Below are 285,008 nucleotides of genomic sequence, written 5' to 3'. Positions count from 1 at the left end.
TCCTCGCGCCGCGAGAAAACGCAGAGTAAAAAGCGTGCGTGTGTGTGCACCTGTGCCCCGGGAACCTCTCGCACGGCCGTCGGATTTTCGGCCAGAGACCCCGAGAGGGTGGAGGGCGAGCCGTCCCGCCCCGCAGTGCAGGGCACACCGCTCACCGTCTCGCGGCCTTCCTCCTGCCTTCCCCTCGGGGACCCCGTCGGGGACCCGGCAGCGGCTGGTCGGGCGCCGCAGGGAAGGGGTTTCGGGATGGGGGGCTGCACCATGCACAGGCAGCAGTGGGGGGCCGCCCCGGAGGCGCGCCCAGCGGGACAGGCTGCGAGGGCGGCTCACGCCCGCCCGCTCGTCAGGGTGGCGCTGGTCCCCCAGGGCCCCCTGCAGGCCGAGCTGGGACCCGTCCTTCCTCCTCCCTGCCTGCTCGCTGCCATCCGCGAGAGTCCCGCAGTCAGAGGGTCTGCCCCCTACGTCAAGGGCGGGGGTGAGACGGGACCTGGCAGGCTTCCTCAGACCCCTGCCTCCCGCACCGAACATGGCCTCGGGTCCCTTCGTACGCGTCCTGGCCCGTGCAGTCTGTCACGCGGCCGAGGACATGGCTCTCGCCTGAGACGCGAGCGATGTCGACTTCATTCGAAAGGTCATCTTGCTTTCCACCTTCCCCCAAAAGACTTAATTAAGCCGCAGATAGCGCTAATGAGAAATTTCGCTGGTGTTCAAGAGCTGCGGCTCTCGGAGAAGCCGGGTCCTCTGTCTGGTGGCAGCTTGTCTGCTTTATCCTCTGCGGGGTGACCTTGGTCATTCAGGGCAAGAGACGAAGTTGAAGGGGCCCCCAGCCAGCAGCCCCACAAGTCCGTATGTGGTGCCCTAACCCGCAGCGGGTGGCATCAGGACGTGGGGCCTTCAGTAGGAGACTGGGGGAGCTCAGGGGCTACCCCGTTACAGGACCCCGAGTCTGCCCGTGCCTGGATCTCGGACGCCCAGCCCCCAGGACTGCGACGTAGGCCCCTCATGTGAGCCTCCTCTGGGATTTGCCACGTGCGGTGGGTACCTGCCTGCCTATGGCTGTCCGACTGTCCTGTACAGAAGCCAGAAGTGACATTCCATGGGCTACGCCTAAGCTCGCGGTCACCCTAGCTTGGCACGGGCCCTGTGCGCGTCTCGGACCTTTGACAAGCATGTTTGCTTAAATGCAACAGGCAAACGACATGGAGTTAATCAGGTCAGGGACGGTTTTGAGCTTTCGATTCCCAGCGGCGTTCTCTGCACATCCGCAAAGAAACGGAGTGTTCACATATGGTAAACTGTAGGAAAACGGGCATCGTGTGACTGTGTGGCCGGGGGAAGGGCGGGGGTGCTGGGCACCCCCCACCCGAATCCCACTCCTCCCCAGAACGACGGACGTTCCCGCCGACCGGCTCCCCGCACACGATCGGAGATGCTCGTGTCTAACCTCATTCGGTCCCGGCAGCAAGCGGACCCGGCAGGGAAAAGTGACCTGAGCCGTGTCTCGAGCAGCGAGACGGAGCTCTTCTGCCGGCCCTGGCCGGCCTGCGATCCGTCCCCCTGCGTGAACCCGGTAAGTCGCCAGAACGCAATGTCCTACTTGAGTGTGGGGCGGCTCCGTTTCCGTTTCCTGCTCCTGATCTATTTTAGTAGCACCTCATTGTGTCAGAGGAGCTTCCGGAACTATGCGAGACAAGCAACAACGTTGCCCTGCCAGCCTGCACTGAGACAAGTAGCAGCTTCGGCTCTTTGTTCCTGCTTCACGCTCATCACAGGCGGCCTCTCTCACGCCCGTGCATGCATGAAAACATATAACATGTGTATAATGTGCCTCTGTTATTTCCAACAGAAAATGTCTTTCCCGAGGGCTGTCTGCCTCGCAGTTTTTCATCCCGAGCACCCTAACGCCGGACGAAACCATCAGAGACGCGGAACGCCATCTGCCGAACAAACGAATGACGGACTCGCCCGCCGAGTTTGTAGTTTCGACCTTCCCCTCGTCTCCGGTGAGCGAAAATGTATGTGTGTTTGGAGAACTGGAGGCTGAGGCAGCTTGGCTTGGTGGGGTGCAGCACGGAAACCCCATGTCCAGGGAAAGCCCCAGTTTTGGGGGCCCCAGGGTCGGTCGGACTATGTGGAAGGACTGCGCGCTCACCTCTTTCACGCCCTTTTTTCCTAAACTCCTTCCGGCCCGCGGCCCCGACGTGACCCCTCCGTTCCGTCCAGGCTTCTCCGGGCTGTCCCGGCTGCGGTCTGGGTGGACTGACCACAGCCTCGTTCAGAGGAAGGCGTGTCGATGAGGGGAACGGGGAGCGGAGAGCGAGGGGCCCCGCGCCGCCCGCCGGAGAAAGGTGACGTTACGGGGACGTGGAGCGGATGCTGTGGGACGCGGCCCGTCTCCTCGCGCTCTGCGGCTTGCAGACGCCGCCTGCTCTGTTCGGGTCACCGTGCGTTCAAAGCCAGCCTCTTCCGCCGTCACATGCCCCTCTCCGAGTGCCCGACTGCCCCCCCTCGCCCCGAGCCCTCGTACGGGCGCACGGCACCACCCCGACAACCCGGGATCGCTCCCCGCCGCGACGCCCTGGACTCGGACGCACCTGCGAAGTACCTTTGACTCGCGAGGCGGCACATTCGCTGGTTCGGGGATCGGACACGCACATCTTCGGTGCGGTCATTATTCAGGCATCATCCGGCTCAATGTGTTTCTCGTCAAAGGGCCCAAGAGCAGGTCTGATACGGAAGGATCGTCTGAACAGCCGGGGCTCGCCCCTGGCCCCCCCCGCCCGCAGCCGCTGGAACCCGCCAACCCCGTCTCTGCGTCTATCGGCTCAGGCTGTTCCCGGCCGTTGGGTCGTGTGTTCTTTTCCTGAGACTCGCACGTAAGCGAGGCAGATCGCACGGTATTTGTCTCTCTCTCTCTCGCACTTAGCACGATGCCCGCGAGGTCGGTCCACGCCGTCACAGACGCGAGATCTCCGTCCGTGCATCGCAGTCCGTCTGCCGATTGTCGGCTTCCACGTCTCCTCGGCTGCTAACCAGGCCGCGGTGCACGTGCGAACGCAGGCACCTCTTCGGGTACGCGCTTTCCTCCTCTCCGGGTGAATACCCAGACACGGGATTTCCGGGCCACGCGGCGGCCGCGTGCTTAACGCGTGGAGGAGCCTCCGTGGCGTCGTCCGCAGCGGCCGTGCCCTGCTCCGGCCCCAGCAGCAGGGGCCGCGGGCTCCTCGTCCCCCCCCCCCGGCTTGTCATCCCTGCTCGTGTGACGAAAGCCGTGTTCCCAGGCGCGAGGGGCTGTCTCGCTGTGGTTTTGCGTCTCCCCGGCGATGAGCGATGCGGAGCATCTTCTCGTGCGCCCGTTGGCCATCTGCGCATCTTCCTCAGGAAAATGTCTGGTCGGGGTCCCTCACACACACATTTTTGACACATGCATTTGGTCCTCGGGCTGCATCACGGAATGCGGGGCTCGCCACTCTGTGGGTCCGAATGTCTGACGCCGCTGAACGAACCCTGAAAGAAGCATCTACCCGTGACCAAGGCGTTACTTACCCTTCAGTCAAAACAGCGCATTTCCAAACGGAGTGTTTTAGCTTCTTACGTGATCTCCGCTTAACTATTTCCCCCAAGGTGACATGCTATTTATATACATCCCCGGCTCATCTTAAACTATTTATTTCCGACGTCGCCAAAGAAAAGAAAAAATGTCCCAAATATCTGCAGAAGAAGGCAAATATTAGTGTGCTGCTGGTATTCGACTGCTCTTGACCTACAAAAAAAAATAGCAATTTCATGTGGCTCTACCTAGAAACAACCCTAATGAAAAAGTTGCTGTTTAGCTCATCATTCCTTAGGAGACTATGAATTAAGAGAGATAAAAGATGCATATTTCGGTTTCACCATCGGAAGTAGTTTGTACTGAATCCAGGAAGTACCGATTCGTTGATTTACTCATTCTTTTCATGGAGGTTTATGAATATTGACTCGGTCCAGACACGTGTTGCATTGTGTGGGTATAAAACAGGAGAAAACGCAGTGTCTGCCCTAGAGAAATCCTCGCCGGGGTCTGATCCTGCCGCGTCCTCGGACAGGTCTCGTGCCCGTGGCATTGCGAAGTGTCCGCTGTGGCCTCACAGTATTTGAAGACCCCGAGGAAGACGTGGCTTTTATAACGTCCAGTTTCAGACGCAAAGGTGAGCGCAGCGTGACCAAGTCAGGCTAGAGGCCCAGAAGAGCGTCCTGACAATAAGGCCTGCCCTCCCCTGAGCGCTCGGGAGACGCCGGTCTTCCCCGGGGCTCTGACTCACCACCCGGGTCCTCTCTGAGCACGGGCAGGAGACAGACAGACATTGAAGGATCTTTGCTGCGGTCGAGGTCCGTGACTCTCCTCCAAAGGCGTCCCACTGCTCCTGCCCCGCACCCTCGGGGGAGAGTAAAGAGAGGGAATGAAGCCCTTCGACAAGTTCGATGGACTTCACCGAAGAACGAGACCGTGCGTGTGACGGTCGGACTCGGGACTTCGGACGTGATGGGCAGCGCCGTAAAGAATAACGGCCCCGCTACGGAAACGGTTCGCGGATGGCATGGCGTCCCCCACGCTCCATTTTCGGGGGGAGGGGGAGGCTCAATAATGATTGCTGTGTTGTACAATGAGGTTCGACGGCCGCCCAGCCATCTTTGATTTCCCGGGATTACTGCTCGCTGCCCGGACGGTGACTCCGTCTGATCGCGTGTGGCGTTGTGGTCACACAGCCGCTCGGGTGCCGGGTGCAGCTCTGCGTCCTCGCCCAAATCCGTCTCCTCTGTGGCCTCTGCTTGCTGGGGCAGGGGACGGCGCAGGGGGTACAGATGGATGATCCCAGAACCACATCCTCGGCTTTGAGTTTCTGCCCTAAAAAAGTAAGTGTAAGAGGGAAAGAGAAATGCTCTTCCCAGAGACCCGAATCTAAAGGTGGGAAACTTCAAGGACCGCTGCTTCCTCCTCGGAACGTAAGCACAAAAATCAGGTGCCTGTGGTTTAAAAATAGTCTCCCCTGCGCATAGCTCCCTTTAGTTACATTGTTCCCCGTTATATATGTAGCAACGCAAAGATCACTGGCAAGAACGCTTGCAAGATTGCAACCGTAGATACGGCAGCAATTTCCTAAGTGCTGTGAGTTGTTACAGTGTCCGGGGAGGAAACTGCTCACACACCTGGGCTGTGCCACACGCAACACTCATTCTGCGTGTGTGTGTGCGTGCGTGTGTGTGCGCGCGCGTGCGTGTGTGTGCATGTGTGTGCGTGTGCATGTGTGCGCGCGTGTGAGTGTGTGCACGTGTGCGTGTGTGCGTGTGCATGTGCGTGTGTGTGCATGCGTGTGCATGTACGCGTGTGTGTGTGTGCGTGTGTGCATACCAGCAGGACAAGCTCTGCGTTTAGGGAACAGTGATGGGGTCGCGAAGACCGTGGTAGGCGTGAGGGGAACCGTCTGTCCTTAGTGACTGGGGAGCCGCGAGCCGCGGGACCGATGAGCGTGACGGCCTCGCTCTTAAGCCGAGAGTGGCGTTCCCTCTGTTTTACAGAGAAAGAAATCGAGCCTCAGAGGCGTGTGACTTTGCCCACGACGCACCGTCCTCTGTGCGTTTCTCTGCAGACTAAGCCAGAAGCGAGCTGGCACGTCCTCCCGATGACTGAGCTGGCCGGCTTACGATGCTGACCCATTTTCTTTTCCTTTTCGAATGACCCTGAGCAGTTCCACTTAAGAATACCTTAAGTAACTGTTGAAGATGATCCCGAGCTCCTTGAAAACCTAATTGTTTAGCCTTCATTGAACTGCCATTGTCTCCCACGGCAACAATATCTGTCTCTGCTCCCACAACAGTAGTTAAAAAAAAAGAAAAAGAAAAAGCCACCCTTGCCGGCTGCTCACAATGAAATGTCTCTTTCAGGAACGCTCTCTCACTCTCTTTTACAGAACTGTGTGCAATATATTTCCCCACGACGTTGCGGAGCGTAAATGCTCACTATCGATTTTCTTATTGAAAAATGGCATTCCACACGTGACTTGGAGGCTCGAATAAATCACGAGAAAAGCAGGGACTGAATTCAAATCACAGAAAACGGAACAAAGTCGATCGATTGATTGGCTTTTAGTCTTTTTAAAAAAGAAACTGATTTCTACTGACAATCTGTAAAAGCCTTCCGTCTCGTTTGGTCACTAATCCTTTGTGGGCAGTGGGATTAATTCTGGGACCGAACTAAGAAGAAACAGAAAGAATGTGAGAGGTGTTTGCATTGGGTTTCGTTTTCACAGACGACGACCACTTCGCCAGAACCGACCCGAGGAGCCGGCCGAGTGGGCATCGGGACGCTGGCCTCACACGGTCCAGAGTCCGGCCGTTTGCTGACAAACCTCGACACAGGTTCTCACGCCGACCCTGCAGGGGGCAGGGACGGCATCGGTCACTGTGACCGGACGTTCGTGACCAGCCTTCCTTGAATATCCCCCCCTTAGCATTTGTACTCAGAAAAGAGTCTCTGAGTTTCAGTCAGTCTTTTCGCTTACAAGTCCAAAAAAAAGTGCCAAATTGTAAGGAAACGTCTCCACTACTGAGACCCACCCAGGGAGAGCAGGGGGTGGCTGCCTTCTGCTCGGCCTCACCCCCACCCCGGTTCGAGGTCACCTGGCCACCAATCTTCGCCGGGGCAGAGACGCGTCGGAAAGCAGGCCACAGGGACGACAGTCTGTGGGGAACCGGTAAGCGGTGTCCTTTTCATACTTGATAAAGCTACGGGGAAAGAGAGAGCTCGGTTACGGGCGGGGTAGGAAGGAGTTAAATGAAACCTCCTCGGCATCGCGGCCTACATTTGGCGCGAAATGAAAACGAGTCTGTGTCTCATCCCGGCCGGTATTTGTCGGCCCATGATGGGGGTCCTCAAAGCTGCTCGCTCCATCAGGTAGCGTTACCAAGTTAATACGCCTTGTGTTAAGCTGTGCCGTTCCGACAGGAAATTGCAGAAATCGTACGTGTACGATGACATGATCACAGAATGCCGGACCCACCACGTAGGTAAAAAAGATCCAGCATTTTCTGCATCTCGGAAGCGTCTTCCCGTCTCCTGCTTTCCTAAATTCTAACACCATTGATCAGATTTGCCTGTCTCCACACTCATGGTGTAAGAGAATCGTACGGTATGTGTTACTCCATCTTTCTTTCCGTTACAATGTTATAACTCAACATTATAAGATGTGTCCGTATTGTTGCATTGGGTGGTACTTGGTCCCTTTTTTATTTCTACGCGATATTCTGTTGTGTGGCCAGACCTCGGTTCAGTTGTCGCATCCAGAGCTGACGGCTCGCGGTGCAGTAATGGTTACCCCGGCTGCATGTAAATGAATTCCAGGTCCCCCCTTGTCACTAACGCTTGGTGATGTCAGTCCCTCTCATGGCAGCCGTTTTCATGGTTGGGCGAAGGCTTCTCACTGCGGTTTTGGTGTAAACCTCGCTGACGCCGAATGAGGCTCGGCAGCCTTTTCGCGTGCGCATCAGGCAAACCCTCCGCCCACGTGTTCAACCGAATTGTTCGTCTTTTCCTCACTGATTCGTAGGAGCACCTTTTCCGTGCAGTATGTGACACGTTAGCTATTTTAAAATCCTGTGTCATCTCTTAATTGGTGACTTGCCTTTTTTCACAGCGACGTCTTCTGCGGTCAGAAAGTCACGGGAATGAACAGTTCGTAAGTTTTGATTGAAGCGCGCTGTTTGAGAAGTGCGAAGAAGTCTCACGCCGTTCCCCGTCCGTCTCTCGTGAGACACGAATGTCCCCACTGTCTGACACCTCCACGCCGTGTGCACCTGTCAGTCACTCGGCAGAGGTCTTGCTGCTCAGAACAGCAGTGCGTGTGGCCGAGGAACTCTCGCACCGGCCTAAGGCTACGCCACAATGCCCAGGTCATCACGAAAAGACGGGTAAGTACGGTATAGCAGGGTATTCCGAGAGAGACAGACAGAGACCACGATCCAACTGTCGTAACTTTCATTACGGTGTATTGTTATACTAGTTCTATTTTATCGTTATTGTTTCTAATCTCTTAATGCACCTGATTTATAAACTGAGCTTTGTCGTGGGCTGGTATGTGTGGGAAGAAACACAGTGCTTAGGGTTTGCTGTGAACACAACTTCGGGCACCCGCTGGGGGGTTTTGGAACATGTCCCCCGTGGAGAAGGGGGGTGGCCGTGTGTAGCATCATTAATTTACACGGTGGCCGTCGAGGTATTCACTGCTGCCTTTGTCGTTTAAGGTTCGACGAGAACATCGCAAAGGTTAAATAAATTGCCTAAGATCACACGGCCAGCAGAAAGACAGACAGCCGGACGCCAGCCCCGTCGGAGCCTGAATGACGTGCCTCCTCCGTAGGAAGGGAGTCTGTCTCCGAAGACGGAGCGCGGCCAACACTTCCTCACGGCGACTGCTGTGCAAAAATGTGAAAACGCTGCCTTCCTCTTCTCCTCTGTGCTCAGGGAAATGCGCAGCATATTTACCAGAAATAAATACCAAGTTTTATAAATTTTGTATCGCTAACAGTTTCATGTTTTTTTTTTAATTGCAGCAATAGTTTTTCTGTAAAAGGCTTTTATTTGCACATCTATCAAACATATTTGACTCCTGACACATAATCGCATACCAGCTTTGACTCTCTGTTCTTCAGTGGGCAGTATTTGTTTAAAATGTCTCTGATTTGGTTCTTCAAAGCACGAGTTATCCATCGAATAGAGGCTCGGTGACTCTTTTGTGGCACATCAACCAAGGGATTTTGAATTGCTGCTGGAGACAGGTTCAAAGGTGAGCTGTCTAAATCATTTCAGATATTTATCAGCATTGCCAGGAAAAAAAAACCAACAAGTTCCAGAAATCAGGCATTTAACATAGCGCTATAAATTTGTGCGAACATCAGCGTGATGAACAACTGTTTTAACCCGTACGGTGTTATAAATCTCCACTTAACAGATGCTACATATATGTACATGCATGTAACACAGCAGCGCATGTTGTGGGCTTTGCGTGTGTGTAGGCTTTGCGTGTGGACACATGAATGTATCCACACGTAACACGAGGACTCTCACGTGCGTGCAGATTTTTAGGATGCACTTTCTCCCCGTGTTAAACATTGAATGTGCCGGGCCGACCGCAGTCCAGACGTCGCAGCGTGTTCGAGCGCACGCCTCTGCGACGCGTCGCCCGTGTGCGGCGTGGCGGGCACCCACGTCATCGCAAACCGCGAGATTTCCTCTTTCCTCACGGCTGCACGCTATGCAACACTTGCATAAAAACGTGGTGCATGTTTGTCAATGTGCATGTCGTATATGTAGCATGTAGTATTTATCACAACCTTTTAAATCTGCATGTCATAAAAGAGCACGTGACATATACTGCTTGGAACATGGGAGCATGTACATCGGGGTATAACTGCTCCACGTGGACACGCACACACACGTACACACACGTGCACACACACACCACACACAGAGGCACACACACACCACACGCACACACACCACACACGCACACACACATATGCACATGCACACACACACTCACACACACTCACACAGAGCACACCTGACATATACTGGTCTGTAATGCACATACGTCCAGCAGAGAAGTTGTGTTTGGTGCACGTTTAGAACAACATACAGATTAAAACATTGGCGAATCACGCTGATTTCTGCGCCAGGGGTTCACACAGATTACACAAACCCTGATCCCTGGAACATACTCTATCTTTGGAGGTTTTCGATAAGCGATGGAGACGTGTATGTTATACCCTTTACGCGCCCACAGGGAGAGTGTGTGCGTGTGTGCGTGTGCGGGTGCGTGTGGATGGCCACCTGCCCGCCCCGGGACCACACGCACAGCCGTGGGGCGCCGAGTGCACACATGCTCGGCGCACGAGTGAGCGGGAAGCTGCACGCGGAACGCGTCCGTCACTGCAGGTCACGCAGCTACGATGGGCGGCGAACACGCCGCAGGTCGCGATACAGCCCCTCCATCCTGGGCACCTCTCACCTGGGTCACGAGCCGGAGGAGAAACTCGCGGACACGAATCAAATACCGGGAACCCTGAGGGCCAAGGCCGCGACCCGGCAGGAAGCCGAAGGCTCGCGCCGCGATGTCACACGCTTCCGGGGTGGCCTGGGTGCCCGCCGCGCGCGAGCACTTTGATCGGCCGCCCCCCTGCGAGGACGTGCGGACTCGGGCCGCGCGGCTGCTGCTCGACTCCGTGGCAGGGAGGACAGGTTAGAGGGCGGAGACGTGTTCCCAGGAAGCCCGGCCCCGCACCGGGGTCGCGGATGGCTCTGCGGCCTGTCACCGTGTCTCCGGAAGAACGGGACGCCCCTTCGAGCAGCCGCGACAGGAGCAGCCCGTGGCCGGCGGCGTTGCCGCCTGACGGGCGGGAGGGGATGCGCGGGCGGAGAACCGAGCTCTTCCTCTGCCGGTCCGACTGAGATCCCGGCCCGCGACGCAGCCGAGCTCGGATGCGCTGTCTCTGTCTTCCCCTCCTGGGAGGAGCTTTTGTCTCTGTCCGGAGAGTGTAAACGCTCCCTGCGGTCCTCGGGGCGGCCGGCGTCGTTCGGTGCAGCGATAAATTGCCGCAAATGGATTCTCCGCAGGCGAAGCTTGGCGAGAGCGACGGCTCGCGAGGGTGAAAATGAAGATTTTAAAACGTCGAACAGGCTGAGGTGCAGGAAACTGCACTTAGTGAAACTCGCGATGCCTACGTAACATATAGCAATGTGATACTTCGCGAGAACGAAAGCGCTCTCTTTTGAAAGGGAGAATTTAACCTTTTGCTTCAAACACAGAAATACTGGGAATAAAGGCACTTTAATCGTCACCTCTCACTACGTCCCAAACCAGGGCGGCCAGTTTGGAAGACTTTCACGAGGCTCGATTTACGGAAGTCGTCGCCTTGGCGGCGTGACCTCGAGATGCCAAGAACACAGCCGGTTCGGCGGCTGGAACGATCGCATGTGAACTCATCCTACTGTCTCGACTTTTTAATTTTCTTTCACCAAGATCAGAGAATGCGGACCGTATGGCATCGGCCCTTTGGGAAATGTTGACGCTCCTTGTACGGGTGAGGAGATGGCTAATTTTTGTGTCTATATCGTGACTTCCCAAAACAGATAAACAGACAAACAAAAACACTCACGGGCGACAAATCCAGGGCCCACCTCGGGGCACACCCTTATTAATTGTATTGCCCAAAATTTAATGTCTCTGTCTCTTTTGCACTATTAAATGGTTTGATATTTTCGATTCCTAATTAAAACTGTTTATAAGTATTTTCTCTCCTCAAGTTCTATCACTGGTGTTTAATGCATTTCGACATTATGTTTTCGGAGTTGCATATGTTTTTATAATGCGTGAGCCCTCTCATTCTGTGATTTTCTACACTATAGCATTCTTCTCCATTACTTCATTATAAATTGCTTAACCTAAATTTGATGTTGCCAGGCAATAAAATTGTTATCCCGAAGCAAATGCTGTTAGCAAGGATGCAAAAAGAATTAAACATGAGAGAGAGAGAGAGAGAGAAGAAAAAGACAAACTAGACTTTGTCAAAGTTACAATCTTCTGCTTACTAAAGGTTATGCTTAATAAAGTCTAACAGTAAGCCAAAGACCACCAGGAAATTTTTACAATACGTATAGAAGAAGAGACCTGTATCTTGAATATGTAAAACACTTTATAAAAGTCATTAATTAAGTAAAAAGCAGCCCCTTAAAAGCGGGCAAAAGTCTTAGACACGTCACTAAAGAACGTGTACAAAGGACCAAGTAGTACATCAAAAGGTTCTCGACATGGTTAGTCATAAGAGATGAGCGCGTTAAAACCTCAAAAATACAGCGCCTTTCACCAGCCAGAGGCCCTGCAGTTACAAGGAAGGACGGTGACATATACTGGCCCTTCAAACATTGCTGGTAGAAACAGAAAATGGTCCGTCCACTTTGAGAAGCTGACGATTTCTTACAAAATCAAAGACATCGACCCTGTACTCTCTCCTGCTATGGCTCGGTGTTTACCCCAAAGAATAAGCTTTTCTTAAGCCTACGGAGAGAGGTGAATAGTCATAGAAAGTTCATTATAATAACCGAAGTCCGTACGTCCCCCAAATGCCCGCCGAGAAGAGAATATGAATCATAGCGTGGTCCGACCAGGGAACTGCAGCCAGCAGTGAGAAACAGCACGACTCCGACACGTGGAATGATTAGGACCATGAACCGCTGTGTCGCCGCATGCGTCTGGAGTTCGAGAGAAAAGATGGACCTGTAGGGATCGAGGGGACAAAAACGACCCCCCGCGACGGCCCCCCAGCACCGCGGGAGAGCCGGCTGCGGCCGTCAAAACGTGCTGCCTCGATCGGGATGCTGGTTCCACGCGCGGGTACAGTTATCGAAGCTCACCACGCTGTACACTTCCGTTTGTGCATTTCGCGGCACAGAAATCTAAATGTACGTAGACACCAAGCTAATGCAAAGTGTGGAGAAAGCACGGAGGAGGCCACCTGCATAAGACGAACGGGCTTCGCAAGCACACGAAAGCTCATCGCCTCTGTCATGTTCCTGGAAACGCACTTCGAGAATAAAGAGCGAGATCTAACTATATTTCTTTTCCAAGTCTCTTAGGTAATTAAGGGTTTGAAAAGATAAGACCGAGGAAAGATCTTCATTACCGCCATTATTTTTTGACATCATTTTGGAGATTTTATCATAAAACAGTAGAACGAGAAAAGGAAATAATACATATTATTACAGATATAAGATTAACCAATATCACAGATATATAATACAATTATCCATTTAGAAAACCCAAGAGAAAAGGTATTAACAGTGGAAAAGTGTCCAATAAACGATCGATTAGAAGAAAATTTTTAAAAAGCATTTCTATCAATAAGTGGTTTTAAATTAATGTTGTATACACGGCAACGAACACAGGAAACACTTAAAATTAAACTGAGCAGACTATAATTGTATATAAGCAAAAACAAAAACAAAACACGAAATCCTACTTAATATAAAAGTAAATAAATGACAAATATATTATGTCTGTCTAACACATATTAATTTAATTCATTTTATGGAAATTTGACAAGATTAACTGTATGAAGAAGACTAGTTTCACTTGAATTTTCTTTTTAAAAAGGTTAATTTTGGTAAAATCATCACAGTACAATTTGAAACTTATTATGAAGCTACAGCCATTAAAGAACAAATGTTACTAGGCTAAAAATAGACATGCCACCAGGGAAGGACATTTGCGTCCACAGAAACAGACTGCTTAGTAGCTAATGTGGCTTCTATAACATGTTAACAATTTGAATTCATATGAGAAAACTAGTTCCTCCAGGTAACCGTGCTGGGGTAATTATTTAACCATTCTGAAATAATTAAAGCTGGATCTCTATCTCATGCCGCAATTAAACCGAGTGCAGAATAAAGCTGTTTCACTCGGGCACAGGACATGATAAAATCTAATATATTATGCAATCTTTAATATATTAATATAGATATAATTAATGCATATTAATTACCAGCTAGCACACAGATTGCCACACTCCCAAGGAAAATTACAGAATCCAAACTCCTCCGTTATTTTCCGTTTAAATCTTTGAGCACACTTACACAAGCCACACGAAGTCCTTGTCTGACGACTTCGCCACGTGGGTCCACGCGCCGTGTTTCTAGCAACCACGTTTTCCTGTGTTTCTGAAACACATCGTCCTGTTTCTTCAACCATAAAGTTTTTCCATTAACCTTCACCTGGTCCTTAAGGAAGATACGGCTGTGACTTCCCATCGGAGAAGTAGAAACGAGGACTAGAACCCCCCGGGAATTTCGGAAGCATAACGGACCGGACGCGAAAACGAGTTTCTCTGGACAGAGTAAGAGAAGGGTAACAGCGGAAGAAGAGGGCCAGTGGCCTTTACGAAAGGGAATCAGAGATGATCAAACCTGCGGGGCAGGAGGAAACACGGGTGAAAACGATGACCGGTCTGGATGACCCGGGCGGAAACGGGCACCGTGAACGCACGGACACAGTTGCTTGAAGGAACAGTGGCGGAAATCCGTAAGATTGTTCCAGACATCGAGTTTACGATGCGTCTATTACGCTTGTCTTTGCTTTTATGCTGTTTAGGGTTAATGCGTTTAACCTAAGTTGGATAGATACGGAACAAAATATGTGTCGCCTCATACCGTGACCATGATGAAAACCAAAGAAAAAGAGAGAAAAGGAGAAAAAAAAAAAACAAATAAAAGGAGAAAGTATTGAACGTAGACACAGAACAATGTTATCTCTTAGGCTTCAAAGATAAGAGTAGTCACTTAAGTTAGCGGGGCAGAAAAAAAAATGATGTATCTTTAAATCTGCTGAAAGAAAAGGCATTGCCAACGCGTGATTCTGTATCTAGTGAAAATATGTTTCAGAGATGAAAATACAATAATTTTTAAATAAAAGACACGTGAGAAAAGTTCCTCCAGTGCACTCACGCTAAAGGAGACGCAGACGGGTGTTCATCACGTCGAAGAGAGAAACAGCGCTGGCTGGAAACTTATTTAAAAAAAAAAAAAAAAAAACTAAGTACATGGCTGTGGCAGAAACTGTGTCCCCTCCAAATCTGTACATTGGAGCCGTCACCCCAGGGCCCAGAATGTGGCCGTATGTGGAGAGGGGTGTTTACAGACGGGGTGAAGGCACAGTGAGGTCCCCGGGGCGGCCCGGGTCCCATAGAACTGCGTCCTCATGAGAAGACGGGGCGAGGACGTGTCCGCACGCCCAGGACGGAGGCCCCGGAGGGGGGGGGGGACCGGCCCCGCCCCCCCGCACCGGGACCTCAGACCCCGTGTGTGGTGTCTGCTCTGGCCGCCTTAGCACGTCGACGCCACTGCTGATACGAGAAGCGACATGCCCGGTCTCAACACAACCACGTTAACCCACGAAAGGCCACGATGAATGCGCTCGAACGCCGCAGTCTCTGGCCCCTCGAGGCAGGGTTTTGGCCCCTTGACGCACTTTCCCAAACCACACAAGTATGTTTTTCTTCAAAACCGAACGCGTGGACTTCGCGTCAGGCACGGGAGAGAGAAGGCTCGGGCCGCGGCCTTCGCACACAGTCGCTGTCTCGTGAGGCATTCGCTTTCCCTCCCAGGTGGCGAGCCGATGCGCAGGAATGTCACACGCCCAGCATCGTTTTTGGTCCGGATGCATCGGGGCGGAAAATGCAAAATCCCTGGCTCTAAACGAGCTTGCATTTTAGTTGGAGAAAAGATTAAAAAAAAAGAGAAAGAAAGAGAATGGAATTTTAAATAACTCGGCAGAAATATTAATGCGTTCTATTAGCGGCAGATAAGCATAAAGAAAAAGTAGGAAATATTGATGGGGGCGGGCAGGGCCCCCGATGCCGGAGACGGTCCTACGCCCCGGTTCTGACCTGCGACGTGCTTCCCGTGTGGCCCAGCCCCCCCGCGAACGCCGCGCCCACGTGAGGGCGTCCGCCGTGAGGGAACCCCACGGGGCGGGCGCTCATCACCACGTCCACCGCCCTAACCCGGCGGCGAGCACACGCTGGAAAAGCTCCGCTCTGAACCGGGACGCGGCGCGACCGTCTCTGCCGTCCTACCCAGGTCCCCAGCGTCTCGGGACCGGCTGCCTGTTGTTCACAAGGCCAGCTCTGCGGGGGTTCCCGGGGGAGGAACGTTCCGGCCGCCTTGCGATCAGGGCAGCGGGCATTGTGGAAGGAGAGCTCGGTGACTCTCGAAGGCGCCGACTGGAAACAGAGAGCTCGGCCTTGCGGACGACGAGGACGTGGGTCCCTGGCAGCGCTGCCCAGGCTGCCGGCCGGCAGCTCCCCGAGCCTGCCGTGCGCAGGGAGCCTGCGTCCTCCACCCCTACCCGCCTCCGAGGTGCACGTAAAGGCCTCCTAGGCCTAACGTGTAGGATTTCCCCACGTTCATCACTGTTCTTACAAAGTCGCCTCGTTACCCCCGAGTGTGCCGGTGACAAAATGGAGAGTGACAGACAGCAGGGGACTCGGCTAGACGGCTGGGAGGTGCGCACGGATGCTCACCGCCGCCCCGCTGCGGAGGTGGAGCCCGCCGTTGGCGACGCGCCCCCCACGACAGGGCGGGGGGCTACGGAAGACCACGAAAGCCTGCGGCACTGGCTGGACCCTCTGAACGCATTTGGGAAGAAACAGTCTCAAGCCCGCCAGTCACTTCTGACGAGGTCATTCGGGTTTCTCAGGAGCCCTCTGCTGGGCCGGGGCATTCGTAGGCCCTCGGGCCGCGCTCGGTGAGGACTCTCCAGTATCGAGTGTTAATGACACACGGGAGGGTGGCTGTGAATCACTGCAAAGCGACTGCACATTCGATGCTCATTCTGAGCTCGACACGTGTCCGTGGAATCGATACGGCAGCCGCGATTCGCTTGTGTTCCCATTTTGTACCATCCGCCCCTAGACAGGTTAAGCAGCTGCAGAGAAACGAGACTACGCAGCCGAGCGGCCCCCGGACCGTTCGCCTTCGCCTTACGACTTGTAAGAGCAGCGGATTCTTCAGACGGTTTTCTGTCCCCGCAAGTCCAGTTAAAATTCTCCTGCACCTGTAAATCTATTACCATAGAAACAAACATGATTGGCAGGGATGAAGCCGACTTAGTTGTTAATTCAAAACCAAGATTAAAGGTTTAGCTGAAAATTCCCCTGACCCCGGGGGGTGGGGGGCAGGGAAAAACAATTTTTTCCCATACAGAGTGATGGTTACATTTGTCTCCGTAGACACGCAAGTCGTACACATTGTAACAAGAAGCGAGGGTTACATTGTTTCACAAGACCAGTGTGGTTTAGAGACTCAGATGCGGGTCTGTGCCACACCGTGGTATGAGGCGTCTGAGCCAGTCTGCTTGTCCCATGAAGCCACAGCTTCTCAGCGTGTGTTTACGGTTGAGGGTCTGCCGGTCTCAGGCCGACATTTATGGAGCACCTGCTACATACCTGGGACTCAGGTACGAAGGCACACAATACACGCTCTCTCCTTTCCGTGACCTTGCGAGATTCTTCATCTCAAGGTCATCTTTTGGAACCGCTCGTGGCTCATTTAGAAAACTTGGTCCTTTACAATGTAAGCCTCTTGCCAAAGAGGCAGAATACGTTTCCGTTTAATAAAAATGGAATGGTACATGTTATTTTATGTCAGGTAGAGTTAATTTTGAATTATCCAAGGAGTTTTTCAAGTATCTTTATTAAAAGAGTTTCCTTTACATTGGTACTTTTTTTTTTTCTTTTGTCTCATGATGGGCCCAGGAAGAATAAGATCTAAAGTGTCAACATGTGTAAATATATGTGCTGTATGCTTACTGACACAGACTAATTATAATAGCCATAGGATGATCCTATTTGTTTAATATATATATATCACATATACAGAGATAAAGTTTTTTTTAAAAAAAACACTGGAGGTTGTAAAACAGGGTAGAAAGAAAAAAGTTATAAAATCTGTTACACGCATATATAAAATACCTTTTTCCCCCTCGTTTACTGTATTTTCCTACTTTTTATTATCTGTACAGAAACAGGTTGCAGAATTATTTGGCAATTTAACTGGGGGCTTTAAACAAACCTGCATCATTTAACTTGGTTTTTCACAGAAGCAAACGTAAAATTTAAAACATCTTCTCCCAAGTCCCAAATTTAGGTAGTACCTAAAAAATATTTAAAAGGTACCTAAGAAATGTAAATACTTTTTATGGGGCAAATAAAACACAATTAACCAGGCAAGCATGGCACCCGATTGAAATGAATGCAGCTCGGCGATGTTCGATTTCGCCTAGTCCTTGAGAGAATCGCCGCTTCCGAGCCTCGCCGCGGCCGCCGCTGAAAATGAATGACGGCTCCGTACTTCTCTGCTGTGCTGCGCGCACCTTTAGCCCTGCGAGCCTCTCGGGCGATGCGCGAGGCGCGCGCCCCGGGGGAACCGCGCACAGGGAGGGGAGCGAGCGTGCGCCAGGGACACGGACGGCTCTGCGCGTCCGGACGCTTCGCGAGGTCCATGCACCTGGGCCTGACAGTCACACAGAGGGGCCTGGCATTTTTACGGATAGGTGCAGGGTCCCACCACTCCTGGGACGCGGGGACACTTGTGACGCAGACGTGCCGAGAGGGAGCGAAGGCCCCCGCCCACCGACGCGGGCGAGAGGCGGGATTCTGGGTTACCAGGTGCGGGGCTTCGCGCCTGGCGGGAAGACGCAGGGGGCCCCGGACGCGGAGGGTGGCGACGGCCACACGGCGATGCGCGTGCGTCTCCGGCGGTGAAGGAAACGTTTGGAGAACGGTCGGCGCGGCCACGCTCCCGCCCCGGGCGTCTCGTCGCTGCATTTCCCGGCGGAGTGCAGCCAACACCGGTCACGGGGCGCAGGTGATTCTGGGGGGGGGGGCCGGGACCCCGCGAGGGGGCGGGGCGCAGCGCGAGAGGCTCCGGAGTCCGCGCAGTGCACGGGCCGCGGCCGCGCGCGCCTTCCCGGCCGGACGCGCGGTCAGCAGCGGCCTGTCGCGCGGGCCCGTGGCGTCGGGGCGGCGCGTCTGACCTCGCGGAGAGAGGGCAACGGTCTTTCGCCCTTCTCGCGACCTATCTCCCTCCCCCCTTTGCGGGGAGCCCCGCCGTCGCACGGCGCGCGCCTGCCGGAGTGTCCTCGACACCCAGAGGTTTGCCGCGATGGTGGCCGAATGCCCCAGAAAACGCACTTCCTCCCGCCCCCAGAACCAGCTGAGCTCGTAAGAGTCTCGGGGCTCCACCGACGGCCGGACACGGAGAGGCGGACGCCCCGCTGCACGGCGTCATCAGAACTGTCGCGGTCACGCGCGGACTTCTTCCGAAGCGCCGAGCGCCTGGGGTCCTGTTCCGGGAGCCACTGTCCCCTCCCCAGGCCGTTGGACAACAGCTGCGAGTGGGGACTTTTCCAGATGAAGACACTCGTCCGCCTGCCGCGCGGGAACGAGACACTGCAGCCCGACGCGCCAAGGCCGCACGCCCGTCGGGGAGCTGTCACCAGGGCTGGGGGCGCTGAGGCGGTGGCGACCGTGCCGGCCTCGGGGGCCGTGAGAAAATGTGCGGCCCGCCCCCGTGGGCCGGCGGCGTCCGGGTCGCAGCCTGCGTCAGGGTCGCCTCCCTCAGGGCGCGGCACCTTCCGGGGGGGGGGGAAAGGCCAAGTTCTTCTCGTGGCTCTGTACCAGGTCACCACGGGACTCCGCCAGTCAACGGTTTATCCGTCCCCTGAGGCGCATTGTTTTCATGGTCCGTTTCCGGCCACGCTCTAAGCTCGGGGTCCCCGCACGAGCCTCAGAGGGCGAACGGCGCCAGCGAGCAGCAGGCGGGGTCCCCGGGAAGCGCCCCCGTCTCGAGGCGTTGCCCACAGACGCTCTGTTCGCGCCACACCCTCCGACGCGTGCAGGAGCGCGGACCGGGACCCCTTAACGGTTCCAAACGCAGCAGAGATGCAGAGGCGCAGACGGCAGCAAAGGCGGCCCGCCCTCCGTCCCCGTCCCGCGTGTCAGGATGGACAGGGGATGCTTTCGTCGGCAAGACCTCGGGGACCAAGGCTCCACTCCCTCGAAATGCTGCAAGGCGCGCGGAGCTCAAGGAATCGCAAGGTCTGGAAAGCAGAGCATCGCTCCAAGGCTTCTCGCAGCCCGGCCAGACTCATCCTCTTAGCAGATCAGGATTAGGGAAATCCACTTCCTTCCCCAAATCCCCGCGGGGACGCCGTGCGGCCCGGGAAAGGAAGACGCAGCAGCTGGCGCGGCACGCGGCGCGCCCCCGCGTCCGGCCCCCGCCCGGCCCCGTCTCCGTCCCAGCGCATCGCCCGACTGTGTCCCACGCCCCCAACCTGCGCCTCGTCCTCTCGAGGCTCTGCGCGCCGGCCGGACCCAGCCAGCCACCCCGGCCGCACGCCAAACGTCCCCTGCCTGGCCCGCCCTGTCTGATTCTCCACGCTCTCCTTAACCGTCAGGACCCCACGCCCGGCCGCAGCTCTGACGGTTCCGTCTCGGTTCCCAGACCAGCGGGAGGCCCTGCTCGGCGGCCGCTGGACCCGCCGGAACCGGCGCGTCACTGTGGTCGCTGGCTCGGGGGAGGAGCTGTTCCCGGCGCCTCGAGGCTACGCGTCCTCGGTCACAGGGGCGACTCTCCTCCCCGGGCACAGCGCGTGCCCCAGTTCTGAGAGGCTCCCCACAAAGGGCGCTCCGGCGGGGACGGTTATCTCCGACCGGGGCCCTCAAAACGGTGTTTCCCCACGTGCCGGACGAGCGGCTTCCAGGGCGGGCGCTCACACGCATTTGATTCACGAAGCGCCTTTCTTCTCTCAGACGTGAGGCGCACGCGGAGAGATCGCACGGAATTCCTAAGGCTGGCTTGGAGGCTCTGCGAAACCCTGCCGAAGGGTCCTGCCTCCCGTCCAGGTGGACGAGGCGGTGTCCGGCGCTGGGGGACCCGGTCGGATGAGCTCATGTCGAGCCGGAAGCTAGGAGCATCCGGGAACGGGAGCACCTGACTTTCACCCGCGCTGCGAGCCACCGCTCACAGGAGCATTCGCAGGACGTAAGATCGAGGTGCCATTTGGGGCTCCCGTGTCCCGGGGTGAAGCATAGGGAGCGCGAAGTGAGCCTCCTGTGGTCTCCATACGAAGCCCCGCTGCCCCTCGGCCCTGGCATGGCGCGCGTCAGCCCCGCCCACTTCACCTGCGCCCCTCGGGCCCGCCCATTTCACCTGCGCCCCTCGGCCCGGCATGGCGCGCGTCAGCCCCGCCCACTTCACCTGCGCCCCTCGGGCCCGCCCATTTCACCTGCGCCCCTCGGCCAGGCATGGCCCGCGTCAGCCCCGCCCACTTCACCTGCGCCCGGCAGGAAGCCCCGGCGCCAAGGTGCGCGTGCAGCTCGGGTGGTGCCGTTATCACGCAGCGGGACGGAAGGAGGCGTTGATGCCGCCTGCTCGTCGTGCGGCTGTCAGGTGGGCGGGTCCAGGGGACGTGGGCACCGGGCAGAGCCCACACCTGCTGGCCCAGCCGACCCTGCATGGGGCATCCCGAGAGCGGCAGCCAGGAGCGCGTGCAGCCCCGAGCGCCGTCCCGGGGTGGCGCCCGCCCCTCCGCCTGCCGGTGGCTCGCGTGTCCACCAGCGTCCACAGCCAGCGACTGGGCACGGCTCCCGGTGCGGGCGGGGCGGCGGGTCCCGGGAGGCCGTGCACCTGGTGCACCGCGCTTTGGTGCTGGCCCCGGAAACGCCTGTCTGGAGCCCGTAAGTTGTTATCACTTCGATGCGCACTGCAGGAGACGGGGGACCGGAGCCCGGTGCGCAAGTCATTCAGGACGGCACCAGGCGGGGGGCCGGGCTACGAGGAAAACAGGGCCGGGACCGCGCCGGGCTGCTGCGGGCCGCGGGGCCGGGCTCCGCGGCGCGAGGGGGAAGGACGCTCTCCACGGGCGGGGGAGCTGCGACGCGCTCTCAGTCTTCACGTCGACGCGCGGCTTCCAGCGGCATCTGCGACCGTGGGCGCGGGGAGCCGGGTGGCAGCGCCCCGCACGCGAGTCACCGCGAGCCGGACATTCGAGATGCGGGAAGACGCATTTTCTCAACTCTGCTCTCCTTGACTAAACTCAGATCCGCCCAAAAGATCGTAAGCGCCAAAAATTCTCCTTCCAGACGGGCTTCTTCTACCAGAGACCCTGGGGCGCGGGGCACAGCCCGCGGAAGAGAAACGTCAGCGCGCGGGCCCGTGATGAGGAACGGCCGCTCAGGCGTCCGGAGAGGGCCTCTTTCTCTTTCTCTACTACAGGATTTGCTTTTCCAAAGTGCCACCCCCACCCTCCTCCCCTACAGAGACGGGATGTAAACTCAGTTCTACCTACACCCCTAGCCGTTTTCTGGGGGCTCCCATGTGCGCACGATGCTCTTCTGCTGGTCTGTCCTTGGCTGGGTGAATCTGCTCACCCTCAGCCACAGAGCCCAAGTGGTTTCCGTCCCTGGCTTGAGTGACCACAGAACCCTGCGCATAGGATACTTTTTGGCACCTCGATGAATTCAAGCAGAAGCCACGTTCAAGACCCGAATAGCATCTGATAACATCCTAGGCGCGCTCTCCCGCCAAAGGTACCCTGGAAAGGGCGGCCAGGCAAAGAGACGAGCATGCCCAGAGGGGGTGTGGAAGGCGTACGGGAAAGAAGACTGTGACCGCTACGCACAGACCATACGATGCTCTACGAGGAAACTCCCGGAGGATCTTCAGAGAACCTATCACGATGAGAGTGCCATCAAGCCGCTGAATATCGGAGCCGCATAAAAAAAAAACAAACCCATTTGCATCGTTTACATCAGCAAGAAATAATTAGAAAACACCATTTAACACGCATTACATTAGAATTTCACGAAAATTCCACCACGAGTCCCGAACGCACACCTCTCATATCACATAAAGGCCGATTATGCAGAGAAAGGAATACCTTGATGAAAGACATAAAAGCCGCAGAAATGAACAGGCAGATAGGCTCTGTGCGCTAAGGGGGCGCGTCGCTGTCTTCAGAGACGCTTATCATCTGCAGACGGAGCTATAAATTCTTCGCAAACCGCCTGTCACAGTCACGACGGCATATCTCGTTAAGCCGGGGCGCTGCTCCCCATCTCGGACAGGGGGGCGCGAGTGCAGAAACTGCCGACTGTGTCTGGGGAGAGGATCATCCAGACGGGGGACTTCTCCTACGGACTTGTGAGACATTGAGTGTTTACGGGGATGGCCGGGGGACAGGCAACAGATGAAGGGATTAAAACAAACTCATACTACGGTGGGGTGGGGGGGGGGGGAGCCTACGGAGGGCAGCGAGGGGCGGCCGGACAAACCGGCCGCACGTGGTGTCAGAGCACTCTCCCGCACAGGCGGGGTGGACGCCGTGAATGCCTTCGTCACTTTACTTCTAAAAATCTGGGGAGTGCAGAAACGTGACGAAGAAAATGGCCAAACAACGCGACGGACGTACTAAAGAGAGCTGTCGGAGGACGCCACCCCGACCCCGTGGCAGGGAACTGTCGCTGTGCCCAACGAGTGACGGCCACGACGTCCCTACGTCGCCCGCGACGCTGTAAACCACGTTACCAGGTGAGCCGCAGGCGGAGACTGAGCTCTGCAAGGAAGAGAACTCGAAAGGGATCCGTTCCTGCCTTGCTCGAGAACTCCTACACACCGAAACGAAAACAGAACGTTCGAGAAGGAAATGATCGAATAATAAAAAAAGGATAATATAGAGTAAGGGGGACTCAACCCAAAGCAGGAGAATTCGTTCGAACCCTAAAAATTAACAAAGTATGCCTTTGAGCAAGAGGGAGCTATCATTTGATGCCAATTAGATGGATTTTTTAAAAAAAAAAAACCGCAAGATAAGAAAGCACCAAGTTTATTCAAGCTGTGAAAAGTGGAAATTTTGACACTCCCGGTTAAGTCTAAAATACTTGTTTTTTTTTTAAGTGTAAGAAGCTACATTGATTGGGTTTAACAAAACATGTTGATGGCAGATGTAATTCAAAACTAGAAAGAAATCTGCAACCTTTTTCCCTGTGAATAGCCATATTTTTTTCTTACATTTTAATCTTTTCTCTTTACATTTTTACTTCCATTAAGCCATGCCATCTGAAACACAACAAGCTCAAATAAAAGCATCTTCAAATGGAACATAATTTAAAGTGCAATGATGTCAAAAAAGTCACTCCCCGTGGCGAAGACTTTTTAGAAAATCGCCGTTTTAGCATCCTCGCCGAAAAGACATTTCCTGAGTTACAACATCTTGGAGAACAGAGTGGGCAAATTCAAACCTTGAAAGGTCACGGAATAATAAAACCATCTCATTATGCATTTACCAGGACGAGTCCACCTCCGCGGCAGAAAGCGTGGGAAGACCTGCTGTTTGCAAATGCAGGCTCTCCGCTTGTCCTTCGTCGTTTCTATTTTGCATGGCGTTTTCGTGGTATTTGAAAAGAAAAACACGGAAGTATGCATGAGAAACCATCCATCTGAAAATATATATATATAAGCAAAATAAAATAACAGAAGTCTGCCAAAAGGAAGATTCTGCCGGAATGTGTCCGGCGCGGGGAGACGTCCCTCCTGTGATCTCGGGCCCAACCTGAACCTAACTCGATCTGCGGGCCCGCCGTTGTCACTTGATAACGCGCGAGTTAAACGATGTTCTAAATTGAGATTCGTTCTTTCATGCAGCGATGCTTAACCACAGGATTGGGAGATGTCGCTCGCTTGAGTCCCGGAGAAGTGTTTGTGACAGCAAAGACGGCCTCCCCATCCATCCGACCCACGACCCGAACGCCGCCTGTCTGCCTGGCTCGCGGCTGGACCTGGTCCGTTTTCACGGACCCAACTCTGTGACCTGACGGCGGGGAGCGGCGTCAACACCGGGCGCGTCAGGAAAGGGGAAGGATTAAGTTCTAAATAAACCAACGGACGACGGGAGAGACAGCGGAAGCCGCCCCTGCCCACGGTCTGCACTCTGTGTCTCGAGGCCCGGGTGGCCGGTCCCCAGAGACGTGGCCAGGGACTGGCAGCAAGGGTGGGCTGTTTCCAGGACGCCCTCTGCACGGGATGGCCGGGCTGCACCCCACGTTCCGGCGAAGCCCAGGCGTCTCCGGAGCCTCCGTCCGGCCCCGGCACGGAGCAGGCAGGCAGCGTGCCCTCCGCTCGCCTGTCCGCGGCCCGCGATGGCGTCTTGCTCGCTGGCTTCTCTCTCCCTCCTCCTCCGGAGGACACCATCGGGCCTGCTTAATCGTGGCTGCGATGACAAATTTTATCAGCGCGGAGGCATTAAGATATTTATGGCCACGGGTCGCAGCATCATTTCTGGTACGTGTGTTAAAAAGAAGAGAGTCTGAGGTGAATCCTAGCACGATTTACGTCGTCTGCTCAAGGTCGGACGGTCATAAAACACACACTTCAGGACACGCGCCTCACACGAAACCGGCTCGCAGCCTTTTCTGCTATGACACTGAACGTCTATTACTCGTGGTCCTCCTGGAGATACAACACTTGGGCGTGCGCTCCAACAAAATCAGAGAACAATCCACATTCAGAAAAACAATAACTGAGCTCACCGTTAGCAGCGCGAGAGGACGGACGGCGAGAGAGGAGCCGTTTAATGACAGAACGAAGCCCAGCGCGGGCCGGGCACGAGTTCCTTGGAGAGCCGACGTCCACGCCAGCCTTGATGAAGACGCACGCGTTCGAAAGGCGGAAAACGATTCTTTGGGAGAAAGAAGAAATAACGCTAACGCGGGGATTAAATTGGATGGTTTGCGCAACGAAGAAAGGAGGAGCTGATGAACAGATGCGAAATAAAAATCTCTGGCTCCTCCAGCAAAAGATTTAGAAGAGAAAAGATAGAGATATAGATGGAGAAACAGAGTCAGAGAGAGAGAGAGACGCAGAGAGACAGAGAGAGACAGAGACAGAGAGAGACAGACAGACAGAGGTGAAGCAGGGAACCCTGGCACCGAGAAACGCACAATAACCGTAGATAAGGAAGAAACGGCTAGTCTTAAAGGCACTTGTAGAACACTATTCCGTTGGGTTTCAATCTCTGCTTGAAAGCCTTGCTCGATGTGTAAGTCATACGTCAAGAAAGATGTGGAGACACTGACCGCAGTGTTGGGGACCTGGGCTTCAGAGGGGGCACGCCTCCCCTCCCGCCGTGGCCTCGCACCTTGTCTCCGGGCCGTGTCACCTGTCGTGCCGGACCCAGGTGTCTTGGCGAGGACACCGGCGGTGTCTGGGAACGAGCGGAGAGCTCCAGGTGGAGAGGAAGCCATCCGGACCCGGCGTCTTGAACGCCCACTGCTTTCTCTTCTGATCAGCCTGGCGGCAGGCAGGTCGCGGCTCTCGCTTAGAGACGCGCTAAAGGACCACCTGTAGCTACCCCCACCCCCGAAAGAGGCAGGCGCCCCCAGAGGAAGTGGTCCAGCCTGCGGATGGTCCAGGAGGCGGAAGGTCGTGTTCTGCTGCCCAGACAGGTGCACAGTGGAAGCTCCTCACGCAGTCCTGGAACCTGATCCTTTACGCCCCTAGGGGGCTGGCGGTGGGCACAGGAGTGGTTTCGACAGATCCAGTGATGACTTTTGAGTAGGTAAAAGGAGAGAACGTTCTAGAACTCCTCCCGTTTTGCGTTCTATTTTAATGGTGTGGAAGTGTTTCAGGGGACCTTTTGGAAAGTTGCTATGTAAGACGTAGTCTCGCGGCCGAAAATTAAGAGTCGTCTTCACGGGGAACTGTTCTTCTGATCTCGGAGTTGTCAGGGGAAAAAGTGATTTATTAGTTATGCTGGTGAATAAAAGTCATTATTTTTGGCAGATGTCATGGAAATTTTAATGGGCTCATTTTTGATAACCTCTGACCACGGGCTAATTCATTTGCTTGCCGAGAAATACATTTCGCCGACAATTTATTCTAGAAACTTTGGAGAGAAAATTTATTGCTCGAAAATCATGCTTCTATAATAATAGCATTATAGAGGTTTTTCTCCTAGGGCCAGGCTTGTTCCTGATAAACCCGGCCATAAAAATATCCCGCATTATCTTGATGGCTCTCTGCAATGAAGAAACCTGGTCGCAAAATTGACTTTACGCCTGCGAGCCAGAGGGGCCTTTTTTGGGGGGCGATAAAGCACCTGGCGGGGGGGTGTCGGCGCCAGCCCTGGAGATGCCGATCTCCTCTTCCGGGCGTTTATCCGCTCGCCAGGCGTCGCGGACGCGTCCGTATGGATGAGCTGGCGCGTTCGCACCTGGCGCCGTTGCCGTCAAAACCAAATGCGCGGCAGGTGAGTGAGAAGGGAGGGAGCGAGGGCGGGAGGCGGAGAAAAGGGCGCGGGGAGACGGCCGCCGGCCTCAGGAGCGTCGCCCTGCACCCCGCGGGTGGCCTCGGCCGCGCGGCACCGGGGAGGGTGAGGACGGCGAGGCGGGACAGGACCGGGCCGTGCGCCGAGTTCGGGGCGGGCGCGCTCGGGCCTCTCGCCACCTCCGGACAGGCGCGTGGCCCCCGCACGGAGGCCCACGCCGCGGGGCGCGGGGCGGAACCGGCTGTATCGGGGGTCAAGCGCGGCAGGACCGGGGGCGCCCGGGAGACGCGGAGGGGCGGCACCCAAGGGGCGGCGCGCCGCACAGGTCGCGGTCCTGGAGGGGCGGAGGGTGGCGCGGGTGGCGCGGGGCTCGCGCGGCAGGTGCCCACGGCAGCCGGGAGCGCTGGTGGCGACACGGGCCCGCGGCCCCCCGGAACGGGACGCGGCTCCGGGCGCCACACGAGCGCGGGGGTCCGCACCTAGTCCGAAGCCTCCGACACCCCGGGCGACGGCGGGTCCCTCGGGTGGCGCGTGGGGACGCGCGGGGAGCGCCGCGGAGCCCCCGATCTGCCCCGCACCCCGCCGGCGGCACGTGCGGCGCCCAGGACGGTGCCCGGCGCTGGCGGGGTGCATCCCGGGCCGGCCCTGCGCCTCCCCACGTCCGTGCGCGGCTCCGCCGTCGTCCCTGGACACGCCCGCCTCCCGCCCCCCAAAGCGGCCCAACGTGGTCACCAGGAATGTCGCCTGCGGCCGGGCGGCAGCCGCGGTGACCACCAGCCAACGCCACATGTTCGGGGGAGACGCTGGAGCTACGTGGCTCCTCCCGGATTTAGGAGAACCCCCAACGCGGAGGACGGCACGGGTGGCGACGCCGCGCTCGGGGTTCCCAGGGGCGGGCGGAAACGGGCCCCGCACGCTCGTCCGCGCCGACGAGGCGCGTTACCACCCGGGGCGCGCGGGCGCGGACCCGGGCGTGGCATCCCAGGGCGCCCGGCCGCGCGCGCCCCGCATCGCGCACCGCGGGTCATTAGCGCGGGCTGGAGGCTGCTGGGCGGTGCGCGCTGGCGACACCCCGGGCAATGCTCTCAGGTGACACCCCGGGGCAATGCGCGCCGGTGAGACCCACCAGCAAGGCGTGCCCGCCACGCCCAGGGGCAATGCGCTCGGGTGACGCCCCGGGCAATGCGTGCCCGTGAATCCCCGGGGAACCTCCTCAGCAGCATTGGATGGTTCACGGAGCGCCAAAGACCCTGGGGCAGGCTTATTCCTTTTCAACCACGTTAAGCCTGCGCTCTGCTAAGGACCCAAAAATACGATCTTTGGGCCTCCGGGCCTGGCTGAGCGTCCTCGGGGACACCGTTCTGCCCGCCCCGCGGTGGTCAGGGCCCTTGCAGTGAACACCCGCCCCTGAGCCAAAAGGCTTGTCCTGTATTTTTTTTAATGACATGGAGTCATTTAAAACTGTTGAACAGATGCGAAAGGTAAAACCTACAAAAAAGTAAAATGCATTTAGCTGGGCACGCCGTCCCCTCTTCTCTGTCTACTCAGGTATTTCACACAGTCACTGCGGCTAAATAAACCCGGACCTGAAACCCGCCGCGTTCGGCGTCACGACCTACCCGTGAGAGGAGGCGGCAGACGTGGCCAAGAAGCGCGGGGCGGCCGCCCGCCGGCCAGGCCCGGCTCCCCGTCCCTGCGGCCTCCTCGCTTTCCGAGGCGAGTCCGGGTGTTCCCTGCAGCGCTTCACGTCTTCATGGCACGAGAAATCCAGACTCTGCGCACACACCTGGCGCGCAGAGCTTGCACGTCCACTAACCCCCCCCCCCGCCCCCCCATGCCGAGCCGGCAGGAAGACGCTTACGCAGAAGATGAAGCGCATCGACCCCACAGAGCGCGCGCTCGGCCAAGCCCGAGCAGCTCGCGGCTACGCGCAAGGAGCTCGCTCTTTAAACGTCGTCGTCTTCTTCTTCATTTTGCCACTTTTGATTTTAACTCACAACTCAAGGTGGGGGCGGGGGGAGGGGGTGAGGAGTGGGCGCACCTGGCCGCGTGCCCTCTCCCGCCCGCTGAGCGGCCGCAGCCAGTCGGGAGGACACTCAGCAGCCGCTCAGAGCGGCCGGACAACTATCTGCAGGTCCTTTTCCTTCCCGACTGGCGCTCAGAGGGCGGCCTCGTTCCCGGACGGGCCCGTCGACAGGCCAGGTGTCCGGCTTCCGCACCACTGTCTGCCACGCTGTGGCCGCGGAACACGGCCCACGAGGCCCTGAGGCCTGGCCCTCCCTGAGGTTGCTGCCCACAGGGACAGTCAGACACCGCGGTGTGACAAAGCTTCCGAGGACCTCTGCGGGGTCCAGTGTGCCCCGTGCCCCAAATGCACTCGCCCGGTCGCGCACGGGGAAATGGTTACACGTGCAAATAAACGCGTCACGTGAGTTCAGTGTGTGTGTGCGGATGTGTGTAGACAAGGTATAAATATATATCTATAAATAAGATATAAATATATGTATAAATAAGATATAAGTAAGGTGTAAGTAAAAATAGAGTATAGGTTCATAATAAAATAAATGCAGAAATACATGATATAGATTGATACCTGGATGATAGACATAACATAGGAAGATGATGATAGGTAGATCGGCAGATAGATAGATGATAGATAGACAGACAGACAGATAGATAGATGATAAATAGATTCGTTCCATGATACTCCCTGAATTTTTATACGCAAGTACATTCCTGGTATCAACCTTTTTCATGCCATTTAAACAAAATGCGTGCTCATAGAGTTCTTCTTTTTTCTCTCTTTTGGTTTCGAAGATTCTGGATAAGTAGTGGGGAGATGAGTTAGCTGGATTTACTAAGCTAACCGTCAAAATTCTCTCATGGATTCAGGTATTAGATAGGGTCATTGAGGGCAGTGCCAGAAACTGCAGCCCCCAGGCCCTGAACGGCTGGCTGCCTGGTTTTGTAAATAAAGTTTTATTGGCGCACGGTCACAGCCACGTGCATTTGCCCTGCCGGGGGCTGCGTCCTCTGCCCCAGTGGCAGAGCTGAGCATCCGTGACGGAGGCCGTGAGGCCCTCGAGGCCACGTGGTGACGTGTCGGCCCTGGGCGGAGCACCTCGGCCTGCCCTTCGCTCGGAGTATACAGAACATGCCGTGTTCGCATACTAGAAAAACGCGATTCCGTGTTGTAAACCCGGCGGCCCTCTTGCTGCGAGGAGTGTGAGCCGTGCGGCCTGGATGCTCGCAGTCACTGAAGAGGCCGGCACCGGGCGAGGCTGGACGAAGACTCCCCACTCCCTTACAGCGTTTCGCAGTCTCAAGCGAATCCATTTTTTTTTTTAAACAGGAAACATTTTTTTAAAAAGTGAGCTCAGGTCGGCGGTGTTCTCGGGTCGTTGTGACGGGGTCACGCTGTTTCCCGTTAACCACCAGCGGCTCGGGGTCACCCGACGCCGTCCAGAGAGAGACTGTTTGGAAGCGGGGTCTGGTGGTGGCCCCACGTCCTCGTAGCCGGCGTCGGCTCCTCCGAGCTGTCCCGCAGAGGGGCGGCACACACGCCCACTACCAGGCCCCGGGGCGGTGGCTTCGGGAGCTACTCGGGCGGCAGGAGGGTGTCCCTCCCGTTCGACTGCCAGACGCCCACGCCGACCTCCGACCCAACGCGTCCCCTCCCCCCCGCCTCCCCACGCCCCGACGCCCCCCGCCGCCCCCCGCGGTCAGAACCGACTGCGCCGTTCACGCAGAAGTCATCCGAGCGTGCCTCCTGGCTCTGCTTGCTCGCGGACCCCTCCGTCTGCCCCCTGCAAGGGGCCGTGGCCGGAGCCCGGGCACTGGCCCACGGCGTACGGCCTTGGTCCACACGCGCTGTCCCGAAACACGGGCGTGAGTGAGCAAGTGCGGGAACGACGCTCAGAGCCGGGGGTCACGTCTCCCCCCGGGCTTGTCACGTCGGGGGCACCTGTGCTCGCCTGAGCCACGGAGGGAAGAACTCACACTCTCATACTCACACTCACACACACACACACACACAGGCGCACACAGAGACATGCACACACAGAGGCGCACACACATACAGCCACACACTCACACACACACTCACACACAGACACACACAGGGACTCACACACACAGACACACACACACTCACACACACAGACACACACACACTCACACACACACACAGACACACACAGGCACACACAGGCACACACAGGCGCGCACACACACACACAGAGACTCACACATACACAAACAGACTCTCACACACTCACACACACACACACACACAGGCGCACACAGAGACATGCACACACAGAGGCGCACACACATACAGCCACACACTCACACACACACTCACACACAGACACACACAGGGACTCACACACACAGACACACACACACTCACACACACACACAGACACACACACACACACACACACAGACACACACAGGCACACACAGGCACACACAGGCGCACACACACACACACAGAGACTCACACATACACAAACAGACTCTCACACACTCACACACACACACACACAGGCGCACACAGAGACATGCACACACAGAGGCGCACACACATACAGCCACACACTCACACACACACTCACACACAGACACACACAGGCGCACACACACACACACAGAGACTCACACATACACAAACAGACTCTCACACACTCACACACACACACACACAGGCGCACACAGAGACATGCACACACAGAGGCGCACACACATACAGCCACACACTCACACACACACTCACACACAGACACACACAGGGACTCACACACACAGACACACACACACTCACACACACACACAGACACACACAGGCACACACACACACAGACACACACAGGCACACACAGGCACACACAGGCGCACACACACACACACAGAGACTCACACATACACAAACAGACTCTCACACACTCACACACACACACACACAGGCGCACACAGAGACATGCACACACAGAGGCGCACACACGTACAGCCACACACTCACACACACACTCACACACAGACACACACAGGGACTCACACACACAGACACACACACAGACACATACACACAGACACACACACACTCACACACACACACACAGACACACACAGGCACACACAGGCGCACACACACACACACAGAGACTCACACATACACAAACAGACTCTCACACACTCACACACACACTCACAGACACACAGATATACAGACACACACACAGACACACAGACACACACACAGACACACACACAGACACACACACACAAGCTCACACACACAGACACACACACAGACACACAGACTCACAGAGACACACACGCTCACACACACTCACACACACTCACACACACACTCACAGGCACGTGGCCCGTGTTTTTACAACCTGATTCTCACGAAGTGTGGGGACAGACCGTGACTCGGCAGGACCTTTTCAGGGGGACGTGGTTTGCACGAGACCCTTCTCAACATCCACACGCTCTTTACATGGAGACGGACAGACGCTACTCTGTTGTTGGCCTGATTAACGGCCCGCGTCATATCCTAATTAGCGATGAGCACTTCGATCATCGGCTAACGCTAATGAGACGACCGTCATCGTTGGCGGAATTACAGAGAATCATATCCGCTTTAGAGAGGTATGTTTTAAATATCAATTTAATCTTTGAGGTACTTAGGAAAAACGCCCCGATGGGAATAATTCTGCGAGACCATCCGCCACGCGGTGACCATCCTGACTCATTATTAAAATCCGAGATCGCGAAGCCCCGCGCACCGAATGATGTATTGCGCATAATGAGTTTCTCACTCAATGTTTCTAATCTCTATTTTTCATCCCCCGAGGGCTTTTTTCCCCTTGGTAATTGTCCAGAGCTTTAAATAAAAGAACAGGAGTGATCGAATGTTCACGCGTCTTTATCTTCAGACGCGCGCGCCGTGAAGTCTGCAGAGCGAGCGGGGTGGGGGTGGGGGGCCCCGGGGCAGAAGGTGCGTGGAGCCGGCCGGCTCCCCACGCGCGGGACGCAGGGGGGAGACGCGAAGGGGGAAGGACTGCCCGTGTCCTCGGCTCGGCCTTGACCAGTCAGAACCCATCCACTCGGCGGCCGGGGAGCAGTGCTCGGGGAGGGGAGGGGGGGAGGGGGAGGGGGGAGAGGGGGAGGGGGGGAGGGGGGGTCGGCTGCGTGAACGAACGGGGTGGGGACGGAGGTGCTCAGAAGGCGAGGTCCCCGTACGAGCAGGACGACTGGCGGGGCCCTTCAGAGAGGAGCAGCCCGGTGGCGAGTCCGTGCCGGACGCGCTCCATCGGGTCCCCAGCCCAGTCCACGGCCGGCGACGAGTCGTGCGGGCGAGCGCTGGGTGAAAGCTCAGGACTTTACCTTGAGGACCATTTGCTTGCGCGGCGGAGAGCGCTCCTTCCCGAGAGCCGTCTCTGCGAGCGCGCGTCCTGTCTGTCCGAGCGGCCGCGGGAGAGCCGGTTCCTGCATGCCGGGGGGCAGGGCGCGGAGCGGCTGGCTGCGCCCTACAGCGGCCCCCCCCCAGGGCCGGGGACCCCCCCGCAGCACCCGCCCCCCGCAGCACGTGGATGAGGCGCCGAGTTTCCTTCTCCCGCTCGACCCGGCGACGACTTCCGCGTGAGTTTCGAATGCGCGATGGCTGTCGAGTAGCGGAGCCCGAGGAGGACAGGACCCCGGCCGTCCAACAGGAAACGCGTGGAGCGCGACGGAGGCACTTGCGCGGCGGCGATACGCAGCGGCGACAGCAGAGCGTGTCCGTGGGGGACGCCGGCCGCTGGCCGCATCGCGGGCCTGGGGGGTCAAGGCCACAGGCGGGCGTCCTGCCGGCGTGTGTGAGTGTGTGCGTCTCTGTGTGTGTGTGCCTGTGTGTGCATGTGTGTGTGCATCTGTGTGTGCATCTGTGTGTGTGCATCTGTGTGCCTCTGTGTGTGCGCATGTGTGCCTGTATGTGTGTGCGCCTGTGTGTGCGCATGTGTGCGCCTCTGTGTGTGTGTGTCTGTGTGTGTGCATGTGTGTGTGCATCTGTGTGTGTGCACCTGTGTGCCTCTGTGTGTGCGCATGTGTGTGCCTGTATGTGTGTGCGCCTCTGTGTGTGTGCATGTGTGTGTGCATCTGTGTGCCTCTGTGTGTGCCTCTGTGTGTGTGTGTGCGCGTGTGTGTGCATCTGTGTGTGAATCTGTGAGTGTGTGTGTGCATATGAGTGCATGTGTGTGTGCGCCTCTGTGTGTGTGTGCACGTGTGTGTGAGTGTGCACATCTGTGTGTGCATCTGTGCGTGTGTGTGCGCCTGTGTGTGCGCATGTGTGTGCCTGTATGTGTGTGCGCCTCTGTGTGTGCGCATGTGTGCGCCTCTGTGTGTGTGTCTGTGTGTGTGCATGTGTGTGTGCATCTGTGTGTGCCTCTGTGTGTGTGTGTGCGCGTGTGTGTGCATCTGTGTGTGAATCTGTGAGTGTGTGTGTGTGTGCATGTGAGTGCATGTGTGTGTGCGTGTGTGTGTGAGCATGAGGCCACTGTGAGCGCCCAGCAGAGCGGACAGCTCGCCGGGCGGGGTCCCTGCCTGCTTCCCGCCACCGGTGCGGAGTCGCCCGCGCTCCCCAGAGGGTCGCAGGCCGGACCTGCTAAGGGGCAGGGTGGAAAGGCGCGGCCGAGAACGGCCGGTGTCTGCGACCGACCGACCAGGGCCTCGCTCTCGGGGACAGAGAGATCACCCCGACTTGCCCAGTGGGGGACAAGGGATGCGCCCATGTGGGTGACCGGCACCCAGGTCCTGGAGCGAGGCAGCCCCGCTGGCGGCCTCGGCCTCCGCGATTCCCTCGCTCAGGGCTTCCCTATCACCTGGGCGTCTGCCCCCCTCAGCCCGAAGGTGACGCGGTGACTCCGGGCTGGCCGCAAGGGCAGGACATGTGACCGGGCCTGTGCTCCACGTGCCGGAAGCAGGCGACAGAGAGTCACCTCAGCAACCGAGGGTGCACGCAGCTCTGCCGGACTGCGCAGGTCGCGGAAGCGGAAATGTCCACAGTGGCACAGGGCCGCTGATTGCACCTGAACTCGGAGCGGACTGAAAAGTTCCCGCACCGAGACAGCCGCCCACAGAGCCGACACACGCAGGGCTAGGGACGAGAGAGGTGCTGGTGCAAGAGCGGGGTGCCCTCGGCCGGCCTGCAGCTGGGCCCCCCGGTCCGCGTTGACGGCGGCCGGAGAAGGACACGCTTGGCCCGCAGACGGGGTCCGTGGTGAGCGGCCGGCCAGGGCCGGAGGTGCCGGCCAGCGCCCCAGGGGGATCCCCGCAGGCCGGCGTGAGCGAGCCCCCCCCCCCCCCCCCCCGCAGCGGTGGCAAACCCAGGACGCGCCCACAGAGCCCGCTTTGTGACCGGCACTGCCCATCCGCTATTTTTAGGACTGCTCCGAGGGAGGGCGGATGGGGGGCCGAGCCCAACAACGGGGTTCATTCATGACGCGGGGCAAAGCCCTGCCCCCGACCCCCGTTTCCCAGGCTCCACAGAGGCCCCTGGGTGCAACGCACTGACGTAGGATTTTCCCTCCTGCTGAACGTACGGAGAGTCAGCAGCGCCGAGCCTGGCACGGAGGGGGGCGTGGCGTGCGGGCCGAGCGGGCAGCGGGCGCTGCCCACAGCAGCAGGGAGCGGGCCAGCCTGCGGAAAACGCACACTCAGGCACACGCGCGCGCCTGTGCACACTCGCACGCAGCACGCGCAGAGGCGACCTGTACATGCACACGCGTGTGCGCACACAGCCTCGCACACAGGCACACCCACGCACGCCCCCTCTCACGCCCGCACGCTAGTGCACACACTCACACACACTCACGCACGCAAACACACCCATTCTCACACACGCACACCCACGCACACACGTACACACCCACGAACACTCATACATATTCATTAACACATGAACTCACACTTGTACACACTCACGCACATTCACACACACTCCCGGACACTTGTGCACACATGAACTCACACTCATGTTCACAAAAACACGCAGGCACACCCGTGAGCACGCCTGCACACGCATGCACATGTAAGTGCACAGACACGTCCCGCACAGGCCCCGCCGCGTGCAGCCCGCCCCGCAGTCTTGTTTCCTGGGACTCCCAGGTCCCATCGGCCCCTCCTAGATCCCGCCAGTCCTCGGGACGCGGCTGCGTCCCCTCCCGACCCGCACTTTCCCCGACGTGCCCTCCGCGCCCCGGCGGGCGGCGCTCCCGTCACGAGCCCCCCTCTGCTCCGCCACCCCCATGTTCGCGAGCACGGGCCGACGGTCACTAGGCCGTGTCCCCGGTCAAGTGTCGCACAGTTACCTGGTCTCGGTGACTTCACCTCGTAGACCGAGCCCAGAAGGGATCGCACGGCTGCTCGCAGCCTCAGGCGGGACCAGCCGACAGGGAGCTGGAGTCCCGGACGGCCTGAGACAAAACCCGATGCACATGAGCACGAGCGGCCGCGCGACCGCTCGGAGCAGCCGCAGACACGGGGCCTGCGGGGCGCGGAGGGCGGGGTGCGGAGGGCGGGGTGCGGAGGGCGGGGAGCGGCGGCCGGAGAGCTGCGCGGGCGCCACCGGCAGCCCCGGCCCGCGACAGGCGCCCCGCGCCCCGCGCTCTGCCCCGGTGCACGGCGAGGCGCCCGCCGAGGGGACCGGTCGCGGTGGACACGACTCTCCGTCCGCTTCCGCGCGTCTTACTGTCAGGCCGCCCTTCCCCACCGGTGCTGTGCGCCACGGTCACTCTTTATGATTCCGCGGCGTTCGTGCTGGACCCGATCCACCCACCACCGCGGCCGAAGGCCGGCAGAACACGACGCCCCGGAACATGACGGCAGCAGCTCAGGACACGCGACCCCCAAAATGCGCCCTCTCGAAACGCTGACTTTTCTGAGTTGTAGGCGCTGGGAAAGCAGCGAATGCAGAAAGACTCGCTCGGAAGCCCCCGTCCGCGTCCCAGACCGACCGTCCAGGCGGACCCGCGCGGTCCCCACGCCACCCCCGAGGGGCGTCACCCGGGCAGGGTGGACGCTTGTCCCAGACGTGGGGACGGCCAGCAGACACCACGCCGGGACGCGCACTGTCACCAAGCTCCGTGCCCGTCGCCGGCTCTTCCAGGGCTCGGTCCGTCCTCCCGAAAAACCTCCTCCTGTCCTGACCGCGCCCCTGCCCCGCCCGGCCGCTGCTACGCTCCGGAGCTCAGACCAGCCCTTTGTGTCGCCCGTCCCCCTCGGAGCCCCCCGTGGAGGCATGAGGTCGACGTGCTAATAATAACCTCTCTTTTGCTGCTGTTAAGCTGTCATTTGTTACCGGGGTCTCGGAAGAGAGCGCCGAGGGGAAGAGGGAACGTTGTTTTTTCCTCTGCCGCACAATCCTTTATGGAACTGGAGCTAATTATTTTTCCCTGGAACTCCTTTACACAATTTCCTGGTGTTTGGAGGATGATTACCCGAGACTCGGTTGGGAACACAATTCCTCACTCGCTGCGCACGGAGCAGTATGGCCTTTCATTATTTTGTCTTCAATACTACTTGTCTTTGATACTTGAACTTATTATAGACTTTGGCGTGAATTACTTGCTCTTGGGTAAAGCATCGGACTCGATGAGTATCTCTGTAGTGACGGCCAAAACCCTGGGAAAAGTCATATTTATGCATCTTAAGCAGAAGGATGTTTCCTTGCTCTCTGGCTACGATTCTGTTCACAGAGCCTGTGTTTATGAGGGACGAGAAAGCCTACTTTCCATGCACCCTCAGATGTTTAGATGACCCTACTCCACAGCCGGAAGAGAAAGTCGGCCTGCTGTCAGTGAGCACGCGGTGGACGCGCACTGCGGGGCTGAGTCTTCTGCGTGCCTGGGGACGGGGGGGCATCACGTGTCTCTCCCCGCCCCCCCGACGCCTGCTCGCTGAGCGGGGGCGGACGGCAGACGCCCGCTCAGACGCGCGGCCGCGCGGTTCGCTGCCCAGCGGCACGGGGCGACGGAGGACGTCAGCGAACGAGCGGGCGCAGAGCCGCCGAGCCGCCCGGCGCAGGGAGCACCTCGCGCCCGCGCCGACGACGGTGCCGGAGCTGTGCCGCCGCGGTCCCTTCGCGCCGGGGACGGCCCGGGCAGGCGTGCGAGCCGGTCGGCGGGTCGGGGCGCTCGGCGGTGGGCTGGAGGCTGCTGGGGGCGGGGGGAGCAGGAGAGACGAGGAGGAGGAGGGAGCGGGGAGCGGGGTCACCGGGAGCCGCGGGGTCGCCGGGAGCCGCGGGGTCACCGGGAGCCGCGGGGTCTTGGGCACAAGTCTGCATTTCGCCTGCGCTTCGTGGGAAGCTGTCGCGGGGCTTTGAGGACACGCCTGCTTTGGGCCAACATCGCTCAGCCCGTCGTGTGCGCCCACAGCGCGGAGAGAGGCGCGGGGGGGGGGGGGGGGGGGAGGGGGAGGGGAGCGGGGAGGCGCGGGGAGGCGCGGGGAGGCGCGGGGAGGCGCGGGGAGGGGCGGGGAGGCGCGGGGAGGGGCGGGGAGGGGCGGGGAGGCGCGGGGAGGCGCGGGGAGGCGCGGGGGCGCAGCGGCGGACGGGCGGGGGGAGGGCTCGTGGCCGCGCGGGCCGCGGCCCTGCTGGCAGCGGGGGACCGCGCTGGCCGGGCGGGACGACCGAGCCTTGGGCCGCACGGGGGACGCGCGGGCGAGGAGCGACGCAGGGCGGCGTGCGAGGCGCTCTGCTTGGTGCGGGCAGGCAGGCAGGTGATCAGACGGCAGGTTAAGAGCTAGGTGCACAGGCCGGTCGACGGGTAAACTAGGTAGGTCAGTAGGTAGGCGGGCGGAGAGACAGACAGATGGTGATAGGTAGGGAGGTAGACAGACAGACAGATGATGATAATGACGATAATGATAGCTAGATAGATAGATAATAGGTGGACAGATAGATGCTGGGCAGGTACATAGATGGGTAGATAGACGGTACACAGATAATAGGTGCACAAATACACAAAGGTGATCCACAGACATGTACGTACATAGACGAGAGATGGATAATACACACAGACACATACATCACAGGCGGGTACGTGATACACACATAGATAAACAGATCATCAATAGATGAAACACAGATACGTAGATGGCTCATCGATCGGCAGGAAGATAAATGATACACAGACGATAGAAAAGACACCTACGAACATAGATACACACACGCACGGATAGATTCGCGTGGGCAGAAGGAGGTGTCGTGAGCTAGATGCACAGATAAAAGACGTAAGTGCACAGGTGAGAGACGCACAGGTGAACAGGCCGCTTTCAGTGATGAACGAGCTGCTTTTCTACCATATATGGGCAGAAAACATACACGGCTCTTCTCATGAGCGAGCCAGTGCCGACCCGCCACGGGGCCGACCCGCCACGTGCACGACCCGCCACGGGGCCGACCTGCCACGTGGCGCAGCCCGACCGCGCACCCCACGAGCCCTCACGCGGAATGCTTCCAATCGCGAGCGCCAGAGTCTGGCGCAGGCCGGCTTTCTTCATCGTTGTCACGTGTGGACGTCCAGATCTGAGAACAAGATGCAATCGTCAGGTGAGCGTTTGAACTAGACGAGGTAATTCAAGGTGTAAACGAGGAAAACCACAAAACCGCACGGAAGGAGCCAGCAAAGGTGGAGAGGAGAAACGTAACGCGGGGGAATGGCGCCTCGCAGGCGAGAGTCCGTCTCTGAAGCTAGAGCAGTTTTCAAGTTTGGTTCTGGGGGAAAAGGTTGCTTCTCGTTCACGGGATATGACAAACTTATTTATGCTACGACTGTTCACAGCACTAAAAGTCTGAAGACAGCGTAAACGTCCACCAACAGAATAATGCCGCGGTGAGTCATGTCACAGCCACTCGACCCCTGAGGGGTCCCTCTGTGTGGCTAACGTGAGATGCAGAGTAGGAGACCGACAGGCGAGGCACGTGCCTGGCCGCTCACCTCGCCCTGTTCCCGCCAAACAGACCTTGCGCCCCGCAGGCCGAGCACCCGCACCCCGCCTCCTCCTCCTTCCCGTGTGTGCGGGGCCTGCCTAGGGAAGCCCGGCTGCCCTCCTGGCTCGCGCTGAGCTGCCCGGCGGTCGCGGCCGCCTTCGCCAGGCGCCACAGCGTACCCACGGGTGCCAGAGACTGGGAAGTGCACACCGGGGCCGTTCCCGACTGCGCACCGGAAACGTGAGTGCGCATCCGTGTGCACCTGCGAGGAGACCTCTGTGCGACACCTGTCCGCGGCCCATGCGACCCACGGCTCTGGGTGTGTGGCACCTGCTCTGCGGGGCGCAGTGCCGCGAGCAGACGGCCAGACCAGTGAGACGGTGCGCACGCCTGCACACGCTCGCCGCGCGCCCGGTGGGTGGGCCAGGCTCCGCGTGCAGCAGAAAACGACACCCCCCCCCCCGGCCCCACACGCGCTCGCAGCACAGTGCCGCCTTCTAAGGCCGAGTGCTGGCCCGGCCCTCGTCCCGGCACCCCGCCCTCTGAGAGGGCACCGAGGACGGCCACCGAGCGAGAGGAACGGGCCGGCGGTCAGCCCTCAGAGGGCCGCAGGAAGGCTGAGCCCAGGACGCAGGATGCGGGGGGGTGGGGAGCGCAGAGAGAGACGGCCCTCCGAGATCCGTGCGCCCCGTCCGTCCGGAACAGAGAAGGAGCGATAATCTACGCGTAGAGAACGATTTTCACAGCGCGCGGCAGCTCTGCATGAGATTACGCGGTTCCCGGTGCGTGAGGCCGAGGGACGGTCCACCTGCCCCGGACCAGGCGGACAGAGACGGGCCGGAGGGGAAGCCCGCACGCGGTCCACAGGCGCACGGCACGGGCAGCTGAACCTCTTCCCTCGAAGGCGTGAGCGAGAAGGCGGAACTCGACACAGATCTGTGAAAAAAATGAAAACGAGGAGGCGCCGCATCGACCCGCAGAGTCGGAAGGGGCCGCTTGCTCCAAGGCGCCACGGAGCAGGTTTGTCTTCCTGCGCCGATGACTGAGGAGGAGAGAGCGTCAAGTAGTCGGGCAGAAGAAATAAGAGTAAAGTCAGGCCACCGACCCAGACGGAGAAATACGCAGGGCTCACATTTCGCTCAGAAGCCCCGAGTTCAGAGCGTTTTTTCCTTTTTAAAGTAGAAAAGTTGATACCTGAAGAGTTTTATCGCCAACCAAGAATTCTGCCATGGATAGAAGCAACGAAGAAAAGCACTCAAGGATTTCGTATTTTTTACAGCCCAAATACTCTTCTCAAAAGAGTAAAGTGTACTTCAACTCCCCAAGACATGACGCATAAGTAAGAACCCAAGAATGGAGAAATTAGGAAAAAATAGGGCCCCAAAGCGACTATGAACGCCAGATAAGCACATGTCTTATGAAAAGTGCAATATCATCACCCAAATGAATTAAATGGCAAAAGCTGTAGAAAAGGGTGTATTTGTTATCACGCAATTAACAAAAATGACGGGGTTTGGAATCCCCCGTCCTATTAAAAAAGAATACGAAATTGAGTTGATAAAATATGGAGTGCCCTCGCCGAATACGGCAGGAGCCAAAGGCAATCACCTGCTCAGGGCGGAGACTAATTCGAGCATCTGGAGCAATGAAAACAATCGCGTGTGCTCGACAGTGAGGAGCCGCCAGCGAGCGTCCGGGCGCTGCCTCGCGGGGAAGCGTAAGGTCTGCTCCGCACGTGTCTCAGTCTGCAGGAGCTGCAGGCTCTGCCGTCACAAAAGCACGTCCCGGGGGGGGGGGGGGGCAAGCACCCGTCACTCATTTATTTCTGACACTTCGGAGGCCGGACGTCCACACCCAACTCGGCGTCCACCACGAAGTGACTTCTCCGTCGGCAGCTGGTGTCACGTCGCGGGGCGGAAGGGTCTGGGGCGGCTCTCGGACGCCCCGCCTCCTAACCCGCCCGTCGGGGGTGTGGGTTGAACCTGCGAATTAGGGGGGAAGACACGCTTTGCGTTTATAGCAACACCACCACCCCTGGAAAACGAACCGAGAACCACGAGCATGTGACAGGCAGCAGGATCGGCCTCGCGATCTCTGGGAAGGAGGTAAACAGACGATCCGCCCACACCGCTCCTTACAGGCGGACAGAACCGGAGGCCGCCGCATGCGTTACTGTGTGGAAACACACAAAGTCCCTGAAATGCGGCTTTAAAAAAAACTCCAAACACTCCGGGGAGCCCAGCGGCCTGAGAAGACTTAGCACGGCCCGGAAACCCCACGCTACCCAGGAAGACGGACGAGAGGGACGGAAAACGCTCGGACGCCCCGAGGAGCAAACGGCGCCGAGAGGCCACCCACCTGCGGGACGTCCTGCCTCGCGCAGCGCGAGGGGCCCAGGTGCAAGGGGCGGCGGCCGCGGCGCTGCAGGGAACACATGGCCCGCAACACCTGGATCGCGCCGCCGGCAACACCCGGATCGCGCCGTCGGCGTGGGTTCTGCACCGGGCAGGGCTGTGTCCAGTTCGCAGGGTGCAGAAGGCTCCCCGCCCAGGGGATGTCCAGGAGGCACGTTGAATAGGGAGGGGGAGACTGGCCGCGCCTGGCCATTTTTCTCGAAGCTGGCGACTCGCGGGCATCTCAGGCCCCCGGTCTGTGGCGGAGGAGGACGGGGCTGGGCGCCCCGCGTCTTGAAGCGGGGCTTCCTGTGCCGCAGACGAGGCCGGGTGCGTCTGACCGAGGCCAGGCAGCAACGGGACTGCGGCCCGACAGCCCGGCGGAGAAGCGAGGCCGCCACTTACTGTCCAGCCCGGAAGCCAGGAGCCGCCCCCGGCTACCCAGACTGGGACGCCGAGGGGTCCCCGCTGGGCTGCAGCTCCTGTCCGTCACCCCACAGCGGGCTGGCGTGGGCCGCGCACACAGTCATTCATACACGTACACACACAGCCACTCACACATGCACACACTCACACGCACACACGCACACTCACACACAGTCACACGCACACACGCACACTCACACACAGTCACACGCACATGTGCACACTCACACACAGTCTCGTTCACACTCACACACAAACTCACCACAGACACACTCACCCACGTACACTCACATACACGCACGCACACACTCACACTCACATGCACACACGCCACTCAGCCATTTAGCATCAGGAGATCTAGCCCTGGCTTTGTATTTAGATAAAAAACTATCAAGAAATGGTCGTTGTCAACCATGTAAAAATGGTATCAATGGGAATTTAGGGTGAAAGAAAATCCAAAACTACAGCTTTATGATATCAATTTTGTTTTAAAAATATATCTCTAATATACACACATATATTTACAATTATAATGTAGGTGAGTGGACAGATACATAGGTAATAGACAAATGATAGACAGGTGGGTGACGGATGAAAAATGGATGGATGGATAAAGCCATTACGTAAGATGGACTAGATACATGGATGGACAGACAGCATCTAGATAGATGATAGATAGATAAGTAGATAAATTTATGGATAGATTGGTGGAGGATAGATAGACAGGAAGACAGCCAAGATACATGGATGGACGGATAGATGGTGGATGGAGAGATGGGTGGATGGACGGATGAGTGGGTGAGTGGATGGATGGGTGGATGGATGGGTGGATGGACAGATGGACAGACGGACAGAGGCTCCGATGTCTGGCCCTCTCTGCTTGGACTCCGGACTGTCACACCAGCATGACTAAGCTCACGGTGCAGAGCTCGGAGCAGACGGCGTAGCTCACGGCTGAGCCTCCTCCTCTGCAAACTCCAGCACCTTTTCAGCCCGGCGCTTGTAGAAATCACAGCTATTACCTGCCATGCCCCTGACCCATCCGTGTTTTTCAATAAATAATAGTTCCCTGCCTTTTCAAATTTAGAATTACTTGTACCCAGAAAGCCATTTTCTCATAAAAATAGGCAGCATTACATCATGACCATTTGGAAATCAAACCCCAAAGTGGAGCTAGATCCATCCTATAACTGCGCATTATGTTTTAAGAACACTGTCTGAGTTAAGCAGCAGTTTTATACAACTGTATTTCTACAAGAAAATAAAAAAATCGGAACCCGCCGAGAGTTAGACCGCAAACACGTCTAAGATCCCCTCTCTCGCTCGCTGTAAGAAAGGCCCTCCCGCAGGAGCAGGGAGGAGAGGCCCGGCCGGCTCGGCTCCCCCGCGACAGCCGGGGTCCGGCGCGCGGCGTGTGCGGCTGTGGCCCCGGGTGCAGCGCCCCGGCTGCCGCACGTGGTTCAGGCGTGTCCCCACTGCGCTCTGCGGGGGACAGTGCTCCCGGCGCTGTGACCAAGCGGGCCGTTCACGCAGGGCCGCGGGGACCCGGCCGCCGAGACACGCGGCCGTGGACGCACGGGCTCTGGACGGCAGGACCGTGGAGCCTCGGCCGAGCGGCCGCGACCTCCTTCACCGCTCCCTCCCGCACAGCTGCACGAGTCAGGGGCGCGCGGCCCGTGCCCGGCCCCGTGACGCGCCTCCGCAGCTCTCTCTCCCTCGTGTGGTCCCCCGCTTTCCTTCCAGTCTCCCCCGGACTCCTTACCCGAAGCCCGAAGCAGCGACCAGCCCGGATCAGAAACTGTGGCCTCGGACGAGCACCCCTGGTCTGGAGCGGCCCCTGCCACCCCCTCGCCGTCCCTGTGCCATCGCAAAGCCACACGCGTGGCCCTGAGCGTCCGCAAGCCAGTGTTGGCCACGCGCCCTGGCTGTGGACGATGACAGGTCCCTCCGGGTGCCCCCGATCAGCACCCCACAACCGGCGGCTCCTGCACGTCCCCTGTGGACGGGCATCGTGTCGGGACTCTCCCCCCACGGCTACCTGCCCACGGGTCGGTGCTGGTCTGGATCCAGCTCGGCCCCTCGTACGAAGCCTCAGAGCTTGAAACCCCGGCACGCAGAGAAGAGCGGGAAGTCCACTGGGGAACACACGGGCTTCTCGGCGCGAGAGCCGTGGGGCCCCGGGCCGGTCACCGTCGCTCTGCGTGGCCCCCGTCTAAGCCACACAGTGTCGGTCCGGCCGAGCCCGCCGAGCCGTGTGATCCATCCGCAGGCCACGTCCGTGCCAAACGCGTGTGACAGCATGCTTCCAACACCGCGGACCACGGCGAAGGCCGTCGGGGCCGCGGGGCCTCCCCGTCGGCCTTGCTAAGACGCGCGTGGGTGTGTCCAACCCCTGCTCTGCTCGCAGGCCACACGTGCAGCCGGCACGGCCGGTGTGTGCCCGGAGGCCGCAGATCTCGGGCGCCAGCCACGCGAAGGCTGTGATTCTCAAACAACTAGAACTTCAAACGCGCCGACCTCCCCGAGCCTCGTGCGCCCGCCACGGACGCCACCGCCAGGGTTCACGGCCCGTGACCCCCGAGGGGCCGCCGCAGTCAGCTCAGAGCCCCGGACCGGAGCGCGGGGCTCACGTGTCCTGTGGGGAAACTTAGTCTCCAGGGTAAACCGCGTCCTGCCTTGAAACTGAACCTTGAAGCGTAAGCTCTGACCCACACGATCTGTCTCAAATGCCGAGGAAAGCCACGGAATGCGAGCGTTTAATTGATCTAAGTGGGTGAGGACCAGCGGGTCTCAGAGCGAGCAGACTGCACCTGCGCGCGGGAGGCCCGCCCGAGAAAGACAAACAGACGAGAAGACGTCTGTGAGCGACCCACCTCTGAGCAGCGCTGGGCCAAATTTGTCGGGCTAATGCTGCGGGGCCTCGTAATGTATTCGCTCATCATCCCTGAAGGACGAAAAAAATTAGGAGTCCTCTTCAGGGCCTCTGCAAAGGGGTACTGCTGTGAACAAAGGCGGCCATCAGAAAGAGGGCAGGTGACGCCCCGACCACCCCCGGAGACGTACGCGGGAAGATTCATCTCAGGACAGCCCGGCAACCTCGTGCCTACACGACACGTTACACGGAAAGCGAAAGTAAAGAGCCGCGCGATTCTTCGACCGGCGGGAACAGCGCGGCCTCTTAGGGACGGAGACAAAGGGGGAATCAAGGGACTATTTGAAAAATTCATCTCTCACGAAAACTTCCAGGCACCTAACGCGGTGCAGGCTTTGCCATCCTACAGACCTAGATATTTTTTAAAAATCTCTTTCCGCGGAAAATGACCACGCTATCAGGGAAGATAGCGCCCAGGACCTATGCCCCGCCTCTGCCCTGGAAGAAGAAAAACAGCAGTCGCGTTCACGCGAAAAGCGAGCGTTTGCTTTCTTGCCTTCTGCAGCGTCCGGGAGGAGGAGGATTCGCGAAGCCGGGCTGGGGCGCCGGGAGCGCACCCAGCAGCGCCCCGAGGCCGGACGCCGGCACGCGGCTGACGGCCTGGCGGTGGCCGGAGGAGGGACGGCCACCGCCCGTCATGCCCCCGCGCGGAGCAGCGCTGCCGGGACGCGCCGCGCCCGCGCCATGCCGCAGGGGGCACCTTGTGTCCCGAGGACAAAGCGTGCGCGGAGTCGCGCCACGAGTCCCCCTGGCCGAGGGGAGAAGCGGGGGCGCCGGGGAAGCCGAGCGGGGACCCCGCCCAGCACAGCGTTCCCGCACGCGGTTCCCGGGCACGGTCGTGGCAACGGGGACCGAGGGCATTCGAGATTTCGAGCCTCGCGTGTGGTCACGGGAACGGCCTTCCAAATGGACCGAGCGACCACGTGTGAGTAAGGACACAGCGGCTCTGCAAAGCGGACCGCCGCAGGGCGGGTGCGGCCGGAGGCTTCGCGCGGCAGATTCGAGGAGATTTATATCCACTGTGGGGCCCGTTTTCTCGTTTCCGTTTTGATTTTCTACCTGATTCCCGCCACTGCGAGTTAAATAAGCCAATTAAGAAACTGGATGTTCCCACACCGATGCATATATTTCAATTAAAATTTGCGCCTTGCGTTTAAAAAGTTTTGAGAACGAAGTCCCGCTTGGTCCCTAGGAAACTGAGATGCTTTGCATCCAGCCGTGACGACGGACAGACAGATGTGTTGTAAACGAAAGACCGGAGACGTCCATCCGTGCGGGCCCGCTAAGAACCGAAGCCCGCGGTGAAAATCTGAGGCAGCTGAGCCAACGCTGATTTGTGCGTTCGAAAGAAAAACGAGTCCCTGGGCGCGCGCCGTGGGCACAGGGCGTGTCGCGAGCAGACCGTGCGGGACAAACGCGTCCGGGCGTGTCCGGGTCCCGCAGCGGGGAGAAGCCGGCGGCGAGGCGGTGGCTCCGGGGACGGGTCCCGCGAGCGCGTGGGGGGTGCAGGACGCCCTGCTGCGCGGCCGTCGAGGAATCTCTTGCGGCCGGGGCAGGGGAGGCGCACGCAGCGGCTCGGAGCTCGCGCGGACGCGGCGGCAAACGAGACTCTCGGGCTGCGGCTGGAGGCTCCCACCTGCGGCGGCCGCGAGGGTCGCCCCGGCACGGCGGGGCGGTGCAGGACTCCTGCTCCCGTCCGGGGCTCCTGCCCAGCTGTCCCGTCCCCAGGAACCTCCTGAGCGGCAGGAGTGTCTCCGTTATGCTGATGAGGCGACTCGTGTTGGGGCCCGGACAGCTTCAGAAGGGGCCTGTCACCCTGGAAGGAGTAACGACGGGATTCGGGAGTTGGGACGGTTATCCACCCGCACCCCGGGAAAGAGGGGGGGCCGGCGACCGTGGCGTTGGACCAAGCGGCCGTGCCTCCCTCCAGCCCCCCAGGGCACCGCGGTGCGAACTCTGGCGAGTGCACCCTTCCGTGCTGGGGGGCAGCACCGTGATCGCACGGGAGGGGCTCAGCCCCCTGCCTGCCCCCCAGATCCTGGCCGGCGCGTCCCCTTACAGTGAAACTTGCCCTTGCTCGTAGGGCGCTTTCCTGAGCCCCGTGAGTCGCCACAGTGGACTATAGAAGCTGAGGGGCCCGTGGGGCCCCTGGAGGCAGAGCCGGTGTGGGCGGCCTGGGGACCCCCGGGCTGGCGTGCGACGTCAGGGGCTGAATCCGTGCGGCTTGCACTAATCTGGGCGCACGGCTCCGGAGGCGACTCGCGGGGCACACAGCCGTGGGTGCGGGCGAGGACCGCGCAGAGACCAGCGTCGTCCGGGCCCCACAAGGAGCCCGAGGCATGGCCTCGACGGCCCGCTCAGGGACCCAGGGGCCCGGCCGGCACCGGAACCCTGGCGCACTGGCCTCGGCTGCACAGTCCGGATACTCCCGCCCGGCGGAGACCCCGGGCTCCCGCCAGCCGGGGTGCCACTGTGCCCTCCGCGGTGACGCGGAGCACGGCTTCGCCGAGTGCGGTGTGCAGGGCGCAGTCACGGGGCGCTCAGGGCGCAGTCACAGGGCGCTCCCTTGCCGCGGGGGGCAGGTAAACATGCAGCGGAGCCCGTCACGGGAGCCGCACGGCCGCGTGGCATCTTCCTTCCCGAACGTCCAAGCGCTTTCCCTGGGATTTTGTGGAGAGAGGGACGTGGACGGATCGAGCCCGGTCCCCACGTTTCCTGTTCGGACATTTCCCGGTGCGACAGGCGCCTTGAGAACTCCGCTCTGCTGACTTCGGGGAGCTCCGAGGGCCCCGCTCCGCTGACTTCGGGGAGCTCCGAGGAAGCCGCGTTGAGCAACACCCTGCCCCCTGCACCTGCTGCGTGACTGACGCCTCTGCGAAGGACTCCGGTCTTTGGCTGGCACACGCCGGTGTTCGGGGCGGACAGCCCGCAGGCTGCCCGTGGCCTCGGTGACCGCAGACACCGGGGACCACCCCGTGCGCCCTGGCGTTCCTCGGAAGCAGAGAAAGGGACACGCTGCGTTACCATGAGGGGTCCCCGGCCATCGGCGTCTAGCTGCAGAGCAAGCAGCTGTCGTCCCTGAATCCCATGCGAACGCAGATGCATTCGCGTGAAGCCGAATCGCTCCCCAAAGACGTTCAGAGGGTGTTTCATTCTGAGCCCACATTACAGCCACCGTTCCAAAACCAGGCCCAGACGCAAAGACGCAGGTGCTTTACCAACTTACGCAGGATGTGGCACGAGGCGGGGCCTGCGGCGCTCACGGCGGGAAGGTCCCTCGTCACACCAGCCGCCTTCAGAACAGACGGTTTATTTTGAACGCACCAGTGGGGAAACACGTTAACGTTTTCAAAGAGGAACTCTCCCGAAGCACAGGAGAGGTACAGACGCCGACACTCTCCTTCTGGGCCGCGAGAGGCACTCGGGACGCAAGACGCTCCCGTCGGTGGCCGGCCCGTCCGAGCGAGGCCTCGTCTCCGTTCTGGGGGGACGGAGTTCTGCTTTCTAAACTGGTCACGAAAGGCTCTTCTGGGGCGTGAGCAATTCCAGTGTGAGCGTGAGAGCAGCCGAACTCCCAGGCGGGGAAACGCCGGGGTGTGTCCCAGGGGCCGAGGGACGGGGGAGCTGGGGTCACGCTGTGTGTGCCACCACCCCCGAAGGGACAGCGAGGGGCGCAGGCAGGACGCCGCCCTGCTCGGCGGAGCGGAAGCCGATGGCACGGTGACTCGGGAAACAGACACGTCCCGCGCCGACGACGGCCCTCGCTGGGAGGGGCCCGCCTCGCACGTAGCGGGGGGCAGTTACAGAGGACACGGGGCACGGCCACACGGGGGCTGGGGGGTCGGAGAGGGCGAGGCCGGGGCGCGGGCCGCGGGGTTTGACGGCCCCTCGTGCCAAAGAGGCTCGGGGCTCGGGGCTCGGGCTCGGGGCTCGGGGCTCGGGCTCGGGGCTCGGGGCTCGGGGCTCAGGCTCGGGGCTCGGGGCTCGGGCTCGGGCTCGGGGCTCGGGCTTGGGGGCTCGGGGCTCGGGGCTCAGGCTCGGGGCTCGGGGCTCGGGGCTCGGGGCTCGGGGCTCGGGGCTCGGGCATGCGACGAGGCGAGGCCCCGGCGCGAAGCCAGCGTCCGTTCCCCCACCGCCCCTCTGAGGAGCCGCCGACGGCAACGTGCACCCGACGCGGGCCGCCCGCGAGAGGCGCGCGGCGCCCGAACGCGCCCCGCCACGTTCGCCCACAGCCGCAGAAGCGCGAGCGCGTCGCCGGGCACGGCGGAGGGTCGCACCTCGTTTCTGCGGGGATCCTTCTGCAAGCGAGGTCGCCGGGGGCAGGAGAGGCTGTGTGACAAGCCGGGGCCGCCCCTCCGGTTCCACGCCGGAGGAAGGCGCGTCTCGTCTGGCTTCCGTGGCCCCGAGTCGACGCGCCACGTGGCGTGACATTCCTGTCGGACTCCCGCACGGCACGGAGCCCGCGGCACGTCCCGAGCTCCGGCTGGACGTGAGGCGGCCGGCCCCGTCCACGCGATGCTCCCGATCCCGCCGCTCCCCAGGAGGGCACCTCCCCACGGCCAACCGGGACCCGAGGGGCCGCCCCCCGGCCCAGGCGTCGGGGCGCGAGGCGAGGGCGGCAGCAGCCGTGGCCGCCGGCCGGAGGCACAGCTGTCCCCGCCCACGCATGTGGCTCGTCCTCGCGAGCATGGGGCGCTGCTCGTCCGAGGCTCCCCGCTCCGGACCCCTGTGCCGTGGCTGCCCGCTCAGCCCGGCCCCGCCTCCCGCCCTTCGCACCCGGGACCCGCGTCCGCACGCTCAGGCCCGGAGGCTGCGTGTCCTTGAGTGTCGGTCTCCGTGGAAGCCCCGTGAGGGCCGCAGCTGTCGGCTGACGGCTGCCAGCCCCGCCGAGCAGCAAGGGACACTCAGGACCCTCGCGCACCATCCACCACCCCCCCCCAGGAACGATCACCGCCCGCAGGTGCACCCCCCCGGAATGATCACCACCTGCAGGTGCACACGCGTCGCCGGCTCACGCCCCCAGACGCACCCCTGGCACCTCTCCCTGTCACTAAGTCATTTGCGAGTCACAGCTTATGACACGAACGAATCGGGATTAACGTTGTCAGTCCAGTAAGGTTGGGCGTATAAGTCGCTCCCTATCTTGTATTTTTATAAGTGATTCTTTGGCAAATACCCCGGGGCCCACACTTTGACAAACCACGAATAATTTCTAGACATGGAATTACTCGGTTAAAGTAGTCAACATATTTACGTATTGCCTAGATTATTAGCGACTTGTTCCTTGCACTCTGGAAGAACGGTACAGTTATGTCTATGATGTGAATCAGATTTGAACCAGAAAAAAACACCGCGAAGACCCCAGGAGTTTTCAGAAAGGAAACGCTGTTTAAAACGTTTTAAAAGCATCGTTTGGGAAATAACTTTCTCCTTCCTAATTTTACCATGATCCAGGCACGTTAATCTCAATCTCTTTACAAGTGTATCATAGATTATTGGGACACTGTGTTAAAAGCCTCTTGTAGAAAACACTGATGCTCTCATTTTCAGCAGAGCATTCCTTTGCTCGCACGCACTCCAATCCTGCACCAGGAAATTCCTTGAAAAGACTTTGCCTAAAAAAACCCGGCTATCTCTATTCTCGGTATCCCGGGTTTGAGATCCTTTCCTGGACGACGAAATTTCAAAGGAGGGTGTGGCAGCGTAATGTTAAAGGGAAAAATAAATAAATTAAAAAAAAGAGTTCAAAAGCAGTGAGTCCCTCTCACCGCGAATCCTCTCATTTCGGAGCTGGATTGTGCCCTCGGAGGCGGTTTTCTTTTCTGCATCCGTGCCCAGCGCATTCAGGGCAGTAACACCCGTGACGCGCTTTACAACGTGTGCGCACACTTCCCCTGGGGCGCAGCTCCAACTGGGGGGAATGAGGTCCCAGTCGCAGGCCAGAGGTCGCCCTGCATCTCCGCTTCCCTGCAGGCTGACGGGCCTCAGAGCGGCAGCAAGACCTCTCCCCTCCCTCCCTCCCTCCTTCCCTCCCTCCCTCCATTCCTCCCTCCCTCTATTCCCCCTTCCCTCCCTCCCTCCCTCCCTCCCTTCCTCCCTCCCTCTCTCCCTCCCTCCCTACCCCCCGCCCCCCCCCCACCCTGTGCCTTCCTACCGGCAGGACCGGGAGCTCCGCTGCTCAGCAGTCCTTCCCCAAGACGGCTGCGAGGAACGAGGAACACTTCCAGCCTCCAGCCGTTACATGCTCACGCTCAGCCACACGCTCCACGGGCAGCACCGGGACAGCCCGGGGCAGGAGCCCTGGGGGCCAGGGCGGGTGTGGTGACCGGTGTCTCACGGCCTGTCCTCTGCGTGGGCTCCCTGCCTCCCCGCCCCAGCCTGTCCCCGGGCACCCGTCCTGCTGCAGGACGCCCTTGGGTGGAGGGGGCGGGGCAGGCACACAGGGCACCGCCCGCTCGGCAGGGGGTCCTGCTGCACCCCGCACAGCCCCAGGGCCGCCGCGTCCTGCACGCCGACAGCGCGGTGCGCACCAGGGCCGAGTCCCGCACGCCGACAGCGCGGTGCGCACCGCGTCGCCCCTGGGAGCACCCCGTGTGCGTTTCTGTCCCGCAGACCGCCCAGCGGCCCCACCGGCCTGCCGGGCCGTGCCTGCCCTTCCCCAACCGCACCCGTGCGGTGTGGCCACAGGGAGACAAACGCCACAGGCTCGGGGTGCGGTGGGAGAGCAGGGCCACGGTCTGAGACCCGAGGAGGGCGCCCCCGCCCGGCCCGCTGGCCCGGGTCCTGGAGAGCGGCCGGCGCCCCAGAGCCTTCGCGGCTAAGCGACTCGGTTCTCGGGTCCCGACTCCCGCCCCCACCCCGAAGCCGCGGGCCCTCGCCGCACGGAGCCACGTTCTGCTCCCGGCTGCGCTTCCGGAACCCGACAGCAGCACCAAGCCAGCTGCGCTCGGCCCCGTCCGCGGTGCTGAGCATCCACAAGGTACCTGGCAAGCGAAACCCCTCCCCGGCCCCTCCTCGCCCAGCGCTCAAGGCCCCAGCTCGGGGCATGAAGAGTGGCCGCGGCCCGCGCTGCTCTTCCTCCCCGCACTCCGCGCTCCCTGTTGAAGGAGCGGCCACGGTGGACAGACGTGAACACCCGCCCCCGCCTCCCAGCCAGGTCCCCCAAGGCAGGGGAGCCAGCCGCCGGCCCCCGCAAAGTCAGGATGAGCTGTCTCAGAGCTTCCCAACGCCTCCCGCCACCGCCCTAAAGCCACGGGTCAGCCGGCTGGCAGCCCTGCCCCGGGTCAGGACCGGCTTGTTTTGAAAGGCCAATTCTTTCTATAAGAAAATACCTGGTTTTCCTTCCACACAGCTGCAGCGGCAATTGAATCAGAAAAGAACATTCTTCTTCAACGAATGGAAATGGGACAGTCGAGCAGCCGCACGAATGTGACTTTAACCCAGGGCCTCATTCTTCACAAAGACACCAAACTGACATTGAGATTCGACTTAAATGTGGAATCTAAAACCTAGAGGCTTCTAGGAAAAAATAAAAAAATAGATAGGCAAAGACTTCCTGGACAAACATCTAGGACTAATTGGAAGGATTGTTAATTCGCACTTTGTCCAAAATAAACGTGCTCTTCACGGCACACGCAAAGGGCGGCCACGCGCTCCGAGACCACGTGCTCGTGGCAGGACACGTGGAGAATCTGTCACGCGAAATGCCCCGCCCGACGGCAGTCGTGACACCCAGCCGGGGATAATTCCCGGACTCATCCACATCCATGCTTTTGCACAGAAACTTCGAGTTCCTCTTTGGAGGTGTTTCGACGGCCGTCATCACGTGACCATTAACGGACGGGTGTTTGCAGGGAAGGCTGTTTCTCGTCCAGGAGACACACATAGTTCACGCCTGGGCCTGACGGCCATGTACTTCTTACACTTTCAACAGATACGTAAAACACGGACACACGCATCTGCAGAACCGTGAACATCGGCGCATCGGGGTATGCCTCCCCCTTTCTAAATCCTCAAAATCAGATTTCCGCACCCGAGACTTCGAGACACAGAATGAAACGGCTCGCGTCCACTGGGCTGAAAACATGCTGCCGAGGACTCGTGCAACGTCCAGCTGGGTTTTTCAATTTTTACATCAGCAGGTCTCATTCTCCGTTCTCATAGAGAGCGCTTTAATTTTATTAGGGAATAAGTCCTTACTCTGATGAGGAAGTTATTAGGTATCAAAACGTGACGATCTCTTGATGGATTCAGGGAGGTTATGTTTACGGCACAAGTATTTTCAAGTTAAAGATGATAATTTCGTTTCCTATGCGTTATCTCGAAAATCTGAAATGAGGGACATACACTGCCTTAGGACAACGTGAACTCGCGGTTGAGGACGATGCTCGTAAATGGTAAACAAACGTGCTGAGAATGAGAAACGCTCGTTGGCTACGAGCACACGGAAAACACGGCGCTTAATGCCGCAGCACGGCGGTGTTCGATCCTGTGAAGTGTTCGCCGGCGTGTACGCTGTTTCCCTTCTTCATGTAAAAACTCATGCGTCTGTTACCAGCTGCTTTTTGTAACCGCGTTTGTAAGAAAGATAACGGTCAGCCGCTTCCAGGCCAGGCCTGCATGGACGGGAAACTGTCGAGCGGAGGCAGGAAAAACGCGTGTTTGGAAACGCACGTGATGCACGCGGGAACGAGGCTGACGCGAACCCCCGCATCCGGCCGGGCCAGGCGCGCGCATGCCGCTGACGCCGCCCGAGCGCGAATGTGCAGCGCGGGGAAAACCACGTGGCTCCATGCCACCGTCACGGGGACCCTGTGACTCCTGGTCCCTTCTCGCTCTTTAAACCTGGGACTTATTTTCTATTTTAAAAACGCTTGGAATCTTAGCTCCGCGTTGCTAGGCGAAAGGAGACGGTATGAGAAGGCCATATACGCCCCGCGAGATTGCACCTAGAACATTCCGGAGACGGCGACACCATGGAGCCGGTGCAGGCCCGGTGGTTGCCAGGGGCTGGGGGTGGGGGTGGAGCACAGAGGGCGCCGAGGGCGGTGGCCCTGCTCCGCGTGACGCTGGGCGCCGGCCGCACAGGTGTGCGGACCCACGGGACGCGGAGCCGCGGCGGCGACGTGACAGCGACCGCGGCCACACGAGGAAACTCGCCCCGCCTTCGCGCGGGTCCCTGCAGACCCCAGGCTGCTCGCAGCGATGCAGTCGGCCGCGAGACGAGCAGCGGACCCCTCCCCGCACGGCTCCCCCGGCCGGCGGCTGCGCTCCTGGGGTTCGGCTTTACCCCATGTCGGGGGGGACGCCTGGGCCGCTGTGCGCTCCGGGGGCCCCCCGCTTTTCCATGCGCGGTCCTGTCACTGCCCCAGAACTGTTAAGTCAGGCTCTCAGGTATGGAGCAGAACCGAGCCGAAACCGGCCGGCGAGCAGAAGCCCGTGCGCAGCCCGACGTCCTCGGACTGCGTGCTGCCCCTCCGCAGACGGAGAGCCTGCCCAGCCTGTCCTCGCCCGCCACTCGAGGCCCAAAGTCCTGGGGGCGCGGGGCGGGCCCGCGGCCAGTGCTGCTCTTCTTCCCCTCACCCAGCCCAGCCAGGACCGAAAGGGGCCCGGTCCACACCGGCGAAGCCAGACAGGCGCAAACCGCTGTGCACACCACGGGCCAAGGACACGCTCCTCCTCTCCCCGTGGCGATCACGTCGGGAACCTCTGCTTCCCAGGCAGAGAAGTGGCCGTGACTTCGAATCCGAACCCCGAGCCCAGCAGTTCCCAGCTCAGCGGCACAAGTAACTCACGAGTGCGCGACCTAAACGAGCCTCGGTTAACCGGGGTGGGGGGGGGGGAGACTGGGAGGGTCGTGGGCCACCGCCGGGAAGGGGTCGGGCGCACAACGGGCCGAGGCGTTTTTCTCTGCAGTTTTTGCTGTTTACCTTTCGGCGTCTCTCGCCTGGGCGTGGCGGGTCCCACCGGCTCGGCACCAAGGACCCGCGCCTGCCCCGGCCGCACGGTCCCTGCTTGTCAGCCGCCCTTCTCCTCCGGGCGAGCACGTCGCCGCAGGACGGCAGCTGAGCGGCCCGGGTTTGCCGTCGCAGACGACGCAGGGCGCCCTGCGTGCCGGGGGAGGAAGGCGTAGCTCCCGGGACGCGGGTCCCGCTGGTGCCGCCCCGGCCTCCCCGACCCCGGCCTCCCCGAGCCCCCGGCTCCTGGCCGCCCGGCCCCTCTGGTTTCTGACAGCAGGTGGATGGGTTCAGGGGTGGGGAGAGCTAGCGGCCTCCTCAGTAGCCTCACCGTGCCTGGCTTCCGAGTCAGCTGGAAATCTAATCCTCTGTCGGTGCTCAGCAAGGCCCGGGGCCACTGGCTCCTCCCGCGTCCTCACGGCCAGCCAAGCCTGCCGACCCTGGGCACGCGCAGGTGCCCCACCCACACCTGAGCACGACTCACGGATCGCACGGACCGCGCAGCGTCGCCTGCATCTGTTTTGTTGCGAGGCAGGGACCCGGCAGGCGAGCCCGCGAATAAGGGGAGAGGTCGTGGCCGCGGAGTGTAGGGACGGCTGAGACAAACCGCAGACTCGGGGACACGGACAAGGGCCACACACGACCCAAGCGAAGCAGCCACTCCTCGGCAGGCGACAGACCCAGCAGCAGAGCCTCACGGCTGCAGACGGGAGACGAGACCGTCTCCGGGGCCGAGACCGCGAGCCGCTGCCCCGGCAGCGAGACGGAGCCGGACTCCGAGGAAACGGCAGCTTCGCAGGGTGGGGAGCACCCCAAACCGGAAGTCGCCGCCCGGCGAGGACGGCCGTTGGCAGGAGCGGCCACGTGAAGACGCGCTGAGACGCGGGACGGCTGAGAGAACCCGTCCTCGGCGGACCCCCACACGCAGACGTTTAGGGGCGCCCGCTGTTCGCGACTGCAATGTCGGAGCAAAGACGACACTTCGTCAGCAGCAAGACGCCTCGGTGGCTTGTTGCAGACTTTGGAACGGACTCTGCCCCGTGACTGCGGCCGGCACGCACGGCACTGACGAGGTCTGCAGACAAACAGCTGTTCCTCACACCGGTCAAATACTGACTCCTACTGACCAGGACCGTGAGCATGGAACGCACGCCGTCTCTTTCCTAAGGGGGTTTGGAGAACGTACAGCTGTACATGACTCTGCGTGACCTATGAGGCCACCACCCCTTTGACGAGGTCAGGGCATACACGTACGTGACCTCGTGTTTCCCAAGGCCCGAGGACTGTGAAGAGATTAGAAAATATTAGGATTCTCGAATGGCTCTTTATCATCTTTGCCCCTTGAAGAAACAGACTGCGTGCATTGTGGGAAAGAGGTATTTTTTAATGTAAACACTCATTTCACATGTCATGTCATAGAAATGCAGGCGGGACACGGGAGTCACGGTCGCCTGCACCAACGCCTTTCTACAGAGCTCTAATGGCGAGGGGGCAGGTGCGCGGTTCTGAAGTGACCTGGTGACAGCCGCCCGCGATGACGTGGCGCGGGAGGGGAAGATGTGACTACCAAACCCTTCGACCCACGGAGAAGGTCGGCCGACTCGCGAACCGGCCAGCTCTGAGCAGGCACCGCAACCCGCAGCGGCACCGCCGAGTCTCGGCGGGTGCGAGAACCGTTCTGGCCGCCGACGCGGGCGTCCGCATGACGGACGCGTGACCAGGTAAGAGCCCCCAGACGCGCCTGCTCGGCGCTGTCCCGGCCCGGCGCAGTGTGAGCCCTTCTGCTGCGCGTGAGGTTTGGGACCGTCGGGTTCAGCGTGCCGGACTCAGCAACGAACTGGCGGCCGTGTGCACACGGCGAGAAGGGCCGCGTGAGGCGCAGCCAGCGCGAGCGGCCGCTCGCCGGCAGCTGTCCCCAGCGCGACAGGCAGGCGCCCTCACAACGAGCCCTGCTATCCATCACGCAACTCCGACTGAGGAGCGGTCAGCGCCGAAAGCTCTCATGAGGCCCGATTCGCAGGTTCTGAAGAGTGCTGCCTGTGTTTCACTTAAGTGGAACTAAGAGTCCTGGGCCGCCTCTTTTGGGCTGTGGCTGGTCCCCAGCAGCCTCCTGAAGGCTACACGACACGTGAGCAAACGTTAGCGGCTACTCAGGGCAAAGTTCTGAAGACTATGCCTCGGGGCCCGTGCCTAAAGAACACACGCGGTGAGCTGCGAACCGACAACGTGTCTGTACAGCGTCGCGGCCCGAGTCCTGCAGGCGTCGGCGTCCACCGCGGTGCCTCTGACCTGTCGGTGCTGACTCGGCAGAACGACGTCGGGAAACCGGATGGAGGCTGAGGGGCTGACTAGAGTCAGAACGCGCGTGTGCGCTTTGGACAAGCATCGGCATCTTTACTTTGGACAAAAACGTGAGTTTGGCTGCAGACGTCGTTAAAACAGCCAAAACGACACAAATGCCCTTGAGGTCAAATTTAAATTTAACCCAGAGAAACTTACCCTGATCTAGATCAAAGTTAATTTAGAGAGATGTTAAACGTCTTTGCTTTGTTCATGCAAAATCGCTGAAGGACTAGAAAACGTGAAGATAAACATTTTGGAAGAATGAGATACCAAATCGAACAAGTGACCATTTAATCAAGGGCTTTTATCGCTATTCGTGAACGGACCAAGGTTCACTAAAAATAAATAGATGTCATTCTACAGCGTGAATACTGTTTGGGTTAAAAAAAAGTAAATTAGTCACATTTATGTTTTACATTTGTTAAAGGAAATGTCTTTTTAAAAAGATGAAATCACACTCCCATACAAATATAATGTGAACAGCTGCCAAAAATTTTATTCAAGTAAATTAACTGGCGGGATAACCAGCAGAACGTTACAACCAGCTGAAGGAGAATTCAAAGAACAGACAGGTACACAGGCATCAAGGATGTGGAGCGGAGCTGCTGAACCGAGGCGACATCGGTCAACGGCCAGAGGCGACCGTTAGCAGGCAACCATCCGACAGACAATCCCGAGCATCGCCGTGCCTTTTCTACAACTTAGAGTTGAAAATTAGCTCAGTGACAACTAATGACAGAGGCCGACTGCAAGGGTACAGAGGCAGGCACACCCCCGTGGCTGTGTCTGTCCCATTTCAAGGCCTGTCACTCACGAAAGGCGGAGTAAAGCAATTAAAGGGGATTAATGGCCAAAGCATAACATCTGATGAGTCATCCCGGAAATGTGCTGCGGCTCTGGGGTATAGCAAGTACACACCCCGAAATCACATTACATTCACATCGAGGCACGAGTTAGAAAAGTAAATGTCCTGAGAGCAGAGAGGATACATTTTTGAGCTATAAACCATTTTCGAATGTGGGTACGTGCCTAGGTATGAGATACAGGCTAGAACTGTGTTCGCGCCAGAAATACTACGGGTGATACGGTCCAGAGGTATTTCAAAGACAAAGGGAGTATCCATTTTTGCAGTGTTTATGTACACTGTAAATATTTATAATGCACGTAAGTGCTAAATGTGTATACATACACACACACGTAAAAGCATATAAATATGTGTGTGCATTTTTTACATATTCCTGCCAGGGCTCAGAAAAACTAAAAAGAAACGAACACAAATGTAATTTCATTTTCCCCTGTATCGCACGCATCTATGCATGTGTGCGCACACACGCGTACGTATGTGCGTGCGTGTTCGCACACAAGCATGGATGTGAGTGCACACTGCGTGACTACAGCTACGCGCAGGACGGCTGCGCCCTCTGCTCGGCGCCGGCCCCGCGGTCTCTACCTGTTTCCTATGGACCGTCGGGCTCCGGCGCGTCATCGTGGTGGATGGAGGCAGCGCACCGGGGTGAGGCCGGGACGTGGTGACGTGGCGGTGCTGACGGGCGGGTGCGGGGCGGGCACGGGGCGGGCGCGGGGCGGCCGGGGCGCCGCTCACTCGTAGGGCGGCAGCCCGAAGAGCTCGGGCCGGAAGTGCTGCAGGGACTCCAGCACGACGGTGGCCTTGGCCGTCAGGTCGCGGCGCAGGTGTGCGTCGGGCACCATGACCACCTGCATGCCGGCTGCGAGGGCCGCGTCCACGCCGTTGGGCGCGTCTTCGAACACGAGGCACTGCGGGGCGAGGAGAGAGACGCGGCTGAGCGCGGCGGCAGGAGGGCGCGGCCCGCGCGCACCGCACGCCGCTCCGCACGCCGCCCCTGGCGCCCGGCCGGGGCCCCCAGCCTGGCCGGCCCCCGCAGCAATGCAGCGCCACGGTCTGAGGCGCAGCGCGGGCGCAGGTGCCGGCGCTGGGAGCGGCCGCAGGTGTGACGCTCCGCCCACCTGCCCGCCGCTCACCTGCGGCTGCGGACGGGCCAGGGACGGCCCCAGTCTGCAGCCCGGGCGCTGCGCACCCCGCGTTAGAGGGAAGAGACTTCCGGAGCTGCTGACAAAGCCTCACCGGAACGCGGTGCAGCTGGGTGCGGAGACGGGATGCTCGATTCGAAACGCATGTGAACCATCACAACCTATTCGCCGAACCGCGGACCTCCCGGAGCGGGAGAGGAAGTCGTGGGGAAGCACCTGGCTTCCCAGCGGCGTCAGGGCTGGTGACGTTTCCGCCTGGAGATGGACTGCGCGGGGCGGCGCAGGAACGGCCCAGTCTGCGGGGCTGGCGCCAGGGTCACCGGCAGCAACGCGCGGCGTCCCCACGTGCGCGCCTCTTCCGGCGCACGGCCGCGGCCGCGTGCAAACAGGTGCGTGAGCACCGCGTGCGTCGGCAGCTCCCGAGTGCGGCCCCGCGAGAGCACGGCGGCCTGCGTGTCCCGTCTGCGCCGGCTCAGGACGCACCGAGGTCCCTCCGGCCGCCGTGCGCGCTGCAGCCTCCGCCCCGGGAGCGCACGCAGGCGCACGTGCGCCCGAGCTCCCGGGACGCGACGCTGCAGGAGAAACAGCGCTGCCCCTCCCCCACGCAGGGGGGCGTGACACCCGGCAGGGGCCCCCAGCACCGCTGAGCAGCTCGCACGTGCCCCCCACACCCGTCCTCCTGAAGCCCGCGACCGCCGAGGCGGGGCCGCGCCCGCCCCTCCGCTCCTCCCCCAGCCCCTTGTCCCCTCGCCTGTCACGGCACGTCGTCGCCAGGAGTCCTAGCAGCCCGACACGCTGCTGGCCGCGAGGGGGCTCGAGGCGCTCTGCGCCTGACGTCGCGTGGACCCCGCCCCGGTCTCCCCGCGTCTGCGCCGCCCGGGTCTGCTGGGCAGCAGGCACCCGGTCCTCCCCGCCCCCTCCTGCCCTCCTTCCGTGTGGCGCGGCCCCCCGCACGCCGCAGCGGGCAGCAAACGCGCCCCCACTGCGCACGCCGCACGGACAGGCCAGCGCCCGGCCGGCGTCACAGTGAGCGGCCGGCGGACGGGGCTGCGGGCACGGACACGCGGGACGGGGACGTCCGGCCGTGGACACGGAAGGCGCCGTCCGCTGCCACCCTTCCGGGGCCCACGGAGCGCCCGCGCCCCGCTCCTGCCGTGAGCCCCGGCTATTCCGAGTTAGACATGGCTCCGCTGAGACCCCCAGGCTCGCGCCCTGGCTGATGGGACTCAGGGGCTCCCCGGGGGCTGCCTCCGTCCCTGTCTTTGTGACGTTCTGCCCGGATCGCACTCTACATGTCCCGCGTCCTCCATCCGCGGCCACGGCACTTACACATCCCATGGCTGTATTTTAAACACTCCTCGTGTTCCGTGAGGACTGTGTGGCCCGCTGCGAAACTCGGGCCTGCGGGGGGTGGGGGGTACAGTCTGCCATGCCCTGGGGGACTGCGTGGGGGCGGGGGGGGCGGGGACAGTGTGCCGGGCCCTGGGGGACCACGTCGGGCCTAAGCCACAGAAGCGGCTGTTACTGAGTTTGCGGGGAGGTTCCTCCTGGGGCTCAGAGGACAGTCCACTGGGGGTGATGAGGTCGGGGTGGGGGGGGGCGACTCAAGGGCCGGAGCAGGGCTGGGCGGCTCGCAGGGATCCGGACACGCTGGACGCAGATGCGCAGGCGCTGTGGCCACACAGAACCGCACCGCAGCGGAGGGACAGCGCATGCGCGCGGGCCGCGGTCTCAGGGCCCAGCTTCCCTTGTCAGAAGCAGCAGCATTAGAAAGCAGAACAAGTACATTCTGAAGCGCCTCTGACACGGGTCAGCAGGTGTCTGCGTCCTTGCGATGTCCCGGTCCAGATTCCTCAGGCCCGACATGCTCCCAGGGCCACTCGAGGAGGAAAGGGGCCGGAGCCTGAGACCCAGAAGTTTTATGAATATTCACTGCTGACTTCGCTGTGCACTGAAACCACACGTCAGTCTCGGAAAGTCACCAGGAAACAGTGCCTTAGTCACCGCTCCTGAGGGTCTTAAAGCCAGTGGGAGAACCCAGCCGAGGGAAGCCGCTCAGGCCGCCAACAAATAAGAGGAGGAGGTGTGGTCGGCACCGAATCCCCAACCCTCCCAACCCCCCCCCAACCCCCCCAACCCCCCCAACCCCCCCAACCCTCTCAACCCCCCCAACCCTGCTCCGCAGGCCCAGCTCCCTGCAGAGGCTTCACCCTCAGTGACCTCCGCTCCTCCTCCCCTGAAACGCCTCCCCGTTCTCCAGGCCCAGCCCTCTCCCCCCCTCACCCTGGGGCCTCACACTGATCCTGCCCGCCTGGCAGGTGTGAGTCACCTCGGCACCCTGTCTCTGCAGACAGCGTCTCCTCTGAGTCAGGGCTCGGCCACTGCGAGCCGGTGGGGGAGGCTGGGCAGCGGGCCACCTTCGTCACTCGTCCAGCCCACAGCACTCGCCTCGGCCACAGGGGCACGGGGGCTCGCGCGTGCACGGCACGCCCCTTTCATGAACCCCGCGGCCGCGGTGGCAAACACGCCCACGCCTGCGCGGGAGCGCCTGGTCGCGCGCACTCCCGCAGCCCCCCGCGGACGCCCTGGCTGTGCAGGGCGGGGCGGGGCGGCCTGAACGCGCCTCGACAGGGTGCCACGAAAACTGCGCCTGCTGTCGCCTGCTAACCTTGGGGGCATGGCGGAAGTGACCTTGTAGGGGGCTCAGGGCAGCAAAGGGACCACCGTGTGCAAACAGCAGTGCGGAGCCTGGCGCAGCCCAGACAGGGGTCTGAGGTCTGAGCCAAGGGAAGTGCGGAGGTGAAGCCAAGGTCACCCAGGAGCGCAGACAGAATCTAGGAGCAGAGCCGAGCCTCCGGAACCCAGAGTTCGCTTCACGCTGCCAGGTGAGGGCTGAACCCCATCTGCATTCCATTTCGAGGAGCGCAGACGAGCTTAATTAAAGTGTAGCCGGAGGGGCTTAATTTGGAAAGAATGACATTCGCGGGGACTGGGGGGCGGAGCGTGCGGGGGCGCACCCGCGGGGGTGCGGCACGCACCGCCCTGCAGGCGCCTGAGCTGGCGGCACGGGCAGCGGGGCCACCGTGCGTCTGCGTCCCCGGCCAGGCTGCTCGCCGCGGGCCGCAGCGAAGGGTCGGCAAGACCCCGCACTGCGTCTTCAAGGTAAGTACAGGTAAGTGGCAGGGTCGGCGCCACAACCTGGGTGGCGGGGGGACGTGAGGGGGGCGCGGAGGCAGTGGCTGGGATCGGGGCAACACCCAGGCGGCAGAGGGCGCGCGGGGACGGCACACTGCACGCGGCGGCGGGCCGGGCGCTGGCCGCGGTGCTGCCGGCGGGGAGGGCCGGCCTCGAGAGCTGCCGCGCTCCGGCCGCAGGCGCCTCGCTCCCACGCGCTGTCCCACGCTCGACACCCGCGCGCTCACTGTCACCGTCACGTGACCCCACTGCTCAGCAGCTCGCGTCAACAGCACAGGAAGCGGATGGGGACAGCCGCGAGGGCAAGGAGACCATCCCGCGACAGGTGGCTCTTCAGTCCAGGGCGTGTGCCGTCCCCCCGTCCAGGCCACACTGTCCAGGCCCACCCGACCCACGCTGGGGGACTCCTGTGCTCAGAAGAATTCCCGCTGTCCCTTGGGCGGTACACGCTCTTCTGAAACCAGTGGACTTTTCACAAGTGACCTCACTGTCCCTGGGGAGCAGAGCTTTCCCTTTTGCTTGGGAAAACATGACATTTGATACGAGGTCAGTTCAGGGTCACTTCCATACTCCCAAGAGGCCTGGACTGGGTACGTCCCCCAGAGCCACACCCATGGCTACTCACCACATAGAAAGCCCGTGACCAAATCCGATCATTAAGAACAATTTTCAACTACAACACCGTTTTTAGCTTAAAAATTTCATTATATCATCTTTTGCAGTTGATTTTATTCTATTTACTAACTTTGTAACATCAAATTCAGTTTCACACTGCGAGACATCAAAACTTTGACGAGGCCTAAAACTATCTTTGATTGATTTTTTATTACCAGCACTCATCTAAAGTTCCAGTTTTTCTCCAAGTTCTCTGTCACACTGAATCACCTATCAGCAAGTACCGCAACATCATAATGTTCAGCACACACGCACCTCATTAGGTGTTTAAACAAGTCTTTAAGTGACTGTGTAAAAAAGACCGACGTTTGCACGCATTTTCTATCAGCACTTTATATCATTCTTTACATGATTCACCTGTCTGTCCATCATGCGTCCATCTGAACAGCCGTCCATCCACTCGCCCACCAACCCGCCTACACGTCCCGCCCGCCCTCCCCACGCACCCATCCGCCCATCTAAGTAAAGCGGAGCCTCGCTGTGCCGGGGTCCCCTACACAAGGCATCTGACTGGGAGTTCAGTATCCCTTGCACACTGCAGAGCTACTGTCCTCCTGAGTTAATTCTGGTCTGAAAATCTATAAAGCCAGCACTGACATAAACATATTCACACTCAAATCTTCTAGTTACAAGCTAGTTACGTGAATGAACTATACCACGAAATTGATTCTTTTTCCCTTTGAGAAAAGACTTGGAAGACATTTAGGACTTAACACCTTGGTGGCCACGGGTGGGGTGTGAAGCTTCCAAAGGAATTGTCAGTTTACTCATGAGAAATGCATCGTGAGGCATACTTACTGTCCACTTTAAAGTGCATGCACATAAACTAAGTGGTACACAAAGGACAGCTCAAAAACCGTCTAATTTTCTGTTTGATAATGCAGATAGATTCTGTGTCCGCCAAGGAGCCGGAAACCTGTGAGAGGCCCGGCAGAGCTGTCCGAGGTGCTGAGGCTGTTACAGGCTCCTGAAGCGAGTCTCAGTAGCGTCTAGATGGTGGACAGAGCCTTGTTTTCCTCCCCTGCGTCCGTGTGTATCCGAGTGAGCATGCGCAGCACAGCGCTCGCCCTTGGCCTTTGCGTGGTTGGTGACACACAGCAGTGACCCGAGGCCCCTGTGAGTGTCGTGGGCTAAGACCTCAACTGTGCCATCGGCCTCTTACGGACGCTCCAGCTCCACAGACGTGTCAGATGCACGCTGCGGGCTGAAGTGTGCGCCCCCCAAACCCACGGTGCACCCCGCCCCCAACATGGCTGTATGTGGAGGCGGGTCCTAGGAGGGTTTCGGGTAAGACGTGTGTCCTCGTAAGAAGAGGAAGAGGGGAACTGACTCTCAGCGTCCCCTCCCAGTCAGGGGACCGTCTGCCTGAGGACACAGACGCCAGGAGCAGAGGCCTCGCCGGACCGCGCAGCCCGGGGACCCTGACGCGGCCTTCCGGGCCCGGAGGCGGGAGCGCGCCCAGCAGCCAGCCTGCGGCCACTGCCACCCGCGCGGACTGCGAGGCGTTTAAACTGCGGTCCGCGCTGCCCAGCAGAGGAGCCTCCGTTTAGACGGGAGGTGAGACTGCCTGCGCGTGGGGAAGGAAGGCAACGCCTCATGCGGGGCACGGCCCACGCGTCCCTCGGGCGGGAGCCGCGCGGCCACGCGGGGCGGGTCCTGGACGGCGAGCCAGCAGGGCCGTGTGAGGACGCGGGGACAGCCCTCGGCCCCAGGGGACGGGTTTTCCACGCTGCGGCCTCATGTCCCGGGCAGGAGAAGTGGCGGGCACGCACGGGGAAAGCCTCAGACATGCGCCGGCCAGGGCGGGGTGAAGCCCTCACGGCCCCGTGGGCCGGCCGCGGGGCGTCCCGGAGGCAGACGCGCACGCGCACCCGCACGGCCGCCACGCGGCAGCCTGCGCGGCCCCTGCCTGGGGCGCAGTCCCCGCTGCGGCACCGGCACCGGCGAGGGCTCCGCGGAGGCCACGCCCCCGGGACTGCCTTCTGGAGTGCGCGAGGCCCGCGAGCCCCTCCCGCTCACACCGCGGGCGCCCGCGCACGCGGGGAAGGCGGGCCACAGGGGCTGCCACGCGCGCGCGGGGACGTGGCTGAATCCGGGGCTGAAGAGCTGCTGGATTCCGGGGAGGCCTGCAATCCCGTTCGGCTCTCGGGCTCGTTTAATGTCCGATTCCACACTGCCCCTGAGGGTGCCATTCTGGACGAGGCTTCCAGAATGTTCTTTGAGCACCCATCCAGAGACGCCTTTGGCAGCAAGGACACCGCGCATTCGCCGAGGGGCTGCAGGTGTGCAGCGTGCAGTAACTGGCGCGAACGCGTTCCAAGCAGCACGGCCGGGCGCACCTCTTCTCTAAACGGTACTGCAGAAGTGAGCAGAGCACGGACGCTTCTGTCCGGAAGGAACCCACGACGGTCCCCGAAACAGTGGCCTGGGGAACACACTTTGGGACCAGGTGACGGGGCGTGGCTGACGTGTGTGAGAGTCAGAGCCGGTGCCCGCTTTCTGGGGTGCTGCGGCCCTCGGCTCGCGTGCGGCTGTGACGGCAAGTGCGCACGCCCGCAGGGGCAGCGGACGCGTGTCCACTGGAAGCGTCCGCGGCTCTGGCACCCACCTCCCGGGCCACTAGACACGGAAGTGCATGGAACGTAGGGACCTCAGGGGGGCGCCCTCCCTCCCCGCCTGCTCAGGTGTGCGCTCCGCAGAGCGTGCAGGGCAAAAGGCGCCCCCAGGGCAGCTGCTCAGGTCCCCACGGGCGTGTGCTCTGCATCCTCCTCTCAGCCTGGGGTACCGGAGGCTCCGTCCCGCCCCCCCCCCCCCCCCACCGCTCCAGTAACCTATCCCGATGGGGCCTTCGCGGAGACTCCCGGGAAGGTGCGGCTGCTCCCGGGGAGCGAGGCCCTGGGGGCTGGGGAGGGGGCGTCGCTGCGCAGAGACCAGGGTGCTGCGGGGAGAGCCCCTGGCCCCGCCGGACGTTAAGGGTCCCTAACGAGAGCAGCATTCTCAGAAGTGGCTGGCACGTGCAGACGGCGGAAGCTCGCGGACGGCGCACGCACGACCGAGGAAACGGCTCAGCGCTTACCCTGGCACGACCCCCTCCCCCCCTTCCGCCGACAGGTACAAGGGAGCCCCTCGAGGCCCGTCACTGACCCGGTGACGACGTCGCTGCGCGCCTCTTGTTGGAGCACTCACATGCGTCTGATGCACGTGTCTGAGTGTGCGCATGCGCACAGTGACAGCGAATGAACTGCTCAGCAAGCCGCCTACCAGGGGTCGCGCGCAGCAAACTGGGCGGAGCGCCGCGAGCAGACAGGAGTCCCGCGGGGTGCGCAGGGTCTGCGGTCGCAAAGGGAGACGAGCGCCCTCGCCAGCATTCCTGTTATTCCATTCAGAAAGGGGCGGGGCAGCCGTCCAGAGCGACAGGCGGCCAGGCTGCTTGAAGCCTGGGCTCGCAGGGGTGGGGGCGGGGAGGGGGCGGGGGCGGGGGCGGGGGCCGAGGTTCTCGTTGTCGAGGGAGATAAGTGCGCTCCCAGCAGCCTGGCCACTGTCTGCAAGCACGGCAAAGAGGGTGCTGTCACGTGCACTCGAGCCACGGCCGGCCGTGGTCCCGCCACACCTAGACCATGGCAGAAGCCAGCCGAGGGCCACCTGACTCACCTGCAACCCACACGGTCACGCTAGATGCATCCGCCCCACTGTTTTACTGTTAGGGGGAATGAAGCTTCACGTGAGGAGCCCGCTTGAAAACAGAACACGACAAAAATGCAATGTAAATAAAACCCTGAAACTCGGCCAGACACGGAGACGCGCAAACTCGCCATCGCCGTGCTTCTCAAACCCGATTTCCGCTGTCGCCTGTAACCGAAGAAAGCGTGTGCGTACGATGCTACTATTCTTATGTTGCACCAAAGATGTGCATCTCTGTGGCCAGGAACGCAGCCACCCAGGGGGACTCGGGTGCCTCCCGCGAGCTCCCCCACCCTGCCCGGGCCTGGAGTCCCTGGCTCGCGCCTGCACGTCCCCGAAGCTCGGGGACCACAGAAGCCGGGCAGGGACAGCCTCCGCCCCCATCGTGTCTGAGATGCAGGGGAGACCCCACCCCGCCGAAGCTGCGCGTCTCCTCAGCGTGGGGGGCGAAGGGGACTTCTGAAGCTGCTGCCGCTTCTGCTGTCTCTGCCCTGAGACAGTGAGGCATGCGTAACGGGAGAGGACACTTCCGCCGTGACCGTGACTCTGCCGCGCAGCTGTGAGGCCCTCTGTCCCGGGAGAACGGTAGGCGCCTCTGTGACGTAATCTCCCCTCTCGTACGCCTTGGGGTTCACTCCCGTCCTGCTGCTGCCACTGCTCCTGGTTAATGTGGGGACAGCCACGGCATAACGAGTTCCCAAAGGCAACCGTGACTCTGTCCGGCGGCTGCACATCTGCTCGATGCCCCTGACCTGCGGAGGCCCTCAGGCCTGCACCACAGCGAAGGGCAAAGGGCAGAGGGTGAGCCCGCGAGAGCCGCGCGTACCCCAGCGAGCCCCGGACCCTGCTTCCTGGAGCGGGGCGACAAGCGGACGCCGGCGGCCAGGGCGGCCTCCTCGGCCCGGGCCCAGGCCCGTCAGAACTCCCTCCGGCCTCACAACGAGCACCTCCCACGAGGAAGCCCTAGCCACGTGCATGAGAAACGGGACGCCAGAGGCCTCGCCGGACGAGGCGACAGCCATAAGCAAGCGCGGGCTCGCACCGGGCCGAGGTCCCGACCGCGCCAGGCGCCACGTGACTGCGCGTGGGCCAGGCTCCCCTGCCTGACGAGTGCCACAGCCCCGGTGTGGACAGGCGCCGAGGGAGGCCGCCCGCTGCGGCGGCCTTGCCACAGGACACGCGGGCCGTGCGCCCACAGCGGGGCCCTGCTTCGCGGGGCTCCGCGCAGCCTCGTCTCCCGTGAAGCCAGCACGTGCTCTGCGCGTATGCTGTGTGCCCACACCCGCTTCACAGCGCGGACGCAACGTGTCTGAGAGCAGGGCCCGCGGCAGCTGGCAGACGGGCAGGGCCGCTTCGCACGCAGCGGGGCCCGCAGAGGGGTCGGCCGGGAGCGCGGCGCCCAGTGCTCGCCCGCTACTCCCCTGCACGCTCCGAAGGGCTCGGGCACCGGCTGCAGCAGGGGGCCACCACCCCGCACCCTCAGAGAACGCGGCCTCTCCGGGAGGGGGCTCTCAACCGGAAGGGGGTCATTCTAGAAGAAGGGGACGGCCTCAGGGGAAAGAACTCGCTTCTGTGTACATGGCAGGACGCCTGGGCCCCAACGCGCAGACACCCCAACATCAGAGGCCGACAGACGCTGCCCGCAGGACGCGCAGAGCACCCCGGGGCTCAGCTCTGACCCGGGGACGTGGTGGCCGGGCGGCCTCAGGCTCGGCCCCTGTCACGACACTGCTCTCGAGATGAACTCCGCGACGTGTGCGTCAGCCCGCGCACGTCTACCCCCAGAAACGCGCCCCGCTGTCACCCGGCGATGCTCTAAGGCTGTGATGTAATACGCGTACACATATAGTTGGTCTCCATCCCCGATTCCTGGCAGAGCTCCTGAAACCCTGCGGATTTCCAGAAGGGGCCGTATTTGGTTATCCATACCAAGCACTTCCAATCGCACTGAGTCCGTGTCATGAGGCGACTCTTGGTGGACGCCTGACGTTCAGGACTGGGCCCGGCCACCGGGAAGATGAGGGCGTGATCACAGCACTGGCACTGGCAGCCCCACGGCCCACCCTCCAGGCCCAATGACTCCGTCACCAACGGCAGATGATTTACCCAACTGTGCCTGAGTGGGGAAGGCCGGATGACCGAGGTCTGGAAGCTGCACCCTGAGCCAGGGGACAGGACAGGGGTCACAGCAGCGCCAGGCAGGGGCTCTCTCCCAGGCTGACCCCCGGGGCAGGCGTCTGGCTCCCGCCCACAGGTCAGCAAGTGGAGACGACTTCCCGGGGAAACGCTGTCCCCCGTGCCCCTCCTCGCAGAGGAGTGAGCCTCATCCACGGGAGCCACCGCGGAACCGCACGGGCAGGGGAACAATGCCCCCGGGCCGCGCAGGGGGCCGCAGCAGGGACGGCCTCGTGGGCTGGGTCTGCGTCTGCAGAGACCGCGGCCAAGCACCACGTCTCAGCAGTCACCACAGGTGACAGTTCGGAGCACAGCTGAACAGCCGCCTCCCCTGGGTGCCGGCAGAACGAAGGCCGCCGCCCTGCAGGGCAGACGCGCACCGAAGCCGCGGAACCTCTGCGGCGCCCACGCGCCGCCCGCCCGCGCCGCCCGCCCCAGCGCCGCGCTCACCTTGTCCACGGGGGCGGGGGGCACGAACCTCCTCGCACACGCCAGGAATATGTCGGGGGCCGGCTTGCCGTGCCGCACTTCGGGGTCATCCCCCAGCACGGCGTGGTGAAAGAGGCTGAAGAACGCCTGGTGCGCGCGGGTCTTCATCGCGAAGGTGTCGGAGCCCGAGCTGGTGGCCACGGCGAAGGGCACGCGGTGCTTGCGCAGATGCTGGATCAGCTTTTCCACCCCTGGGTGGGGGGGCGGGGGAGGGAAAGGCTGCAGTGAGGTGCGGGCGGCGCAGGCCACGCGCCTCCCTGAACCGACGCTCCGCCGCCCGGGGCCCTGACTCCCGCCACCTCGGCCCAGGACACCCCGCCCGGCTCACGCTGCCTTCAGAGCACCAATCCGCCCCAAAACGTGCCTCCCCAGAACCAAACCCGAGGAAACAATTCGGGCCTTCGCCTCTTCCCCGTGGGCGGCTTTACTGGCCAGGGCTCGACTTGGGGCCCCTCCGGTGCGCAACCGAGCAGGTGGGGCGCGTGCCCGGGAGCCCGCGCATGCGCTGCGCCTCGGCCGGGCGCCGGCCCTGCTCCCTGCAGCGCTGAGCCGGCCAGGCTGTGCCCCTCGTGTCCTCCGGGAAAGCTCCACGCGCCACAGAGAGCCTCGCCGCCTCGCCGCCTCGCCTCCCTCTGCGGGGGTGGGGGGGGGGGGGTGGGGACGTGGCCTCCGCTCAGCAGCACCACCCCGCGAGGGGCGCCAGAATAAGACAGACCCTGGCGACACAGCGAAACACGACGGCACGCCCTGGGGAAGGCACAGCCCCCACGCTCAGCACCCGGGGGGCCGGGGCCAGGGAACGGGCCGGACGCTGCCGCGACACACGGCGCCAGCGAAGGGCGGCTGGTGTGAGGGGTGCGTCAAAAGCAGCAGGCGCCGTCCCCCTTTAACCTGCGCCGACCGACAACGGGGACCTCGAAACCCACAGGCTGCCGTGTTTATCTACAACAATGTGTAATCCGTAATCGTAACTCTTCTGAGCACACGAGGGGAAGCCCCTGCTTTCTCAGTGGCCACAGGAAAGAGTGGCAGTCATCTTCTCCAGCACAAGGCCGTTCCGTAGGGTGACAGTGACCAGATGCAGGGCCCTCTACACACAGCGCTAGGAGAGTCTCACAGGCAGGCATAACCCCCGCCCTTCCTCGCTGTGTGCTCACACGCTGGGCAGAGCTCTGGAGTCTCTCTTCCTGGGAGGGCCCCAGTCTGCTCATGGGGACCCACCCTCCTAATCCTCTCCCAAAAGGACAGACTGAAAACACTTTACACAATAAAGTAAAATCGAGGACTGCTGGATGTGAAATCCACAATGTCTGGTATCCAGTCAAGAAGCAGACAAATATAACCCAACACCAGGAGAAAAAGTGACCAATAGAAATGAACACAGAGATGCAGAGATGACAAAATTATCAGATAATGACCTTATAAGACAGCTTTATAAATGTTACAAACACGCCCGCGTCAGAGATTGTCAGAATGAGGAAAATAAAACAAAAAAACACAAGAGACCCAATTGCATATTGTCTACAAGAAAACTATTTTAAGTATAAATACTCAGGTCGCAAATAAAATGACTAAAAACTACATATTATGAAACTACTCCTCAAAAGACAGTTGGGGTAGCCATATTAACAATAAACTGATCTTTAGACCAATGAATGTTAGGGAGAACTAGGGACATTTCATAATGACAAATAAGTCAATCTACCAACAAGAAATAATAATTCTAAATGTGTACACGTCAAATAACAGAGCTTCAAAATACATAAAGCAAAAACTAATAGAACCGAATGGAGAGCTAGACAAATAGAGAGGTCTCAAACTCCTCTTCCCAGCAATTGCTAGAATAAGTGAACAGAGAGTGAGGATGCAGCAGACTTCGAGAACACCATCGAGCAACGGAACCGAAGAGACGTTTACATAACACTTTCCCCAACGACAGCAGAGCACAAAACACCTTCAAGCACATGAGACATTTGACAAGATACAATGTCTGTAAGCTAAAAAACAATTCCAAAATACTTTAAAATAATTGAAATCATACAAAATACATTCCCTGATCACGATGTAATTAAAACAGACATCGATACATGGTATCTGGAAAATTACAAACACGTGGCTGTTAAACAGTGCACCGCTGTGTACAGCACGGGTTACAGAGGAAGCGCGAAGGTACTTAGGTGGTGTTCTGGGAGAGGGTTAGGTTTAGATGAGGTCATGAGGATGGGTCCCCACGAGCAGACCGGGGCCCTGCCAGGTGAGGGACAGACCCCGCAGCTCCCCCAGCATGCGAGCACGCGGCGGGGAGGCGACCAGCTGCACGCCAGGAGGCCCCCTCCCGAGCCCGAGCACGCTGACACTCAGGCCTGCGACTCCAGCCTCCAGAGCCGGGAGGAAAAAAGTGTTTTGAAGCCACCTGGTCTGTGGTTTTCGGTACAACAGCCCGAGTGAAGACACTCGGGCAAGTGCAAACGGCATCTCAGGATCCGCCCGGAAGTCCTGAGAGATACCGGATGCGGTCAGCCTGCTTCCCTCGCCACACTGGCGGGCAGGACCGTCCCCCCGTGCAGCTCTCAGAAGCTCGTAACCAGCAGAGCCCAAAGCAAAGGCGCCTCGCAGCACAGTCACACCCCCATCGCTCTACGATGAAGCCCACGAGCCCGCGAGGCCTACACGGAGGACTGCCACCATTTCTGGGGTGCAGTGAGTGGAACACTCCACGGGAATCCCAGAATGTGACCGCATCTGGTAACAGGGTCTTTGCAGGTGTGATTAGGTGAGGACCTGGAGATGGGGTCACCTTGGTCTACAGAAGGGCTCTACATCCAATGACTGGCGTCCATCTAAGGAGAGGACAAGGGAACATGAAACGCAAGGCCACGTGAAGACAGACACAGACATGGGAGGGATGTGGCCACAAGCCAAGGGCCTCCCAGGGTCTCTAGAAGCTGGAGACAGAGGAAGGAGCCCTGGCTGGTCTGGCTTGGGGCAGAACCGGAGTGTGAACAAGTGGAGGCTGTGGCGTGCAGTCAGCCTTTTCACTGGCGGGCCTCCCCTGTCAGTTCGGTAGGCCTCGGCTTTCAAGCCCCTGAGGTCAGCCCCACACTCCCCGGAGTCAGTGAGCTAAAGTAAGGGTGCACCTCCATCAGTCAGGGAGAGGACACGCCCCCGCATCACAATCCCGGGCTGCTTCCTGCTGATTGGCCAGGGCAAGGACACGCCCCCGCATCACAATCACGGGCTGCTTCCTGCTGATTGGCCAGGGCAAGGACACGCCCCCGCATCACAATCCCGGGCTGCTTCCTGCTGATTGGCCAGGGCAAGGACTCGCCCCTTCCGTGATAATCAGGGGCTGCTTCCCCTTGCAATCAGCCATCCATTCCTCCAATTTGACTTGCTAAATACTTGCGTGGGACACAGCTCTCACCTTGAAAGCATGAAAAAAATGATGTTGAATTAATAACACACCCTCTCCACCAGCAGCCTTCTTTCCTAATAAGCTCAAGGTGACTTCCGCAACCTGAACTGCTCTACCAGAAGACACCTTCAGAAAGAAAAGAAACGTCAGGAATTATGTTCTTGTCCACGGTTTAATACTGGGAACAACGCATTGAGTGAACAAAATGAACACCTAGATCCAGAAGGAGGACTCTGTCTACACTTTCTGGATATGGTCACTGCACCCAGGACTCCAGGCACTCACCTTTCCAGTGGAATTCAGTTTTGGCTCAGATAAAGGGGAGATGGGAAGAACGGAGACTGGACAGAAAACTGGGCGACGCATGAGCCTCCAGGGCAGGAAGCCTGACCGCGCCCCTGGCACTCCTGTGCCCCGCACGGCGCACGCAGGAGGCCGACGGAAGGACGCGCTTCCGGCCCCGCAGGCCCGTGCGCCGCCCACCGCACGCGGCAGTCAGGGCGGCGTCTTCCTGCTCAGCTCCTCCCTCAGGAGACGCGCAGGGCCTCACCGCCGCGTCTCACCCTCATCCTGTCGACGAGGCCCCTTCTGCCCTCTCCCCTGGCCTGACCCAGCACCCCTGCGTGACCTTAAGGCTCTCACCCGCTGGTATCCTGGCCTTTTCCTTCTACCCCGTGAGCCGTCACGGGCATCGCTCCCAGCTGTGTTCCGGGGGTGTGGAAATCACCTCATGTTTTCAGAGTCAGACTTGGAAATCACCGATAAGGGCGAGACCAGTACAAGTTAAAACAAGGCCACACAAAACAGTCTTATGTTAAAAAGCAAGATTCGCAGAATCAAAAAAAAAAATCAAATAATTCCTTAGCCCTTTCATCGGGAAGAAGCGAGGAAGTGGAAGAGAAAGTAAAGCACCCGGGGGACTTCCACAGGGCTACCCCGCCCGCGGGGAGCCAGCTCCGGGCTCCCCGTTAAGCTGGGCATTCTGCACGGAGCGGTCCGTCCTTCAGGTGGGCATCTGCACGGGGCGGGGGGGGGGGGGCGTGACCACCTGCGATCGCTGCCTGTCTTCACGGTGTGGTCGTGGGGAGTACCAAAGGAGGACTCCGCACTGATTGGATCACCTGGTAAAATTCCTACTAAACACCTGTTAGTATCTGGCCAGACTGCCAGACTGGCTGGATGAGACACCGTGTTTTCTTGGAACTACAGTAAAGCATGTCTCAAGGGTGTCTTAGAATACAGGACAACAATTCTAGAAGGAACGCCCATTGAAAAGCTTGGGCAGACAAGGAAGTAAAAAAGATATCCGAATGCTGATCACATCACAGAGGCTTTGTATGTTAAGCGATGAATCAGATTCCAGGCCAAATGTTAAAAGTAAGGACAAATTTTTGGATTAATTAGAAAAGAAATCCACAAATGATTAAAATCAGAAAATAAAAGGGGAGACGTTGAAACCAATGCCATGGAACACAAAAGCATCAAGGGGAATAACACGAAAAAGCGTATGCCAGCAAATGGGAAAACCTAGGAGAAATGAATAAACTGCTGAGAAAATATACGTATCAAGATCACATTAAGAAACAGAAAGCCTGATCAGACCTACAAAAAGTAAGGAGGCTGGATCGGCAATCAGACAAGTTCAAGTCCACACGGCTTCAGTGGAGAATTGTACCAAACATTTAAAGAAGAGGTAACACCAAAAACCGTCCAAACTCTCCCAACAGACTGAAAAGAGGGTATGCTCCCACATTCATTGTGAGGCCAGCATCACTGTGATAAAGCCAGGCAAAGACGTTACAAGAAAACTGCAGATCGATACTTTAGCACACACTGCTGCCAACATATTCAACAACATAGCATCGTGCACCATGACCACATGGGATTTATCCCTGGAATGCAAGGTTCGACCTAGGGAAACCAATTCGATATACCGCGTTAACAAAATGAAGGACAGAAAGCACACGAGCATCCCAGCCGATGCAGCGAAAGCCCTTGAGAAAACTCAGCGCCCTTCAGGGATACGAACGCCGGAATGAGGACGCGAAGGCATCTGCCCCAGGATGAGGAAGGCCGCGCACGACAGGCCACAGCTGGCGCCGCACGCCGCGGAGAGGGGCTGCAGCCTCCCCTCCGAGATCCGGGACACGATGACGGTGTCTGTGTGTGTTGTGTTTGACACAGCAGTCGAGTGCTAGTCAGGGAAGCGAGGCGAGAAAACAAATGTAAGTCGATCAAGTCGGACAGGAAGAAGCGCAGTCGTATGCTGGCAGACGGCGTGGTCTTCCGCTGGGGAACCCCGAAGATGCCCCGCACGCGCGACACCGTCGGCACTAACAGGCGCACTCGGCAGAGACCACAGCAGGAGAGCCGGATGCACGCCTGTGTGCCAATGACGCTCTCACGGGAAAGGAAACACGGCCGTTTACAACAGCGTCCGACAGGAACAAGCTTAACGAGGGACACGAGAGACTAACACCCTGACACCACAGAACACTGATGCAAGAAACGTAAAAAGATGCGAATCCAGGAAAAACATCCCATGTTCTCGGATTGCGAGGCTCGATGTTGTTAAAATGTTCATACCGTCCGCAGCGATAAACGTATCTAAAGCAATCCCTGTCAAGATCTCAGTGGAATTTGTTTTCCAGAAATACAGAAGCCCATTCTAAAACTTACACGGACTCTGAAGAGACCCTAAGTAGCGAAAACAATACTGAGAAAGGACCACGCCGGAGGTCTCGCGCTCGTGGTTTCAAAGCGTGTCGCGGAGGCAGAGTGCCACCGCATGTGGCGCTGGCATGAGGCGCCCGACCCGAGGGCACAGAACGGAGCGCAGAGACGGACCTCAGGGGCAGGTGGGCGGGCGCTGCCGGCACGCGCTCCGCGCCGGGGAGGGAAGAACGCGGCCCCGCCTCCGCTCCCTGCTGGCAAGACCGGACACCCGCGTGCGAGGAATGCCGCGGGACCCTCACGTCACGCCGCACACAAAAATTAACCTGAAATAGCTTAAAGACCTGGATACGGGAGCTGAAACTACAACACTGCGAAAGGTTGAGAGGGAGAGAGCTTCGCGACAGTGGAGTTTGAGACGACGTGTTGGATGTGGCACTAAAGGCACAGCCGAGAGCACAAAGGGCCACATGGCTCTGCATCACACGCGAAGCGTCCTCTGCATCTGAGGACACAGCCCATAAGCGAAGACGCGAACGGGGAAAAGGAGAAAATACTCTGAAGTCATGTATCTCATAACGGGCTGATAGCCAGAATGTTTAAGAATTCCTAGACTTCAACAAGAAAAACACAAAGGACCCTCTTTGAAAAATGGGCAAAGGACCTGGACAGACGCCCCTCCGAAGAAGGGGTGTGGACGGCCAAGAGCGCGTGAAATGATGCCTCGCCTCACCGGCCATTAGGGAGGTGCGAATCGAATCCACGCGAGAGAGCACTCCACATGCCCTCACGTCGACACCATCCACAAACAGAAAAAAGAAAACGCCGCACAGAGAATGAGTCTTGCGGGCGACGTGGAGGACCCGGCACGCTCGAGGCCTAGGGAGGGAAAGAGAAATGGCGAGCCGCGGCCGAGCACTGCGCGCTGGTTCCTCCAAAGGTCACAAATGGAATTTCCGTAAAGCCCAACGAACGCGCCCCCTTCTGGACACACACCCGACAGAGCCCAAAGCAAGATCTGAAAGCGACGCGCGCGCCCCGTGTCCCCTGCGGCGTCATTCGCGCAGCCGCAGAGAGGAAACGCCTGGCGTGTCCGCGGACAGGGGGACGGATGAGGAAATCGGGGCGTGCACGCAGCAGAAGAGCCTGCAGCGGTCGGCGGGAGGATCCGTGTCCCCCGCGACGCGGAGCAGCATCGGGGGCCTGACGCCCAGTCTCGAAGGCCAGGAGCAGAGGACGAATGGCGCGTGCTGAGGCTCGTAGGCGGGGCCAGAGCTCGCACTCGGGGACAGAGAGCGGGTGCGGGCGCCAGGGCCGAGGCAGAGGGGCGCGGGGCGTTAGCGTTCAGAGGGGGCGGTCTCCGTTATGCACGGTGAAGACGTTTCAGAGGCGGGCGGCGATGCCCTCACGTGACACACTTCACGCCACTGACTGCGCGCTCAGCAACCGTACGACGCTCCGTCTGAAGCTGCGGGTTTGCCACCGGGGTTCGAGAAAGCGGTCGGGGTGCGTTTCCGCCGGCGCGGCTCGTGGGGTGCTGTGTGCGCGATCGGTGAGGAGGGCGGTGGGCGCGGCCGGGCCTCGGGGCTGCGCCCCCAGCACCGGCGCACGCGGCTCTGTGCGCGCCGCACGCGGCACGGGCCGTGCCAGGAGGTTGTCTGCGCCCGCGGAACGTTCCGTCGGCACCCCGGACCGCCGGGGGGACGTCAGCGACAGCGGTGGCCGCGGCCCACACTCACGGGCCTTCAGACCCACATGCCCGCTGACACTGCGGCTTTTCTCCCTGCGTCCCCGGATTCCAGACCCGAGCACCCGCCTTTCTTCCTGGGCGAATCTTAAAATACAAGTCCACTCGTAAGCATTTCTTTGGTCCTGTAATCTAGAACATTCCTGACCTCACATTTAGCAGAAAGAGCGGTAGTTCGGGTGTGGTCAGCCTTGAGTTAACAAGCCCCAGGAGACAAGGGCCAACTGTCTGCCCACGGAAAACCAGTGAAGGAGGGGCGAGGGCCTGCAACAGACACGGTCAGAGCCAAGTCTGCCTTTTACTTAAAACATCGAGCTGCTTTGGGAGCCGTGCCTGCTTGTTTACCATCGCCTCGTTAAAGTTTGACGAGTTGCTAAATATTAGTCCTAGATCGGATTTTGAAAAACAGACGCAAGGCCACCTATCGAACTTTGAAGTGCTTCTGTCCTAAATATAATCTTTGCGTACCACCGAGACAAAGGAAACTCACGCGCGTTTGCCCCTCAGGACTCGGGGAAAGGAAGGGGCACGGTTTTAGGGAACCTCAGCCCGCGAGGTGGAACACAGCGCGCTCGTCCACCAAGCCCCGCTGGGGCCTGGGAGCCTCGGGCAGGAAGAGTTCCCACGACGAGGCAGACCCGGACGCGGCAGCCGGGGGCGCCCTGCGCCCACGTGGCCGGTGACGCGCAGCGCCGCCGCAGCGTGCTCGGGGGCTGCGGGCCGCGCGGGCTCACCTGGCAGGAGGGCCGCCGTGGGGAACAGCGCTTCGAGCCGGGCCTGGCTCTCCGCCACCAGCTCCTCCTTGGACATCGGCAGCTGCAGCACGTCTATGACGATCTGCGCCGCCTCGGGGGCCGTCTTGCCCATGACGAGGGACTTGACGTCCCAGCTGTACGTCTTGCCGTAGCGCCCGCAGATTTCCTGGAACACCGCTGAGTACAGCCGCTCCGTGTCTGCAGAGACAGAAGGGACGGGAAGACGGGCAGATGTTAGGGCGCGCGCTCCGTCACGGGGTCCCCGCTGGGCACGCACGCGCAGTGCAGTCGCGCTCGGGGACGCGTGCGCGCAACGACCGGGGAGAGGGACGCGTGCTGGGCGCGCGGAGCAGACGGGGCGCCCTGCCCTCGGCGCGCTGCACCCCCACCGCCCCGGCGACTCTGCCCCGCCGACGTGCACGGCTGACTGGGACACAGAGGCGGTGTCCGCGTGGCCGTCTGCTATGCGAACACGCACGTGTGCCCGCCCACGCGTGCACCTGCGATCACGGCTTCAGTCCCACGCGACGAGTCATGACCAGCTGCTCCCGAGGGTGCCCCCGACGGCACGCAGGGTCTGCGTGTGTGGCGCTCTGCTCGGAGGGGCGCGTCCAGGGCCGCTGGCCCCGCAGGCGGCCCGGCCGAAGAGCTGCGCGGAGCCCACGCGGAAGGGACGCTGCCGTAGCGGCTGCGTGGGGGAAGCACGTCCCCCGTTTCCCCCGACGGCGGGGCGACCGCGCTCCGGCACTTCCCCCGGCAGACGTGAGTGCCGGCGGCGCCCCCGTGACGCGGCAGGGCGTCCTGCGACGTAAATGGATGCTGACGCCATCCGCCCACGGAGAGCGGCGGCCCCCGCAGGTGGAGGGCTCGGTCCCCAGAACCGCCCCCCGCACACGCGCCTCAGGTGCCGGTCGCCAGTCCGGGTTGTCACCCGTGCTCCTGACAGGCGATAAATCAGAGGCTCCCGCGCCGCCCTCCTGAGGGCTGATTCATTTGCTGGAGCAGCCCAGAACTCAGGCAAACAACTGACTCACCTGCTCCCCTGTTTATTACCAAGGGCCGTGAGCGAGGATGCAGGTGAACGCACGTCCGGATGGAGGAGGGGTAGGGTCAGGGACATGGGCCACCACGGCCTCGGCGGGCGCGGACTCGCTCAGTGCCCACCAGCGCCATGGGATGCTCCAACGTGAACCCCACCTCCAGCCCCTCTGGACCACGCGGGTTGGGCCTCAGGCTTCTGATCACAGCTTGGTCTTTCCGGTGACCAGCGCCCAGCCAGAACCGCCGAGAGTCACCTCGGTTAAACAAAGGATGTCCCCATCGCCTAGGGACAACCCCGGGGGCGGGGGCGGCGGCAGGAAGCAGGTCCGACGCGGAGCACGAGCACCAGGGGTCCCCCCGCGCCTGCTCAGCCAGGACACAGCGATTCGGCAGCTGCCGGGACCGGGGCCGCGACCACCACGCAGGCTTCCCGGCCTCGCACGGGACCGCGCGGCGCGCCTGGAAGCCGGGCCTCAGGACGGGATGCCCGCGGGACACGTCCCCGGGGCGAGGTGCCGGGCGGCCCCCCCTGCGCCTCGGCCTCGGGTGAGCGCGGGCGAGGCCGCCGGCACGCGTGCGCGCGGTCGGACGCCGCGTCCTGGGCGGGACCGTCCCCGCATTCACGTCCACTCGCGCGCACACAGCACGTGCACGGCGCTCACGGCGCTCGTCCTGCCGCGGCCGCGCCGCTCACAGGGCCCGGCACAGAGTGCCACCACCGCAGGGACGGAGGGCCACGGCAGGCGCCGAGCGGCAACGCACAGGGCTGCGCCTGGCGAGCCAGCACGAGCGCAGGGTGGGGCGGCGGCCGGGCGGGAGGCGCAGGTCCCCGCCGTGGGTCGGGACGAGGCGGAGAGCTGGGGGGGGCAGGGTGAGGGGGGGGGCGGGGGCAGGGGCGGCACTCGAATGCCACAGCCCGCAGATACCTGCAGGGTGGCGCAGCGCTTCAGGCTGCTGATTCGCAGCCTGTGTCGCAGACCGTGTGATCTGAACGTCAGGAAGTGTGCGGCCGGAAATCCGTGGGAGACTGCAGCGGGCACTCTGCTTCACGATTTAGATGAAAGCACCCCAAATCCTCGGTGGAATACGCGGGGGTCTAAACAAGTCATCACGCACTGCTCGGAGCCGAGGACGACTGTGCCGCCGCCGCTGGCATGGGGACAGCAGGAAGGCCCCGCGACTCCCGGAGCCCGCACGAGGCGGACGAGCACGCAGCAGCCGAGCCCGGCCTCGCGTGGCCACGCTCCCTGCTCGGGAGCCGAGCTGCGTCTGTGACTTTCCGGGCGGAAGTCAGCGGCGCGTGTCACGGGCGATGGCCGCAGAAGCCACTAGAGGAAGGTGCTGCGCACGTGCAGACCTCGGCGCCCCATGGAGCCGGCAGCGTCAGTCTGCCCAGCTGCTGCGGATGAGGCGGGCAGCTGAGCATCGGAGGCAGACGGGCCCCGGCCACCTGGCATGCCGGCCCAAAGGCTGCCACTGTCATCGGGCGCAGCACACCTGGAGCCCAGGCAGGGAGACCTAAGGCGCTAAGGGCATTAAGCGCTGGGGCCGGCAACCGCGCACCTGCAGGAAGGCCACGGTGGCCTCTGAGCTTCGTTTCCTCCCGACACTGAACGAAGAAATACATTTACATAAATATATATACATATGTCTCTTTGGAACATATGCACTAAAACACCGCGCCACCCAGGCACATGGCAGGCCCATGGGCAAGCTTCACAAACACTTGTCCACCAACTGCCCGCCTGGCACAGAGCAGAAAACCTTGTCCCCAGTTCCAGAATCCAAACTTCTGGAAACTGAAGTTTTCACTTAGCAAACAATCGGACCTGGACTGGCAGGAGGCATTAACGATCAATATCTTCGCACTCACCCCGAGTCATCACATCCTTCCCCATGTCAATGGACAATAGCAATGACTTCGATTATGGGGGCTATTTCAGGACCCTCCAGCAGTGTGTAAGTCATACGACACATGTATTCTAATACCTCTGTAAAATGACACTTAAAAAACATAACTAGAACTGGCTCCACGGGGTTTAGAAAAGGAATTCTGAACTCACACCGTAACCGAGGCCTGCACGAAGCTTTCAAAGCTTTTCTTCAAACTAATATATCTTGAAAACAGTGTTATTTTTATAATTTCCAATTACGAGTGCGCCGGGGCCTTCTCCAGCCAGTGCTGGGTTTGCAAACTGGAGAAAAGATGTAATGACGTCGCCTGGAACCCAAGCCAACCTAGAACTGACTTCTCCCCCCATTAGAACTGTCCCAACTTTCCAATGACTCAGCACGGAGGCCCTTCTGAGACTGATATTTGTAAACTGGAAACACCCTGTGTTACGAAAGTGAACACAACACACAACACCGACTAGACTCAGGTGCAAACGGTCTTAACAAACCAGATACCTCACTGTGCAGAAAGGACACACGCTCGAAAGGCGATCAGTTCAAAGAAGCGAACACTAGGCCCGTGACGGGCACTGACAAAAATGACAACTGGGACCAAAATAGTCCTTACTAAATGTAAATTAGCGAGCAGGACTAAAAAGTTCATTAATGTTTGCTGGAAAAAGAAAATAAATACTGCAAAGGAAAGGGAAACTTTTGCAAACAGGGTGATTGAGAGCACGCCGGCACATAAATCAGCTGACGCCTGCTGCAAGGTCACCCTTGGCTGTCCCCAGGGACCGGAGCCCGAGAGTGAGACAGGAAAACGAAGTCGGCGGGGGCGTCGGAAGCCGAAGCTGCTCCCAGAGGCAGCGGGGAAGACCCGTGAGGATGAGAAGGGTGGTGGTCTCCCCGGGGACACTGCGGGCCCCTCTGCGGACACGCGCTGGCTCCTCGCGCCCCCTCGCACCGTGCGGAAGCCTGGCCGGCGCTGCAGACGACCCCCCGGACCACGGGCGGGCGTGCACGGGGCGCTGCTTCCTTGCGCTTCGGGGTGCAGAAGGCCGAGACGCATAACTAACAAGCATGGAATTGCGAGTCCGGGAACACTTGCTGCAGACTCGAAGCCGGCCTGCTTTCAGTATCTGATGTTTCGCTTGCCATGGCTGTAAGCCGCCTGTTTGGAACTGTAGAGAAGTAATCGTAAGAGTGATCTCTTAAAATATAGGCCAGCGATGACCACTTACCCGAGTGAGCGTTTGGTAAACAAACACCTCTGATGAGCATTTAGCACCATTCGGTGGCGTCGACAATTATTCCATTTAATAGGCATGGGCACTGGTCTAAGAGTTGTTTGTTTTTTCTACTGGTGACCACGGCAAGGTCTACAAAAATCATTTAAAAATGAACTGGGTCAAAAAACATTGCTGGATCACACACATCTGCGTGAAAACAGATGTATCTTTGGGGGAAAATGAAGCCCGGGCCTCAGACCACGAAGCCGCACGCGGAAACAAGGCTGTCCGACGTCTGGGAGAAAACCCGGAGGGCCGCTGTGGGCCCGTGGGCTGCGGGGCGCGCTCACACCCGCAACGCCACGCGCGAGAGCCACGGGAAACCACGGGCAGAGGGGCCTCGTCCAGGGGCAAGGACGCAGCAGGACGACGACACGCCACAGAGGGGAGACGATGTGCACCGCCCACCCGGACGCTCGGGCCTCGGGCGCAGAGGAGAACTGCACAGCCAGGCGGGGGAGGACCCAGCAGCAGCCCCCGACGACGCTCTCGGCCTAGTCCCGCAAATCCCGGAACACGGGACCTCATGCGGCAACACGGCCTTTCCCAGTGTGATAAGGACCTTGAGATGGAGACACCGTCCTGAAGTGCCTGGGTGAGCCGAACGGAGTCGCAAGGGCCCTTATGAGAGGGAGGCCGAGGGTCGGAGTCGGAGGGAACTGAGCAGAGGCTGAGCGGGGCGACAGGACTTTGGGGACCTCTAGAACAGGAGTCCCCAACGCCCCGGCTGCACACGGGTGCCAGTCCGTGGCCTGAGAGGCGCCCGGCCGCACAGCAGCGGGTGAGCGGCGCGCAGGTGAGCCAGGCTTCCTCTGCCTGCGCAGCCGCTCCCCAGCCTCCGCCCCGCCTCCCCCGCCTCCGCCCCGCCTCACGCCGGCAGGGCTCAGGAGCCCCAGGCCCCGGGGCCACGGGGGCTGGGGACCGCTGCTGCAGGAGCGAGGGCGCTCAGGGCCAGGCCAGGGCTTCCGGGAGGAGGCAGCGGCGCGCGCCTCGGCGTCGGCCCACGGAGCGCGGCTGCACACCTGGCGCCCGGATCCACGACGGAGCGCGTTTGGGCTGTTTGTTCTACGCCTGCAGGGTCGTGCTCCCTCGTTACAGCGGCCGCAAGGAACTGATACGTGACACGTGGAAGGCCGCGGGGGCGAGTCCGCCGCTCCTTCGCGGGTTCGGTGCGGGCCGAGGGCAGCGCCGCGAGCAGCGACCGCACGACCGGGGCTCGCGATGCCGCGCACGCGTGTCGAAGCGCCATGCGCAGTGAAAGAGGACACACTGCGATCCGCACAAAGTCTGGGGAGTGCAGAGTAACCTGCAGTGTCAGGGGCAGCCTGGCGGCCTCGCCTGCGCGCAGGACGGCGGGACTGGGGGGGCACAGGGAGACCCGCGCACGCGTGGCAGGGTGGCCCCGCGGAGTGTGGGCGCGCGTCCCAGCCAAGCCCAGGCACCCCGGCGTCACTGGCTGAAGCGAGCTGACCGCGCCTGACCCCCCTGACGCCGAGGTGGGGGCGGCTTCCGGGCAGCCCTCCGCCTTCCTCCTGAAACTGTCGCCCCCGTCCTGCCGAGGGGGACGATTGCTGATCCCATCAAAATCGGGCCCTCCAGTTCTCGAAGCCCGGGCGACGCCGCACGACGCGGCCTGAGCGCTGCGGCCGGGGACGGCCCGAAGCCGCTGGGGGCGTGTCGCCCACACCTGGGCATTCAGCCCGCGCGGCGGGGCCACTCACGCCTGGAGCCCTGCGAGCCCCCCCACACACACACACGCCCACACTGCGTGGCCCCGAGCCAGCTCCGCGGCCTTCCACGTGTAATTATGGGGCCGGCGGGCCGCAAGGGGCAATTTAAGACGCGAGCAGGAGCCCGGCTCCCCGCGGTGCGGCCCGCCGGCCCGAGGAGACGGACGCACAGCCCACAGACGAAGGACCCGCAGGTAGGTGGGCGCGGAGGCGGCCGGGGGCCCCCCAGCGACAGGCCGGCGGGGCCAGCTCCCTCTGCTGTACCCGTCCCTTCTCACGCGTCCTACGGGTCGTTTCCAAGCAGAATCGCGGAGGGGCAGGAGCCCAGCGCCTCGAGGGAGGCGGCAGGCGGTTTCTGCGGGAGCGCGTCTTCCCCCACCCCCGCACCCCGTCAGCAAGGTGGGCTCCATCCACCGCAGCTCGTCCTGCTGCGGCTCCTGTGCGGGGCCGACGCGGGCAGGGCGGCTGGGTGGGAGCCTGCGGGGCTCGGGGACGGCTCCCCCGTGCCCGGCAGTGATCTGGAAGGACGGGGCGGCCCGGCACGTGTGCACTTGCGACCTGGTCACCCACCAGCAAGCCCAAGCGCATTGGGGAGGCACGACGCACGAGAGCGTGTGCCCCCTTCGTCAGCCCACGTGCTGCGCGGCCCGCACGCAACAGCGAGAAGGAGCGAGAGTGAGCACTCGCCCCACGGCTTTCCCCCGAGAGGCTCCTCCCCGGCTCACAGCCCCGAGACCTCACTACAGCGACGTCACGACTGTTTCCCTTCTCAGCATTATTTTACAATTTGACTAGAGCTTATCAAACCAGAAACAGTTCTAATCTGAACATGGCATTTGGCCCAAGAATTATCAGAGATTTTTACCTTATTTTTTGTTTTGAAATACATCATCCAGCAAGGTTTGCAAGCACGTAAATCTGCAACACCCGCTGAACGTGAATGTCTGTTGGTGCATCAGCCTATGACCACCTGAAAACCTTTGGTGATCTCTCTAAATTATGCTAAATCACTTTAAAAAGACACGAAACAATAGTGAAGCGCTAACATTGCATTTTTAACCTCTTAAAGCAATAGTTCACCACAAAGGGTGATTTTTTTTCCCAGTGTGGGACATAAAAAACAAGATAAATGTGTTTTTTGTAAATATTTTTTCTCCTGATTTAAGACAACTGCTAGAGCGATAATTACAAAGCTCTGCCGACATGGACGAGGTGCATGAAGGCGCCTTCTCTGCGCCGGAAGCCGCGTGGCGGGGGCGGGGCCCCCCCACATTCAGCTGGTGTAAGACAAGTGAGGCCGCTGTAAATTACCTCCTAACTGTAATCCTCAGCGCAGTCACTAAGAAAGTAACTAAAACTATACGTCAAAGGAAATGACGTGAGGTATACTGGTAACTAGAAAATATGTCGATAATGTAAAAGAAGGAAATTAGGGAATAAAGGGAAAAATAAGATATATAGAAAGCGCATCACGAATTCCATACGGAAAGCCTATCTTACCAGTAACGGCATTCTACGTACAGTCGACTGCTGAACAGCACAGGTTTATCTGCGTGGGTCCACTGACATGTGGATTTTTCCAATAACTAATGTAAATGTATTTTCTCTTATGAGTTTCTTAATATTTTTCCCTAGCTTAGCCGATTGTACGAAAACAAAATATAATACCTAGCGTGTACGAAATACACGTTAATTGTTAGCGATGTGGTCAGTGAGGCTCTATTTCCTGTTGTGTGGGACAGGGGTCAGCGCCCCCACACCCGAGCTGTTCAAGGGACAACTATAAAGGGTTCAACTGGCAGAATGGACTAAACAAGGAGAAGACGATGGACGTACACTTTCTGTACGAAGCGCACTGTAGAGAGCGGGGTGCCACGAGGCGGGGAGTCAGAGGACGGAAACGACGCCCCGCGCAGCCGGAACGCGCTCGGGGCCGGGCTGCGGCGCCCCGCGGGGTGCACTGAGCCGGACGTTGGCACCGGGCACGCCACGACAGGGACGTCCGACACGAGGAAGCGGTCGCTCCACCCAGGAGACCCAGCAACTGCAGACGCAGACGCACCTGGCGGGAGAGCCGCGCAGCGCAAGAGGAAGGCAGGCGGGCCGCGGCAGTCTCGGCGGGAGGCGGCGAGGCCGCTTCCGGTGACGGGCAGACTGCTTACTCAGGCCACCTCGTAAACGCTGTGCGTCACCGGGACGTCACCGACGGCTGCAAGGCCCCCCGGCCAAGCCTGACAAAACGCGCGCCCTCCTCGCGCTCGCGGGGACCACGTTCCGAAGGACAGTGAGCTCGGCCAGAAAGCACGGCTCCATAAACGCACGGCGGCTGAAACACAGCAAGGCTCTCTGCACCCCGCAGGCGCACGACATTCCACATGGGCGACAGGAGAGAGCTGGGGACTTTCGTGAACGTGGAAACTAAAGGGACGCAGGCCCAGGAGCCAGCGGTCACGGGGGGAGCACGAGGGAGCCCAGCGGACGGCCCGGGAGGCCCGCGAGCCGGCCACGAGCGCGCTGCCTCCGCGCGTGTGACGGCGACGTCGCGGCGGCTCCACGTCCACTTTCTGACCCGGCCGTAGGGCCGCGTGCGGTGTCGCGGGCAGACGAGGGGCAGGGGGGACACCCAGCAGGCCGCGGGACGGCAGGCCCAGCCCCCCCCGGGAGGAAGCGTGCGGACCGCGGACTTCTGGTCGGTCCCCGCACGGCGGGGCTGAGGTCGAGAGACACGTACACGTGTCAGGAAAGGCGGGCGCACCGTGCCGGCGGGGAAGGGAGGGGCGGGCCCAGGTGGACGGGCGCCCTCCACCCGCACGGCCCGCGGGGAGACGTGTCCGAGGGCAGGGTCACTGCCGAGCGACGGGCGCGCGGTCCGCGCGGCTCCGTGACGCGTGCTCCTTAGTGCAGTGTGGCCCGCGGGGGCCACGGCGCTGCGAACACGCTTTTAAACGCATACTCAGACCAGCGCCTTTCCCTGGCCGTTTAAGGACGCCATGGCAAAACGACTGGCACAGCAACGTGAACTTCGCGGGCATCATTCTCACAAACGCCATTTATCAGGCTTACAGTGGTCGCTGGTTATTCTGACCTACTCAAAAAGATCACGTTTGTTCATTTAGTCGAGGGGGGTTAAACATGGGGAAAATACAGTAGCTTTATACATGTGGCCTAGTGAGCATAAAGGTGTTTAAGTCGATTAAAAAAAAAAAAAGTTCAAGCACTGTAATGACCTCTCACTAGTGGTGGCCACATCTGCTGGGTTTGCGAACAGAGAAGGAAGAAATCCACCGTTTGAGGAGCAAGCACGCCTCCGCGCCTCTCCTGCTGCCAGGCGCCGGGTCCCAAACCCGCGGCACAGCACGCACGACGGGGGGAGGTCGCCCCGTCCCCGACACTGCGCACTCACGACGCGGCATGCGCAGCGGCCCAGGGCCCGGCGGTGTCGGCCACGTGGCCGGGGAGCAGGGCACACGGCCAGCGGCCACGGCGGCCCACACAGGTCCGCTGCCCGGTGCAGGACCGAGCTCACCCGGTGACCCCGGGCCCTGCATTCACACGGCAGTGTTGGTGCAAATGCACCGTGACGGGGAGGAAGCTCACGGGAGCGGGCAGGCCCGGGGCGCTGGGGACAGGGGGAAGACCGGCTGAGCAGCCCCGGGCCCTGCTGGCCAGCGGCCACCGCACACCGGGGCGACCGCGGGGGCGGCAGCTGGACTCGCTCCTGCAGGGCGCAGGGCGCGGGGACCCAGGACAGGCCGCGTGGCGTGAGGCGCTGCTGCCAGCGCCGTGTGAACATAGCGAGAGGGAGCGAGGCCACGGGAAGCGGCGCCGTCCGGTGCACAGCGGTTAGTGACGCGGAGAGACCGCAGGGCGCGGCAAGTCGCGGCAAGTCGCGGCCCTGCTCCGCTCCCGAGTGCGGTCCTCGGTCCTCGTGCGCTCTGCGCGGCACGGAGGAGGCCGCGGCGCGGCAGAAGGCGGCGTCCCAGACACCGCGAGCGCCTCGCTCTCCCCGCCGCGTCCCCGGTCCTGGGCCATCACTCGCACCGTCTGCGTGGGGTCCCGCCGACAAGCACGCCGCGTCTGCGCCCTGTTCTCAGCGACGGAGACCCGCCCAGCCTGCACCGCGGAGCCCCCGGCCGCCTCCCAGCACCCCGCTCCGGTCGCCACGCAGCCACCAACAGCACCCCGCCCTGGCCCCCCACACCGCCCCCTCCCACGCCCCGCCCTGGCCCCCCACACCGCCCCCTCCCACGCCCCGCCCTGGCCCCCCACACCGCCCCCTCCCACGCCCCGCCCTGGCCCCCTGCTGCCCGCGACTTCCCGCGCCGACGGGCCTGTCCTGCTGCCCGCGACTTCCTTGTGAACTGAAAGCTCTGACCCCCGCGGACCGCGGCGGCCGCGCCGTCTGCACCCGCCACAGGCTGGCGGCCTCAGGCCGTGGGAAGGGCCTCGGGTGGCCGGCCCCCTGCACTGCTCCAGGGACTCGGCGGGCACCTGTACCTGCGGGTATCAGGCCACCGTCAGCCCCAGGGGTCGGCACGGCTGGTTTAAGGAGACGGCACCGAGATACGGCTGGGGCTCCGGAAGGGAGCCAGTCCATCGGGTGGCACCCAGGTCACCCAGAGGAGACTCGCACAGTGTGTGTGGCCACACACCCGGCTCCCGCGGCCAGCGCTCTGAGTGACGTGCGCGAACGCTCTCCCGCGGACCGAGCGTCAGGGACCCGTCCATGGCCGAACCCCCATGACAAAGGAAGCGGGGCTCCCCAGGGCAGGCCACCTGCTGCAGGCAGCCCCCCACCCCCTGCCACGCCGTCTTCCCGCGGATCTCCGATCGCGGCTTCGGCCGCAGAGCACCAGCTCCGACGACCCCAGCGTCCGCTCCGGAAGGGTGCTGCGGGCACCCACGCCTGTCACAGCCCTGCCTCTGAAGGCACGTCGCTGAGCTCACGAAGCCTCGGCCCCTCGCCGGCGCCGCGGGCGGTGACAGTGGCCGCCGCGGGCGCGCTCACAGTTACGGGGACGGAGCGAGCAGAGCGCCCGCAGCGCGGACTCGCGGGGAAGGCTGTCCGTCAGCGCTAGAGCTGGCCCTCGAGGAGGCGGGCTGAGAGCCCAGGGAGGCCGGGCCGTGGCACACGCCACGGAGGCCCCGAGGTGCTGGGAGGGACGGACAGGGGCTTGCAGGGCTCCGTGCTGGGGGCCTCTGGGCAGGAACCGGGCCGGCTCACTGCTGGCTCCGCCCTGCTGACGGAGCCCCAGGGCCAGGCGGCGGCTGAGGTCATGAGCTCCCAGGACAGCGCCCAGAGCCGAGGGGCCCAAGGCAGGGTGGCAGCGCCCCCAAACAGAGTGAAGAGGACAGGGAGGCGTGAGGGACGCGGCACAGGAATGCTCGGGGAGACGAGATGACAGACACCCGAGGGCAGAGTGCGGAGGGGTGAGGGGCGCAGCGGGGCGTAGAAATCTGAGAACGGGGCGCGATCGGGATCGGGCCACGGGGAAGCTCACGCCTCTCCAGGAAGCCTGGCCGCGGCGGAGACAGAGACGTGCCATGGCGAGACCGCGGGGCCGAAGCAGTGTGTCTGCTTTCGCTCAAGCGACAGACGTAGCACACTTTATGCTGCGCTCCAGAGGCGTTCGGAGGAAAAGAGACAGGGCGGCGGCCGCTGCCAGTCAGGGGACCAGGAGCGAGCAGCTCCCCGTGCAGGACGGCGGGGCCCGCGCCCCCGCACGCCGCGCGCCGGCCTGAACCGCACCAGTCACCGGTGGGGAGAGGAACCGGGCTGCGGTGGCTGTGAACTCGGCCCGGCGAGCTCGCCGATGCCCGCCAGCCTTGCCGCGCACGGACGCCGGGCACACCTGCAGTCCCAGCCCCGCCAGCAGGAAGACCAAGCCGTAACCTCACGGCAGGCGCGCCGCGCATCGCTCAGCATCACAGGTGCCGTGAGGGAAGACGGGAGGCCTCCGGGCGCCGCTCGGGCGTGCCGCCCACGACGCGCTAAGCGGGGCGGCATTTTACTAACCTCATCGTAAACGCTACGGCTTAGCGAAGGGCCGCATAACCTATGCCGGCGGTTCGATTTCTCTCGCCAAATGACGCTGGACAGCGCGGCAAGGACCTGGGGCCGGGTATCGACCTGGCCTTCCGTCGGACTGTTTTGCCAAAGCCGAGGGGAAAAGACTTTCTCGAGCAGAAATGGACATGTGCGACAATCACGCCGTGCTCGGGGAAATTCGCGCCCGACACCCGACAGCGATGGCAAAGCACCGGCGTCTGCACCCAGAAAGCAGGGCGGCCCCCGCAGGAGCGGCGCTGGGGGGGCGGGGTTTTCACCCCGAAGTCTGTGGGTGTCGGTGGCCAGCACTCACGCGCGGCCGGCCGCAGGACGCGGGGCCACCGCGCATGAGCCGCTGTGCCCTCCAGCTGCAGGCTGGCTATGACCCTTCCGCATCCCGCCCAAAGGTCCGACCGGCCCCGCGTGCTTTCGGGGACGCATCCTGAGGGCCTTACTTCCCTTCCTCTTTAATGCCACGGTAACCTCCGCTACCCCTGAGAAACGACAGAGCACAGCCGATACTTAAACTACAGTAGTTGGGAAAAAGGAGAAGCAGAATCAGAGGAAAGAGCCGATGATCAGAGAGACAAAAGGCAACACAGAATCCCCCACACAGGGGTTCCGAGGGGAAGGAGGCCGGGCAGAGTGAAGGAGGGTTCCAGAGAAACCCGGAGTGCGCTCCGCTGTGACACACAGTCTGTGAGGCTGGGGCTCCGAATCCCAGCAGACCGGGACGAGGGGGACACCCGGGGCCGCGCGGGACAGCCACCGCGCCCCTACACCGACAGGCCCTGCTGAGCGCTTGCGCCCAGTGTCACTGATTCTGGGGTACTCTGGGCCCCAGGCAGTGACACGGGCACTTCCAGACTCTCGAGGGCTGGCTTTGGCCAACAGGAAGGTACGGGACTGAGAACAGGCACGCAACAGTCATCCGTCCTTCTGTGACGCAGAAGCCCGGTGTCGCCCTTTAAAACCCTACGACCCCTGTGCAGTGATGGACACAGGGTACCCTGCGCTCGACCACGCGGACATGATTCCCTCAAAGACCCAGCTTACTGTCTGCTCATTCTTTTAAGAATTTTATGAGAATTTAAGAACGTTCGAGAATTTTTTCTTAGCTGATTTTTGAAGGATTCTGAAAAGTTACTGTATTTATAAGACACCTAGAAAACACGTTACATAGAGCACACTTTCCACACACCATAATTCCTAATTCTGGATATTCTTAACAGCCAGCCTCTGCCAGCAGACGGCCTGGGCTGCGTCCTGAGCCTGTGGACGGCGCTGCCCAGCGCAGTGGCTGCTGGACGAAGGGGCCAGCGCGCCCCGAGAAGTGCCGAGTGTGACGTGCGCACGCATTCCACAGGCCAGGTATCGAGCAGGAATGTAAAATGTCTCAGTGGCTTGTCACAGGGATTATGTGTTGAATAACAATTTGTTGAACGTTGGGACAGAAAATATGTCCCACTCGAGTGCATGTCATCCGCACCGCTTTAAAGCTGCTCCTAGAGGACTTCGCGCGGTGCTACGAGTCAGCGCTGCCCCAGCCCGGGGGACGAGCTCCTCGTCTTCTGAAAAGGATCAAGTACCTGGGCCCGCCTCTCGCTCCTACCTTCAGCTATTTACAAAGTGGATAATCTTCGCTCTCGGGAGCTGAGACGCCACTTAACACTTGTTACCTTTCTCCTTCCTTCAAAATCTTGCTCTGGTCAATAGGTCACCTCAGTTCCCTTTCCTCCTTCTCTCCTTCACATTTGAGAAATGATCAGCCAGATCACAGCCCTCTGTTACCTTATGTCAACAGAAACAGAAACCCGAATTGTCTTTCCTGTTTGAAGGGATTAAACACAGCACCATACGTTGCAAAAACACTGAAAAGTGCCCTGTTGTTCTTATCAGCATTTCTGCAAAAATCTCCCTCTACTTCCTCATTCCCCTCTGATTAAACGAGTTTCTCCCGTAATAGTAAAAATTCCTCCATCAAACTATTTGTTCTTAATTTCACTTCCCTGAGGAGAGAGTATCAAGTCTAGAGTATCGGGTAGAGACCATCAAGTACCTGGGCTACGGCGACAAAGAACTTGAGGAGAAACGCTTTTCAAAATTCCAAAAAGCACACCAACTGCAAAACAATTCATTATAAACTGATTGCACGTGGTTAAGCCAATAACAGATGTATGTAAGGGGTGGTTAGGAAATTAGAGCAGGCCTTGCCGGGTAGAAAAATGAGGTAAACTAGCACATTCTGCAGTGCTCCGTTTTATACATTAAAATAAAAAAAGCAAGCAATGGCGAATTTCTAACCAGGTTCTGCGAGAGTCTGCCACCTCAAAGAGCCAGGGCGGGAACGGAGAAAAAGGGCAGCGAACGGGGGTGGCTGCAGGCCTAGGTCTTATCTTCCCAAATGCCACTAATTCCTGGTTTCCTAACCAGTTCAGAGGATGGGGTAACAGTGCCAAGGAGAGAAACCATGATACCCGTCTTAGCTAGCAAAGAGGAGGCCCTGGTTTGTCACGACCCCTGCAGGTCCTGCCACGTAAGCCAAATCCACCACTTCGGGGGATGGCTCTGTGTGGAACCCCGAGTCCAGAGTGAGTATGTGGCTCACCGACAAGTTTGGTAAGTTTAATTTTAAAGAGACATCTCGGTTTTTAATTAAAACTCATGACACTCCCACAACGGGATCTCCGGATCTTTCGGCAGAGGGTAAGGAATTTATTTCATGATTTCACTTCTTGAGCACTGGAGCGGGAACATTCTTGTCTACAAACTATACTTGTATGAATCCTGGAAGCTGTTTGAACCCGGAGTCATGTCAGATGCAGTGGCTGCCTATGGCTTTCTCTCCGGTTATCAACCGCTGTGGGGAATTTCCGCCCCCTCAGAATTGGGACGTTTATCTGTCTCTCTGGGTCCACTAAGACCTTTCTGTGAGTGCCTCTTAAACAACCCAGTAACAGGGTCAGTGGGGGACAAGGTCACGCGTGGATCTGGGATCTCAGCTTTGCTCCTTTTTAGCCGTGCGACATCAGGCAAGCAACTTTACCTGCTTGCGTTGCAATGTCTTTGTTTTTGACTAGTGAACGCAGGATTTTACCAGAGGAAGCAATCATGAGCTCGCCACCTCCGGCCAGCAGTCCCCAGAAAGTACGTGCACTTTTTGAAAGTCCTAGCAAGCCTTCCGGAGACGATGAGGCCAGGCTCTGGGGAGCACTCAGGGCAGGTCTCTCTGGAGCTTCCAACTGCGACTTTTAGTCCTTGGTTTGTACCTGACTTCGGTTTAGTGGGTGGAGTTGGAGCCCACCCAGCCGCCCAAGGGGCTGTTCAGTGCACACACAGGGGTGGAAAGTGCATCGGACCCCAGGGCACAGCGCGCTTCCCAAACTCTCCGTCAGTGGGGCTAATGTGCAGATTCTGCTAGGGCACGTGTGGCCTTGGGCCTCGGTTCTGCGCTGGCAGGGTGCTCCCCAGGGACGCCCGTGATGCGGGTCTCGGACCTGCCACGCCACCCGGCAGGGCCGCCCCACCTCCACGCCACACGCTTTGGGGGCTGGGAAATGTGTGGGGCTGTGGGGCGGTCCTGTGCTTTGCGGAAGGTTCCCCAGTGGCCCTGCCCTCCACTCCCTATATGACAATACCCCCCCCCCACAACAAGGACGGTCCAAATGCCTCCAGACGTTGCCAGATGTCCCCAAACCGGCGGGTTGAGGACCACAGCCCTGCACGGTGCTACAAGCAAGGTGCGTGCACCTCGGCGCCTGCGACGGCAGCTCCGGGACGGGCGGGACGGGGTCCTCGAGGCCGCTGTGCGGGCGGGGAAACTGAGGCCGGGCGGCGCTCGCCGCAGCCCCGGGCTGACGCAAACTTCCCGCCCGCGCGGGGGTCCCCGAGCGCCGCGCCCTCACGCGCCGGCCCCCGCGTACTCGGTGCCGACGCGGCCGCCGGAAGTGAGAGTCGCGCGAGGCGTCCGGGCCGCGGCGCCGCCAGGCGCGCCGCCCGCCCCGGGGGGCCGGCCCCGGGAGCCTGCGCCCCTCGCGCACTTTTCCTTGCACAGTTTTCGCGGGGGGCGGCCGCAGGCTACGCACCCAGAAGGAGGCCGTCCAAGTCAAAGAGTAGGTGGGTGACGGGCCGCGGCGGGGAAATGGACGCCGCCATTGTGTCGCCGTCCGGCTAGGAAGGGGTAGGAAGGAGGCGCGCGCGCCCGCTGGTCGCGCCGGTTCGCGCACGCGCGCTCCAGGCCTGTGCGCGCGCCCCGAGGCGCTCTGCGCACGCGCGCCCGGGGCCCTCTCAGAGCGCCGCGCGCCTCCGGCGTCTTGGAACGCGCGCTCTGAGATGCGCGCGCGTCCCGCGACGCTCTGCGCACGCGCGCTCCGGGCCTTCTCTAAGCGTCGCGCGCCTCGGGCTTGTTGGAACGCGCGCTCTGAGCCGCGCGCACGCGCACTCCGGGTCCGCCCGCGCGTCCCGCGACGCTCTGCGCACGCGCGCTCTGGGCTCCTTCGTACGCGCGCTCCGGGCCTCGCAGGCCTGTCCCGCGCACGCGCGCGTCGGCTGCTCACCCAGGTCGAGGCGGCGGAGCCGGGGCGCTGCATGCGCGGGGCAAGCGTGCACGCCTTCACCCCGGCCGCGCTCCCTTTCCAACCCCAAAGGGGCGGCGGTGCTCGGTCGCGGGACCGCGCAGAGCGGAGTTCCCATTCTGGGGACAGATGAACGGGTCGGCTTTTGAGAGGGGGAAGGGAAAACCTAGACGGACAGGCCTGGTGCGGTTGGGGGCGGGGCGCAGAGATGCAAAGCTAGGAGTCACCGCCAGCCACCAGGTCAACGTGCTGGCAAGTGGCATTAGTCACTAGGGGTCCCTGGTGGGGTCGTCCCACCCCGGGGCTCTGCAGCCTTGCGCTGCATCTCCCTAGCATCCCGGGCTGGTGCCTTGTCCCCAAGCACACCCCCCTTTCCCTGCCACCATCATCCAGGCCTGACTCTGATAGAAGCCCAGAAAGATCATTTTTAAAATGCTTTGCCGCCTTTGACTCCCGCCTCCTCTGTCTCTGATTGCTCTGAGTTTTCTTTCTTAACCTTTCTGAATGCAATCTGAAAAGCGTTTTTATCCTCAAAAATACCTGTTCCTTCCTCTTTAGTGTTGGCTGAGTTCGCGCATGCACGTTTAGGCAGTCAGGATCCGATCTTTCAAAAAGCAGAGGGAAGTTCCAGAGTATTTAAAATGTGAGGGTGTGTTTCTGGACTCAGCAAGGTTATCAATGATAACGGGCAGTGAACCTCTGTGCCTCCGTTTCCTCGCGGGTAACACAGGGCTGTTAACCGAGAGGGGGCAGGTCAGGCGGTTCATATTAGCCAGGACCATATGTTCAATCGGTCTACGTCTTTTTACAGCTGTTCCTATGAGACTTTTTCCCATTTAATTTTATTCCCCACTGAGGACACCAAGCCCCAGAGGAGGCAGGGAGTTCATCAACCAGTTACTTAGGGAACTGTGACCCGAATGTGCTAGGCTGCGGGGACAAAGTGCCATGAACCGGGTGGTCTGAACAGCAGGAATGTATTGACTCACAGTTCTGGAAGCCAGCACGCTTAGATCTGGGCGTCAGCAGGCCCCCCCCCTCCCCCCCGCCCTCACCGCCCGCCCCCCACAGGCCTGTCTCCTTGGCGTGCTTGTTTGTGGCCATCTTGTCCCTCTGTCTCCTGTCAATTTCTTCTCCCCATGTGTGTGTTTCTGCGTCTAAATTTCGCCCTTGTGTAAGGGCGAAATCAGAGGGCCACCCGCCCTGATGACCACGTTTTAACTTGATCACTTATGTAAAGACCCCGTCTTCAAATAAGGTGCTAGGAATTAGGAGTCCGACATCTCTTTTGTTTGTGGGGCACGCAAGTCCACCTGTGCCACCTTCATTCCAGAAACGTGGGTGGGGTGTCTGTAGAATTCTTGTTCTCAGCTGTTCTTCATTGTTTGGAAACAGATGGGTAGACAAACCTACACTGGCTCTTCTCTCTCATAGTAACGTTACATTTCTGTTGATTCCTCAGATATAAAAGGAGTGTTTTTAAAAGACAAAACAGCTCCCATGGCAGGACTGAGAATCAGAAACTGCAGGGCCAAGTAGCTGATCTCTAGTCAGGCATGGTTGGTGCCCGAGGAGGGGCTTAGGGAGCCGCCTGGGTTTTGGAGCCACCCGGAGAAGTGGCTGAAAAACTAAGCGAACGCATTGCAAGGGACGAAGGGTGGTCCGCCTTCACTGGGGCCAGACTGGCAAAGTGTCCTGGCAGCTGACGAAGAGATGCTTACGGGAACAGGGTGTGCTTCTGCTCCCCCGAGACACGAAAACATGGTTCAAAGCATTTTTGAAGCCGGTTTCCACATTCTTCAGAAACATCTCTGGCGTAAGATGGAAGGCCCCCCTCACATAAAAAACAAAAGGACGCGCCCTAAGACTGCTTGGCCGCAAGCTCAATTGGTAAACAACGAGCATGTGATCTGGACATGGGCTCTCGCGAGCGACCGGACGCTCGCTCTTTTCATAATTCTCCCGGCAGTCAGAGATGGACGGCCTCTGGGAAGGGACGGTGCATTTCCTTCCACGAGTTACAATTTATGTTTTGCCAAATTCTGTTCTCCTGGGGGGTCCGTAGCTTACTTGTGCTGACAATTTGACATGCGACAGAGGAGACTCGGGAACCTGTAGTGTGGAGGTGCCCGAAGCTCGTGAACCACCGATGGGACAAACACAAGGAGGATCCTGTCTCCCACAGTGTTTAAACGCACACGTGCCGTGCATCGTAAGACAAGACGCGAAAAGGCGTGGACGCAGGTCGACGGCGACAGATGCGTGCCGCTGTGTGTGCCGCCTTAGCGTAGCTCAGCCCTCTTGTTCTGCCGTCCTGGCCGCTCCCTCTCTGTTCGCTTTAGGTGCCGGGCTGGGAAGGCGGCCTCAGCCCAGGTTATCCTGGGGAGCGGTCCCAGCCCTCGCCTCCCTCCCTCCCTGTGTCGTGCTCCTCTGACTCTCTCTTCCTTTCTTCTTTCTCTCTTGACGCTTTGGGTCCGGCTAAGTCCTTGGCATAGCTCCCTCCCTCCAGGCCCTCACAGGAGGAGGCGGACCTGGAGACCTCAGTGTCTGGGGTCTCTTCTGTCTCTGTCCCCAGAGTCACGAGCAGGGGTGCCATGGGCGCTGCTCGCGAAACTGCCGGCCTCCCAGAGAGTCACTGCTTGGCCTCACCTGGCCAGGCGCCGTCTGTAACACTCGCCTCGCACCGGCGCTGCTTCTGGTGAGAACTGTGGCCCGTCGGAGAAGCCCGTGTGCCACGCGGCGGCATACCCGAGCCGCACAGGGCTCCCGGGAGTTCTCAGAACTAGTCCTGCCAGCCAGATGTCCACAGTCCAAAGAGGGATTAGTTCTTTGTGCTTTAGGCTTTTTGTTTATAACCTCAGAAATAGCCTGCAGCCCAGGGCACGCTCACTGTGTAAACGACCAGGTATCTCTCTCCCCGAGATGTGTGCGGCGAAGTTGCGTAAGCCCCCGAGGCCACACACTTGCGAAAGAGCAGGTGTCACCCATCCTGAGCCAGTCTCGCTTCCTGTAAAATAACCGACAGGTGGAACTGCCAATGTTTATATCTCCCTCTACGTTTTTTAAATTTCTTACACTGTGTACACGTGCTCAGAACCCTAATAGATAACCAAGGCGAGGGTCAAATACATTCATGCTTGTACAAAAAAGAAAAAGGGAAACATATTCTGGAGACCGCCCGCAAAAACAGGGGACAAGGAGTTCTTCAAACATGAACAAGAGGTACAAGTTTTCGTGTGCGGCTTGGCTGCAGATCATGGTGGAATGTCACAATGGCAGCCACCGGCGTCTGCCAGCGACCTTTGCTCCAGCAGCTCTGGTGGGCTCAGTCCCGACAGGCAGGGTCCCCCTTTGCGCTCCACCGGCCCCGTATTAGCTGGAGAGCAAACGGCAGGTGTGAGTGCCAAGGCCTCCAGCTCGTCCTCCCCACAGCGCATGAGCCAGGAAAGGGGGGGGGGGGACCCTGGCCACGCCTCCTCCGTCCACGCAGGAGCAGCGCGTTCACACGCCGCGCGCACCCGCGCCCGCAGCCGCCACCCCGCTGGGCAGTGATGCTCTCGTTTACATTTTCAGCACAGTCTCTCCCAAGCCCGTCACACACGCTGTGTCAGAAGGAAGTGACATCTGCTAACTTCCCACGAGGTCGGCCTCTCCCCGCACACTTGCAGAAACGCCTGCATGACCTTAATAACCTTACAGGCGGGGAGGTCTGCCCGCCCGCCTGTGGGCGGCTGAGAGTACGCACCTGTGAGGCGCCTGCGCCAGGTGCGGCGACTCCCAGGCCTCCGTGCCGCGGAGGGAGGTCGCGCTGTGAGCTTGTGCCCAAGGAGAACCGGATGCGCCTCTAGGAAAGTCTCAGGGTCTCAAGAGCAGCGGGGTCGCTGGGTCTCTGCGTAGGTGAGCGGGTGAGAGATGCAGACTGTGCGTGGTGTTCGAAACACTGGAGGAGACGTCTTTCTATACCGCGCGACATATGTAATACACACACATTTATATCTTATGTAATACGTAAAAATAATGCACGTGGTTTTAAGAAACAAGAGGAAAGGTCATTATAAATGATTCGAACATATTTAATTGATATAAAGACACACATCACATATTGTTTGTAAACAGAGTGTGTACCTTTAATAATATATTTAAGGTGAAACGTCTTTGTAAGATGTACGTACACATATGTTCATATATACATTATATATATAAAATGTATATAATTGCATGGGTTTGACGGTCGCATAATAGGTTAAGGGCACTAGGTGGCTCAAACAGGTACAATAAATGTCTTTCTTTCATGCACATATTTCCGTCGAATCTGTTTGTTGGCTGCCGTTATTATTAATGTATGAAAAACAACATTTAAGAAGCCATTTCGTGGGCATTTAAGCGACTCCGAAAGCACCTGAGAGCGGATCGGTTCCCAGGGCTCTTGCAGGAAAGCGGACTGCCATTTAAGGGGATGCGATTTTCTGAGACTTAGTTTGAGGTTCAGTCCTAAAGTGCCACCTCCAGCCCCCAGAATGCAGGCTGTGGAGGTGAAGGGGAGAGCTGGGATTCGCCCTGCTCGTGAACGACGGGGCGTGCGTGGTCAGGAAAAAGCCCAGACGGTCTGCAACCCCTACGGTGACACTTCTCAGAGTTCCGCCCCGCCCCGTGGATGGAACCCCGCCCACTTTAGCGCACGAAGGGAGGCACAGTGGGGGGCTTCTGACTTGGCCCCCCCCTTTTTTTTAGCCCAAAGGCCCTCTTTGCAATCACCAGGGATGATCTCAAGACAGACTTTGAGGGCGCTGGAGACGTCGTGGGAGTTCCGGGCTTTGCTGAGGGTGGCGCGTGGCTTGGGGACATCGCCGAGCACCTCCTGGCTGTGCGCAGAGCTCCACGCTGCCCGTTCTGGGAGGCCGCAGCTCAGACAGTGGGAACACGGTTGTACACAGCGCCAGGGCGACTCGGGCGGGGACTCGGGGCTCCACTCCCCCTCTTGTCCGCGTGGCTGACGGAAGAGCCCTGTGCGGAGGCCGGGTCACACTTACCCCGCTCGCCTGACCCGCATCGAGATGCTTGCTCCTGGACGCAGGCCCCGGTGAGCGGAGCGTGGCCTGCACGCACAGCCTCGGGAAAGGCGTGCTGCCCGCTCGCCCGTCCCCGCGTGACCGCCCGGCGCCGTGGCCCTGTGCGGCTCTCGACTCCCCCACCGGCAGCCTCTCCAGAAGCCACCGTGAGACACGCGCCAGGCGTCAGCGTGAGGGCTCCTGTGTGTCACCTGCTCTGGTCAGGCACCAGCAGGTGTGACACCAGCCCCGTGCCACCCTGAGTGGTTTCCTTAAGCACCGATGACCGAGGACGCGCGCGAAGGCACGGCTTTCGCTGACCTCGGCAGGGCGCAGGGCTTCCCGTATTTCCGTCTCTGGCCTGTTTTCACTCCCCTGCACTGAGATTTGCCGGCGAGGGCCGTCTGTTTATGTGGTGGACACAGCGCCCCGCGCCGTGCCCCCTCATCGGAGGCCTGGCCCGGACCCTGTTCGGCCTGCTGTGCGAAGCTGCCGGTCCAGCAGCCCAGCTGTGTGCCGAGGTCGCCCGGGGCCGGACTTGTGCTGCCTGGCTCCACATGCCGAGGCGCGTCCTGCTGGGGGAAGATTGATCGAATCAGGGCCCGACGTCGAGAGTGTCGGCCGAGATGCAAGAGGCGCGGGTCCGGAGGAAGCGGCGAGGGTGGCCCCGACCCCGTGGGCTTCGCGGCCTCGCGGCGAGGCTGTGCGAGGAGAGAGGAGGCGTTTGTCCAGGCATTTGTTTGGCCCTGGCGCCCTGCGTCCACCGCGGCCCAACGAGCCGGACTCCGTGAAGACTCAGCGAGACCCCCTCTCAGAGGGCGAGGCCTGATTCTGCCTCTCTGGGGGCCCAGGGGCTGGCGCTGGAGTCATCCTGAGGAAGCCGGACAGGTCTGGGGTCCAGGCTGCACCCCCAGAATCGCTCCATCCGGAGGCACTGGCTATGCCATCAGTGACGGATGGAGACCACCGGGAAGGCGGTGTAGAGCCATTTGGAGCCCTGCTCAGCAGGTCTTCCTGCGAGGAGGAAGGATAAGGGGAGGGGCCGCCAACTGCCGCGGAGGCCAGCCGTGTCCCCGGGGCAGCGATGGGGTGCGGTTCACCGAGCAGGTCGGCTCGGCTCCCAGGGGCTGGCGGTGCCCTGCAGGCTGGGGTCGAGCCGCTGAAGCGTGCCCTGGCAGCGGCCGCCACGGGAGCAGCGCCCGGCCCCGGCCCCGGCCCTGGCCGCCCCTCCGACTCCCCGTGCAGGTGTTGGCAGGGCGTGGAGGACGGGGTGGGCCGGAGCAGCAGCTGGGGTGCAGTGGGCGGAGAAACGAGGAAGCCGGAGGCAGCTCTCTACGCGCCCTTCCTTGCAGGACCGGCAAGCGCACGCCGCAGCCGGGCCCCCCACACCCGCCCCCGGCATCACGCCGCAGCTGGGGATGGGCGCGAGGCCTGCTGAGCTGCAAAGCAGGCGGGGGCCGGAGCAGGGAGCGGACACGCGGCCATTGTGTCCGCCACCCGGTACGGAGCGTCTCTGCACCGTGCAGGCCTCGCAGAGACCCTGGGAGAGCCGGCGTCGCCTCGCGGGGGGCTCACAGTCACGCTTCCTCCTGCTCCGCGACCTCTTCTGTCCTGGGTGCTCTGCCCCCACCCTCCCCGGGGCGACCAGCAGGAATGGGAACTGTGTCGGCCCTCACAGCACTGGGTGCTGCTCAGTGGAGGGCCGACCAAGAGCCAGAAGGTCACCAAACCATTAAACACGAGCAATGTTTTATTTACAGAAGTGGATTAATAGAAACAAAGAGGCCTGAGTTAGCCTCCCCGCCCCCCGCAGCCTCCCCCGAGCAAAGCAAAGTGCGGGAAGGTCTTTAACCCGGGGTCTGATTTCCTGCAAGACGGGGGAGCAGACGCCTCTCTCATCTCATCAGCCTCAGCATGTTGCTTCTTCGTGAGCACCCAGGAAGCTGACGGGGTGGCCTGGCTCTCCGGAGAACCCCCGGCGTTGAGGAAGAATGGATTCCTTGAGGCTCTTCGTGCTGCGAATGAGGGCGTGACTCACAGCACAGGCCCACGGGGCACGGGTGCCTCAGGCCACCAGCAGGGCATTCAAAACGTGACCGGCGCCTCCCAGCCTCCCAAGCCGGTGTGTCCACACCGCAGTTCTTCATCAACGTGATCACCCTCTGATTGATATCTAAGACACGTGTAAGCGAAGGCCAGGCGGAGAAATGCAGCCACTCAAATAGCTTTTTTATGATAGATTTGCCCATTAACTCCGGTGACCTTACGGCCCATGCCGGTCCATATAATTGCCCGGGCTGTCAAATGCTTATTCACAGCCCGGGAGCTTTGAGCTGGGGCGCTGCCGTCCTGTGTGGTTATTTGAAAAGCAGTGTGGCATCTTGGACGAAGGGGTAGCATCCACCCCCAGAGAGCAGCCCTGCCTGAACGTCTCATAGGAACTGGTGAGTGGAATGATTTTTTTTTTCCCCTTCCGCCGCTAAAATATTAAGATAAGTGATGGCAGACAGTGGCTGCTGAGGAGTCGTCATTTCGGTGCGTCTGCTTCAAGGAAGGTTATTTACAGGCGTCTGTGTTTTCCCCTAGTCTGGGATAAAGGGCGTACAGGCTAAGGGTTCATTGCATAAAATGGAACTGTGAAGTCTCAGCTCCGGGAGCTGGAGTTTTAGGCTCCCTTCTGGGGGATGCTGTTGCGTATTCTTATCTGTACTGTTACATTGTTTTAAAATGTGTAAAACCAGTTGCAACAAGTTATATACTATGTTTCTATTTGTTCATTTACTGTGAAACAAGGAAGTCTTCAGGATAACAATGTAACTGCCAAGAAGTCTCTCTCCCTCCTCCTTCTCTTCCTCCCTTCCTTCCTTCCTTCCTTCTTTCCCGAATTAAAATGCTCCTTTGTAAACACAACTTGGTAAAAAGAATAATGGAGAGTTTATACGGAATGAACGGAAGAGAAAATGAGCAAATAAAGACTTGCATTTGGCTTGGGCTGTAGCTTACTCAAATCAGAAAGTGAGTTAATTAAATTTATACATCAAAATATGAGACTTGTCTTAGTTACATGCTAATGAATATGAATAACTTGTATTTGCCGAATATAAATAACTTGTATTTGACGAAACACATTCTGTGAAATATTGGTGTTACTCTACGTTACCGTTTGTTGCCTTCCTAAAAAGTAAGTTTGAAAATGAATTGCTAGCAGTTCCGCCCTATTTTAAAGCTTTTAAAAATTTTTTGACATATTTTTTTCCATTTGTAATACGCATTTTCGAAATCTGTCATGGGCCCCTCGAATTGGCATCTTAAAAACCAGGAACAAAACAAACTATCCTGCCTAATGAGAGGCGTGCCCCTAGAACATGAAATCTATCCTCAGGACCTTGACGACAGAGGCGTCTTCACAGTCTGCGCTGGCTTTGTTTGGATGTGGTTATGACTCCCGCGTTTGAGGTTCTATGTGTCTGTGTGGACCATCTCTGTAAAGGAGATGGGCTAGGTAGACAAAGAGTGAGACCTCTTTGTGATTCTGGAATCGACCACTCTGGTCTGAAAGTTTATATCGATTACAGAAGAGAAGGATCTGGGACCTTCGCAATGCGTGCCCTGCCCTGCCAAATCCACCTAGTATGGACCAAACGAATGTATAATTTTCTTGCCCCGAGGTGAGATGTTAAGAAACTTGTCAATAGTGCACAGAGTTGTGAGAGAATGCTCGTCGCGGGTTAAGATGTCCAGTTCTTGCTCGTTTTTCTTCTCGTCAGGGTAATTAGCGTTTTCTACGTCCTCTGTGCTAATCTCGCGTCTTGAATTAGAGGGCTGAGGAAAGAATCATCATCGTCGAAGGCGATGTCGCTAAAAGTTGTTAAACTACTTTCTTGAAAGATCATTCCCTTCGTTGGTCATCGATGATGGCCATTCTCGTAAAACGTGTGACCATTTAAGCTGACGGATTACCCCTATGAATTGCTATCTGCAGTGACATTCATATTTACCAACTGAGAAATTGCCCAACATATGCATTTGTAATGAGATGATGGCGTAACAGCTAATGACGTCATAATGTAAAAGCTTTCGGTGCGTGAAAGGAAAGAAAAAAAAAAAGATAGAATGGCTCCCTTCTAGTTTGCGTTAAAAATCTGAACAGCGAGCATGAGGCACCCCTTAACAGGCTGAGTGAGGCCGGCGTTAAAAACGTGTGGGCGACAGCCATGAGGTGTGCTCCGCGGACCTGTGTCTGTCTGCACCGTCTGGTCTGCATCTCGCCTTGTCATTAAAATTCCTGCCTTGTGTGCAAAGCAGCCCTGTGAAACTCGTCCACCCAGTCCACAAGCCCTTACCCAGCTCTCGATCCAGGGTGTCAGGATCGTGGCGACGACGAAACAGGAGTAGGAGCTCACCTCCAGGGTGCCCGCGGAGGGGGACGGACCCTCGGTTACATGCCGCCGGCGCCGGCGCCCGCGGGAAGCGCGTGTTTACGCGGAGCCGCAGGCGGACACGCGGCGTGGGGCTGACTCCCGCGCCCGCTCCCACGCTCGTGGGAAGCCTGGAGGTGGGATGGGGGGGCGTCCCGGATTTGGGGGCGTCTTCCCCAGAGATAAACGAGGGCGCGGGCGTCATGCCCTTCTGCAGTTCCTCATCTTCCTCGGCGTGGCTGGCCTGACACTGGGAGCCCCTCGCCTGCTCTCGGGGCGGCCCGGGAGGTGCCCGCATCACCCCGCGCCCTAACCGCGACGGCCAGGAATGTCCCCAGATGTTGTCGTGTGTCCCCGCGGCGCCGGCCGACGCCCCCGGAGCTGGAATGAGAAAGGCGCGAGGCCCCCTTGTCCCAGGGGCGGTGCCGCACACAGTAGGGTGTTCACCACCTGTCTGCCCACTGGCCCACCCCCGGCTGCAGTTCAGCGTTCTCTCCAGACAGTGCCAAATGCTCCCTGAGGGGCCAAAGCGCCCCAACCCCCCCCCCACCCGCAGCTCTGGGAGCCGGAGGGAGCGGGCAGGGCCCTGTCTGCCTCCCGCCCGGCTGCCTCCGGGTTTCCGGGCAGCTATCCTGTTTCGCTGGAGGGTGCCCCAGCTCCTCTGACATGGGCCACTGGGCGGGGGTTTCCTGGGTCCTCTCCCCTCCCCGCCCGCCCCCCGCCTCCTCTGGAGTTATCTAAGTGACTTGTTCAGTGTAGACAGGCTTTTCCAGGCCTCTTGATGAGTGTTTTCAAAGTCCTGTCTTTTGAATTCGAGATAAGAGTCCTCTGTCTTAAGCCAAGAAGGGCACATGCATATGCAGCTGTGTGTGTGCGCGTGCGTGTGTGCGTGTGTGCGTGTGTGTGTGTGTGTGTGTGTGGACGCACAAAGGGAGGTGATGGCAAACACACACATTTCGTTTTCATCGAGCCGCAATCGCCATGCGATATCGTAGAAGCTTCCGGGACGTGAGCTGATGTGATGTGCCTTGCGCCGAGAGGCGAGCCGCACGGCAAGCTCAGGGAACGTTCGGCACCTCGCATAGGCACCCTTTTTTTGTTTGTTTGTTTTCTGGCCTGACCTGGTCCGCGGTGTGTGTAACGGAATGCTTGCTGTCGGAGGAACGCCGCCGTGCCCTCTCCGACTTCCCGACACGGTGTCACAGGCAGCCAGGCTCCAAAGCGGTCTGCGGATACTTGTACTAGATTTATGTTTGTAAAAATTTTTTCAGAGAAAACCATTGCCTTCTAAAATCCCAAACGTCCTGCCCCCGGAAGTTCGCGTTTCGGGACTGTGGAGGCGGAGGTGCAGTTGCAAGCAGTGGGGAGTTCGGTGTTTAAGCCGCGCGACTTCGAGGGTCAGGCAGTTGACGCTGCGTGGTCTCCCCGGGCTGCGAGGTCCCTGGGTGTTGCCGTGGCCTGCCACGGCCGCGGCCCACCGACACGGCCTCGCTGCCTCCTCTGTATTCTCCGGGTGTCGCGCTAATGCGACAATATCAGAGAACTAAATCCAGCCGGAACAGTTGGGCTCAACGCTCTGCTCTCTGTCCCCTGGCCCAGGGACCCACAGCTCTGTGCCCTTCTCCCCAGCCCTAGCACCTGAGATTCAAGGAACCACTTGCCAAGTCACCCTGGGGCCATGACCGCGCCCCATGGGGATTCTGAGCCCTGGGCATACTGAACCTAAAGGCACGTCTCACTTTTGAACTGCCAGGCACATGATGTCATTAAAAATAATAATAATAAAGGTTCCAAGTCCATTTTTGGTTAAGAAGAAAGGAACAGTATTGCTCGCTGGAGATAACGTGCCTCTAAGACGTCTGTTCTCAATCTGGGCACAGTTGTTCTCCGGGGCTGGGGAATCCTTTCTTGAGCGGCGGGTGTCGGACATCGCAGGGTGTTTAGCTGTCGGCACCCACCCGATGCTGACGACGGCAGGGACTCCGCACCCTGCCGAACGTGTCCCCGAGGCATGAGCAGCGTCACTCTCTGTAAGACACAGCTTTGCCTCGGAGCGGAAGTCCCGAGCTCGGCACGGCTGATGCGTGGGGCCAGCTCACTGTCTTGTCACGGAGTGTCTTCTGCATTGCTGGGCACTTAGTAGCATCTCTGGCCTCTGCCCACTGGATGCCAGGAACGCCACCCCCGAGTTGCGATCAGCAAAAATGTCTCCAGATGATGCTAAGTACTCCCTGGCGACGTCACCCCAGAGGACAACCCCTGGTCTAGGCCGATGCCGTGCTCTGTGCTGAGTCACATTTTTCAGGTGATAAGGCTTCAGGTAGTGTCTCTGTCAGGACCTTTGCTTCCCGGCCGCGGTATCACATGCAACATGGGTGGCCTCGTCAAAGGGGTGTCGAAATCGGCCCCCGTGGGCATTGTGGGTCATATGAGATGATTGACATATCAGGGGGGCGGAATCACGGAGCCGGCAACAGGAATTGCAGGAAGTGAGCATCGCAGATCCCTCCGAGGGATGGCGTTCATTAGGCGAGGGGGTTCCCGGGGCAGGCGCGGCAGCTGGAGGGCACGTGACTCACAGGCTTTTCGGGGGGGAAGGCACAGGAGCTCAGTGCCAGCTTGCTAGAACCCACAGAGGGGTTTTTCGGTGGCGTCCGTGGGAAGTTCCCAGATTCAGAGGAAAAGCCGCAGGGCCCGGGGCCGATTGCCTGGAAAACAAGCTCAAAATGCTTCCTGACTCGGACGTGACCCGCAGCTGCCGGCTCTGGCTATGGACGGAGGCTCCACCGTTGGATCTGCATCCCGCTTGAATTCTCCGGTGTTCTTCCGCTTTTCCGTCGGGGAGAGGGGGCCCTGGTCCTTACCCATCACCGTGTGGCAGGTCAGCACACGGGACCCAGTCTCCACGTGAGCACGTCACGTCGTGCTAGCGAGACCAGAAAGCTGGGTGGCGGTTTTTTTTTTTTCTGTCAAAAGTCAACTTCAGCTTTAATCTCTTTCTTCATGTTTTTTTTTTTTTAATTGGGGCGAAATCCACGTAACGTGCAGTTAACCGTTTTAAAGTGTACGATTCAGAGGCGCGCACTGCATTCCACCCCTTTGTTCAGCCACTTCCTGTCCCATTCTAGAACATTCTTATCGCCCCCCTAAAAAACCCCGCACCCTCCATCCACGGCCTCCACCCTGGCCTCCCCTGGCCCCTGCCCTGGTGACCACTGACGCACTCACTTCCTGTCTCTGCAGACGCGTCGGTTGTGGGAATTCCACGTGAACGGCGTGTTTGCCACGGGCGTCCGTGTTTTCGCGGGCGTCACGGTGTCGTGCCGGCGTGTGGCCGGGCGACAGCGTGTCGTGAGCATGGACCTGCGTCCGCCCGGCGAGGGTGACGGGCGCTTCCGTGGGCCCGGCGCGCACGCTCACCCGAGGGCCTGCTCTCGGCTCGGCCGGCTGAGCCCGCAGGTGCGCGGCGGCCGCGTCGCGAGGCCGTTCCGCGGTCCGCCTTCGGAGGAGCCGTCGGGCCATTTCCTCCTCGCGGCTTTTCGTCTTTTTCTCGAAGTCCTCGTCCGGCAGAATCGTGTCTACTGTGGCGGGGCGGTACTGACAGGCGCCAGGCCCGTGTCTCCGGTCGGGCCCTCCGCTGAGCCGCTGTCGGTCGGCATACCCGGCAGACTGCGGTGCACAGCGTGGCGTTTGGGAGGCGTGTTTCGGTGGGACGTGCAACCTTTTCGGAGAAGCCGTGGCCGGGGGCATGTCTGACTCGGGCGTCATGAAAAGCCGGCGAGGCCCACCCAGAAACTCGGCTGGTCCGATGTGTGTCTCGGTGGCCTCCAAGGTGATAAGATGGCGAGGTCCTCGGGCTGGCCCACGGGTCTGCACAGGCCATCACTGCCAGCCTGGCACGGCCACGGCGCTCCCGGCTTGAGAAAACTGTCCCTGGTTATTTTCTGCAGCTTGGAAGTCCATGGGGACACTTACTGGTCCTGAGGCTCCCTGGCCTTCCAGGAGCGGGCAGCAATTCCTGGAGTCCGTGAGTCGTGAGCCAAACCTGTGACTCTGTGCGCACTGAGCATGCCGCCAGGAGCCAGTGGGGTCTGCCGGGACCCCCTCCGCCTGCCCGTTCTCCGAGACGGGTCGCCCAGTGCTCCTCCAGCGCCTGGCCCCTCTCTCCCCTGCTCCCAGCTCAGCCTCCGTCTGCCACCTCACCTCCGTTTTGACCTAGGGACAGATCCTGAGGTCCAGGGGATGGAGCCAACGGCTCATCACCTTGTGATGTCCAAATTCCAGCTCTCTCAGGAGGCATTATCTTCGGGTCGACTGCCTTAATTTATGCCTGTCTTCCAACTCCCATGTCTTCGCCCCCGACAAACACAGTTGCAACCGGCTGACGAGTTACGAGATTAGGGATTTTATTAGACGTTGCAGCACAGAGGTGGCCGAGGGAGTACTCATAAATTATTTTCAGCAAAGAGAGTGCCCTCGGCCACTGCCGGCCCATTAATTAGCCAAGGAAACGTGCCACGTACAGTGCGTATGTATGTGAAACACGTCTCGCACCTACGTATGAATTTGATGAGATCCATAGTTGATAAAGCCATACGGGGAGCCTTTCCGGCACGTGAAGAGTCACAGAAACCCCACACATACATAGCTGCCAGTAATATTTCCAAGTGGAAGGTCCGTCTCTGTGACTTCTTCATTCCCGGTCATGCGTTTGGTAGTTGTGCCTTTTAAACCGAACGAACCTTGCGCCTACAGTTAAAGAGACTAGCGTCACAAGCACGTAGCATGGATGTGGAGAATCGTTTCGGTGGCGCGTTCACAGTTTGCTACCAAGTAACTGTAGCGTAGTCACCCATTCGCTTGGCCCGATGCCAGCGGTTAGTTACTCTGTTCAGAGTTAGTTACTCTATTCAGAGTTACTTCTGTGCTTTTCAGTAAGACATTTGGGATTTCCTTCTTTACAGGACGGTAGACAGGAAGGAAAAGGGGGCACCTGGTGTTCTGGAAATGACCTTGAGGGTATCGTCCTTTCTTTGGGTATCCTAGCTAAAAATCATGACTTTGCAGCATCCGTAAGCTCAGAAAGCAGAGGGTGCTCATCTTTGAAGAGGGGCAATGGGAAGCATTGTACCCGCTCTGCGGGGCTCCACGGGGCCTGTGAGCCACCCGACCCCGCCACCAACACCTGGTCATGAGAGTCCCCCTGAGTCCCCCGAGTATCGCTCGCTGGCGAACTTGGCCATGAGCCACGTGCCTGGGTTACTCTCTGCACTCTCCTCCTCTGTGGTGGGGGCCCTGGGACACGTCCCCGCCGCGCTCGAAGGTGCAGTTGGCAGAGCGCTTGTGCGTTCACCCATCCACCGCGAACGCCAAGGGAGCGTGCATGCCCGGCCCTCGCTGTGAGAGGCCGGCAACGTGCGCTAAGGACCCAGCAACTCATCGCTCTACTTCTCTTAAAGCACCGGAGGTGAGCGGGTGCCGACCGCCAGGGACGTCAGGGGGAAACTGACCCGCCCTGACGTGTGCACGTTTTCCGGAAAGAGAGCAAAGGACAGGGAGACCTTGCAGAGTGCAAATGTCCAACCTCCTTACTGAGTGCATAAGCACCAGGCAAAGTTCTCCTGTGAGCGAACAGACTGAAAGAATCCCACTCAGGCTGTGTTCTTCCCTTTCTGTAAATAATTTTGATGGAAGACGTGTTTACAACTTTTAGGAGGCGTATCGTGCATGTCATTTAGTTCACCCAGCTGCACAAGTCACTGGTTTTTATTAAAATTACCAAGTCGTGGGCTCATCGCCATCAATCAGTTTGCGAGCATTCTTGCTGCCCCGGGGAGATCCTTCATGGCCACCTCTGTTAACACCCCACGCCCACGCCCTGCCCGAGCTCGGGCCCTCGGATCTCGTAGGATCCACCTCACGGGACTATACCCTCGGGGGGTGTCGACGGCGATCAGATGGCGCCAGTCTGCTACTGGACCCTGTAATCAGGGTCCTGGAAAGATGCAGGAGGAGATCGCTCAGGCACGAGGCCGCCGGGCCTCCGTACTCGGCCAGCCTCCACGCCCCTCGCTGTCTGGGGGGCTGCGTTTTGTCCGTGTTGGCACAAAGTCACCGACCCCCGTTCCCGGCATGTGCGGCCCCGTCCCCCTACCTCCATGCTAGCTTCCTGAGGAAAGGCCTGTGACATTCTCTCTCGTTCTTGGGCCCCTAAGACAGATGTCCTTCATAAGCACGTTAATGTCGGCCGGTGAAACCCTCCGTTTGTGTGTGTCTGAGGCTGCTGTCATTCGGACAAATGTCTAATTATTTCGCAGGACGCCGCTGATTGTAGGAGTAAGTGAAACGCCCTGGTTACGGACTCATCACACACTCGCAGATAAAACCCAAAAGGTGAACTCTGGACGGGGAAGCCTGTCGGGGTCTTATTTGGTCAAGGATTTCAAAAAAAGACAGACAATCCAAAGTGATGTACTCCGGGAGCATACAATAGACCATCGGGTCTGGTGCAGACAATGAGCGATTCTTTCTTACCTGCAGACAAGGGAATTGGCAGGGAGGCCTCCCTTTGTTTCTCTGGGGACTCGCCTGCGGGCCACCTGCCGGAATCCTTGCCCAGCTAAAAGCTTAATCTCTGATCAACTCTTTTTTCTTTCCGGAGACTGCACCCCACAGATAAAATATTGCTGTGAAATGGAGTGTGATAAACAAGGATTGTGGGTTGGCAATGCTCGGGGGGAAGTGACCATACTCGTTTAAAATCTGATATAGCGAAAGGCCGACCTCAGGTCGGCGTGTGCCCCGGGGTTTGGAGTCGCACAGATAAAAAGACGGATATTATCTGCTGGCCGGGCGCTCTGACAAAGGAACGGCTCCAGCGTTAGGATGTACTCCAACATGAAAGTCCGCCAACACAAAGGCAAAACCGCCATGGACGGGCCCGCCCGGGGGACAGAGCTCCATCCACTGTGAGAAAGCAGTGGGGAGGTGACGGATTTCCCGTCTCACGATCCCGGACTTTGAAAGTGAAGATTTGGGAGGAGGGGGCAAGGCGAGAGAATCGTGGTGGGAAGGGCTGACCTGTCTCTGTCTACCGTCCGGGGGACCGAGAGCCGCAAACAAGCCGATAAAAACGGTCACTGGCCCCTCTGGCTCCCGGCGCGCCCCTGAGTCAGGGTCCATGTCCTGTGATGGGCCAGGCCCCCCCTGCCTCAGACCCCGCCCCGATGGGGCTATTTAACCCACCAATGAAGTTTGAAAGTCCTGAGTGCAGAAAGGCAGGCGCGGGGTGCGCCCCACCTGGCGCGAGCCGGCGCGGATGGCTGGTTTGTCTGTCTGCCCCGTGCGGCGCGCCTTGCAGGCCACTGCGTGGGGACGGTTGCTTGGGTCACCCCGCAGCGCTGGCTCGCGACCTCGGCTCGTCGGGCTGTTGCTCGACGATTGAGACCAGACGCCGTTCGCCCTCCGCCGCCTTCCGAGTCCACCACCCTCCCGGCCTCCCAAAACTTCCAGCGGCCTCTCTCACTTTGAGCAGAAAAGGTTTCCTCTGAATATCTGGCCGCAAACCCGCACAGGAACTTCCGGGCCAGCAAGCGGGGGTCGTCGAACTGAACTCCTGGACGCTGTCCCTTTGAGTCCCTAGGCTTGTCCTGCTGCTAGGCCGTCTTGACGGGTTCCTCCTGGCTTCCCAAAGCCAAGGTCTTTCTCGATGCGCCTGAGTCAGAAAAGCCATGTCCACAAAGCAGCTGCACTGGTACAAAAAAAAAAAAAAACCTCTATGAATATCAGCTTCCCCTTCCGTGAAGTAGCAAGGAATAATAAATTCTAGATAAGACCGTGCGACAACATATAGGTGACGTGCATTTACAGTGTCAGCGTTGTAGATAACATACTTTTACAGTAGCAAAGCAACACCTAGGACCTTCTGCAGCCGTTACTAATCGGCGACAGTGACGGTATTTTATTGAGTTCCCTCTGCCATGCACTGCCAAGATTTTCCAAAGTAGATACGTCCAAAACCCACGCTGCGGCGTCTCCTTTCTAAACCGTCTGCGCCTTCGGTACGTCCGAGGTCGGTTCGCGGCGCCCGGGCCCTGCAGGTCGCGTGCCGGGAGGGTCTGTGTCCACGTCTCGGTCCCTGGTCCAGCCGCTCACCTGTCTGGCTGGCGTGGTTTCCGGAATACCTGTTGAGCTTATTCCTCGCTGTGCCCACGGCCCCCGCCTGCCACCCGCGTTCTTAGCGCTTTTTAACGGTGACAGACGCGCCATCTGGACGCGCCCAGCAAAAGGGGACTTCGGGCGCCGGGGCCCTTTTCGGGTTTTGCTCCCTGTGCCTGTCTCGTCCCTCCAGCCGTCCCCGGTTTCCGGACTTGTCTGGTTGCATCTGGTCCTTTCCACCCGGACGTTCCTCAGAAGTAGGATTCGTACCGGCAGCTTCGAACCACTGACATTTACCCCGGTGACTCCACGGCCGGTCTAGTCCCCGAGTCACTCGCTCTCGGCCCACCGAGCCAGCACCCCATTGGTTCCAAGATTTCAGACCGTGCGGGATTTCAGGTTGTCCCCGAGGCACCCCAAAAGGTTTTAGATCCCAGGGCGATTTCCAGGAGAAGAGCGGAGGTGGGGGGCAGGATGCCTTCGGGAAACCGAGGGGCCTTCCCTTTCCTGCCACGCTTCTGGAGAGGGTCGTGGGGAGGCGGCTGTGGCCGCCGCCCTCCCCGCTCACGCAAGCCACCGGGGTGGCGCCCACGCTGCGCCCCGAGGCTCCGGTTTCTGAGGCCGACTGGTGACGTGACAGCAGGAAAACTCAGTGTCCCCGGTTGTCAAAGTCATTTCTTGAAAAACACAAGGCGCTGGAGATGAATCATCCTCGGTCGTCACGGCTGGCCGTGTCTCTGCGAGTCAGAGTTGTCACCGTGCGCGGCCAGGCAACGTGACGGAAGCAGGGCGCAAGGCCCTGGCCGTCCGCTGTGGACTCAGCTGCCTCCCGGTGTGACATTGGGCGAGGTCACCGCCGTCCTCTCGGCTGGAAGTTGGGGTCGCTGGGTTTTAACACCCCGGTGGTGTGACGGAATCCGCCCTGGCGCAGGCCGACGCCGGGATTTCTCGAATGTCCCGAGCTTTCCGGCGGCTGTAAAACCAGGTGTTAATGTAATGAATGCCGTCGCTGCGGGCGGGGCGGGGTTGTTTATCAAGCATTGGGTAATTTATAAAAGTCTTCACCTGAGAGAGCCGGCACGCACCGTAAATTCCCCCAGCTACCCAAGATGAATAATTTTCCACTGAAAGCAAGTAATTATGGATCTGCCTCTAAATCACGTTGTAAAAGCCGTGCTCCGAAGTTGACGCACCGTCCTCATAAGGCATACGCCACTCACCAGCCCGTGTACCAGCCGGGGCAGACGAGAGCGGGATTCGCCCCGGTCGCCTGCTTCCCCGTGGACACCCGCGTCACTCCCTCGCCTGGGGAGAACGGGGCGTTTGCCGTCCGTCGAGGAAATGTTCTTCCCCGTCGTGTTTCGTTCGGCAGGGCCGGCGCGCCAGCCAAGCAGAGACCGCGCGCCCCGGTCCGCGGTAAGGCCGCGAGGCGGCACCGGCCGTTAGCCCTGGGCCCGTTCGCGGCCCGCGGGCGTGCATTCTTTGAATGCGTCATCGTTTGGAGCAGAGCGAGGTCAGACTGGGGAGGAGGCAAGAGCGAGCCCCGCCGTTGAAGCCGTCGTCATGAGGACACCCGTTGGGAAGGCGAGGCCGTGCCGGGGAAGGCTGAAGGTGAAGAGGAGGAGAGACTCGTTCAGGGAGCCGTCTGGGGAGGCCGCTGCCCGCGGGGTGTTGGCGTGAACCCACGCGGGACGCGACCCAGGCTAGCTGGGGACTCTGCAGAGCCGGCTGCCGGGCCCCGATCGCTGCTCTGGCCCGTGGCCCCACGGCCCTGCACCAAGCTCACGACACGTGCAGGGCTTTTTCCGAGTTCCCCGGGGTCTCGGACGGCAGCCGTAGCGTTGGGAGCCTTGGCGTCACGGCCGAGCCGAGGGTTGCTTGTCCCGTGACTCGATGCTGCACACGGACGGTCTGCTAACAGATGGTTATGCTCAGCCTCTCCGATGCCGTGATTCTGTTCTCGAGGGCAGCCCCCAGCTTCGTATGACAAATACCATTCCCCACGCGTGAATCCCGGTGTGGAAGGGGGTCACTGAGAGGCGACTGTAGATTCGGGCGTTGTCGATGTGTTGGCTTTATGCATTCGTCCCGAACCTTACCGACTGTGTTCTAGGTCTTTCATGGAGCAGGCTCCCATCCTGCAGTGGGCACCGGACCTTTAAAATGTAGGCGAAGAAGGGTGAAGCCAGCACACGTGGGCACGCGTCGGGGGGGCTCTGTATGTGACCCCGAGTGTTCTCTGCGGGGCCTCCGCTGAGTGACTTCAACTTTCCCGGCCCCACGAGATGCAGATCCTTTATCCTGGGGTGACTCCGACCCCCCAGCAAGGCAGCATCGGGGCGCGTGTCCCTGACATTCTCCCGCCAGCTCTGACCCTGAAACTCTCAGGGCCGCGTGCCTGTAACCAAGGGCGACACAGGCTGTCAGCGGAGTGGGGGGCAGGATACGGGGTGGGAACGTGCCTTCGACAACAGTGTACGCCTGCGGCCTGCGTCGGCTCCCTGCGGTCGATCTGTGGGTGCTGATTTGAGAAACGACAGAAACGAGGAACTCTGTGCCCCCCCCCTCCAGCGATGAGAAAAGAAGGTTGTTTCCAGATCAGCGTTAGCTTCCGGCCACCCGCCACCGCCCTGTGCTCCAGGACGCTGGGCTGGAGACTGGACCCCCAAACATGCCTAAAGAAGGGTCTTTACCTGAGGGTAAATGGTGGCTCCCCAAAGCAGGTAACTCCCAGGACGCCAGAATGTGGCCTTTTGGGGGGACAGCTGCAGGTGTAATTAGTAAAGGTGAGACGAGCTTATGCCGCAGCCGTGTGGACCCCGAGCCCCGTATGGCCCTTGTCCTCATAGGCTGACGCTTACGGAGGGGAGGTGGCGGGCAGTCGCTCAGGGGCGGCTCCGCGTGAGCGTGGAGCGTGGAGGCGGAGCTCAGAGAGGCACGTCTCGCGGCCGCGGGGCATCCGGGCTGCTGGCGACCGTGTGTCTGCACACGTCGGGGTCCGTCTCATTTTCACGTCGCCGTCTTTACAGACGTCGACATGTATAAGAAGCCCCGAGCACGGCTCGTTTCCAAGCCCGTGTTACACAAACAGTTAACCCTGAGACTGCTCACAGCTCCCCGGGAGAAACTTGCAGAACTCATCGCAGAACTAATTTGAGACCTAAATCCAGCCAGTGTTTCGCGAGACCTCCCCAGCTCTGTCTGAGGCCGCACACGGCCCTTCGGACGCTGGACCAGCAAGGACGCAGCCAGGCCTGGGGGAATCCGGCTGTCTGGCCCCAGCGGTTACACGGGTAATGACTCACAGGACAGGAACGGGCACCGACCTACGGCTCCGTCCACGCGAGGGGGTCGGCCAGCTCCCGCGGCTCACGGCCCGGGCGAGGGGCCGTGCGAAGCTCGCCGCCAATGCAGTCTCGCAAACAGAGACGTTCGCATGGCGTGGGATGCGTGTGATCATAATCAAACGTAGCCTTCCCTTCGAAATATCGTCACCGACTCCCTTTGGAAAGTATATACGTACGAATTACAGTACAGATTCAAGCAGCAACAACCGTGCCGTCCAAAGCCAGCCAAACGAGCAACTCCACAAGTAAGACAAAAGTTGTCCGATTTTGAAAAAACTTGGCAACATTGGAACTTTATCCCCATGGCAAAATAATAATAATAATAATAATAATTCTGTGCCTGAAATTCTTTTTCCCTCATCGGGTCAACATTATCGTGTTGAGCTGAGTGAAGGAAATTGTCGGGTGTCATAAATTCACACTCGGCTGTATTTCAGGCATAAAGCCTGCTTTGTTATAATTGGATTCCAGGACTAAAAACGCCGGCATGTTCGATAACGCATTCGAAGGCAACGCAGCCTCCCAGCCGCACGACGGAGTGTCCAGCGCGTCAAATGGAGAAATCCAGTGTTTCTTGGCGGCTTTCTCTTCTCCGAGCGCCATTTAAAAAATGTGCGTCTGCAGGACAGGGCCGCCGGTGGATGGGGGCTTCACCTGCCTCATCCGGTAGAGCGATCCTTAGCCCTCGTCTGCCTTAGATCCCCAGCGTTTCCCCAATCGCGGGCGCCACAAGCGCTCGACGTGTGCTGAATGCAGTGGACACCCGCCGTGGCTTTTCCGAAGCCCTTGCGGGCAGCCGTGCGTTGGGATTCGGCGTTGTGCATGTTTTGGAAAGATGATGTATGCCTTTGCCTAATCTCCGAAGACGCACTCCGCAGGTGAGAGCTGCACTCAGTAATCAAACACATTAATATTCCCGCAGAAAAGCGAACGAACGTTCCTCCCAGTGGGAGCCGTGAGGACCACGGCGCGGTAAGGATTTGTGTGCAGTGTGTTTATGTGGTAATATCCACTGATGATAGATCATCCGTCAGTGCCCCGATTTCTAAGGAAAGCGTCGGATATAGGCGAATTCAGGATAAAAGACGCGTACAGTTCGCGCCATATACGTGCGCGATCTCTGAGTGCTTGGAGAGGAGGCTACATCTTCCTTCTCACGTCCGGCCATTGGCCGTGGGAGGATGGTCAGAGCACGTGATTCTCCAGGGACGAAATGGTAATGCAGAAAAATGACCTTTCGAAATAATTATTTCGTTGTCTTCTCTCTTGTCAACGCAGGCTTCTCTCTGAGCAGTCTCTCTCTGACTGAGCCACAGTCTCTCATTCTCGGGGCCAACAGCTGACAGGTCACACGGCGTGACCATACGTAGGTCAGGGGTTGGCCAGCACTGTCTGCATAGGGCCACATGGCTAACAGCATGGGCTTCGCAGATCACGGGGTCGCCCCTGAGATTGTGGAGAGAAACCAGCCGTTCATAGCACGTACAGGGTTGGGCTGGGCTGTGTTCCAGGCACACTTCATTGACCAAAACGGGGGAGGTGGGATGGGGGGGACCTGGGCTTGGCTCCCAAGTCCCTCAGGGCACAGGTTGCCGAGCTCAGTCCCATGGAATGTTTTTAGTTTTTTTTCCACGGATGTTCACAGTGCTGTGGTTCTGACCATTATCCTCGTGGTCATCAGCAGACAGCACACAGAAAAATGAAAACAATGTGTGGCTGGTCTTCGTGGGACACACGATTCCTTGGCCAAAAGGCCGTAGGACAGATTAAACACTTAGGCGCAAAGAAGTGCCCGAGGGATCACGCTTCGCGAGAGGCGTGTGCGAGCGCCTGCCGCAAACTGTCTCCTTGTATAGTTTCCGTGCGCCTTTGTTTGCCTGGCGATGCTATGCGGCTCTGAACTGCTCACAAAATATTTCTTAGAGAATTCTTCATATTTCCACGGTGACGACTAGATAAACTGAGTCCCTGTATCCGTCAAGTTGGCTATCGGCCTTTCCAGCAGCACTGACCGCACTGTCTTGCTTCTGCCCAAAGCCTTGCCACACGCAGGGTCATCGACCTGAGCCCGAAGCCTCTTTCCCAGTGTGTGTGATGTTTTCTGTAGGATCTTAGCTTGGTGGCAAAAGGGGGGGCGCTTTGGTCAGCCCCGTCTATGTACTCAGGACTGAAGTTTCATCAGCTGTTGTCTGAGCTTGAGGACCAAGAAATAGTCCTGGGACAAGGTCCGTGTTCACGAGTGGTTTGGCCAGGTGAATTCTTGGGGGGTCGACACTTGGGGGAGTCAGCAAAGGGGGGCTAGGGAGAGGGAGGAGTCGATCGCTCATATCGTCACCACAGAGCCTTCACCCACGTCAGAGGGAGGCGTGGAGATGGGCGTAGCTCTCGGACTCCTCTGGCTTCAAGGCAGGGAGGGGCCGGACACCGTCCCTGGGCCGCGGCCGACGGTGGATAACATCACCCCGGGAAGGGCGGCTCGCCTTGACCACGCGCGAGTGCCAAAGACGGACCTCGTTCTCAGCGGCGTTGGCCACACACACACAACGGTCGGCTCTGGGACAGGATGGCGAAGCCCCCAGTTGTCACCTGACACCCGCACAATGCCGACTCCCAGTGAGGCGTCCAGCAAGGACGTTCTCTCTTCAAAGTCCTCAACGCGCGCCCTGCTTGTTCATGTCCGCGGGACGCTTTCTACCGGGCACTCCCTCTAAGCTCCCTGAATTCTCTCAGTCAAGCTGGGCGTTCATGCACACAGCTGCCTTCCGTGCCCCCGCTGGCCAGGATGCCGTGTGACCATCCGTGAGCGAGCAGGGTTCCAACGTGCCTGGGACTCTCCCCGTTTGAGAACTGGAACCTCTTGGTCCCAGACACACCGGGCTGACCGGTGACCTCGCGGCAAACCAGACTTCAATAGCGCGCCTTTCCTGTTTGATTACCACCTTCTTCATGCAGGAGTCCTCTGGGGCACCCCGCAGTCACACGCCATGCTGGGCGGCGCATGCTGGGTCTTCATCTTCTCACGGTTACACGGGGATGTTTTCAACCGTTGAACATGCTCCTGGTGCGATGAACCCTGAGGTCACGACACAGCCATCGCGCCTGGGGCCAGCCCTGTTGGTCCATCCGCGGTGGGTTTCGCTGCCCGGCGCAAGAGGATTTCCATGAACCACGTCGGTGCCCGGGGCGTCCTGTATCTCAGAGTCGAGTGCGAGGTGTGCTGGACGCCGTCTCACCCGGTCCTTACGTCACGGTGGTTTGGACAGGGCAGGAGAACGACGGGAAGAAGGACAGTAGGAAAAAGGAGCCAGCAGGTGACGGTCGTCGTCCTCAGAGGCGGGGAGCAGAAGCTGTGCCGACGCGGGGTGACGGCTTCTCATCCTGCGGGCGCGTTGCGGTCCAGGGCCCTCGCCGGGAGGCCGGGGCCCCCTCGCCTCCCGCCGTCCTCCTCTTGGGCGACCGCACTTCGCATGACGCATCGTGTCGGGAGCCACGCGTGTACACGCGTGTGCGCGGCCGGCGGGGGCCGCGCGTGCCCCGTTCCCCCGCGATCCCTCCCGCTTGAGCGACGACCGAGCGGCCCAGGGTCCGCGGCGCCGATTCTGCGTCGGGGCGCTGCCCCCCGGGGCCGGCTCGTGCTTCGCGGTGCGGGGTGCCAGGGCCGCTGCTTTGCGGTGGGCGCCGTGCCGGCCCGTCCTTGGCCTCTGCCCAGTGGGTGCCAGGGGCACCCACCCAACTGCGACAGCCAGAGAGGCCTGCAGGACCTGCCTGGAGGCGCCCGTGACAGAGAATCACGCTGGCCGAGAGCCGCGCCGGCATCGCGCGGAGAAACGTCTTTTGAGGACGGGCTTTCGCATCCTGCTTTGTGCGGCCGTGTGTCTGCGGCCGCGGTCCCCGGCGGCCGGGCTGCTGCGCTCGGCAGTGTGACTTGGTCCCTTCGTCCTTGTCCACCTGAGGGAGCGAACACAGACCATCACACGAGGGTCTGAGGGCCTCCATGCCGACAGGACCTGCAAGTCCGTTTTCTGGAAATAAACGCTGTAGGCGGGAGGAAGGAAAATGGGGATTTGGTTCTTTGCTGGGGTTGCCCGGCTGCCCATCTCCAGGCCCCTAGGATCCCGGTCTTGCCGTACAAGGTCACGGGGAAGGGACAGGAGAGGGGACCCTGCCGGGTGGCTCTGTCCTTCCTAAAGTGGCAGGTGCGGGACCCACAGTGACAATACTGCATTCCATTTCCACAGGGACTGGATATGAGGATTGATTGCAGTTCCAAATGCCATCTCTGGGGGAAAATAACGTTTCCGCGCACTGACTGACCCTAAGAAATTGTTGCTGGGAGCTTAACTCCCAGAAAGCAAGATCCACGTGGACAGAAACCTATACACCAGTCATTTTTCTCTCCCGCGGGGTCCTGCTGTGACGGGTATTTACCGGGCAGGAGTATGCTTCGTGTTTTAAAAGCATAAAGAATAGATTTAGACGTTCGTGCATTATTTCGAGGTGGGCGCTAGTGTTTGTCTAAATGTAAGCGCTTAGAAACGACATATTTTTTTCAATAGGGTCAAAATCATCTTATTGGGTTTTTCCTGAGTTCATTTTTAATTCACGTGTCGGGCTGCAGAGCAGAGGTTGGCAGACTTTCCGTAAGTGGCCAGGTGTAAGCATTTTTGGCTTTTCCGGATAAATATTGTCGTCTCGAGCGCCGACCTCTGACCCTAGAGCACAGAAGAGGCCCTAGGTCACGTCAGATAAGGTTCCGTTCTAGTATAGTTTGTTTACGGACACCAAAGCGTGAGTCACGTGCACTCTTCACATGTGGCAGAATATTCTGTTTTTTCCAAGGATTTAAAAATACAAACTAAAATTTCCCACTTGGCTCCCAAGATCAGATTCAGACAGGGGGGACAATCCTAGAAAGTATTGATCGAGAACTCGCCGTGGGCAACACATGGACCCTGCCCTCGAGATCCTACAGCCCGTGGGAAGGACAGTTACAAGATAAAAAAGATGCCAAAGAAATATGTTTTTTTGCAAATAGGGCTGATGGCTACCAGGAGGGGAGAAGAAGTCCTGTGATCATCGACGACGGGGAAATATAGTTGCTTTGCGTTGGGTCAAGAGGTGGGGCGTCTGCGAGGTGCAGCCTGGTGACTGACTTGCAGATACCGGGGAGTCATTTAAGCAGCTGTCCCCAACCTGGGTGGCCCCAGGGACTGGTGCCCCTATGAGCATCTAACGCCCGGTGATCTGAGGTGGATCTGAGGCGGTGATGCCGGCGCTGGGGGGCGGCTGTGGACGCAGAGGAAGCTTCGCTCGCTCGCCCACCGCCCAGGTCCTGCTGTGCAGCCCGGCTCCTCACAGGCCACGGACCGGAACCGGTCCACCGGTCCACGGGGGGCCTAGGGACCCCGGATCTAGGAGAAACAAACAGGAAGAGGAATCCTCTAGGCACCTCAGCATGTACATATCTGGTACATGTTCTTCTTGCGAATGAATTCACAGGACGAGCTTGATGTCCCCAGATTGTCCCTGCTGAGAGCCACTCGCCTTGCTGCCCGGCCCGTGGCGGCCTCCGTAACTTAACACCTTTTGAAGACGACGCCCGAGCCGTCTGCAGATCCTTATCCGTGTGAGTGTAAGGAACGGCCACGTGCGTACCTTCGCCCCGACAATGCCGTCCGCTGGCCGCAGGTCCTGTGGGTCCCCCGGGCCATGCCAACTGGCTCGATGAGCGGTGCCCCGTGACCTGTGCGGGACTCGGGGGTGGGCTTTATTCGCGGCTCGATGCGTACGCTGGACCTGGGAGTTGGCCCCAGCGGAAGCATCGGCGCCACGAAGCCGCGGCGGAGTGCGGAGGCTCGCGGCGCGCCTGGCGATCGCAGCGGCTTTTCCGAGTCGGCAGGTGCGGCAAGGAGCAGGCCGAGCCCTGCGGGAGGGGCGTCCCCGCCCCAGCGCCCCGTGGAGGTGGGCGTGTGCGCTGTCGGGGCGCAGAATGCGTGAGGCGGCCGAGCAGCCCTGGCAGACGGAGCGGGGAGAAGCCCGTCGCAGAAGAGGCCACGTCTCTGTGGCTCTCTCTCTGCCGCTGTGATATCTCCTGTCAGATGATCCCCTGTCCCCCGGGAGCGGCAGACTCACAGTCGAGGGCACAGAGACACGTTCAGGGAAGACGGGGTGCAGGAAGTCTCCCAGCGGGGGAGCCATGCGGCAGCGTCTGGGGACCCGGGCTGTGGACCCTGGCTCTCCACCTCCCAGGAGGGCTGTGGAGAGCAAAGGAAGACCTTGCTTTGGGGACACTTCCGGTGACCTCGCTCAGGGCAGTCCCCTGGGGCGGGGAGGAACAGGGCAAAGTCTGGAGTTTCCGGGGCTTTTATGGCTCTCACGGGCTTTGCTCCCGGCATCTAGTGGCCGGATGCCGGGGACGAGGGGCCGGGATGGTCCCCAAAGGGAACAGCCACCGGCCGCACTGGCACCGGAGCGGAGGAGCCCCACTCTGTGGGACTGTGACTTTCTCTCAGTCTCCTTCCTTCTAGGACATTCCGTGGTCTTTTACTCGGAGGGGTCCGATTTAGCATGAGAACGAAAGAGGACAAAAGGCTGCGACCTTTCGACCTTTCGGGATATTTCCTTCTGCTTAAGCCCCGGGGCCGGCCCCTCCCGCCAGAGGGGCTGTGGGGGACCTCACGGCCTCTGCTCGTATTTCTTTTCTAGGCTGAGCTGCTTACCAGAGTCATTTTCTATTGCGATTTCTGTAATTTGTTCTTTAAGACGATTGTGTGTCTCTCTTCTGTTTCAGACACACACTTGGCGAGGGTTTTATAGAATACTTTATTTCCCACCGTTCTCGTTAATGCGGGAATCAGCTTTGATTTCTGACGCAGCTTTCGAAGCCTTAAGCACCTGCTAAGGAGAGTTTTATTTTTATTTTTTATTTTTTTTATTCCTTTAGAAACCCAGCGTACAGTTTGCAGAGAAAAGCTTTGAGTACTTTTATTTTTGGGGGGTGAGGGGTCGTTTTAGTCTAGAGAGCAGATCGACATTTTACAGACCAGCTAGAAGAGCTCGGGAGAACATGAAAGGACTCAGTAGCCAGAGCGAAAGCACGAGGCCGAGAAGGCTCATGATTAATCCACGAGACGGTGCGACAGCATTCGCTGTGTACGACCTCCGTGTGCTGATGGGAGGCGGGGGTCTTTCGGGGGTCCGCGGTCTCTCTGTTTCTAGATACCGAAGGACGACGCTCTCCACACGGGTCCGGGGAGCCGCCATCGGCACACGAGTCCCGCACGTGTGCGTCCGTGTGAGCTTGGCGGTTCGGAGTGCCAGGCTGTCCAGGGCGGCGGGTGGAGCTCCGTCTGTCCCTCTGCCGGCGGAGTTGGGCGGAGACTGTGTAGATCCGTCAGGAAAAGGCCTTTCCCTTCTCTCCGCCATTTCTAACATTGTTCCCCCCCACCCCCCTCGGAAAAAAAAACTGTAGTAATAGTCAAATGAGTTTTTTTATGAACTAAAAAAAAAAGAAAGAAAGAAAAGGAGCTTTTCTTGTTACGGGATGCCGTTTTGTTTGACCTGGTGGCAGCCTAGTGGCTTATTCGGCTTTGGCATATAGTAGAGTAGACAGTCATTTATCTTAATCCTTTACGATGATGAAAAGGTTCTGTAAGTGCAGTTGAAATCCTTTATAAGGGTATTTCGCGGCGGCAAATACCCATGCCGATAAGCACCTTCTGGGGTCAGGATAATCCCGCCCGGACAAACGGTGGCGAGCAGGTTACGCGTCTCAGAGGCGGAGCAGCAGAGGAGGTTCGTTACGAGGGAAATCCTGAGAGAGATTGGAGCGATGGGGAGGATGTCCTCTTGAGCGAGTGAGGATCCGTGTGGGGGCCTTGGTGTCGTGCGCCTCCCGGCGGGAGGTTACGAGGACGTAGACGTACCTGGCCGATGTCCATGCCAGAGAGGGTCACCCTGAGCATGTGCGCAGAGTAATCGAGAACGTGCCACGTTGCCTAAGACCAGCGACCTTGATGCTACCAAAAACATGAGTGTCGTGAAACACAGAGACCGCTCCGAGGACTGTTTCAGGTTTTAGAAAACTAAGAAGCATCACAACCATACCTGAATCGTGAACGGGCCCCGGGTTGGAAGAAAGAACCAGGTACTACAATTATTTGGGGGCTGTCTAGGACAGCGGTCCCCAGCCTTTCAGGGCCCAGGGACCGGTGGTCCTATGAGAGTCTAACGCCTGAGGATCTGAGGCAGGGCTGAGGCGCTGGGGAGCGGCTGCAGGTACGGAAGGAGCTCCGCTCACCTGCCCGCCGCTCACCTGGCGCTCTGCAGCCTGGTTCCCCACAGGCCACGGACCGGTACCGGAATTGGGGACCCCCGGTCTAGGAGATGCGTGGACGGAATCGATCTCGGTGTCCACTTCCTGGAGTTGGAAGAGAGCGTCTTTATTTGCGTTGACGCGTGCCGGACGATTGAGGGGGCGAGGTGTCAAAATCTGCGCAACTCACCAGGAAACATCATCGTGCAGAAATACGGCCCCGTGCCTTGTCCTTTCTTAATGAGCCGATGTAGAAAAAATATAACTATGCATAAGTGTGTGTGTGTGTGTGTGTGTGCACACCGGCGCCCGCGGCCACGGACACGGGTGGCCAGACGCGACGGGCTGTGAACGGCCGTGAGACCCACGTGGACGAGTGTCACGCAGCTGCGCTCCTTCTGACTTTTTCACCTGTTTCGATCGTTTTTAGTGCCGTCGACGGGGGCGGCGCGGGCTGCGGAGACAGCATGAGTTTCGCGCGGACGCTTTCGGGGCGCCGCGTGTGCCCGGCGCGCGGGCTCTCCGAGTCCCTTCTTCCGCCTCCGCCCGCCCCGTCCCCCTCGGCGGCCACCACGCTGCCATCTTGACTTGGCTCGTCCCTTCCTTTCTGTTTTATCGTCCACACGAGTGACGCCGTCTGTTTGTTGAGAGTTTGAGAATTCACCCGCCTGCAAAAAAAAAAAAAAAGAAAAAGTTGGGGGTGCAAATATACGTGAAGTTTTATTTCGCTGCCTCTGGGCGAGGAAATGGTCTTGTTGCATGGCATTCGTGTGTAGAGCCTCACGGGGGGCCGGCTCATGAGGGGCAGGGGGCCCCGGCCTCTGCGTGCAGCGGGCGCCGGTGCTGGGCGTGACGCCCATCGTAGCCCGTCCCGTTTGTGGCAAGTCGCCTTGCCTCTCTGCGGTCGCATTCGTGACGAGGCCGCGTGCCGCGCTGGCCCCGTCGTGACCGGTCACGATACCGCGCTGGCCCCGTCCACGACGGCTCGCCGCATCGCACGGCCGTGAGTTGCACTTGGCGGCCGGTCATCCCTGTCACTGTAAAGACGGCTTTCGTTAGGCCTGTCCCCGCGTGGCTTCTCCGAGGCGTGGGCAGCCCGTGGCAGGCTCTTGTCAAGAGGCGCCTTCGGAACGCGTCTCCGGGAATTCCTGTCACCTCCCCGGCCGCCGAAGCTCGCGCTTTCTTCCCCCGAGGGAAGAGTCGCACGGCAGTTCGGGAGCCGCCGCGGACCGCGTATAAACCGCGGTCCCTTCTGGGCCCCCTTTCCACACTTGTCCCTGCACAGTGTGTCCGAGCCGTGGGTCTCGGCGGTAAGGCAGAGCTCACGAAGCCCCTTCTGCTTCCCGACGAGTGGGGCCCGGCTTCGGAAATTTAGAATCATCCTTTTGATCTACGTTTTCCAAAACGCCCAAGGAGGAAGGCGTTGCGTTTAAGTGAGGACGTCGCCACACGCGGAGCCCGCGGGCTTTACGTCCGTTCCAGTGACAACGCGGAGAGTGTTGGACTCGTAAGCACTGCTCGACCCACGGGGCCCGTCTGGCCGCTGCTGGACGCCTCCTTGGACCTAGGCCGGGAATGGAGTCCGGGGTGATTCCACCCACTTTTTGCAGATTTTCACCTCGACTGGCCTTTCTTTCGGACAGAGGATTCTGTGACTAAAAAGAGAGGGACACCTGGGTCGTCTCGGAGGACGTAACGTTTACACTCAAGGCCTCTAATGAGAAGCGTCCGAAGTGCCTCGGCGTTTGCCCCTCCTTGGTCTCTCGTCCTCCGGCACACCTGTCCCCGGCACACCTGTCCCCAGCACACCTGGGCCGAGCTGTCTTCACCTCGCGCACGTCCAGTGCACAGGCCGCCTCGTGGTGTGTGCATCCGTCAAGGCCCCTCCGGCCACGAGGAGCCGGGGGCACCGTCTCCAAACCCTGGCCTTATTCTGCCATCGTCCTGGTCGGAGTCTCCATGAGCCCCCCCTGGAGGGAAGGCAGGCGGAGTTCTGTGGCCGGGGCTGGGAGGGGCTTCGTCGCGGGGCTTCGGCCACCTCTCCGGCCTCTGCTGCCCCGACCTCCCCTGCCCTGTAGGCGTCTGCTTATCTTACAGACTCCCGCAGGAGCCTGTCTCCTCCCCTCAGGGCCCCTACCCCAGCCGCCGTCTGCCCTCACCGGCCCCCAGTGAGGTGACGCCTCCTGCTTCGGGCTCCGCACGCCGTTGTCTGGTCTGCAATTCCGGAGCATCCGGCGGTGACTTCTGCGCGGCGCCGATGACCCGGCCGGAATCGTGCGCCCTCTGTGCGTGCGGGACGCCACGGCCCATCCCGACCACGGCCTCCGCCTGCTGTGTCCCCGACAGGCGCGGGACGCGGAATTCGAACCAGGCCGCCCGTGTCATGTGGCTGTTGACAGCCGACGATGTTTCTCAGATTTTAATTAAAAAAGCAAAGGTTACGTAGAAAAAAACGATCTCCTTTCCGAGCTGGTTCCGCCTCCCGTGACCTGTCTGGCATTTCTGTCTTCCTCTTTGCCACATGCAGCGAGCGAACTCGAAAACCCCTTCCAGGTTGTCTCTGCCGTAGCCGCCCGCCCAGGATCCCACGCACGGGCAGAAACCACAGGCTCTGGACGGAAGCGAGTGACTTTCTTTTCTGCACAGACTGGGACCGAATTTTAGACCAAGTTATGTGTGTTTTCTGCCATTTCCCACCTCACAGTCATCTCCGGCTGACAGTCGTTGACAAGCTGCCAATTCCTTAATGCGCACCGCAGGTGACATGTTCTGTTTATGATGAATTTTTTTTTTCCTTTTTTTTTGCTGTTGAAAGCCCACATCAAACCCTTGATTTTAAGAATGAGTTCCATGGAAAGACGGTCTACTCCGTAGATTCAAGTATAAAATATCTTCTTTTTAGTCAATGAAGAAATAATCTATACCACAGCACGTTCAAATGCTATTTATGTCTCGGGACAAAGTGTCAGAAGACAGCCTTCAAACGTCTGCAATTATATTGATTTTATCTTTGAATTTTAAAATGACAACCCGTGGGTGATGAGAGGTCGGTAAAATACTATTTTAACCGATACGACTCTGCTACTTCCTACTTCTGTTTTTTTGTTAATATCAGCTCTGAATTCGGTGGCACCCTGAAAGTTTACCATGTAATGTCAAAGTGTGCTAACCTCCTGCGTTCACAAATGAAAACATAGGTTCTTTTCCCGAATCCTCCATTTTTATAGCCATACTTTGGTCTCCGGGAGTCCTTAGACTTTTGTGGTTCGTCTTCTGAGCCCGAGACAGTGGGCCGATTGTGTTTAATGATACAGGGGTATTTCATGCCCGATGAGATGGGGGTGGGTTTTGAGATTCTAATATTTGAGATTCTAATATATGGGCGGATCCGATGCCCAGTGAATGTATGTGTACGAGTCGGATGGCGTCTCCTTGCTTACTTATTTCTTTGCTTTTTAAAATAAGCATCGAGCCTGTCGCTGTGATAACAACAATTGGCTCCCGCGCGGAAAGGATGCTCTTGTACCAACATCCACGCCGGTCTCCAGATGCCGCCTTCTCGGTCACGATCTGCGTAGCCGGTGGTCTGTGCTTCATGTGCGTTTGGGTCTCCTCGTTGTTTTAGGGAACCGTGCTGAAGGTTAGGGGCCTTTCTCCTGCGGCGTGGATGGAGAGGCTTCCTGTCCTGCCGTGTGACTCTCAGGGACGGGCATCCACCCGTGATGTACTGCGGGAAGGGACAAGTCGTGTGTGGCAGGGGACCGGAGCCCCCGTCGTCTGTGGGCAGGTGGTGCCCCTCCCTGGGACGGGCCAACGAATCCTGGTCACGTGCTCGACTTCGGCCTTTTCTGTCCAGAGTGCTCTGGGTTTGCAATAATCGCTCTCCCCATGATGTCTCTGTCTCTTAATTGGACACCTTGGTGCTCATTTCTTTTTTCTTCCCCTGCTAAACATGTCACCGACAAGGTGCCAGTGAGCAAATAGAGGTTGATAAGCGTCAGGTCTGCCGGGTACGAGGTCTGAGACCGGGGGTCTCACCGGCTGCTGTGGGTTCACGAGGAATCGCTCCCCCGGGGAGCTGGTCCGTCACTCCTCTGCAACAAGTATTTTTTAAACATTTCCCACATGCTTGTGCTTAAGAAAAAATAAGCACTTAAAAAGATTCCTCTAAAAAAAGGGAATGTTATCATTACTTTTTTCCTGATTATGTGACAAGGGCCAGCTGCACGGCCTTCGCTAGAACGTCGTTATTTAAAAATCAGAGCTCATCACACTGAAGTCGTCTGAATTAGGGCGTCTTCAGGCCCAACGGAAGCCCAGGTTCATTTGAGTCCCATTAGCAAGAATTATCATATTCGAGAGTGCCGTCAATTTAACTGTGACTCTGTCTCAATGGGCAGGAAGAAAACATGATTAATTTGTACGTTGCCGGCTTTTTTTTTTCCCTGTTTATAAAAATAGGTCGACGATTTGATAAATCCAAGCGTCTGTAAAGAAGCACACAAAACCGCTAGTAGCCCGAACTCCCCCAAAAGTCACCAGAAATAAAATTATATCATGTCTCTTTCTAGTTCTGCATTGGCACATCTCTATAGATATCGCAGAAAGCTTACAGATCCGTATGCAAATTCATTAATTTTTTTTTTTTAATTTTGCAATCACGGTGCCTTTCTTTAATGTCAGATCCTGCGTTTTCGTCCCTGAAATCATGCCACGACCTTTTTCTTCATGACGAAGTAATCTTCAAAGCTCGAGAATTCTGAGAGCCGCCTAACAGTCTATGATGTCATTTATTTCACCTTTTTGCAAGTCCAGCTTCATAAGTTTCTGACTCATGTCAGTAGGAACATGTCGATAACAAAAAGAAAAACTGTCTCTCAAGGTCTTCATAGGGTACATTTCTCGAAACGGACACACACATTCCGAGCGCGACATTGTCGAGGTGCCTGATGCCCAGTGTGGGGCGTACCCCCCAAATCCGTCCCCGATTTCACTCCCGCAGCCACTGAGAAAGAGTCCCCCCTGCACGGGCTCCTCTCCAAGATACGGTGCTACCATATCATGACATTCGTCAAGCAGAGAGATGACAAACAGCCTTTTTGCCGTGGTTTTCCGCTTTCATTTCCCACGTTTTAATTTTAATTTTTGATCCCTGGTGAGGTCGGAACTCTTTCACCTTGATGTTAATTTATGCCTTTTTGTCCATCCTTCGGCATTTTGTAATTCGGATATTTCCCTTGTTGGCCCCTCCCTTTCAGCCCTCTCTTGACCGGTTGCTTATCCCAGCCTGCCCCGGGCCCCGATAGTTGGCGTGGGGGTCGTTTGTGAGTTTTATCTGAGTCGTATCGGGGGGCAGATTCTTCTCAGTCGAGCAATTTCCAGGACACAGAGGGCAAAAGCGTTTTCTAGATGTCACTGTCCTCCAAGGCCTTGAGTGAAATTCGGGGTCATCAGTGGTGGGACTTCATGGCCGTGGTGGAGCTACGGGGAGGAAACTTGCAAGGGCATGCTGGGAGGGGGTGTCCTCGGGCACCCCTTCACGGCGCGCCATTGGCCGAGCCCCAGCAGCAGAGCCGCGTGGCCCCGAGACGCTGTATTTGAGAAGGATGCTGGGAATTCCTTCCTGGGGAGAAGGTTCCTCTGGGGCCCATGCTCATGCCGAAACCGTGAGGGGGTGGTCCGCGAACGCCGTTGCTGTTCCCCGACCATCGGCTCACGCCCCCAGGGACCAGGCTGCCCCTGGCGGATGCCCGGAAGGCCGTAAGGATGCTCGCTGCTTTTCACCGCGAAGCAGACACAGCTTTCCACGGCTGCCGCGCCGTCTCTCGACAAGTCCGTTCTGTGTACTTGTTTTTAAAATCTGTTGTTGCTTGGTAATTTCCATTGATTATAACGATTTCCTGTCAGCCCGGCCAGGGAAGCCTTAGAAGGAGTTATAAATGGGGCTAATTAGCGAGATACAACGTGCTTTTATGGCTGTTTTCAAAACATTTAAATGACCCATCATTAAATTAGGTCGCCAAATCATTTGTTAATTATCATGTTCCTACTACCGCGTGGTTTCCTCAGGAGACCTCGCCCGTGGTCTGCCGGGCAGAGCCGGGGCCGGCGTGCAGAGGGGGGCCGTGGATGGGGTGCCCCTGCGGTGGAGCGTCTCTCTTGGTGGGTACGCTTTCATTTCTCATTTCCGGTTCGGCATTCCTCAGATGATGAGTGTGGCTAGTGACTGATCTCTTGATTGGGAAGGATTAAACTGATCATTTTGTTCAAATTCCCGAGTCCTCCACGAAGTAATCCGCCTGCAGAATCCCCGACAGATGGGGCCTTTCACTCTGCACCCGGGCAGGGCAGGAGAAAGATGGGGCTGGACAGGCCGGCCCTTTCGTGGTCTGGCAGCTCTTCGTGCAAGGCAGCCTGTTCCTTGTTTTGGACCCCGTCCTAGCTCTGTCCTCGGAGACAACGGCGAAATCTCTTCTCCCTTTTGAAGACAGCCACGCAAGCAAATTCAGAGAGAGCCGTAATTCCCGCCGGGCTCTGGGCGAAATGTCGCCAACTCCCGCGTGATCGCATAATCGCAGTCGCTAACACGCGATGGTCTCTGTCTGTGCGCTGTGCGCGAAGCTCGTTTGTGCCCAGTCCTCGAACGCAGCGGTGATCCCAACTGGAGAGTGTTCCAAGTGAGGTCCGACGTGCGCAGAGTCGGACGCGTCTTCTCTGTCCTGTCTCCGAAGCCGGTCTCCGTCCACGCGGACCGAAGCAGCGTGCATTTCAGCCTGAGCGAGTTCACATCATCCTGTCGCTCAGCCGGCTAACACGTCGTCGCCGGTTACAATCAGGCCACAGCCTCACGGCGTCCTTGTGCCGTGGCCACGTTCGCGAATAAATAGGCAGACCACGTGCGTCTCTCCGTTGAATTTTGCCCTGGCTGGTTTTCAACCTTCGTTCCGCTGCTGGAGATCTCTCCGAGACTTCATTCTGCTTCGGAGCGCAGCCTGGCTCGCACACGCCGGAAGGATCCTCTCCCAGTCCATTCACAGCCATCGTCGGTGGGAACTGTTGAAGAGGCCGGTCGTAAGGGGCGGACTCAAAAGCCTTTAACGTCCGCGGCAGCGCTCTTAAGAATTATGTGGTCGTTTATGGAACGATATTATCATGCTACATGCGCCTCGTCTCCTCAGCGTGTCTGTGGGTATTAACCGGGCACGTGCGGAGCCCCCAGGAGCGCTGGACACCGTGGTCTGTGTTAGCAGAGGCACCATGTTAACAGACAGGGAGCGGCCGTTAGTAGCGAATTAACAAAGGAGAATCGTGTGTTCTTCTCAAGTGTGACCATACTGCTTGTTTGAACTTGGAGCTTCGCGGTCGGCTCTTGTTAGAACATCAGCGAGTGATAATAAGCCTGTCGCTCACGCAAACTTGGCACATGAAAGTCCTTGCCGGGGCCAGGTCTGCGCTACAGAAGATGTTGTTTTTTCGGTCAGGATGGCCCGGCGGGACGGAGCACACAGAGCCAGGCGGTCTGTGGGGAGAGGCGCCCTCGGCGGCACGTGGGATGTCTCAGGTCGTTTCCGGAATAGCGCTCAGCCCGAGTGCGGTCACGAGCCGTTTGTCCTGTACGGCGCCGGGTGCCGCCCAGCTCGGATCAGAGAGTGCCGCCCTGCACGGCGGACCGGGGCACCGCGGCCCCCCGGGCGCCTTCCCCCGCTCGGCCCGGGGATTTCTTCCTGCACTTTTCATTCCGGAGATGAGAGTCACGCACGCGTTCACATCGAAGGCACGTCTCCGGCGAAGGCGGCTTTGCACTGCTTCCCGTCCACCCCGCTGATTGAGAGACGAACTCTGCAGGGGATGTCGATCCAGAGGGCGCTCATGGCGAACGTGCCCGAGTGACGCGATGGGTCGCCGGGCGCATCGATCGTTGCCGCGGTGGGGTCAGCGGCGGCGCCCGATCATTTTACGATTCGTACAGCTCACACTGCCGCCTGCGTCAGGCACACATTGACACGCACATTGTGTGTATTTGTCTGTGTGTGTGTGTGTGTGTGTGTGTGTGTGTAGACGGCGGACGCTGAGTGCACAAGAAGAGCGCACACTGAATTCGGTGAGACTCTCCCCAGCGAAGGTCACTCGCCTGCGCCCGTCCGGCGGCTCGTGTGAGCGGCTCTGCCCGGACGGGTGTCGTGTGTGGCCGTCGGTTGGGTCTCTGGGGAATTCTCTGTTCTCCGTTCTGTTCGCCCGGAGTTTGTTAACCTCACGTCCGCATCCTGGCCGGGGACGCACAGCCATCACTGCCCATGACGAAGGCGCAGAGTGTCCCCGGGGGCCGCCGGTCCCTTTCCTGACCCCACTACGGGGTCCTGCCGGTCACCTCGCGAAGGCCCGCGGCGTGGGGTGCACAGGTGGGTGCAGAGGGCGGGTCTCCTCAGGCCCCTGAGCTGCCGCGCCCCCCACACAGCCCTCCAGTGCCCCCCGCCTTCTCCGCGGTTCCCCCTGGGGTCCCCGGTCCCTCTGCCCAGGGGAAAGCAAGCGAGGCCCATGGCATCCTGGATTCTAACTCACGTGGGGCGGATTCCATCCTCGGCCTTCCGATGCGTCTTAAAAAATTTCGGTTTTAATCGCGAGACTCGCGCTCTCCGTTGTGGGGAGAAGGTAACACGGAGCCGCTCCAGTGGAAAAAAAAAATCCAGCGCCTCGTCCACCAGTTAAACATTAAAGAATGTCGTGGGACCCAGCCACCCCCCCCGCTGGGCAGACGCCCCGGAGACTGAAACGAAGGGTTCGAACAAATCCTGCAGAGGGATGTCCGTAGCAGGCCCAGTCGGATCGTCCCTAGAGTGAGAACAACACACGTAGTCCATCGGCAGATAAAGAGAACGTGGCTTGCGCGGGCGATGGAGTAGTATTCAGCCATGAAAAGGAGCCGGTGGTCGTAAACGCTCCGATGCGGGTGAACCTGGAAAACGGGGTGCTCCGTGTAAGGCGCCAGACACGGGCGGACATACAGCTCCGATTCCGTCTATGTGACATGGGCCAATCCACGCAGGGAGAAGGCAGAGGCCTGGCGGCCGGGGCTGCGGGGAGGGCCCCGTTGGGGCTCGTGCTTGGTGGACGCTCGACTTTACTCTGGGGGTGACGAAGAGTTTCCGGAACTAGCTAGAAATGACACTAGGCGCGCACCACTGTGAGCAGACTCAACGCCACCGGGTCGTAGGCTTTACGGAGATGGAAATGCTGAATCGGACGTGATGCAGATTTGGCCGCCATTGAAAAAGTGATCATGATCGTGAGGCTGAGTTCTTGTGGTCGCGAGCTCCGGGGTGGCGTGGGGGGCACACCCTTTGGCTTTCTGCATCTCAGCTGGCAGCGAAAGCTGATTGCTTTTTTCATGTTTTATATCCTTTTCCTTCTTTATTTTTCTTTACTCCGTCAACTCTGTGCCTGCGTCTTAAACAGACAGAGATTGACCATCCACAGCCGCATTCCGGCACATCCTAGCAGGTGTTTAAGATTCAATGGCAGAGAACCTGGCCGTGCAGGTTAGCGGGAATTCTCAGCAGAACCTGAGGCCCAGATCTGGGAGACCCCATCGAGACCCAGAGCGCGGAGGTCAGGAGCTGCCGGGCCTGGCATCGGGGTGCGTGGGGGGGACCCCGAAACCTGACCAAGGTGGGAGAGAGACAAGGCACTCGGTCCACGTCCTACTACGTTGAAACGTGCAGAGAGACATGCGTTTATGTGAGGTCACTAATAACGGCCGTTCGGGACGCGCTGACTCAGGCAGAAGCCCACACAGGGTCCCGCTGAGCGGACAGGGGCCGTGGGTGTCCCTGAGAAAGGGGAGGGGACAGGGACGTCCACAGAAGGACGGTGTGGCCTTCGGGGCAGATCACGGGACACAGTGACGCCGACTCCTCAACAGCGTCTTTCCTCCTCAGCCCGGAGCCACCGGTGAGGGAGTTGTGAGACCTGCTTTCCCGTGACCCTTGCAAACGGGTCTTTGGGACCCCAGGTTGCCCAGTCGCCGTCCGGAGGTGGCTCTGTCCTGTTTTAATGTCCTGAAGCCTCGAGGCGTCAGGCGGCATCTCTGTGACGGCAGCGTGAGGTCCCGCTGAGATGCTTTTGACGCGAGGAATGGCTTCCCTTCACATGGTCCCCTGACGGCGATCGCCACGTACCTCGGTGCCTCGGCCAAAGCGCAGGGGGTGCCACGCGATACGCCCCGGCACGTCACCCAGGAATCGCGGCGGGCGAACCGCACTGCGAGCCCACGGGCGTCCCCGGGGGAAACGGAGGACCGCAGAGGGATGCGGTCGCTTCCCACCGCCCGTGATCCCTCGGGCGCCGGCGGGCTGCGTCTACGCCGGGCGCCCCTTAGCGACAGAGCTCCGGACCCCCCGAACGAACGACCACTGTTTCCACGTTGCTTCCTCTTTCAACCACTTGGGGAAATGGAGGGGAGGGGAAGGGCTCACGGCCGTCTTCCACGTCGCCGATCCCCGTTCGCGAATGTCCTAGATTCTCTTCATACCCCCTCTCCGTCACGGGGCACCCTCTGCTTCTGAATTCGGAAGAGAAAACGCCGTTTCGCGTGAAGCTCACCTCTCATCTCGAAAGGCGGTCTGTGCATTACGAGATACGCTTTCCACAAAATGACACTTTTTCAAGGCTTCGCGACATCACATACGGATGTTAGGACTAAATATTCGCAATCATTACGAATGATTATGTGCGGGTGGGTAAATCTCCACCGTTTTGTCTCAGAAGGCAGCCATTGGACGTGAACTTCTGGCCACAAAAGAGTCAACTATTGAGAATGAAAATAACGAATCAGCAGCATTAAAAATTTCTTCGCACAGTTTGGGAAAACATTGAAATGTGAATTTTTATGAAGCGTTTAAATCTATAGGAACACCTATGTAAACACATATTCAGATTTTTTTTTTTTCCTGTCTGAGTGTTAGATGACTTTTTTAGGAACTTAAAACATGATACGTAGTATACAACACTCTGTTAACCGGATTTGATTTTGAGTTGAACGGAACGTGCGTATCTCTAAACAAAATCTGGTTTGCATGGTCGGCTTTTCTGTATTTCCCAATAAGCCTTTTTTTGCCAGAAAGCAGAGATCTGGAACATTATCGTTGCTGTGGTAGAATTTCTGTTATGTAAGCCCAGGGTTCATTTTCTCCTAATGAACAAATTTGATGTAATTACATCTCGAGTTGCGAAAATGTCCTTTTGCCTTTCTTGTTCATGATAATTCTGTTTTAGGAACAGCTCCTTACTCAAAAGAATGCTTTTCTTCCTTTGGCCAAATTAAGGCTGTTCAGAAAAATAATTTGCTTTTTGGAAAAGGGAAACCGTGCACATTTTCGGAAGGTAATGTGCCATGCTGTTAATATTTTGGAGCTCTTTCATTTAATGTATAAGTCCTTTTATCAGCTAACTCTGTTTTAATAGTCTAAAGCATGTTTACAAACACCTTGTTCTAATCCTTACTCATGGAAAACTAAAAAGAAGGTCTGCTTACTTTGGACGGTAATCATTTATAGGCAGTGGGATTCTAAGCAGCTACTAAGAAACTTAAATTTCCAAACATTCTTAATCGGGCTAGATGGTATTGCTGATCCTAGACCTGACAATATGTACCCCGGGCACATTTTGGGGTATAATTAATGACACACGGTACCAGCGAGCCAACGAAACCCGTCGGCAATTCAGAAATTAATATAGGTATTAGCCATGATGAATGGCCTTTAATCCTGCTGGGCTTGATTTCGATAAGAAAGTTCTGCACCTCCGCGCAGAGCAGAGAAAATTGGAGTGTGTGTGTGCCAAGGAGCACCCACACCTGAGAAACCGCGCCTGAGGACGGGGGCGTGTTGGGGTGGGGACGGTCCCTCGTCTTCGGCCACAGACCTGTTCCGTGGCCATTGCGCGCTCTCGGAGCTAATGGCCCCAACAGCTTTTCGGAGAGCAAGGTCGAGGAAGGACTGGTCAGTCTGTCGCTTCTGGGGAGAGAAACACGTCCCTCAGGGGCAGGCAGCCGCTCCATGTCTGATCCCGGCTGTTTCTTGAGACTTTTCCCCACCTCATAGTGAGAGTTTTGCATGAAGCAAATTAAAAACGGGGCGCACGGCCATAGGAATGCTGTGCTTTTGGGGCGGGGGGGAAAGACAGGGAGAGAAATATATCATCCCCTGAGAGATTCTCAGAATCGTCCGTCGGTTTATACAGATTTTTGGTCCACTGAGAATAAAAGTAAAATCACAAGAAAACAATTTATTTGAAAAGGTCAGATTTGACTTTCACGTACAAAAAAAGTAGTGTGGTAGTCCCAAGTGCGTCTCTGAGTGGCCAGGGTGTCGGTGGACGTTACCTAAGACCCGGAGCCTGGCTTTTCTCTGTTTGATCCTTCTCGGTCCTACCCGTCTGGGCTACTGTGTGCGCTGTTTCCCATTCCTGCCATTTTCAGGTTTCCTTCGTAAAACAAAACTTTGTGTTTCGCGTGAGTGGCGAGCAGAGCCACATACCTTTAAGTTGCCTGCGTGAGTTCTGAGGACGCAATACTCACGAAGCCCGTTCATTAGTATTATTAGGAAGGTTCTCTAGGAGGGTGTGGACGGTCCGGCAGGGGCCGGCATCCCTCACACCTGGCTCTCTCTCTCCGTGCCCTTTGCAGGACGATGAAGACCCTTTGGCCTCTGCTGTTCTTCCTGGCGGAGGCCCACGGCCATGCAGCGTTGAGGCCCAACTTTGTCCTGCTGATGGCTGATGACCTTGGCATCGGAGACCCTGGGTGCTATGGCAACAAGACTCTCAGGTGGGCTGACGCGGCCGCCGGGCAAACTCGGGGCGCTGGCCGCGGGCCGTCGTCACCGGTCGTGGTGAGCACGCGTTCACAGAACACGGGCCCCGTGCAGACGTTCGAGCCGTCCGAGCTGCCCACGCCCGTGTGCGGCTTCACGTGGCTACGGCGACACGCGGGGCGGGGAAGGCAGGTGTGGCTGCCCGGGCGAGCGTAGCGCGTTGCACAGAGGCAGAGGGACCGCTCGGGAGATGGTCACGGCACTCCTTTCGTTCTCACCGCAGCTCCGGGGCTTACCTTCCGGTCCTCGGGGCTGCAGGTGGCCCATTTCCTCCGGGCTCGTCACCCGCCCCCTTGGGCCCCGACGCCTTCCTCGCCTCGCCGTCCAGGCCGGCCTCCCCCAACAGGCAGCCGCTCCGACTGGGGACAGAAGTCCCAGTCACACGTGTCTCGGGTGACGCTGCCAGAACTTTCCGAGGGCCAGGAGTGACGGCAGGGGTAGGAGAAGTACCCCGGGAACCAGACCGAGGGGCGGAGGAGGGCGTCTGCAGCCCACGCCCCCTGCGTAACTCTGACTCAACGTGAGAAATGGCGGACGGGCCTTTCGGTGTAAACGAAACTCGGTCCCGGCCCAGGGTTACATCGGCGTTAGCATCGCACCATCTCTGTCATGATAGAGAAATGATGACAGATCTTTGTCCCACAAACTGTCAGTACAGACCGAATTAAACAAGAGTACGGGGAGGGAGACCACTTGCTTTTACTAGAATGTTCTCATGAGGTCCGCGGTAATAAATACAAATGGGGCTCGTGGACAGACCCGTCGCCAGGTGCCACGGGAGCCTGGTTTATCTCCACGCCGGCCCCTCCACATCCGCCTCTTCTCCTCGGGGCGACGGTGCCTCTCAGGAAGTGTGTGTAACCATCGCACGTCAGGTCACACAAAAGTGAAATTATCCTTTTGAGGGAAAAAAACGTGCCTGCGAGGCTCAGCGGTGAGTGTCTTTGCTCCGGCCTGAATGTCTCCATCCGGTGTTGCTCGTTGTTTTAAAAATGTGTGACATCCGTGAGGATTTCGCTCACGTGCACAGGGATGAGGTCTGCGGTCAACGTTCTCATAAAGTTTTACTTGGCCACGAACGTTTCTTATCCCACCTTTTGCCTCATTTTATAAGAAGTTTACGTCTCACCGTTTGCCGTCTGTGACGCAGACCTTGTCAGTCACTTAATTTTTCTATTGGAATAAGTTTTATGTTTAGTCTATGCATGATTTTTAATATACTACTAAATAGAATATTAATAATGCTAAATGTAATATTCATATAATGTTAAAATAGTCGTAAAGTCTACTGAGATCATCAGGTAACTATTCCTACGAAGCTGTCTTAATTTAAAAAAAAAAGAATTCCAGTCGAGCCTTTAAGGTTTAGTTTCTACAGATTATCCAAAGGAAAAAGAAAAGTCTATAACACTCCCAAAGAAGAATTCCGGGCAACAGTTACCCCCAAAGTCCCTCGCGCCTCCTAGTCGCTTGCCGCTCTTTCGGAATTATGTTTTCACGTCACGTTTTCTAATACCGCACTCCGCATGCGTCAGATTTCGTCCTCTGTGGCCCGGCGCAGGTACCGACAGGTGTAAAGCCAAACTGACAGTTTGTGGCTTCTGAGCATCGGGTGGTTCTAGGCAAAAGGCACGAAGCGGGAACGTTGACCGTGCCACGCGCACGCCGGGCTCGCAGACGGAGGCCCGTGCGCGTTGCAGATCCGGCGACACACTCTTCCCCTTCCAGCGACGCAGGGCCGCGGACGCCTCTCTGTGGACCCTGGAGCGGGGAGGCGGGGGGTCCCCAACAATGAGCAGCACGCACACGTGCTCCCCGACCCCCGCGGGGCGCCACGTCGGAGGGCGGCCCGAAGAGCCACGTCGTCTCTTGATGGCCAGGGCGGCATGGCCCGCAGGGAGCGGAGCTCCATCTCCTACACGTGGGACAGGCCCCTGCCATATGACACGGGAGGCCCCAAGAGGCCCCCCGAGAGCCTCATCTATGCCCAGAACTGACGGATGGAAAAGAGGCAGGCGGGCCGGCCGGCACGGACCGGGGCTCCCGGGGGCGGGTCTGGGATCAGCTCGGCGTGGGCCGCTGCCTCGGACACGCTCGGTCCCGAGTGCCAGGGTCTGCAGGGCCCGCCGCCAATGCTGGCTGGAGCGTTCCGGAGACCGGGCGCGAGGACGCTTCTCTCGCCTGGCGCGTCTTCCGAGGAGCGATCCCGTGAGCGCGTAGTGAGCACAAAACCGCGAGCCCACGGAGCGCGCCAGGGGCTCACGGCATGGCCCCTGCCACCCTGGGGTGCGTCCCTCCTCCCTGGACCTGGCAACCCATTGGTTGACGTTTAGGGATAAATACACACGGGGTCCCCTTGTTCTCTGCTCCACGGAGGCGGGCACTGCCGGCAGCTGCTCTGCGGCCTCCCGTAGCATGTGGGTGGAAGGGAGAGTCAAGCCGTCCCCAGGGCTCTGTCCTTTGGGGCCACGGAGGTCACTGGGGGCTCACGGGAGCGGAAGGAATGAGTCTCTGGTGCCGCTCACCCCCCTGCTCTGTTCTACTCCAGGGCTAAGTGGACAGGTGCAGAGCCCATGGCTCAGCGCGGTTCTATTGTCTCTCGTTCTGAGTCCTGGCCCCGCGCCCCCTCTCCCGTTCCCGCCCCTCTCCCGGCCCGCACAGCCCCGCGCGGCCCCTGGTGCCCTGGACCGACCCCCTGCGAGAATCCCCGGAGAAAGCCGCCTCCCCGCAGCCCTCGGAGCCACACGGTTGTCTCATTGCAGGACTCCCAACATCGACGCCTTGGCCGACGCGGGCGCGAAGCTCACGCAGCACCTGGCGGCGTCGCCCCTGTGCACGCCGAGCAGGGCAGCCTTCATGACCGGCCGCTACCCCGTCCGCTCAGGTGAGCTCCCGGCCGCGCGGCCCTGGCCGCCGACCTCCCGGGGCGCCCCGCCCCCCGGCTCCCGCCGCGCTGGGGCCCCGGTCCTAACGCGTGACTTCCCCGCTGCAGGCATGGCGTCACAGTCTCGAGTCGGGGTGTTCATCTTCTCGGCCTCCTCTGGGGGACTGCCCGCCAGCGAGACCACATTCGCCACGCTCCTGAGGAACCAAGGCTACTCGACAGCTCTGATAGGTGAGGGCAGCTGCGGAGGGGGCCAGGGCCCGGGCACGTCGGCCGGGGGGCGTGCGGGCCGACGGCAGCCTTCTTAGGGTCGGCGTCGCGACTTTAAATGGGGAAGAAGTCATTTCGGTTCTGAATGAAAACCCAATGCCCCCGTCTGTGCTTTCTGAATGTGTAGATACGTGTGATTATGTGCGTGTGTGTGTGTGTGGACGGATGAACAGGTGGACAGGTACACAGAAGATAGATGGATAAGTAGGTGGAAATGGATGGGCAGACGTATAGATGGATGGGAGATAGATAAATAGATGATAGGTAGGTAGGTGGATACATAATAGATTAGATAGATAGATAGATAATAGATTAGATAGATGATAGATAGATAGATAGATAGATAATAGATTCGATAGATACATGATAAATAGATAGATAATAGATTAGATAGATGATAAATACATAATAGATTATAGATGATAGATTATAGATAGATTAGATAGATGATAGATAGATAGATAATAGATAGATTAGATAGATAGATGATAAATAGATAATAGATTAGATAGATAGATGATAGGTACATAGATAGATAGATAGATAGATAGATAGATAGATAGATAGACAGATAGATAAAAGATAGATAGATGATAAATAGATAGATAATAGATTAGACAGATAGATGATAGGTACATAGAGAGATAGATAATAGATTAGATAGATAGATAATAGATAGATTAGGTAGATGATAGGTAGATAGAGAGATAATATATAGGTTAGATAGATAGATGATGGTAAATAGATAGATCCATAGATCCATAGATAGTAGTGACAGACACAGATGGATGGACAAATGGACGTATGGGTATATGTAATGATAGATAACATAACTGAGAGAGATGAGGGTGCACAGCTAAATAAATGAGATGGATGGATGGATTGTGGATGATGAATGATTCATTGATGGATAGACGGACGGATGGACAGATGGGACAGATGACGGATGCATGCATGCGTGTGTACGTACATACATACATACATACATACATACATACATGCATAGACAGACAGGGAGCCCACGAAAACGTATACACGCCATGCTATGGATAAAGATTTTCGTTTTTCATTCTAATACGAAAATTGCGTCACGATTCGCCTCAGTCGATGTTCCCGCGTCGATTTTGTCCCAGTGATTTGCACGGCGCCCTCTTCCATTTGACCCGACGAGGTCGTGTCTGCGCGGTTCGCCGGACGAATCCTACGACATGTCGTAGGAGCAGAACGGGCATTCTCGTTCCTCACACATCTCGTCACGAAACCGGGATCATTTTTCCTTTTCGAGGCTCTCACCAATTTCCTGGTCTAATTAACATTTTATAACAAACGTTCACAGGTGCTTAAAATAATTGCCGAGTTATGGATACGATGTCCTCGTGCCTCGGGCTAATTTTTCGAGAGCGGGTTCATTTCCACTTTTAGCATTCAGGGAACAAAAATCAAGTTGCTTCGCAAGACTTTAATTGTAAGAAAATGCATTTAGCAAGCACCCATCCCAGAAAAACACTGCGTGTGCCTGTGCAGTTACGTCTCCTGCCCGTGAAATACGTTAGGTGTCCAGCTTTTGTTTTGTTCTGTTTTGTTTTGGTTTTGTTTTCTTTTCTTTTCTATTCTATTCTATTCTATTCTATTCTATTCTATTCTATTCTATTCTTTTCTATTCTTTTCTTTTCTTTTCTACTCTACTCTACTCTACTCTACTCTACTCTACTCTACTCTATTCTATTCTATATTTTATTTTATTTTATTCCTCAGTCACTAAGCGGCTTTTCGTTTCCTGGTAGAGTGAGTAAGTTCACACCGTAGCGTTGATGCTAAAAGCAGCGAAAGCGAGGGGAGCCCGAGGGCGGGTCCTCGGGCCGGCGGACAGGCGGAGCTGTGCGCGTGCAGGTGGGGGCGGGAGGCGACCTCCCCTCAGGGCGCGCTGTCCCTCGGGCCTGAGCGCATCGCCCGCGTGTGTCCGCAGGCAAGTGGCACCTCGGGCTGCACTGCGACAACAGCAGCGACTTCTGCCACCACCCGCTGAGCCACGGCTTCGAGTACTTCCACGGGCTCCCGCTGACCAACCTGCGGGACTGCAAGGCAGGCGCGGGCAGCGTCTTCTCCTCGGCCGTGCGGCTGCTGGCGCTCGTGCCGCTGCAGGTCACGGCCGTGGCGCTGGCCACGCTGGCGGCTCTGGGGCGCCTGGGGCTGCTGCGCGTGCCGCGCCCCGTCTTCGCCTGCCTGCTGCTGCTGGCCGCCGCCGGCCTCGGCGCCCTGCTCGGCTTCCTGCATTTCTTCCGGCCGCTGAACTGCTTCCTCATGACGAACCGCGAGGTCACGCAGCAGCCGCTGTCCTACGACAACCTGACGCAGAGGCTCACGGCGGACGCGGCGCGCTTCATCCGACGGTGGGTACCGCCGCTCGAGCCGCCGCCGCCGCCGCCCGCGGGGTCCCCACGGGGCGGGGGCCGGGCCGGGCCCGCAGCCGCCTGTCCCCTGCACGTGCGACGGCCACCGCGGCCAGGCTCCGCGGAGGCGGCGGCGAAGGGCACGGCACGGCCGGGCCAGGTGGCCTGACCGAGGGAAGGAGGGGGAGGCGCCTGCTGACCACCATGTCCTGCACGCGGGACGCTGTGGGTTCGGCGGTGCCTGCGGGAGCCCTAACCACCGGCTGCCACACGCAGACACGCGACCCTCGGGGGCGGCCGGCCGCGCCTGGTGCCCGCGGGGTTCGCGTCAGCCCGGCCGCAGCGCGACCGCCTCGGGTAGCTTCGTACGTGGTTCTGCGTAATGGGTGGCCCTGGTAACGCTCCACGGGAGACTCAGAAGAGAGGAGGAAAGTCCCCGACTGTGGTTATGGGGTGCGACCCCTCACAGGGCGTCAGGAGCACCCGACCGCTTGCCGAAACTGGACACGGCCGGTCTCGCCCGGGGACGGTCCTTGAGTAAGGCCACACATCTTCACGTGAACGAGCCGTCCGCGAGACTCTAAACCGCGTGGACCGTAGAATCCTCTGAGAAATACAGGAGCATGTTTGGGGCATAGTCTTGCTATTTTGGACAAACGCCACAGCCGTTATTATGCCCCCAGATTTCTCTAGAAGGTGATACCAAAGTGTGAGCTAATGCGACAGCTTTAGAATGTTACGAGATACGTATCTTTCATCATCGCCCAAAAAGACGGACACAGATACTTAACAGGCTTTCTCAAATGATGCTTTTCTTGAAAGAGTAATAGCATCTGATACTTCCCGTTTGCATCCTGTTTTAAAATTCTCTGGTCGAGACTCTAAATGGCTCACCATCTGCATGACCAATGAAGTCCTTTCCTCGTGGGTTCAGTGTACGTACTGTATTGTATCCGTAAGCGAATGGCCATTCTAGCACACAGCGGGGTCCCAAGGATTGCAGACCCCTCCACGTACGTGAAAACGTAGCACTCTGCTGCTCGGCGAAATTTCTGCAATAGCCAAATCACTTTCCACCCACCAGAAATCCCTCAGAAACCCAGAGGAGATTAATAGTGCAATGCCCGCTTTCAGAGTGAATCAGATGTTTACAACAGGTGTTTTTGTTTTGTTTTGTTTTGTTTTTGGACAGAAATGTAGCTGTAGAGTATAAGACTATTCATGGATTACAAGGCGTCTTGCTGGATTCCTCGGCACGTGATTCTGGGAAGGGAGCAAACCACATGTGATTCTTATGAGGCTATTGAAGCCCAACCGGTTTGTCTTGATTTTACTGAGGTTTCTGAAATTTTATTCCGGAACCAGAGACTTAATATGTTCTAGCAATACCGTAATTAGAGGTTTTCAAGTTATTCTCAAGGGGTTTGTTCTTCAAAAGAGATGATTCCAGTGTAAATGGCTGTCCCCCTTTTCGGAGCAAGGCATGCGTGATCCATTTTAGTGGAAATACTTGTATGTATATACCGCGAAGCTATTCGCAAAAACAATCTTCTACGTACGTTAAGCCAAGTCACAAAGATTTAAAGCAGCCAGGTAGACTCATCCTTGGGTAAAATCGTAGTTTCGTGTTACATTAGATATGGGATTCACAGAATGCGAGACCCCACAATCTTGAGAGAATTGCCTCAACGTGTCGCCAAAGGACGATCGCGACGGCGACATCCCCGTATTTGTGAAAGTGTTTTTCGAGCTCTGGAAGACTCGTTTCTCCGAGTCATCTCTTTGAGCAGAATATCCTGACCCGTTTAGGCAGGGCGTACCACCTGTGTGAGTGAGGAACAGGTTTAGAGTTGGTCAGAGGCAGAAGAAGGAACGGTGATCCAAGCAGGGACCGTGTTTGCGAAATTCATTCAAGTGCTTTGGGAGTCGACATTTTCCCAGTTGAATCCGGTGCCTGATTTCGATGTATTAACACAAAAAGCTGTACTGGGGACACAGTCCCTGCTCGGTTCATGGGTCACAGCCCACGAGGAAAATGATTTAAACGCTTGATAGTCTCTCTCTAAATCTTGTTTCCGAAATGACTTGGTACTCGAGGGCTGGTTCTTGAGATGCTAACTAGCGTCGTGACGATGGGAATGACCGGGCAGAAGGTGAAGATGCTCCGTCTTTCCGCGATGCTCTCAAATGAGGTCCCTTGAGCCAGAGCCGGTGTGTGCCCTGGGGTGCCAAGTGCACACGTCCGAATCGAGGAGGGGGTTGGTTTGCAATATATAATTACGCACTCCGTGATCCCTCACCCTAATTGACTCTTTTCGGGATAAAATTTATCTCGGGGAGATGCTTGAACTCTTAGAGAGCAGGATAATTAGCTCACTGTATGTTGTTAGCTGTACCGTAATTCAAGAAACAGGTCATCCTAATACGCTTTAATTAGCGAGAAATTCTTGCTCTTCTCACAGGCAGGGATGAAGCGTACACTTCTGAGAGGCGCCCAGCCCTCCTTATGGGCGCTGAATGATGGGTGCTCCACCCATCCAGCTTTCTCCCTCGGCCTCGAGGGACGTTCGCGTGTACCTGACCTTTCCAGTTATACGCCAGGCGAGGTAGAGACATACATTGTGGAGGGCACGTCTCACACACATCACCTCTTTGTGCTACAAAACAACCCTGCGAGTGTGTAAAGAGGCGTTGTCTTGTGAGGAGCCAGAGTCTCGGAGCTGGTGCGTCCTCAGCCGCAGCCCCGTGGGTCACGGTCCGGAGAGCTAGATCTTCGCGAAGCGTCTTCTCGGTCATGGACCATAAGGAGCTTGGTGCCTTCTCGGCGATGCCATATCCTTGGCTGACTTGCTGATCAGTTCTGGGTGCGGGTGAGCTGGGAGAAGAGTCAGGAATTGGACACCCCCTTCTCCACGTGTCCCCAAAGGAGAATGCCTCCCAGTCTAATGCTGGCAATCTGATCATTATCAGGATGATGGAGAAGTATCCGGGTATTCCGAAAAGGAATAACGGCTACGTGGCTATGGGTAAATTTATCAAGTTAATTTCATTCGCAAAGGAGTTTCCCTTCAGTGCAAGTCAAGGCCACACATCAAAAGGTTGTTCAGGTAGAACGAGAAGTACTTCCTCCATCGTTCTCGGTAGCGGCAGGCGAGCCTTGGCCATTCATTCTGCTTCGTGAAGAGGCAGCTTCACCGGCCTCTTCCGCCCTAAAGCTGTTGAAAACAGTGCTTTGCTGCTAGGGAAAAACACTGTTTTTCTCTGCGCACGTGCACATGGCGACCCTGAAGTGGGGATTTCGAGGTACGAGGCTCCCTTCGTGGCACCCGCGTGATCTGTATCCCTTGTGATATCCAGCGATCGGATTTCACAGTGTCCCGTGAAAGATACCACGATCACTGCGTTCTCCAGGCTCCACGGCATGCGGAGTGCATAGAATCAGGACGTGTGCGTGTGTGTTTTAAGAAGCCACAATTAGAAGCGAAATAATCGCTAACGGTGTTCGGCGGAGCTTTATACGAGGTAGCCTTTGTCTCTTTAACGTTGGGCCACCTGGGAAACAAACCCTACAGAGTTTTTTTTTTTTTCACACTTTTTATTTTGTTATTTTTTATTTTATTTATTTTTATTTTTTTTGCATTCAAAGAACGATTTTATTTTTTGAGAGTCATACGTTCTCCAGATAATTGCATAAATTATTTTAATTTTTCCCCCCCTGTCTGCTGCCCCCCTCCCCCCTCCCTCCTCTCCCCTCCCCCTCTGGTAGCCACTAGTCTGTTCTCCATGTCTATGAGTCTCTGGTTGTTTTTCCTGTTCGTTTTTTGCTTTCAGGTTTATAGCTCACGTGTAAGGGATAGCATGTGATTTTCTACTTTTCCTGTCTGGCTTATTTCTCTTAGCGTGATTATCTCGCGGTCCATCCATGTTGTCGCAAATGGTAGTGTTTCGAATCCTCGATTTGCCAGAGCATTAAGGTCTCCCTGTCGTCTGGCTTTAGCACACACTGACCCCTCACGCTCTACAGGGAAGCCACCGAGACATCGGAATTACGGAAAGTATGCGTTCCCAGGGTGCGTGACATCTTTGTGGGAAGGCGGAGCCCTCACAGGGCCCTCGTGGGGAAGAGTCCTCTTCATCATTTTCCATGGTCTGTAGTTTCGCGGTAAATAAACACTCCTCTCCACGAGCACCGCCTGCAAATCTCATGCCCCACAACCCATGCCAGCGGGTAAATGTGTCGCTGGAAGATACGACCTTTCATCTGCTTCCCCTGGCATCGTAATCTGGCGCAGTCAGAACTGCGGAATGCGGGGTCCCTCTGGCCCAGCCTTGCACACGTCCAGCTGGGCCTGTCGAATCCTTGCGATTTGGCACAGAGCATCTTCGGAATAAACGGTTCCTGGGACGATTTTACTTGTCTGACAAAGAGTTTAAGCCAGAGAGGCATAGGGCCGATACTGATTTTAATTCGTGGTGAGAAAAGGAGATCGGATGAGAAATTACGGGGGACGCACGGGGTCGCGCGGGATGGAAAGGGTGGATTGCTAGAGAATTGTCTCGTTCGGTCGGGGTGAGCAACACTTCTTGCCTGGACGACATTCCTGGGCCGACAGGATGCAAACTTAGGGGTGGAGGGGTTCGGATGAGCCCCTCAGTCCGGGCCGAGCATGCCGCAGGCCGAGTCCAGTTATGGAGGGATGCCGTATATATATATATAATACCTACCTCATATATGTACGTAGGTATGTGTGTGTGTAAATACACTTATGTCTATGTATACATATGTAGAATACCTACCTACATATATGTACACACACACACACACACACACACACACACACACACCCCTAGAGGTCTTTTTACTTACAACCATGTTGCACTGATGAATCCCCAGAGTTCACTGGCCCTGCTGCAGCTGAGACAGCCGATGCCGTATTTCACGGAAGAGCAGGGCTTTCCTGACGAGGGGCCCCTGCCAATCTCCATGCCAGTGCCAGGGACACCCGGATGTGAACCACACGCCCCAGCTGGGGGTCTGGTGGGGGAAGGGATGCGGGGAAGAGATTCTTGGGTAGTCGAGCAAGTGGCTTCTTAGACAGTGCATTCATCCACGCACTCATCCGTCTACCCACCCATCTATCCACCCATCCACCCATCCATCCATCCATCCATCCATCCATCCATCCATCCATCCATCCATCCACACATCCATCCGTCCGTCCGTCCATCCATCCATCCATCCATCCATGCATCCATCCATCCATCTGTCCACCCACCCACCCATCTATCCATCCATGTACCCACCCTTCCATCCATCCATCCGTCCATCCATCTTCACACTCACCCATCCCTCCATCCACACATCCATCCGTCCGTCCGTCCATCCATCCATCCATCCATCCATGCATCCATCCATCCATCTGTCCACCCACCCACCCATCTATCCATCCATGTACCCACCCTTCCATCCATCCATCCGTCCATCCATCTTCACACTCACCCATCCCTCCATCCACACACCCATCCATCTACCCACCCATCCATCCATCTGTCCACACACCCATCCATCCATCCGTCCACCCATCCATCCACCACCTCGTGTGGCGATATCGCTGCACACCTTCTGCAGGCTTGGCAGTGAGCTGTGCACGCTCGAGCCATCTCTGAGCCCAGATAACAGGTCGGGGTGGCGTTTGGGGCGTGCGAGGGTGTTGGCCTCAGGACGAGGCTGATGCAGAACTCTCTGCGCTTCAATGAGGAGCCTGCGGCCTAGAGACTTAGGGCGCCCACCCGGGTTCGCAGAGGTAGTTGACGGAAGAGCTAGAACAAGTCTGGGGGCGACGTGTCGGCCGGGGACAGGGAGGCGGCGGCTCTCGTTGGGCTGTGTGTCCGCTGGGCGGGTTCCGGCTTCCTGCATGCCTCTCTGAGAGCCGCGCCCACCTGCGCTGAAAGGTGAGCGCACACCTGTGCCCGGTAACCCTCAAAGGGCACCCACTCGATGTCCCCGTTTAGCAGGAAAGGAATTGGTGCTGGTTTCCGGCAAAATGTAAAGATTAAGTCTGTGACGTGAAGCCGAACGTGGCCGTGAAGTGGCTTTCTCCGAGGTCAGCTCGATGGGAAGGGGAAGTGGCGTGAGTTATTGATCGCTTTCGGCCAGTGAGGATGTGAACCCCATACCTTCCCGCAGCGCCCAGACTCATAGCGGTTGTCCCAAGGGCCACGCATCAGCAGCGACAGATAACACTCGAGCATCTGCGAGTCCTCACCGATAACGACGCAGCAGGCTTGGGTGGACTCCGAATGTAGGAAAGGCTTTTGCGAGAACAGGAAACTCCCGAGAGCATAGATTTGGGCCAGTGCAAAGACCGGCCCGTCCAGCGTCCAAGATGTCAGCGCCGACCACTCGTTCAGGGAGACCCCTGGGGGGCGGCGAGGCAGAACGCAGAGCCGATTGGAAGGAGACGCGCAGCTCCTCGGTCTGCCGGGCAGCGCAGGACCACGCCGTCGGGCCACGGAGCTGCCGCGGCGAGGCCCCTCTGCCCGCGGGCGAGGCTCCGCGAGGCGCATCGTTCCGTGGCGTTCTCCGAGCTGACAAACGTCACCGCGCCGCGCCGGTCCGGCCCTCCGGAGAGTGGCGGCAAACGCGCTCACATCGCTCTCGGGATTTTTGTTTCTTTCCACCCTCAGGAACGCAGACGCTCCCTTCTTGCTGGTGGTGTCGTACCTGCAGGTGCACACGGCCCTCTTCTCGTCCAAGGACTTTGCCGGGAAAAGCAGACACGGCGCCTACGGGGACGCCGTGGAGGAGATGGACTGGAGCGTCGGTACGTCTGCCTGTCTGTCTGTCTGTCTGTCTGTGTCTTCCGCGTGCACTTAAGGCGCGGAGCCGATCTGTGAATCTCCGCCCACCTTGCGATGCCTTTAGAGGTGGCAAATTTTCTCTCTCTTTTTTTTTTTTTTTCCTGAAAAAAGATCGCGCAGCAAACAGGGATTCTGGCAGCGGAGCAGCAGGCCAGGGGCAGCCTGAGCCCTGGGCCGCCCGCGTCCGCGGCCTGCGGGAACAGGACGGGCCGGCGCTCTGGTTCCCGCTGGCGCTGGCTCCGTTAACCGTTCTGCACGCGGCTCGGCGGAGTTCGGGAGGTGCCGGGTCCGGGAGGCGGGCCTTCCGCAGCCGGTGTCCCCCGTCCCGGCTGCCTCGCCGAGGGTGGCAGAGAGTGACCCCGCCTTCTGCGTCTCTTCCCCTCCTTCCTAAGCACGTGACGCCGGTTCTGAGAAACGGGGCGCGCTGCGGAGGTCGGAGAGGGCTGCCCGTCGAGGCTCTGTTCGAAAAGCATGCATGAGGAGCGCGACCCGGCTCTCTGATCTCTTCTGCAGGGCTCGGCGGCCTCGGGCGCGGGCAGGGCCAGGGAGCAGGGCTCTGAGTGCCAGGCCGCCACGTGGGGGGGCAGCGGGCTCTGGGCCGCTCACTCATGTCCTGTCTTCTCCGGGGACGAGGCGTCGTGCTGACCCGGCTCGGTCCGTCGGGGCCAAGCTGTCCACGTGCCTCCACTCGGCCGGGGTGCTCGCGGTCTCTGAGGAGCGGCCTTCCTCTCCTTTCTTTCTCGTTCTTTCCGCCTTCCCTGGACAGTGTTTAACCGTTCAATCTCGGCGTGTGGCGTCTGGTGCTGTTTCTGTTGCCGTTTTACTCAGCGAATCAAAGGCGACCGGGGTCGCCGGCTGTGGTGACCTCGACTTCGGCTCTGCGTTGTTCCATTTGGCTTTGCTTCGTTTAGGTCTTGGGCGGCACGCCGTCTTACGACGCAAGGAGACCGGACCCGCGCTCCGGGCTCCCGGCCTTTCTTTAACGACCTCCGTGAACGCGTCGGGTGTCTAGGTTTTGGGTCCGCCGTCTTCCCCCGGAGAATTCCGATGAGGCAGGTTCCGAGTTGCTGTCTTTTCCTTTCACGTATACCGATGCAAGCCTGGCTCCTCTCATCACTCCTCAAAGTGTTGCATGTCGATCAATTTACCTTTTTCACTCCTTCTTACTCTGAATCAGTAGAATACTTCGCAGCGTGACTCTGTGGAATATTTCGTCTCTTTGGTGAGTGTGATAATACAATGTAACAAGATTCTTAGAGAAGTCTTAAGATGTTCCTTGGCCAGCAAGCCAGCCTATGCTGCAATAGTCACGCGTATCGATTAATTTCTATATAATTATTATGGCGCACGTGCCTGTCCTGACTCATCGAAAGTCTAACTTTCAGTGATTTCTCTTTTTTTTTTAACCACTGTCCCTCTGGAATAGAATAAAGACTATTTGTCAATCTTTGAGCTCTGTACTAGACCCATATATAATATTAATAGATGACTGGTTTTTTTCCCCTAAAAAACAAAATTCTTCCCCTAAGCCGCTACATTAATTTGCCGAGCTATTTCTCCGTTGTCTTACGAATTCAGTACATCTGTATGTTTTGAAGAACATTCCTTGTTTCCAAGAAAAGCCTTTTATGATTACACAGAAGCAGAGGGTAGCTTTCTGAATAATTACATAACAAAATAAAACGGGGATGTTTGCTTAAAAACTCGAGCTCCCTTTGCAAGAAGCAGCTAACGGAGAGGGCATCTCTCTCTCTCTCATCTGAAGCATTTTCGTTCGCAAATGCCGAAGCACGTGAACAGCGATCGAGCGGCTTGTGACTCGAGGTTTACATGCCTCTAAATCCAAGAGAAGCGTCTAGAAATCAACCTGCAGGTTCACGCGTCCCGAAAACTCACATCGCGCGACCGAGAAAAGCGACCCCCATGCTCCCTGCGCCATTCTCTCGTGTGATCTCCGCCGTGAGGCTGCGAGCTGGTCTGTTTCTCCGGGGAGTTGATACGTCCATTTCCCATCTTGCATTTCTTCAACGCCCTTATTCTTGGCAGGCGGCGCCTGCGTGGAAATGTGCGAACGATGGGCTCGGTCCCAACGCGTCGTGAGAGGGGCCGGCCCGGTGGAAGACGGAAAGGCGGGCGGGGTGGGAAGAACCCCCAAAGTGAACAGAGAGCAGCCAGGCACGGGGGAGGAGCCCTGGGAGCAGGAGGTCCCGTGGCATTCAGGGCGGAGAGCATTTCCAGGGAGGAGGGTCAGCGCCAACCGGACCCTCAGAGACGTCCTTTACGGAGGCCGTGAACAGGGACCAGCGGCTGTAGCTGCCGCCCGAGTTTAGCGTTGAACTGGACTGCAGAGCGAGCGCTGTTTCAGGAGCGGAGGGTGAGGGGCGGGCCGGAGCGTGGCTGTCCCTCTGTGGAAGCACGGCAGGACTCGGGCAGAGGAGACGTGCGGGCTGCGTCTCAGCGCGCCTCTGCTCGGAGAGTGGGATTCGGCTGCCGCGTGATGTCGCGTGTGGAACTGCGTGGTTTTCAGTCTGATGGGGCTGTTGCCGGGGGATGTCGCAGGAGGCGCCTGGGCTCGAGGGTTTGGGCAATGAGGAAGAGGGCCACGAGGGCGGAGCATGGCAGAGGCGTGAGGACCGAAGGCCGGTGGCTTCGGACGAGCTCGGTCGGTGACCGGACGCGACCGCAGGCCGAGGCGAGCGAAGGTGCTTGGGTTCCATGACTAGAACGTTCCGAGTGCCCGAGCATCCGTGGCGTGGGTACGGGGGGCTGGATGAAGGCATGGAGGGCTCTGAGGCAGATCCCTGTGCCAAGGGGACCAAGGAACGGGGAAGGGGCGGCGTTCGGCCGGCGTCCTCAGCCCTAAGTTTAACAACGTGAAATCTAAAAATTCCCGGACGACAAACAGGAAAGGACCCTAAAAAGACCAGCGACAAACCAGTTAAAAAGCACGTGTGACATCTATATGAAGGAAAAGAAATACTAGAGATGGAGAAAGAGCTCGTGCACAGAAATGGATATAAAGGTAAATACCGGAGAAAGAGCTTTGTCGTACCGATATGCGCTATCGGCTTTGCACACGCATCGGCTAGCACTGAGCGTTATGATTCTAGAACAAACAAGCAAAAGAGGAACAAACAACCCCCCGAAAATCTCTGCTAATATGATGAGTGGTGGACGAAGACCGGTTTTTAAATGACACAGGACGCGCCACATTGATTTCTAAAGAGGTCAGAGGCATTTTCCTTTTTCTTCTCAAACAGACACACACGCAGACAGACAAATCTGTGGCCGTGGGTCGGGAGGGCTCAGTATTTTCCGCAGCGCCCCGCGGTTCACGGGTGACGTGCCGGGGCTCTACGCCAGCCGGGCCCCCCACCCGTCCGCTGCAGCCCACCATGCCGCCCTGTTTAGCAGACCAGGTCCGCTTCGGGTGCCAGCCGGGGCTTCTGGTTTCCGAACCCCACGGCATCTGTGACGCCAGTATTAAAACTCAGCTCGAGCAAAAAATTGGATTCGATTTTCACGGCGGTGCTGGTCGTCATTAAAAATCCCCTGGCGGGATTTCAGAAGACTTCGTGTGTGTGTCTCTGTGTATGTGCGTGCGTGTGCTGCGTGTCTGAGTGTGTGTCTGGGGACGTATGTGTCTGCATGTGTGCGCACGCACGGTCCTTTTGCATTAAGATTTTCTTTGACCGGATCCCAAATAACATGCGTTAAAAAAAAAAAATGCAGGAGTCTGCAAATTCCGTGTAATTCCATACTTTCGATGCGAGGCTACTTTCCCAAAGTAGAAACAGAAGTTGAGAGGTAAAGGGGAGTCTCTCAGATCACCCCAGGTTTCAAATGGCAGCCGAGCTCCGAATGCGATCAAACGAGACCTCCAGCCCCGTCACTGTGACTCGATTCTTCCTGCGGCGTCTGCTGTCGGTGGCTTCCCGGGACTTCCGACACTTCGTGGTGGCCCGCCATCTCTGCCCGCAAACGCATCTTTCATTCGAACAGATCCGGACAGCAGAGACGTGACACCGTTTCCGTGACAGACACCGTCGACCTGAATCCCAGGTGCAGAATGAGGTCCTGAAACTTCCGGAAAACCCGGGAAGCGGTGGCATGCCACGGCTTGTCAAGGGCCGCCAGGAACAGCCTCGCGTCTGGATGACTGTGCTCTGCGCCGTTCTCAAAGCGACTCGTAGTGACACAGAGTAAACGCCCAGTTCGCGGGGCCACACACCGCGCTTCGGAGGGACAGGTGCGCACTCGGTCTTCGCGCGTGCTCTCGGGATGCAGCAGGGCTTCCCCGGAGAGTCCCCGGGATGTCGTTCCTGAGATGTAATTGCGTTTAGCTGCAGACTCCTTCCAACCCTGGAGGGAAAGTAAAACATGATGAATGCACGGGAAACGACATAGGATCGCGTGTGCCGAGGCTTGGCGGCGGCGCTGCCGTGCTCCGAGGTGCGCGGGAGGCGTTCTCCGTGGCGGGCGGGCCGCGGGCGGGCGGCCACGCGGGTGTGAGGTGTCACCGCGCAGCCGGGAGCCACGCTCCCTCCCCTGCTCCGGGTTCTGTCCGCACGCCGGGGCGAGGCCACACCGGACGTCTGAGATGTCCGTCCCCCGGCGTCTCGCACGCGCCTTTGCGAGGGGAGCAAACAGTGTCACTATGGCCTCTGCCACCTGCGTACTTTTCATTAAGTAGCAGGTTTGTTTTTTATTTGGTCACTTACTAAAATTTCTCTCTCTGATGACCAAAGGAATGCACGTGATGCAAAGCCAAAGAACACAGCCCCCAGCAACCGAGAGGACAAAGTCCCCTGTGAGCCGCCCCCGAAACGCCACCTCGACCTCGCGGTTTACCACACGGTGTTTCTTTATTTCGTCTGTTGCCGACCTCGTGCAACAATGTTAACACGCGGCCCTTAGTGTTATGAGGAGCATTTTACACAGTACTCGAAACGCCGTTCTGCCCTTTTCCTTGTCCGCTGGACTTTGAACTTGATCATTGTCCTGTCCGCATCCTGTGTTTGACTTCGGGTTAGTCCTCACGTCTCTGGCAGAGACGCGTGACTTCCTGCCGACTTGGCGCATTTTGTATTTCGAGCAGTGTAAATATTCAAATACAGTGACTTCCAGAGTCCTCCCACAAAGAAACGCCTAAAAATTTTTCTCCATCCGCGTAAACTCACGGGAACATTTTCGAAAGAAAAATGTCCCAGTATGAAAAGGCTAGCTAGCCCCAGGGGTATTAAAATTTTGCATTTTCGTAGATGTCGCCTAAAACATTTTACGCTTAATTTTCCCCTTGGCGATGAGTCGGACACCCAGTGATGATCTGTGATAATGCTAACCTCAACTTTCTTATAATCTTCCCTGCTGTAGATACCATGAGTCTAAAGCTGTGTTCGCTTTTGTGCTGGTCAGGTAACGTGGGCTCCTTCGCTATTTAAATTTCCCTTTCCGTCGTCCGCGGAGTTGAGACTGTACGTTTTGGTCCACGGTTACTTTTTCTCTCTCACGAATGCCCTGTCCATATCCACTGCGCACTTTGCTACTGGGTTGTCGACCTTCGTATTGTTGATGGGTTTGGGCCACGCACAGGTGGAGGACATTCCTATTCTACTCATTGCGTGCGGTGGATATTTTCCCTACCTTTTTGTTTGGGTTCTCGTTTTATTCATGGAAGGTTTTGTAATGAATTCTCATGGTTCAGTCTGACGGCCTTTTCTTTCCATGGCTGTAGGGATTGGTGACCGGCTAAAAAATAAAAAAAGAAAGCTTTCTCTACCCACCAAATTATACTCTAATTCTTTTGCATTCCTTCCCAATATGTTTATGGTCTCAGGCTTCGCAGTTAGGTATTTGATCTGTGGAGAGGGTTCTCTCTCTCTCTCTCTCTTGCTCCCTCTCCCCTCTCCTGTGTGTGTGTGTGTGTGTGTGTGGCCATGTGCTACCATTCACTCAGTATTCTGGGTATCGACCTTGGCCGGTCAGCAGCCTCGGCCACAGTGGGACCTGTCGGAGGCTGAGGATGGTGGCCTCGGTGCTGTGACAGGCAGTGAGCATTGGGCACGAGTCGGTGGCCGAGCCCCCACAGCCCGCTTTAGCCCGGTGGCTGTGGTCCGGGGATCTCTGTCCGGGTGGCAGGCGCACAGTGCTCATCAGAGAAGGTCAGCCATGCGAGTAGACGCTGGCGACGAGGGCTCCCCCGTGTTGTCATCACTGGAGGGGGGTGTCCAGCGCCTCGCGCCGGCCGGGATGCTGGCCGTCACCCTGCTCTACCTGCTTCCCTCTGGAGTTACTACCGCTCCACCTGGACTCGAGCTCCCACAGGTGAGGGGCGGACCCCAGACACCCCCCGAGGGATGTGTTCCGTGCAGCAAGGGGGGAGCGGCTTCCGCCATGGCCTCGCGTCCTGCGCTCGCTGCTGAGACCCCACCTGCCCCCCGAAGCTGCGAGCGTGTGCCCGGCCCGCGTGGCTTTCCCCGGACGGTCACGACTCGGTTTCGTTCCTCCTAGATCGGTTGTAACGCCTTTGCCAAGAGGGTTAGAAACAGGAAGGGGGCGGGGACGGCGCCCGGGCGCCGTGTGTCCAGAATCTTCAAACAGCAGTGGCAAAGCCGTCCTGATTTGTACCCCGAGGAGAGGGAGGGAAATGAGGGCTCCTCGGAGGTTATTCGTATCACGTTACCGAACGTGCGATTTAATCAGACGCGGGCAGCTCCCTCCACCTAATACGCGATTCTCACGAGGCTCCTGGAAAGGAGAGGCTCGCGGTCACGCGCCGCCTGTCCCCGAGGCTCTTCTGCCCGTCGCCGCCACTCCAGACTCTGCCCTGCGGTCACGCCGCGCCCGCCTGCCCCGCTAATGACACCGATGCCACGGCTCGCAGCCCGGAAGCCCGCCCGCTGGGCGCTTCCTCCCTCCACGCGTGGGGCGTTCGGGGGCGTCCTCACGCGGTCCTCCGACGAGCGGACACTCTCGCCCCGCGTTACAGACGTGTGAGCCCGGACACACGGACCCACCCGCAGGAGCTCGTCCCAGCCGCCCCTCGCGGCGGGCGAGGGGCAGAAACAGGATCCGGATCCTGTGCCTGGATCTTGCTTTTCTTTCTTTCCTTTGTATTTATCTATTTATTTATTTATTTTTTGATGAGAAAGGGGAGCATGTGGCCACAGGTGTCCCTGGACACAGCTTTATGCATTGTGGTGTGGAGTCTAGCCTGAGGAAACGGGATAAATGGGGTCTTTTCTTCGTCTTGGTCCCCTGAGGTTATGGGCCTCCCTGCCTGCAGTCTGAAGACTCACGCCTCCCAGTCCGCTGGGAGCTGCCGTCTTTGTCCTCGGGACCCGCCCACCTGGGCTCCACCTGTCACCGCAGCCGAGCCCCGGCGTGGGAAGGGTGCCGGCTTGATGCTCTGCGTTCCCTTACCAGTAGCAAAGGCGTTTCCTTGCGGGAGGACTCTCCGTGGAAGTCACTGTATTCGCTCCCAAGCCATAAAAACTAAAGCGAAGGCAGGTTACAAAGTAGCAAATTTTCATACACGACGCCTTCTCGAGGTGACATTGGCCTTGTCCATCAGGCACTCCACCCAGCACGGACGCAGAAAATTAAAACGTGACCCATCTCTGCCGTTTGGGGAGTTGACCAGATAGATGCTTCCTGTACCCAAGACAAAATGTCATGCGCGTAAGGTCGCAAACAGCAGTCACAGCCATCGAGTCTAATTTGGAGGGAGGTGGCTTCCGATGGTTAGGGCTATGTTTATCACTTACTTGCATTTTAAAACAGGTGCTCAGTGACGACATTCACCTAGGTAACCTCCTTTGAGGCAGCCGCGGCAAAATGCGACATTGTAACATCGTGAAAATGTAACACTGGCGCACGTTCGCGTTTGCAGCGTCTGCAGAACAGTTACAGAAAGAGCAATGTTGTCATAATATTTTTCCATTGCGAAGTAAGGCAGCAGCCGGGAGAGAACGAAAAAATGACTAAATGAGAGCACTTTCGGGCTCCCAACCTGAACCGGCGGAAGGCGGGACCGCCTGTCAGACGGCTCTGCCGGGGCCGCGGCACCTCGCCCGCCAATTTCGCCGGTAACAACCGTCTGGGAAACGCCTTTGTGCGTCTGAAACGTCGTAAGTAAACATCCCGCGCTTTGGGGAGAAGAAAATCTTCAGGGAATCAGCACCCGCGACAGCCTCGGAAGCTCTGCGTGCTGACTCTGCGGAAGAAAAAAACTTTCGCTTTGTTTGCATGAGGTGACGTTTGGGTTTTGCTCAGGGCTTGCCGTTTGCGGGAGGGGAAGGCTGGCCGCGAAAGGACCTTGCGCTTTATTGTGAAATAGAAGGACTTTGCACACTCGCGAATAAGGCACATGCTTCCGCCCTGGAAATTCTTTGTCATTTTATGCTCGCGGCGTTTCAGAGAGGGCGTCTCGGCGAGGAGACACGTCTCGGCAAAACGCGGGTCCTGTCCACAGCGGCCGGTGTGGCTCGGCCGTCGCTGGCCCAGGAGGCTTGCGGTCCCTTCGATCCGATGAAAGATGGGAGGCTTTGAGCAGAACGGCGTCCGCGGACTTTTGGCAACCACACGTGTAGGTGACAACTGTGCGTTTGCGCGTGCGTCTGCGCGGCCGTGCGTGCGCCGAAGGCGACGATAACTCAGCGCGTGCGCGACAGCGCGCTCACGTTTGCTCCCAGCCTCTCTCGCCAAGAGCCGAGCATCCCGTGGCTCCATGCATGGCCCCTGCTCGCTCTCGTCCGGGGCTGTGTCTTGCACCCCGGTGTCCTGCGATCGTGCCTTGTACCAACACCGCCGTGCTCAGAATGGCTGTTTCCTGCCGGGGAGAGGAAGCTCCTGGTCCCTCTGGCCGACACTGCTCCCGGGACCCGATCGGTGTTCTTCCCCGCTGGACAGTTCTGGCCCCCGGTCTTGGAGAGAGACCACCAGGCTCCAGGTGTATATGCGCCTAGACCCTGGCGGTCACCTCTGCAGACCACGGTGGCTCCCCGTGGCTGTCCCCACTGCGGACTCCGATGTCCATGCAGCCGGGCAGCCTCCTGGCTCTCGAAAGTTGAATGACTCATGTGCACTGACCACGTGCCCCGCAAACGTGCCTAGCGGGCTCCTTAACACGTCCTGCCGCGGAGCCGACACTCAGGACTAGTCCGCGGTTAAAGACAGACCGGGGACGGCCACAGGGACAGACAGATCAGGATCCAGTGAATCCGCCTTTGCGAGAAAATAGGAAATTTTCTGGAGAAAGAGATTGTTGCAGCCTTGGGCTAGAGATGCAGACACTGTGTAGAAAGAGACGGAGACCCTTGGAGGCAGGTGAGTGGGGCCGGGCCGAGGCGGGTCTGGCGATTCGGACTTTGGGTCGTAATATTTACTGCGAAATTCACGGTGTGGAATATTGACTTCGGTTCTCTAAGTTAATTTAGCTTATAAATCACTCTGCCTCTGGGTTTCACAAACTCTGTGACGACGGTGCCATTTTTACAAAGCCCGAAGCTTACTTTCATGGTCTTGAGCCCAAGGATGGATATTATTTTACCTCGAATTTATATCTCAAAGTAAAATGAGCGGGTTTTAACACTGTTTTGTAAATCGTTTCCATAAAGAAGATTCCATCATAAATTATCGGGCAGTCAGTACCCCAATTAATTCAAACAGGATTAATAAAACATGCCGTAGCGTTTTAATAATCTGAGTAATAGCAACCACACAGTAACAATTAAACATTTATTGACTGACAGTAGCTACACTGGCAAAAGCCTTCGGTATATATTCTGCTTGCTGATGGAAACGTTGTACATGGATGGATCCGTTTACTCCCGATGACCATGGTATGGGATGTTTTTAGCATCACGTCCAGTGTGCAGGTGGGAAGGTGGAGTCTGAGAGGTGCGTGACCCCGCAGTACACGGCTTTGTGCCCAGCTGGACTAGCGGAGACGCTGGACGTGCCCACACCCCTCCAGCCGCAGATAGTCCTGGGTCCTTGAGCGAGGCTCACGTCCCGTGAAGATGTCTGTGTTCAGAATGCAACAGTGGGTTTCGGGATCAGGAGGACGTCAGTGTGGGTATGGCAGGCGTGCTGCGGGTGAGCCCATCCCAGGTCCGCTGCTTGCAGTGAGCACACGTCCTTTGCTAGTGAAATGTTTCCACGCATAGAAACGAAGTATTTATTAGCATTTGGGAGGCTACGTTAACGCGATGGTCAAATAATATTCCAGCGAGTACCAATGTGTGTATTTGGAAGGCGAGGTCGAAAAGGGGCATCAGGAATGGACTTGAATGTCCGGTCAACGTCATGACCCAATTCGGGGCCATCAGAAAATTGAATACAGCCGTCCCCCCACATAGAATTATGTTACTTGCTTGAATTAGTTGAATTAATCCATCGGATTTAAATGAAGTCGTGTATTTAGACTAGTCGGCATGGTCCGTGACGTACGAGAAGTGTTCAACGTATGCTAACAGCTTTATTATTATTATTATTATTAATTATTATCATCATGATTCTCCTTTATCTAATGAGTGAACTGTCGCTGTCATTTCACGTCTTCGGCTTTCTCGAGGGTAGAAGCCGATGTGCGGGACGTGTGGCCCCGCAGGGGCAGCGGGTGTGGGCGGCGTGGTAGAGAGGGCATCAGGAACCACGGAATGCGGGAGGCTGGTGTGAGTCGTCTCCGGAGGCCGTGTCCCTGCTCGGCCAGGGCGTTTGGGGCCACCCCTGCCGTCGGACATTGCTGGCGATATTCCCGGCTGACCTGTCTCTGGAGGTTTCCAGCACCTCGCATCGTAGGCATGGTGCCTGCAGGCATCGGGACACACGTCTTCTCTGTGACCAAGCGTGGATCGCCTCTCAGGACAATTGCGGCGGGTGGCAGTGCCAAGGACCAGATACGCCACCAGAATCGCCACGCCTTTCTTCCCACAAGCCGGCCCAGCGCAGGACACCCACCTGGTGGCATTGCTGGGTCAAGACGGGGGGAGCTGGGAGTTCGTCCTCAGCGCCAGTCCAAGCGCCTGCTGCCTGGGTCGGCCGCTGCTCTCTGCCCCGAGGGAACTGGTGACCGAGGGCGCTGTCCACTATGGCATCCTCCGACGCCCAGGCACGCCGACTGTGGGTTTCCTGCCGGGCGCACGTGTGTGTTATCATCGAACGCACACCTCACCGCTGCTCCGTGTGTGTGTGTGTGTGTGTGTGTGTGTGTGTGTGTGTGTCACGGACACGAGACAGCGACGCCGTGCTGTGTGAGCGTGAGAACTCGCCGGACTGATTCCAGTAATTTCCAGGCACTGGGACGCCCCGGGGAAGGTGCAGGTTCTCGCTGCATCGATGAGCACACCCGAGACTTGAGAGCAGCCCAGGTGGTGCGGGCAGATGCCGGAGCGGGCGGGGGCGTCACGCCTCGCACCCCCGGTGAGGGCGACGGCGGGTTGAATGGAGGGAATCGCAGCTTTTCCGTCACGACCGGGCACAACGCAGAATTTGCCAGACGTCGTAGCAGCTCAGGTGCCAATGCAGAGGGGTCACCAGGGCCGTGAAGAGAGGGTGGCGTGTCGGATGACGGCGTTTCGCGCGCTCGGGGCTCTGCTGCTTAACCTGCCTGGTCGTCCTCATCACGTGGTTATTCTCTGTGCCTCGAAGCTGCGTGGGGAATTGCCCGGCATTCTAGCGCAGTCTCGGGATCCGTCTGTACGATACCAACTGTCTCCTCGGGGTACGTGTCGACATCGATTACACATCTCATCGCACGTGACTTTTCTCCCGAAGACATGGGCCTTAGGCACCATTTAGCAGCTTTTCGAAAATTCAGGTTCTCAGACGTCACGCCAGGGGTCTGAGAACTTGGTCCCCAGGTGATAAGTAAGCCTTTTAATTTGAGGTGCGCTGATATGTAGAGACTATGAACGCACGAGGGAACCCACGTTCTCAATACGAGATCTCGGTTGTCCGCGTCGACCAGGAGAACGAAAAAGTTTCCTGAAATAATGCGTGAAGCAGCCTCATCGGTTCATTTTGCTGACCTTTCCGTAGCTATTTGGAAAGCGATCGGGGGTCTCTTCTCCCCGTGTTCTGAGTGAACATTTGGCTTTAGTGCGGTAGATGTGTAACCGAGTGAAATGAGAAAGGATCCCCAGATGAAGGCGTGAGCAGAACCGCCTGGATGGAGGTGTGAGCAGATGAGGTCCGCCCGGCTCCGGGCTCAGCGACGGGCGTTTCGGCCATGGCCGTGAGGACCGCACTTGTGCTCTGCTTGTGGCGGGCACGCTCCCCTGTAACGCACAGTGTTTGAGACAAAGCCGGAGCCCCCCTTTGCTCCTCGCTCAGGCATTAGCGGTGATGGCAGCTGCCCCCGTGCCCTCGGTCAGCCCGGGGAGGTCCCGAGGTGGGGAGTTCACCCCCGGCTCCCAGTTCCTCAGCGGCCTTAGACATTCATGTCCAGGCGGCACCTGAATAACCGAGTCTCAGACCGTGTTTGATTCACATGTGATCAGGCGAAAAGCGTATCTTCCATTCGATGGTTATAATTCTCTGCTGACATCTCTCTAAAAATATCCTCGAGCGAACTCAAAGGAAGAAGCCGTCACAAACAACAATGGCTCATCCCCGACACACACCCCGCGAGCCAGCACGGAATTTCTGTAGCTCGAACAGGTTATAGGATTCAGATAAATCATCCGGCCGTTGGACTTTGATTTTGGGTCGCGTGCTATTTTTTTTTTTCTACAAAGTGGCAACTTTGCAACTTGACTACATACACTAGGAATATAGTCAATAACCCCATCTGCAGGATCTCTTAGGCTCCACGTAATGGAGGCGAGTAAGACCGAAGGTTTGGAAATCTGGCCCGTTTATTTTGGGACGAAGCGCGAGATCAAGTTTCCATGCATTAAACGGACCTCGCCTCCCACCGGAGACGGTGAATCTGTGCGTGCGTTGACAGCTGTGTCCCGGCGTATGAGATGTTGCCGACACTTCTGACCCTGCATAAGCTAACGAAGAATTGCCTTCCTCGGGCCAGAGGCAGCAGAATGTGTCCCTGACCCTCCGTACCTGCTGGAGGAGACCGGCGGACCATAGATCAGAGCTGGCTCGTGCGACAATGCCTGGCATTCTCCACGCCAGGTGCCACGAGTACATATTCTCATGTTTCTAAAACCTCAGTGCTCAGAAGGAATGTTTGAGGCCCACTATTAACCTGTCAGTCAGACCCAGGACCAACTAACATAGCTTTAGGGCAACTTTTTGGAGCTTCCTGCGTTCTGTGGAGTTGCCTTGAGTAGGTGCAAATTCTTTCATTATTATTCATGGTGGGTGGCTGAAACATGTTTTTTTTTTCCCCCTTACTTCACAGCATTTTGCTCCAGTATTTTGTCTACCTTGTAGAAATAAAAAAAGAGAGAGAGCCAAATCAGCTGCAATAAGAAGGCCTCGATGAGGGCAGGTGATGTTGCAAAATGTATTTTCATTTTCCAGTGACATACGGCATGATGTGCGTTTTAGGTGTAAAGTAATAATCAGACATTTCTCCAGCTTGTGAAATGGTCACCCCGAGAAGTCTACTACCTCTTTGCCAGATTTTTTTCCGACTCCGTGGTAAGAGCAAAGCTGTGTTGAGCATGCGCCATGTGAGCTAAATGTTTGGGACGCAATCCTCCTGCTTTATTTCTCTAAGCAGCCGCCTACGATTATGGTTACCGCCTCCAACTTGGAGGTAACTATTCTGGGGAGCGAGCCAGAGACCCAGGATTCAAACCAGGTCTGTGGCTGCCAGGGCCAGGAGCCAGAATGTGAGCTCCTAGTTGTCTGTGATAGTGCCCGCCTCGGGCAAGACCTTGATACCTCCTGGATGGCGTATCACAAGTGGTGACTGTCAACCGCGGCTTTACACCTGTTTGGGCCACGATTACCTGGAATAAGGGAACTCTCTACAATGTGGGCTTTCCATGCAGCTCACATCCACACCCGGAGACAAAGGAGCCCGATTTTCCCATTTCCAAGTATTTTTTTTTTTCGGAAGACAAAAGCCTGGTCAGGAAGTTCTCATTTTTTGATAAGCTCGCTCTTGTTGTCCACAGTTAAGTAACAAATTGCTCTCGAAATAGCTTATTTTCTGTATTTGTTTCATTCGGGGAGCAAGATGAGAAAGCTTTGGAAATAAAACATTTCATTTATAAGCTATCCTTCAGCCCACCGTCGGTAATTCAAAACTATCATCCTATATAAATTGGTATCATTATACCTTGAGCACCTTACTGAAAAATAATATTTGTGGACCTCTTCCTTGCGGTGTGTCGCTCTGAACGCACGAATAAAACAGGAGCATTTTTTCTTCCCATGGGAGATTTCCGTTCAGAGTGTTTTAGGGGAGAAATATTTTAGACCGTTGCAGGATCAATCTTATGAAAAATTAAATAGTTAATGGGCTCCGGGCTTTACAAATGAGATTCAGGCTTAAGGCCCACACAGTCTGGGGTCCAGAGGGTGCTTTTCAAGTGGAGGGAGGAGGAAGGGCTAAAAAGGAATCGAAAAGCTGACAGTTTCTCCACAGATGAACCAAATACTCCCTTGGTAGCGTGGCCCCAGCCAGATTCCCATGTATTAATCCCAGCCCAGCAGTTTGTGATGCTTTGGATGAAAACGACAATTAAAGTCAGCATTCGAGGCCATGAATACGAAAAGATCGATGGGCGCGAGGTAAATATCTCACCACGGAAAGCTAGGAGATGGGCAGCGATGCCCGGGGAGGAGAGTTGAGTCGGCGCGGGGCGCCGTGGGCGCTTTGGGAGAGACGCGGCCGCGGGTTCGTCTGCGGGTGGAAGCAGCCCGGAGGGGGGTGCGTGAGCAGAGGGGGGTGGCGGGGGCGGGGGAGATGTGTCGCCAGGAGGCTCCGGGGAGGAACGGGGTCCCCGGCACTCTGCGGCGCCCCAGCCGCGAGTCGGCACGTGCTCCGCGACCACGCGCCGAGCGCGCGGACGAGGCGGTCTCACGCACGTCGCGCTGCACAGGCGTTTCTGAACACGGAGACCGGGCGGACCGTTTCGTGAGCAGGGAAAGCCGTCGCCGTCTGCCTCGCGCGGCCGTAAGTCGGCGCGCCGCGTGGTCGCGGTCGGCGGGCCAGCTCCGGAGCGCCGGCCCCGGCTAAGCTCGCGCTCTCCGCCAGCTTCGCCGTCGGTCCGTCCCGCGGCTCTGGACACACGTGTAATGAATGGCGTGTGTCCCCCGCCGCAGCGCCCCACGGAGCGCGCCCGGCGCCCTGGACGCCCCCGCGCTCCGCCTGCCCATGCGCCCTTCCCGCATCCCGTCTCTGCAGGGTTTTCCTTTCCCAGAACGGCGCAGAGTCGGAGTCGCACGGTGTGTAGCTTTCTCCGGTGAGCGTCCCTCACGCGGCCACATGGATTTAAGGTCCGTCATGGCTTCTCACGGCCGGACAGCTCGCTTCCTTTTAGGGCTGAGTGATATTCCACGGCCTGGGTGGACACGGTTTATTTATCCGTCACCTGCTGAAAGGCATCTTGGTCACTTCCAAGGTTTCGGCGATTATAAATAAACCTGCTGGAAATGTGTGCGTGCGGAATTTTGTCTCCATGTATATTCTCGTAGAAGCTGTGTTTTTTATTTATTGTAATGAGCTTCGAGTATACAGGACACGGCTTAGGCATCTAAATAATATATAAAGCGATCCCTCCAATTGCTCCCTCCCTCCCCTGGCCCTCCACCTGGCTAATAACGCCGACTGCGTTCCCTCTGCCGAGCTCCCCACCCCGCGACCACCCATCAGCTCCTGATTTGTACCTCTTCAACCCGTCACCCCATTTCCCAGCCCCCCAACCCCCTCCCCTCCGGCCATCACCAAATTGTCCACTGTATTCGTGAATCTGTTTTTGATTAGTTTGTTCTTTTTATTCCTTAGATTCCTACAGTGTTTATCTCTCTCTGCCTGACTTAAGTACCTTCTAGGTCCACGGAACCAGTATCTTTTTCCGGCCCCTTCCTTTCGGTCTGCGTGCGCCTTTTAATGTGAAGCGAGTCTCTTGTGGACAGCATGTGAGGCCATTGTTTTCCTATCCACTCATCACTCTACCTTTTAGCTAGAGCGCTTAATTCTTTTCCATTCGAGGTACCGGTTGATAGGAAGGTAGTTGTTACCATCCTTTATTCCTGTTTTTGGTACATGCTTTTTCTTCATAAAGAAGTCCCTCCAACATTTCCTGTAGTGCTGGTTTGGTGGTGATAAATTCCTTTGGCTTATTTTTGTCTGGGAAGCTCTTTATCTGTCCTTCGACTCTACATGACGGCTTTGCTGGATAAAGTATTCTTGGTGGTAGATCCTGGGTCTTCATCTCGTCGACTAATTTGTGCCGAGCCCTTCTGTCCTGCGCAGTTTCTTTTGAGAAATCAGCCGCCAGTCTGCTGGGGGCTCCCTTGTGGGCGACTGACGGCTTTTCTCTTGCTGCTTTTAGGATCGTTTTCTTCGTATTTCGCCTTTGGCGTTGTAATTCTGTCGTGTCTTGGCGGGGGCCCATTTGTACCCCTGGTTTGTGGGGCTCTTTGAGCTTCCCGTGTTTCATGTCCATTGCCTTCACCAGTGAGGGAAGTTTTCCGTCATTATTTCTTCCAGCAGCGAGCGAGCATCTTGTTTTCCTTCAGGCAGGCCGATCAGATGGATCTTTCGACCTTTAAGAGTGTCCCATGTGCTCCTTAAATTATTTTTACAGTCCTGGCATCTTTTTTCTTGCCATTCTGATTGCGTGTCCTTGGCTTTCCTGTCCTCTAGGTGGGGGATTCGATCCTCTTCTTTATTCACTTTGTTTATTTTTTTGTTTATTCCGTTTAATCTACTTCTCATCTCAGGTGAGTTCTTCATTTTCGACTGGTTCCCTTTTATTATTTCCATTTCCATTTTTATGTTTTTTATCTCTTCGTTGAAGCTCTCTCTGCGTTTCTCTACACGTCCCAAAAGTTCACTGAGCATCTTCATAACCAGTGTTTTGAACTCTGCATCTGTCAGATTACTTGGCTCTATTACATCTGGATCTCTGTTCTGTTCTCTCATATGGTTTCTGCTTCTTTGTCTTCCCATTTTGGCTGACTTTCTGTGTCTGTTTCTATGTGCTAAGCGAAGCTCCTCAGTCTCCTGGTCTCATTAGTGTGGATTTGCGAAGTAAGTGTCCAGTGGCACAGTCCTGAGTGGGGCTCAGCTGAGGGCAAGTTTAGCCCCAGCCTGTGCCCCTCGGGGGCCGCCTGTCAAGATTCAGCAAGCAGTCCACAGACGCTGTGCTTAGAGTGGCCTCGAAAGGCCACACCGGAATCCGAGGCCAGCTGCCTCCAGTGTGAGTCTCAGCGGGGAGCGCCTGACTCGCCGAGGACACACCTGGCTGTGGCTTGGATGGGTCTTCGAGTTGGGGGAGGCGGGGTTCCAGGGGAGCCTCTGGGCGGAGCGACCTCTGTCATCCGCTGTGATGACATCAGGGCCATGGCGGCTCATGTGCGGGGGCACCTCTGCACCCCGCGAGTCCCCGGCGCCCCCTGCACGCAGCCGAACGCGCACCGCCGCTCAGAGCCAGCAGGTCCGCCCCGCGCGAATCCGCTGGAGGACGCGGCCCCTTCCGGAGGCGCCTGCCGCCGGGGCTGTCGCTGTCTCCGCTGTGGCCTCCGTCCCTCTCGGCCGCCGGGGCCGGGCAGCCCCGCGTCCGGCCCCCACCCCCACCTTCCGCCGTCGCGGGGGGACGTCTCCCCACCTGCGGGGCTCCTTCCTGCCCATCCCCGGCGCTGTGTCCCTGCCGCTGCTCCTCGTTTCTGTCACAGCCTTGATTTGGCCGCCAGAGGGACGAACAGAGCCTCTGTCACCTACGCCATATTTTTCCCTCCCCAGAAGCTGTGCGTTTTTGTTTAAAAAAGGCATTTTTTTTTCCAGAGGATTTTCATCATGCTCAGATACTTCTAAACACGGGAAAGGTGCATGTCGTTGGACATGGAGATGTGCGGCTGGAAGCCCTTTTGCGAATGATTAATTACAACCCGAGGAGGTGGCACCTCGCTGCCCGGCCGCCTGCCTCGTCCGGGTAGTTTTGGTGAGAAACTGCTTCGCGAGCCCATCGGGGAGCTTTTCCTCCAGGGCACGATGAGTGAGGCTTCTGCGGTCCAGTCGCTGCTGCCTGTGCCCACTCGTTAAACGCATTCCCCGTGTGAGAGTGCCGAGGCTTCGATTTAAGTCAGAGCGAGCGCGACCTGAGGCCAGGCGTGCAGGGGAGCTGTCCCAACAGCCACACGGTGAACGTCTGTCTGAGGACGACTTGCCACAGGACTCGGGTCCCTCACGTGGGCCTCGTGGGTCCCGTTCCTTGGTTCCGAGTGTGACATTTATATATGTGGTGCGGCTTCTAGGATGTTTACTCTTTGAGTTAAAAAAAAAACACTGGGAAAGACTGAACGTGCTCTGGCTCACGGCATTTATGATCAAAAATGCAGAAACCACGTGTGGTCGCGACTGGCCCGGGCTTGCGTGTGCGTCGGAAGTCATGTCTGCCGCCTCCGTGGCGTGCCGAGGCCGCGGCCCCCCGTCCCTTCCCCGGGCCAGCCAGGCGAGGGCGCACCCTGGGGTGCAGGGCCTGTCCCCCCTGGGGCACGACCCGCCCACAGTCTGTTAGTACTTCTGCTGCAGAGGACACCTGTATCCTCGCAGAGGGCCAGCTGTGGTCACGCCGCGGGGACAAGATGGCCCCCGGCCCTAACCCGGTTTCCGAGTGGAGACTAAGGACGGCACGGCCATGCCGATGACAAGGACGGCGGCGGCTTCCTTCCTCGCGTCCTCAGGTCCGGGGAGGGCAGGGCATTGGCGGGCCCAGGTCGGCGACCGGGGTCGGATTCCGTGACGCGCGGCCGGATGGCCCCCGGGGCCGACTCGCTGCAGCAGCCGGCGGCGTGTGAGCGCGCGGGTCTCCGCGGAGACTGGGAGCCGGGGGCCTCTGCCCGCACCACCGTTTTCCCCCCGTTCGGGGGCGGTCGCTAGCTTCCTAAGAGTCCCCGGTCAGCCCCTGCTCCATTCTTTACGGGCTCCTGTCTTCCTCGTACGGAAAATTGTCGGCGTGGGTAGAAGCGGACGGAGAAGCTCGGGGAGCCCCACGGGCCCCCCACGCGCTCCCATCTGGTCCGCGCCCGGCACACGCGTCCCTTCCTCCTGGCTTCGCTGGAAGCGGGCGCCGACCGTCCGTAAAGTGCAGCCAGGGCCGGTGACCCCGGGGACTCGGTGCGGGTCCACCCAGGAGGACGCGCGGAAAGGCTTCCGCACGGAGCGGGCTCCGTAGCTGGGAGCGGCTGCCGCCGTCGCGGTCGAGATGGGCATTACTTCGCCGTGCTGCTCTCGGGGGTCGTACGAAGTGTCAGGTTTTCCGGAAAGACAGGATGACGAGCAGCAGGAACGTCTCAGGGACATCTGTACTCGTGACGGCCGACTCCAGACGTGGGCGTCCGCGGTAATTAGCAAGAGGTCGTTCATCACAGAATATCTGTCAGGCAGCTTTGGTCACAGGACAGGGACCTCAGTGATTTGTCTTTTTCCAGTCCGTAAGCACAGTGAGTGGGCTTCTTTGTCACCTAAGCATGATGGATCGATTTGCTGAGCGTGACAGTCTGACCTCTGTCTGCTGGTAATTTTCTCCGACAGGCTCCTGGCATGTGAAGCCGATTCTTCTAGAATACGTTGCCGGGTCTCCCACAGGATCGCCCCGTCGTAGATGTCACGTGATTCAGTGACCGGGTCTTCTTGCCTTGGACAAGAGCCCGTCACGGTTATTGTCCCTACGTGATGTCACACCTTCTGTCGGGACCAGCAAGGCGGGGTCATGTCCTCCCTCCCCAAGAGATTAATGGCCGAGGCCGTGAGGGCGAATCGCCTCCCTTCTTTGGCCCAGATGTGGCTGGTTTAAAGCTGCCCATTCTCTCCCCTCCAGGGCAGATCATGCGTGTTCTACAAGACGTAGGAGTAGCCAACAACACTCTCGTCTACTTCACCTCGGACCAAGGGGCGCACGTGGAGGAGGTGTCGGCCACCGGGGAGATTCACGGAGGAAGTAACGGCATCTATAAAGGTGAGCGTGAGGACCGGCTCCGGCCGCCTAGGCCGCCCGCCGGGGACCTTTGCCTGGGTCTTCGCACTGGGGTATCATTCTCCTCTTGCTTTGCGAGACGCCGGGCTTCACCGAGTTACGGGCATGCGACGCTCCGATGGCCAGAGTGGTCGTTTCTGGTATTGTATGTCGGGAAAAGCGCACGTCGTATGTAAGAATGTTGGAATGAGGGCATTTTCCCCCGAAATGTCAATAGAGCCCCGTATTGGGTAGCCGCTTCCAACAAGAACCGCTCTGTTCCCCTGCATTTCTGATCTGTTGCTGCTCTAAGAAATTGGCACAAACTTCCTGGCTTAAAGCAACACAGAGTCGAGACCGGAGTGGGTCTCCCCGGTTTGAAATCAGGGTCACGGCAGGAGCCCGTCCTTCTCGAGCTGTCGCGGAGAGTCCCGTTCCCGGCCTGGTCCGGGTTGGGCAGGCCACCTGCGCGCCTCGTATAAAATCATTTGGGTGGTGGGAGAAACTGGACGGCAAGGATGTCGCCCAAAGGCCGTATCAGGACAGGACTGGAAAACGGCGAGTGGACAATTTCGCGAAACTCGGGGCCCAGACGAAGCCTCAGTGGGAGGAAGAGTTCGCCGGGCAGGAGCGCGGTGGAAGTTCCCTCGTCTTCAGGTTCAGGGTCGGCATCGCCGCAGAGGTGTGACGGGTGAACCGCGGAGGACGGCGGCGATGGCTGGGCAGCCCGTGCAGGAGAAACGCCTGCCAACGCGCCCGGTGCGCATCCCGCGTGACTGCCGCGCTCTGGAGGGTGAGCCCGCGGACGGCAGACATGTCGCTCGGCTCGCGCCTGCATCCCCGGATCGCAGCGCGGTGCCCGGCGTGGTTTGAGAAATGATTTCTGCGTAAAAACGTCAATTAAAAACAAAACGAAACAAACAAAACGCTCGAGCTGGACTTGCAGGATAAATCGTGTGAGTAGTAGAGAAGGCCGGCGTGTGGTAAGGGCGAAGGAATGAACCCTGGGACGGGGCGCGCCGCGCAGCTCAGCCGGAGACGCCCGTCGCGTCTTCATTGCTGCGGGCGATGCTCTGCGAAGACGCCGATTAAGCGAAGCCTGTTGCCGATTGCCCGATATGGGAGCCATGAATCCGTGCGGTCAGGCCAGGGAGCTAAATTCGGTGGACGAGAGCAGACCCAGCGGACTCCGGCGTGTGTGGCAAATCGAGCTCGTCAGTCAAGTTTCATTGAAACATGGCCGTGCTCCGTGGTCAAAGCTGCTGCTGACTTCCAAAGGCAGAGCCGAGGAGCTGGGAGAGCAGCCCCCCAAAACCCGAAACATGTACCGGCTGGCGTGTTAGAGACAAAGGTGGCCAGCCTCTGAGCCTGATCATTGAGCGGCCTGAGGTGTCGCTTAAATCGTCAGCCTGCACAGTTCAAACCAGGTCAATGTCAAGGGCGTCCGATTCTTTGCCTGTCATTCGCATACTGAGAGCAGCAGACTCTTCTCTACTTTTGCCCCAAAAATGGGCTGGGAGAACCCGAATAATTTTGTCATGTCTCCCGGGTGTAATCGGCGGAGTTTAATCCCTGGGATGGAAACACAGCATCTTGGGTGAGAAATCGTCCTGTGCAAACTACACTCGTCGCTGTCAGCGTGGGGGTGTGCAGCAATCCGGGGGATCCCCGCTCCCCGCGTGGGGAGACGTCCAAGGGGAGAAAAATGACAAGTCGAGTCTTTCAGAAAACTCTGTGCGCAGATCAGGGGTGGGGATGGGTACCATCTGCTCTACCGCGAACGGCGGTGCGACCTGCCGGGCGCCGACATTCGGCGGAGCGGACGTGGAAGCCGCGTTCGGAAACGGCTGTTGCTGACAAGAGCCTCGGAGGAAGTTGGAGAAGCGATTTCTCTGTTTGCCCGCAGAGATGGAGCCACTCGGCCGTCGTCCCTCGGTGACGTTCCGTCACGACCAAGCGCCATCGAGAGGTAGAGAGTGTGAGTGACTTTGACGGTGACGCGACCGAGTTTTGAAGGCAGACCCTGCGTTTTGCTCTGCTTACGTGGGTTCAGTGAAAAAAATTGCTCAGATTCCTTAACGAGTTTTCCTCGTATCTCTCCTGCGACGCCGCACCCAGGTCCCCTGAAAAGTCCTTCCGCTGACCTGATCGGAGCGGGTGCTGCCAGGTGAGAGGCGTCCCCCGGGCTTTCACGGGCCCCCTGATCGGAGTTGGCGGTGGGTGCGTCTGCACCGTCCTTGAAGATTTTGAGAGTCTGTGGGGCGCGATGCTCGTCCGTATCCGTCTCTGTTCCCCCATGGGATCCCGAGTATCCGTGAAGTGGGGTGTTTACGATGACAGATTCTGCTGCTCCCCCCGGCGGCGCTGTCTGGGACACGGTGAAGTCCTTCCTGTCGCAGACCATACGACACCACTGCTCCCTGGATGCCTACCGCACAGACGACGTACCCGGCCTTCGCCGTTCATGGCCATAGGGATGGCCTCGTTCTTCGGGGGGCCGTGCGTGCACACATGTGTTTACCGCTTCACGGGAATGTATGGATGCGTTTCTTTCATTTCTGAGTGTAAATGCAGAATAATGAGGCGAGAGAGAGTCTTATGGTGCCGATGACAGGGACCTCCCCCGAGGATAACCGTCTGTCGTCACCGAACCAGCAGGGTCGGAACCTCGCCTGGAGCGGCCACAGCTCACACGCGGGCAGGCAGGCAGCCGGTGGCCGGGGCTGGCGGCCACAGGCCGGAATGCCCCCCGGTCCTGTGCTTTCCCCCGGGGGTGCTGTGAGCAGAGGGCGGCCCCTTTATCGTGCCCGCAAACTGCGGCCACAGGTGGGGGCTCTTCGCGGCTGGGAACGGCCTCGGGCGTCCGTGATCTCAGGGTGCGACCTTTCTGGGGTCTCTGCAGTTTCGTTCTGCCCGGAGGCAAGCGGTTATACCTGGAGCCGGGCGCTGACAGGCTCGTCCCCCTTTGCCTGAGCGCGGGCATCTCGGCAGACTCCCGCCGGAGGACGGACGGCCGCGCCTCACGGGGCCCGCGGGTCTCCGTCGCGCTGTGTGCGCTGCGTGTGAGCGCGTGCCCTCGGCGGTATCCCGCGTCCTGCGGCATCCCGTGCACCCACTTACGGGCGTTTGCATAAACGTTCACAGACTGGGGACGACTCTGGCTTTCTCACGTTCTCTTTAGTTCTTCTCGATCACCTCGTACGTGGAAAGCTCGTTTTCTCGAGTGACTAGGAATAGCTACGCTCGAAATAAAGCAGCGATGGCGAGAGCAGCCTTCGGGGTGCCCCTTCGCTCCTCCGGGCGCCGGACTTGGCCCTGGGGAGATTTCCACGTGGCGCTCACCGCCGGCGCGTTGGCGGCGCCGGGCACGGAGCTGCGGCTCGGTTTCCTATGGGTGCTCTAAGAAACGACCGCTAACTGGGTGGCTCAGAACAGCGCACGCCGATCATCTCCCAGTTACGGAGTTCAGATGTCCGCCACGAGTCCGCGTGGGCTAAAATCGGGGTGGCAGCACAGCTGCCTTTCCTTCCGAAGGTTCGGGGGAGGGGGACTCATTTGCTCACCTTTCCGGCATCAGAGGCACCTGCGTCGTGACTCGGGCGCCTTTGTACACCTCCCGCAGACCCTTCCGGTCTCTCCGTGACGACTGCCCCTGCTCTACTGTCCCCACGGCCCTCCTCCCCATGTCCCTACTAAAGACCCTTGCGAATCTGTTGGCCTGAGTCAGACAACCCAGCATAAGGTGTGCCATATAAGGTTTGGGACATTCGAACACGGGCTTTTTGGGGCGCTGTTATTCCGCCTACTACAGCTGGTAAAAAAAAAAGAGTAGAAATGTGAGTCGAACGTCCTGACGCAAGTCGTCGGCACGAGGCCTTTCTCGCTGCGGGATCCGAGTCTCCCTGGCTACGGAGTGACGGCTCCCGCGCGCCGGGCAGTGGCGGCCGTGTGTCACGCCTCGCAGTGACTGTTATGTATGTTTTGGGGTTTTCCCCCCCACCACGGCTGTTCTATGTCGCTCAGGAATTTGTCGTCGAATCCGTCTAACGAGAGCAGCTGCTTCTTCCCACAGGGCCGCCCCGCGGTGAGCGTCGAGGAGCTCGCGGGCGCTCACGCCTTCTCTCTCTTGCCTCTCGCTTTGCGTTTTAGGCGGGAAGGGAAACAGCTGGGAAGGCGGTATCCGCGTGCCCGGCCTCCTGCGCTGGCCGGGGGTGATCCCCGCGGGACTGCAGATCGGCGAGCCCACGAGCAACATGGACGTCTTCCCCACTGTGGTCAAGCTGGCCGGATCGCCGCTGCCCGACGACAGGTAGGCGGGCTCGCGGGTGCCGCGGTGGCCCCTGCATGGTCCCCTGTTGGACGGGTTCTGGGAGACGCCGTACTGCCCCGGCCCCTCCAGCCGGACTCGTTGTCCCCGTCTGGTTACGGGATTCACTGGTGGGGTGTTACCCCGTGGGAAAAGGCCGCCGGGCTCCGATGCGGACGGGTGGGCTTGGCCGCCCTCCTCCCCGGCACCCTGCCCACCTGTCCACCGTCACCGCCCGTCGTCGGTGGCCGAAGGGCAGCGGGGAATGCCCGCCCCGCCCCACGCCGCCCCTGCGGCCCCCACTGGGCGGCCCGGGGCCACGGCAGCGGGAGAGGTAGCCGTTCCCCGTTCGCCGCCCTGTTGCGCAGCGTAGCAAGTCCTGAATGAAATGTCTTTCTCTCAAATCTAAATACAACTTCCTACGACATCGCCAAGTGTTATTACCAATCCGAGGAGTTTCGAGCGAGGCACTGTGTTCATTAGTCTGGTGGCGGGCAGCGCTAACGCCACACAGGCAGGCTGCGAGTCGGCCGTGAAGCCGGCTGCCCGCGGGGCGCAGGGGAGGAAGGGAGGGAGGGAGGGCCCAGGCGCGGGAGCCGAGTCCGCGGACAGGGTGGCTCGCCGCCGGCCGTTTGCAGGCCTCTTTCATCGTCTGCGTGTTTGCTTCTTGTTTTCACATTTGTGCTTTGCTTACACTTCCCTGCCTGCCCCAGCACACACACACACACACACATGCATGCACGCTCACATGCACACACACACAAGCATGCACGCACACACACACATGCACACACACATGCACAAGCAGCACCGTAGAGTTCAGCCGTTCTCAGACTTGGTGGTCCGAAGACCCCTTCAGGGACAGGGAATCGCAAACATCTTTTGTTGACGTGGGTTGTGTCTACCCACGCTTATCACGCCGATTCCTCGTCTGGAAGACGGGTTCGGTCACGGCGCGGACCTTACAAGGTGGAGACCGGGACTCGGGGCTCTCGATGGTGTCGAGTGCGCTGGAGAGAGAATGCCAAACATTTGCCGTTTTTGCTTCACCCGCCATGTTGGGAGGGTGGGTGGTCAGCAGGACGAGTCTTTCTTCCTCCGCGTTGAACATTCATCTGTGGTCACAGAGTCACAGAATCTGAGGGCGGAGGGGGACTCTTCAGTCCACCCTCATCAAACTATTCTCGTGCTACCTTATTGACAGGCAGAAGAGTTGGCACCAGTAACTCCTAAAAAGTCCTACGCAGAGCCAAAACTCTCACTCCCAATTTCATCTACTCATTGGCTTTCATTCTTACCCTTGGAATAAATCTTATTATACTTCCTTCAGTAAGTCACACAGAGAGTGTTCAGGTAATTTCCTTAATTACATTTTCCTCTCATGGCTCGCAATGTTAGAAATCATCATGACTCTTTGCTTTTACGGTATCTTTAACTGGCTTTCCATCTAACCGGGGAGAAGCAAGGGAAGGAGAAAGTCTGAGAGGCAAAGAGAGCAATGCGGGAGGGGAGGTCTTGCTGCCGGCAGCTCCCGTCCACCCCGGTCTGAGGCTGACGGAAGTCCGTCTGTCTTTCTCGTGAATTCCCATCGGGAAAGGAAGTGGCCTATACCTCTTAGGCGGACCCAGATATTTTGCATGCGAGGCAGTGTCATGAGTCAGACCCGTTCTCAAGACTGAAGCATCTTTGCGAAGCTCGTTGACCTAAGTCAAGCCAGGGACGTTGCCTCCGCGTTGACGTGCAAAGCCTCATCAAATTCCGTCATCATTCTAGAGACAGCACAGATAAGGAAACAGGAAAATGTGTCTCAGTCCCTTTGGGAACAATAGTAACACACACTGTTTTATTTAAATCGCGTTACCAGGCAGGTCTGGAAAACGTTCTTACGCAGCTGCTGCGGAGACTTTGAACATCGAAAGCAAGGATTCTCACTTAGGGTGACTGTTCCCTCCAGAGGCCCCTTATCAATATCTAGGGACATTTTTGATTGTCTTGACTTCAAAACACCTAGTGGGTTGGAGGCCAAGGACCCTGCTAAACATCCTACAGTGCCCAGGACAGCCCCACGGCAGAGAATGACCCAACCGGAACTGTAAGCAGGGTCGCGGTTCAGAAATTGTGCTCAAAAGTTTATTATTTCTTTTTTGCCAAAGCCCTCATCAAAACTCTTTCGTAAAAGCTGAGGACGATATCCTCATATCTATAGTCATCTGCAAATTTGGTACAAGATAATCTACTCTTTAGGAAGTAGCCTCCGCTCTTCCAGATCAAGACAGGTGGGAGCCAGCACCCCTAGTTTTTTGATGGAGCAATATTAAATTTACATTTTGCAGGACAATAAACCTAAATGTACAAATTCATTACAAGGGCATACCCGTGAGTCTCATCTTTGGAGGCACATGGAGTCTTACTCTAGTAAAGTCCATGACCAATGCAAAGGATGGCCACATAGTTGGCTAAACCATTGGAAAACATCTGAATTCTGGCCACACGTGTTCACCTGGGAGGGGAGGGAGGGAGGTCTGGGTGTCCCTGAGAATCCAATTCTAGAGGTAAAATCATTACGTCTCTTATTCTGTCATGAACGTAAAATTAAATGTGGTTCTATTTTTTTCCAAGTTAGGAGAATAAATCCATACTTTGACGTTTGCAATCACATTTGTCTAATGCAGACAAGGGAAGGGAGCTAGTTCTCCCAGCATATCTTGCTGAAAACATTTTTTTTTTCTTTTAATTATGAAAACGACTTTCCATGTTCTTGGGATTCCCTATACTTTATTAAAGATATACACACTTTCCCTTAAAAATATTTTCTTTCCTGTTACTTTCTCTATTGAACAAACTCACTCTACTTTGAATACCACACAAGTAACACATAAACATTGTGCCCCAAATTGACCCTCAAAACCTTCTCTTCCATGTCCCCCTAAACTTTCTCCTTCTTCTGTGACTCCCAGATCTTCCCCAGTGTTGACCGGGAAAAGGCCAATGGCTTGCTGGCTTAGAGCCAAGCGAGAGCATACTCAGGAGGTCACGGCCACCCAAGGGGAGTCCCCAGGTTACAGAATTTAACCTGAATTTCTGGAAAGACGCTCGTGGGAAACGCTTCTGTCCTGTCAATGTAACGGGTAACGTGCCATCTCGGGGCTTGGCCACCATTTGCCTGCGGCACACGCAGGTGGTTTAAAACAATCCTGTGTATTTTGGTAGCTTAGACAGCGTTTAAGAGTTTAGCTCCGTAGGGTCACTTCCGAATTCTCCTGGCAGAAATGAGCCTCCGCCTGACGGCCCGTATTTTTTGAGCTCTGTTAAACGGCGACGTTTCCTAGTGGCATGATTTATCACCTGCTTCTAGGAACGAACATGTTAGGTGCAGAGTTGAGATGTAAAGAGGATGTATCTCTGCATTTGAAGAAAAAGAAGTGTGCAGAATAGACTTTGCTTCTTTCCTTTAAAAAAAAAATCTTAAAGATTTTGCTTTTCCGTAAGAAAAAAAATTTGTGAGACTTGGGGTCTTTTTGAATTTTTTAAATTAAATCCTCTTATGTAGTATCGAGGCCCAGTTCGGTTATCACATGCCGATCTGAAGAAAGCAATTCCATCTCCTCTGTTCTTAAAGGAAGTGTCGCCTTTTGTTGGCGTGTGACAGAAACAGCCACGGGAGATGGAGGGAGAGATTGTGTCCGAGAGACAGAGATCCCTTCTTGCTCTTGAGAAGTCGTGCAGAAAGCCTCGTCGGCTACTTGTCTTCCCTTCGGTCCTCAGGTCATTTTATTTTCCTCCATCGGGGCTTCTCATGCCCAGAGCAAGCTTCCCCTCCCAGCCCTCCCTTTCCTCCTGTCAGGATCCCGTATTATTAAGGACTGAGTCTTTTTCAAACAGCATTGGGTGAGGACGGGGCACGGTGACTACCAGAGCCCACGTCTGTGTCCCTCGGTCCCTTTCCCGTCCTCGCTCGGCGCACGGAAGCACGGGCTCGGGACGCGAGCCAAGCCTGTGCTTTGTTCTTATTTTTAACTTATGCTGATGGAATATTTTCGGTCCGTAGACGTCTGCAGAATGCGTTAATGATAAGGGTTGAGGCCGGAGGAGCGCTCAGTCACAAGGCTGTAATTACATTACAGGGTTCTTAGTGATACCAAAATAAAGCACGAAAAAAGAAAAAAAGAAAAAAAAAAAAGAAACGGTCCGGCGACGTAGCATCTCTCCAGAATGCTGACTCCAATTATATAACCGAGTGAAACGTCCAGGCTCTGGTGGCCTTAGGCTGAGGGACGACAAGAATGCATGTTTTTAACCAGAGGAAGAAAATCCTCGCGGTGCACGGGCTCTTCCGATCGGCTCCGGGCCCCGTCGGAGTGCGGTGGGCCGTCCCAATGGGAGCCACCTCTTCCAGTGGCTGCTCATGTCTGTTTAACCCCGAACAAAATGTCGGCTTCTTTCCCCCCCTTGCTTCAACCTCCAAATCAGCGAACGCTGCTCATTGTCAGTTTTATTGAGCTGTTGTTTGCAGTCCAGAGACTCCCTCTTCTTGACCTGGTTAGACACCCAATAGGACAAGAGAGGTACACTTGACCCTTGACACGACATGGGGGCTGAAGGGTGCCAACCGCCCACGCAGCTGAAATTGTGAGTGTGACTTCAGCTGGCCTTCATCGTAGGAGGCTTCGCCCCCCAGACTAGCTGACCCTTGCCATGTGGTCAACTGAACTGCGATTCAATTGGAAAAAAAATCCCAGGATAAGCGGGCGTGAGCAGGTAAAAGCCACGCGTTTAGGGGTCAGCTGCACGTATGTCTGCCGCGCATGCAGGCATCCCAGGGTGTGTAACGGCGTGCACCTTACTGACAGATCAGCTCGTTCTGATTTCGTCGGCGTCTCTTCAAGCCAGGTGGCCCCGTGGCTACGTGGGCTCTTTTTATTTCGTTTCACCTGCATCGTCAGGCACTGTCATTTTCGGCAGACCCCGAGGTTGCGAATGAAGCTTTTCCTTGGCCAAGGCAGCAGGCAGGAGGCAGAGTCGAGGAGAAGGAGCGGAGGGGGGAGAGGAGACAGACGGCCGGCCAGCGGTCACTGGGCATCACTGTCGCCGGCTCTCGGCGGCCACGCCACCTTGGATAACTTACGTGTTCTTTCTGGCCGCTGCGTCCTCATCTTAGCGTCATGGATGCGGTGCCCATTCGCGGCGCCGTCGAGACGACTGACCGAGTTTGTGCGCGGGAATGGCCGGCCTCGCCGCGGCTGCATTGTGCTCTCTTTCCGCTGGAAGGACAGCTCAGCATTCAGGGCGCTCGGGTCCAAGGGCGCCGCGACCGTCCTCACCCTGACGCCACGCGCTTCGTCCCTCCCGCAGGATCATCGACGGACGCGACCTCATGCCCCTGCTGCGCGGGACGAGCCCACGCTCGGAGCACGAGTTTCTCTTCCATTACTGCAACTTCTACCTGAGCGCCGTGCGCTGGGCCCCACGCAACAGTGAGTACGCGGGCCGGCCGCGCGTGCAGGCTCTGCGCTGCGGGCACCAGGGTTTGCCGCGCGGCCGCCACGCTGTGCCGGGAGCCCTTCCTCCCGTCCTCCCGTGCTCCCGTGCTCCCGTGTCCGTGGGGGGCCGGGCGGGACGTCGGCGGGGCTGGCGTTCATCCAGGGTGACGCCGGCGACGGGTCAGCCCCCGGGCAGGGGCGGCTGCGGGTGCTCCGCGGGGCCCCGCGTCCCTTCCTCCCTGTCCCGCTGGCCGCGGGTCCTGCCCCTCCCTGCTGGCTCCGTGCTCGGCGCCCGGCCAAGTCGCCCCTGCAGCTTCTGCCCCCTGTTCTTTCCTGGACGACGCTCGCTTGTCCCGTGGGCGCTTTGGGCCGTGGTGCTGCGAGGCGCTTGCACGCTGACCGGGGTGCTCTCCGGAGCCTCAGGGGTGGCGGGCCCCGACTCGTGAGTCCGTCTGTTGTCATGAATCGTGCCGGGTCTCCGAGCCTGGGGTCTGTCGAACGCAGTCAAATGCGTGGATGACGTCGTTAGGTCCCAAACGGGGTGTCTTGTGAGCAGCATGCTCTATCGGCGTCGGGGTCGGATTTGGGTTTTGCGATGCCACTTTTAGAGTCGCATTCTAGCAAGCCCGAAGGTACGCACGGAACCACCTGGCAAGCCTCAGTGCCGTGGTGGGTTCCAGATGTTTTTATGTATTTAACCTTAGAATTACAATAGTGCGTCTGTCACTAACATACTGAGGAGTCCGTGAAAATCCGTGCGACCTGTATACTGCTGTCGTGAACTCTAGAGGTCTGGGTTGAGCTTGCATGTTCAGCTCACTCTTCGGAGGTTCAATGAATCCCCCCTTTTCCCAGGTGTGTTTGGGGGTTCTGTCCTAGAGGTTGTACGCCCCAGGACATCTGGTAACCTGCCAACGACGGCCCATTCTCGAGCTGTGAATGAGACTCACACTGGCTGTCAGAACACCCCCCTCCCGCCCCGCTCACCCAGCCCCCTTTCCAAAGGCTTCTTACGGGACAGCAGCCTCTCCATTCTGTTTAAGATAGAAAATCGCAGCCCGTCCACGACCCACAGGAAACACACCAGCTCTACCCTTCGCGGTCTGTGCTCCAAAGCCAGGCAGCTGCCTTGCAAGATTTTCTAGAAGGTGGATGAACGAAAGCGCCCCTAAGCTTCTAGACCCGGAAGGATTCTTTTTTACAAGTCTCCTCCGTGTGTCCTTCGTTTCGGAGCTCCGCGGAAACCCCGTTTCTTGTTTAGTTAGCCAACCGCATTCAGGTCTGAAGCACCTAATGGGGGAGCCGCCTCTCTGCTCCCTTCTCTTCGCAGGCGGGCTGTGATAAGAAGTCCACAGCTGAGTTTCTGTGACTCCCGTGTGTTTAGAGGAGTATGAGAGCACGTCTTCGCCACTGCAAAACTTCATTTAAATAAAGCGAACCCCGCACCCCCCAAGTTAGAGGAGCCAGAAGGAGCATATCGGATCGAGGGCTGGAGAAACGCGCTACGTGGGGGTGTCCGGGCGTGGGGCGTCGGGGGAAAGAGGGACAGGAAGGGGCAGAAAATAGGAATGAGGGCGAAAAGCAAGACCCAGATTCTGACGGGCAGCGGGCGCTTGGCTCAGAGTTGCTCCTTCGGCAGACAGACGTGAGTCACATTACCTCTTATGCAGTTTCTTAAAGCCTTCTGCCTCGAACCGCTAACCCAAGAGGAGTCAGTCACGGGATATCAACGCCGGAGTCATTCGCTGAGCCGAAGGGCTTCGATGAGCCCGGGTTGAATGAGTCATCTCTCGTGTACCTGTGCGGTCGCATGTGACACTCCGTAGCAAATGGCCGTTGTCTTGGCCGCCGCGCACAGCCTCTTGGTGGCGGTGTCTTCAGGGTTTCATGTATCCGTTGCTTCTGCGAGTGGTTATTGGGCACCTACGACACGGTGCCCACACCGCTGGGACAGGCACCCGTCGGTGAGCAGCGTAGAAGCCTCACCTTAGCCCGTGCAGAGGGAGTAAAAGTCCAGCCCCGGCGTTTTCCGGGTGAGGAGTCCCTGGGTGTCCGCGTCGCTTAGGTCTTAGAGGGTTTGGTGCTGTGAGCTGGGCACGGTGCTCAGGATGCCAAGAGGCGCACGGAGAGTGTGGCCGTCACCCGCACGGCGTGACCTGGCAGCTCGGGAAAGCGCCCGTGCCCCCCGGGCGAGCTCGGCTGGCATCGTCTCAGGCCGGCACTGCCGGACGGCGGCACCGACCCCGGACGTGGCCCCTTTCCCCGGGGAGAGCTGGCTTTCCCGGCACCCGGAAGCTAGAATCGACGGCAGGTGTTCATGAGATCCAGCGGCGCTTGGTCCTCATGAGTTGGACGTCCGGCTCTCACGATGCCAGACCTACTAAATATTCATTGTCCAAACTCTTATAGCTAGAAATCTGTCTGAACGCTTTTAGAACATCCGTCCCTTTTAGCTGTTATATACAATGTCTCCTCCATAAAGTGGTAACTCTACCATTATACTAATTCTATAATTTAGTTGTCTGAACAAGTCGAATGACATAATTTAATTATGACCTGATAGCATTGTTCCTGTGACATTTAAAAAGGATTATCGTCACACGGACAAGGTTTTTTTTTTTGCCTTAAAATGGGAATTTTAAGTTCAGATTGACTGTTCGATGGGCATTAAAATCTCTGGCTTTAAGTTTTGACATATGAATCAATGTTATTAAAAATTCAGGGGAATGACAAGGTGATTTTATGGGTAAAGGTTGCATTGGAAGGCAGATAGATACTTGGCTCCAGGAGTCTCTTGCAGATTTTGAGCTGATAAAGATAGTCTCTAAAATAAATGTGTCCACATTCACGTGACGGACTGCAAAGTCGTCGGCCATACAAAAATCCTTGGGCTGTGGTCGCCCAAAGGCCAGACCTGCGGGGCCTCCTAAATCCTGCGGCATTTTCAATTGGAGTTTGTTGGAAACTTTCCTCCCGTGATATCATGTTTAGAAATCGCAAGGAAAAACGGTAGATAATAGAATTCATGCTGAGGAAGCGTGTTCGTATCTGGGTTTTTTTGTAAGGCACCTTCCTTCCAAAGGGGAGACCGGCAAGGTTTCGGAGCACAGTGGCATTGCCGTGGCGAGTCAAGAGAGAACCCTCGCTTTGCTCGCTGCGTAACATGTTGACTCCATTAGCAAACTCACTCGCCCGTCGAACGTGGCTGAGAAAAGGGGCCGATGGTAAGCGCAGCTGCGTGTGTCTCGAGGGTTAACCGGGCAGAGGAAGACGGCGCTGGGCTCTCGTCCTCGTGGTAATTTCCTCGTTCCGGTAAGCTCGCCTGCTTGCCGGAGGTGGCGCAGGAGGGGTCCGGACGGACCTTCGGGGTGCCGAGGCCGAGCCGCCGTGGGCTGCGGCCGTTTCGCGTGAACGCTCGCTGCGATCGGCACGCGCGGCCCCTCCCCTCACGGAGGACAGGCGCTCGCCCGCCCTCTTTTCTTGCCCGTGAGAAGCAGCATCGCTGTGTCGACCAGGCCGAGGGTGACAGGCTGTCTTAGCGCGTCCCGTTCCCTTTTAGAACACGTCAGCCCCACGCGGCCTCCGCAAGGGCTTTTCCGCTGTCGGGGGTTCAGCCTTTGAGTCCGTCACCCGTGTGCTCAGCCCAGGAGTAGGGGGACCGCGTGGGGCAGTGCCCCGGGGCGGACAGAACCTGCTCTTGGTGACCTAGGAGAAGAGTAACCGGTGGGGATGGGGGAGCCTTTCGTGAAATGTCTAAATTTTTATTTAGTTTTAGCATCATCTCACAGACTCTTTAGGAAAGGGTCGTTTCCCCCAATCATTCATTTTCTTTGATGGGAAAAAAAAAAAAAACTCATCAATGGGTCTTTTTTCACACGGCCCTTCGTGTGGCCTGATAAACAGTACGCGGCAATTTTTTTTTTTTTTTTTGGAAATACGCATCCTCTCTCCCCCTAAAGTTTGCACATCTTTGACCTCCGATGACATTAACATCACAGACGATTAAGAAAGGGCGGCCGTGGCTTTGGTGAGTTTGCCACAGCTCCGACTTCCGTACGGAGACAAAAGCATCAGGCTTGAAATTTCTTTCTAGAATAAAAAACACACACACACACAAAAAAAACAAACAAAAAAACCACACAGCGTTTCCGAGTGTTGGAACCCTCTTCCTCCCCCCGAGGCCGGTGCCTTGCTCCCGCTGATCGGGCACTTCTAACGCGCGCTCTCCCTGCTCACGGCCTCATTTCCTACAATATCTCGCATCTCTCTCTCTCTCTCTCTCTTTTTTTTTTTGACTGAGCACATCTCGGTTTTCCCCGTACGCCCACTCCTGTCTCTCCCCCGTCCTGGTCTGCTCCCGTCTGCTCTCAGACCCGGGATTTTCTACAGGGACACTTTAGTTCCAACCCAGGCACGTCGCTTTTAACAGCTTTTTTTGGGTCTTCCTCACCTTGGTATCTTCTTATGCAGACGCGTTTCACAGGTACCTGCAGACTTTGTCCTTTGTTAATCACTTCTTCTCGAGGTTAGTCTTTTTATGTGACTGCTGTGTATCTTTTTGAAGACATACTTCATAACCACACACCGTGACATTCGTTCCATTTCTGCCGTCTAGCAGACACCGATACAAAGTTTGCATTCAATGTCTTTGAATCCTCGCGATGAAAAGAGATTCTGATTATATTCGCGTCAGGTTCGACTGTAACAGGAAACAAAAAGACACAGCGTCTTAACATCAGAGGGACGTTTCTGTCTCCGCCTCGTGAGTTAAGTCCAGAGGTGAATGGTTCACAGAGCCTCAGGGGCGCAGACCCTCAGCTGCCCCCCAAAAGGCAGAGGGCGCAGAAGCCTCCTGTTCATGCCGAATGAGGAAGGTGTCCGCTCAGGGGCATCACGGCGGAAGAATGGATGGAAAAGAGGAAGGGAGAAGTGTGCATGCAACTTACGTCCCGGGGAAGGTGTCCAGCTTCTCCGTTCTAGTTAGACCCCGAGAGGCTGGTCACCTGTCCACGCCTGGCTCCGAGGCGGGCTCACACGCGGAGTCTTCACGTGGGTGTCCGTGTGCCCAGGTAACACTCGATGGCCGTGGACGGTGGGGAGGACGGCTGGCCAAGGCGCAGGAGGTCGCACGGTCGGGCCCTGGGGCAGAGTGCCTGGCAGCCCTGGCTCCCTTCACGCCCTTCCGGGAAAACGTCTTTTCCGGAGGCACGAATGACTCGCGCTCGCCACTCTGACCGCTGTGACCGCTCGTTGACCTGCGCACTTACCTGCCGCGGAGCCCAGGCCTCGCAGGGGCTCGAAGCTGTGAGAGTGACAGCCAGGCGAGCCGGGTGGCTCCAGATGCACGAGCTTCCCGTCTGCCCGTGCGTACGGCCCTGCCCTCTCTTTCTGTCCCTTCCCGCCCCTGTGGTCATCCCGGCCCCATAGCAACTTGCCCAGCAACACCTTAGGGACTGTCTGTGCTGTGATTGTCAACGAAACGGGCAGGAGAGTTCAAGCAAGTCACATCGAGCAAGGCACCAGACGACGAAACGCCTCCGCAGCTTGAGGGACGATCCAGTTGTCTCCCTCGACCCGGAGGCTGGAATTTTTAAAACAGAGGAAAAAATATGCGTATTTGAAACCTAATGTTTTTCTAGTAGATGGAGAAATCCAGGATAAAATAAGTTATCCAAATGCTTTTAGCTGCACCCCGCATCCCGCAAAAATAATAATTTTGGAAGACAGGACTAACTGTACCTGTTGAAAACGCATCTGTTTTATCAGATGACTGCGACTCATTCTCCTTCTTGGAAAAGACACCTTTGCAGATGTGGATTTCTGGGTTCCCGGAGAGTAACAGAGCTGGGTCCTAAGTTAACATCCACGCACAAAAAAACAGAGTCGCACTTCTGTGGTCTGAGCAGAGCCAGCGGTCGAAAGAAATAGTCCGGAGAATAAGGCATTTATCATTTTACGAAAAGGTCGAAACATTCAAATTTGAAGGTAAAAAGGCAAAATACCTCTATGTGGCCACCAAACGGTTCTTCGGAAAAATACGTTTCGTGCCACACTTCTCCAACATAGCCACTGCACACCCCCACACCCCAGGGGGAGGCCACCCGGGGCGCCCACCTGGCCTCGCCCTCACGGATTCAGGTCGCTCCCGGGCTAGACGGGGCTAAATCAGGTCGTAGTGAGGTCCACGCGCACAGCTTTCAAAGGCAAGCGGGTGACGCCGGCCCGTAAAGCGAGTTTGCTCCGGGAGCCTGCTCTCCGGGGTTTTAGACACACTGAGACGCGACCTGAATGTCGAGTTCGAAACACCGTCCAGGTTTGCGGCGTGCGGAGCGAGAGGCGGAGGGGTCAGCGGCATGCCTGCCCCTGACCGAGGACAGAGTCTAAGTGGGCGGGGCCACAGGAAGGGCTTCCGAAGGGATCGTCACACCTGGGAACAAAGGGAACAGGCGGAGCTGATGCCCATGGGCCCCACTTCCTGTTGAGATTCTGCCGCAGACACCGCCCCGGAAATACTCACATGGCTCCCCCCGCGCTCCCTAGTTCTTTCCAAGAGACCACGGAGAGTCCCAGGGCGGAGGCCGTTTGGGGACGAGGCAGACACCCACGACACTTGTTTTCAGTCGATTCTATTAATGTAGTTTGTGTTTAGATCATCAGTCACTCACTCAGTCCCCATCATGACAAAAGTCGCCGTCGCCATGACACACGCAAATTATCAAAGCAAATTAAATCGGTGTGCGATGCTTACTTGTGGGAAAGGCGCTACAATCTTCTGTTAAAAAGCTGTGAGGGTAACGTGAAAAGGGGCATTGGCATGTTCTACGTAATATTTGGTCGGTGTCATACCCAGGAAACAGATTTTAGACCTCCGTCAGATGATGCCTGATCAGCAGTCACCTCTTCAGAAAGTCACGACACTGTGGAAGAAACAAGAAATCCACTGATTGTTTCATATGTGTTTGACAAATCAATATTTTTTTCTAAAAAATTCCTTAGTTAGGGGTTTGGTGGGGCACAGAACTTAGATTATAAAACAATTTAACCATCCTACTCAGGGGTCGACGAACTTCTCTAATTTAGAATTTTTAACAGCTTCGTGAAGGTATAAGAGACAGACCATACAATTCCAGTTCAATGTTTTTAGGAACCGGAGGGAGGGAGCTCTGTAACTCTAGTCACAAGCTAATGCGAGGACGTCTCGGGTCCCACTCACAGCCCGTCCCCGGCCTCACTCCCAGACTCACGTGATTGTGGCTCTGATGGGCTTGGGCATTCCGGAAGCCGAGGAAATGAAATGGCGACTCGGGCCCTAGCCTCTGTGAGGTCGTTGCCGATGGCTGTGTGTGTGTGTGCGCACGCGCGTGTGCATACACATGCGGGCTTACCATCCCTCGTGTAAGCGTCAGCATGGAGCCTGTGTCTTCCATTCGTTTTTAAGCAGAAACACAAGCTGGACATTGACCACGCTGACGGCGAGTGTAGGGTGGGCAGAGCGGGGAGCCCGCCATCTCTCGGTCAGTGGACAGTCACTGGTCTGCACTTGCGAGCCATAGAGTCATGAGACCATGCGACAGTCCTGTTTGAGTGCCGTGCTCCGACGGCGAGTAGGCGCCTTTCCCGGCGCGGCGTGGCCCGGCGCCTTAGGGACCGGGAGGAAGGACGGAGGAGCGAGAGGCAGGAGGGAGAGCGAGTGAGGGATTCCGAGTAAGGAGGAAACGGGGCGGCCGTGACGTGTGACAATTTCTGCCGTGGCGGCTGTGGCCGAGTCTCCTCTTTGTTCCCTGGCAGGGTTCTGTTTGTCGGTCTGTCTGTCTGTCTGTCAGCTACGACGCTTACCCTTTTGTGCGTCGTGCGAGAGAAACACAAATTCCGTCCGCGATCGCACGTTCGGTCTTCAGCGTCTTTGGGGTGCCCCTGGGGTATCGGTCACGGGCCCCCGACACCAACTCCTGTTCTTGTGTACCGCAGGCACGTCCGTGTGGAAAGCCTTCTTCTTCACGCCCAAGTTCAGCCCCCCGGGCGCCAACGGCTGCTTCCCCACGCAGGTGTGCCTCTGCTACGGCCGTTTCGTCACCCGCCATGACCCGCCTCTGCTCTTTGACCTTTCCAAAGACCCCAGGGAGAGAACCCCAGTGACGCCGACGAGCGAGCCTCGGTTCCAGGAGATCGTGGCCACCATGGAGCGGGCCGCCGAACGCCACGTCCAGACGGTGCGGGACGTCCCCGACCAGTTCTCCCTCGGGAACATTCTCTGGAAGCCGTGGCTTCAGACCTGCTGCCCGTCGTCCTCCGGCCTGTCTTGCCAGTGTGACCGGGAGAAACAGGACACCCAAGAGAGCCGCTAGCCGCCGTGTGTCTGGAGACGTGTGGCGCCCACGCCCCTTCCTCCGTGACGGACACGCTCCAGGGGTGCCACTGGGCGAAGCCGGCACCTCGCATCGGGTTCCTTCTCTCTCTCAGCGAAGGCGCCATCGAGAGCCCCGGAGTTCTGCAGAAATCAGAGGGACAAATGTTAGTCGTGCGCCTTACGTGGCCGAACTTCTTGCACTGTGTAAACACGTGGAGGCATTTTTACGTGTAGAGTTTGAGAGAGAGAGTCACTCATTGCAGAATCTGATCCATCACCGTGAGTCCATCAGTGCGCCCCTGAAACAGAGAATAAAGTTTAAGAAACGCTTAGCAAATCTTAACATCGACAGCTTTATAACGAATAAAGGACCCTCTTCTTTACCAATAACAGATGATAATTTCTAATATATAATTGGAAGGCAGTTATTATCAGTATTATTTGGAACACATGAAATATTATTCAGAAGATATATGTTTATATATATATATACACACACAGTTTATTTCTTTCCTCAAGAACGGTAAAATATTTAAACTATGGAACTAGAAGATTATCGGTATTTAACTAAAATCAATACAGTCTCACAGATAATGTACTTTTAGCATGGATTTCTCCTTTCAGAAATTGCTGAAAATCTGTCACATTGCTTTAGGAAATATTCTTATTAAAGCTTGCACTAACATGTTAGTAGTCTGTGAGGATTCTTGTTGATGTTATCATGCAGAAACTATTTAAAGCCACTATTATGAACTTATGTTTTAGGATGATCGTGTTTACTCAGAATTTAACGTCCTCAATGCAAACGCACTTTTACAAACCCGTAACGATGTGGAATGTGTGTCCGCGGATTAAATAACTCGAAACTTGTTTACAGATTATGTGAAGGCATTTTTACGTGTAGAGTGATTGTCTAACCCGCACAACCAGAAAATGAAGGACTCTCACACCTCTAGCGGTGGAATGAGCTATGAACAAGCCCGAGCCTCGATGTACCTTAACTTAGACCGCCATTATGTTTCGGGGTAGTTGGAAATCAGGTTTCTCGGCGCTGACCATTCAGCATCTGAAAGTGTCGCCCGAGACGTACAACAGGGAAACAGAACCCTGTTGTCCAGGGGAGACCTGGTGTTCTCGAACGCCCGGGTTGTTAACACAGCCGGGCCCGGCCCCCCGCTCGGCAAGCGTCGAGAGCTGCGCCCACGTGAATGACACACCCCGACGGCAGTGGGTTTAGGAGCGTCGAGTACATCCTTTAAAAAGCGCGCACACAGGAAGACCGCAGCCGCGAAACCGCGTTGCATTCCTGGCGTTGCGAGGATGTTATACGCCGAGCAAACGGGATCGTTTTGCAAGGCCGGGAATGCTGCGTGGAAAACGGCGTTGGCCCCGTCCGTCAGGGTGACCGAGGGATTCGGGGAAGGAGAGAGACTGCAGGCGGCCGGGGAGGACAGCAAAAACGGGACAGGGAAAGCGTTCGTGGGTGGCGTATGCGACCGCGGCCCGCAAAGGGGGTACGTCTGGCCGACGGTTCTTCAAGGCTTGTTCGCATGTCCGTGAGAAGTCACAATAAAAGCTTCCTTGGCGGTGAAGGATGTCATGCTGTGGTCCTGTCTTTCCTCGCGTGGCCGGCGTGGGGCCTGTTTCCTCCCGAGTCCCTGAGGCTCGGGGAGGGGCCGGGAGGGGCAGGTAAGAGGTGAAACAGCCCCCGAGCTCCGCGATTAGAGGGCCGAGGAGGACAAGTCACCATCGCGCCCCCTGCCTGCACCCTTCTGGGGGGGGGGCGCCCGCCATGAAGGTCTTCTTTCTGTGTTAAGTTTCTCTCGTCTTCCTCCACTTTCAGCAGTCGTTGGCGCGTTCTTCATGTCTATGCGTCTGTTTCTGCTTTGCTTATTGACTATTGATTTTTAAGCGATTTTCACTTCATTTATATCCTCTCTTATTATTTTTTTTTTTTAAGATTCCACATATAAGTGAGATCGTACGATATTGGTCTTTGTCTGACTTATTTCACGCAGCATAAAACACCCTCTAGGTCTATCCACGTTGTCACTAATAACAATATTTCATTCTTTTTCATTGGGAAGTAATATCCATTGTATATACATGCCCTGTCTTTTTCGTCCGTCCATCTATGATAGACACATACACAACAATGTCTGCATTTCTGTGAAAATCAAAGGGAAATAATGAACATTTGGGATAAAGACCATGGTACCAACACAGCTGTAAAGTAGCGTTTCAGTGGGTTTTACCGTAGTTTACGCTTCTGTGGAACATGGCTCTATCTTAAAACCTATCTATGCGGAAACCTTCATGGGCCGTGCGAGTTTTGATCAGCCTCGTTCCGGTTAGAGCCACTGCTTGGCTCCATGGGTATACAGAGCAGAGAAGCCTGACGAGTCTGATATCGAATACGGAAAGCATTTCATGTACCTTCTCTTTCGACGGGATTCCTGAGGAAAGGGACAGGGTCAGGATCGAGTCCTAGAGCAGAGAGGAGGAGGAGGAAGTGGGGGGACCTGGGACTGAGATGGGCTTCCGCGCGGCCCAGCCATTCTGGATCAAGGCGAGGCCGTGTCCGAGGGGCTGGGCAGGTGACAGGTGCCGGCGGGGAATGGCTCGTGGCGAGCTGAGATGCTGACTCCATAGAGGTTCCTGTCCAGCTCTCGAGGGATAGGAGAGCCAAACCCCCTGCCCTCGCCTCGGCCTTCGGAGCCAGGGATGCGTGACGTCCCCGACGGACTTCGGCACCATCCTGCCTATCTGAGCTCTGCTGACCTCCTGCCCAGCCCGCCCCCGGCAGGACCCCTCCCCACCTGCTTCGGACACCGCGAGTCTGAGAGTCCAGCGCCCCGTCCGCCTCTGCGTCTGGGCACCGCGACCCGCCTCTCGGTTGCCGAAGCGGCATCTGGCCAGCATCGTGATAACCCCTCCCGTACCAACGTCCCCTGTGACGTGACAGGAGCCTTTTCAATGACGGGGCTGTCAGCTTTGCCCCTTGGAATTCTGACAGCTGGAAAGTTACCCACGTGTTTGTGCGAAGGAGACGCTGTTCTGTAGCGATGTGTCATGTGCCTGGCCTCACAGTGGCTCTGCTCACGAAGTCCACATCCGAGGGACTCCTCATGAGAACGCTGTTTCGTTTACGTGGCAAATACATCCTGTCTTCAAAGGAAAGCAACGCATATGGTGCCCAGGCACGCTTTACTGCGTAAGCCAACGTGAGCTCTTTCGTACCGAGGTCTGAGGCGTAAAAGTGCCCTCCCTCATTACATGGGGACCGTTATATGAGCTTCCTGTGCTGAGGGCTGGTGGTATTTTTCTAAGCACACAACTTCCGACGAATGTGTTTTTATAAATACGTACGTGGAATTGCCTATCCGAATGTACACTGTCTAAATTTCCCCCCGACCGGCACCATCCTGCTCCCGAATGCTCTGAGTCTGACCCTTTGAACCGCCTCACGGAGTAGAGTCACAGTACTCGTCCTTTGGGGACCGACTTCTGTCACTCAGTGTAATGTCCTCAAGGTTCGGCCACGTCGTTGCACGTGAGAGGGCTTCCTTCCTTCTTAAGATTGAAAGGGAGCGACCATCAAAAAAATAAACAACAGAAATACAGCCAAAGTCGTTGAGAATGTGCAGACACAGGAAGCCCGTCCGGGGTTGGTGGAATGCAAAATGGCACCACCACGTTGAAAAACGGTGCGCAGTTTCCTCTTCTAAATTAAAAGCAGAACGACCTTAGGCCCCGGGCTTCTCATGCCGGGGCGTTTATCCGGAGGAACTGAAGTCGGTCATGTCTACTGCAGCATATTCGCAAAGGCCAAGGCGCGGGTGCGGCCAGAGGCCCCGGGGCGGATGGATGCACGAAGAAAACGCACGAGGTCCTCACAAACTGTCCACTGTAGAAACGTGGGAGGCAGACACACTTAAAAAAACACAACAGTGGCGACGACCAGCACTTCCGTCTGGCCCCGAATAGCGAATGGGTCATTCTGCAGCTGTGATGCGAGTGAGTGGCTTGTAGGCTTCACACGGCCGCAGACGGATGCTCAGTTAAACGCCGACACGCTTTCTCCCAGCGGAATATTCCATTTTGCGTCATTGACCGTATGAGGATAGAGGATGTCAGCCTACCTGACACATATCAAGGGACCATGGTATGTTAATGGCAAATTTTTCCAAGGAATGCATTTTTATAAATTATTCTTTGGATGCTCTGTGAACTTTATCATCTTCGAAATACTTCAAAAAAAACAAACAAAAAAACCATTTACTGTGACTTGGTAAAGAACCACAGTAAATCCGATGCCTTGGCTTTGTTGACGGGATCTAAGTGTTGGGAAAAGGTCAGGAGACGATGTGCATGTTTTAGCGACTTCCTTCGGCGGCCTTTCAAGTTGCGCCACATACCAGGTGTCGAATACGTCCAATTAATTCAGGAGGTGCTCGCTTCTCACACTCGTCTGCGAGCGTCGGGGCCGAAGACGCTCCGTGAATGCAAAGCGCCAGCTCTCCTAAGATCCGAGGGACTCTGCGCAGCACGGCTTGACAGGAGCGTTGTCTCGTGCCTTAGCGAAGGCGACAAGTGCTGTAGGAAAATGGGGCGATAACACAGAGCTTCGGATGACTCGGGAAGAGGTGTCGCGCGTGCCGTTTTATCGGACGCGGGACGCGCTTTGCGGTGGTGACCGCTGGGGGAGAGACATGTCAGGCAGGCAGGCCATCCGCGGGAGCTATGTCAGGGAGCCCTGGGTACACTGACCCGTCAAGAGTGGTGATAAATCTTCTGCAGTGACGGTGACAAGGGACGCGGTCCCAGGGGCCCATGGTGACCCGGTAGGCTGGACTGCGGTTCGAGGAGCGCTGGCACATGGAGCCCACGGTTTCATGGCTCCATCTCTTTAATCGTCATTGTATATCGATCGGGGGTCCCACTTGTCATGTCACGGACGAGGAAACAGATACGGGTACGGGACATCAATGGGCCGCGGCTTGCCGGGATGTCGCTGGTGAACCGTCGGGGAAGACAGAAGGAACCGGACGGATTTGTCCGTATCGTCGCGTAGGAGCGCACGTTTCGTGTGCTGCCCAGGCTCGGGGCGTCGTGGAAACTCCACGACGGGAAGAGTGTACATGTAGCCATGTTGGTTACGTTAAGACATTGTATCAAGAAATGCAACTACGTTACTGATAGAGCTGATTACATTGCTTTGCCCAGCACGGACCACGGGAAACTCATGGGTGGAATCCATGAGCTACCGTGTAGACTGGAGCCATTTCCCGAGAAAAGGAAGCGACCCGAGCATGCTGGTTGTTCGGGGTTCGAAGTCGTAGTCGGTGTATTGCATTCAAACCAAAGGCCCTCGGCTGTGTGTGTTTCTCTGCTTGTGTACGGCTTGTCGGCCATCCCCAAGGAGTTTGCTAGTGGTTTCGCAGCCTGCTCCGCCATCCCGGGCACATAGCAGCATTGTGCTCTCGGCTTTTCGTGGGCCTTGAGGAGAAATGTCACATTATTACTTCAAAGCTAAGGCCTCCTGGTATAAAGTACAAAAATCCTTCAGCGCTTTATCAACGTCGCAGACCAAGACTGCTCCCCGAGGCTGGAGTCAGCGTGCAGGCGGCAACCCAGAATGAATGTTTAGGGCAAACGGGAAGTAAGTCTTCGTCCCCTAAGCGACCGAGATGTGGATACGGCCGCTGTAGCATAAACACGCTCATCTTGAGCGACTCACGTCGCCGGCCTGTCCCTGCAGAGGAATCATGATTAGATTTTGAAAAATACCTCGTCGCTCCTTTCTCGCCGTTAGAGAAGTCGGGCTAAGGGAGGGACCCTGGAAAAGTTGAGGCTTAGAAAAATATTTTAGATGGAAGAGAGGACGGATGAGGATGACTTTAAACCAGGGTAAGGGGGAAAAAAAGAGAGAGAGAGAATAACAAAAAATAATTAATGTTTGGTTTGCATCGACCGTATCTTCAGAAATAAACGCATCTCCTCATCCTTCCTGAGTGACCACGAGGAAGCAACTCTGACTTCGCTGCTTAGCGCACCCGGAAATTTAGCAGACACTTATCCAAGTCGAATTGCCCGTGCTATAACAAGAAACTACACACTTTAGAGCCTTTTAAAACGTTTAACGCATTTAATTGTATGTTAACGTTCTTGACGATGTATTTAAAGTAAAAGAAGATTACACAGTAGCAACAATAGCGCCTATGTGCATCCTGCTATTAACCCTGTGCGTCGACGTAAATCATCTTTTGACCTTTTATCGTGCGAATTAAGTTTGCCCTTTTTTTTTTGTCGTTGTTGTTTCTACCCCGATAATGGTTCGCTGACGGCGGCTCCGTACAGCCCTTCTCCATGACAATGTTTGAAAGGGCAGCTTGCGTCTGGGAGCTATTTTAAACCGCATGGCAATAATTTCATCATAGCAAAGCCACACAAAAGGGTTCCCAGGGCTAAAAATGGCTCTCCTGGCGGAGAGTTGTTTGAATGCAGCCCTGAGCGGAGCAGCACCGAGCAGGAAGGAGACGATGAGTTACGGGGAGAAGGGCGGAAGGCGGAGGGAGGTTCAGAGCGGGACACGGGCACGAGCCCTCATCACCCCGCTTCTGTTCCTGGGGCGGCTATCGTGAAAGATGATGAGCACGCGGCGGGGGACTCCACCGGGCAGCGGGCGCCGCGCGACAATTACCCGCGTCTCGGAGCTCCGATAACGCACGCGGAAGCCCCTGACGGATGCTTCTGTCCGGAGGGTGATGTAGCGCCAGAGCCTGCGGAAGAGCAGACTGTCAGACCTCTGCCCCGCGCTGTCGCGAAGTCTCCGCCACGCGCGGGGGCCCGGGGTCAGCTCATCGCTTACCGCTCTTTAAAAATACACATCATTCTGCAAAAGATGGTCCCTGTGCTCCACACACACAGACACACACGCGTTTTGTGGAAACACGAGAAATTGCTTCTGAAGACGCGGAGATTTGTTCTAGGAGCCGACAGGGCTGCTGGATTATCTCGTGATGAGATCTGGCCCCGGGCGACGTCCCCGACAGCTCCATGGCATGCAGCCTCGCCTGGAAAGTCACGCGATGGCGAAGCCGCCTCCCCTGCGGCCCGGCCAGCTGTGCAGAAGTGCGCCCTGGGCACGCGGCCAGCGGTCGGCGCCGCCCGGGAGTCCCGAAGCATGCAGCAGAAACGCGGAGCTCGATCTCTCCTCCTCTTCCTTCCCTCGTCCATCCAGGCTGAGCTCACCGGCTCAGGTTTCAAGTTTTCCTCTTTCGCAATGTGACCCGAGAAATCCGCAGACCGGCGAAGTAGGAAGGCCCTAAATCGGTAATTTGGAGGGTGTAAGTCCAACCTGAAACAATTCAGTTTCCATAACCCAAGTAATTCCAGCGTCTGAGAACGGCAAACGCATCCACCGGCCGCTGAATTTTAAGGCACCGTCGTGATTAACCGCGATTATTTTATGTGGCACTTTAATTATCCTAATAAGAGAGGATTGCCCAATTAGAAAATGTTTTCGGCAGGGCTGTAACGAGACGCATTTGGATAAATCGTCCCCGCTGTTTTAATCTTAGCTCGTAAGGACAGTTGCAGACAGAGACAGGGCTGTAAAGCATTTCCTAGTCCGTCGATGGCTGTTTTTCTGAAATATAAAATATGGATTTGCCAGGGTAGGGAGTTAATCGCATTGCCCTAGATTTTCTTTTATCTTGGCAGGAAAACACAGACCTCTTTCCAGCAGGGAAGGCAGTTGTTTGATTACTTTGTGGGCCATTTTCACTGCCAACACCTGAGGCACCAGAATTACAAGACATCTTCATCAGACGCTGAAATATGACACGGACTTTTTAGCAGACTCTGTGAATTTTGCGGGTGGTTTTTTTTTTCTTCTTTTTTTTTTTTTTTGCATTAAACGTGATGTTGGTAAAGATCACGTATTTATGATCTGCTTGGGATTTCATTGTGCTCACTTTGAAAGGACAATGCTTCTCCTCCGCCCGTCGAGGCCTCGGCCATTTGGAATGAGAGCGTAGAATGATAATATAATCGGGTTCCACGAGTGAGGCGGGGATTAAAATTTGAAAACCCAGCCTCGTCTTTGCTCTTCCACAGGGAAACATGAAACACAAAGAATGCCTTTTAATTGCAACCATACATTTAAAGAAGAACGAAACAAAACATTGCGTTGTAGCAAATTTCGAGCACCAGGAAAGAAAGTGTGTATAACGAGCCCTTCCTGGCTGTACCCCCACACTTCGAAAATTTCCACCCTTGCACCAATCTTCAGACACGGTCGTAGTCACGATGTTTTTTTTTTTGTTTTTTGTTTTTTTTTTTTAAAAATTCGCACAGTCGTTTACAAGCAGAAAGAAACAGTTTTGGTGCTTTGGGGTATGAGGCGTAAACTGCTCACGTGTTTTCGTGTGGCGTGGGCGTGTTTTCGTAGGGATAAATAGTGAAGGAGATAGATTCACCGCGAAGACGGAGGCCGTATCGGGGTCTCCGCAGGGCACGCCGTCTCGGAACGTAGACCGTCGGGATGCGAGCCCTCCTGGTTTAGCTCTCGGCTTGGTTGGGTTGACGTTTCGGTTGTCTACGGACACGCGGCGTGTGTTTTGCATTGGAATTTGCACAAGCAATCACGTGAGTGTCACGTGGGGACCGTGTTGTGTCATGGGGAGCCGCCCGAACAAGCAGGAAAGGATTTGAGAGAATGACGTCACCACCGGGCCCACGGCGATGTCAGAATCGGGAAGCGGGTGCTTCGGAATTCAGGGACCGTAGGCATGACCGTCCGGGCGACCCTGAGTCCTGAGGCTGTGTTCAAAGCGACCGGCTCCAGAGTGTGCCGGGGGCCACGGGATGCGGCTTGGATGCTGCATATTGAGGGGACCCCAGTAGCAGACACGCCCGCCTCTTCCGCGGGGTACGTCGCTGCCCCCTGCTTGCTACCCGCGGTCCCTGGGAGCCGCCCCCAGAGGCTGCAGAGCCGCCGGCTCTCGGCTGCATAGCCAAGTGCTCCCTGTGAACTGGGGCCGCCCGGGCTCCCACGGCCCCCTCCAAAAGTGCGTGGTCGGCGGAACCCGGTCACTGGTCGGGGTCTTCAGGTCTCTGATGAGAGACACGCCCTGTCCCGGCCGGCTTTCCTCCTCACGTGCGGCTGATCTTCTTCATGGAGCTTATGACCCCCAGGGGGTGGGTGGGCCGCCCTTCCCGCCCCCAGGTGGGATGCAGGTTCCCTGGGAGCCGGTGGCCTTCTGTGTCGTGGTCATTGTTTTATCCGCAATGCCCGCCACCTGGCGCAGAGATTCAAGGCTCCTCCTGTCTTGTCCTGAGGGTGCTGCTTCCCAAGGGAGCACCCAGGCGCGCGGTGTTATAATTACTGGACAGGACGCGACCGGAAAGCAGAATATGCCTCTAGTCTCTACCAGTTTTGGAAGTTGCAGAACCTTGGACTCCCTTCGCCTGGAACATCGTCACATGACCCAAACAAGTCTCAGAGGAGTCGGGGGGATGGAGCCTTTAGCAGGGTCGCCGTGAAGGCCGTGCCGGACAGACGTTGGCGAGCCGGTGGCAGCCTCTGCGACCGCCCTGATGGCTTCCCTGGGAGTGAGTCCTCAGCACGGCTCTCATGATGTCGATCTGTGCTGATACTGTGTCCAGGAGTAACCTCGTCCCCCTGCACAAAGGCGAGGAAAGCGCTTTGCCTGTCGGAGGAGATTTTCAGGAGTGCGTAAAGCCGGGGCCGGGCGGCGGGCAGAAGGTGGCCGAGGCGCGAGGGGGGGAGGGGGCCTCGCCCCCTGCATCGTGGGAGCCGCGGTCGTGGGTCGGGTGCGTGTGCGCACACCCGTGTGTGCGTGCGTGCGCGTGTGTGTGTGTCCGCGTGTGTGCACGTTACGACGGCGGGAAGCTGGGAGCCGCCAGCGACGAGGCAGCGTCGAAATGGTTGAAAAAGGGGCTAAGACGTTTCTCGGAGGCGAGGCCGGGGCCGCCGAGCCACCGCCGACCCACGCGAGCCAGCCGCGTAAAAGGACAACGGCCCCCCACATAGAAGGTCCCGTAATAAAAGCGAGTCGGTCCACGTGCCCCTGTAGTCGAGTGACGCTCGACACCGTCTCCTCGGCGGGGATAAGCATTGGTCCCCCGAGCAGCGCCCTGCGACACGCAGAGTCGGCACACACGTCTCTAGAGGGACGCTTTAGGGTCTCAGAGAAGAAGAGTCGAGAACACGCTTGGAAAGTCCCTCCCGGGGCGGAGGGCATCGTGCTGACCGAAGGCTCTGTTTCTCGACGGCGAGGGGGGGACGCGGGACCCTTCGTCCCTGCCCCTCCCGCGGGCGCCTGGGCCAGAGCCTAGCACCGCGCCCCGCGGCGGGCCGAGGTCACGCGAGGTTCGCCGACGAACCAACCGCGGCAGCGGCAGCGCCCGAGCCCGGCTGCCGCCTCGAGCCGCGCCGTGTCTGCCCGCCCGCACGGCTTTGCGCAAAGGCGGCGGCTGCTCCTTTATTCTTGCGGACGCCGAGGCGCCGTTGGAAACGCTCTGCCGTCTCGTAAATGACGGCCGCAGTGCGGGATGCGCGCGCTGTAAGTTCTATGCGCGGCGGCGCGTGCCGGACGAATTTCCAGACGATGGCTCTACCTGCGAGTCTTCTCAAGGGTCCCCCGTGCCCTAAACCCCCGTCCGGAGGCCACGCCCCCTTCTGAAGCAGGGTCCGCCCTCCTCACCCCCCCTCGAGGCCCCCCAGCTATGCACACAGCTGACGGGCGGTCCGTGGGCTGGGGGGGGAAGGGGAGGCCCGCGGGGCCGGACCACCCTTCCCGCTGGCGTTTTGCACTTGGGACCGTCCCGGAGTCGGCGGCGTGCGGCTGGGTGAGCTCCGGCCACGACGTCGTGAAGAGCCTCACCGTGGGAGACATGCTGGGCCCCCCCGGTGCTGCCGTCGTGACGGGGGGCGGGGGGACCGGGCGTGGCAGGGAAGGGAGCAGAGCGAAGTGCACAGGGAGGGAGACGCGGAGAAGAGACAAGGGGATCGCCGGAGACGACGGCAGGAGAGGTTTCCTCACGACGAACACGGCCCCCCTCCGAGTTCCCGGGGGCTGGCCATCCTGCCTTCCCTTCCTCCGAGCTTCCTGAGGCCTGTGAACCCCGCAGGAAGGTGCGCTGCCCCCCGCCCAGGGTCTCCACAGGAGGACGTCCGATCAGGACCGGAAAAGCCGCCTTTTAAGTCGAAAGTAGCTAATGCTCGTTGCCTGCTTTCTGAGCGTCAGGCAGGATTCTGAGAGCCTCCGGCCTCGGGAAACGCGACGAGGGACCCGCTTCACCCCCATTTTGCAGATGTGGACGGAGACAGAGCGTGTGGGACCCGAGGCCGCTTGTCCACAGTCCCCCGTTGTCCCCCGCGAGTGGGCGTTCGAGCAGCCGCTCGCGGTGGCGCTGTGACCTGGGCGCCGCGCCCTGCAAGCCCGTGTTAGGCTGCCCGTCACGGCGCCGTGTGGGGGTGCGTCGGGGGGCAGCGTAGGCACCCCGTCTGCTGCTGCCCGCCTGGCTCCGTCCTCGGCTCCCCGTTGCCAACCCCAGTGGCCTCCGTTCCTCTTCGTTCCGTGGCGCTCGCCATGCCAGCCGACCCCGGCACCCAACGCCTCCCCCTCAGAGCCTCGTCTGCGGCACCGGGGAGACCCCCCTCTAGGCGACGACGCCCTGATGGCCACGAGTCCCGCCCCTGGCGCTCTGCCCTTTCCTCGAAGTCGCAGTCAGAGCTGTGCCTCCCTTGCCAGCCGCTTTAAACTCCACTCGTCCCGGGCAGAGTTAGTCGCCTCCCCTTCTCCCCCGAGGGGTCAGGCGTCCGCAGCCGGCTCTTCGTCCTGGTTAATTGCGTGACCGTCCCTCGATTCATTCCGCCTCTGAACAGTGCACTCGCCTTTGCTTTCTTCTGCAAGTCTTCATTTAATTTTCATCGACGTCTGTTGACTTCACTTTAGAAATACCTCCTGGACTCGTACGCGCGTATCGATTCCGGATGCCGCCGTCTTTGTTCAGGGTCCTGTCACCGCGTAGACACCTGATTTCAGAGTCATCATCCCTCCAAGAGCTTCTCGCCCACTCTTTTCTGCAGACGAATGCTGGAACTTCCCTTCTCGACACTCGCATTTTTCTAAGCTTATCTCCCCGTCTCTAGTTCCTCTTCTACCCACATTTTTCAGCCACAGCAGACAACTTGCTATTTCCTCTCCTTGGTCCCTGCCTCTTGGCGCGTTCTAACAGAGGATGAGTAGAATCCTTTATTTATAAACGTTTCACTCAAGACTGAAGGAAAGAGTCTTGAAACAGTGACCGCGGCGTGTTCCAGCAGGTGACAGCCCCGCGTGCCTAGTCCGAGCACAGGCAAGCACGATGTGGCACCCGGCGGCGGGCAGAGGCCAGGATGCTTCCGGAATTATGGTTCCCCAGCGGTCTGTTGTCGGGACTCCCTTGCGGTCTTACAAAATGACTGAGGACCTCGCAGGGAGTTTACTTCCGAGGGTCGTAGCTATTGATGTTTTTACCGAATTAGAAGTTAAAAGAGTGTCATTTCAAAACGTTTGCACATTCGTTGAAAGGAAAATGGCAAACTTGTTTTATGTTAACATAAAAAAAAAAAAACTTCATAAAAGGGAACTATATTCCCCAAAACAAGAACAGACCGGGCCATTACTTTACATATTTGCAGGTCTTTTTAGTGTCTGGTTTTAATGACAGACAGTGAGGTTGTCGTAGCACCCGATGCACCCAATTCATTACAATATATTATTTTGACTGCTATCTGTAAAGACAGTCTGGCCTCCCGCAGATACATAACTCGAAAAAATAAGATAATTAAATAATTGTAACTATTTCCCTTTAGTAGTACACCAACGCTCAACACAGCTACATTCTTACAGGTTAAATAAGAACTCGAATGGGAACCCATAAGGAGAAACATTTCGTCCTCCGCTACATTAAAAGCCATTGTTTCATCTCGCACTCAGCATGCAGCCGGTGGGTGAGTTTGCAACATCATGCGTTAGTCAGTCATTCATTCGGAAAGATATCAGTCCGTGAAGTTACGCAGGACTTCCAATATTCACGTGTTTTATCGCACAAGATTAAAAACACGTTCGTATGGCCACTGATTTTATGAGGGAAGAATTTAAGTTCTGGAAGGCTTTCCAGTACATGGTGGCAAATATAAGATTTCTAAAATTCTGATTTTTTTTTTCCTGAAATTTTGAACGTTGCCATTGGCAACAGATACCGTCGGTTGTTTTCCACGAAGTGCCAGGCTCTTGTTGGACATTTTTGAGAAAAGTCTGCCAGAATCCCAGGTCTGAATCACCATAGATTGCCTGTCCGCCAGTGTTTCAAGTAAAAATAGTAGCATGCTTTTTTTTCCTCCTGGGGACGAGCATCACCTTTCATTGTGCAGAAATTTGTTTGTTTGTTTAAAACTTATTCATTTAAATTAGTTTCAAGTACACAGTATGTTGGTTAGACATCTACACAGCTCATAAAACGGTCCCCCCAGTGGCTCCCTCCCTCCCCTGGCCCTCCACCTGGCCGATGTACTAATGCCGACTGCATTCCCTCTGCCGAGCTCCCCACCCCCGCGACCACCCATCAGCTCCTGATTCGTACCTCTTCAACCCGTCACCCCATTCTCCCAGCCCCCCAACCCCCGCCCCTCTGGCCATCACCAAATTGTCCGCTATATTTGTGAGTCTGGTTTTGATTAGTTTGTTCTTTTTGTTCCTTAGATTCTGCATATAAGTGAAGTCGTATGGTATTTATCTTTCTCCGTCTGACTTATTTCACTCAGCGTAATACCCTCTAGGTCCATCCATGTCATTGCAAATGGTAGGATTGCATTTTTTTTAATGGCTGAGTAATATTCCATTGTACATATGAGCCATAACTTTTTTATCCAGTTATTTGTAGATGGGCATTTAGGTGGCTTCCATATCTTGGCTATTGTAAATTGTGCTGCCATGAATATTGGGGTGCATAGATCTTTACAAATTACTGGTTTTCTTTGGCTAGGTACCCAGAAGTGCAGTTGCCGGGTCAAAGGGTAGGTCCGTTTTTAATTTTGGGGGGGACCTCCACACTGTTTTCCACAGCGGCCACGCCATCATGCGGAAGGGTCACGTGCACTTCCCCGTCCATGGTGCACACCATTAAAAATATGCGTGCTTTAGAGATACTCGAGAAAATCCACGATTTGTTGGCTTTATCAGCAACATTCTTAACTGAAACCGGCGTTCTTTTACTCGTGGGCTTAGTAGCGACGGACGTGAGAGCTGTCAGGGACCAACGCCTTGGCCACGGCGACAGGCCCTCAGTTTCCCTGGCCACTGCTTTTGCATTGCCAATATAATCGTTAAGGCGAAGACAGCAATGCCATTCGTATTGCCATGAAGATACAAGTGTTTTGGGGGAGGGGGCTGTGGAAATGTCCCCCGGCTTCCGGCTGTGTGAGGTCCACACTGCAGACACCGCCACAGTGGAAACTAGCGAGCAGAGCCTCGAGTGCTGCTTTCAGAGGCCACAAAAATTAGGGCGCGCCTAGCTCAGCACCCCGGGCTCTCTCGCCCGTCAGCTCCGCCGCTGCATCTCCACGAGGCCTGGTCTTTCTCTTCAATCGCTGCTCTGGGCGCCCAGACAAAGCGAAACTTCTCAACTCAGAAAGGAACTTGTTACCAGAGTCTCGCTATTAGCTGGACTCAGGTCTTCGGGGCCTCCTGGGATTTTGCTATTATTGTTTATAGTTAATATACTTGTCATGCACTCCTCTGCTGGTAGCTTTTAGTCATCGTGCTACAATGTTAGTCATTTGTGTGGAGTGTATCTGTTTACTTGCAATGTTGGGAATGTCCATCTCATCCACTAGATTGCATACCTCTGAGGATTCTGTGCCTTTTCTGATGCATTACAACCCGAAAGAGTAGATGCCTCAAAGATCTCTCTTCAATAAAGATAAAGAAATATGCGCCATCTAATCCAACTAGAAGGAAAACGAAAGTATAGTTTAGCGTATATACACCACGGGGAAGGCAGCTGTCCTTGCTTTTGTAATAACAGAAGAACAAATTGGAAACAAACAAACAGACAGGATCTTTTCACGCGGTTCAAAAACACACCTTGAAAACCTCGCAGAAACATATGCCGCAAGCAATGCCAGCAATTATAAATAAAAGCAGCACTAACGCGAGCCAAGGAACTCAAACGGAAACTGATCGCGGGGCAACACACGTCTTAAAAACAAGTCCTTTCTCATCAGCCTTTCATCCACGGAGTTCGCAAAGGGGAGCTCTCTGAACGGCCACGTCAGGTTCTCAGCGCCCGCGGCCCGGGCATGCTCCCATTCCAGTGCGCGCTCTGCAGAACGCGGCTGGGCGGTTTGCGTAAATGCCCGACCGTGGCCCGTCCGCTCTGCCCCATCATGATCACCCCACGTCGGCCCGGGGCGTAACGGCCCACGGGCTGCTTGGAGCGCCTCGCAGTAACAAAGCACCGACCGGTGCGTCCTGCGCTCAGCGCCGCAGAGCTGGGAGGGTCTGCCGCACAGGGGCGCGGCGGTTTTCCTGGGGGAGCAGCCTGGCATTTCTCCGAGCCTCGGTGCCCTTTTCTGCGAAACGGGAATAAAAACACCTAAGAGTGTTGTCACGCAGAGCGAATGCGCCTACGACGCTTCGCGCGTCCCGGACGCTCCACACGTGCAGCCGCTGTCTCTGTAAAGCCTGCGTCCTCACACGCGCTTCTTTCCCATTTCCACGTTCTCACATACGTAGCGTTTCCTGAATGCGTAATTATCCCCGTTACGCGCCTCTTTTCACATACGTCCTCAGGGGAATTCCATTTCTCACTGACGACGCTGCGTGGCCTCTCTATTCCCCACGCTCCCGGACCGTGACCTCACCTGCCCATCGGGTCACCTGCTTCTATCCATCGCCTGGGCCAGAAGCGTGCGAGGGACCCTTCTCGATAACCCCTTCCCGGGTCGACACGCCTGGCTTCCTTTCCACTGACTTTCCAAGGTGTGCAGGTCCGGAACCCTCGAGAAGGAGGATGCCTGCCACCGCGGCCCGTGGATCCCTTCGTCGGCACAGCTCTCGACCGGCGTCGAGCCCCCGGGTGGGTGTGCCACGACCGGGCGCCCCTGCTGCAGCCCCGCCTGGAGGATTCGTCGCCAGCACTTGCTTTGCAAGAACAGGCTCCTTCTGGCCTGAGGTTGGCGCGCGGCACCCCGAGAAGAGAGGGGCGAGGTGGAAGGAGACAGCTGTAGTCGGTGTCTAGAATTCTTATGCATTATTAATTTTCTTAATGAAAAAAAAAAATCGTGTGCATGTCAAGATCAATTAGAATCCCTGACGGCTGTTTAATGTAAGGGTCGTCACGCCGTGATCTCTCGCCGTGGACGTGATCGCGGGCAGCTTGATTCAGACTCTACTAGTTACACTAAGAGTCGCACACGGATATTGTGTCTAATGATCTCGAAGATGCTGCCTGGTGACTGTGTGCGTACACGACCAGTTACACTGGTTTTTCCTAATTGAAATTAATTGGAATAAATATGTGTCAAATAGTTAAACTCGGTCACCTGCTTTTAATGAAACGATTGTGCTCTTGTTCATACTGATGAGCCTGGCTATGTTTTTTTCTTCTTATCAATCTGCCTGCCCTTCAGTGCACCTTTTAATGGCAATCTGCTTTTCTATCTCAGGTTCTCGAATACCTCTGAACTGTGGGGTAAGATAAAATTCAGGACCTGTTTGAAAATTAGGAAAGAGCTGGTCAATTTTATCATATCGAAAAAAGTAGCCGAGGCAGAAAGAACTCAATTCTTCCCACTAATTGGTATCACATAGCTATTCTGTGTAGTAATTATTCCACTGATGCTGAATAAATATGTCTGAAAGGAACGAAAGCCTTAGATTAGAATTTTTTTGACCTTGCCATTCTGAACTTATAGGAACGTAGCCTTCGATGACTGCCAGGCAGAGTCGGATGTTTTTAAGAGCTTATTGCACATAAAAGGTTTAGTCATAGGCAAAGCTGTATTACCGTCTCGTTACAAAATCCGTCATTGGAAATGACCTTGAAAATGGTGCACATAATTCTTTTTTTATTTTTAGGTTTTCAGTTACAGCGGACGCACAATATTGTATCAGCTTCAGGTGTGCCGCGTAGTGGGTCCGTGTGATTCGTATGTGTGCGGTGCGCCACATCGAGTCCTGTATTTCCTGTCGTTAGTGTCGTGTGGGATGATCTCCCTGGTCACACCGAAGGTGTCTGGGAAGGGTTCGGGGCACGTTACGTGTACTGGGGTCACATTCCTCTTTTCGACGGTTGCGTTCTAGTATAAAGCGACGTATACCACCCTGCATTTTCATTGTCGGTCACCAAGGAGACCCCAGGAAAGGCTACGGGAAGGCAAACCCTCCGAAAACCAAGTCTAGCCACGTCGAGTGCTCGTGTGAGTTAGTTCTGAAAATATCCTCTGCATGTCGATATAATCGTGCATGAGTAACATTGTTATTACTGAGTGTATCATATACGGTTATTAACATTTTCAATGTATTATGCGCAGCTTGGGTACGAACTGGTTATCCCGGGGAAGCTGGGCGCGAATTGCCTGCCTCACGTTTCTTGGCCCCCCGTGGTCAGCAGCCCGTGGCCCATCGAACACGTATGTGACGGACGGACGGACATGAGCGTCCAGCTTCTGCGCAGGGCTGGTGGGTGAGTTCGCATCTAGCGCAGCTCATGGGAAATTCACAGAGGCGAGCCGAGCAGAAGACAGACTCCAGGCGGCCTTGTTGGTCAGCGGGCGAGGCCTGTGGCCCTCTGGTTCTTGTCGAAGTCACAAAACAGCCACCAAAACATAAAAGAAAGTTTGTTGCAATAGCCGGACTCTGAGGCCAAGAACAAAGCCTATGTCTAAATACGTCACCGTATGTTTGAGGTTTTGGGGGGAGAAACGGTAGGTTTCGTGATTTTCTTCGTGGCCCTGTCTGATGGTCAACACTCCGGTGTCCTCTGCTGCTTGGGCAAGAGGAAATGTCCAGCTTCAACTCGAGTGTCAGGATGACGCGGCCTCCTCTGGGTTTCTATTTTGGGGAAATACTCAGAATTCAAACTGCGCTCCAGGCTGGAACCCTTCCCCGTGCCATCTCAAAGGCTGGTCCCGGAGCGGTGTGTGGGCGCAGGACGAGCGTCTGCAGGTCCCCGGAGGCGGGCGAGTCCCTGGCCTCTCGTCTCCCCGCGCCTCCTGCCCTGCGGTCGGCGTGGCCCGGGGTCGGCCCTCAGGAGTGAGAGCGATGCTTTCGGTCACCGCGAGGAGCTGCCGACGGGAACGCCGTTCCGCCGGCTCCGGTACTGGCGATCGCGTCCGGTGGCTCTTCGTCTGGGGCGTTCCGGTCTGTCTTCCTCCGATACGCGGTCGGTCCTCGGCCGGTCTGGAAGCGAGGCTTGTCCGCCCCGGCCTTCGGCTCTCGTCCAGGTAGCAGTTACAGGTCACCTGAGGAAGGAGAGGGTAGGAGGTAGGGACAGCCCGGGCCTGGAGGTGTTCGGGAGACTTCTCTGCAACTGTTTCTCGGGACGTGTTTCTTTGCGTAGACCAGTCCGGCCTCCACTGTGCTCTGCTGTGACTCTGTCCGCCTGGGACATCGTCTCTGCCTCCAGGAGCCTCTCCCTCTGCTCAAGGTCTCAGGCTCAACAGCTTTGCCCACGGACATTTCCCTCCTTCCTCCTCCCCCTCCCTCTCTCTCACACACACACGCACACACACCCCCATTCTTCCTTTCTGTCCTGCAACGGTGTGCTTTGCATTTCCACCGTTGAGCCTCTCCACCGGATTGCTTATACCGAAATGCCAAGCCGGACTTCCAGGCCTCGCTCGTGGTTTATCGAGTAGAGCGTTTTGACCTCCACGGCACGCAAAGCTGGGCTATTGCTCCAGGTTGCAACCTACTCACCACCCAGAGGTCTTCGTTCTAGGGACGTGCGCCTCGTTCTGGTCCGCGGGGTGCAGTGGGCGTGGCCTGATGCTTCAAAGTAACTACCAGCTTTCTGTATAAATATGTGTCTGTTTCCAGGTTAACCACGGTTTCCATGGCGACAGCTGGCCCTAAATTAAGCCAGTCTTACATATTCATAGTTAAGCGAAGGGGCGATTCTCGACTCTCGTGTTCTAACAGAGAGGGTGATTCGACGGGGCGAGTAAGCTGTGAGCATCGGGAGTCGTCGGTCGCTTGCGCAGAGACGGTGGACCGAGCGTCTGCGGGACGGTGCCGGGCTCGGGTCCTCCACGCCGGTCGCGCCGGCTCGGGCGACACGGCCTCCCCCGTCTGTCGTCGTAGGAGAGGAGCCAGCACCCCACTAACGGGGGGAGGGGCAGCTTGGGCCCTCAGGCTGTGGGGACCCCAGCGTCCCCCCGCCCCCGGCTCTGACCCTGGTGTCCCCAACATCCCTGCGTGGCCTCCTGGTCTCAGCCCTTCTGCTTGGCGAGCATCTTCCCGCTTTGCTTCTCTGCCTTCCTGAGAGGATGGGAACTAAGCAGCGGGCTGTCGGAGTTGCCGGGGGAAAGCAGGTGGGGTGCCACTGCTCCCCACGCCCCCCCCAGCACCACCATGTGCCCTCAAACATGCCCAGCTACTCACTGCCCCGCGCCGAGGAAAGCTCCCCGATCCCCGAGTGCGGCAGAAAAGACACGGAGCTTTTCCGTCCTTGGTTTGAATTCCTGCCGTACGCCGGCTGTGCGAACCCGAGCAAACTGCTCGCTCCGATAAAATCTTAGCTTCCCCACCTGCAAACTCCGAGGGCCTCTACCAGCCTCCATCGCGGGATTGGTAGAAGGAGCACACATTGCATGGCGGCCCGGGGCGCGGTGCATCCCCCGGGTTCTCTGGGGCCCCCCCGGGACGACCCCTGCTTGGCTGGCTGGCTCGTCCCTCATCTCCCTCTGACGCCCGATGTCCGCCCCGCGTCCAGCCTCTGGGGAGCCTTGTACGGTGCAGGTCCTGGGATCCGGGGGTCCACACGCCAATCGGACCCCTCCAAATCCTTTTGCCTTTTGCCCATGTATTTCGTTGTGAGCATTCTTGATACAGCGGTCATTTCAAGGTCAGCGGGAAATGCTGCTGACTCGGATGACGGTGCCGGTGGATTAAAGGGGTTTTGACTTCATCGGTTGTATCCGCTGAATGCCCGGGGCCTCCACGAAGGGGAGGATCACGGGAACGTGCCGGAGGAACGGCACTCGGAGCGGCACGATGGAAGAGCTCCGCATCGGTGGGAAACTCCGTCTGCTGCCTATGGCCCTACGCCGTGCCCGCTCGGCTTTGTCCTTAAATAGAATGCCGTTTCCGAGAGCAGAATTGGTTTTTTTTGGTCAGAGGGGAAAAAAAAATGCGTCTCAGAGTACAGCCGAGGAGTTAGAGTTCGAAAGGCGTAATTCAGCGGATGGCTCCGGAGAAAGACTTGAAGGGAACGTTTGGAAGTAGAGAGAGAGGTGAGTGGCAGGGAGGGAGGAGAGGAAGAAGGGAAATGGAAAACCCAAGTGCGTTTCGTTTGGTTTGGGTTTGGTTCTTCATTATTTTTCACACCTGGCGCTTTCCCAGCTTCGTCCCGAAGCCGGTGACAGGCGCCGTCACAGCCGGGCCCTCTGCGGCGACGTCGGGCCGTCGCCGGGGTCAGATCCGCCCGACGTGGCCAGCCTCTCGCAGATGTCGGGGCAGAGCTTGTCTTTCAGCACGCGCGAGGGAAACGTTACACGCGGCCCGTGGAAAGCATTTCATCTGAGAGACTTTCCAGGTTCATCTGCTGCGGCGGCACCGTGGGAGAGGTCAGATGTGGCGTGCGCGGGCGTTGACGGACATCCTCCGCTCCCGGCCATCCCGAAGCACAGACGGTCTAGCCGAGAATGACCTGCGGCCTTTCAGCTGATGGCCTTATCTCCGCGGATAGTAATTAGTCGCTGGAAAAGCACAGTTCTGTTCTGCAGCTAAACATTCTATGCGATGGGGGGCTCCAGCCTCACCTTTCTGCTCTCCCTATGAGCCCCTCCCGTTCGAGCTGATCCCAAACCCATCCATGCGTTTAACAATAACACATTTTGACTTCCTTTTATGCCATTTTTAAGTCATGCAAATAGAAATCTGCATTTTCTAGCTTCTGCCGAGTGTCTGGAATGAGAGAGAGGGGAGCAGGATCAGGAAGCACGTTTCGATCGCGTGGATCAACCACGAGCATTTCCCCGTTTGTTTTCGCGCTGGGACTCTACTCTGAAATGAAAGCAGGAGGCATCCTAGTGAGAAAATTCCTTGACCTCAGTGTGAGACTGTTGACTACGTCTAGGGAGAAAGAAATGACTCGTGGATAGGCATTGTGTCTCTTGCCGATCAGAAATCAGGAGGTAATAAGAAAAGACAGACGAGAGAAGAGAAAAGAATTAAGTCGTGATTGGGAGAAGAGATGAAGGGATTCGTTCCTCTGTGTTTCGATGTCGCGCGAATAATTTCTTTGCGTTTAATCCTTCTGTTACCTCGGACGTGGGTAGAGTCGCTGAAATCCATTAGAGGCACTTATTAAAGCTCTGTGTTCTAATCGATGTAAAATTCGTTTTCTCAGTTTAAAACAGAGAGGCGATTTTATTACCCTCTCCCGAGGGTCTGGAACGAATCTACACCCTTTACAGATATGGTACCTGTGCTGGAAGGCAGTCGGGAGTCTGTTTGCTCACATCTCCCCAAAGGTGTTGGACAGGCGATCCAAAAATACCTACAATTCTCAACGGGACTTTAAAAGCTTGACAAATGAAATAAACATAAGGGCCAATGAGAGGGGAAAAAAAAGGTTTCTGATCCTGGAGAAGCAACACACACACACGTATTTCATCTACGATTTTTATTAAGAAAGTACATCGACATTGTTTGGCCGTTATTCCACAGTACTGCGTAAAGAAATGGGTTCCCCACGTCGCCGGCCGCCATCTAGCTTAGAGATCGGCGATAAGACAGACGGGCATTGCTCTTGCGAATTACTCCCCAGACATGACTCTTATGAGAATAATAGGGATGATGTCCAACATCGCTTGAACACTCGATATGAGCGATGTCCTAGGCGATTTACATGGCCCATTTTCCTGTTCCTAAGGGTAAAAACGGTCATTTTCCTTACTTTTCAGATGAGGGTGTTCACAGAGCTAATTTCTTTCAAATAATAAACTCTCCTGGAGAGAGGCCTGCGAAGGAAGCCAAGAACACTTTATGTTGGCATTCGGTTTCCGTGAGAGCATTAAGAAATTAATCCACTTATTTGTTGAGCTAGCAACTCTTTTCAGTGCTTAGAACGGCGACTCAATAAATATTCGTTGAGTGAATGAATGAGCAATTCCCGTGCAAGGAGGTCTGCTTAGCGCTGCGGGATGGAGCGTCGGCCCAGATAAGAACGCTGTCCTGCAGGTGTGATGGTGGAAACCTGCCTCGCGCCCACCTGGCCGCAGCCGAAGGCAGACAGGGCAGACGAGAAGGGAATTCTGGGGGAAAAATGCAACTTGCAAGCGGCTGAGCGGAAAGGATGGTTGGGAGAGAGCAGAACCTGGGAGTCAAGAAGGCAAGGTTCGGAAAAGGGAATGAGAGGGCCTTTCGATGTGGATAGAAAGGACTAGAAGAAAAAGAAGGGGAAACGGAAGGGAATGAGATAGTGCCTGGAATTCAGCAAGGGGAGACCCCGGAGCACGGGGCCAGGACGTGCAGAGAATTCCCTCTGGCCGTCCAGGTACAGGACGCGTCCCCTCAACGTCTGTTTGAGGGCCCCTTAGAACGTTTCCCATAGACTGAGCGTGGCAGGCAGAGTCACGACAGCTCCCCCACCCGAACACGTCCACGGCCGAGTGCGCAGAACCTGTGCGTGTGCTGCATCCCTTGTGCAGCAAACGGGGCTTGGCGGAGAGGTGGCTCAGGTGAGGACCCTGAGGTGGGGAGGCGGTCCTGCTATCCTGGTGGGCTCGGCGTCGTCGCGGCAGCCCTGGGCCACAGTCAGAGAAGGAGCCGTGGCGGCAGCAGTCAAGGTCAGAGCGGCATGACCACGCGTCGCCGCGAGACGCTCGGACGGGTAAGGAAACCGTTTTTGCCGCGCGGCCTCCAGAAGGCCCGCCGTCCCGGGCGCGTCTTGATTTGATCATTCCTTTCCCGCGCCTTTCGGACTCACGAGGTCCAGAAGGCCGAGGCGATCGCTCGCGCCGACGCGAGCCACTGAGTCCGTGACGCGGAGGGACGCGATTACGGCGGGGTAGCCTCTCACGCAGGTGCGCCCCTTCCTCTGCCACGCCCTGTCCCCCGGACCAGCGTCCTCGCTCAGACAGCGAAAGGAGGGCGAGGACTCCGGAGCCCGGCACGCTGCGTCCGAGTCCCACGGACGCACACAAGGGGCCGCGACAGAGCATTATCGAAGGTCCTCGCGCCGTAGCCTGACCCTCTGAATCGAGTCCACACTGGATCGCCCGCCTCCCGTTGCTATGGCGCCCAGATGAAATGGTTCCAACGCATCCCCCCGCCGAGGGCAAAACCATCAGCTCACATATGCCAAGAAAGACGTGCGTCTTGTCACCCTCGTTCCGGGAATACAGACGCTCACATTATTTTCTCCAGAAGCGCGTGTGTCAGAAAATCATTTCAACGAGCCTTCAAAATATCAGGAGGGGAAACAGCCTGAGACCCACGGATCTTTACATCGATTCTCTTCACCTCTGGCTTGCTAACCTTTTCCTCCCCATCTTCCCGGAGAAACTCAGGAATCGTTTGCGCAGAAACACGAAAGACGTTAGTGACTTGGAGGGCCTCTGCTTTCTTTTCTCTTTGGTCACTGTCCGAGATGAAAAATGAGTCTTTTAGATCGCCGTAAATAATTATGAGATCTTCCGGGCTGCGTAAAAACACAACCGTCGAATGTCGAACCCTCGGGGCTTGGCCACAACAGGTGGGTCGCTGGCTGCATCTTTTTGACGACACGTGCACGGTTAGGTTGTTCACTCATCTCTGCGAAACATCAGAGATCCTTCAGATTTCTGTGAAACCAGAGAAGTCCAGCTGTGTTCCAAAATGTAATGTCAGGTTTTTCTTTTTCCCCTGCGCTTCAGACCCGAGCAGACCGGCATATGTAGAAAGACGTGTTTGAGTCGGTTCTTGAATTGAAGGTGGGATCTCTGATAGAATAGAAACTGTCCACACACAATGACAGCGGGCTGGCCTTCTTGATCGTGGGGCCTAAACGAAACCCTAAAATCCAGACAGTCTCATCTCCAACTCGCTTTAAAGCCCAACGGAGATGAGTGAGTTTTCATCTAACAGAATTCCTATGTTCTGAGCCCACAGAGAAATTTTGTCCATGCTACGCGAATATGAATGAATGCTAGATTTTCTATTATTCCCCTCTTTGTGATAGCCTGCAAAGACAATCGAGATGGGAAATAAGTCTCTATTCAGAAAATGTTGGCAGATACCCACACAATGAAACCGGCTCACCTGGCTTTCATCTGTTTAAATGTCCTCAGTAAGATTTAGATTGGAGTATTTACTGATCTTTTTAAAAATAATTTTTTTTTTATTTTCCAGTTACAAGTGACAGATAATATTATATTCGTTTCGGGTATACAACACAGTTATTTGACATTTTTATAACTTACAAAGTGGTCACCCCAATAAACCTAGTTCCCATCTGGCACCACGTGTAGTTGTGATAATATTATGGACTATATTCCCTATTCTGTACATCACAACCTCGTGACTATTTTGTAATTACTAAGTCAAAGGTGGAAAATCTGAACTAATAGAAGAAATTTCCAGTTATTGGCACTAAAATTATTTTATCATATAATGATGCTGCCTATATATACATAAATATTTTGAACAGAGATCTTTTGTATTTGCATTCATTTCTCAGAGCGAAATTTGACCTTTCATTGCAATTTGTGGCACTCACTTGCGAGTCCGGGCATATCGGTATAGCAAATATACTACTTCTGGTTTTTTTTTTTTTTAGAATTGTTCTTTAGGTTCAGAAACCTCAGGGAATTATACCTTTACAATTTCACACAAACGGAATGGTGGAGGAGATTCTTTAATTCCTCCCAGCATTTGATGGCGGATCTAACACTACTTCCGAGGTTTTTTTTTTTTTTAACAGCCTTTCAACCGTGAGATTTTTATCATGCAGGATATTCATGGCTTCTAGCCCTCCTGGCTAAGATGAAAATTCCGTGAGCATTGCACAGCAACCCTAGATGCTAGACCTCAGATCACTGCTGGAATGAGAGGAGGGGGGCCAGTCATTTTAGGGTCGGGGCAGGGATGGCCTCCGAAATGCCTCAGTGCTGTATCATCTTGGCCCAGCAAGGACCAGCGAACCCTGGGCTTAAAGAGACCTGAAATATTTAGCTCCAGCTCTTGACACGGGACTCCGTCTGACGGAGGCGTGTACCAGGATATTTGGAGAACACACGAGTTCATTCTGAATTTATTTGCCTCTACCTGATTCCGGGGCCCTCTACTGATATATGTGTTTCCTTAACCATTCAAAACCCAGTGTGGCCACTGGGGAAAATCCCTTCTGAGGGCAGAAAATGAATTGAGAGATACAAGCAAGAATCAAGGAAACCGACCGCACACCCCGAGCTTGCTGTGTCTGAGAGCGGCATGTGTAATTTTTTGTGTGTGCTGTCCGATATTTATGGAGGCTACACGGAGGGTGAGAAATGCTTCGGAAAATGCAGGTTCGATATTCTTTGGTTGTGTCCACACTTAACAATGGGATATCGAGGTCAATAATAGATCGATGTTGAGAGTTCACCTTAACTTCTATGAGAGATCCTATCGGACAATATTAAATGCAGAAGAAGACGTTGCGTGGCGAGAAATCCGCAGGGATTATGAGCCGCTTGGCCGGCTTCTCGTGTCGTACGCGAAGAAATTCCACGCAAATCCATGCTGTGGGCGGTTCCTTTCCCTCTGCACCGAGAGACGGACGAATCGTGAGCCACGTCTTGATCGTCTTGGCCCTCGGACTTGTGGACTCTGCTCGTACCGTGGCCGAGGGCCAGATTAAACGCACTACGTTCATATTTAGAAGAAGAGAGAGAATCTACACACTGTCTATCGTCATTAGTGTTGCGTAGATGTGCCCGCCCTTTAGGACGCTGTCTGTCACCTCAGGGTAAGTTTCCGCCTCTGAACTTGAGTATACGTTCATGCCTTTTAATGTGACCCGTCCAGGCAGAGTCGACTTTGGAGAGTCTGGCTCCTAAAGAAGGAATTTTGGTGAAGGGTGAGTGGGAATGAGTGGTTAATTACTTGTCTCCTGCTGCGTGACAGACACTCACAAACTTAGCAGCTCGAATGAGCACCCGCCTGTCACCTCGCAAGTCCCACGGGTCGGGGATCTGGGAGGAATGCTCGGCGTCTCTCACGGCTGCAGTCACGGCGTGAGGGGAGCTGCGTTTTCGTCTGCAGACTCGGCTGGGGGAGAATGTCCTGCTAAGCTTTTTTTTTGGTCCGTGGGTGGCGATCATTTCTTTGTGACAGTAGCATCCGTGGCCACTGGCTCCATCAAAGCCAGCAACTGACAAAGGGGGCAGGGGTGTCCCTCTGGCTGGATCCTCCATGTCACCCTAAGGCCCTCTTCTAAGAGGGTCGCCCGGTTCGGTCAGGCCCGCACAAGATCGTCTCTCTCTTGATGGAGTCAAGGTCAACCGGAGCGCGGGCGTCATAGCCTCCCTCTTGCCATGGTGGGAAGAGGGTCTCAGGTTCGGCCCAGATTCAAGGGGAAAAAATGATACAAAAAACAAGGGGACCTGGACGACACGTAGAGTGTGTCCACCCCGAATCTGTCTCTTCCCGGCACTGTGAGTCGACCGCCGGGCACCCTGGGACAGGGACTCCTCCCCGTAGCTTCCTGGGCTTTAAACACGCCACGTGGATGGATGCCCCTCTGGAAATTCACGAGGCTCCAGGGAGCTACGCAAACTCTCCTGTGAATGCCTGCCTTTTCCTGCAACGGGCGGGTCCGTACTGTGTGTTTCTTTCTCCGTGAGCACTGCGCTCAGAGCTCTCTCTCCGCGCGCACACGCTGTCCCTCCGGAAACCTCTCCTGTCGGGGCGGCGGCTGGAGGAATGGCGGCAGCTCCTTCCGTGGGTCGCCGTAGCGACCGCGTCCTGACTGCAGGGGAATCCTGTCTGTCTCGATTTCGGCTCTTGCAGCGAAGGGCTGTCCATCATCCCTCCCGCTCATCGACAAAATGACAGATGCCATTCTAAGCGACTCTGGGACTCTCAACTGTAGGTTCGCCTTTGCCGCAATCACGGTCCTTCCGGCTGTCAGATCATGGAGGATTCACTTTTCTCGGTGATCCGAGCACAACCGCCACCGGGCTTGAGGTGGGGGTAAGAAAAAGTCCGCTTTCCCGTCCCGCGTTTGCGTGGCTTTTTATAAGAGGGCCGTCGAGGTCACCTCCTCTTCCTCGTGACTTCGCCTCTAATCCGGAATGATCACGGTTCTTCCATCGTGCGCTGGCCGCTGGGTTCGGTGCTTTCTCGGGCTGTTATTTTTCGACCTCACAGAAATGGTCCGAGTTCACTCATTTTCAGCCTCATTTTAATGACGCGGAGGGGGATGGTCACACCTATGACCTGACCGCCTCCAGCCATACCACTGACGAGAGCAGCCGATGAGGCATCTAGAACCCAGATAGCTCCGAGGGACGCTGCACTTCATTTTGACTTAATAAAACCGTGTCTCAAACGCTGCCTTTAGAAGAAGAAATGCCCCTTTGCTATTTGGCAGTGGTCCTATGGACATAAATATTCACCACTGTCGGCCACAGCATTTAATCCAGTTCGTTTTTATGATCCTTGCCTCTTGCTTCTTTTCGACGCTTTACGATTGTTCCCGTGGGCGTGTGTTTCGCCGTGACAAATTTGTTTCTTGTTTGTTATTTCTCTGCGCTTTGCTGTTTCTGCTGCAGCTCTCGGATCCTTCCGCAGGGTGCCGTATAAAATAAATGACGATAATGACAGTGTTGACAGTACTTATCCGTAGCGGTTTCAGGAGCATCACGAACAAATACACAGAGAGGCAGGTGGCGAAGAAGCTGGTTTGCCTCTTTGCCTTTCACCTGCTCGTGAGCCCGTCCTCTGCAGCAAAGAATTCACAGGTTACTGTTTTCAGCATGAGTACGCGTTTACTCCTCAATGTGTTTCACCCTTGGCTACCTTCAATTTGTCTTCATTTGACACTGTATCCCGTTAATTAGAAAAGGTTACAAGATTAATAACTAGGCATCGCTGAGGCATTCAGCAGACCGCAGGGTCAGCGTCGTGAGGGCCGCCCCTCCCCCACCAACTGGACATAAGTGATCGGTCCGTACGCATCGTATCAAGCGTTTGATGAAGTACCCTGCAGAGAGAGTACTCGAGATGACAATGGTCTTTTAACGGTTTTCAAAAGCGTCCAAGCATCAAAAGCGCAATTATATCTTGTGTGCAGGATAAATCGAGTGTCTCGAGAGGAGCGAGATGTTATTGAGAAGATGCAAATCTGAGGCGTGGATTCTAGTTGAAGATGTGCAGTAATAATAATATCAATGCATGTCAGGATGAAACTTTATACTGGTGTGGGGTTTTTCCATTACTAAAGGACTTTAGCATGGACACCCACACATACATGTATGCACACGGGTGTGCGCGCGCGCGCACACACACACACACACACACACAAGGGTTTTCACAGCCAGGTCATGCTTTTTTTTTTCCCAGAGCAGTCAAAAAATTGATTTAAGATTGCGCATGAGGTGGAAAACTGGAGATAAATCCATTTCTACTGCCTTTGGATTCGTTCCTCTTTATTTGTTTTATTTTTTGTTTTTTTTTAAGGGCTAAGAGGGGTTGGAAATTTCCATTTTATTTTATTTTATTTTTTGAGGATTTATTTATTTTTATTTTTGTTACGGTGACATTGGTTAACAAAATCTAATAAGCTTCAGGTATACAATTTATATATATATTTTTAGTGTATATATATCAGTACATATATTTTTTAGTATATATATATTTCATATATATAGTATATATATACTATTTTGTATATATATTATTTTGTATATATATTTTGTATATATATTATTTCACATATATATTTCATATATATTAGTTCATATACATATTTTGTATATATTATTTCATATATATATTCCATATATATGTATTAGTTCGTACATATATTTCATCCATATATAATTTCATATATATATATTTTGTATATATATTTCATATATACAGTATATATTAATTATTTCATATATATTTCATATATATTAGTTTTTATATATGTATTTTGTATATATATTAATTATTTTGCATATATTTTTGTATATATATTAATTATTTTGTATATATATTTTTTGTATATATGTATTATATATATATATATATATATATATATATATAGCATTGAGTCATTCCTCTTTAAGTTATAAACCACACAAGTTTCTGGGGTTGGGGGAACAATATTTATAAAAGTTCAGAGTCTAAGTATAGCATATTAAATCAATGAATAAAACAAAAACTGCGTGATCGGAGTTTTGACAAAAACAGCCCACGCGGAACGATTCGCTTACGCACCAGCCGAGCCCTGGCACCGTCTGCAGAAGGTCGGGGCCCGGGCAATGTGAGCACCAGGAATGAGCGTCCGCCGGCTTTGCCATAGCTTACGAAGAGGGCGAGGACCCTCTTCCTGGCTCACACATGGCCCCTTCCCACTGTGTCCTCACGGGGTGGAGAGAGAGACGGAAAATAAGAGGGGAGCAGGGTCCCCGGGCGCCTCCACTTATAATGGGGGTCGCTGTTCCCAGCACGCAAGCCCCAGCGCCGTGAACTCATGAACTCGTCTAAGCCTGATCCCCTCCCAAGAACCCCGCCGCCTTCCTCATCGACACAGAGGGTCCGGAGGAAGATGCTTGAGTCGAGAGCAAAGCCTCTGCTAATTGCTTTGCGGGTAGCTACTTGGTGTGCAAGGAGTAGGTCCTTCCACAGACCTAACCAACTGGCTAGGCTTGAACGGGGCGATTTCGGGGTCGTCCGTGTCATATTTAGGGGGTGCCCAGGGGTCTGGTTTGCTTTTCAGGACACCTGCATTCTTGTAATCCCCAATCGTATATATGTCTGCTCTGACTAATTAAAAGAATTTTAAAGTGCCGCATGTTTAAATTGAAAAGGTACAACATTTTGAAAGGTGGGAAATTGCCTGCCATTCATTTTCCACGCATTAGTATAGTACAAGTACCATTTTTCTACCGGGAAAATGGCATAATGATTTTGGAAATAGTATTTTAACGTTCTGACTTTTCGTAGATGTTGAAAAGTTTCCACTTAATAGATGATGGCAAACCTTCATCGAATGTTACGTTTCTCTGATTATTTCACAGTTTATAAATCACGGTAAGATTGAGAAACCAGGAATCGCTATGTATTTGTCTCATAATTGTTGAGCAGTTGCGTTAGCAAAACCCAAGAAAAAAAAAAAATAGTTTCCATAGCCCACATGTTGTGCAAAGGAATTCGGCTGGACTTAATGGCGAGGTCACCTGAAATGATTAGAAAAAAACGGCTTTGCTGCTGATGTTAACCTTGAAGAAGAGAGAGTGTAGTTGGGAAAAAAAAAAAAAACCCAAAAGGCACAATACTATAAAGCATAGGAAATTGTTATGAAAATGTGCCGTGTAGACTAGCGATATCTGATATTTCTGGGTTTGAGATAAGGATGTCTGATTAGGCGCCCACACTCATGACCACTGTCCTCAGTCCTGCGACTTTGGGAAATTGTTGACATTTCATCAGCGCGCACACGGCAGTGCTGATATCAGCCTCCATCGGCTGCCATGAAGTGTCGGTCGAGCATCAAACGAAACAAACACAATGTCTTTGAGAAGTAAAAACGGCGCAAATGAAGAAAAACAAGCAGTGAACGATTCTGAAGGTGCAGCCAAGCTCGTTTTGGCTTTATGATGTGTTTTCCCACCTGCGGAGGATCTTCACAGAGAGTTCAGTGACGAGCCGGCCTCTCACGTCACACGGCCCGTGAATCATCGCTGTCGGGTGATATACGAAGGGCTCGAGCAATTACAGATCTCACGGCATGAAGATAGTTCCGTCCTTTTCTATATCGAGGAAGAAAAGAAAACTAATTTTCCCCATACGGAAGGCCTATCTGTGAGTTTCGAAATAGAAAAACTCCATCAAAATTATGTCCCACTTCCAATCTATGCATTACCTGTAATAAATCCTGAAAAATATAGTGCCTTATCCAGGATGCTGGTGCAATAGGTAATGTGATCTCGACTGAGCTTTACAAATCCTTTTCTGAGGTCATGTTATTTCTGCTTGCATTTCCAGAACTTTGAAGGTATGAGGGCGAGGGGTGAGGAGGATTTGACAGGCGAGATTTTTGGAGCTGGGAAACGTAGCGGCTTAAAACAACACTCGTTTCTTATCTCACAGTTTCTGTGGGTCGGGGTGCAGGCGTGGCTTAGCCGAGGCCTGAAACTCAGCGTTTTTGCCAAGGCTGCGTCAGGGTGCTGGCTGGGGCTGAGCTGTCACGTCCAGGAAGGACCTGCCTTCCGTCCCCTTCGGCGGCGCCTGGGAACTGTGCCTCTGCACACGTGCGTCTGGGCATCCTCGCTCACCAGGCCCCGATGTGGACACGGCCAAGGCCAGCCGGGCGAGCTGTGCAAGCCCGAAGCCTTCTCCTGAGCAAGCTGCTTGGGATCCGCTGGCAGTCTGCTGCTCCCTGGTCCACGTGGCTCCAACCCGTGCGGCGTGGGACCAGGCGGAGGTCAGCCTGGCCCCGCCTCCTTCCGGCTCCTTCCTGCGTGGTCCTGACAAGCAGAAGAAGTCACGCAGGGGGCCCGCGCTCCTGGCCCGGGGCGCCTTTTTGTTCATTGTCGCCGACGAAACCCCAGCTGCGTGCGTGACCTTCCCAGCACCCTGGCAGCCGAGAGACGAGAATGTCCTTTAAAATACGCCTCTGAGTCAGTTTTACAAGCCACAGGCTGTCACCGCCTGGAGCGATGGAGCCTCGAGCTCTGAGCCGTGATCTGCCGACCTCCTCGGCCGCCCGGCTTCCAGGCAGCCTGACATTACCGTGCGTTTAGCTTTCATTTCATTTTTTTTTCCCTGACCCTGGAAAAAGTCTTTCATGATTGCTCTGAAGTCAGACGGTTTCCCGGCCCCATGTTCCCAAGCTCGTGCACCATTCCCCAGCTTTGAGGATCATTTTCAGGACAATGACAAGTCCCCCGACGCCACGCAGACTGCGCTGTGAGGTGGCCGTGTGCGCAGTCTTGCCGTCGTGTCGATGCGAAACTTCTATTTTCTGAGGCGGGCATTTCATAGCAGGGAGGATTTCGTTCCGTTTGGGAAAGTTCCAGGTAAGCTTCGCGTTAGCCCGTGGCCAGCATTCTGCTGTCCGCGGGCCGCGCGAGAGGAGAACAAGCAGGAAGCGCCGATCCGTTTGAGGATTTTCCATTTCCGCGTCCTCTCGCACGTCTCTGAAAGGGAGCTGTGTTTTAAAAGTGCGCAGGGAAGTTTTAAAATCGATTCGCATTGGCTGTGTTTGAGCCGACTCCTGACTTCCCGCCTTCCCCCGCATCGATGGGCACGAAGTGCGGGCCAAGGTCTGAGGTCGCCAAGCCAGATCACATCTTCTTTTCCCCCTAAAGAACAAACAGCCCAGGGACCGGCCGATAAGGAACCTGGCGAATGAATAGCGCAGAACGTGAGAAGTCGGAGAGAATGTGAGCTCCGCGGAGACGAAGGAGGGTGGAGGCCTCTTCCCCGCAAAGCAGATCAGCAGCTCCTGTTACAACATGTTTAAAGAATAAACATGATTTCTACACAGTCCATAGGAAAAAAAAAAATTAAAAAAACAGCGTGCGACTAATTACAGAGTAGGAAGGGGACCAGGTCATGCCGGGCCCTGTGTGCTAAGCTGAGGAGACTGAGTTTTATCCCGAACATGACAGAGGACCACGTGAATAACGCCGCGGACAATGGATATTGTAGAGGCAGGTGGACGTTAGGGCAGCCTTTGGGAAGAGCAAGATGGGATGGGCAGAGGAGTTTGCAGATGGCTTCTGAGGCCTGGGGGTGGGGAGGGTCTACAAAGGAAGAAGATGCATTGGGCTGGCCTCGTTTACGTGACACACGCAAGGGACTCAAGGGACGGGCAGGTGACCTTCCCCGCCCTCCACCCCTAAAGGCTGCTGACGCTCCCGGCGCCGAGCAGAGGCAGTCTGAACATTGGCCACGTCCCCCGAGGTCTGTGATGCGTCGTGGGTCGGCTCGGCCCCGTGAACCTCGACTCAGCCCCGTGAACCCCAAAAGACCGACGTAGGAACACCCGCGCGGGAGCGTTAGCGGACGAAGACGTCGTCTGAACGGCGTCGTTTAGTGAAAAAGGTCACGTGGCAAACACACAGTTGCATTTTTCCCTTTTCTCAGGCCAACAACAGAAATATATCCTCTGCCGGTGCGGGAGGCGGGTCGTGCCAAAGGAACGTGTCGGCAGATCTCTCAGAGTTCTGGCTCAAGGGCGACGGGCGTGAGCTGCCACAGTTACTCGGAGCCGCGAGCGACTTCCAGCCTCCTGCCCCAAACAGTGAGGTGCTCCCTAACCATTCACGCCTTGTGCTTCACATCTTTTTGATTCAGGCCGTCCGGTAAAATCTCCGATTTCGTCCTGATGTGCAAATGCACAGAACAGCAACAGTGGTTAAGGAGAGCTTTCCAGAAAGGCACTAGTGCGGTAAACGTGGCCGGCAGAGCAGGACCCCACGTGGTTATGAGGCGGGACCATTTTTCAGACGCCCCCGGAGGTATCCACGGAAGTGTCCTTTGGCTTTTTTTTTTTCTCTCCGTTTTGCATCCGTTGGAGACGATCTATCGGCCCATAAGTATCCTTTCTCATGCCGCCTTGTCAGGAATCGGAATGGAGACTCTCTTAGCATCGCCAAAATGAATGATTGAACGTTCCCTACTCTCGTCCCCTTAAGAGTCTGAGTAAAATTTGAATGACTCGTTCCCTGACTACTGTATAACACGCATTGATGAAGCCACGTGGGCCAAGCATTTTCTTTGTGGAAATATTTCGCTGCGAACTCAATTTTCTTAATGCATGCACGACTCGAGGCATTCCGTTTATTCTCCCAATTTTTAAGTTACATCTTTCTACAGATTTACTGCTTTAATGTCTGTCCCTTTTTTGTCTCTAATAACATTGGTGATTTCTACGTTCTGTTTCCCGGCCTCTTAGAATTGCTAATTGGCTCATTTGTGGGACTTTTGCAACAATCGACTTTGTTTTCATCAAAATAAGTCTCCCTGGGACAAATCTCTACGTTTTGTTCCTTCCTTCTGTCTCCTTTCTGCATATTTGCTCATTTTTAACTTTTCAAGATGGTGATGAGTTCAGGAATTTTCACTTTCTTGGCTGATATACGCTACTTCCCGCGATACTGTTCTAGGTGCATGAAAAGATTCAATGTGTACTTTTCAGATCACTCATTTAAAAAATAAATATTTTCTAATTTGTTATGTTCCCTCCATTTACTTGTGGATGATTCAGACTTCAAAATTTTTTCTGAACATATGCAGCTTCAAGGTTAATTTTGTAGAGGTCAGAGATCCTCACGATGTGCTTTCAGTCTTTTGAAATATATTTAGACCTGGTCTTTGGTGAAGGTTTTCTGTGTGCTTGCAGAGAATGTGATGTATGCTTTTCCATTTTTCATGCCATCTCTATGTCCATGAAGTCACGTGTGCTATTAGAATCACGGCGAACTCCTTTATTCTTACTAAAATTTTTATCCACTGGCTCTCTTAGTTACTGGCAAAGATATGTTAAATAACCCCTGATAATTACAGATGTGTCTAGGACTCTTCTTAGCTCTTTCAGTTTATACTTTAATATAACAAAACTTATAATGAAAATTCATTATAATGAAATCCATATATTTTTTGTTATATTTTCCTTACCATATCTTTGGTCTATTCAGCAGTGCTTCATGCATAAAATATATATTTTGACACTATAAAGACACTAGTTTTTGTTTATTTGGTATTTATGAGGTTTATCTTCTTCCATATTTACATTAATACCTTTGTATATTTTTCATTTTCGATATGAAAATACTATACCGGGTTTCCCCGTGAATCTGTGAATGGACATTTGGGCTATCTCCCGTTTTGGCTCTTGTGAATCAAGCTACCGTGAGCACTCAAGGCCAAGACTTTGTATGGACTCTCCCTCTTATTTGTCTTGGACAAAATATCAAGGAGTTAGAATGCTAGGTGTACGTTTAACTGTGTAAGGTAAAGTCAGCATGGTCTTCAGGGGGAAGACTTCATATGGATCTATGTGTTCTGCTCAGAGAAGAAAACTAGTCTGAAATCCAGCACTGCCGATGGCTGTTAGGAGAAGGGACATAAGGAACTCAAGTCGTTGAAAGTTGCATGTCTCGCGCCCGATGGGAGATGGAGTGCCCACGGGAGACGCGGCTCGAGCTCGCGGTCATGCGCTGAGCGCGTGGAAAGAGCGGAATGATGTTCCCGTGAAGGAAGAACATTCTCCTCCTTCCTCGGGGTCAGGTGCGATGGATACAGGAGAAGAACACACATTCCATCGCGGCCGTTTACTCTCTCTCCATTATCTCGCCACCCTCGAAAACGTGCATTTTCCATTTTAATGGCCGGTATCCGAGACCCTTTAAATAAGCCGGAGTGGTATTCAACCCACACGTGGTTTTGATTCCTAGACTTTATTTCTTTGCAAAAGTTTGTTGTCCACAGAAGAATTGAGTGCATGGACCAGAGAGCTTCCCTCCGCCGCCTTTTCTCCTCCTGGCATTAGTGGGGAACATTCGCCATCATTAATGAGCTAATGGTAACACCTCGTTATTAACTAGAGGTCACAGCTTACATTTGTGTGTTCGTTCTTTGTGTTGTACAGTTAGCTCTGTGGGCTTTAAAAAACGTGTAATGTGGTATGTCCACTATTGAAGGATACACATATTTTCATTTTTATATATTTTTTATAGTTTATTTTTATTATGATGATGAAAAATACACATATTTTTAAATGTTTAACGTCAGACACTTGAAAGGAGCCGGGTATAAATGACAAGTCCAGGAATTACGCTGTAAAGGAGAAAAACCTGGGTAGAAAACCCCATTTTCTCAACATCCTATTTTTGTTTTCGGCGTACGAATAACTGTGTCAGATTCAAAGAGAAAGCTTTGCTTTACAGAGAGCGACCATTTAACTATGAAACATGCTTACCTTCAAGAACGTCACAGGAAGTAGAGGACGTCGTAATCTAAGGACGGGGCGTGTAGTGTTTGCAAAACCGACTTCACGGTAGCGTAGCATTAGCATTCTCAGGCCTTCAGTTCGAGGCGAGTGGACCCCGCTAACTTTGGAGGATCGTCACTGCTAAACAGCTGGATCACGGCCAACGGGGGGAAATTTGAAGAGGTTGCTTTGTTTTTGCATTGGCGAAGGAGGAAGAGCATCTCATGTTTACTCCGAATCCCTTCCACATCATGTTAGGAGGAGCGCATTTTACCAATATCCTCATCATTTACTCCTCTATACCAGTTTCTCCCTAGTATCACTATCTCGTCTTTAAATATTTTCCGAAATTGTAAATGCATTATAAATTTTTGTATTTTGATATTTAAATGTCGTGCACAATACAAAGATCGTTTCACATCCGAAGAGTTATTTTCATGATCCCCGACTGTTTCTCTTTTTATGAATTACATTGATCTTTACAATGATGGTTCTCAGTCGCCTCTGTCCACCACCAGAGGGATGGACATCTGGCTGTTTCTGGAGATGTTTACGGTTGTCACAGTGGCGTACTGGCGCTTTGTGGGCGGGGACCAGGGACGTTTCTCAGCACCCTATGATGGCAGGACAGACCCACCCACGAGCAGGAATCACGCAGCAATAATGTCGATGCTGAAAACCCTGCTTTAGAATGGTCCCGTTCTAACTTTCCTCTTGCCCCATTTGACCGCAGTCGGGAAATATTTGTCAGGTCAACAGCTCTGCCACGTGCTCTTCTGAGGAGATGAGCTGGGTATTACGGGGGACGCTTATGGTTTAGTCGTTAAGACCCGAGTCATACAGAGGACAAGGTGCGTCAACACGACAAGCGGAGAAGCCAGTGCAGTGATACGGGGAGATGAAGCCAGGCATTTCAGCGGGCGAGGAAGACCCGTTACAGAACATTAAAGAAATAAAGGGATCTGATTTGAAAACATAAGATAGGGCATGTTAAAATCCTTAAATTCTAAAATTCTTAAAATGCTCCACTTTCAATAAGTGAACGTTTTCCAGAGTCTCGCTTTCACGTCCAAATACCCGTGAGCTTCGGGCCCTCGACTCACTCCCTTACAACCTTGCTTCCTCTCCGCTGCGCTCAGAATTCGAAATTCTATGTGTGTTTTCCGTTCTCGGCAACCTCTTTCCTCCAGTAAGCTTCCTGAGAAGGCAAGTGGTGTGTCGTTTGGCATCGTTGCTGTTTGTAAGTTTGCTTTGGTTTGGTTTTGCTAACTGGTGCTGTGGACCCGGCATAAAGCAAATTTATGCTCACGGCTGTCCAGTGACGACAGTGCGACTTGTAATGGTCCTGAGAGGGTCGGGGAGATTTCGATGACCTCGAGGGGGGATCAGTGAGTGACGGGAGCAGATGGACAGAGGTGGGACCGAGCAGTGTTGCCTGTCTTGAAAGACAGGCAGGTGCAGCCTCAGAGGATACCATGGTGGTCTAACGTCTCCACTGCCAAGGGGAGCTATTCAGACCTCAGGGCTGGGTGACAGGGAGAAAGGCTTCTGCGGAAGGAAGACATAATAGGAGCTGTGTTTGTGGAACGGGACACAATCTGCCACGCCCATTTTACTACTGAGACTTATACCCTGAGCACGTAGCTGCTCACTGCTCATCATTACTTACTGTGTAATCGGTCATCGCCGTGCACGTTAAAACTCCTCCTCGGCTCAAAAACCTCTCCCTGAGCACGCCGACCGCAGATGCACCGGGGGTGTCCGCCCCGTCGAGGAGGATGTCGTCCGTCCCCAGAGCTGTGCCCTCCTGCGTCATTCTGTAATCACAGTGATCCTCGGTACTTATGCGGAGACCTTTACTACTGGATCGTGAGCGCATCATCTTACCCCGTCAGATTCCGATATGTTAGCCGCATTTTATTGGGGGGAACGTTTGCCTCTCTCCTTGTTTTCTGAACGTTTTCGATGAACATCCTGTATTTCTCCTCTTTTTCTGGAAAATCGAGTGTTGCAAAGTTCATGGCGTGACCCGTTGTACGTGGTAAGACAAATTAGGACCCAGATTTCGGTCACGCTTACCACCTCCCGTCACCTCGGGGAACCTTATGCCTGTGATGTTGAGACCGTAAGTGGTGGGTACGTTTCTCACACGGTGGCCACCAAGTCTGGGTCCCCTTTGGTGTGAATTTCCTTGGGATTCCTGCGTCCTACTTCCTCAGGAGTTTATGTGGAAACTCTTCTTATCTGCCTTTCTTCCACACCAACGTGATCTCTAAGTCACTCTTACCTTTTGGTACTCTTCCAGCCTTAACAATCATCGGATTATTTTGTTTTTATATTACCATTTGGACATTAGTCTCAGATTTTTTTTTTTTTTAAAGCCTGCTTTCTCTCATTTCCCACAAGAAAACGGTCCCTCGGCACCGCGTACGCGCTTCCAGTCCTACGATACTGTTGTAGCCCGGGTCTCAGCGATGGGCTACGGCCCACGCCGCACGGTTCACGTTCGTGTCTCTCCAAGGGTCAGGGCCGGATCCCCGGATGCGTGGCCCGGGCTGTCTCACACGGCGCCGCGTTTAAAGGGATTCTGTGCTTGGTTTACTGTTCCTCCCTCGCCGTCCCGGAATTCATAATAATTCGAACAGGTGGCCCCACAGTTTCATTTTTCACGGGGCCTCGTTTGTCGCCTCGTTCCTTCTGCGACCTCCCCATGCACGTCGCCCCGAAGGCCAAACTGTGTAGACCGGACCGAGGCGCATACGCGCATGTGACTTCACCCGCCTCCTTCTCTTTCAACACACATCTCCAAATCTCTAAGTCCTATTTACTCTGTCCTTAAGTAGAGATTCTCCTCCCAATCGCGTTGATCCTTCGAGCGGTGCCATTTATAGATGCTTGAGAAAGCCGCAGCTAATTCACGATCCAAATAAGAAAGGGCGTTTTTAGAATCGATGCGAGGATGGTGTCCCTATGAGCAGCCAACGACTCTCGATATGTTTCCGCACGGCCCGCGTTCTGCCGCGTGGCTTTAACAGCTACGCTCACCTGCTGTTGCGCCGAAAATGCTTCCGTGGCCTCGTTGCTTATTTTATGCCGAGACACGTTTGTGTGTAAAGATTCAGCCCCGTCTCTCTGCTCATGTCCCATTGGAACCGAGACCATCACCCTCCCCCCCGCCCCCAGCCTGAGTCGCTCGACTCAGAACCCCATGATCATCTCATTCACCCCATCTTCGTTTCCCAGCCGCCTCGGCCACCACGGTCAACAGAACACGCCCCAAACCTCTCTTCGATCCCCCTCCCCCCCCCGCCAGCGTTGCCAGTGTCTTGCTTGACCTTGGTTCCTCAGAACAGAGTTTTCTCCCTCGACTCCCTCTGCGGCTGTTGCTCTGAGCCGGAACCGGAAGGAGCTTTCCAGAACATCAGCTCGATCTCGCCTCCGTTGAAAACCCAGCCGCGCTCATTTCTCTCTGCCTCTGAGACAAAGCTTCAAACTTTCCCACGCGGGGCCAGAGCCTTTCCGGTCCCCCATCTGTCGGTGGATTTCTACCCGATCACCCGCCTCTGTCCATTTCCACATGCTGCTCTAACTAGAAAAGACAATTTCTTGCCTTTTTTTTTTTCCCTCCTCCAGTGCTAATTCCTCCTGACCCTTGAGGACTGACCCTAGCCCTTTGGGTGGCCTTTACTCTCACCGTCTGCTGGGCCGGTTACCTTCCTCGTCGTGCGTGGCCGTGGCCTCTTGGGCTCACCATTCTCACTACACGTTAGACCTCATACTGCAGTCCTGCTCGTGGGACTGTTGCACGGACACGGCTCTGTCATCTCGTCATGAAAAGACAGAGACGAAAACTCTGGTTTAGCTCCGGATCTTTGCTGCTGCCCCTAGCAACTAGTGCACATGACTCAGGTAGGCAGCGTGGGAGCGCACGCATGTATACAATGCCCTCTTGGACTCTCGAAAATGTCTTTTTAGCCTGTCACTAAGTCACCCTGAATTCACTTCATTCAGACCCCTCATTTTTTTCCCACTTAAAAGCCAATAAAATAACCATCTTTGTCTAGATAAACACTGACAGGAAGCATAAGTATTAAGGACTTTTCTCCCACAAAATAGGGCAAGAAAATCATCCACCCACCTACGATACTAACAGGGATTTCACTATCCTGGTAGGTCCTTTAGAAAAAAGCTATATATTCTTTTTTACCTATGAATCTACTCCTCCAGATACAACATACTCTAGAAGCTGCCCCATTAACAATTAGTAATGCATTTTCATTATTGACGTCCAAATCCTTGAGTTTCGAATTAACGGCAGTTGAAGGAGACCTATTCGCACAAATGAAATTTGCATTGTAGATCAAGTGGCACTCCAGAGGGTTAGGTCCCGTCTGAGCTTCTCAACACCGGGGAGGTTTAATTTATGTAGTGTCATCGCGAAGAGAGAACTCTAGTGGCTTTTTAATTATTCTCGACTTCAAAGAATAAGTGGGAAGGAGACCGGTCCTCAGACACAGGAAGAAAATATTGAGAAGTGTGCAGAGATGATTATGCAGCGATGCCCTAGTCGAAGCATCGTAGGACATGGAGCGCGGAGAACTTTTCCGCCCATCAAACCTAGACGGCAGAGCAGGGCCCTATTCTGCGTTCACTTCCTCCCATCATGCCTCACGCTCAAAGGCTGGGGACCGCAGCGACTCACGAAAAATGTAGAAACCTGCGGCTACATGTTTAGGGAATCTCATTGGGCCGCGCCTTACACAGAAACAGCAGAGGCAGTTTGTCACGGCTGTTTACGAAGTCGGAGATAGGGTGATCTCTGACACAACTGGCTTTAGGGAATTCTACGAATGAAACAAAAGGAAACGAAAGAAAACATCATTCCAAATAAAATGTCGTCGATGCTGATAACAGAACAACTTTTCAAAGCTTACGTGTCTTTGGGCCCAGCGTGGCGAAATAGCTTGTCCCATGCACTGCTTTGTAGGAACCAGTTCCCTGTACACTTGGCTTTCAAAAGTGGTTGCTGAGGAGGATGGGCGTTTCGAACGCAGCTGTACCTCATACACGAGAATTTTTAGTTATGAAATAAACAGCTTGTTTTCGACTCATGTCCTTGGAACATTGAGCTTCTTTGTCCATGAAGCAAATGCATACTATTTCTTAATGAGGGTTGCCGTTTATTGAATCTTTGTAGCTTGCTAGGGAGTAAAATTTGCTTCTAAAGAAGGCTCTTTGGAGGGACCGTGGAGATATGGGGGTCCCGTTTTGTTCCAATAAAAGTAAAGAAAAAGAATGATGGAGGTTCAATATTATCTTATGTTAGTTTCAGGTGCACAGCGTAGTGGTTAGACATTCGTAGCATTTATGAAATGATCCCCTCGATACGTCTAGTGCCCACCTGGCCCGCAGGGGGTTATTGCAATCTTACGGACTGTATCTACCATGGTGCACTTTATATCCCCATGATTAAATTTCTAAATAACTGTACTTATTTCCTCCCCTTTTCCACACGGCCCTCAACCTCCCTCTCATCGGGGAGCCATCGGTTTGTTCTCTGTATCTACATCCGTTTCTGTTTTATTCGTTTATTCAGCTCGTTCTTTGGTTTCCGCGTATAAGCGAGATCATCCGTGACTCTGGAGTCCGCGGGCTTCCACGACAAAGCCACGCACGTTCCCGTCACTGAGATGTCTTCTTGCACCCCCCGCTCCCCTGTCCTTCCTGTAGCCAAATTCCAGCCACACTTTAAGGCACAAGGCGCCTTCGCAACCATTCTTGTCCCCTGCGATGCTCTTTGGCATGCTAAGGGAATTCTTGGTCTCCGGAACCCATGCTGCTTTGTAACTGCTCATGAGTCTGTTTTGCAATGACAGCGTAAGATCCTAAGGGGGGCTCTGGGCCCTATTTATTTATTTGTGTTATCTTCATAGAGCCCCCCAAAAATGAACAGTGTCGACTGAATTACGGTAGTACGCAGCCGTGGGCAGCATAGCTAATTCGGGGGCCTACGATAAGAATGAAACCGGTACATTGATTTATTGAATCATTTTGGTCCTTTTACAGTTGCTTCGTATATTCCGAAATAGCCACGATTCGCCGTTTTAACAATAGGAGTGCAATACACGTTTCTGAATTAGAAATGGCATTCGAGTCAGGATTTTGCCAACAGGCGTTATTTGTGGAGTTCGAGATTTGAAATAATATTAAGACTAGAAGTAAAATGTTAGCCACCTAAAAATATTGCCCACCTGGAGGACATTAACAGGAAACAATCCCTCTCAAAAGTCCAGGCTTTGCGTGGTCCGCCCCATTTTTAAATAGGTAAGAAAGGAACACAGAGAAAGGTGACTGTCGAGTGATATACGTTCATCACCATAAACTACGTAAGCCTGAGATTCATGTTTCTGTACAGATACAACTCCGGGGAAGATACATTGCTGAGATTAAAATTCAGCCTCCCTCACCTCGCAGAGATGAAGACGAAATCAAACTCGATTGCCCCCTCGCACATTTAACAACACACAGCAACAGCAAATATTTATTTTAACCAGGCAGTAATTCATCCGGGAAAATGAGCGTGAACCCTGATAAATAACAGTGTGAGTTATGGAATCCAAAGCAAGCAGGCCGCATCGAGAGAGATCGCTCGGCATGATTTATGTGCGTGGCTGTCCCCAAACCGTAGCCAGATAGTCAGATTTCGGAGAGCGTAGCTAGGGAGAGAGCGTGCATGAGCAATTTGCCAGAGATCTGTGACTATCCAACAAGATCGAGGGCGTTCAGAGACCCTTCGAGAAGCAGCAACTGTCGACGGTGTTTCTGAGGGACAGGAGATCGGTGTGCGATCGTTCAGAAGGGCCGGGGTGGCAGCCGCGGAGGCTCGTTACCTCAAGGGGATAACAACTGGGCAGCAAAAGCCAGGACAAAGGGATAAGGGATCTTTTCTTTGGGTTCAGTAGAGCAAGGGCGGGCCTGCGACTCTGCATTTCTAGCAAGCTCCGGGGTGGAGCTGGCGCTGGTGGTCTGCGGACCGTGAAGACGTTGTCAAGTGAGTCGTGGTGCTGAGATGTTGATTCCGTTCCAGCAGGGGATGGTTGACCTGGTTGACCGGGGCCGGCTGTGGCTGGAGCCGGGGAGGGCGGGGGCGGGGGGCGGCTGTCGCGGATATTTGGAGAACTGAAGGACAAGTAGCTTTGCGAGAGGAGGCGGTCTCGGGGCGTGTCGAGCTTAGATGGAGCGGTTCGGTGGGTGCGCTAGGCAGGGTTTCGGTCCCCGAGACCTCCAACCCCTGATAGTTCTCCTCCCACGGTAATACTATGTCATGTAGCACAAGGGACTCTCTCTACAGGTAAGCGAGCTGGGCTTAAGTTAGGCGAGTGGCCCGGTTTACCAGGGAGGGCCCAGTGGAAGGACACAACGCTTTAAAAGCCGAGAATCTGGAGGAAAGGCGGAGGACATCCTGGAGGATGCAGGCGAAACTGAGAACAAGCCCCGCGGACAGCCGGCGAGGAGGCTGGGACCTCAGTCCTACGGCCCCAAGGAACCAGGGTCTGTCGACCCCCGGAATAAACTCAGAGGGACCTAGGATTCTCGGAACTCCCGGGGGAAAGCCCAGGCTGGCCTAATTTTGGCTGGGCGAGACCACACCTGCAGGAAACCGCTGAGCCCACGTGGACCTACGAACTACAGAACCGTGAGGTCAGACACGTTGCCGTCTGCAGCTGCCGATTTCGGCTCGGGTCGTCACGGCCGCGGGCGGAGAGGAGGCAGCAGATGCCGAGAGCTGTGGGGCTCGTGACAACGTCAGTTCCCTGCGCGGTCGCAGGAAACACCGCGTTAGGAGAGGGGGACGTGCGATTTCGGCGGAACAAGCAGGCGATGGGAAGAAAGGGAAGGCCACTCGGGTGGGCAGGAGGCAAAGCGGGCTCGCCGCGGTGCTGAGTCCTCAGCGGGGGAAGTGGGCGAAGGGGGCGGACGTGGACCCCGCAGAGGGAGGGAGAGTCCGGGGCCAGCCGGCCGGGTGTGTGGATCGGCAGGTGCCCTGCGTCCTTCGAGAACGTGCCTTGGCGTTGCTGTGAGGGATAAGTCACCGAGACACGGGCGGGTCGTGAACGCAGTCAAGGCGTTTGGTGGCGTGCGCCTCACATCCCGTGGGGACGGTGCCGGACGCCAGCCCGGAGCGCGCCGCGCGTCGGAGGGGGCGAGGCGGAGACGTCGGGCTTTATGTACCGACTCGTTCTGAGCCTTGGAGAAGCTTCCGTCTGCGTGCGGGCGGCGGGGGGGTCAACCCTGCAAAGCGGGCGTGACAGATGCGTGGGAGCCGGACCGCACAGTCGGGGTGCAGGAGAGGAGGCGGGGCGCGGAACCCGGGGGCGACCCCGTCGCTTCTAGAGCCTCGTTTGCTCCTTTTCAGTCCGGCCACCACCCAGAGCCGCGCCCGCCACCCGCTGTTCGGGGCCGATGTCAGGTCCCTCCTTTTGGTCCTGAGTAACTGTCCTTCGGGGAGGAAATATCACATTTCCTTCGCCTGCGAGACGCTCGGACCTCCTCGTAGAGATGGAATGACACGTTGCTCGGTCTTCGTTCTCTTCGACTCTTATCTCGAAAGTCCCCTTATCGGAGAGGCTTTCCTTCGGTGTATAAAGCGTGACGGCATCCTACGGGAAATTGCAATCCCGAATGCCGGCTCGCCTCTCATTAAACCCCTCCTCGTAAGATGTTGACCAAAAGATTCAACGTTTGCTTAGATGAGGGCGGGATTTCGTTTTCTGTTCCCAGAGGCTGGACCAGCGCCTCACACGAGGTAGGCGCTCAGAAATACTTGTCCCATGAATGATGTTTGTTGATTTACACCGCATAGCATCCCGGTAGGCTCACAGCTTCAAGAAGAAAATGTCTTACGATCATCCATCTCCCTGCTCCAAGATGTCACCACAAGACATATAAGCTCTCCGACATTCAGAGACTTTCCGTACCTTTTCCCCTACAGCAAAAGTGGGTCCATCCACGAGCGGGAATCATGGAAGATTATTTACCAATCTTGTATAAAGTTCTGTTCTCACCAATCTGTTTTCATCATTAGTGTTGAAACCAGACTGACTCATTGCATTTGAGCACTGATAATTATTAGCTATTGAATAGTTAATACACTTATTTAATGTTTGGAGTGTAATCATTACGAGAATAATTGATATTTTCGATACTTGTTTTCTATGAAGAAAGAGGAGGAAAGTTAGGAAAACTTATTTTTATCTGCACCCCTGACTCTATTGAGTCATTTCATGAAATGCTTTTGGCTCTTGGAAGCTATTACGCTACAAATATAGGCAGGAACCTGTCCATTCACCATACCTATTGAAAAGCTCTGAGAGGAAATTGAAATCTTTTTAAATTGTTTGGGCCGCGGAATTGACCAGAACTCAAAAAAGATAACTGAGTCACTTCAGATTTGCATATTCCATTAGAAAGATCATTTTTTTAATCTTATAAAAGAGTATTTTACAATAAGGTCAATCACCAAGTACATCTCCTTGGAAATGCGGGAAGGTCAACCCAGGATCATATACACTCGGAAGTGCGTGCAGTTAAGACATACGCACGTTGACTGACCAGAGACGGGGAACTGGAGAAATATTTCCAACGCTGCCCAGTCTTGGAAACAAGGGCGTTCCGAGAAGGCTAACGTGAAGAGTATGTGTTGCGTTTTCCCCTTACCCGAGCACACGCATGGCTGCAAACGCTTACGCAAAAGGAGAGAAGCCAGACATCGCAAGACAGACATGCACGTGGTTTTAGAAGCAGCCACTGGGCCGAGCCATCGGGTGCCTTGGGCCGGTGACATGAAGACGGTTGTGACCGAGGGGTTTGTCACGGAAAAGGCCACCGGAAGATGTACGGAGCCTCTAGTGTAGGACCTCCCTTTCCGTCTGCAGCTGGGAACGACCCCCGTGGAGCCTGACGCCTCTTATGACTTCTGAAATGGAACGGCGCTCTCTCGTAATAAAGTAAAAACAGACCTTGAAGTCCACCCAGGTGTCAGGCGCGAACATACGTTTGCAAGGTCAGGAAGGCAGAGGACGGGAGATGCATGTGGACGGCTGTCTACGTTCCCATCATCCCGTAATGCTTCCTGGATGTGGATAACCGAGGTGGATATAGCAGCTTTCCTTTCCAGTGCACGTCTTTTATTCTCTTTATTTTTTTTATATATCTCCAAAGGCAGCTACTTGATAACCACAGCCAGATGCCCTCGCAGGCGTGAGAACCCTGCATAATAAGCCTGTGCATTTATGCTTCTTCGGGGATTTGTGCTGCAAACTGTAAACTTGTAATACATCAACCCCGAGCTCCAGCTTAGACACTTAGCATGGGAGAGCTCAAGAGACGATGTCGGCCTTTCGGACCAAAGGATGATAGATGCTGGTGGGATTAACCGGATGCTCTGATGGGTGTCATCTGGCCACAGTCTCATGATTCGTGCAAAGTGACCGCACTCAAAGTCAACACTATCGTCTCAAAGTACAAAGTAGAGAAAAAACAAATTCTGCTTAACACCCTTTGCTAGCTTTTTTTATTGCAATTTCTTTGTTTGTTTGTTTCGGTAGCGATGCTGAGGTTAGATAGTGTTAAAAAAAAAAAAACAGAACATAATTGCTCTTGTAATTTGAAAAATTTTGGAAATGGTAGTGCTGCCATTTTGAAAGGGGACTCCGTGACATCGGAGGCGAGGGTCAGGACACATTTTATTCTTTGGAAGCCGATCCTATAATCTGTGTCCACCTGGGCTCTGTTTTCTCCCCGAGGAATCTCGTCGACATCTGTGTCCTGTGAGAATGATCAGCTCGGGTATCGCAACGGCCGGTCTCTGCACGACCAGGCAGAGAGGGCTTCCCGGTGCCACGCGGGATTTCGCGTGGGCTGGAGTGGCCCAGGTGAGCTCGCCAAGGGCCTAGCAAGAGGGAGCAGAAGGAGACAAAGCTGCAGGAAACATGGCAGGCTGCGGGCGAATTGCGGAGCCACACGGTCCTAGGTTGTGGCCCACATCTCCTTCCTTTCCTGGGCTTGCACGGTGTGAGTTCCTTAAAACAAATGCAAGCTAATCCACCGAGCCTTGAGAAGGAGGCTAAAAATGGGGTGACATTTCTCAGCTTTCTCCCAGCGCGTCCTTGGTAAGGTTCCCTTTGATATACCAGAGGGTGACGTGTCTCCTGCCTCCCCAGAACGCGCTACGTGATCAGAGTCGTGTGTTTAATAAACTCATTTTCAGACACACTTGAACCCTTACATATACAGTATGGTGTTGAACCTGGCCGTTTTGCATGGTCCAGAACATCTCTCTGCCAGTGAATGGAATTAACTCGGAGAAAGAAATGGAAGTTCTTTCCGCAAAGGCGCTAGCGGGCGTCAGGCCACCCGGGTTTTGCTAAGCACCGTGGTTTATGCGTGCTCGGGGCTCCCGGTCCCCGTGGGGTGCATCGTGACTCTCTCCCGCACCGGCTTCCTCTCTGCTCATGAGGAAAGTCCTTCCCTGGGAAGGTACATGTGCTCAGGTGACGGCTTCAGAGTCGTCACGATGAAACACAGTGGGCCTGACGCGCTTTGCTCCTGGGCTGAGGTGATGACCGCCTCCCCCCCCCCCACCTGTGCCCTCCTCTCCGGCTGCTATGAAACTTGACGCCTTGTGTTGAGGTGACTGCGTCTCCAACAGACTCTCCGAGCAAGGACGATGAGCAGACCCTCTCTGCTCTTCGCATCGAGGGGAGAGAGCGAGCTAGAAATCAGCCTTTGCTTTACGCCGATGAGACTTTAGAGTGCTTAGGTATCGCTCATACGACCCAGCGTATTTCCATAGAAAAGGCTCCTGGGGGGAAAATTATGTTGGAAGCAAGATTCAATAATGCTCGGTGTCCATGATAAGTGTAGAGTGAGTCAGTATTCATCTTTGTAAAATTTGCAGGGTATACAAAGCTATTCCAAACCCTCTTGCTGCTGGTCCAGGATTCCCACCCACTAGAAATTCCCTTGGGAAACACCTTTTCCTGGGAGGCTGTAAGACTTCCGATGCTATGGGTTTGAAGTAGTTGAATCCTTCCCTACTTAATGCGTAGCTATGATGGATTTTATTAAGTCAGAGACCCTGAGACAATGAGGCCTGTGTGTTCAGGGAGGACCTTGGGTGTTTGGGGCAGGGCATGGGTGTTCGCAGTGGTGTGAGGCTCCTGGTTTTGTTTGACCGATAGCTACCTGTAATAAAACATCTTTGGCATTTGTAAACGAACTTAATATCTCTAGCAATTCATAATTAATGGCGCCGAGAAATGACTATCCACACTCGATGTACAGAAATGTCGTCTTTTGGAAGGGAGCTATTTTGACACGGTAAATTTTGATCACAGCTGTCACTTTGCAGTACTTGGCGGAGGACTCAGGTAAAATTCAGATCATGACCATGGGAAGGATACGAAGACAAGCCTGACGGAAAGAGGAAAGCGTTGATTTCAGTAGAAAATAGGAGACTGTGAGTTTATGCAGAGCACAGCCTCCTTGTGATTCCTTTTACCCTCGAGGAGGAAAAAACAACGACTTTCAACCATTATATTTATAGGTACAATTATAAACGGACTCTAATCCTTTTTTCAATTTAAAGAAGCTCAGTAGATAAAATCTGAGAGCAAGCAAAATGGGGATCGGCCCAAGCTGTGCGGTTTTTGCACGAAACATCCAGAAATGAACAACCTAAGCTTTGCTACTGTTTCTTTTTTAAGAAATGTCGTTAAGCCAGTCGTAGATTTCACGATCAACTTTTGCTTATGTTTCTGTTTTGTGGTAATAGTCTGTTGACGATATTTGTTCTGCAGCAGCCGCCCCCAATTTTGGGGCCCCAGGGACCGGTGCTCCTATGAGCATCTGACGCCTGGTGAGCTGAGGCGGAGCTGAGGCGGTGATGCCGGCGCTGGGGGCAGCTGCAGGTGCAGATGGAGCTTTGCTCGCTGGCCAGTGCTCACCTCCTGCTGTGCGGCCCGGTTCCTGACAGGCCACAGACCAGTACTGGTCCACGGCCCGGGGTTGGGGACCCCTGTCCTACAGCGTATCGTTGTAGTAACCTAATTCGAAATAGAAATAATAGCAATTTAAAAAGAATAAAAGGAAAAAAGGGCGGGAGACGAGTTGAACTTGTTTAGTATGGACAATGAACTTGAGTTGTTCCAAAAAAAATATGAATTTGCATAAAGGTAATTATTAGCTTCTTCAAACAGAAGTAGTGTTTGGAAATGCTTGAGTTTTTTTGTCAAATTGAGGAAAAAACACTGTTTAACTGATGCAAAACTTTCATCGATGAAAATTAAATGGCGGCACAACCCCAGGTCCCGGGGGCGCGATTGGGGGGCGGGGGGCTGTGCATTAGGCTCTGCTTTGACGTGCCGGCGGGTGCGGGCGGGTGCTGTGTGCATGGGGCAGGACGGCCCGGCACCTTGCGCAGGTGTGCAGCACACCTGGAGGCAGAGGCACCGCCCCGCAGCCGTGTGTGTCGCCTGCGCGGGGTCCGCCGGGGCACACGGGTGATCAGGAAGTGCTTTCTCAAGCCCGTGTGGGCTGGACGTAGAACTCCGACTCGTTTCGATGCCGAGTTCACTCCAGCCGCCTACCTCCGCCTTGCTTACTTTACCCGAAATGCCGTCATTGCCTTTGAGGGGCCCGTTTGATGAGACCATCTCTCTTTTCAAAATCCTCACTGTCTGTGCCCCGAACATCGCCTCCTCCTTGGCCCCTATAAAGGAGAATGCTGCCACTTATACAGAAGCGATTTCCCTCGGCGTCTGAGAAACGTGTCACATGATTCCACACAAGACACAGGGAGAAACATCTTAAGACCCAGTTGGTTGGGTCTTTTTTTTTTCTCCTCCGAATTGACGTTACTCTTATTAAACGGTCTTACTTCAAACTTGATGAAGATTAAGGAATAAAGTCAACACGATAGGCTCGATTTGGAGGTCGAGGGTGTGTCGATGGCCCTGAATGCGTTTGAACCCGAGGTGAGTCAAATTTGAACGGCTGGCCCCAGCTGCCTCACGGTCGAATAGCGAGGCCGAGAGCCAAAGATGTGTGTGTCGGCTGGTGACCTTGCCCGCAGAGCAGACCCTAAGCCTGCGCTCTGTCCCCAAACACACAGAAGCCCTCGGGACAGAGCCAGGGCTCTTGGTACACGGGGAAGAATGCCGATCGGACCCCACCCTGGGGAAATGACTCTTAACCCCTGCCTTGTCTGCGTTGGGTCGGTGGATTCGTAAACAAGGACAGAAAAGGGAACCAGGCTGGTGACCGAGGAAGCCAAAACCCATGTATCTAATTGTGCATATTCGATTATGCACATTCGTCTGTTGTCAGGGAAACCGCAAACTGCCGCTTGGTGCTGGCGGGGTTCGCGTGTGCGTCCTGGGGGGCGCCTCTCTCCCTGTTCGCCTCTGCGGCCTCGGCTCCCGTGCTCTCCCCTCGGCCCTTTCCAGCTAAAAGCTCCGCTTGCGCTGTAATCTGACGCCAGAGAATAACTCAGGCGCAGTGCACCCCTCTTCCCGAGAAGGTCCTCGCACTGCTTACTATGTAATTGAAACGCTTTCAAGCCTTCTGCAAAGCGATTATGAGGAACGTGGTTCTCGTCTACTTTCTGTTTCACTCGGGCCGGCTTGTCTCTGTAAGTGCTCCGCTGTGCGCCCCAACACGAGGGGCCCGTTTGCCAGGGCGGAGGGTCGACGGAGACGGGGGGCGGAGGCCGACGATCCACGGTGGCTGCTCGCCTTGGTGAGAACGGGGTACAGCTCTCCAGTCACTTTCCTCGGTGTCTAAAATGGGTCAAAAGCAGTCGGAATGGCCAATGCGAACTGGGCCAGTGCGTAGCCCTTCTTCTGAGTTTAGGCTGAATCGTGACCCCCACAGCATCGATATGTTGGGGCCCCAAACCCCAGGACTTCAGAATGAGACATACTGGGGGATAGAATCTTTATAGAGATGTTCGGTTATTATAAGGGGTTCACTGGGGTGGGCCACATCCGATATTACTAGTGTCCTTACAGCAAGAGGAAATTTGGACGCACACTCACACACACACACACACACGTGAGAAACGTGTCTATTGTTTAAGCCTCTAAGTCTGTGGTACTTGGTTAGGGCAGCATGAGCCGGGTAATACACTATGGAAGGACTGTGTGTGTGTGTGTGTGTACACACGTGCACGTGCATGCATGTGTTGGGCTATCGCTGTCTTTCAAAGATAAGTTCAGACACCGAGCACATGGGTGCCCCGTGATGAAATGAGGATCCAGAGCTCCAAGTCCTCACGAGATATTATCAGGCCTTGTGGTAAACGCAGCAATGGCCATCAAGAGATATCCGTGCCCTGATGCCCAGAACCCGCGAAGATGACGCATTCCACAGCCAAAGGGAGTTTGCAGATGTGATTGAAGTCATGGGCCTTAACACACGGAGATAATGCTGATTATCTGACCAGATCCCATCGAATCGCTTGATCTCTTTCAAGGGGAGTCAGCCAGATAGAAGCAGAAGACGAGGAAGGAATGTGGGAGTGTGGGAACGGCTCTGGGGGTCCTGGTGCGTTCCGAGATGCAGCTGGCTTCAGGCGAGGACGGTCAAGATGATCCTTGGAGCAAAGGGAAGCCCCCGATGGCAAACATCGGATGACCGGGATCTCCATCCTACAGCAGCAGCAAGGGACTGCTGTCTGCCAGCCACCTGGACGCGTTTGCAAACGGATTCTTCCTCGAGCCTGAAGATGAGCCCCCCGGCCTGGATGACGCCCGCATTTCACCCTTGCGAGATCAGGAATGCAGACCTTAAGGACCCCCAGGCCAGGGCACTAACAAACAGTATCGCTTTAAGCTGGTGTATCTGCATATCGTTGTGGCAGCGGAAACGAATACCGGCCCATCTCGCCAACACTCTGGGTCTCTGCCCGGTGACCGCAGGTGATCTGGGCCCTCGCTGCGTCTGGGGACCAGCAGCAGTGGTAAGCATCACCTGGGAACTTGTTATAAACGCAGAACCTGGAGCCACACTCACCTGCTACCTGTCCCCATTCAGAGATCCAACGCACGTGGAGAACTCGCTTCTCACGGAATGTGTAATTAGCAGGCTCGAGAGAGGTCTCCAAAAGTACGTAGCCGAAATACATCTCTCCTCTGCACCACAGAGAGTCGTTTGTATCATACTTGCTGATCTTCACGTATCCGAAGGCTTGTCCGTGGATGTTATTGTCATGGTTTGCTTCACTGATGGCCGATCTCCCGCTAACGCGATATGGAAGGAACACTCCTTAGAACCCACCCGCCTTGAGCCCGAATCTGGGCATTTTCAGTTTCTAGTCTCGGAGAATGTTAATGCAGGCAGGGCAGGCCGGCAGCCGCTGCGGTGGACTGGCCCCAAGATCAGAAGCAGGAGAGGGTTAGACGTTCGTAACGCCGCCTTAATACCCCGCCTTTCATGGCGGAGACCTCTGCCTCTTCCCGAAGTCTCTCTCCTCTGCCTCCCCCGTCAGCTGCCGGAGTGTGTTATTATCCAGCTCCTTAAATCCTGAGTGATCTCTTCTCTTTGACAACTGCTTCGGGCAATCGCGGAGCGGGTTAATAGTTGATCCTTCTTTTCTCTAGCCTGGGTCATCTCGTCTTTATAATAAAAGCCTCTGCCATGCTTCTCCACCCACATCCTTGATCACAACCCCAGTATTCTCAGCCCTATTTTTATCCCACATACGATGATAGTAGCTCGGTTTTCTCCCCGTTTAATTTTTTGTTTCCTCTGCTCACTACTGTACTGACCAGGCAGTTTCCCGATGAACTAACTGGTCTTTCAGGCTCCCTAATTGTGAAAGATTAAGGTGAAAGGCAGCCTTGATTTAGGTTTTAAAGACATAACATATTGCTCCTCATTATACTTTCTAGAGGCAAATGCGGATAGATGTTTGAGAGCAAATTGACTGCAGCTCAATGAGGAAGTCTAATGACTAATTCAGGCAAATTCGGAATTAATCAATTGAACAAAATCTACCTCTCGTGCATTGAGGAGCTATGTATTTGCAGTGGAATGGTCTTATGATTTAGAATATTGAAAATTGTCTGCTGGGTTTTTTTTGTTGTTTTTTGTTTTTTTTTTACAATAAACAACTGGCGTGGCTCGAATCTTCACATTTATAATAACAGGAACCAGGTGTCGTGAAGCTCGCACGGGGATGGAGCACACATCCTTCGTGGGGGAGCCCACGATCTGTGTGTGACAATTTAAGGATGAGCACAGATACCCGAGGTGCAGCCCTTGGCAAGGACGGTGAGCACATCCAATAAAGCCCGCGGCTGCAACGAGTGCTTTTCAGTGCTCGGGGGTGCGAGGGGGAGTCGCCCGGGGAACTTTCGATGAGGGTGCAGCCCCCAATAAAAATAGCTGTAAGTTCTGTTCATCGAAGCTCAGCATCAGCAGAGTGAAGAGACCACCCGTTGGAGAGATGAAGAAGGTAATTGGGACGGATGTCAGAGAAAAGACTCACACTGACCGTAAGAACGCCTATAAATGAATGTCGAAATTGCAGAAAGCCCCATAGAAGGATGGGCTTCCATGGGCTCTTCAGAAAGAGACTGTCTAAACAACCGGTGGACACGTTCAAAGCTTCCTGACTGTTAGTCATCAGGGTAACGTGGGCTGAAATCACTGTAGACTTTGCTACAGTGAGAAAGAGAGACGGCGTCGAGTGTCGGCGAGGATGGGGAGCAGCCGGAACCCTTGCAGGGGACATGCACCGCTCGGTGTGGAAAACGGCTTGGCACTCCCCGAGATCGAAGCCCTGAGACGCAGTTCCGCACGTAGAAATCCACACCCGTGTTCGCTGTGAACACGGAGGAGGATGTGTGTTTTTTTTTGTTTTTGTTTTTTTTTTTTTGCAGGGCTGTTTGTAAACTGACACAAACGGGAAACGGCCCGAGGGCCACCTGCCGTACCCCGGGTAGGAAAAGGCTGAGGGGGGAGTCTTGACAAAGCAAAAGCCCCTCGGGGTAGGTGATGGAGAGAGCGTGTTGAATTCCACCCCCAGTGCGGGCTGAGCCTGTTTCCGCTCGTTGTAGAATCACGTGAGCCTCTTCCTCTCAGCACGCTCAGTGTGCTCACTGGTCCGATGTGTTTCTGAGGCCTCACTCAGTGCCCAGCCTGGAGAGAGAAAAAAAATAATGAAAATGAAACAACTCTTCAGACAGCGGAAGCACAGGCCTGCTGTTTTTTCCCCCTTTGACGTTTATTCAAAGGGTCATTTGCAACCTTAAGGAGCGGATTTAATTACAAGGGCGGAATGTCTGGTATGTGATGCCTCTGGCGGTCATGGGGGCTAATTGGGTTTGGCTGCTGGACGGATGAGTGGGTTTTGCAGAGCGAGAGCAGCAGCAGGTCTCTCGTCCGAAAGGCGGTGTTACCCGGGGGTAAGAGGCCGCCCGGGTCATCGAGTTCTCCTCGTTGACTTCCACTTCTAAACGGTAACCTTCATTGAAGGATCCTCGTCTCTGAAAAATGCTGTTTTTCTTCCCATTTCGGCAAGAAAGCCAGGCCTCTTAGAGGAGGGGACGGTGCTGATCCCCGATTATTAAATAATAATAATGGAATAATAAAGAGTGTTAGGCTTTCTCCTCTGCAGATCTGGAATTCATAACTCTGGCATAAAAACGCCGTTTTTGTAAAGAATCCTTGCACCGAACACTTTTAGTTTTCTTTGAGGCATAAAAATGCTATCTATCTATCTATATAATTTTTTTTGAGAAATCTTTGCATAGACTCTATGGGTTTAATCTGCGGGTTTACGCGCAAAAATCGGACAGTGACGTACATCTTGTGGTGGGCTCGTCTCTCCACCGTCCTCTTCTCTGATGTGGGCGGGAGCTGCGTGGGGGTGTCCTCCCCAACGATCCCCCTCCCCGCCTCTGCCTTTCAGGAGGTCACGTGCGGGGGGAGACCCTTTGCCCCTCTCGTGACCTGCCGTGAGCGGGAAGCAGGCCCGGGCCCCACCTGGAGCACAGGTAGAGAGGCGGAGCCCGGAGTTCTCCGTTTGGCTCAGGAACCTAGGCGACCAGCACGGTGCGTGATTTCAACGTCGCAGTCGCGGGGTGTGTTCAGGGACCCTGACCGCATCCTCGCACCGTAAATCTCAGTTAGCCCCCTGCCCGCCCTCTCTGACCGCGCCGTGTCAGCTCGGGAGCGTGCCTTTCCCCGCAGGACGCCTTGTTACGTGAGTAACAATCCTTCCCTCCATGCCGGATGCGTATGGTACCATCGGTCTTGGCCACTAAACCGGATTCCGAGCAGCAGGGGGCCCCGCCCGCCTCTCCGGGATGACCGTGACGGACACTGCGTCCCGCCCTGGAGCGCCCCGTGGAAGACACCAGCATCGTTTTGCTCAGTACGCAGAGCTTTGCTTCTCCGACGGAGATCGCGCACTCGCCCGTCGATACGTGCGCGACTCGGTGTCCGGAGACGGTCCAGGAGCTGTACGTGTCCTCCGCCGCGTTTTCCTGGGATGCCTCTGCGTGGAATCCGCGGCCGGGTCTGCTTTTCTTTCCCAGCAACTGTCGTAGCGCTTTCCTCGCCGGTCTCTCCGGCGACTCCGGACGCTCTTCCTCCTCGTACCGTGAGGCGGCTGCGTCGCGGAGCTTCGGGTGTGGGGCTCGCTGCTCGCCGCGGGTCGACGCCCCACACGGCCGCGATCCCCGAATGCGCGGGCGAATCCTCCGTGAGCCCAGGCAGCCACGACGCGGGAGAAACTCGGGGCCGCGCGCCCCACGCCGAGCATTTCCGAGAACGCGTTTAACGGGGCCCGGACTGTGGCGCGACCAAGCGCCCTGGGCAGATGACTCCCTCCCGCCTCGCACCCGGTCCACGTCCCGTCGCATGCCACCGGGGGCCTCCGGCTCGCTCACTCGGCGCCTTCTGCCGGCCTTCGCGTCTCGGCCAAACGCACATCCTGGAAGCCGATGCCCATGTCGCAGCGACCTCTGAGAAACGGCCTCCGCACGCTGTCATTTAGGGCGTCTCGGTTCATTTCCCCCATTGCGATTCCGAAAACGTGGCCACGTAAGTCTTCCGACTTCGCCGTTCTTCGAGAATGCCTCGGCTACGCGAGGGCCTGCGCATTCTCGTACGAATTTTAGAGCCAGCTTCTCCCCCTCCACAAAGCCTGGTTGTGTTTCGATTGGAGTTGGATTCCCTTTATACGCTAATTCGGGGAGAGGAGAAATCATAGTAACACCGAGTCTTTCGATCCAGGAAAATATGAAAATAGCGTATATTTTCATTCTTGTATGTCTTTTGACCTTTCAGCGAGGTCTTACCATTTTCCATGTAGAAGCTTTATACTTCTCCTCTTAGATTTATTCGCAGGTGTTCGATGTTTGTTGATGCTATTATAAATCGTGTTTAAATTTTTTTTTATTTTTCAAAGCATATTGGTTCTCTGATGATTTACAGTGTGTTTCATACTTGTGTGTCAGAGAGAGAGAGAGAAGGAGGGAGAGAGGAAGGGAAGGAGGGAGGGAGACAGAGAGAGAGAGAGAGAGAAGTCACATACATTGGAATATGATCTGCAGAAATTCTTTAAAGCCTGGATTGTAAATGATTTCTTCGCTGAAGCTTGCATGTGCTTCCACTGACTTACAGCTCTTAGGCCATTGTCAACAAAGCGTGACTTGGCTGTGTTGGTATAGTGTCATTTCCGTGAGCCGATGATGACCAGCCACCGCCGAGGCTGTGACCGTGAGGGCGTCTCGGCTGCTCCCGTGAGTCTCCGTTTCTCAGACCCAAGCCTTTCGCTTCTGCCCTTGGCACACGGAGCCTTGAGTGAGAGGCTCCTGGCAGCCGGAGCTCGGACAGCCCTGGCATAGGGCTTGCTCACCTCAGGGACTCCTGGCTTTTCACAGTATCAAACTCTTAATCATCAGCTCAGCTTTGCTTTAAAAAAATAAATAAATAATAAAGTAGACATTTTATCTGTCATTTCCCTGTGCTGTGCTGGAAGGTGGGGTAGAGTTTCTGCAGCACGCGGTTGGCCATAATGTTGGAAAAGGAGGCTCTAGGCTTTAAATACTGTTTTTCAATAATGTCCTTAAGTTTCACAATCAATTTGGTACCAGTGCACCATGCAGATAACTGGGGTTTTCCCCTATAATTGCTTCTTTCTTTACTATGGAACACTAAATGAAAATGAGTGGCCGTATCCAAAATTAAAGAAGGATATTTAGGAAGAAAAAACAAAAAACAGAAGAAAAGTTAATGCCAGAATGTCTTTCCTTAAAAAGGTTTGCTTAGATTTAAATATATTAATGTACATGGACATGGTTCCGTAGTGTAGTGGTGAGCGCGTCTGCTTTACACGCAGAAGGTCCTGGGTTCACGCCCCAGTGGAGCCACGGTCCATGGTCTACGGCCACGCCACCCTGAACAAGCCCGAAGTCTGATCTCGGGAGCTCAGCAGGGTCGGGCCTGGTTGGTACTTGGATGGGAGACCACCTGGGAAGACCAGGTGCCGTAGGCATAAATAATAATAGATCATACAAATAAATAAATATTTTAGTGTCCATTTCTAAGAAGAAGTCATTTTGTCTTACCTGTGTCACTACTTGTAAGCGGAAAGATTGTATCTAGAAAGAACCATAATCGCTCACAATTTAAAATGTATAGAGTCTTCTGACTTCGAAATTGCGTTGCAAATGCGTAGAGATGCACATTACTTTTACCTTAATGTTTCGTGAAAATCGAGCGGCATCGTTCTTTGCAGACGGGAGTGCCCGTGCAGCCCCGCGGGCCCCTCTCCGCCTTGCGGCAGCGGCCGCGATGGGTCCGGCAGCCCAGAACATTGCCTCTTCCATGGCGAACATCGGCGTTATAAATCACGCGTTCACGTTTTTTTTATTTCCCATTCACTCACTCCTTGAATGCTTTCGTCTTGGAATCAGTGCTTTCTCTGTATTTCCTTCAGCTTCTCTGTTAAATATTCACCAGGGTTTGTAAAACCTGAAAGATAGGGGACAAGTCCGTTTGCGCAGGAGCAGTGTGGGCGCGCAAGCCTTTCTGTTATTCTATGTCCTTTGCTCCATCCCTCCTTCCCGCCCTTCCTCCCTCCTCGCCCTGCACTGGCCATTTCTCTTGCTCTTCACTTCCTCCTGGCCCCACCCCCACATCCCCCATGAGAAGTGCATGACCCCCCTGAGCTTTAAGGGGCGTGCTTTGTAGCTCCGTCTTATTCCCTTACCCCTGCAAGGGGGCAGCCCATGGGAAGCAGCCATTCTTAGTCTGGGATTTTTATTGTGGGATTCTCAAAGGGGCAGTCTTAGAAGAGAAACCCTGCTGGCCAGAACTGAGTGGGCGAGTCTGATTTGGGGGAGGGAGGTCAGTACTGGATTTCCCCCGGAGAAAAACCACATTCTCCAGTTATCTGCTGTGTCAAAGGTGATCTTTTTATCTGCGCATAACTTTCTTTCTAAATGACTTAAGTACTTTGACAGGGAAGAGGGATGCTATTAACTGGACATTCAGAAACGTGGTTTGGTTTCGTGTGATTTCTTACGGATCCCCTCGTCGGTGGACCATAAGCAGAACGAGAGTGTAATTTTCATCCACGAAACAAAACGTGTGAATGGATACACCACACAGTTATGCGTTTGTGTGTATTTGAGAGAACTGGGTATCTGTGTCTTTCATTCCTAACATGCTAATGCCCATATTATAAAGGGATGCCAAGAAAAAAATTATTAGTACTGGAGCCGGACAGGAAACTCTCATTTGTGTCTTGTGTGGGATGCCCGTTCTTTGTCTCTTTTTAATCCTAGTTGGCCAAACTAGAACCTGTTTGCATTGCATTTATTATACATGAATCACATCTTCGAAATGCAATAAAGCCTTAGAGTTAGAGTAAATTATATAAACTTTCATGAGTGACGAAAGGTATTGTGTACATCGGTCAGAATGTCAGTTATTTAAATAAAACATGACACTCAAATTACGTTTACATAGAGCGCCATAGGCCAGTAGCTCGGGACGGGAAGGGTTTGTTTAATAGAATTGGCTGCGCTTGTGAATAGACTTTATAATCCACGGCTTCAAGCTGTTTCGGGTAAAGTAACTCTTTGGACGTATTTAAAACGAGTCAAGTGTGAGTTAAAAACATCACGTTGTTATAACTCTGAGATATTTACTATCAGATTAATAATTCTAGAGCTCTTTTGAGATGTGCCGAAGTATTATTGGCTTTCATTTCTCTTAACACCTGAGAGTGAACTGACCTTCTTACTCAGAGTTCTAAAAATAATTTGCAAAGACATCCCTACAGAGCGGACAGGTAATTGCTTCCTCTCTTTTGGAAAATCTCTTTTCTGCGTATTCCTATCTCTGAATGTTCTTCGAGTGTGCGTTTCCTTTAATAGAAACGCTATTCCTTCGGTTCCTTGAAATGACGATGTTTGAAGATGGAATGCCGACGTGGCTTGGAGTGATAACCTCCACACCCCAGATCGCGCTATGAAAACGAAGGCCTGGAGGGTGAATTCTAAACGAGCCCCTTAACTCTCTCACATTCGAGCCGATGAAGAGATGCAGTCTAACGGGGATTCAGGAAAAAAATGGAGGCTTTGGTTTCGCTGGGATTTCATTTTTCACTTCGGTATTATCGTCTACGTCCTAGTTTATCCGGCGTAAAGTGACCTACGATTAACTTTGAACTACCAGGAACATATTTACTTGGGCAGACACAGGGCTGGTGGCCAGTTCTCTGGCACTAACATAGGACATGGGCCGTCTTAGCTACATATCATTCGTCTCAAGACAATGAAGCGGCTTCATTATTCTCACTAAATAAACAGTGTCTTGCATACGGTTTCACATAACGAATGCCTAAACAATATTGATTAGCTCATCTCAGAGAATTATAACTACGGTCAAATATCTATCAGGTCTCTATCCACGTACATCACTTACCCATCCATCCATCCACGTAGTTATCTATGACTATGTATCATCTTTCATGGCAGGAAGTTACAGACACAATCGCCGTGTTTTTTTGTACCATTTCCTCACTCATTCTCATCCTGCCTCCTCCTAGAAAACTCCGAATCCTGAACCTGGTATTTCTGTTTCGCCTGTGTGTCTTTGAAAGGTCGCCGTGGGCGAAGCATTCAGCCAGAACGTGTGGACTTTTCTGCTTGGTTTACAACTCGCGGCCAGCGTGTCGTCATGCCTCTCCGTCTGGAACGTAGCATTTCCCCCTGTTCGCGCTAGACGCGGTCCGCCACAGCAGGCTTCCGTCGCGTGACTGGCCAGCACGTGACTTTGTGTCTCTATTGATGGGAAATGACGTTCTCTCCAGTTGTCGGCCTCAAGGGCACTTGCCGTGTGTGTCATTGTGACTACAAATAGGAATGTTTCTTTAACATGCAATTAGGAGGCTGGGCGGGCAGGCACCTATGCGAGTCCTAAATATATGTTGTTGATATAAAACGTTCAGCGGTTGCATGCACAGAAAAACAAGCCGTGCTTTACAGTTGTGAATTTTGTTTCTTACTGGTAGCTAAAGTTATGGTTAAGGGATTTGTTTTATAACTTAAGGTGAACATACCATTGTCTTCTTGATTTGTATTCTTTGTCTTGGTGAAGAAAACTTCGTCTACCCAAAGTCATCACGGCATTTTAACGCATTTTCTTATAGACATCTTAAAGGGTTGTCCTTGACATTCCAGTGCAATGAATTATATTTTCTTTCAAAGCAACACTTCTTCAAAGCCCTCTGGCTTCTGAACTTGTTACTCGTCATCCAGCCAGATAATGAGTGTGTAAAGAAGCGTTCTCAGAACTGAAGAACGGCACATAAGATGAGGGTCACATGCTCGGGCGTCATCGCGAATAGAGAGTAAAGATCATCAGTGTAACTCTACAGTATCATCCGCAACCCGAACGGCGGGGGAAGGAGCCGCGAAACGGACTCCAACGCGAGGCCGGCATTTTGATGAGCATCCTGCCACGATGCAGACAATTAGCGGGGCCGCAGCGTGAGCTCATCCCGCATGCAAATCCCTCTTCGCGAGGGTTTAGGACTGTTACGCGGAAGCCTGGCTGGGGCCTTGCTCGCGCCCCTTTTCTCTAATTGCAGCGGCGGAGACGGGGTGATGATGATACACCCTGCTTTCCTCGGGCGCCCGGTAACTGCCCGGGGTGGGCTGAGCTGGACGCAACCCCCTAGCACGAAGCCCTGTTTCCTCCTCACGGCCGTCGTGTGCAATTTCGTCTTCTTTCATAAATTATTCCGTCGCATCATTCTGAATCCATTGACCAGGGTCTGATCGATGCCAGGTAAACAGATAAGAATTGTATTTTTCAGCCGGTTCAGACCGTATTGATCCGAGAGCGGGGGCTGTTGCATTAATCACTAGGGGTTCAGCCCTCCATCTCGGGATCAGACGGAGGCGGCATGCAGTTAAGGGACGCTTTCCTTAGTTCGAGTGCCCGATAATTCTTACACTGCCTGGTAAGAGGTCCGTGTCCCCTCGCCCAAGAGATGGCCCATGGTCAGTCTGGAAAATCTAGGAAAATGTCAGTGATGGAAGGAAGGGAGGAAGGAAGTCAGTCGTTCGATGCCCATCCTTCAGCCCTCTTACTGCAGATATTTGGGGCGTTGGCTCGAGGCGTCCGTGTGAAGTTACGGGACCGTGCATTGGCCCCGTCGCAGTCGGAGGTGGAAAGCTCCCGGTACCTTGCCCAGTGCCTACGACAGCACAGGGGGCCAGGCCAGGCTCCCCACAGGCAGATCCTGGACCAGTGGTCTTGGGGTCCCAGGGAAGGGAGGTGACTGGGCAGGACAGGAAGGGGCAGTGAGCCAACAGTATGACTGTTGCAAGTCCCGGGCTGACCCTGAACCCTGGAGAGTGCTGGGTGTGGACAGTCATGACTCAGTCTGTGGCGGATTGAAGACTTTGAAAAGCAAAGAAGGAAGAGAAGGACGGAGGAAAGGAAGGGAGGAGGGAAGGAAGGAAGGAAGGAAGGAAGGAAGGAAGGAAGGAAGGAAGGAAGGAAGGAAACCCATTTCCCTTTCAAATATTTCTTGTAAGAGAAAATCGTACCGTTGATGATGCTCTCAGCGATCATTCTGGAAGAAAGTTGCCTAATCACAGAATGTCTTTTCAAAAAATCCTGTCGGACTTGTGAGGCCGATCAGATCTGGACTTGGGGGAGGGAAACGGGTCGATGAGAAAAGCCGGAGAGGAGTTGGTTTGGGGGAGATTATTGACGGGGTTTATGGAGTGGCAGCAATGACGAGAACCCGAGAAGCCGCCGGGGGAAGCTGAAACAGGGGGGCTGAGGACGTCATCGGAGCTCCCGAGAGCCGGCCGCCCACGAAAAAGCATCCTTCCGGGCGCGGGGTCCGTAAGCAATGACCGCGTTGCGGAGATGCGGTAATGTTCCCTGAGAAGGACTTTTGACGAAGGAGCAAATGATTATCCAGCCACATACGGGAGGGACTCTCGCCATGTCATTCGTGTGTTTATATTTAGATGATAAGACAGAAACTGTCCAAGCATTTAGATACAGGTGCCGGGTTATTTCTGCAGTTTCATTTATTCCTTATAACAAACATTCGGCTCTGTAGGGCAGGGGGTGGCGGATTACGGCTCACGGGCCAAATTCTGTCCACCGCCTGCTGTTGTAAATAAAGTTTTATTGCGACACAGTTACGCCCATCCCTTTATGCATCATCCGCGGTCAGGGGAGGCGGGGCAGAGGCGTCTAGTGGTCACAGAGGCCACATGACCCACGAAACCGAAATTATTTACAATCTGACCCTCTAGAGAAGTTTGCCGACCCCTGCGTTAGGGTCTGGAGGAAGTCCACCATCCTTCCTCGGCTGCTTTTGTTTCGAAGTCCTGGGACAGTAGACAGTGAGAATTGACCTCGAGAAAGGCAGCATTCACTGTCGTCTGTTCTTTAAGTGTCTCCAAGTTTTATAGTAAACACACACACACACACACACACACACACACACACACTGAAAGGAAACACATCCAGCTGTTAATAAACAAGGATTTATCTCTGGAGAGTCTAGCGACAGATGCGTTTTATTTTATTCTTTGCTCCCGTGTGCCTTTTACTGCGTTTTAACAGTACGCACATGCCGTACGCCTTCTATCATAAAAAAATAAAAGCTTTTTAAAAAAAAAACCTAGAAATCTAACATCTCAGAGAACAGTTCTCTCTTCCCAGTCAGTAGGTAGGTAGGTGGGGTTAAGTCTTGGACAAAAAAAAAAAATCATCATTTAACGTGCATGCTCCATGTTAAGAAAATGTTACGCATCGTCTCTCAAGCATGGTGGGATATTGAGATTTATAGTAAGAGATGTGTATTTGGTCTTCGTCGTGATTTCCGGCACACAGCTCCTAAAAGGCCTTGGAATCTCCTAAATGATGAGAGGGATAAACGTACTTTTATGTGAGTGACGTGTTTTTGGAAGCAGCTAGGGGCGGGTACTGGTTGCCAAGGGAACCACCCCTGAATAGAGAGTGATTTGAGACTCAGCCCCAACCTCCAGGGAGGGCAGGGGGGGCTGCAGGGCAAATGAACCACCAGTGCTCGACGATGTAGTCGAACTCACCTGAGTAACGCAGCCTCCACGGAAGACGCAAAAGGAGGGGCGTGGAGAGCCGCTGGGGTGCTGAGCGCATCGGGGGGCAGTGGCACTCCTGGAGAGGACGTTAAAGCCCACGCTTTCCCCCCAGGGCCTTGCTGTCTGCACCCCTTCCACTGGCTGCTCCTGGGGTGATGCTCTTTCGGCATAAGCCAGTGATGGAGGAAGTGAAATCGTTCTCTAAGTTCAGTGATCTGCTCCAGCCAGTAAGTCGACCCCAGTGAGGGAGTCGTCGGGCCCTCTCCCCCTGACCCCCGATGAACAGCTGGTCTTCAGAAGCGGGGGGACAACCTGGATTTTCCTCTGGCGCATAAGGGGTGGGAGGCCGTCTTGTAGGGCAGAGCCCTTCACCTGCCCTCCACCTGCGGCATCTGACACCTCTCCAGGGAGATAGCGGCAGAGCAGAGGTGAATCCCAGGACGCCCAGCTGTGTCCAAGAAGCGTTCAGCAGTGCGGGGCCACACGGTGACCGGAATTTAGCATTACAATAATGCTCTGGATGAAACATTCCCGTTCCTGCTTCAGAAGACGCGGGTCGCTGTTCCGACTACAGCTGGGTTTGCCCGGGCAGGAGCGCAGGTTGGGTACGAAAGCGACGTCAGCCCTCATGGTCCTTTTAGCATATCAGCCTTAGAAACAGGGAAGGACTAGATGAATTGAAGCATGAAGAATTGCGTATAAATACATAATCGAACAAATAACGTGTCGCCCACACAAGAGCCGAGCAATGTACCCTGCTGGGGTACTATATATCATCAGAACGTACATGTGTGTGTATATATATATATATATATATGTTTCCAAATAATAGATCATAGAGTAATCAAAGTAATTTTAGAATGATAATCTCCATTATACATACGTCTATTAGCTGGGCATTCATGTTCACAAGAAAATAATTGGAGGGTTTTTTTTTAAAATAGACATTCGATTCGGGGGTATATTTCCACAAGCGCCTAAATTAGGTCAGGGGCTTGCCTCATGTACTTAAAATAGCTTTGCGAGATAAAACTGTGTCCTCCAAAAAATGGCCAAATACATGGGAAAAGGCAGTTGATCTGCCTTATTTTCGTATCACGGGACTTTCCGGAGCCTTTGCCAGATTATGGTTCTTTGTGTATATTCGGGAGAGAGCGCAAGCACAAAACTTTCTGGCCAGGTCGGAAGACGATTTTGGTTGCCTGCCGCGCCCAGGACAGACCCCTCAGCGAGCAGACCCCTCGACGAAGAATTATTGAGCCTGAAATGTCAGTAGTGCCGAGGTCAAGAAGCCTTGGATTAGGGAGGAGGAGCATTTGAATAATCTTGAGGTTGGTCCTGTCGTCTACCCGGGAGCCGATTCCAGCCCTGGTCCAGGACGGGCACGTGAGACTCAGAAGGAGTCAGCATCTGCACGAGGCTGTCTGTGCCGAGGGACGATGCTCACTCAAGTCGCGAAGGTTCAATGGCAGATGTTCTGGTTCACCGGGCCCGTTCTCCAGAGCTGGGCGGCACGAAGCGCAGGTCACACAGGATGTCGGGTCCTTCCTCCCACCTTCCCGCTCCTCTGGGCCGACGTGCACTGCGCACAGTAGGTCTTGCTTGCGCTCCGGGCCCCTCGGTGGTTCCCGGCAGTCGGCTTCCCAGGGGAGCTCTGCTCGGCCGCTGGACGTGGTCACTGCGTTTTCAGGTTTGGGGGCCGGTGCAGCCATGTCATGCCCTGCCTTCTCATACGCAAGCAGGCCAGACGTTATCGTGTACTCTGGTTCGGCGGGAGGACTCGGCCAGCTCCGCCTCAGGAGGGCCTGCGAGGAGCCCCGCCAGTCCATAATGTGACCTTCACTAGAAAACCGACATTTTCGCTATCGTTACTGGCACTGCAAGAATAGTCGAACAAGCTAAACTATTTCTTAGGGTATTTTTTTTTTTGAAGGATTTTGATAAGTTTGCTTATTTCTTATCCAAAGAGATCAAGGCTTATACTTGCTCGGTTAATCAATACTCAGTTAAAGTGAGGGATCATAAAACCATGTATGCATACTTGGAATGGTGTATTGAACGTGTATGTGTGAGTGTGTGTGTGTGTGTGTGTTTATCCAGCCTAAAGTCAGGCTGTTTGCCACAAGATTTCACCACAGCAGCAAATTAGCCAGGAAGTTTTTCTGGAAGGAAGGACCTCCGTTGAGGGCTCTGACAAAATGATTACATCGAGACCATTTTGGAGACCTTTGACTATGAAAATAAAATTAATAATTGTTCATTTAGAATTTTTTTTGCTTGCTTGTACTCCTCCTAATTTAGAAATCGTAGACAAGAACAGGCTTGTACCCATGGGGCACCCTCGACCTTTAAGGATGTTATTTTGGTCCTGGACAGGTATAGAACTCATCATAGGTTTGTTTATAGGTAAGAACTGCAGAATGAGACGTGCTCAGTCTTGTTCTGTTGCTGTATACAAGGTTTTAGCTCAAAATGGACTGATCAGGTTTCCCAGGCAGCAAGTTTGACAAATGTCAAACAAACACAATTTGACGTTGTAGGGGGAAATTCCAATGGTTCACTGAAAGAAAAGAAAAAGTCATTCTGAAGAGGATATTGAGTAAGATATTTCCAACATGTGCAGAAATACGACCCCAGTCTGTAAATTCTACACGTGGTGCAGGATCCCGTGAGGCACGGACCGGCATTCAGAGGCACATGTTCCAAGACGTGGGAATGGCTTCTCCGAAGGCTTACGGCTTGGGTTGGAATGAATACAGATTTCCCGAGCTGGGTCCAAGCCGGCCCTGCAGCGAGGGTGGCGGAGGCTGGCGGGACCCTCTCATTTCGTCAAGCCCAGATCCACCTGCTGTTGAACGGAGACCCCATCCTCAGACGACGGTCGGGACCGGTAGGAATTCCGCTTCACCTGAGCAGCCCAGGGACGATACTTCACACCTCCAAGCCCTGAGGACGATCAGTAGTGTAGAAATGACTAACGATTGTCACTCGTGGGGTTTGCCATGATCACGGCTGCTCTAATAAGTATCACATTTGAATTCGGTATCCCTCCCGGACAAGGATAGGTCGAGGACCATTTTTCTATCTACCTACCATCTATCATCTATATCTATAATCTATCTATCATTCATCTAGCATCTATCTATATCTACCGATCATCTATCTTCTATGATCTTTCATCTATGTATCTGTGTATCTATGTATCTATCTATCTATCATCTATCTATCTATCTATCTATCTATCTATCTATCTATCATCTATATATATCATCTATTTCTCTATCTATATCTATGGATATCATCTATTTCTCTATCTATCATTTATCTGTCTATCATCTATCTACATACTTGTTTATTTATCTATCTAATCTATATCATCTATTTATCTATCTATCTATCTATCTATCTATATCTATACCATCTATCTATTTCTCTATCTATCTATCTACCTATCTATTTCTCTATCATCTATCTGTCTATCATCTGTCTGTATTTATCATCTAATCTACCTACCCATCATTTCTATTATTATTTTAAGTGGCTTCCTACTGTTTCATTGTGTAAACTGTACTATAATTTGTTTAACCGACCTTATTGATGATTTAGAGTATTGCTAAACTTTTCTCTATTTTAAACAAAAATACATGTTTTTTCATTTGTCTGATCATCTCCCCGGGACGAATTCCCAAGGTACATTGTCGAGTAGACAGACACGTTTATTGAAGATTCCGATGCGTTTTTCCAACTGTTTTTCTATCTGGCTCTTGGCATCATGCACTAATTTCAGGTGTTCCCAATTTTATTTATCTTTATCAGTCTAGGTGTTGTTGAAAAACAGTCGTTTTTTCATCCAGAGGCTCGAGGAAACTAATTTTTAAACACTTAACTCTTTCCTTTAAAAAAAGATTTTTTTTGAAGATTTTTTTCTTTGCCGTAGATGGACTTTTCCCTTTTCCCTAGTATTCTAACGAATCCTGGCAAGTTTGTAGTCTGTCTTTATGCTACTGAAACTATTGTTTTTGTTAAATTTTATTTGGACAAAAAGGCTCCATTACTAAAGAAAAATAAAAGACTTCAGGACCATAAAACTATTCATTTGTCAGGCAACTCCCAGCTCTGAGTCTAGGGAGTGGAACACAATTTTTAATATAGCTCAAAAGTAGAAGCTTTTTGTGTTTAATATTGTCTATTGAGCAACTTATTATCGTGGAGAATATGTAGAACGGGGCGACTTAAGCATTTATAATTTTCCCAACGAAACACCATTTCATCTATTTTAGTCATTAACTCGTATCGAGCATGTCTGTGAGAAAAGAATAAAGGTTAGCGAAATCATTCTTTGAAAGCAAATGGATTCTCGGTAAGAAATAAAGCGAAACCGAAAGAACTATGAATCAAAACGAAACGCACAGATGTGTAAAATCGGAAATCTACGTTTAAAAGAAGTGTTCTCGGGGCACCAGAGCGAGAGGCAGCGTTTCGTCTGGAACGTTCATAGAAATCTCACGATCACAATATATTTAATTAGCGCTTGGTTTTTTCCCTCCCATTGAACGTTGGTGAGTTTGTCGGCGCGCTACGTCTGAATGACCGTTGGTACTTGGCCATCTCGCGGGAGTCTGTCGGGGACCAGACGTCCACAAGCAGGATGATCTCCGAGGCACCCTTAGCAACTGCGACAACGTTTTTATGCAGTTACGGAGTCGCTGCCCGTGAAATGAAGACAAAATAAAGACATAAGACCACTAGAGGAGCTTGTGCCCCCCCGAGGGGGCCGGGCCAGCGCTGAGGGAGGGTCTTTCTACAGGCCAGACACAGGGGCGGGAGTTAGAGGCAGAGCTTGCAAGGGGAAGCCGCCAGGGACCCAGCAGGAAACCCTAAAGGGTGGAATTTGCAGGTGGGCATGCCAGGTGCCAGGTAAGGCCAGGGCAGGTGTGCACGCTCTACTCAGCCAGCTTCAGTACAGACACTGGTCACGCACTGCCAGACCGATGCAGGACAGGGCAGGTGTCCCCGAGTGGGGGGCGGGGGGGGGACCAAGTCCTACACCGGCAGAAGACGGTCCTTGAGCGGGTGTGGCAAGAATTCAACACACACAGCAAAGTCAGAGTCACAAGGAGAGTTTCTAGAAAGGGGGTCACACTCCAGAGACAGAGCGTGGTCCCCTCTCAGAGGCAGAGAGCGAGAGGGACAGCGAGGGACAGTAAAGGCACCCAGAGGGACCCTGAGCGCCCCCCGGGGGATTCTGCTGATCACTCTTTAGAACCTGTCAGTCGTGTCTAAAGGACTTTGTTACCCACTTCCTTTGATATGGACGCAGTGAGGCTGGGGGAAGGGCGGGAGCTGAAAAGCCGAGACCATGCAGTGGGAAATGCCTGCTGGCCGTCCCCAGCCTTGGATGCTTGGGTTGTGGCCGCGGGACAGGGCTCTCGGTCCCTGTTTCCCCTGCACAGGTGTGGGGGACGGGCTGTTAGTAACCCAGCGGAAACGTCCCTTTGTTCTGCAGGTGCCCCGGCCTGGCCGCGGGGCTGAGCAGCACACGGCAGCCTCTGCTCGCGGCCGGATTCATTCGCATTTTTAATTCTCTTCCCTCCTCCCTGCATTAAGACCATGTGCATTTCAGCAAGAGATACGGGTGATGCGTCCTGCGTAGTGATTGTGGTGATACGACCTGACCACCTGTTCCAAGTGCAGTTGCCTTCCCACCGCCTGCAATATTTATTAGATTGTCTGTTTCTCTGGCCCACAAATCGCCATTGAGGCACCCCAGAAGCATGTGGTCCTGTGTGAATGTCCCCATCCGGGGTGACCAAGGTGTGGCTTGAACCACAACAATTCACCTGAAAGTTTTGACTGTTTTCGTGTGCATGTGTGTGTGTGTGTGTGTGTGAGAGAGAGAGAGAGAGAGAGAGAGAGAGAGAGAGAGAGAACAGGAATGTCACCAAAGGCACTCTCTGCAAACAAGAGGAACCTTTTTACACTCGCTCCGTAAACAGGCAGCTACGGAGTGATCACAGCAGCCTTCAGAGACACGGGGAGGCCGTGTCACGTGGTCCCGTGGGGAATGAATCTGTGCCCTGCCAAGAGGTTAGAAAGCAGGCGATGGCTTTCGGTCCCTCTCCCCGCCTTGTTTTGCGGGGGGGGGGGAGGGGGGAATTGCCCCTCAGCGACAAACCACAGCAGCTCCGTCCTCCCCTGCAGGCTGCAGGTTTTCAGGCTTTCCGGTCTTTGAGCCCTTTCGCACCTCTTTGTAAAGCAGAGGGAACTCGATGGAGATGCAAACTGCCTCGTTCAAGGGACCATGATCACCCCCACCCCGGACAGCTCCGCCTCCATTTACAATTCAATGCCTTTGCTCTCTTTGAACCGAGCCCTTTTTTCCGTTCTTTGAACCGGTCGGAACATCTGTCCGGGCTGCTCCTTTTATTAATGAGTGAGATAAAATTTTCAACATGTGCTCGTGTTTCTGATCTGCATGAGAGTCATGCTCTTCCTTCTTTCTGAAAACCACCTTCTCAACCTCCCCGCCGCCTGGGCCTGGCGGACTCTGCTCACATGCGGGGGGGGGGGGGGGACGGGGCGGTTCCATCCCCCGTGGTTTTGACTCCGTGCGGAGAGGAAGAGCGCCTTTGGACCCCCGCTGGAGGAGGCTGTGGGTCTGTGTGTCCAGCTGCCTTGACCTCAGCCTCGCTGCGGGTAGCCGTGCCCAAGGGCGACGCCTCCCGCTGCCGGAGTGCTTGCTAGACCCTGCCCAGGGTGGGAGGGTGTCGGGGAGACGTTCGTTCTCAAGCGTGTGTGTGCGTGCGTGTGTGTGCGCGCGTGCACACACACGCGCACACACACGTGCATCCCTTCGTGATGGTTTGTAACGGTTCTCGCCCGGGGCAGATAATGAAACGGAAGATGCCGGCGGCAGATGCGGGGTCTCCTCGACAGCTCGTCCGCGCCTGCCATGCTTGGAGAGCCACGGGACGGAGAGAGGACGTTCTCGCACCTCGCACGACCTCATTAAGTTACGTCTGTTCGATGGAGTCATCGCTCGAGGCTGTGGCGTCCGCTGGTTGGGAAGAGACGCCGGACTCTCTGCCATTCAAATGGCCGTGTGATAAGTGCTGTGAGGAATGACAGACCCGTGTCCGTGGGAGCCTGGAAGGCGTCAAGATGACGTCCTGGCCGAGGGAATCAAATGAGGCTTCAGGGCGCCAACAGCGCTCGGTGTGGACGCTAAGAGGCGGGATTGGAAGCCGTTGGGAGGCCGGGGCGTCAGGGCGGGTGGAGACCGGCGGTCGCAGGCGGTCTCTGAGCCTCCCATCCTGCACCGTTCTGGGCTGCCTGGCTCCGGCACAGTTCACCAGGTTCGGCTGCCTCGAGTCTCTCTAAAGCGACTCTTTCCGATGCTTATGCGCGCTCCGGGGCGTTACATGAAGGTTGTGCTTCACTCGCAGAGCCACGGGGCCAGCCCCCCCAGTGGGGCCTCACGTCCTGTGCCAAGAGAGGGACTGTCCTTGGTCCAGGGCAGGGGGGAATGCAAGGCCAAGCCAGAGTCAGGGCAAAGGAGGGGTCGTTAGAGCAGGAATGACAGCCCCGGGACAGAGCGTGGGCTCCTCTGAGTCAGGGAGCCGGACCCCAAGTGTTCTGGGGGGGTTGGGTTTCCGTCTGTTGCGCAGCTGCTATGAGAAATCTCCGCTCGCAGGGAGCAAAGGGCGGAATGAGGCTTGGGTTTATCTCTGCGCAGCAATGTCTGTCTTCTATGCCGCAGGCAAATGTACGTTCGCGGAGCGGGGAGCAGTCGGAGACGTCCGCGGGCAGCCCCCGCGACCCCCCGCAGGGCCCCCGCGGTCCGGGGCAGGGCCGGTCAGCCGGCTCCTGCGTCCGGCAGCACATGAACCCCACCCGGGGCACGCATGCACCGTGTCCACTTCGCGACAGACCGCGAGTGACCATGACACGGGCCGGCTTCCCTCCGACCACGGGACTGGCACACACGCGTTAAGCCGTGTTCGCGCTAGACCCGCGGGCGAGCCGCGATCGCGCCTTCTGAAAACGCAGCTCTCAACGCACCCGCTTGCTCCTTTGCGTGAGATTTGCCTCCGTCTGACCCGCTTCGGGGGCCGATGGCTCCCGCTTGGGAAACCATCTCGTTCTCCGTGTGGCGCTGGCAGATGCGAGCCCTTATCTTTGGAAGAGGACTCCGTGCGGGACGAGGGCAAACTGGACAGAGGAGGCAAGCTGCAGAGACCGCGGGGGAGCGCATCTTCCTTGTGGTTCAGCCGAAACAAGGCTGGACGTAAATTGAGATATCCAAAGGAAGCCGGCACAAAATTAGGGTGGTGTTTGTCCTTCTCCTGACCAACGCGATGTCTCCAGGACTGTTGTTCTGCTGCTCACATTATTGGACAGTTTTCTGAGTAGAAATGAAGGATTCTGGGCTTCGCCAAAATAATTTTTCTGTGTTTTACGTTGTCTTACCCAGTTTTCTGAGGCTTTTAGAGAGTGTAATAACGCCGGTCCGAAGTCTGAGGGCTGGACACGCCGGGCTATACATTTGATGTCTCAGGCCGAGCCAGTATTAAAGGAAGCTCCAAAAGGTGGGGCCTGGACCCCAACCCCGCAGGCCGCCTTGGCGCCAGAGGTTTTTAAAGTGTCCACCATCTGGGACTGGACAGAGGAGGAAGCAGGGTACAAAAAAGGCACGAGTTTTAGCTGCCCTAACCCAGGGGCCATCTGGAGGTGACCCTAGGCCTTAAAAACCTTGCAGGTCTTGAGGGCCTTGACCTTGGCCAGGGTTGTCATCGTGGGAACCGAGGCAGAATCTAAGTGTGAACTGCAGAGGCAAGGACTCTGGAGGGGTGAACGTGCGTCCAGCCCTGGGGCGCCGGGGAGGGCAGACCCCACAAGCCCTCGGCCCTCAGGCAAGCCTCTCACGAAGGGGCTGTTCCCTCCTTCAACAACGGAGGCCCCAGTGCTCGCTGGCTCCCGTCCTGGAGAAATCTGTTGTGCTCACGACGACGGTGGAGCCTCCGCTCGCCTCGGGAGAAAGAGGCTGAACTTCTACGCCGGCCAGAGCTGCCCGCTGGGTCCCGGCCGGCGCCACGGGCCTCTCTCCAACGCTGACCGCGCAGTGGCGGGCGCGGACAGGCGGCGTGAGATCATTTACTTCTCCAGCTGTGAGACCAGCATGAGCAATGGGATGCCCCTCCGCACGTCAGGGCCAGGTCCGGCGTGGGGATCCCCTCGTCCCGGGAAACGGGGCGCCGTCAGAAACGGGGCGGCCCCCTTGCCCATCACACAAGGCACGTCTGTGGGGAGCCTGGTGTGAACCATTCGGGCACCCCCCTTCTACGTCAGGGCTTCCTACGAGCACTGCAACCCCTCCCTGCGGTCCGACGAGAGTCAGCCCTCGGCACGAACGCACAGGACCCCCCCGGGGTTTCCTTAAGTCCCCCGACCGCTGCCACATTCTATGGCATCGATGCTTCCTGCCATCCCGACTGCTGAGAGACCCCACCTCCTCTGCCCCCGGGCCCTTAGAATCCGCCTTCGGAGCTCTTTATTCCCAGGAGGCAGGGACCGGAGCCGTCCGTCAGCCTTAGGAGGTGGCTGAAGACAGACCTTCGTCCCCTGCTGAAGAATAAGGCAATGAAATGTCTGAGCAGGAGGAACGCAGCGGGGTGAGGGACGAGAATGTGCCCATGGGCCCCGGGGACCCCCGCAGAGCAGAGGGGGGTTCCTGCTGGGACGGCGGGCAGCCTGCCGCCCACACCTGCGCAGGGAACACGGGGGGACAAACGCTCCTCTCGCCCGTGACCGCGGCGCGGGTTTGGGCTCCTCCCCGCACTCCGCCGAGAGCCCCTGCTCCCTCCCGCAGTGCGTGGCTCGGGTGCCCGGCCGCACCCCACGCCCCACGCGGGGCTCGGTGCCGCCCCAGAACCAGGTCGACCCCACGTTGGCCACGACGCGCACCCCGGACCTCACGTGGAGGCCCCTGCTTCGCCGCGTGACGGGGAAGGCGTTCACACGACGCTGTTCGTCTCTGTATCTTTTTTCCTCACAGCTACGAATCGCGGTCTCGTAGTGGGGTCATCAGCCTAGCGGGCGCTCGCTTGACCTCCGTGCAGAAGTTCGGATCCGGTCCATGAACGTGGGCGAGACCACATGTCAGACAAGACGGAGGGAATTCACACTCCGTTCATGAAAGCGAGGCATCTCCCGATACGTAACTTAACATTTCTTTTTTTCTAGGAAGCTTCAAACCGCTAGGTCTGCTGTGTGTCAGATGTGATAAACTAGGCTGAGTAAACTTCAGGAGAAACGTATTTGGGATTGCTTCGATACCCTCAGGGCCACGATCCTTAAATGATAGCCGTCCTTTTTGCTTCGAGTTTGGTATGATACACATTACTTCCCATTTCTGCTGGCTGCTTTACCCTCCGGGCACAGCGAAGCCATTCATTCTTAATTTATTCATTTGCCATTCCTGAGTCGAGGCCGCAGCATGAGACTGTGCAGCTTGGGAGACGGTTTGATCGCGCTGTTCACACGGAAGCATCTTCGCGTAAGCTCTGAATCCCGAGGTCACGGGAGATGGAGAGGGGGCATCTTCCGCCGGCTGTTCGCTTATTCATTACGAAGTCAGGGCCACGATATCTGCAAAGCACCATGCTATCACTCAGCTTTCGCAAGGCGAACCCGCCGACGTTGAGAGAGCAGGTCTGAATGTAAATAACTGTCTCCCGCACAGGCCGCGGAGCGGACAGGTAAGCGATGAGCCACAGGCCTTGGGAGCAAGACTGACCGCGGACGAGAGGCAGAGATACTCCCCCGGACGTGGTCTGCGGCCGGGGACCCGGGGGCCGAGTGTTTAAAGGGAGACTTACAGAGAGCATCACTTTCTAACATCAGAGTGGTTTATTTCTTTGTTTGTTTGTTTGTTTGTGTGTTTGTTTGTTTCTTTGTCATGTCAAGTGGATCTCAGCGGTTGCGAACTGTCTGTGGTCTCCGGATCTCTGTTTGCGGGGAGACGTGAGTGCAGAGACTAGGACGGGTTTGCCCACCCCGAGGCGCCGTAATTCCGGGGTTTTGGTTTTGCGGAATCGACGCCATATCCTGCCATTGCGTTTCTAGGTCACACGGGCACGCAGCTCCTTCAAATGCTTCCTTTGAAAGTGAGAGAATATATTGAATAGGTCAGCGTCCGCCTAAAAGAAGGAAATGGGTATACTTTGTGTTTGCTTTCCACGTGGAAGGTAAACAGTCTCCATCGCCGAGGCCTCGACGATAACCGTACACGTGACTTTCCTGTGGAGAACCAACCGAAAACCCATCGGGCGCTCGGTCTCCTGTAACCGGCCCCTGCAGATGTAAACGAATGCGGCGGATATAAATCCCTGTGCGCGGCCGCCTCGCAGTTAGCGGAGCCTAGTCCGCCTCATGTTTGCGCGTTCAGCACTCGCTTTGCAGCCGGCGCCTTTGCTCAGAGACGACGGCTCCGCTCTCCCCGTTTTAAATGTCGACGCTCATTAGAGGATTTGCTACCTCATCACTCAAGAGCGACCTTCGCTTCAGCTGCCGTGTGCTTCTGTGTGCTAACGTTTACGATGTGGGGCATTTCTTTTTTTCCTTCGAACGTTATCCTGCACTTGCAGAAACGTGGCAAAAAGAGTCCACGGGACTCCTGTGTACATGTTACTCAGATTCACGGTTGCTGACTTTCTCTCCCTCTCTCTGCCTCTCTCTCTCTCTCTCTCGTCTCCCCTAACCTTTGAGAACACGTTATATGTTGCTTTACCTCTAAATATGTCATCGCATGTTTCTTAAGAAGCACAAAAACATCCTATGTAAGTACGTCACGATGATCAAAGGCGACGACCTTGACCTCGAAGCACTGTTATTCTCTGATTCACACGATGCGTTGAAATTCTGTCAGTTTCTCCGATCTAAAGTCACAGATCTAACCCGAGATCACACGCTGCATTCGGTTTTCTGTTTGCGGGGAACAGGTCCGTAGCTAGTCAGTCGCCTTTAGGCCCCGGTGGCATTTGGGGACCTACATTCACCTGGGGATGGTCGGTGGATTCTTCACTGACCTAGTGGCTCAGTGGCTGCGGAGTGTAAAGTTCTCGGTCCAACCTGAACGTCGCAGGCAAAGCCGGTGGTCCGGGTCTGAAGGGCGGGCCTTGAGTTTGGACGCACCTTGACGTGGCTTCCCTGCCTCATGAGGCCAGGCCGTCAGCGCCGAGATTTTGTTTCTGCAGCCAGAGCTCGCACGGGTAACAGAGAGGAAGAACGTATCCGGGCCGGGTCACGTGGGCACTTCCTCTTTTAGGAGTAATCGGCAGCAACCTGGTACCAGCCGGCAGCCGAGGACAGGAAACCCGGGTGGCTAGGCTCTCTGCATCAAGGGTAGGGCAGGGTCGCGTCCCGAGGACTCTCGCGTGAGGACTAACCCTGGTTGGAAGGGGTCGGTGGTTCCCTCAGGCTCCGCCTGGGTGTTTCCTATCACGTGTTCAATGTTAAACTCGTCTACAGAGTCTACGTCACGGGTCATGCCCTTCACCCTACCCTTTTGTCTTTCTCAGAATTCCCATGCGAAGACTCTAAGTAATCCCAACCTTACTGACAGCCCCTCGTGCACTAATGTTATACGCTACGTGACAAGGGCTCCTCCAATCGGCGGCCCAAAGGCTTGCCTTTTCCTCTTTGACCAAGTCATGAACACTGAAGAACCTCCCAGACCTGCAGAATCCCTGGGAGGGATGAGGAATTCTCACGCCGAGCCCGTCCACGAGCTCGGCAAGCAGTGGCCACATGCTGCTGTGGTTGTCTGGGGAACAGGACAGCCACCACCTCTCCGGAATGCAGTGGGCTAGGAGGAAGGAAGGCACAGGACGCTATCAGGGACCCGCTTAGGAGGGTCACGGAGATCCGGATAAGGAGCTGGAACTTCATTATACGTTAGATGAGAATCCACACTGGAAATAAATCGCACACACACGGAGTCAGATCTTCCACCGCTCATAAATATTTACTCAAATATTTGTATTTTGTTTACAAAAAAAAAGTATAGAAGAAACAGGACCAGATGAAGAGAGAGAGATGCTCATACGAGGAAATCACTGCATTTCGACTCAGCCGGAAGGCCAGCACGCAAATTCAGAGTGGACGATATCCACTGATCTCTCTGCTTAGGGTCCCACAAATCTGCATCACGGTGCCAAGTGGGCTGGGCTCTTACCTGCCGGCCGTGGGCGGAGAACCTGCTTCTCACCTCCCTCGGGTTATGGGCAGAATTAATATCCATGTGACGGTAGGACCGAGGTCCCTGGTTCCTTGGCGGCTTTCAGCCAGGGGTCACGATCAGCTTCTAGAAGCTGCATACATGCCTTGTCACATGACGCTTCATTTTCAAAGCCGGCCATGCCACACACGAAATCCTTCTCGTACTTTGAATTTCTACGATTCCCTCTTCTGTCTCTACTTGTCAGGGTTCGTGTGATTATACTGAACCTATGAAGATACCTTCAAGTCTACCTGTGAGGATACCTACCTTGACGACCTTTCTAATTTAGGGACAACTGGGTAGTAACTTTAATTACATCTGCAAAATGCCTTTCTCCATCTTCACGGTCTCACGGATTCAGACACAGCCATTTCCCCGGACTCTCGATTGTGCTGCGCGCAGGTCGCGATTTCCCTGTGGCCCTCGCCTGAGCGGCACGATCTGGGACACGGTTTCTGCATTCCCGGCCTCCGGTTTTCTCAAATGTGACGTGAAAAAAACCGATAGAGCGATGCTCAGCGCGCGGGTACGGCGACCACCCAGCGGCCGTTTGTTATTCTGAAGCGGCCAGGATCAGAGTCTTCGCGGGGACCCGCTAGTCAGAAAAGAATGGAGACGAGGAGACTGAGGTTCAGGCAGGAACGCGGCAACCCGGAGAAATGCCTCCTGCGGGCGGCGGTGCTCAGCTGATACGCGAGCACGTGCGATTGTGTCAGAGACAGTCACGTTTCAGTAAAAACATTAAACGGACAATGCAGGGCGGGCCACCTGCTTAAGACATCTGCCCGTGAAGGGTTTCCAAGGAATGCAGCGGGTTAGAAGGAGAAAGATTTTTCCTCCCCCGCATGTCCTAAGGAGGTCTTACAATTGGTCGCGCATCAATCCGGACTGTTGACTCGCTCCCTGAATTTCGCACGGTTTTATGATTTGGGCGGCGTGACTTTTCCTCTCTCTCCGCTTAAAAAATACGGCTTCTTCATTCTGTCGTGGGAAGGTCTGCCTCAAGGATCTGAGACATTTTTAAACTTGTCCGGAGAGTCATCGAATGTACTTCGAACAAGGAAGGTGAATCAATCGCCTCTTTGCGTGCATGCGTGTGTGCGTGTGTGTGTGTGTGCGTATGCGTGTGTGTGTGTGTGCGCACAGAACTCAAAAGGAACACCTTATGGGGCAACGAGGCCAGCGAAGGCTTCAGACAGGGTTTAAAGGTTTCCACTCCATAGAACTGCAAAAGGTAAGGACATTTTTACGAGATTCTTGTCTTCGTTTCTGGGACTCCCATTAGCCGAAGTGCTGAGAAAATGATCTCGCTTTTGTACATAGACCATAATGGGGGAAGAAGCTCTGCTCGGTCCAGCTACCTGCGAAAATTGTCACACTTAGAGACTTCTTCGGGAAGGTATTGGGAGAGTTGAGGTTCACATTGAAAATTGAAATCTATAGTATATATTAATAGACTATGATGGTACACTGATATGTTAAAGTATATTATTATAATATGTTGATATATAATGTATCATAATATTTGATATGTAACATCTCAATATATAATAAATGTATGCCACATAGAAAGGGGTTTATAATGTCATAAATTGTGCTATATGTAATGTTATACATTATATAACTGCTATTAACCATGCATATATATATAACATGCTTTTCAATGTGACATGTTATATGATGTTTTGCATGCATGCATGTGCATTCACACACACATATGTAATTTGGGAGTGTCTAGTATGATGAGAAGAATGTGTCTCTCACTTTTTGTCAGTTGTTTGAGATAGTGCAGGGTATAAATGGCTCATGTCCAAACCCAATTCTATATCGTTTATATAACTGTGCGACTGTCTACGAAACAGGCTATTAGGAAAATTAACTGTTTGCGTGTGTGTTGGGCTGGGTCTTTAAATTCCAGGTTGACCCCAGAGAGAAGAATTACTGTAATCTCCCCTTGAAGATGAGCTGAGTACTGGACCTCGTATGTCAACATGCAGTAGATTTTTACATTTTCCACGCAGCACGCACCATTGTCCCTAGAAGAGAGCGTTGAAATTGGCGACTGCACGCTCCCTCTGAATCGCATTCTAGCAGTCGTTTTCTGAGGCGTCTTTGCCGGGCACAGCTCCTAGGCAAACGCCCAGGGTCACGAGCTGGTCGGAGTCCTCCTGGCTCTGGGCGTCATGTGGCGTGACGGACTTGGGCTGTCAGCAGGGCGCTCTGAGGTGTGTCTCTCGGGCCCAGACACGAGCCCGTCCTGTTGTTCTGTGTGTAGGGGCCCCTGTGCGAAGCAGTCATCTCTCAACTTTCATAATAAGGGGAGAGAAAGTGAATATCCGTTATTGCTTCCTGTAAAAACATTCCTCATCCACAGCCGTAAAATGCTCCCAAGCGGCCTCGGAAGAGAGCGATGATGATACCTCGCTGGCTTTTCTGTGCACGCGAATGGTGTGCCCGCCCGAAAGAGCGCATTCCATCCCATTTGTGTTGGAGTTCAGTCTAGAAGCGATCCCGAAGAGAAGCATCTCGGCGCGAGGAAACAAACCTTGCCGCGTCCAGTCGTGGATACGAGACCCGCCCGCTGGCTGGGACTTGAGTGTGGGCCCGTGCGGCAGAGAATCAGCGCCCGCCAAAGTCAGACTTCGTTTTCACCTGATCATTCTCCTCTTCAGACCTGGGTGCATGTCATGCCTTGTTTCTCCCTAATATGCGAGACTGCGTCTTTTCCTTTCCTTATATTATTCTGAGCTGGCGTAAGAACTCTATCGTCTCTCATGACCTTATTTTCGGGGGTGGGGAAGGGTAGGCAGCTATATCAGAAGAATGATTTTCTTCTCCCTTCTTCTTTATTATTATTGTTTTCATCCTAGGGTTTATTTTCCACTCTTTTATTCCCCGATCGGAACCCGCCCGCTCTGTAAACGACGGTGAATGTGACACTCAGTACACTGACTGTGTATCCTCGCCTGCTGGACCATGATGTCTCCTCACGGTGACTTTCTGAGTCCTTAGACGCATACGTCTGACTGCAAAGTAAACTCTTTAAGGCTACGCAAGGTCTGAGTTACTGAGTTGAGAGCAAGCCCAGTTTTAGTTTTGTCCGTACACGCGGGAGTCGACGGAGGAAAACAACGGGGCTAAGGAGGCGTCCCGACGATGGCGACTCACGAACCATCTCGGGCTGGGCAAAGCACTTGAGTTCAGGCGACCGACCCTGGGGGAGGGAAGTTATGGGCGCAGGGGAGACTGGGTGGTAAGTCAGGGTCGTCTCGCTGTATAGGTGAGAGGTTCTAGGGCAGTAGGAGCAGCTCTCTTCCTGGTCCAAGAGACGTCTTTACAAATGGAAATTCCCTTTATAAATGTACATTTTCTTAACACAGGGGAGATTTATGTATTCTATTTTTAGGAAGCTGGATGTAGGTGAAGAACTCTCCCTCTACCCCCCCAACCCCCTCCCCCACAGCCATGTCTGCTGGTTCTCCGTTTCCTGTAGCTCAGAATAATTCGTATTTAGTAAAGAGGCCCATTTTGGGGTGGCACCTTCTGGAATACTTCAACTTGACCATAAATGGGGTTGCAGAAGGACTAATCACTTAGTGGGAAATGCAGACTGCGTTGAGAATCATATATGATTTATTTCTTCAACGTGTGTTCGTCGAGCGCCTACATGTGACTACGCCCGTGTGGGGTGGGAGACTGTACGGCAAGGCACAGGACACAAAAAACCTGTGCCCCTCCGGACCTAACACCCTGTGTGTGTGCACACGTGTGTGTGTGTGTGCACATGTGTGCGTGTGTGTGTGTGTGCGTGTGCGTGTGCATGTGTGTGCGTGTGTGTGCGCGCACGTGTGTGCGTGTGCATGTGTGCGTGCGTGTGCATGTGCGTGTGTGCATGTGCGTGTGTGTGTGCGTGCATGTGTGTGCGTGTGTGCATGTGCGTGTGTGTGCGTGTGTGCGTGTGTACGTGCGTGTGCATGTGTGAGTGCGTGTGTGTGCGTGTGCGTGCACGTGTGTGCGTGCGTGTGTGCGCGCGCGTGTGTGCGTGTGCATGTGTGTGTGTCGGAATGGGGGCATGACCTTATTCACAGAGGTATAGATTTCAGTCGCGAATTGCTGTTTTCGGTTTGCTTCCTGCAGTTGCGACATGGCCTCAGGTGTGTGGGCGACACCTGAGCGAGCCGTTTGACTCCGCATTTCAGTTTCTGTTCGCGGGAGCTCGCTCCTGCCTGAGCATTTGTCTGGACTCTTCAGCTCCCGCTTTCCTCTAGAGTTTTCTTGGTTCCGAATTTCGACATCTCCTCGGGACGAGCGAAACTTAAAATGTCTATGTAGAAAGAGAAATGCGATGTGATCGTTTTGAAAAATGGGATCGAACATGCCAACGGTACACACGAAGGTGCCTCACGTTCTAATTTCTTGCCGCTACGACAGAGAGGCCTTTGAGGAGGTTGCAAGGGACGGGTGCCTCGCAGGAGCTGGCCGAAACTGTGACCTCACGGAGCCAGAATGCCCAGGCCACGCGAGGCCCGAGAGCAGTGATGTGTGCTCACTCCTCCTGACTCTCTTCCACGCACAGGGAACGAAGGATTTTATTTCGCGTAGGGCCCCGCTTAAGGGCTCTGTCGTGCCTAGTTCCCCCGCACAGGTATGGGGAAGGGGCCGTTTGCCATCCCGGCAGAAACCTCGCTCTGCTCCGCAGGTGCCCGCTGGCCGGGCCGCGGGGCTGAGCAGCGCACTGCATTCTGGTCTCTGCCCTACACAACGTCCTGTGTCTGTAGCTGGAAAGATGACCCCTGGCAGCTCCAAGCGAACTTCCCCGGGACTTAGTCACTCTAACAAAGACCCCGTTGCCAGATGGACGGACGGGAGGAAAAACAATTTCACCTCCACCCTCCTTTGTTCGTGACCGAGACATCGCCTCCCCCATAACAAAGGACAGAGCAACTGTTTATCAACACGCCCGCCTCGTGTGCATGTGGGACAATGCCCGGGGGACGGGGTAGCTCCGTGAGGCAGAGGAAGCCGTCGGCTTAGATGCCGTCTTCGGCCAAAGCCCGAAGGGAGCCGTGGGCAGGGAGGACGGCCGTGGAGGCGTTCATTTCAAACTTACGGCAAACGAGGATTCCTATTCCGCAGGTTTAGGTTGGCGGCTTTTTCCCTGATACGATGTTTTTCATCCTTCAGTCAGCCTCTCCCCCTGGTACGGAGAGGGGGTGCCCCCTACAAAAAGAGGTCCCCCTTATACATGTAAGTGCCCCCTTCAAGAGGATGATTTCTACTTTGTGTTATGATTCTTCTCTCATCTCTGTTGTCTCTCACAACTATCAGCTCAGAAATGTCCTTACGCCGAAGAGGCAGGCTTTGGGGTGCTGCGTTCTGCTCCCAGGCAGGACCCTCAGTCTCCGAAGGACACTGACCGGACCTGCCGAGGTGCTGACCCACCCCCGGGGCAGGTGGGTCTTCCAGAGGAGTGAGACACCGTGCTCGGCCAGCTCCAGGTGTGTGGGCATCCTGCCGGCCCGGAGACAGGTGCATGCCTGTATCTGTGAGCATCCTGCTGGCCCGGAGACAGGTGCATGCCCGTATCTGTGAGCATCCTGCCGGCCCGGAGACAGGTGCATGCCCGTATCTGTGAGCATCCTGCTGGCCCGGAGACAGGTGCATGCCCGGGCCTGACTGTCCCAGCAGGGTCACGGCTCCACACGGGAGACGGGACCCCACCCCCGATGGCCCTCCAGTGGCATGCACATCGCGGAGGGCTGTGCCTGGGCGGGAAGACGGCAGACTCCCACACCGCGCCTAACTCTCCCTGTGCCTCCCTTACCTGCAGCCACGACGTCCACGCGGCTCATGGCAGTGGGGTCGGGTCCCGTTCCAGGCGACCCCATTTCCATAAGCCACACGCGGCCCGTACGTACGGTGTACGCCATGTCCTCCTGCTCTCGTGAGGATTAGAAGAGATGAAACCTGTCAGGGGAGTAGCCCGGGGTCTGCAATCTCGCGCCCGTTCGGTGGCCGTTGGCTCGTCAAGCGATGGCCCGTTGATTGCGTGACATGCTCGAGGCGCTCCCCAGGCATCGGGATGGCCGCCGCGAGACATCTGCTCGCACGGGGACGCGCTCCGCGCCGTGACGTGTCTCATGGCTCCCGAGGAGACGGAGGTCGGCGACGGGCGTGGGCCCCCAGTCCCGGCTCCCTTTCTCCCCCTGGGCACGATCCGGCCGGCGAAGCCCGAGCCCCCCTCTCGGCCGTAACGGTCCCGTGCTTACACGTCCCCTCGCAGACCGGGCCGTGCTGAGAACATGCCGCGGTCCTTCCGGCCTGAAGGACTCGTCCCTTCGCTTGTCCCAAACGCGCTTGCTTCGGGCTTCCTCGGCGAGGGCTGGGGGACACTCGCGCCCCTGGACCTCAATGCGCTACTGCGAAAGCTGTCGTGTCTCCCGTTGGCCTCTGCCATGCGCACGCGGAGCCGGAGCCCAGCGGCGCGCCCCGGTTTGCTGCCCGCTCCCCGCCCGGCCCGCCGGTTGTCACGCTGCCAAGCGGGCATCGCGGACCCTGACCGCCGCGGGGGGTCCTACCAAACGCAGGGGGCACCTCGCCTTCATTTCCTTCTGTTTGAGGGAAAGCGTTTCTTGTAGTCGAACCCCCAAATGCCCAGTGTCCAGCCGCCTGAGTTTCCCCAAAGCGACCAGCCGCGGGTCACCCCCCGCCAAGCTGGCGGCGTCGCCGTCTGCCCCGACGCACACGCTGGACCCCTGCGGCCCCGGCAGCTCCCACGCCCGCCGCGGCGACTTAGCGCGGCCCGTTTTCAGCGTGTCGCGAGGGCCACGGAGCGCGAGCTCCGCGTGTGTGTCCGCGTGTGCGAGCCGGGCGCTTCCCTGCGCACGGCGCCAGCGAGGCTGGTCCACGCCCCGCGAAGACGCCAGGCCTCCACTGTCGTGCTGTGAGGCTCTTCCTGAACTCACTCTCCCCTTACCTTTCTTTTACTTCTTTTTCTTTTCTTGCGGGGGGAGTGAGGGAGGCGGGGGGGGTGGAGGGCGGGGAGGGGTGAGTTCGGCGCAGGAAGGCTTCTTTCGTTCTCGTGAGCTGAAGCGGCTAGGCATGGACCGGAAGGAAGGAAGGAGGCAGGACGGACTATCTTCTCCTTCTGAGGAGCTCTCGTCTCCTCCTTCCTCGCTTCTTTCTCTTCTTCCTTCTTCTCTTATCTTTCTCTCTCCTTCTTCCTTCCTTCCTTCCTTCCTTCCTTCCTTCCTTCCTTCCTTCCTTCCTTCCTTCCTTCCTTCCTTCCTTCCTAAAATGTGACGTAAAGATTCGTTTTCACCAGAAGACATGTCTGTTCGCTACGTGCAGACACGTTGGTGTTGGGGACAGTGGCCACACTGCTTCCCCGTGTGTGCACACGGACACCTGTCACAAACACACGTCCCTCAGAGGGTCGCGGTCACAGTCTGTGCCTGCCGGGCCCCGGCACAGGACGAGACGCGTTCTACAGATGGTCAAATTATCCGATAGTGTGATTCACTGCCTCTCTCTGGTCTTCCCTTCGAGAGATCCTCTGAGCTGGTTATTTCGTTTCCTTGATCTGTTCTGCACGCCTCGTCAATGTGCTTTGTCTATGTCTGTAACTTTTACCCCAGGTTTTGGAAGATCGACTCAGTTTTATCCTATCGATCATAAGTTTATTCTTCAGCTGTCTTCATTCTGTTACGAGACTTTCCGTGAACTTTGTTTCTAATAAGTAGCACTCATTGTTTCATTTTTTAAAAATAACGTGACGTGACGCTACTTTTTATGGAACACCTTCTCATGTGTTTCTACTTAGTATTATTAAAATACTAGTAAGAGTTTTAGAGGATTTTCTTTTTGTTTCTTCTGTTATACCTATTTTGTACATTTTTAGTTGTTCTTGGCCATCGTGACAGTGACTCGTGTGCATTTTTCTTTTTATTATTAGTTTGTGTTTCTGGCGGCTTGTCATCTTCGTTTAACTGTTCACGTTATCGAAGAAGAGACCTACTGGGTTCACGTGGTTTCCAGCTTCATGGCTCTTCCTAACAGACCTTTTTTTCATAAATGCAGGACGACGGGTCCCATCAATCGGTTTTTCTGACACGGCACCTGGAGGTCACACGGGGGGCACTCTTGGGATCCCAATAAAAGCGAAAGAAAAGACAGCCGGCAAGCGAGGAGCCCGAGTATTTCCCTCCTGGTAAATCTCTTCATTTTCCGTGTTCGTAGAGTCGTGTTATATCGTCTTGGTTTAGGCTCTCCCTCAGCCTTCTTGCCTCCAAGCTATATAAATCAAGGGCTCTTCCATGAGACTCTCTCGCTGCTTATTTGGGAAGCAGGCCCGGGGCCTTTGGCTGGGGACGGCCGCTCCACGGCCACGCTGGGGTGAGGCGCTGTCTGTGGACCCACAAATACCCCCATGATTCCTGATGCACGTTATCTACAGGTCCCACACACGTTGCTTGCCAAGGTTCAATTACCATCCTTCTACCCTTGTCTCCTCGTTTCCGTTTAAAAATGTCCCGGGAGGTTGGTGGTCCCCTCTCTTTGGCCCCGTCCTGGACTATCTGTTTGTCTTGTATAACTTGTTCGTCATTTCAGTAACATCCTAGAAGCAAAGCATAGGGCCGCGATCATCATGCTGGACCAGAAATTCTACCCACGCGTTAGAGCCTGGCCCCCAGACTGGTCCCGTAGATGGTGTATACCTTCTGAAAATTTCCTTTACAAAATACGTATAACTAGGTGGTCAGAGCTTACGTTAATATCCTATATTTAAAGAGATTGTCTCGAGATTTTAAAAATATTTTCTACTGAATCAAAAATACTTATATTTGGTGACCCCCCCCCAAAAAAAATTTTTTTGACCACGCTGGAAAATAGCTTACATTCTCATTTCCTCCTACGCCTTTCAACATGTGACCTTCACCCTCTGTCATTCTGATTTAGGTTTCAGAATCAGTCCCTGCACAGACTGACCTGAGATCATGCACTAATCTTTCTCACACTTGCTTATTTTGTTCTCTTTTCCCCTTCCACCTCAGTTTTTTTTTTCTTTTCTCATTTTCTTTTCTCTTTTACCCGCCCAGCTGGGCACGCATCGTTATTATCCGGCATCTGGAGATCGGCCGGTCTTCATCCGGAAGCCACGGTGTTACCCTCAGCCTCCTTCCCTCCGCGCTCGTTGAGGATGCCACAAATATCACGCCATTGGCAAGTCTGCGCCTCTCTTGGCACTTAACGAATAATGAGGCTTTGTCATATTGAGGCTATTTGTCACAGTAGAATTCCCTGGTTTTGTTAGGAAACTTTAAAATGAATAAAGGGCAGATTTTTATAACATAAGGTGGTTTTCCTATTCCATTTATGAGGTTGTCTAAGGCCCGAAGCAAATGAATCTTTATAAAAATGCTCTAAAACCTCATCTCATTTTATATACAATCACCAATTAAGAGCGTTTCACCAAAAATAGCAATATAGACACTGCCTTGAAACTTTTTTTTAGTACTGAGATGATTTCAATAAGAGAATAACACTGTTAACTATTCCATCGCTGATGAATATTCTGAATTAATTTGACCTAGGACATCAACCCTTGAAAATTTACTCAGCGGTGGTTTTTCAACATTTAAAAGTAGCTTTTGTCGACGTATAGTACTGGCAGAAAAGACGATTCACCCTAATTATGACTTCTTTGAATTAGCTCAATATACCTCGTCTAGCAAAGAATAGAACTAATCTACTTTGGACTGAAACGAGAACATAATTTGGATCAGAAACTGAGGGGCTAGGAGCTTGCCTGAATCTAAATTTAGCTCCAAGCAGAGCAAAGTTGGCGCCCGAAGGACACGGAGCGGTAATCAAATGTTTGATATACTTCATGGTAGGGAGCGAAGCCAGACCCCCGAGGTCAGGGTGGGAGAAGGTCCCGAACCCTCCCTTAGTGATATTAATTACTGCCCCTCTCCACCTCTTAATGGCTCGTTAAAAGAATGTGCGAGTCGTGAGTGGACCCAGATTCTCCTGGGAGTTGCGTTCTTACTGCGAATCTTTCATTCCTCGTTAGAACCTCAGGCGAAACATCAGCCTATTTCCCCACCTACAAAATTAGGGCATTTGAAATTCCAGGTGACTTTTTTTTCCGCTTAAACTCTGAAATGAGAAAACTTTGACTCGTATAAACGCATTTCCATGGTAGATTCTAGAGCCAGCAGAGTCACTCACCGCGTCTAAGACCGGCTACAAAGCAAATCTGATGCTAGTTACGTCGAATTGATTTTGCTGTTTTAAGCAGTAAAAATAGTTAAACGTCATGTCTCATAATTTTTGAAATCTGTAATTTCATGATATTCCAGCGTATAAGCTTTGGAATTTTACATTAAGTAATATTTTTAAACCTCGATGATCAAAGGAGATTTTCGTTGTCAATCGAGCTGCTTGGTGACCTGGAACATCTTACTCACGTTAATAAATCCTTCCATGGCTACAAACGTAAGAATACTCAAGACCATTCAACTTTGCAGAAATTACATTGCATAGAAAAAAATGAAACTCGGCCCCCATAGTTTTTCTATTAATAAACACGCACGTTGTCAATATCACCAGTGAACAATGTATGAAATGACAAAAATAGATGTTTCATTTGGTGAAGAGTGATTCAGGCGCATTCTCAGGAGTAATTCAAAATATTTTCGCTTTATATTTGGATGAGGGAAAGAACGTGAAGGCTTCAAAGTTAAGTGCGCAATATATAAATAAATCATTTACTCAAGCAAAGAAGATGGAATCTATTCCTACACGAGATGTCCGTATTCACAAAGTCACCTGTGTCGACAGAAGGAGAATTTATTCAGACGGATTTAAGGGCATTCACCATTTTGCTGTTGTTGTTGTTGGCAAAACTACCGTGTTTGCGGGGACTCCACGGAAACCCTCGTTAATCCTGCGGCCATCCCACGAGGGGACCTCGCCGCCTTCAGATGAGGAAAAGGAAGTTCGGGCTGCAAAGGGCGTTTCGTGGGGGTCTGGTAAGAATGAGGGAGGGCAGCTTCTCACCCCAGACCCTCCTCACGGCACCTGGAGGAGCCACCTGTGACCACCTGTATGCAAGGCCCCTGGCGGCAGAGGAGGACTCGGGGCTGTGACTATGTGCCTCCCAGACCCTTCAACGTTTAAGGGAGGATTTCTTAATTTTGCTGCAAGTCGCCGACGGGTGTAACCAATACGGACAGCCCTCCGTTCTCCTCCCGAGGGACTGGCTCAGCTAACATTTATTCCTCTCTCTTTAATTTTCACTGGAGCCGTTCATTCGCACACACATTCTTGGATTCATTCTCCTTTCCTGCCACAAATGGATATGAAGTGCTTCCCGGGAGCCGGGCTCCTGCCCCTCCCTGGGCTGCAGTGCCCCCTAAAGCAAGGATTTCCTCTCGAAATGGAGGTTTTTCTTTAACGGCAAACGTCCCATTCCCGGCGACCGGGGGCTGTGCTTACTTTCACCACACGCCGTGACTATTAGCATCTGAGTTCCTAAACGGTCGCCACATTGTTCGCTTGGGCTGTTGGTCCACGTGTTCCTCTTGGGCAGAGTAGAACTGCGGCCCCCTCAACGTCCAGCTAACCAGCCATACGCAGCCCCCCCCCCCCCCCATCTCATCTCGTCATTGTCGTGAAATCCTTTTCTGGGAACACTTTGGAGAATCCCGATTTCAGTCGGCAAATGCGAACTCCGAAAGCTCTCACGGGCTGCAGTGAGTTGGCCAAGGTGTGTTTGGGAGGCAGATGAGGGCATGGAGGTTTCCCTTGTCACCTCACAGATCCTCTTTGCCAGTGTAGGGCACCTCCTTGACTTGGGCTGGTCAAGAGATCCTGGTTTGCAGAGGAAAGAGTTTATGGAGATTTATTTTAAAACAAGGTGGGGGTGCCGCTAGTTTGGGTGGTAGATGCTATGGCAGAATTCCAGGGGACCAGACGGGGAGGCTGGAAGGCAGGGCTATTGCTGGGCTTCCAGCCAGGGCTCAGATTCATTGTAATTGTAGATGAACTAATAATTATTTAAGATCGTTTGCTAATCAGCGAAACCTTGGAAGTGGCTGCCGACAGCTCTAGCAAAGTAATTAAGGTGAAGCACCGAATTTGCATACATTTACACTTTGATCATTGTTTGCAAGAGTCCGTCTCTAGAAATAGACTCGGGCGTCTTTCAAGATGCTTGGAATCAAAGGCATCGCAGCTGGGCATCAGTAATGCTCCAGGAGACACAGACCTTGCCTCACATACACAATGATCCGAGGAGGCGCCCGTCTCTCATTGTGGGACGGGCTCGCCTGATTTTTAAAAATTATTAGCTATAGCTACTTAAGGTTGTCTCTTCGGCTTCTTCGATAAACACCGAAGTCAGGAACTCTGCACATTTGCTGCGCCTGTCGAGAGGTGTCACGATTCATCACATGAGAATCTCTCCCGTCTTATCACATGGCCGGTTCTAATCCTCCTGCAGAATTGGACATGACCGTTTGACATCGGGAGTCAACTAGTTGACATTCGGTGAACACGCTGTGAGGCAAAAACTGTGACTTAGGATGCGGGTTTCCAATGTAAAGCGAAGCTGAATTTGAAGAGAGACTGCCCCCCCCCCCCGCAAAACACCACGCGTGAAAATATTTTAGAGCTAGCCTCACGATGCGTACACTGAGCGTGGAACAGCTCATCCGAGCCCTGCCTTTCTTAGTCGTATGGCCTTGACAAGTCAAATTGCCACTCTGTTCCTCAGTTTCTTTATTTAAAAAAAAAATCGAACGATTGGCCCCAAACACCACTGAGATCTCTTCCAGTGCTTACAGCCTTTCAGAATCACAGTCGTAACTCACATTTATGATCCTTCCGAAATTCTGCTAGTTTAGCTAGGAAATGATTTGCGACCTGTAATTGCTTTAAAGCTTATTCTGTTCTTGTAAATGGCGTGGCTGATCCCAACGAGGCATTATGTTTCCGTGGTGGGGCCTTGCACATGAACTTGAGAGACCGAACATACACCCGAAGAATGGATGGACACACCGTCCGTGACAAAGGAGCTGAGACCTGGAGCCTGTTCGGCCACCAGCTCTGGAATCCAAGCCCTGAGTCGTGCCAGAATGATCTCCCCTTTTCTTACCTGCTCTTCCAGCTCAGGAACAACCAGAGAACGCGAAAGACGCTTTTCGAGAGGAACCCACGAGGTGCCCCACTTCTCCTAAGCCTGCCCCCCTGCGGCTCAGGACAATAGCCTCCCGTCACAGACTCCTTGAAGCCATCTGGTCCTTCCACTTTTTGCTAACCTTCGAGGGTATGGCAGACGCCAGGGGTGGCAGCTGACGGCCTTTCCTTACCAAACTCCGAGCAAGCACCCTCTCTTTACTTTCATTCCGGGGGGTGAGGAGAGATCATCGACGTTTATTTCCACAGATACGATGCGCGTTCTAAGCCGGACACCTGCAGCAGGTGTGGGCTGAACACGTCGCCCTGATTGTCGTTGACACGAGTTCATTTCCACGCCGCGTCGGAGAGCTTTCTGTGTGGGAGAAACAGGGCGTCATCCATGTCAGCGTCTCGAAGAGTCAGAGAGGGATGTGGTTTGCTGTTCGTTTTTTTGTTAGTGTGCGAGAGTCGCTTTTCCAGGCAGCCCGGGGGTGTCGCATCTCGCGGTTGCTGTCCGCTGTACCCGAAACGCTGAGCAGACTCTGCGGTCAGCGGAACAGACAGAAACGTGGGTGCAGGCGCTGAGAACTGAGAGGAAAGTGAAGAGCGTGTGGTCAGCTATTTTAAGAGTTGGTTTTGAACAGAAGCAAACTCTGAGGTTGATCTATATAATCCCGTCCCCGAGGACATTTTGGCGTTTGCAAGGTAATTTATCAGATGGTTTTGGAGAAAGGAAGGGATTCGGGGAAAGTGTGCAGAGCTGAAGAGGAACTTTTCTCTGTAATTCGCTCCATCTGAGCGGTGCCAGCAGGTCGGGGTGGCAGCTGCGGGGCTTCTTTGAGCAGTGTTCTCTCGTCTGGGTTTTTATCCCGCCGTGTCACGTGATCCCAGCGACAGACCTCTGAAGTCTGTCTCCCCTGTAACCTGGTTTCCTTACGTGTGAGAATTTGTAAGAAGAGGGCCAGACGCGTGTGATGTCTCCCTGGCAGCCGCGTTTCTCCGAGAAGCTAACGACGGCCCTTTGGTGCGCGTGTTCCGAGCGGCGCCCCTTGGTCTCTCCAGGAATGCCCCGGGAGCAGAACGTGGGCACTTTGAAGGAGCCGGGCATCGCGCAGTTTCATGCTCAGGCCGTTTCAGCAAAGAGACTCGAGAGCGAGTTGCTGATTTGATCCCTCGGAAAGGAAAAGGCAGACCGCGTTTCTGAAAATACACGCTTTTGAACATAAAACGGAGAAATTGCATGGAAACAATCTTCTATTTCTGACGGCGGCTCCCATTTCCATCGCAGCCACTTCCGATGAAATGACGGGGAAGGGGGTGGCTCCCCCGTTTACCCAGCCCCCAGATCGTCACCCCAAATCTTCAGCTACTGATTTCGAAATACCGCCTGCGGAAAGGGTATCTCTAAATCATACTTATCTTGTTTTTCTTCATGAAAAGAAATGCCAGTCAGACGTTGGGGCTGTCTCCACGCAGCCACGCACACTACCGCTCATCATTAAAAGTGGGTCGAGGAGCAAGGGCGCTGCTCAGCTTCTGACGAAAGCCCTCGGGGACATTTTGGGTAAAGGTTTCGTCAGACGAGGACACGAAGCTGCGTCTCCCATCCGCTGAGTCCCGCGTCCTGTTGGTTTGAGGGTGGTCCCAGGGCGTCGAATGCCTGACCTGATCCCCCTGTGGCCTTAAATGGAGTGAGATCATGGAGCTGGCTGGAGGTGATCGAAGGTGAGGGATGGCAGTGACCCCACCGCAGTGCTGGGATCGGATGGGAGAGAGATGGCTTGTCAGTCCCAGGGAGTGGCAAGGCTCATCTGGTCACGTGTCGTCTACGAAAACATAGCCGGTATTCAAGAGAGTCATGAGGAAGGGCACTAAACACAGTACACTTGAAAGGGAATTCGTTATCCGTTTTGTTAACGAGGACGCACGAACGTAGAATTAGCGAGGCTGTGGCGGGCCTGGATTTCATAGTTGTAAAGTCTGGACTCCGTAAGTGAAGGAAGCTCAAAACGAGGGCATTCCGGATTTTCGCTCAAGATGTGCTCACCTCCTCCCGTGACCATCTCAAAATTACAACCAAGCTACAGAACAACCATCACTGAGAATCACCTGAAGTCTAGCTGAACAAAAGTCCCACAGTGGGGACCTACAGAAGCCACCTCGAGACTATTAGGAGGGGCAGAGATGTGGAACGGGCCAGTCCTACACCTGCACGTGGAGGCTAAAAATTGGGAGGCATATCTCAGCTGTGGGGGCCCCCCCAGAGTAGCGAGGGGTCCCAGACCCACACCAGACTTTGCAGCCCTGGGTTCATGTGCCAGGAAGAGAAGTCCCCACAATTTCTGGCTGTGAAAACCTGCAGGGAGTTACCTGTGGACAGCATGCGCTCTGACCTCCAGCATCGGGGTAGCAGCCCAGGTGACGCCAGAGACACACGGGGAGGAACCGAGTCGTTGGACTTCAGTGAGAGTTCTGGAGATTTCTCTCAGACACAAGTGTGGGCAGAAGCCATTGTTCCTCCGTTGAGCGGTCTACACTCCCGGTGGCAGACATCATACCCGCGTCTCCATCAACCCAACTAACATAGGTCGCTCGGCCCAGGTAATCCCCTGAGACGCCACCCCACCCAACCCGTGGGCTCGCCCAAGCCACTTCCCATGGCTTTATCCATACGAATGGCCTGTCGTGGCCCATGCTTCAGACTTTCCTGAAATCTCTCAAAGGTTCACGAAACCCAAACGAGCAGCACCTGACCTCAGTATACCTTGCACCTCTTGCCGAGCAGCCCCAAGCTTGGCGCTAGTGGCAGCCGACCTCGTTTCACAGTTTGAACTCCTGAGGCCCCTCCAAGCCCAGCGTGGGCGGCAGCCATCTGCGGCCGGCTCCAGACTGAGCTAGGACATCACCCAGGGCCACATCCTAGGACAGCACACTCAAAGCGCAGACAAGGCAGGCGCCAGAGTCCTGCTGAAGCGTCCTCCCTGTAGGGTCACCCTCTGCACCACAGCTTCTCCACTGTGGTCACGGCCGGTCCCCACAACCAACCAGCCCGAGGGTCAGTCCTTCCCACGGATGCACATACAGCAACCGAGGCTCAACTACAACAGAAGGGTACGCACAACCCACACACAGACACACCCGCAGCACCTGGTTCAGGTGACCAGGGAGACTGGACCACTGGGCCCCACAGACCCCTACTGCAGAAGGCTACTCTATGAAGACCGGGGTCATAACAGCCTTATCGATACACTGAAATAAACACAGGGGGACAGCCACCATGGCGAGACAAAGAGACGTGTCCCAAATAGAACAACAGAGCTCCAGAAAAATAACCGGGCAAGATGGAGACCAGCAATCTACCAGACGCAGAGTTCAACACACGGCTCATAAGCATGCTCCGTGATCTCAGTGAGAACTTCAGTAACGAGATAGATAGAAAACATAAAAACAAAGATAGAAACCATAAAAAAGAACCAGTTAGACGTGAGGACTACGATGACCCAATTGAAGAATCCCTCAGGAGGAATCAACAGGAGCGGTGATTGAGAAGATACCGCAGCAGAAAACACCCAGTCGGAACAGCAACGAGGAAAAAGGAACCCCAAAAAGGTGAGGAGAGTTCAAGGGGCCTCTGAGATAACAGCAAGTGTACCAACTTCCTCCTCGCGGAGGTTCCAGAAGGAGAAGAGGGTGAGCAAGGGATGCAGACCCTGTTTGAAGACGTAATGACGGACAACGTTCCTAACCCGGCAAAGGACATGAACGTACAAGCCCAGGAGGTGCAGAGTGTCCCAAACAAGACGAGCCCCAAGAGGCCCGCACCGAGACACTTCCTAATTTAAGTGCCAAAGGTTAGAGACAGAGAGAGAATCTTAAAAGCCGCAAGAGAAAAGCAGTTAGTTAGTTACCTGCAGGGCAGCTCCCGGAAGACTGCCAGCTGATTTCTCATCCGAAACCGGGCAGGCCAGAAAGGACCGGCAGGAAATTTTCGAACTGATGAAAAGCAATGACTTAAATCAAGATGACTCGACCCAGCAAAGGTATCGCTTAGAATCGAAGGACAGATAAAGAGCTTCCCAGGCAAGAAAAAGCTAAAGGAGCTCGTCGCCACCGAGCCAATATGACAGGAAATGCTGGAAGTTCTTTAAGAAGAAGTAGGGGAGAAAAAGTTTAAAAACGTACATAGTAAAATGGCAATAAGTACATATCTATGAATAATTAGTTTAAATGTAAATGGATTAAATGCTCCCATCAAAAGACGTGGGGTAGCCGAGTGAATACAAAAACAAGACCCTCACGCATGCTGAGCACCAGAAACCGACTTCAGAGTGAAAGACACACACAGATTGAAATTACAGGGATGAAGAAAGATATTTCATAGAAACGGAACAATCCAGCATTAGTTACAATAGCTAAGCGGTGGAGGCAGCGTAAGTGTCCGTCAGTGGACGAATGGATAAAGAGGAGGTATTACACATAAAATGAAGTACTACTCAGCCATGAAAAAGGAGGAAATCTTGCCGCCTGCAGCGACATGGACGGACCTGGCAGGTATCATGCCGAGTGGAGTGAGTCAGACGGAGAAAGACAAACGCCATGTGATTTCCCTTACATGTGGAATCTAAAGAAAAAATAAATAAATGAACAAACGCAGCAGAGAGAAACTCATAGATGCAGAGCGCGAGGTGATGGCCTCCGGATGGGACGGAGGCTGGGGAGGCGCGGAGCAGGGGGCGGGCGTAAGAAGCTCGCACGGGGGGTCCCAGGACAGTCACAGGCATGTGGCGTGCGGCGCGGGGAATTCCGTCATCGTCACCGCGATGCCCTCGCGTGGGGCCGGCCGGGCGACGACTTCGGCGACGTGACTCGGTTACGTGAATGTCGGCCGTACAGCGGCTGTAATCGGAAAAGCAAATATTAAAAAATAGACAACAAAGAAGAATGGTCTTCGGAGGGGAAGGAAAAGGAATTCTGCGCGTGCAAGAGCGAGCGTCGCGGTGACCGAGGGACCGGGGGTCAGCCTGCTGCGCTCCGCGCCGGCCCCCGGCCGTCCTTGCTGCCGTATGCAGGACGGAGCGCGGGAAAGACGGCCCGGAGGAGACGGGGTGCAGAGGGAAGGACTCCGGTGCGGTGGACGCCGACGCCGCGGCAGGGTCGCGTTACGGGGAGCAAGACGGGCGTCAGCGAGGAGGCGCGAAGTGAGCCGGTTGGAAAACCCGAGCGTGGCGGGGGTCGTCTCGGCTGCCTGGGTCGGACGACTCCGTACGTGGCTTTGGCAGGGAAAAAGTGCTGCTCGCGGGTTATCCGCTGATCAAAAATGTATGAAGCTGCCTCCTTCCGGGATCGAAGGCGTTTTCTGGTCGGTCAGCCCTTTGCTCTCTGGCAGGGCGCCAGCAGAAAGAGCCTCCAGCTAACACACTCGCCCGGCCCCGTCTGCCTCGTTTTGACAGAATGTTTTGACATTCTGTTCGTGTGAGTGATCGTCGGTTAAAACCGTGCTCGACAGCATTGTGGGGTGAGAAATCCTGGCCGGCCGTGGACGGGGGCTACAGAACCATTTGCCACTGTGGACCCGCTGCGCTTGTGAACTCACCGAGGTGCATAATCCCGAAGACTCGTCCACTGAAGATACAGGGCGGGCCTTAGGGGTCTAAGAGTCCCGTGATAGAGTATAAAATTATGTATGTACTTGTGCGCATTTAAGGGGGCTGCGTACTTATCAGATTTCAAAGGGATTCGTTTCAAGACTACCAAAAGAAAGGACCCATGGTATTTCCGAGAAGACCCGTTTATTCCTCGGGCTGGTTCTCGGGGTAAAGTCGTCGCCACCATAATTTGGTCTGGACAAAGGGCCACGTAGCTCATGCTTCGTCTCCAAGGCAGTTTAAAATCCCACCTTCCCCTTCCGCGGTTTGACTGGGCTTCAGCCCACGCTCAGCATCGAGAAGGGTCCTCGGGGCCCATGTTCTCTAAAGATGACAGGTCGAGAGAAAGACGGGAATGTGGGCTGGGATCACCTCACTGTTTCTTGCCACTGGCAAAAAAAAAAAAAATCTCTTTATTCCTCGCATCGTCGAGTGGCTGTGCGACCTGTGATCTCACAGAAAGGACCTTGCAGAGGTAGCAGAGCTTCCCTTTTCCTGCGGTCATTCTGTCCCTTTCCCCGCGAACCCTCTTGAGAATTCGGTTCTAAGCATCCTCCTGGACGACCAGCCCCGAGGACACCCAGCGATGGATTGTCACGCACGCCATCTGCCTTCACTGCGCTTGCCAGAGCCGGACTTAGTTCTGTCTTGCCAGGCAAGCAACTTTTCTACCCAGCACATTCTCA

At 55.9% G+C, this 285,008-nt stretch overlaps 2 protein-coding genes and 1 pseudogene across 5 annotated transcripts; 2 read left to right on the top strand and 1 right to left on the bottom strand.

Annotated features, from left to right (window-relative positions):
- Nucleotides 1-58,406: 58,406 nt before the first annotated feature.
- Nucleotides 58,407-94,990, bottom strand: LOC107499526 (pseudouridine 5'-phosphatase). The gene is made up of 4 exons (XM_016123776.2): nucleotides 94,841-94,990; nucleotides 78,730-78,948; nucleotides 70,122-70,351; nucleotides 58,407-59,711 (listed from the first exon to the last, which is right to left on the bottom strand). The coding sequence occupies exons 1-4, from the start codon at nucleotides 94,908-94,910 to the stop codon at nucleotides 59,535-59,537; spliced, it is 696 nt and encodes a 231-aa protein (XP_015979262.2). The 5' UTR covers nucleotides 94,911-94,990; the 3' UTR covers nucleotides 58,407-59,534.
- On the top strand, nucleotides 93,248-189,708 carry STS (steroid sulfatase). 4 transcript variants are annotated; one of them, XM_016123774.2, is made up of 10 exons: nucleotides 93,248-93,374; nucleotides 137,296-137,436; nucleotides 140,245-140,366; nucleotides 140,475-140,597; nucleotides 142,603-143,026; nucleotides 149,714-149,850; nucleotides 169,849-169,986; nucleotides 174,133-174,292; nucleotides 179,642-179,763; nucleotides 187,738-189,708. In XM_016123774.2, exons 2-10 carry the CDS (start codon nucleotides 137,300-137,302, stop codon nucleotides 188,112-188,114), a joined length of 1,740 nt encoding a protein of 579 aa, XP_015979260.2. In that variant the 5' UTR covers nucleotides 93,248-93,374; nucleotides 137,296-137,299; the 3' UTR covers nucleotides 188,115-189,708. The 4 variants fall into 4 exon arrangements, with proteins under 4 accessions (XP_015979260.2, XP_015979258.2, XP_015979259.2 ...); XM_016123772.2 differs by lacking the exon at nucleotides 93,248-93,374 and adding an exon at nucleotides 94,297-94,495; XM_016123773.2 differs by lacking the exon at nucleotides 93,248-93,374 and adding an exon at nucleotides 94,756-94,871.
- Nucleotides 189,709-245,985: 56,277 nt separating this feature from the next.
- On the top strand, nucleotides 245,986-246,101 carry LOC118613561 (annotated as a pseudogene).
- The last annotated feature ends 38,907 nt before the right edge of the window (nucleotides 246,102-285,008 follow it).

The sequence above is a fragment of the Rousettus aegyptiacus genome, unplaced genomic scaffold, assembly GCF_014176215.1.
Source record: "Rousettus aegyptiacus isolate mRouAeg1 unplaced genomic scaffold, mRouAeg1.p scaffold_m13_p_19, whole genome shotgun sequence".
NCBI lineage: Eukaryota > Metazoa > Chordata > Mammalia > Chiroptera > Pteropodidae > Rousettus > Rousettus aegyptiacus.
This window is presented reverse-complemented; position numbering and strand designations above follow the sequence as displayed.

Excerpts from the sequence above, each read along its gene's own strand:
- STS (XM_016123774.2), top strand. The coding sequence starts at position 137,300 with ATGAAGACCCTTTGGCCTCTGCTGTTCTTCCTGGCGGAGGCCCACGGC. Across the intron at positions 149,851-169,848 it reads GGAGATGGACTGGAGCGTCG|GGCAGATCATGCGTGTTCTA; the intron begins GTACGTCTGCCT and ends TCTCCCCTCCAG. Across the intron at positions 174,293-179,641 it reads TCGCCGCTGCCCGACGACAG|GATCATCGACGGACGCGACC; the intron begins GTAGGCGGGCTC and ends TCCCTCCCGCAG.
- LOC107499526 (XM_016123776.2), bottom strand. The coding sequence starts at position 94,910 with ATGGCGGCGTCCATTTCCCCGCCGCGGCCCGTCACCCACCTACTCTTT. Across the intron at positions 70,352-78,729 it reads CACGGCGGCCCTCCTGCCAG|GGGTGGAAAAGCTGATCCAG; the intron begins GTGAGCCCGCGC and ends CCCCCCACCCAG. Across the intron at positions 59,712-70,121 it reads CCCCCGCCCCCGTGGACAAG|TGCCTCGTGTTCGAAGACGC; the intron begins GTGAGCGCGGCG and ends CTCGCCCCGCAG.